Genomic DNA, 234,241 nt, shown 5'->3' on the forward strand with positions numbered 1-234,241 from the left:
GATGGAGTTCAAACTTTATAAGTGTGAAGTGGTTCATTTTGGTAGATCAATTACAATGGCAGAATATAGTATTAATGGTAAGACTCTTGGCAGTGTGGAGGATCAGAGAGATCTTGGGGTTCGAGTCCTTAGGACACTCAAAGCTGCTGTGCAACTTGACTGTGTGGTTAAGAAGGCATATGGTGTATTGGCCTTCATCAACAGTAGGATTGAGTTCAAGAGCTGAGAGGTAATGTTACAGCTATATAGGACTCTGGTCAGACCCCACTTGGGAGTACTGTGCTCAGTTCTGGTCACCTTACTACAGGAAGGATGTGGAAACTGTAGAAAGGGCGCAGAGGAGATCTACAAGGATATTGCCTGGATTGGGGAGCATACATTTGAGAATAGGCTGAGCGAATTCGGCCTTTTCTCGTTGGAGCAACAGAGGATGAGAGGTGACCTGATAGAGGTGTATAAGATGATGAGAGGGATTGCTTGTGTGGATAGTCAGAGGCTTTTTCCCAAGGCTAGCACGAGAGGGCACAGGTTTAAGGTGCTTGGAAGTAGGCACAGAGGAGATGTCAGAGGCAAGTTTTTTATGCAGCGTGGGGTGTGCGTGGAATAGGCTGCCAGCAATGGTGGTGGAGATCGATGCAATAGGGTCTTTTAAGAGTCTCTTGGATAGGTACATGGAGCTTAGAAAAATAGAGAGGGCTATGGGTAACTCTAGGTAATTTCTGAAGTAAGTCCATGTTTGGTACAGCTTTGTGGGGCAAAGGGTCTTTATTGTGCTGTAGGCTTTCTATGTTTCTCAATGTCCTAAGTGTGATTTAAGTGACTTTGATTGTGGAATAATTGTTGGTGCCAGAGGGGATTGTTTGAGCATCTCAGAAAATGCTGATCTCCTGGGATTTGTATGCACAGCGGTCTCTAAAGCTTGCAGAAGTTGGTGCAAGAAACAAAAACCATCCAGTGTGCAGCAGTTCTGTGGGCAAAAATGCCTGATTAATACAAGAGGTCAGAGAAGAATGGCCAGACTGGTTTATGCTGACAGGAAGACAACGATAACTCAAATAATCAACACAATGCATACAACAGTCAAACCTTGAAGTGATTGGACTACAGCAGCAGAAGTCCATGAACATACACTCAGTGGTCACTTTATTCAGTACAGGAGGTAGCTAATAAGGTAGCCATTGAGTGTACCAACGTCCACATGCTTCTTCTACAACACGCCGCATGAATGCACTGACTTACCAAAGCAAGGGCAGTAAATGAATGAAAAAAAACTATTTTCTAAGCCACATACCATCTTGATATGGACTCAATTAATGTTCCATCCAAACTAGGTCAAAACCCTGGAGGAAATAGCAAATAGAAGATCATCACATTGGGTAGCACAACGGCTCAGCTGGTAATTTGCTACCTCATGGTGTTAGAGAGCCAGGTTCAATCCTGACCTTGGATGTTGCCTGTTTGGAGTTTGCACGTCTTCCCTGTGACTGTATGGGTTTCCTCCAGGTCCTTCACTTTCTTCCCACAACTAAAAGACTTGTTTTTTGAAAGGTTGATTGGACACTAAATTGCCCCTGGTGTGTAGATTTGTGGTAAATCGGCTGAGAAAGTAGGGATAGCAAACGTGATTACAGTATATTGGTTGCTGATGGTTGGCATGGACACAACGGGCCAAAGGGCCTGTATCTGGCTATGTTTTTCTGATTTCAATGAAGCAGCTTACTCCCATTTCCTGAGGGCATTTTGAAACAAGTATTCAATGCTGACCTAAGAATAAATATGTAATTTAAATTTGTTAAAAGGGATAGGATCATGCAACAATGGTCTCATCTGGTTAAAAAAAAAGGAAGAAAATTCAAGTAAAGCAATGAGAGGGCAGAGTCCAGTTTTCATGGATCCTTAGCCACAATCCTTTCTAACTTCATCCAGTGGTACCGAACAAAGTTTGGCCTTAGATTTCCAAGTCACCATTCACAGGAATTGTTTCCGGATAAACAGATCACAAGCTGCCTCATGAGTTATTTTCCAGTTGACAAGACGAAAATGTGAACAAACAAAAAAGAAACTTCTCCAATATTCACTGGGACAAGCTGATAATTTAATTCTTTGTTGGTCTGAACTTACAAGTGGATCAAGCATTTAGAGAAAAAAAAGTTCAACCACTCACCAAAAATTTCAGTCAACCACTGGCCCAATCAGGATTATGCTTCACATCTCCACCCAATGATCTGGCTAGTTGTACATTTTTAATGTAGTTTTTCTACATTTGTCGCATATCAATTTAAACTCTCCCTCTCTCTTCCAAAATATTACACAATAGACCAAGATAAATTGGTAACTAGTAAAGTTCTGAAATATATATATATATAAAATATAATGAGTCTCGTTTTATGTACAAGTTAGGTAAGAGATTCTGGAATTAATAAAGACTCATACCATCAAACTAAGGAGCTGTATCTCTGATCTTATTATTATCTCATCCATTGTCTACTTGACATTCTCATACACACCCAGCCTTCTCTTTCCCCGTTATCTGCACTATATGTTCTCTAATAATTCTTTCCCTGCCCTGGGAAGTCTGATCATTTCCTCAGTATCCCAGTCATTTCTTCAGCTGCTTTCATACCCTTGCTAAAGCTATCTTGTACATCCCCTGGTCCGCTTTTATTACACACCCCCTCACTCCACCCCACCACCTACATTTGATGTCCAACACACTCAATGTAATGTACTTTCTCCATCAAGGGGAGAATTTTTGTGGTATTTTTCTTGTTATGGAGTCAATTGTGGGGAAGTTGGAAATATAGATTAAAAATGTAAATACAGAGAATGAAGATTAAATGCATAATCAAAAAGAAAGGCATCTGAATCCACATTACTATCCATTTATTCTTTATTAAATGTAAAAAAAAGAAACAAATCCCAAAATTGATTATTTCTATCAAGAATACAGAATGGATAAAACATTGCTTTGGAACAAAATTGATTCCAGTATTATTAATTCTTAAGTAAAATATTGGGGAACCCTGTAACAAAGAGATACAGTAAGAATTTATATTACAAAAATCTACAGAAATTTATTGAAGATTTCAAATTATATTCTTGCAGGAATGAATATTGCAACAATATTTAAAAATAATTCTTTACAATACAAAAACATATATTGTATCTGCATCTCAATTTATGACACCAAATTATTACTAAGTAGACTGACAAAAATTCTAAAAGGCTTCAAATCACAGCAATTTATAAAATATAGGTTGTTGGATGTAGACATAGTCTTCTGCACTTAAAAAGCACGTTAAAACAATAAATTACAAAAGAAACAAAGAATATGCATAAAAGACATGATGGTCTCAGTTCATTATAATGCACTTAACCCTTGTGCTTCAATTTATAGATTATATTTGCACTTAAATATGTTCCACACATGTCAGTGCCCAGAGAAATGTGGAACAGAGAAGCTCAATCAAACCTCCAGAGTGTAAGGAAGTCTTGACAATCTCTCCCAATATGATGAGTGAGTTGGCTGACCTGTTCTAAAATAAAGCACTCCAGAAAAATGTAATTAACCTTGAAGAGGTATTTTATGGAAAACCAGAATAGAAACAGTAGTTTCAATTTTTTTAAAGTACAGATTAAAGGTTATAAGGACTGTCTTTACATTGACACTCCTTTTTAGTATATGATGATTAGGTCAATTGAAGCATTGATAAGAGGTTAGAATCAAGTGGTGATTATGCACTTTTGCTTGCAACAGGAAAGAAGAATGAGCAGTGTTATGTTTTGTAACTGAAAACATGAGAACTAATTGAATGCAAAACAAGGAAGTCGGGAGAAAAGTTGTGTACATTTTTTACTTTAGGTGAGGTATCGCATGGTAGCATGTGATACACATATTTTTACATATAAATATATTGAATTATATAAATGAACAAGAATGCTTAATTGAACAATATATTTACAATATTACTGAAATATTAAATACCCAACAATCAGCTCAACAATTGCTGAATTTAAATTTAGATTACAAGATGAACCAGGGACTGTTTGCTTATCTCTTCATTCTAACATTAGAGTAGTTTAATATACTATGAAGTCACGAATTTGTGAAGTAACCTCATCTGGGGGCTAACGGTAATCAGAATTCAAAAACATAAAGACAGAATTTTTTTGGTAATAATACTAAATCATGCATTTGTCAGCACATTCAAGCTTAAAATCAAATGATCAAATGCATTGACGTCAACTTAAAATAGATCACCCTTTCATTTGCAGAAGGATTAAGGTGTTGAATGAACTGATCGGGAAATGTAAAGTTTTTGATAAAAAGAGACCTATTCAAATGTAATAGATGAAGAATTTTAGAAACATAATATAAGAATATGGCAACTTCAGTTCTCAAAAATATTTCCCAAACATGTATTGTATTGAATTAGAGAAAATCAGATCAAGGAACTGACAGATATGCTGGGGAAACTTTCATGTTATGTACAAGTTCAACAGAGAGCATTGAGAAATATGATTATCTACAGAGAATTATCTTTTTAGCCTTATTCAAATGTAAGAAGAGGTCTTGGATGTCAATTAATAGAGGAAATGCTCTGCCCCAGAAGGCAGTGGAGGCCAAGTCTCTGGATGCATTCAAGAGAGAGTTAGATAGAGCTCTTATAGATAGCAGGGTCAAGGGATATGGGGAGAGGGCAGGAACGGGGTACTGATTGTGTATGATCAGCCATGATCACAGTGAATGGTGGTGCTGGCTAGAAGGGCCGAATGGCCTACTCCTGCACCTACTGTCTATTGTCTATTGAAATAAAATGTTCAATAGGTAAATGTGTAGACAAACACATCAAAAGAGAAAACTTCCAAATTTCTAACCTTTCCCTGAGCAAAAGGAATGTGATAATAAACAGAAAACATCACAGTAAGGTTAGATGGTCAAATATACTAGTCATTTACCAATGCTGTTTGCACATTGATAAATATTCTTATTGCTACACAATGAAAGCACAAAAATAGCTCCAATGCTAGAAATACTTAAACCAAGTAGCATCCTCCTATTCTAGTTCAATTAACCTGAAGTTGTTTTCATTTAGAATTAACACTCATAAAAAAAACACAAAACTAAAGTTGTTTCATATTCCTGATGATCGATGACAATAATCCGAACCACAAGGCTGCCTAACCCTCTGAACAATTCCACCATTTCCCATGGCTAAGCATCCCTTATAATAAAAGGCCATTGTAACATTGTATCACAAGATAGACTTTTAAATAAGCAAATTGTTGCATCATTAAGTAATTAGCAACATCAACCATCTCATTTCCCAGATCTAGTAACATTATGTTTTTAACCAATATTAATTCTTTAATTTTTAAGAAAGCCATTCCTAAAATGTACTTTGTCAATTGAAATTTTACCACCAAACTGGAAATGTACTTAATTAAATCATACAATGAACGTGAAAAGTAAAACACACAAGGAAAAACAACCAATTTCACTAAAAATATAAATCCACAGTATAGATTATATGCTTTGGTAAAAAACATTCTTTAAAAGATTAAAATGAAATGTATTTTCAAAACACCTGGAATTAAAATGTATAATTTCTAATTAAGTCATTTAATTGCAATGTAACACTGCCAATTTATTTGCTCATAAAAGTGAAGCCAATTTCTTGACTTTATAAAGCTAGGAATGTAGTAAATCAGTTCACATATTACAGATCACATTCAATTCTAAGCAAAAAGTGCTAAATGTGCTTCTGAATAAAAAAGATTCACAATATACAATGTATTTTTAAAATCTAAACTTTTTTTATAAACTTGCATCTAAGTTATAAAATGCACTCATTTTGAAAAATCTGCATTAAATATATTCATAGACTAAAGACAGTAAAATCTGAATAATTAATCTGAATTATTTAAACTCTAAATTTAAATTTGGAATTCTCTAAAAAATGGATCAGCCATGATGAAATGGCAGAGCAGACTTGATGGGCCAAATGGCCTAATTCTGGTCCTATATTTACGGTTTTATGGTCTAAATAATTCAGATTACTTAATCTGGACAATAATCTCGTGTATAAAATCTGAATAAATTTAGACTTCTCTATAATTGCACTAAGAAAGCATGAGATAATGACTGACCAAAACTTTAAATGAACTATCACTTTCAGTTGTGGTACAGAAGTAAAAGGAAATATAATAAATCATATTGCAAAAACAGAACTGGAAGCAAAAAGCTGTTCTGTGAAATTTTTAACATTTCAGATAGTTTGAAAATTCTTGGGTCCTTTGGCTGGGTGTTAAACCATAATTATCTTCTCACATAAATTTGCTCTGCATCCACAAAACTATTCTTCCTCTTATAATGTGCCAACAAATCCTTCCAGAGATAACTACAGCTCAGCAAATGCTCATTTCCTAAAGGACAGCAGAAAAAGGTTCCGTTAAATGCTCATTGAAATCACTAAGTGGTGCAATAATGAAAGTATTCATCTATATTTGTCCTAATGTGGATTGATGCTACCAGACTCGAAAAGGACACAAAGGTGACAAGAGATTCTAGAATTAAAAGTTCGGTCTAGAATTGAACTAAATACCAAGATGTAAACAAACTTGATCATGGAACAATGGCTGATAAGTCAATGTTAAATAAAAAAAAGTTTGTAGTCTGTTCAAATGGGGGCACTGCAGCTTAGCACGGGATGGCATGCATGCGTTCTAAGAGGCAAACACGAGGAAATCTGCAGATGCTGGAAATTCAAGCAACACACACAAAGTGCTGGTGGAACACAGCAGGCCAGGCAGCATCTATAGGGAGAAGCACTGTTGATGTTTCGGGCCGAGATCCTTCATCAGTACTAGTCCCTAGACGAAGGGTCTTGGCCCGAAACGTTGACAGTACTTCTCCCTATAGATGCTGTTTGGCTTGCTGTGTTCCACCAGCATTTTGTGTGTGTTGCACGCATTCTAAGAGATCAGAGGTTGTAATAGAGGAGAAAGAAGATGGGAGTTTAACATGCAAGTTGACCCCCATGTCTGCAGTCATTGTCATAAAGGGCATTCATGTACAGGGAGGAGCAGAAAAGTGGGGCTGACATATGTCTGCAGGTATCTGGAGGTAACAAGCGAGCAAAGATGCCAATGTTGTTTATATGGAGAAAGTGCCACAGTAAAATTGTAGGACAGTTAACTTAGCATATTTAAGAACACATATTTTTGAATTCAAGACTATTTTCAAGTCAAAGTATAAAATTGCTGCATTCATGTATTTGCAATTTGTCAGTCTGTGAGATTCTTAGTTATCATTGATATTACATGTAATTCAATGTCCATTCCCCAATATCATCATAGAATTCCTAAATATATTATAACTTTCTAATCAGTTCTTCTGTAGTTTATCTCAATCATCCCCACTGACCAGAATTGTGAGAGTACCTGAAAAAGGGAATAAAGATTTAATAATAAGAGAAAAATGTCATGAAGAACAGGACACCCCAGTGTTTTGGAGGTAACTGAGAGAAGGCAAGAGGACATCAATTCAAAAGCAACTTCCATAACGTTGCTACGTTAGTATATATTGCTGTTGCCTCTGTCCCAAATAAGGGGACAGATAAAGGTGAAATTTGTGAACTATATTACTATGGAGGGTGGAAATAGTAAATGGAATGTCTTAAATAGTTCTCTGTGGAAATGGGACCCACTCTCAGGGCCTCACGACCGGCCGCTTTTTGATATCCCAAGAACCCGGCCTGGAAGACAAGCGTATCTTCAGGGTTCTGAGTTTTTGTGGCTCTGGGGGCATGCTGATTCTAGGTTGGTGCTGACTGAAGCATCGTGGGAGAACATGGAACATCGGGAGCAGTGGGTTAGCTGCCGGGGGCTGTGTGTCCGGAGAGCTGCACCTTTCTGGTGCAGACTCTCTGGCCGCAGAGCTGGGAAAAGCAACGCAACAGACTTCTAACCGCAAATCAGTGAGTTGTTTGTTATGTCTCCCCTCTCACTGTGAAATGGGACACCTCGTTTTCCCTTATTAGGGAGAAAGAGCACCTGTGGTATGTCGAATTACTGAGTGAACGAGTAGTTTTTGGGGTACTGATGCTTTGCTGTATGCTTGAGTGCTCAGCGGAGGGCACTGATGCTTTTTTGCTGGTGGGGGTGGGGTCATTGCTTTGCTGCTGCTTGTGTGTGGGAGGGGCAGTTTAGGGTTCTAACAATTTAACTGTCATTCATTCTTTGGGGCACTTCTCTGTTTTGGTGGATGTCTGCAAAGTAAAAGAACTTCAGGATGTACACTGGATACATTTCTCTGACATTCAACCCATCTATTGAAACCTATTGATAAATATTGTAAATACTGAGTCGGTAGGTAATCTGAAATATCAATTCTACCTCTTTTTCCATTGGAGCTGTTTGGTCAGCTGAGTATTTCCAGGAAATCAGCAAAATTTTGCCTACATGGAATATTACACACGTACATCGGTGATTTCCAATAGATTCTTCATGGTTATCATCATGATTAATCTGCCCTGGGGCCCTTGATATCTTGTCTGAAACATCAGCAAACAAGCTGCACAGCAGTACAGCTTGCTGGTCTCTCACTGGTTCAAGCACCTATGAGGTCTGAAACTCAGCTCCATGAAACTAGGATGTTTTTCTTCTTAAAGGGGGTGGAGGGTGGTGTCAATGTTGAAAAGCGGCTACTGGAGATGGAAAGCACTTAGAACTTATCATTTTTTATGACTAGCTCTTTTGCCAATAAAACTAAGCTGGATGGAGTTTCACTCCAAGTCTTTCAAAGGATTCTAATTTTCTCTTTTAAGATGATTTACAAGTTTACCACTGATTTTCAGGGGGTTGGTAAACCTATTCAGCATTGTAAAGCAATTAACATTCTGCTAATGCGATTTCACAGAAAGGGGCATCAAACCCAAGTTAATTATAATTTTGCACATTTTCAATAAGCCAGCAGCTGGTCTGAGCTCTTGTTTTTTGCTCTCTCTTCTCTCCTTCTAAAACATCCTTGTTCTATCTGAAGGTCACACTCTGAAGGTACAGATCTATTCAGACTTCAGATACTAAATCTTAATGACTGATTCTATAAATACTGCACATCCTGAGCCTCGGTGGCCTAAAGGGAAGGGAAAATGGATGTAGGTATTTGTCTTTGTTTAAATTTTTCCTGTCACTCTCTCACTCTGGCAACAGCCACACTGCAGCACAACAAGCTACATAACATCTTCACTTTAAATGACATTTCAATGTTGCAATTTTAAAATAATGTCAGTTCAGCTTCATAAGTCCTTCAATACTACAAGCTAAAATTTTACCCTTGACCACATAGCAGAGAACACACCAAATTGCATTAACCATGCAGAACCTGGTTCTTCCTTTAGATGGCACTAATCACCTTCTGAATGCGCCTGACAGGACCCTGACCAGATTCTAGAGAGAATTTTAACCAGTTTTGCTATAAATATATTGACCATTTTATCACTATAGTTTTATCACAACAGTGGGGATCAGTTGACTATTTTTCCTTTATAATTGGACTGCACATCTTTGTTGTGCATTGCAAAGAAAGTGTAGAGTCCAGCTCTTTTACCCAGCAAAGCTCCAAAGTCAGATGGGAACTTTCTGGTGAGGAAAATAGGCAAAGGCCAGGTACTCAAGAAGAGAGTTAACCAGGCTCAAGATAGTGTGATCTTATTGATGAAGTTCACTTATCCTACTGTGATATGAAATTAGAACAAAGTAACTACTTTGTTAGAAATTAGATCTACATTCTGCAACAGTGGTCCCCAACCACCGGGCCACAAAGCATGTGCTACCAGGCCGTGAGGAAGTGATATGATTTGGCGATATGAAACGATGTGAGTCAGCTGCACCTTTCTTCATTCCCTGTCACGCCCACTGTTGAACTTGACGCATGCGAGGTCATTACCCACGCAAGGTCATCAGTCAGTCATTAACCTACCAACTACTCGATGAGTAAAAAACAAACGTCGCTTGAGAGTTTCTTTGAAAGAGGTGGTTGGGACATAAAAGGCCTAACGATGATGATAATGTAGAGACAGCTGAGGCCGAAACTGCAAAGAAAAAGAAAGCTTAACCTTCAACAGAAAATACGACAAAGTGTACATAAAATATGGCTTTAATGCAACTGGTGACTCGCTCGCTCCAAGCTGTGTGTGATCACAAAGCTGTGTGTGATATGTGGAGTCAAGCTGTCCAATGAGGCAATGAAGCCCTCAAATCTGCTTTGGCACCTTGAGTCCAAGCACCCTGCACTTAAGGACAAACCCGTTGAGTTTTTTGAGCGGAAAAAACGTGAGCAAGCAGGACAGAAGCAAGTGCTGAGAGTCACCACCTCCACAAACACTGCTGCTCGGAGAGCGTCGTACTCAGTGGCTAGCTGTATTGCTAAGGCTAAGAAGCCTTTCATTGCTGGTGAAGAATTGATTCTGCCTGCTGCCAAGGACATGTGCTGTGAACTGTTGGGAGAAGCTGCAGCTAAGAAGATGGCACAGGTTTCTCTTTCAGCTACCACAGTTTCAAGGAGAATCGATGACATAGCGGAGGACATCAAAGCACAGCTGTTGGAACAGCTTAACGAGTCACCATGCTATCCAAGTTGACGAGTCTACCGATGCCGACAACAATGCAATACTGCTGGTTTATGTGTGATGTATATTTCAAGACAATGTGCACAAGGATATGTTATGTGCGCTGCCGCTGCCAACTAACACAAATGGGGCAGAACTATTTAAGTCTTTGAATGACTGCATGTCAGGCAAACTGGACTGGTCATTCTGTGTTGGAATATGTTGTTGGACGGGGCTGCAGCTATGACTGGACGGCTGTCTGGCTTCACTACCTGAGTCAAAGAGGTTGCTCCTGAATGCCAGTCTACACACTGTGTCATACACAGGGAAACAAATGCTGGCTAGTCAAAAAATGTTACCTGATCTTAACAGTGTATTGAGTGACGTTGTTGAAGTTATCAGTCACATCAAAGCAAAAGCCCTTAACTCACGTCTGTTTGAACAGCTTTGCGAGGAAATGGATTCAGTGCACAAACGCCTTCTCTTACACACTGAGGTCAGGTGGCTATCAAGGGGGAGAGCCCTGGCCTGAGTTTTTGAGTTAAGAGAGCCGCTACAGAGATTTCTTTCAGGAAAAAAGTCACCACTGGCAGCACACTTCAGTGACGAAGAGTGGATAGCAAAACTCGCTTATCTGTGTGACATCTTCAACCTGCTCAATGAATTCAATTTGTCACTTCAGGGGAGAATGACAACTGTCTTCGAGTTGGCAGATAAAGTGTCTGCTTTCAAAGCCAAACTGGAACTCTGGGGACGGCGAGCGGACAGGGGCATATCTGACATGTTCCCAACATTAGCTGGGATTTTGGGAGAGACTGAGGCTGCACCGTCCTTCTCACAGCTGGTGCGCGATCACCTATCTTCGCTGTCGACAGAGTTCGAGCGTTACTTCCCAACCGCAAATGACCTGTGGTGAACTACATATACCTGTCTGGACACGCCCCCTGCTGACTGCTCCTGTGGCTCCTCCCACAGACCCCGGTATAAAGGCGATTGAGGCCTGAGCCTGGCCTCATTCTCCAGGATGTAGTATGGTGGTCAACTACTGCTTGTTCTTTCTTCCAGTCAATAAAAGCCACTATCTCGACTTCACATCTCAGAGAGAGTTATTGATGGTGCATCATGACCCAAGACGTACAAAGGAATGGGTCCGTGACCCATTTGTGAATGTCCCCGGTGAATCATCCATGTCAGCGCGGGAAGGAGATCGACTCCTCGAGCTTGCAAATGACGGTGGGCTGAAAAGTATGTTTGACATAACATCTCTGCTGGCATTCTGGATCAAAGTCAAGGCTGAATATCCTGAGATAGCCATGAAAGCACTGAAAATGTTGCTTCCATTTCCAACATCATATCTCAGTGAAGCGGGGTTTTCTGCAATGAATGCAATGAAAACTAAATTGCGGAATAGACTGGACATAAGGAATCCCCTTTGAGTATCGCTGTCTCCCATCACCACTTGATGGGACCGTCTTGTAGCAGGGAAACAAGCCCAGGGCTCCCACTAATTCAGCGATAATTGGTGTGTTGCAATGATTTTATATGTTCATGCGAGGAAAATATGCATTGTGTGTTTAATATCCAAACATACTTAAAATGTTATGATGCTATTGACTTATTACTGAGTTGTAATTGACTTATCACTATATTCATGTGAGGAAAATGTGCGGTGTGTTTAATATTAAATTCGCTAGATAAACCCTTTTAGAAACGAAATTAAGTGCATTAGCCACTTATAAGTGACTTATAGTTGACTTATCACCTATATTCCGGTCGTGATTAACACCCCCCCCCCCCCACCCGCCCGTCGGCTGGTCCGCAAAAGTATTGTCAATATTAAACCAGTGAGCGGTGCAAAAAAGGTTGGGGACCCCTGTTCTACATGAACCAAGCAATAAGAATGGTCAAGGTAAGTAATTTTGGTTTTTGCACATCAGGTTATATTTTTTAACTGCTTAGTCAATCTATCATTAATAAAGTAATCCAATAGTTTTCTCCATAATTTACAGACCTATAACTATTTATCAACGGGCAAAGCACAGCTTTAAATCATCAGTCTCCGACACTTACCTATGATGGAGCTAACAACTGAAATCACAAACAAGAGAAAATCTGCAGATGCTGGAAATCCGAGCAACACACACAAAATGCTGAAGGATCTCAGCAGGCCAGGCAGCATCTAGGAAAAGAGTACAGTCTACTTTTCGGGCCAAAAACCTCCATGAGTTCTGCCGAAGGGTTTTGGCCTAAAATGTCAATTGTACTCTTTTCCTTGATATTGCCTGGCCTGCTGAGTTCATCCAGCATTTTCTGTGTGTTGCTAACAATTGTGATGTTTATTTCCTACTTGAAAGATGCAGGATAAGATAGAGTTCAGAGAAACAAATTGAGATTTTGCTCACCGAGGATACAAAGGCCTTCCTTTGCCCTAGTAAGTGCAACATTCACTTGATTTGGATCAGTGATAAAACCCAGATGTTGCTTCAGCCAGGATTTTGAAGGCTGTGTGTCAATATCTTTCTTTAAAAGAGATCGAACAACAGAGAAGATGACATAACGCCATTCACTTCCTATGAATACAAAAAAAACAGCCATGAGTTTCAGTATTTTGCAATGTCATTTGAGGTTTATTGCTCAAACAGTTGTAAACTTGGCAGCTGGATTGGGTTATTTTTGCTCTTTTAGTCAAAAATTCAATACTGCCATTACAAATAGGTGAAGCATTTTAAGCTGCAAAAAATTCTCTTTTAAAGCACTGCTAACTCAGTAGTGATAGAATTGATACAGAGTTCATATTTCTATCATTTCTCTCATCTATAGGACAATATGTCTGCTCTCTAAAGTTCATGGCCTTGAAATTGGAATAATCACGTACACTGTTGGACAAAAAGGACACATTATTACACAGCTAGTAAGAATCCACACATCCCTGTTGCAAGAGGATGATGCATAAACCTTGGTGTTCAGTGAAATCAGAGGGAAAGTTGAATATTACTCCCAGTGACAAGTAACAATAATGGCATTGTGCAGAGTTCTTACTCATTTAGTCACCCTTTTCCCTTCTATTTCTATCACAGCCTACACACTGCATCAAAAACCTCAACAGTATTCATCAGCTACACATCATCTTCTGACTCCTTTATCCTTTTTAAATGCAGTACAAATACTTCCAGGAACATGATGTCAGTTCTTGTGAACAAACAATGCCATTCAACTTCACCTTCAGATCCAGCATCTCAGAATTTGCACTTAATAGGGCAAAAGGGTAACTACATAGTGAATCACTGGGCTTGTATGTAGGAGATAGGGCAAAAAGTGGGACACCAGAACTTTAATTTCAGAATGCTCACTAGACCTGCTGTTGAAAGCCTGATGTTGACTCTAAAAGCCTGAACTTTAAAAGCAGTTGGACATGTAACAGGAACTACTAAGAAAACCAGCCAATTTGCTCTCAATTTGGCATATGTGCAATGGCTAAGATGGAGCCCTGCTCCAAACATGAGCTAGGCATTGGGTGCTGCATTGGAACAATTCAGGAGCATGATGTGAATGGTCTGTTCCTAATTTTGGCAGTGATACTTATAACCCTTGAACCAATGGGACCGTCTCACAGTGTCAGTGAAGATGTAACTACTGTTAAGGAGGTTTAGATGGTGAACATATGTGATGTAGAGATCAATGTTAGCAATGGCTTCCCAAGTGTCTCATCATCCCTCCATCTGTTTTCAGGCAGAAGTAAATGCAAGAGATTTGAAGTGAATGTTTTTATGGTGGTGCAATGTTCTTGGCTTCAATACAACTTTCCCCACCCACTCTCTGTCAGCCTTAGATAACTAGCTGGGCTAAGAACGCTGTAATACTGTAGTCTACAGCTGAATGTTTCACACATACAGCTCTTCCTGTTCCACCACTGCTATCTGCAGTGGAGGGGCAACAATCTTCTACCTCCCAAGTTGAATCCATGACTGATATATTACACAGGAGCACACAATGTAGGAACAAAGAGTTGCATTGATTGATTCCTGATTCCAGAGCATAGTATGCCATTTTCTGGAAACTCAGAAAGGAAACAGTGGAATAGTTCTAGGCTTAAGAGTCGAGCTGCAGACAGTATGATTTTGGAAGGAGCAGCTGATCACCAGTCACCAGTCAGTTTATTCTGCCAAATTAGAGTCACTAACTGCAGCTGCATTAACACTGCATCACATCCTTTGGTGAGCTGCAACTACAAGGTTCACTTCACAAAAATACAACTGCAGATGCTGTGGATCAAAGAATACGTACACGACGCTGGAAGAACTCAGCAGGTCAGGATGAAGGGTCTCGGCCCGAAACGTTGGCTACTCTTTACTCACAGATGCTGCCTGACCTGCTGAGTTCTTCCAGCATCGTGTACGTAAGGTTCACTTCCCCTGACTACAAACTCACCATTCATAAGGCAAAAGTCCCCTGTATACAACACTTCATACTCATTCTGATAATTCAGCAGCCACTTCTCAGCATGGGCAGATAATGATACACCAGGACTCAGTGATTCCCACTACAGCTTCATGAGTCGTATATAGTACAAAAGAGAAATAGTGAGGAAGAAACTGTTCCTGAAATGTTGAGTGGGGTCTTTGAGCTCCTGTGCCTTTTCTCTGATAGTAATAAAGACAGGAGGGCATGATCTGGATGGTGAGGGTCCTTAATGATGGATGCCTCCTTTTTGAGGTACTGACTTTGAAAGAAGTCCTCAATGGTGAGGGGGCTTGTGCCCGTAATGGAGCTAGTTGAATCTACAACACTCTGAAGCCACTTATGATCCTGGCCACTGGTGCCTCCATTCCAGTAGGTGTTGAAACCAGACAGAAAACACTCCATGAAACATCTGTAGAAATCTACTAGAGTCTTCGGTGACATACAAAATCTCCTCAAAGTCTTAATAAAGTATAGCCGCTGGCCAGCTTTCATCATGGTTGCATCTATGTGTTGGGCCCAGAATACATCCTCTGAGACGTGACTCCCAGAATTTGAAACTGCTCTTCTTTTCCATTGCTGACTCCTCAATGAGGATAGGTGTGTATTTCCCAACTTCCCTATCCTGAAGACTGCAATCTTCTTATACATTTAAGGATGAATGCCATAATCTTCAATGCTTTCAAGCCCTCTACTGACCACGTCCTCAGGAACACTCAACTAAAAAGGCCTACACAATCACATCCAAGGGGTTACAACATGCAACTGTCCCTGACCTGCCTCCATTTAGCCTCTGTTGATGTTACTTGTGCAGCACCTAATGCACTGACCAGGACAGAATTAAGCCACCAAATGCCAGGGAAAATGTTTGATGCAGCTACTATGGCTAAACAGCTGTCATTGTGTACAGGTTGTGAGGCTTGGAGTTATGCTAAGGCTGGAAGGATAAGATAAAATAAATACTATGCATGAGACTAATAGAGATCATTGATGAATGACTGTTGGTTTATGATGAACTTGTGCTTGACACAAATTGGTGAAATACTGCTTTTGAACATGCATTTCAGTGACCCTGCCCGCTCATGTGAAGTCATTTAACTTCTAATTGTAACGCAGCAGATCCTCTGGGCAAAACCTGAATGATATTCAGGCTCTCTTTGAATTGAAGTCATTTCTTCTACATAGCGCATTCTTACAAAGATCTGAAAATGTTGGAGACCCCTCTCTCCCATCTTGTGTATTCTGTTTGTTCTTTGGTCAGAATAGCTTCCCACATGACAACCAGCACCTGTCCCAACTGCAGTGTTCCACCCATTCAAGCATTAACCAACATGCACCATCTTTAGCAGATTCTGGCCTCTCATTTTATTATCTTCCTCCTAATGCATCCAGCTAATCAATGTCATGGTTAACTGTAGTAGAATGCATCAGGAGATGGACAATATCATGATGGACACAGATTTATTGAATAACACAATTGAAATAATTTGCAGAAAAAATGTTTTGTGAAGAAAGTAAACATTGCTATAAGTTTGTACAAAATGATTCAAAGTTGACATATATTAATACCTTGACTTTTGACGATGGTACAGACAGTAACACCTTTAATTCCTTTTGCTTTGAACAGTTTGCTTATCTCAATCACCTGTGCATTATAAGGTGTCAGAACTGCAATGTCGCTTGGTTTGATATCATTGAGTAATAACTGATGCACAATATGCACCTATTCACAGGTAGAAAAACAGAAAGAGTAAGGACATATCAGTGAAATACGGTAGACACTGTTTATATGAAATAGAAATAACTGCTGTATTTCAAATAGTATTGAAGTAGACACTAGATACTGATTAATATTTATAAACACTTCATCCATTTTGTATGTATAGTTTTATTATTGCTCATAATAAAATCCCTTCATTAGTTTTGTGCCATAGATATACAGTGCCTATAAAAAGTATTCACCCCTTGGAAGTTTTCATGTCTTATTGTTTTACAACATTGAATCACAGTGGATTTAATTTGGCTTTTTTTTTGACACTGATCAACTCTTTCATGTTAAAGTGAAGACAGATCTCTACAAGGTGATCTAAATCAATTACAAATATAAAACACAAAAGAATTAATTGCATAAGTATTCACCCCCTTTGATATGACACACCAAATCAATTGCAGCCACACACACAAAATGTTGGAGGAACTCAGCAGGCCAGGCATCAACTATGGAAAAAAAGTACAATCGAAGTTTCAGGCCAAGACCCTCCACACATCATCAAAACCACACCATCTCTACTATGAAGTATGTTGGTGGGGATGCTTCGCTGCAGCAAACCCGGGAAGACTTGTGAAGGTAGAGGGTAAAATGAGTACAGCAAAGTACAGGGAAATCCTGGAGGAAAACCTGATGCAGTCTGCAAGGGAACTGTGACTTGGAAGAAGATTTGTTTTCTAGCAAGACAATGACCCCAAGCATAAACCCAAAGCTATACAGGAATGGCTTATGCATTCAATTATTTTGTGTTTTATATATTGCAATTAATTTAAATCACTTTGTAGAGATCTGTTTTCACTTTGACTTGAAAGTCTTTTTTTGTTGATCAGTGTAAAAAAAAAGCCAAATTAAATCCACTGTGATTCAATGTTGTAAAACAATAGAACAAGAAAACTTCTAAGGAAGGTAAATACTTTTTATAGGCACTGTACCTCCTAAGGTTGTCACAGCACCAATAGTCTGTTTTTGATGCAGCCATTCAGTGGTCAGCCCATGGACAGAATTTACAGATGAATAGATTTCAGTTTTTTTCACATTTTTTCCTGCAAACATGCACACACTGAGAAGGTATTTTAATTAGATGCTACCCCGAGCATGCACGTGATGAAACAGGACACAGAACTTTACAGACCCTTTGGCCCACAATGTTTTGCCGACCTTTTCACCTATCCTTCCCTCCTGCATAGCCCTCCATCTTTCTATCATCCATGTCCCCATCTAAGAGCTTCTTAAATGTCCCCAATGTATCTGCCTCTACCACCATCCCTAAAAGCACGTTACACACACCACCACACTCTGTGTAGAAAAGCTTATCTCTGACATTCCCCCCCCCCCCCATACTTTCTCCAATCACCTTAAAATTATGCCCCCTCATGTTAGCTGTTTCCACCTTGGGAAAAAGACTCTGGCTATCCACTTACCTATGCCTCTTATCATTTTGTACACAGAATATGGTTGCAAGGAACAGCAAAATCTATTTGTGTTCATTTCTGTTACGGAGGAATGGAAAGATGCATGCATTTCACTGTCTTCCCCTTACTTGTATGGCATTAAACTACTTTGTTAGATGATTTTGACAGACACTAGCAAATATCTTTTGCATGTATAAAATGTGTAATGTAATTATTTATTCAATTCCCAAAACCCTTGTTTTTTAGCTTCAAATTTCATTAGACAATTAAACTGCTGAGGACTACAAAACTCAAAACTAAAAGGTCTTTGTTAGAGTGAACATAGCAGTTATGATAAGATAGATGAGTTAACATCACAGACCACCGCATATAGTCTATTAACTGTCACAGAGATATGATGGCAGAGTGACCAGCTCAATATTCTGGTTATACAATGTTCCTAAGAGACAAGCTAACAGGGAAAGGAGGTAGGGTAGTATTGAAAGTCAAGAAGGGCATCAATTGTGTTAAATCAGGATACAGAGGCAATAGATGGCAAGAGCAATTGTAATGGTATGAGGGTGGACTAGGTAAAAATAGCTAAGAGGTAGGTTAACATATTAACAGTGGCAGCTATATGAACAGCTGGTCCCTGGTGCTCATCATAAATTTATCCTAATTAAAAAGAGATATTCCATGAGAGTCCAGACGCACGATTTGTTGTCAACAAAGGAGGTCAGGAATAATGGTAAATTGATGAATAGGGCTTACAAGGCAAGGGCTGATGGTAGGACAGAGAACTGGGAATTTTTAGGACCCACAGCAAAAGACCAAAAAGCTCCTAAGAGCAGGGAAATTTGATTTAAGAAAAATGCATGGAACATCAAAATAAGCAGTAAAGTAAGAGTTTCCATACATATGTGAATTAGAAGAATGTGGCTAAGTTTAAGTGTGAGATCTCTGGAAAACTACTGGTGATTTAATAAAAGAAAACACTAAATCACATTTGCATCATTTTTCACAATGGAGGATACTGTAACTATCCCTAACAAAACAACTGGGCTCATTTCAAATAATGGCTGAATATGTAAAAGTCCCAATCACAGGGGATAAAATATTAGAGAAACTAAAGGCAGATCACGGGGATGTAGTGGCCCACAATCAAAGGTTTTAAAGGACTTATTAAGCTTATGGTGCGCAATGACAGATCATGATTTTGACTGAGTCCATTCAGGAATATTCTGTTGTGAACAGAGCCAAGGCGTCACTGACCATTGATTGACCCTGGTACCTCTAAGCATGCAGAAACATCTTTCTTCTTCTGGTTTTACAAGTGCAGAGTAGTAGGTTTGAGTTTCATTGAGGGGTTTGGTGGTCAGGGACACAATTGTAGATCCAAAGATCCCCCATAGGTTGGTGTGGTATAAGAAAGGAGTAAGTAGAATCTATACAAGCAACTTGTATCTAAAAATATTTATGTGATGGATTCCTTCAGGTTATTCTTTTTTTATTATATAGATGGCGGTTTCAATTGTTAGTAACCTGTGTAGGAGGTTTCTGTCAATTGAATGTTAAGTGAATGTTCTGTTGTTCAGACATTGACTAAACCATTCTTTTCTCCTACCTAATGTTTCACTAATTTGTACCTAAAGTTCACCCAGAAAATGCTTCTTTCAGAAGTTATTCACTGTTTTAACTTGCAAGATCCAGTTAATTAATTTACTGTAAGCTCCTTAGCCTGCAATGAATGAATAAACTGATCTATCCCTCAATATTTGATGCCTTTACTATGGAAAATTGTCACACAGCATTTCACATAGGTGAATTGGGAGAAAGAAAGACAAAGGCGGAGGGGTAACAAAAGCTTCAGCGAAGAAGCATGTTCTAAGCATCTGAAAGCTAAGCATCATAAAATCTGAAAGCTTGAAACTTTGATGAGAAAATGAAATATCATGAGGGATTGAAGAGGTGCCACCAGTCAGGAGCTCTTTGAAAGACTTGTTTTTGGAGATGACATAAATGGTAAAACAAGCAAAGTCAACAACAAAGTGATTATTTTTGAAATCTTCAACATCCAAAAGTAAAAACAAAACAACACAAGAAGATAGGAGTAGGTGTAGACCCCACTACCTTCTGGGGTAAAGAATTCCATAGAATCACTACCCTCAGAGAGAAGAAATTTCTACACACTTCAGTTTTAAATGGCTGGCCCTTTATTTTGTAACTTTGTCCCCTTGTTTATGACTTTGCCACTAGTGAAAACATCTCAATATCAATTTTGTTAAGACCCCTCAATATGTTATAGAGTCACCCAGCACATTTTTCCCAACTCCAAGGAATACAAATCCAACCTGTCTAATCTCTAATGATAGGACAAATCTTTCATTCTATGAATTAGACGAGTGAATCTCCTTTGGATTGCCTCCAATACTACCTTATCTCTGTTGGGTAAATAACCAAAACAATACACAGTATTTTAGATGTGAGCTCATCAATACACTATACAGCTGGAACAACATCTCCTTATTTTTGAACTCCAAAACCTTTGCAAGATGGTGTTTGCCTACTTAGTAACTTGTTGGTCTTGCCTGCTAACTTTTTGTGACTCATGTACTAGAACATCTAGATCCCTTTGATCTTCATATTTGGAGTCTCTCTGCTACCTCACCAATGGCTAATGAAGATATAAAATTCTCTGCCAAAGCCCCAGCATTTTCCTCTCTTTATTTCCACAACATTCTAAGAACACCTGGTGAGCCCTGAAGATTTGTCCCCCGTCATGGTCACCAAAACCTCCTCCTTCATGATGTCAATTTGTATCAGTATTTCACTTCACTTCCCTGAGCTCACTAGCTTATAAGTTGTCTCTAGGCTTTTATGCTCACAAGCCATGGGAAACACAGACTCTGCCAAGCTCCAGAAAAAGGATATACATTTCAATAAGATTAACATTCATTTCATTCTTACAGATACCAAACAATTTCTATGTAAAAATGTTAAAGGTATTTCTTAGCTTATAATTACCCAAAAACTAACCACAAATATATTTTAACTGTATCAAAATAGACTTCTTTACAGGGAGATTTAAATTTGAAATATATTCAATTAGTAGACAAAGCTAAAAGTCTTGTGATATTTTGCATGCAGCCTCCATATGTCCAGTTATTGGATATTTGCCATTTGAAGACCTTTGCTGTATAATTGAGATTCATTACTCACAGCTTTTTCAGCCTCTGGCTTGTTTGCTCTGGAATTCTCATTTCCCTCTTCTGTCGAAACCATCAAACTAATTTCATTCCCCACCATATGCCCAAAGATTATCGGGCAATGGCACTTGCCAGCGTGACAGAAGAAACTTCTTGGGCGAGATGCAATCCTTTTATCAGTTTTTAATTTCCCTCCATAAAATTTATCAGAAGGAAACTGGCAAATTTCTTGATGCTGAAATATTAAACATTAAATCATTTTTAGAATTGTGAATTCAACAGAATACTATAGAGAATTATACAAGTTCACACTCCTTAAAATAAACATAGTATCTTAATGAGATTCAGCCCATTTAGACTTAAGATGCAAAATGTACAAACAGTTCATTATAAATTTTCTTCTGTCGTGAATTATTTGGATGAAAGTGTGAGGTTAGAGAAACTAGAGGGTGACATAAATAAATTAAGTGAACAGCATAGACAAGGTGCATAGAATATAATGTAAAAACATGAGGTAATTCAAATTAATGCAAAAAATGGAAAAGTAGAGCATATTGTAATGGCAATAAACTAAATGGTGTTGCTGTTCCGAAAGCCCTGTACAATAAAATAGCGTTGAGGTAAAAGCTCACCCATATGAATGGCAGACCCGGTCAAGGGACTGCAAAGTCAACTCCTACTTCTAATTTTTATGTTCCTACACTGTTCTCACCTCAAAGTTTTGAATAACAATTTTTAGCTAGAAGAAATTTACCTCAGAAGGAAATAGTCAAGACATTTGTCAAGATGCCCAAGATTGAATGACGTAGCAGATTTGATGGGCCGAATGGCCTACTTCCGCTCCTATATCTTATGGTCTTATGCCCCTGTACCACCAGAAATAACTACTGGAAAGGTCATAAAGAAAATGCCTGTCAGCAGGTGGTGCTGTAGCAAGTATTTTTCTAAGTCAGCAATCGCATCTCAAACTCACTGTAATCTATCTGATTTGAGAGCACTGTTCCACAGTCTTTCAGACAACTGGTGCTCATAATGATTTTAATATTGTCATTTAACCTTCCTGGTTTACTTTTATTCAATTGTGATACAAGTTCTTGGCTCAAAATTTCAGGAGTTCTTTTCTCCCCGTAGATGGTGCTCATCCTACTGAGCTCCCCCAGCAAATTGTTTGGTGCTCCAGATTCCAGCATCTGCAGTCTCTTGCTTCTATATTCCTTTTTTTTTTACACCTTCCACCCCCATTTTAGCCCAATCGTGCATCACATATCACCTTCTCACTTAGATGCTCTAACCTTTCAGTTCAGAACGAAAGAAGAACACTAGCAAACAGGAACAAGAGTAGGCCACTCAGCCCCTCAAGCTTACCCTGCCATTCAAAATGACTGACTGTTTCTTCATTATCCTTTCCTTCCTCTTGTCCTAATTTTCTACTTGCTTAAAATTTATAATTTCATTGAGATGGTTGAATTCCAGTGAAAAGTCATTTACCTGAAATATTAATTGTGTTTCTCTCTCTACAGATATTCCCTCACCTACTGATTATTTCAGGCTTCGGGCATCCACATTCCCTTGGCTAAATTTGTGATTTTAATATGCCTGTTCCTCGACAGAGATAGCTGAGCAACAAACTATAACCACGATATTCACAACTGGCCGATATGCACCTCTGTGGGAAACTTGTCTGCCACTCTACTGTGGGTGCCATAGGGAGAGGAATATAAGCACTGACTTACATCCCAGCTGTAAATGTGAGAATAGCCCAACGACCATAAATGCTGCACAAATGTACCAAAATAACATACCCATGTCCCATTATAGCCCATATACTTCTATCCTAAATGGCCTTCTGCTATTTTACACATATTTTTGCCCAGTTTTGTACCATTTTTCTGGGAGATCAGAATGTATGTTACTTGAATTATGGTTAACCCAGAAAAGAAGAAGAATTTACATACTTCCTATGCCTCCAGCTACTCAGTGGGAAATTCTCTGCCTAATTTTCTTCCAAGAATTTGACTAACACAAGAAATATTGTTCCAAGATAGAACTCCCCCGGGAGATGCCAAAGTAAAATGTCCAAAGTTTGCCCTCAGTATGATTTCAATCTCTCTGGTCTGAACCTTTCAAAATTACTGCTTCTCATCAACCCATGCAAGTTAAAGAGCCAAATTCTGTAAGTCACTGTACCACAGAGATTCAGGAAAATAAGGTATGAAGAACGCTGATACAACTTGGGAAGTGTCCTATTATATTTGGACAATTATCCCTACCACATGTTTAAAACCTGATAATAAGGTGAATGAACAAGCAGTTTTTTTTTGCAAAAGGAAGTTGTTAGTTTTTTTAAATCATCTGTTCAATATTAAAAAACAAAAGTTTAAAAGACTGCCAATATATCAGTAATTTATCTACATTCAATTACTTATATTGAAATCAATAACTTGTCTGCAATCAGCACTTGAGCAATTAATGCATACCATCCGATATTGGACATCCAGGAGCAATCCATGTTGAACATAGCGCTCATAGCGCTCAAACAGTGATGTCTCCATGCCAAGGCGTCGACAGAACTCATTGGATATAATGGGACGCAGTTGCATATGGTCTCCCAGAAGAACAATCTAAAGGAAAATGTATCATTTTATAAACAAATCAGTTAAAGCAATCAAACTCAAATGAACTTTGATTTCCTCCATATAAGTTATGGGCACAGGGCTCAGAAGTGAAAAATACATTTTATTTGATTCTAAATACTGAAACCAGTCCCAGGCAATGTTAACATAAAGACTGGACTTTCTGCATGATCCTTCAAATGAATGCTAGGCTGGACATCTCGTTCCAGAACGAGGGGTCACAGTTTAAGGATAAAGGGGAAGCCTTTTAGGACCGAGATAAGGAAAAATTTCTTCACACAGAGTGGTGAATCTGTGGAATTCTCTGCCACAGGAAACAGTTGAGGCCGGTTCATTGTCTATATTTAATAGGAAGTTAGATATGGCCCTTGTGGCTAAAGGGATCAGGGGGTATGGAGAGAAAGCAGGTACAGGGTTCTGAGTTGGATGATCAGCCATGATCATACTGAATGGTGGTGCAGGCTCGAAGGGCCGAATGGCCTACTCCTGCACCTATTTTCTATGTTTCTATGTTTCAATAATGAAGTTCCATAATGAAGCTGACATTACCTCCTACTGAAAAAGAACTGCTCTCTGTGAGAGAGACACATGCATCTACAAGGTGCCTAGATGAATAGATATTTTAAAACAGAAATATTCCCATCTCCATCTACTTCATTAAAATATAACTACTGTAATTTGAACAAATGTTTCTTTAATAAACAAATTTACAGTGCTGTTTTAATGTAAAAAGTATCAAATTTGCTACCATGGCTTAACCTAAGCTAACCTGAACTTGTACATTTAATACCGAATAACTAACCGGGTCATTTCAGTGGGCGAAAAATTTTAAGTGATATACATTAGAGGCAAGAGAGTAGTCAGGGGTAGCAGAGATACTTGGAAAAACAAATAAGATTAATAATGTAAATAAGAATACTGAAATGTTGCATTTATTGAACAATTAATTTATGCCAATAGTCTTGGTGAGAAATAGTTTACTTGCTCCCTTTAAAACCTGGTAGACCCACATGTTCCTGAACCCTCTGTTTCAGCTAAGTGACAATCTCAGGACACCTGTACCATAGCGCTGAAATGCAGACTTCCCAAAGTTTCCCAACACTTGCGTCTGTCCGTACTGAGCTGGATGAGTTCAACCTACCTGTGTCCTTCACGCCATTGCTTTCAAAGGAAAGAAAAAAGTAGTGGAAGTGCAATCACGTATAACTTTATTTTTTATTTAATTTAAATTAATTGATTTAAGAATATTTAATCATTAGTTGTTTGTGCTCTTTTAAGATTGTTTTATAAATGTTTTTATATTGCATTTTTAAAATAGTATTTGTGTGTTTTCAGCTGTGCCTGAATGTTTGTGATTGCGAAAGACATTCACAAATGTTCAATTTTTAAAATGGCTTTTGGAGCCAGTGAGCTTGGGTGTTGACCTTCATTGCCTATTGTGGCAAGCAAGTTGCCCTGCTAACAATGAATCGAAGGAAGGCTGTACTAGAAGAAATATGCAAGGAAGGGGGTAGTCCAAGGTATCCCATGATATAATGCATCTAAGATTCCAGGTAAGTAAATCAAGGACTGAATTTTGTCAGAAGTAAGCAAGAGAACACTGTTATATGAAAATTAATGGCAATAAGGCATCAGAAATCCCATAGTCTGACAGTAAGTAAAATAGATGTGAGCATAAGAGGTATTGATAAAATGAATGCACAGACAAGACTATTGCTTGTCTTTTAATATCTTAATGTTTTTATTTTTATTTTATTTTTCCAGTGCATAATTCCGGAGTTTCTTTGAAAGCTTGAAAAGGGGAGAATGATGAATTCAGTGATGGATTTGAGAATGTTGAGCCTGGGGGCAGGCCTCACTGCTTGAAAAGGGGAGAATGATGAATTCAGTGATGGATTTGAGAATGTTGAGCCTGGGGGCAGGCCTCACTGCTTGAAAAGGGGAGAATGATGAATTCAGTGATGGATTTGAGAATGTTGAGCCTGGGGGCAGGCCTCACTGCTTGCCAAGCACTTCAGAGCCAGGCTGTGGGAGAGATTGGGTGAGGAGACTTCAGTTCAAACTTCAGGCGTGTCAGCCCATTAAATCCTCCAACATCTTGGAGGAGGATCCACCTGACAGGACCTCAGAACCACTGTCCAACCTATGGACGATAGGAGGCAGCAGTGGGCACAGGGAGATTCTTGCACTGAGGATTGTAGCCCAGTGGAAGGTTGGCCAAGATTACACTGAAGAAAACAGTAAGTCCAATTATGGGCAGACTGGGCCAAATTACTTGCTCCCACTTGTAAAGGAGAGCTGTCAAGTCCAGCCTTTCTTCAGACAGCCAACATAGAATAAGTATGATCATACAGCGTGCCATCTAATTCTCCTAATTTAAGAAGAAAGCAATGAAATAAATTGAAAATTATCTTCAAGCAATATTTTACAACAACATCCTGCCAACTACCTGCTCTGCTTTATTATGTGCGACGATAGGGATCAATAATTCTGGTTCTGTGCACATGGCGCTCTCATCCACCAAGATCTGGCGCATTCTTAATTTTTGTAGAGTTTTGCTGGAAGAAGTGGCACAGGTACAAAGGATGACATCATGACATTTAAGTTCATAATTGCGAGCAGTGTCAAGCAATTTCTTGTACCTAAAAAAAAAAGACACCAAGAGTTATACCCAAGTACAACTTTATGGATTCATATGACGGGATTCTCCAGATTGTCTGCCATAACTCCGATGAAACCTTAAACGTCAACAGGAGGGTGAAAGACCCCTAAGGAAGTCCACTGTAATGCATTTTGAATTCCTCCTTTGATAAATTAGGTTTTTAAACAGTAAATGTGTTATTCTTCCACAGGATTGAATGGACACATGAATTAAAAAATGTTGCTCTTTAAGACAGATCCTTATTTAGAAAGGTAAAATGCCAAACAAGAAGCCCCAGAATCTGAAAATCTAATGAGCTTCAGACCTGAAACATTTATTTAGTTTCTTCTTCTGCAGATTCTGTTTGATCCACTGACAGTTTCCAGCAGTTTCTGGTATTATTAACCTCAGAATATTTTTGGAAATGTGTTAAGTGTTTAGCCTTATCTGCATAATTTTTAATGAACAACAATCCAAACTTCGAATAAAAGCACAATACAATTTACAAACCAAGGTTTTAATATTACAAAGATTTCATTGCTGGTAACCCCGGATGAAGATATTTATTTTGCGATAGATACAAAAACAATACAGTCGGCCCTCCTTATCCTCCAGTTCCCCATCAGCGAATTCAACCAACCACGAATCGAGAAAACCCAGAAGTGCTCTTCCAGCTCTTGTTGTTCGAGCATGTACAGACTTTTTTTCTTGTCATTATTCCCTAAACAATGCAGTATAACAACTATTTTACGTAGCATTTACATTGTATTAGGTATTATAAGTAATCTAGAGATGATTTAAAGTATACGGGAGGATGTGCGTGGGTTATCATAGATCGGGATAAAAAAAAATCAGAAGTTCTGTTACTAGGTAGGTCGGAACAGGTACATCTGGTATTATTTAGCGTCAGTTAGTCAAATGTTTGTCTCAGAATATTATTTTACCTTTCTATGCATATAAAACACTTAAGAAAGTATGTTTCAGTGCTGGGCTCGGAAGCCAGTGACAGACCACTTTCGAGTGTGTTCTCCATCCGTGCCATCGGGTTGATGCGGAGGATCAAAAACTCAAAAACCCCAAAACCCAATAATTAAACCACTGCGTTGCTTAGTAATAATTGTAGCTTTCATCGGGGCAGGGCCATTCTCACTTAATCCTTTAAAATTGTTCCGATTGTTGACCGACGTAGCCTAACGCTTTTACAATGACCGATGGCGTTTCACCTTTTTCCGATCGCTTTATTATTTCCAGTTTATTTTCAATCATGATCGCGATTATTTTTGTGAACAGACACACTGTGGATTCAGAGCTCTGCCGCCGGGTCCTAATATCCATCGCACTGAGACAGGTTAAATAAGGTCTGGGTTCTGCTGGGTCCTAAGGTCCGCCGCATTGAGACAGGTTGAATAAGGGATTTAAGCATCCGCGTTTTTTTGGAATCCACGGGGGATCCCGGAACCAATCCCTCGCGGATACGGAGGGCTGACTGTACATGGAAAGTCAACATTTTGTTCTCTTTCCACAGATGCCAGCGGGCTGAAGTAAGTCCAGAATTTTCTATTATTTTTATTTCAAAATTCATACTGTGACCTTGAAGCTATTGAAATCTAATAATATATTTTACGTTTTCCTGAGAAAACAGATGGGTTGTAGCTCCCTCATTTGAAAGAATACATCTCATCAGCATTCTTTCCAAACTGCAATGGAGAGTCAGCCTGGATAGTTGGACAAGTGTTCCCAGTTTGGTATTCAGACCTGCACTGAGACACAACTGAGAAGGATGTCAATATCTATAGGTGAAAACTCCTATAGGTGCCTCATATCCTAGCTGCCTCTAATTCCAACTGTTATAATTCCATTCCTAAATGTTTTACTTTATTCGTCTTAATGTTGGTCTCCTTTTTCCTCTATTAACAATTTATCATAGCTTACCAAACAATTTAGTTGCCAGTAAAATCTATCATGTACTTGGAACTCTAATCCTACAGCAGGGTAACAGTCATTGAGCATTACAGGAAAGGAACACGTCTTCAGCCTATCTAGTCCATACCGACTATTAATCTGCCCAGTCCCATCGATCTGCACCCAGACAATAGCCCTCCCATCCATGTACCTATCCAAATTATCTTAACTGTTGAAATCAAACTCATAGCCATTACTTCCACTGGCAGCTCATTCCACGCTTTCATCACCCCCTGAGTTCCCTCCTCACATTCCCCTTAAACATTTCACCCTTAACCCACGACATCTAGCTCCAGTCTCACCCAAACTCAGTGGAAAAAGCCTGCTTACATTTACCCTATTGACACCGCTCATAAATTTGCATACCTCTAACCAAATCTCCCCTCATTCTGCTACTCTCCAGGGAATAAAGTCCTTATCCATTCAACCTTTCCCTATAACTCAGGTTCTCAAGTCTTGGCAAGATCTTTGTAAATTTTCTCTACACACTTTCAGTCATATTGATACCTTTTCTGTAGATAGGTGATGAAACTTCACACAATACTGCAAATTAGGCTTCACTGACATCTCATACAATTTCAACATCTCAACTCCTGCACTCAATACTGTGATTTATAAAGGCCAATGTGCCTAAAGTTTTCTTCATAACCCTATCTACATGTAACACCATTTTCAAGGGAAATACGGATCTGTATTCCCAGATCCCTCTGTTCTACCACAATCCTCAGCACCCTACCACTCAAAATTACAAGTTCGACCCTGACTTCTCCTCCAGAAGTGCAATACCTCATAATTGTCTGTATTAAATTCCATCTGCTATTTTTCAGCCCTTTTTTCAGCTGGGCCAGACTCAATGCAAGCATTGATAATCTTCCTCCCTGACCACTACACCTTCAATCTTCGTGTCATCTGCAAATTTGATGATCCAATTTACCACATTATCATCCAAGTCATTGATATACATGAAAAACAATAAGGGACCCAGCACCGATCCCTGTAGCACAACACTAGGCACAGGCCTCCAGTCAAAGAAGTATCCACCGATTACCACTCTCTGGCTCCTCCCATGAAGCCAATGTCAAATCCAATTTACTACATCATCTTAAATGCCAAGCAACTGCACCTTGTTGACCAACATTCCATGTGGGATCTTGACAAAGGACTTGCTAAAATTGATGTAGACACATCCACTGCCTACCCTTCATAAACTTTCCTGGTAACTTCCTCAAAAAACTTCATAAGATTGGTTCACCATGACCTATCACGCAAAAAGCAATGTTAACTATTCCTGATCAGTCCCTGTATCTAAATAACTATATATCCCGACCCTTTAAATACTTTCCAATAACTTTCCTACTGCTGATGTCAGGCTGACAGGCCTATAATTTCCTGGTTTAGGTTTAGACTCTTGCTTAGACAATGGAACAACATGAGCTATCCTCCAATCCACCAGCACCACACCCTTGCCTAAGGACATTTTAAATATCTCTGCTTGGACCCCTGAAATTCTGCACTAGCCTCCCACAGGGTCTGAGGGAACAATTTATCAGGCCCTGGGGATTTATCCACCCTGTTTTTTTGTCAAGACAGCAAACACCTGCTCCTCTGTAATCTGTATAGTCTCTGACATCACCGCTGCGTTTGCTTCACTTCTACAGATTCCATGTCTGACTCCCAAGTAAATACAGTTGCAAAAATTCCATTTAAGATCATCCCTATCTCTTTCAGCTCCATTCACAGATAACCACTTTGATATTCCAGCCAACCAATTTTGACACTTGCTCTTAATATATCTGCAGAAGCCCGTTGGGTTCTCCTCCATTTTGTCTGCTGGAGCAACTCATGCCTTCCTTTAACCCTCCTGATTTCCTTCTTAAGTGTTCTCTTGCATTTCTTATAGTCCTCAAGTACCTCATTTGCTCCTTCCTGCTTATACCTGCTAAGCACCACCTTCTTTTGTTTTAAACCAGGGTATCAATACCTTTTGAAAACCAAGGTTTGCTAAACCTGCTATCCTTGCCTATTATTCTGATACAACCATACAAATGCTGTACTATTAAACCTTCCTTTTTGAAGGACTCCTACTTATCAAGTACACCATGGCTGGAAAACAGTCTGTTCCAATCCACACTTACCAGATCCTTTCTGATACCATCAAAATTGACCTTTCTCCTATTTAATATCTCAGCCCGAGGACCAGACCTAACTTACTCCATAATTATCTTGAAAATAACAGCATTATGATCACTAGATGCAAAGTGTTCCCCTACACAAACTTCTGTCACATACCTTGTCTCATTCCCTAATAGGCAGTCTAGTATCACACTCTCTCCAGCTGGGGCCTCTATGTACGGATTAAGAAAATTTTCCTGAACACATTTGACAAAATCTATCTCATCCAGCCCTTTTACAATATGGAAGTCCCAGTCAATATGTGGAAAGTTAAAACCACCTACCATCACAACCTTATGTGTCTTGCAACAGTATGCAATCTCTACAAATCTGCTTCTCTAAATCCCGGGGGTTGTTGAGTGGTCAACAATATAATCCCATTGACATGGTCATATCTTTCTTTCTCTTCAATTTCACCCACATTGCCTCAGTAGACAAGCTCTCTAGCCTGATCAGTCCAAGCAATGCCATGATATTTTCCCTGATTAGTAATGCCACCTCTCCCCCTTTAATCCCTCCAGCTCTACCACATCTAAAACAATGGAACCCTGGAACACTGAGCTCCCAGTCCTACCCCTCCTGCAACCAAGTTTCACCAATGGCCACAACCTTGCATTGAAATATACACAACTCAAAACATTAGTCCCACCACGCTCATCCTTTTGATTCCTGACTTTGTATGCAGGCTTAACAATATCTTTCCCCACAACCACCCTGCTACCTGCTCTGGCACTTTGGTTCCCGTCCCCCAGCAATACTAGTATAACCTCCACCCCACCCTCCTGCACCAGGCGTGTTAAACTGTGTGATCTTCCTATTTCTGGCCTCACAAGCACCTGGCATGAGTAACAATCCTGGGATGACAACCATGAAAGTCCTGACCTTTAGCTTAGCACCCAACTCTCTGAACTCACTTTCAAGGATCTTGTCATCCCTTCTGCCCATGTCATTGGTACCGATGTGGACCATGACCTCTGGCTGTTCTCTCTCCCTCTTAAGAATGTGGTATACTCGATCTGAAATGCCCCTAACCCAGGCATCCGGGAGAAAACACACCACCCAGGAATTTCAGAATTTCAGTCTCATCCACATGCCACCTGTCTGTTCCCCTAACCAATGAATCCCCTATCACAACAGCTAGCCTCTTCTTCCCCCAAACTTCCCTTCTGAGCTACACAGCTAGATGCAAAGACATGACCGCTGTAGCTTTCTTTTACTAAGTCACACCCCCCAACCCCTGCCACCAAAAGCAACAGGGGTACTCTCCACTGGCTGTCTATCTCCTTTTCCTCTCTGTGTCCCATGTCTTGAGTGCACCCATTTCCTTGTATGTCTGGTTAATCAAATCTGTAGCCTCCCAAATGATGTGAAGTTCATCCAGTTCCAGCTCCAATTGCTCAACACAGTCTGCAAGAAGCTGCACTTGCAGGTGTAATCATCAGGGAGACTGGAGGTCTCCATGCCTTCCCACATCCTGCAAGAGGAGCATTCCACTATCCTGCTTTAACTGTGCAATGAGAAAAAAAGAAAGAAAAATTAAACAAAGAAGTCTACCTACGGCCTTGGACAAAGCCTCAATGAGCCAAAGTCTGAACTCCCCAATCTAACTCTGGCCCACTCACACAATGACTGCTCTGCTTAAATGTAACTTCTTTTTGTTGCCCCTTGTCTAAGTGCCTAATTATGCACAATCCAACATCTCTTCAGAAACTGTGGTGCACATTAATCATTTCTATTTTTAACTTCAAAGATTATTCTTGCAGATGAAGCAGCTTTAACTTACAAAGGTTTCTCTGTTGCACATTTGCAACCAGAGCTTAGAGAACCACAGTGTCTTTTGAAGTCTTAAAGCACGGACATAAGGTTTGGTTCAGGAAATCATGAACACTGAAAACATTAGGACTGAAGAGGCAATAAACTGGCAAAGGTAGTAATCTGGCAATAATTAGCTTACTCTAAATGCTATATTTAAGTTCAATATCCAAACCTGAAATAAATTTTAGACTGCTTGAGTTTAGCTCTCCAAATATGTGTAAACAGTTTAAAAAACAGAATAATGATTAGCTTTTCTCATTTTTTTGTGGCATGTGCCCTCCATAACATTCAAGTGAATCTGCATATTCACAGAACAGCAGTGTTGGCAGTGACTGTTATTGTCATCACCTCCTTGTGTGGGGCAATTTCCTCTGTTAGCATGTTTTTTTTTTATTTGCCTCTTTCCTAACAAAACATCTCCACATCTCAATATTGAGGCTTTTAGTTTAAAGAAATTCAGTTGAATTTACACTTTTCTGCATTGCTCTTATTTCCCGGTCCTACGTGTACAAAGTCCTATAGGGCTAACTGTCTTTGATTTGTCCCAAATCTGCATTAGCTCTTTAATGGGCCCCCAAAATTTCCTTGTAATCTATGTCTCAAAAATCCTTCTTTTTCATAACAATTTTCCAGCTCTATACTTCCCTATTATTTCCCTAATCTTCTCCCTATCCAGCAACCTTCCCCCCCCCCCCCCACCCCAACCACACCTGCTCCAGCGTGAGGCATCAGCAGCAGCAAGGGACTGCTCTTCCTGGTACTTCTGCCCCTAGATCCAGAAAACTTGAATCCTGCAAGGAACTTATTTAATTCACTTGCAGGAATGGGAGGATTTTGGATAAGGTATGCATTGTTTAGATATCTCTAATTGTCTCTGAATGTACAGATAAATCATCTTCCACGTTTCAGTTAGGAAGTTAACAGTGATGAAGGATATTGTGCAAGCACGATGGGAGCTTGTTAGTGGTTCTGTTCCCATGCTCCTGCTGCCCACACCCTTCTGGCTGGTCAAGATAATAGATTTGGGAGATGACAATTAAGATGTCTGTACAAATTGTAGCTGATGATTTTGAACATGACAAAATATTGCAGATACGGTGTGCAGGAAGGGAAGGGAAGGCAATGTTATGACAATTAATCAGGTTCTCTTGGCCTTTATTATGGGAGATTCTTGAGACTTAGTGGAAATGCACTTATCTCCGTCAGAGGATATTATTATATTACACTACTGATGTGTATTGTAGATTGTGACAAGGCTTTGGAGTAATAAAGAGTTAAATCATTCGGTACAGCGTGGCCACATTATATACAGCGTGGTGGATATAACGGAGTTTCTGCTAAACACTCACCACTAGGATAATAATAGCAAGCCACTTGGTGATGACAATGCCAAGGAAAGGTGAGTAGACTCTTTATTGAGGATGGTCTTTGCCAAGACCTATATCCTCAAAGCAAGTAGCAGCCATCAATGAAAACAATACTAAAATACTAAAGTTGAAAACAGATTTGACAGATAAAGCATTGCTTCTTCTGACTTACTCTCTTATTTCATCCTCTGTCACTTCTGCTTCAGTTTGAAACTTGGCATCAAACTCTTTTATTCTACTTGCATGAGGATTTGAAGGCTGTCGGATTCTGTAATGTAGGGTTATTGGCCTGCAACAAAGAAATACACTGGAGTCAGTTATATTTTTAACTTCAAACAGAGATTATTCTTTCACATGCAACTTCTTAATTCATAATGGTTTCTTCTATAATGCCCTTACAATCAGAGCATAGTACAACAAAGTGATTTTCACAGTCTTAAAGCCTGACCTAAGATTTGGTTTAGGAGATCAGGACTGAAGATGTAGTAAATTTTAAAGAAATAACTGACAACAGTGAACTCTAAATGTCATGTTTAAAAACAACATCCAAACCAGAAATACTGTAAGGAACTGCTGCTCATTTTGAAGGGTGTGCATTGTATTACTTTGATATTTTGCAGTTTCTAATACAGAACACAATGAAATAGAACAGAAGAGCAAGTCACATAACATAATAAAGTTCTGACCACAGATACCACACCTGAAGAACTAACTTTATTTCTTTTCCAGAAATGCAGTCTGGAGGGCTGAGTAGCTCCTGTCTTTTCTGTGTTTTTGTTAATTTAAATTTTTTAACATAAAGTAACATTTATAAATTAAATGAGGTAAAATATATTGTATACTTTCATTTTTAATCATTTAAGCATCCAGTTCTCATTATATCTATTCATGTAACATTCCTCAGTTAAATCCCAGCATCAATCTCCTAAACATATATTTTTGTACAATTACAACTAGTATTGTGTATCTGTGAATTGCACATTATACTCCACTCCCAAAGGAAGTGAAAATTGAGTGCAACATGCAGCTACTAGTATATTTAATTATGTAGTACAAGCAACCAAAGAAATTTCTGCCCATCACAGCCCTAGGTTTCTTTAGACCTGCCTGAGGTGCCCACCTAGTCACACCTGTAACCCTTCTCCATTTGACAAGGAATTTCCAGCTAGGTGTGTAATAGATAAAATGTGACCAGAACCTATTGAGTTTTTGCCAAGATAAAGCTTTTATGAAAACTAATTAGCAAAGGACTGATTTACAATGATCAGATCTGACAGCATGATCAATTCATTACCAGTACTCGATATCATTCAGTGTCACAAGTAAATGCCAGGAAATAACACCTTCTTCAATTAACTAACTGATTACCATGTTTTTTTCCCCGAATAGATCACAAATAACAATATTAGTCTGTTCATTCCATGGCCAACAATTAAATTCAGAATAATTTAAACTGTAATTAATGTGATTGCAGCAGCAGGAGGGGAACCCAGCTAGACCAGGTTCCAGTCGACTGCTGTTCGCTGAAGGCAAAATCACAAATATGGAATCATTTGACCATGATGTCAAGAGAACTTGGATCTCCAGTGCAACATACATGTGTTGGAAATTTTAACAAACTATTAACTTAAGAGCTATCGTACCATCTCAGAGACAGGAACACATCTAAAAACAACTGGCCTAATTTTTCAACATTTACTTGAATGAAAATAAGGTAGAAAACTTAACCATAGGAATAGAAACAGGAATGGGCCCATGAACTTGTTCCACCACTCTGTCACCTGCCTCCTTTCTCAACTGAAGAGCCTGATATATGAACTAATTTGCAGCATTTGTCAAAACTGGATCTTCAAACCAAAACATTAACTCTGTTTTCATAGGGAATTCATTTGTCCAAGGTGGATAAAAAAAGATACATACATTAACAAAATAAATTTAGCTTAACTACAGTGCTCAAACTCTGAGACTCCTGGAAGACAACCCACTTCAAAAGAATTTTAATTGAGTAGTGTGGCTGGTGTCCTCCTCCTTAGAGGAGAGAAGCTGAAAAGCAATTTGAAAAGAACGTTCAAAATGATGAAAAATCTAGGATAAAATTTGTGTTCAGAAAGGTCACGAACCAGAAAACATGGAAGTAAGATAAATGGCAAAAGAACCAGATGTTGACAAAATCCTTTAAATGCTGGATTCCATTTCCTGAGAAGGGAGTAAAAGCAACCTCAATAGCATCTTTAAAAAGTAATTGGAATTGGGGATCTTTTTTTCAGTTTCAAAGAGGTGGCAATGTAATGGCAGGCAGATAGCCTCTCATGTTGTATCATTCTATAATTCTATGTTGCTAGTCGAGAGATCACAATTTAGGGAATAACCTAAAAGTGCCTTCCAGCAAGAAACAATTGTAATTCAACAAGGATGGACAAAGTTTTTTTTGGCTCCATCATTGCCATGAGGCAGGCATTTCCACTGCAGTGGTAACTTAGTGTAACGGGGGTTTTTTTCTTTTTCTTTGTTACTGTGTATGTAATCAAAATGGCGTCTTTGTTTGTTACAAGTAGGAATCCTGGCGCCTGTCTTAATGGTAGGAATGCTATTGTCTTTGTTATGATAAGTGCTGGAAGCTTGTTTGGGACTGTAAACTGATTGTTGGTGGGGGACTTTTGGGGAGTCGGCGTGATGGAGTGAGAGAGAGAGGACGGGGTGCTGGAAGCTGGGCGACGGTACGGACCCCGAGCGGGGGTCCCCGGCCCAAGGTTTTCGGTGATGAGAGGAGACGGAGACAGAGGAGTGTGGAGCGACTGGTCGACCACCGTGGGGGTCCCAGGAGGCGGGTCGAGGAGATCGGAGGGGGATCGAATACCAGAAGACTTCAGTAATTGAGCTCCAACGGTTGTGCACGAAGTGGTTTGGACTTTGATAAGTTTGGCGCCTTTTCTTTTTTTTCTCTTATTCATATATACTGTATCGTTAGTAATCGCTTAGTTATAGTAATCTTTATAAATTGTACTCATTTAATCGCATAAGGTGTACTGTCTGTTTTTTGAGCGAGGCGGGGACATCACACAGCATCCACACCAGCTGATTACCCAGTTTGGCGGGGCCGAAGGCTGCTCCCCCTAGACTAGAACGAGTTTGAGCGATGCCTGAGGTGACCCAGGGGTTACATTGTGGGGGCTCGTCCGGGATTGATTTCTGTGGAAGCTGTGTGATCGCCCTCTTTAAATTGTGTCTGCGGCGAAGAGCTGGTGTGCTATTGCCGGTTATCTCTGCATGTGTGTTGGGTGGGGTGGCTGCTGTTGGTAGCCCGGAGGTCATTGTTCGAGTTCCGACTAGCGCTGACGAAATGGTGGTGGGGTCATGGGTTGTCCGTACTGTTTGGAGAGTGAGGAGTGACAGGTTGGGATGTTTCAGCTATGGTGGGCTCCGCCCGGTTGTTGGAATAACGTCCAGCCCTAAAGGGGCGGAGACATGGGCGGAGCAGACCTCTCAGTTGTTGTGTGAGTGGCAGTGCTTGGCTGAGGGAAAGCGACAGGGATTGGTTGAAAGTTTGAGTAGGCGGGCTGGTAGCGTTGTTAGAACTGTCGGGCGCAATTACCTCGAAGTGACAGCTGCCAGTTCTGGGAAAGTGTGGGAAAATGCGTGTGGTTCGACTGGAAGTCAAATGCCGCAGCTGGGGGGCTTATCATATCCGTGGCAGGAGATTGGTGGGAAGTTTTTAGGGTATCCCTTTTGGTTAGGAGGGCAGATAAATTGCTTGCGGAGACAGGGGGATCTGTCAAGGGGATCAGTTGTTCCGTTGATCCGAGAGGTGTCGGGAAACTTAGAGGAGGCCCAGTGGGGGAACGGCTTGGGGTCTCTGGGGGAGCACGTTCCCAGCAATGTACCAAGGAACTCCCGCAAGGAACAGACCCTATTCCTGAAGGCTTAGAGGGACCACGCACTCAGGTGTTGTTACGGATGGATGGAAGTCAAGTTAAAGCCATCCTCGGCACCGGGGCACCGGTTAAGTTGCTGTACAGTTTGTTTTATAACCGCTTTTGGAAGCCTTTACCCTTGATGACATTGACGGCACTGGAGATTTGGGGTACCAGTGCCGGTGATTATAAAGACGACGGTTGTTGGTCAGTGAAAATGGAGTTCTTAGAGGCAAATGTGGAGGTGACTGAGGTTCGTGAATCGTTGATGCTGATGTGTCCGGACCCTGTTGAGACGGGCAGCGTTTCGGTTATGGAGAGAACCAATATCCTGTTGGTGCGCTTGGGGGCCTGCCCGGAGGAGGCGGGTGAGAGCTGTTAGGAGGCATTATCGATGCACCCAGAGTTTCGAGCTGCTTGTGTGGACGTGTGTAGCAGCATTGGGCCGATACCGAATTCAAACAAGAGCCGTTGGTGGTATGGCCTGGAGGAGTATCTGAGGGTGAGACCCTCTTAGTGGACGCTGCGAAATACCACCAGGGAGGGGAGTTGACTGCTGAAGACACCTCGGTGAGGCAGAGGTTGTGGCGACTGGCCCCTACAGCGTGGCAGACGTAGGCAGCGTGTTGTGTGGATTATATTGGGCCATAGAGGCGATGGCCTATCTGAGTAGTGCGAAGAGGTTTAAGGTGCTGGATCTGAGGAGTGGATGTTGCCAGATCCCGATGAGTGAGGCCGCCAAGGAGAAGACGGCGGTTCAAAGTTTCCTAGGAGTCTTTCCGGTCCGAAAAGATACCACAGGGTATCTCCGGAGCCCTTGCAACCTCCCTGCAGGGCATGTGGAAGACCATGGGGTGTGGAGGCATTTGGAATTTTGACGTATGTGGATGATCTCCTGGTATTTGGATTTGCCTCAGGAGAATATGAAGTGAGGTCGTTGCAGGAGCGGCTGAGAACTACAGAGTTAAAGTGTTTTCTGGACACGTGCCAGAGTTGTCTCTACGGAATCAAGTTTGAAATGAAGACTGAGAGACCGGAGAGAGTGATCTGGAACCATTTGAAAGACTTACAAGTTGGAGAGAACGAAGAAAGTTGTTTGACTAAGGGCCACAGCAAACTGAGAGCCTGGAGAAGGGAGTTTGCGGAGGTGAAGAAATTGCGGACAAATCTCGGAAGGGGGAAGCGGTAGCTTGAAGGGAACCTGAAGATGACCATCGACAGTTCAAATGAAGTGCAAAACCTGAAGGTTGATCTGGAAGAAGTCATGAGGAGAAAAAAAGCTGGAGAGAAGTGCAGTGAATACTGAACTGGAGGGTGACCAATCTTTAACTGCTGCTTTTCAGGTCGGGGTGGAAGAAGCTGTTGGAGTAACTGCATTCCAGATTGAGATGGTCGGGATGCAGGAGTCAGAACTGCTGAGCCAGGGGCCAGAGAAGATGATAATCTCAATTGCAGGAGGCTGAAGAGACTGCAGGAGCAGTGCAGGCCACGTGTTTCCGTTTGGAGAAGATCAAACAGCAGCTACCGATCGAAGAAATGAGGATGAATACGGATTCAAAGGCTGATGGCTGGATGTGTGGTACATGCTGCCTTTTGCTGACTTTCCCTCGATTGAGGAAGAGACCTTTGGCCCTTCTTCCACTGAGTCAGGTGTAGTGGGGAGGGTTAGCTGTGTGCAGTGTGGGGTATGAGTGAGAGATTGAAAGAGGAGTTGGTAGTGGACCCAAGGTATCCCCAGCTGTGTCCTAGCCTAAGGGTTTAGGTGAGGGGGGTACGGAGGTCTCAGAAGGGTTTGGGAACGCCCAGATAGTTGGCCTATATAGCGCCTAAGGAACAGGGCGTGAGGTTTACTGTGTGGGGAGGAGATGTCACTGCTTGTACTTGGCTTATGGTGTGTTGGCAGGAAAGGTGACGAGTTATCTAATAGTCATGAGGACATGACTTTTATTTGGTGGGGGGAGAGTGTAACGGGGGTTTTTTTCTTTTTCTTTGTTACTGTGTATGTAATCAAAATGGCGTCTTTGTTTGTTACAAGTAGGAATCCTGGCGCCTGTCTTAATGGTAGGAATGCTATTGTCTTTGTTATGATAAGTGCTGGAAGCTTGTTTGGGACTGTAAACTGATTGTTGGTGGGGGACTTTTGGGGAGTCGGCGCGATGGAGTGAGAGAGAGAGGACGGGGTGCTGGAAGCTGGGCGACGGTACGGACCCCGAGCGGGGGTCCCCGGCCCAAGGTTTTCGGTGATGAGAGGAGACGGAGACAGAGGAGTGTGGAGCGACTGGTCGACCACCGTGGGGGTCCCAGGAGGCGGGTCGAGGAGATCGGAGGGGGATCGAATACCAGAAGACTTCAGTAATTGAGCTCCAACGGTTGTGCACGAAGTGGTTTGGACTTTGATAAGTTTGGCGCCTTTTCTTTTTTTTCTCTTATTCATATATACTGTATCGTTAGTAATCGCTTAGTTATAGTAATCTTTATAAATTGTACTCATTTAATCGCATAAGGTGTACTGTCTGTTTTTTGAGCGAGGCGGGGACATCACACAGCATCCACACCAGCTGATTACCCAGTTTGGCGGGGCCGAAGGCTGCTCCCCCTAGACTAGAACGAGTTTGAGCGATGCCTGAGGTGACCCAGGGGTTACACTTAGCTTGAAGAATAAATGCACAACATCATCGTTTGTGTACTTGTGTACCTTCTCAATGCCTTTCCGATTTTAAAGTGACCATGGAATTGTATACAATTTTCGCATGTAAAATTTGATGTTTCCTAACTTCTAAAACTGCACTGCAGGCCATTATACAATAACATGTAATTAAGAATTATTAAAATTGCAAGAGGAATATTCACTTCAGTTCAGGTTTTGGTTTTGCTTCTCTCATGGACCTCTTTGAGATCAACAGGTTGCTGCCTTGATATGGAAAATCCATTATCTCCACTTGCTCACTGTAAACACGGAGTGGTTTCAGCTCTGTTTTCAGCTCCAGGAGGTATTCTATATAAAGCACAGATAAAAGTATTTTGCAGGTTCATGTTGTTAACAATTAAATATTTGTATACATCTGAAAGTTACTGATCATCTTGACATTCTGATATCATTAATTTAAATATTTGACACCATGTTCCATTTCATGCTATTTGCAGAGGTGGCAATAAAGCCCTCCTCTATTTGATGACTGTATAGTCATTGTGAAATAAAATTGACCACCTTCAGTCCTATTCCTGTTGGCCAATATCAGTATGACATTCTTCACAATTTTCACAAATGTCAGCACAACATTTTTAATAATTTATTCAATCTTTCATCTTGTAAAGTGTTATGAACACATTCAAGATACTGCACACCTGCACTTATAATAATATAACCAAATTATCATTTAACACCATAAAACACATTCTATTTGATACCATTCACATTAATGGGACAAATAGCATCGCCCTTTGATGGTTGCATGAGATTATGCAATGAATTTCCTTTTTGAGAAATACAGCTCTAAAATTATTCATTGGGAAATACAGCTCTAAAATTATTTCAATTAACAGTGGAAAAGTGTGTATGGAACCAGAGGAGATAGCAGAGGTACTTAAAGAATACTTTGATTCAGTATTAACTACAGAAAAGGATCTTGGCGATTGTAGGGATGACTTACAGCGGACTGAAAAGCTTGAACATGTAGATATTAAGGAAGAGGATGTGCTGGAGCTTTTGGAAAGCATCAAGTTAGATTAGTTACCGGGACCGGACGGGATGTACCCCAGACTACTGTGGGAAGCGAGGGAGGAAATTGCTGAGCCTCTGGCAATGATCTTTGCATCATCAATGAAGACGGGAGAGAATCCCAAGGATTGGAGGGTTGCGGATGTTGTTCCTTTATTCAAAAAAGGGAGTTGGGATGGCCCAGGAAATTATAGACCAGTGAGTCTTACTTCAGTGGTTGATAAGTTGATGGAGAAGATCCGGAGAGGCAGGATTTATGAACAATCAGAGAGACATAATATGATTAGGAATAGTCAGCATGGCTTTGTCAAAGGCAGGTCATGTCTTATGAGCCTGATTGAATTGTTTGAGGATGTGACTAAACACATTGAATAAGGTAGAGCAGTAGATGTAATGTATATGGATTTTAGCAAGGCATTTGATAAGGTACCCCATGCAAGGCTTATTGAGAAAGTAAGGAGGCATAGGGTACCTTATCAAATATCCAAGGGGACCTTGCTTTGTGGATCCAGAACTGGCTTTCCCACAGAAGGCAAAGTGTGGTTGTAGATGGATCATATTCTGCATGGAGGCCGGTGACCAGTGGTGTGTCTCAGGGATCTGTTCCGGGACTCCCTACTCTTGGTGATTTTTATAAATGACCTGGATGAGGACATGTAGGGATGGGTTAGTAAGTATGTTGATGACACAAAGGTTGGGTGTGTTGTGGATAGTGTGAAGAGCTGTCAGAGGTTACAGCGGGACATTTAAAGGATGCAAAACTGGGCTGAGAAGTGGCAGATGGAATTCAACCAAGGTAAGTGTGAGGTGGTTCATTTTGATAGGTCAAATATGATGGCAGAATATAGCTTTAATGGCAAGTCTCTTGGCAGTGTGGAGGATCAGAGGGATCTTGGCGTCCGAGTCCATAGGACACTCAAAGCTGCTACGCAAGTTGATTCTGTGGTTAAGGCATTCATTGATCTTCATCAGTCGTAGGACTGAATTTTAAGAGCTGAGAGGTAATGTTGCAGCTATATAGGAACCTGGTCAGACCCAACTAGGAGTACTGTGCTCAATTCTGGTTGCCCCACTGCAGGAAGGATGTGGAAACCATAGAAAGGGTGCAGAGGAGATTTACAAGGATGTTGCCTGGATTGGGGAGCATGCTTTATCAGAATAGGTCAAATGAACTCGGCCTTTTCTTCTTGGAACGACGGAGGATGAGAGGTGACCTGATAGAGGTGTACAAGATAATGAGAGACTTTGATCGTGTGGATAGTCAGAGTCTTTTTGACAGGGCTGAAATGGCTAGCATGAGAAGGCATAGTTTTAAGGTGCTTGGAAGTAGGTACACAGGAGATGTCAGGGGTAAGTTTTTTATGCAGCAAGTGGTGAGTGCGTGGAATGGGCTGCCAGCGACGGTGGTGGAGGTGGAAACGATAGTGTCTTTTAAGAGACTCCTGGATAGATACACGGAACTTAGGAAAATAGAAGGCTATGGGTAAGCCTAGTAATTTCTAAGGTAAGGACATGTTCGGCACAGCTTTGTGGGCTGAAGAGCCTGTATCGTGCTGTAGGTTCCCTATGTTCTTTGTTTTCTGATATATAGTGAAAACTGTTATTTTGAAAAAGTGGTAATATTTTTTTCTTTGTAACTTGAAGTGATCGCTTCACAGCACAACACTTATTTAATGGAAGGCATAGGCTGTGCATTTAATCCAGTAGTTTTGGAGTACTGCAACTTGTGGATGCTGCCCTGAGATAACAAGTTCAATTGAGATTCCCTCTGCTTGTCTTGTTCGATGTAAATGATTATAAGAGACCAGGAGGGAAAGAAAGATGAGTTCTTATGTCTTAACTAATTTTTCTTGGTTTACGAATGGTACAGAGTATCAGATGGTTTGAGCTTTTATTCATCTTCTGTTCTTGGGATGAAATATTTTGTTTTTTGATTGCTTCATTTTCTTATGCAACAACCTATATGCATTTCTGAAATAAATAACGGTGTTAAGTACTTCTGCACAACTAAGGACATAATAGAACACAAAGAAGCAATTTATTCCTTATTTTATAGTTGGTCAGCTTGCTAAGGATAATGGAGTTTGGAAGTAAAATCCTTCCATTATTTCATCAGGATTATTTGGGGGGGGGAGAATTAAAGAGATGTTCTAAACAGAATTTAGAAGAGTCTTTTTTAAACTCAGTCATGGGAAACTGCAGATGCTGGAAATGTTGAGTAACACACTCAGAATGCTGGAGGAAATCAGCAGGTCAGGCACCATCGATGGAGGCAAATAAACAGTCAACATTTTGAAGTGAGACCCTTCATCAGGACCTTGCCTCATTTATGTGTTGCTCGAGATCTCCTAAGCTATAGTTTTTAAGAGCTTGATGATGAAAAACTATGTAAAATAGAAAATTAATATGTTTATCAACATTGCTTATCCATCCTTATGTGTAGTGGAAGGCATGAAAGATTAACTTAAATTATTACAAAATTGCATATCATCTGAGAAACTAAGGCTATCAAAAGGCAGCACTGAGAAATGTCTTCAATTCTAAGCTGAATCCTACAAAAAAACCGCAACTGTGCGCGCATGTGTCTGTCAGTCTGTGTATCTTTGTACTCCATGAGTGCACATGGAAGTAGTTGCACATTCATACACGCACATTTAAAAAAGTATTAATGGCAATTACTGTTACCTTTCAATCACAATGCTGCATTATTGCAAACTTCAATAGGTAGAGGTAGAGGAATGAAGGCTAATGTAATGGTGATGAAATGGTCGCTTGGGAAGGAGACAGGAAGGGTCCCAGCACTGAACTGGAATCTGCTTTAGCAGGTCCCTTTAAATTGTACCATAGGTGACCTCACGGACACCATGAAGACCTTCTTCTGCAGTAGTTATCCATCTTTAGATAACATGGTGCATACATGTATCATTGAAAGGCATTGAAGGAGTATTCAGTCCTGGATTCACTAGATGTGTCCAAGACCTGCTATGCATTTATGTGTAAAGTAGATGGAGGGTCCTGAAGAAAACTGGTGAACTCTGCAGTCCAAGGACACCAGAAATAGGAGCAGGAAATCAAAAAAAAAAATGCAGGTGTTGGAAATCAGAAAAAGGATCACAGACCCAAAATACTGTCTGTTTTTCGCTGCCTGACCTGGTGAGGTTTTCCAGCAACTTTTGTTTCAGTTGAAAGTATAAGCAGGAGAAGGTCGCACAATCCCTCAAGTCTGCCCTGTCACTCACTATGACCAGGGCTGACCTGTCCAAGCCCTCAAACACTCTCCTGTGCCAGTTCCCCAGAGACATTAATCCCCTGATCTTTCAAAAATTTACCTGCCTCCCCCTTTAAAAAACAAGGACCAAATTTCTAAGTTACTATAAATTTAGTGATATAATTTCACTTTACCAGCAACAACATTGACGGATTTGTTGGAAGGTCCACAGTACAGTATATAGTTTTTATTGTGCCCATCTGGTTCTGCTGGGCCAGGAGATGGATTAAGCTTCAAATTCATTTTATGGAACCAATATACGATATGAACTCCAACCATAGTTTTTCCTGTTCCTGTATAAAAAGGTTATCAGTATGAATTAAGAAACTTGCTTTAAGAAACAAAGGGGTGAATCTTCATACACAGATCAGAAATGAACACATCGCAATATCAATGAGCACATTTTCAGCTACCAGTACTAGCCAGGCAGAAAGACTCATTTAAAGCCAAAGATTTTTCCATTTTAGGAGTAAAACTTGCCTACAGATTGATCAATGCATGTACAGGCCCACGGCTACTGACTAACTGTCAGTCAATCAATGTTGAGTTTGGAAATGTAGAGGGTTTCTGCCATTTGGTAAAGGGGTGTAACTGGGGATGAGTGGGAGTGGAGTGGGGGCAAAGTTGTTCAGGATATGGTCAGTACTGGGAAATGTTGCAGATAGCACAAAGTAAGGGAATACAACCCCTTCTCTCATCAGATCTCTGAGTGGTCCATGAACTCGTAAACATTACCTCACTATTCCTCTTTGCATTATTATTTATTTGAGATTAGATTCAACTTTATTGTCATTGTGCCGAGTACAGATACAAAGCCGATGAAATGCGGTTAGCATCTAACCAGAAATGCAAAGAATACTGTTATTTACAAAATAGGTGTGAATGAAAAGTACTGAGACAGTACAATATTTCTTGTAACTTACAACATCCATTATGTTTTTCACTTTACTGCTGCTACAAAACAACAAATTTGTCGACACATGTCAATGATGAAAAACCTAATTCTGATTAGGAAAGGAGTTGACAAAGCTGGTAAGGAGAAGTTCTGATTAACACTCAGGAATTAAAATGAGTTATTTGACTAGGCTGGCAATCAGACTTAAGAGGGAATATTAGTAAGTAAAAGGGTACAGGGATGGCTTTGTCAGCAGGTCAGAGAATCAAGTGGGTGTCCCAGTTTGAGGGAAGGATATGGTTTACACCCAAGGGAAGGGGGCCTGAGGGAGTGCTGAATGATAAATTACTTAAAGGATGTCTCACACAATAATGAAATAGGCTTAAGAGGCATCATGATGTCCCACGTAAATGGTCCAGGAATGATACTAATCACACATCCATGAATGATAATTATGGGCAACCACACTTCTCTGCATGTAAGTGTGGCCAGTACATGTGATGCACCATCAATAACTCACTCTGAGACGTAAAAGCGAGGTATCGGCTTTTATTGACTGGAAGAAGGAACAAGCAGTGAGTGACCACCATACTACATCCTGGAGACTGAGAGGCCGGGCTCAGACCTCCATCACCTTTATACAGGGGTCTGTGGGAGGAGCCACAGGAGCAGTCATCAGGGGGCGTGTCCAGACAGGTATATGTAGTTCATCACAGCATGCAAGGACAAAATGTATCGACCTTGACTTTCAATTACATTTCATCTATCTATTCAAATGTAATGATACATGGCATATCATAATCTAATATTTTGATAATTTTTGTTAAAATGCAAAACAAAGTTACAAAACATTGTTAGCTGAGTAAAATTCTTTGTGATGAAGCAGGAATGCTAAAACATCACATGCATTACTGTTTTATCTCATGCAGTTTTTCAAGTATTTTTGTTCCCTAATACCCCTTCTGATTCTTTTCAGTTAATAAGTTTCTCTGCAGATAATTAAAAATCTTTGCTCTATTATCCAAGTTTTTTGTTGTCAAATTTTCAAATGTAAACCACCTTATCCAGGAAACTGGACCATACAGACTTACAGTGTTCATAGGGTCATACCCTTGTGTAAAAATGTGGCCTCAAAAGTTTTGATTAAATCTTTCTTACCTTAAAATATGCCTTCTAGTTCTTGATTCCTCAACCCTGTTAAATAAGTTAAGAAGCCTTCTTACCTGGCGGGCCTTGAATAAGTGTAAAGGGACTTTGAAGAGCACAACGAACTGCATTTTCTTGGCTCGGGTTGAGATTTGGTAGCCCAGGAATATTGTAGCATTTCTGCTTGTTTTTTTGTAGCCCTAGGACAATTGTTTCCAATAGGCACGTGTTAATCAATAATGATCAATACTCAATAATAAAGTGGAAATGTAGGTGCAAGATAAATATCTGAAAGTGTTATTGGAATTAGCATATTTTATTAATACTTTTTCAAGATTGTTTAATGCAATTTCCTGTACACAAGTATAAGAAAAATGAAATAAATTTTCCTCCAGATCTGATGCACCACATAAAAACACAATAAATATAAATACATAAAATAACTTATACAATATACATAGATAGATTATATGTCTATAGAGTGATGCCAGGCTGTTTAATAAGGTGACTGATAGGAAATAAATAAAGTAGTGGTGGTTTAGTATTATCGAGTACGGTAGTTTGTCCAGGTAAACAGGGTTAGCAAATTCATGATAGGAGATTAATCATGAAAATCTGATTAAAACCTTCAAAACAACAATCCAGTTTGGCACCTAAGATTGGTCAGAAAGTTACAAGAGAATGGGAGAAGCAAGAGTTCAGATTGAAAAAGAAATAAACATTGAAGATATTTAATGTTAAGCACAAGAGATTTGGCAGAGGCTGGGAATCCACAGTACCACATACAAAATGCTGGAGGAGCTCAGCAGGTCAGGCAGCATCTATGGAAAAGAATAAACAGTCGACGTATCGGGCCTCAGACTAAAAGTCATCTGATTATTCCCTTCTCCAGAATGCTGCCTGATTGAGTCCCTCCAGCCTTTTGTATATCTAATATTAGATGCCAAAAGCAAAGTGTAGCTGTAATAATGAAAGATTATCAGGATCACAAAATACAATGTCTGCTTAAACTTCAGAGATGGCAGAATCAGATTGAATCCTACAGTCTAATATATTTATTAATCCTATTCAGTAAATGGTGCATTAAATGACATTTTATTGCAATGTAAACTATATTTTGTCTTTCCAGTTAAAGTAAATTTAGGTCCATTTGTAGCAGGTTTAAGCAGTTTGTTGTTGTCAATTAATACAATATGGGATTTCTTACTTGAGGTTAACAATTCGTGTATAACATTGCATTGCCAAAGGAAAACACATACTAAGGACCTTTGATATCAAGTGTTTCACTTCTAAGATATAACATTAAATAGCAATTAATACACAGAAACTAATATTTGTTCACCATTAGGTGATTTCTTCAACACACACAGAACATGAAAGTCACATCATCTACACGGTGCACTGGAGTAGACAGATGGTTCATGGGTTTTTGAATTGTATTGTCTATGAAATGCTAGCAATTCATTGAGTTCTGATTGTCACAAACCAGTAAAATGATATATTTATTAAACTCTTTATCAATGTTCTAAAATAATGGTGTCTACATATCTTACATTTTATGTTCTTACTTCTAATAGGTATCTGCTGAGCCAGTGCTATACTCTGAGCAAGTGGTGATGCATCAGCAAGTTTCCGAACAGCCTCCTCCTTACGTCTGAAAATTTAAAGAGAAGATACAGAGATTGACTATGTCAAATGAAGAGTACCATCGTAATCTCTGCACTTCCTTTTACACAGTGTATCAAATTCATATTTTATCTTAGGTTTCCATTATTTGCAACTATTTTTGATAATTCTTTTCTAGATCAGTCACAACTGCCCAGTTCTTATACCTTTTTTAAAAAATAAACATACAGCTAAAAAATACCAAAAGGTTTCAGATATTTTTCTAGTCCCAAATCAAACTTTAGATGAGAAGAAGCAATTCTGGTAGGCACGTACAGTAACTGGGCAAGACAGCAGATAGAAGATGAAAATTCATTACATTGATAAGATGTTTCATTGCTTTAGACCTAACCAAGATGATTCTTAAACAGAGAATACTGTATAAACATCAATATATGGTCCAGTTTTTGGAATATATATCACATTCTGAACGTTGGCTGAACTTCCAAAACCAAGACTGTAAACAGTGATGGGGTTGCCATATTGGAAGAAAATAATTGTTTTATATTTTGTCCTTGGTACTTGATAACTACTAGAAACCTCAGTGGCAGCAATAGAAAACTAATTAAGAATATCTTCATGAATCAAAATTTCTCCTCTTTGATACATTTATAGTTGCTTTCAATGTACTGGAATATAAATGCAGTATGAGACAGCTTTGTTTGATAATTGATGATCTTGAAATCCTTCAATTTTGACATCTTGTGCATCTCTAGTTTTATTTGCTACACAATTGCCAGTCATGGTTGCAGTGGCCCAGGCCATAATTCTGTAAAAGCTTTCTTCAACAGTTTTGCTTTTCCTTTTCTCTCCTCTTTTGAAACACCTAAAATCTATGTCTGAACAAAAATGTGGTCATTTGTTCTAATTCCATACCAAGCTTGCTGTCAATTTATTTTGATAATGTTTTGTGAAACAATATTTACTTGCTTTTATTTCATTAAGGCAACCACATAAATGTGACTGTTGTCCAAATTAGTGACCTATCTAGTTCATCTTTAAGCAATAGCACAGAAAGAAGCAATAGGCAATGTACTGCTACCCTACAGGTTTTTCGATGGTGGCAGTCACTGAGATCTTTAAACTGTGTCTAGTTTAACACTTTCATGAAATGGACTTGGGGTAAGTTCAACCATCTAATCATACAGAATCCAATGTCCAAAATCCTACTTACAAAGCAGGATTTCTATGGCTTCATTTTAATGTACTTGGAATCCTCTGGCAGATTATTACTGAACAAGAACAATAAAGAAAATAGCAACCTTTAATTAGCAAATGTACTCTGGTAATTATTGTGAAGACATCATCTCTGAGAATACAACTCAGTAACTCACTTCCCGAACTGGAAGTACTCCTGTCCATCACAGAGTTTCCCTTACCTGCCCCACAAGCCATTACCCTCCAACCTAACTAATTTGTCACTAACACTTAAATAATTCCATAATAAGACCTCTGTCTTCACAGTAATTGTCAGCCTACAACACATCTCGCTCTGGGACAAATTCTAAAGTACAACTTATCTTTAGAAGGTCAGTCGTAATGTACGCAATAAACATCCACCAAGCTACTTTCCATGTGCCCTGTTCTGAGACTCTGAGTTGAAGCCAAGACTTAGAAAACACTATTAAAATGCATAATTAAGTTTTCAAAACTTATGTATCTTATCTCTTAAAACTTGGAGCATCCAACACTATAAACAGAAAGAGAGCATTCCCACGATTTCCTACAGTGAATATATACCTTTTGAAAAACTATTAAAATAAAAAGATATCAGGTAGCCTTTTGGTGATACAATATGCCACTCCATCAGATAAACAACAGCAACAGAGGATATATTTGATAACAGAATACAAATGATAAGACAGGCCACACTGCAAATTATAAACATAATTGAAGTTAACTGATCACCATGAAAAATAATTTAAAAGATTAACACCAAAACTACAGGGACATTTATGAAAGAAATTTGCCTTTCACTTTGTTTAGTTCATATGACAATCTTTTACGTAAGTGATGAGTTCATGAACCAGCTGAATGACAGTAAAGACATAGTTCAGCAAACATGTAAAAAATTTGCCAAATCTCTGATGAACAAATTGAATAATTAAAACTGATCATATATTTTACAAAGAAATATTATTTTCAGGATAAAGATCTATTTCACCTACTAACATAGAATATTGTTTGAGGTTGTACTTACTTTGTCAACCATAGGAGAAGGACTGATTTTGAGTCATTATTTTCTCATATTTAAGGAGAATCAGGAAATTAAAATCGATAAACTTGGTTTGAGATACTTGATGCTAAGTCTGGTAGATTCCGAATCTAGAGTTCAAATCCCTATAAACTACTACAAAATTACACATAGCTTTATATTATAATTTTGCAGTCACAATACTTACATTTCAGGAAGTTGCTTTGGGATTATTTCCACAATGAATCTTGTATCCTCCTGAAATATTTCCTTAGGGATGGTGTCCATGGGTATTTGGTGTACAGTAAAGTCTGTCCTCAAGTTGGGCTCTCTATCAGATTTCAGACCATCATTGGAAAATACATTAGTCACAGCATGTGCCACCCAAGTGTAACTGGTAGGGTCAATATTTAGTTCTGAAGAATTTTCTGGCGCATCAGGTTTCTTCATAATTTGGTAAAGAGGCTCTTCATTTTTGGTCAGATCATTTGCCACATTTTGCTTCAAGCACCTACACCGGAGACACAAATAGCACTTGGCCAGTGCACTTTCAATGGCCCAATTTTTACAATTTTCTTTGGGAATAGCAAAAGAGCCATATAGAATTTTACCATGCATATTTTTGTTTTTCCAAGCTATCTTAACACCATAAATGACTATAACTTCATTCTCAGCCACAGCACTGGATGCAGATTCCATTGCACACAGTGGTCCCCAGACAGCTTGATATGCCTTTATATCTTTGTAGTTTTTTTGGGTTGACTGTGAAGCATACTCTGAAAAGCAGGTAACAGGATTTTCTGCATGTTCCACACAAATCTCAAACATTGGAGTTACACTAAACAATTGCACAGCTGGTACCAAGAACCCATTGTTTATTCCTTTAGTCAGCTGTATTTGCAACACTTCACCATTTTTCACTTCCATAGAAATTGTTACATAATGTGATGGTTGACCCTTGCTTACTTCTATCTTGCCAAAATGCTCTTTCATCACATCAGATTGACGACGTTTGTTCTCCTCCAAGACAAGAGCAGCTACCTTGGAAAATTCATCTGATTTGACTGCTTTTAAAAGCTCCTGCCATGTGCTACTATTAATCCTACGGACATATGGATTTCTGAATTGGCCCGGTGGAAGGAAAGTTTTTCTTGAAGTTTCTAAACTGTAGATTCTTTTCCTCCACATCAATTTCATTGTTTTAGATTCCTCATTAAATGCAGGTTGATCCACCAGCTGCAGAGTTCTGTAGTTTATGCAGTGGGCCTCTGAAAGAGCATCAGAGTTCAAAGCGAACAGAACACCAAAGTGCCTTGACAATGGTTCAACATTGACAGCAAATGCCAGTTTTTTCAGAGCTTGATTTTGAAGCTGAGTTGCTAAGTAAAGACTGTCAGCTATTTTTTCATAGCTTGAAGCCTTCCTTTTTTTCCTATTGAAGTCAATGCAAAATTTGTCAATTTCCTGTCTGGTGTATTGAATATCTACCTTGCGTAAAACTTGAGTAAGGAGACGTTGAATAACTATATCTAGATATCGCCGAATTGGTGATGTGGCCCAAGTATAAGATTCAACGTGAAGAGAATAATGACCCTGTTTTGAAAGTAATGTTGAGTTAGATCGAATAGTGAAGGCTTTGAGCATAAGTTTTCTCAGCTCTAATGATATTGGTGCAAGATTTGGGTGGATGTCATCTGTGGCAATGAAATCTATCAGCTTGTGAATTTCAGTATCCTTTGCCGCTTTTATCAGACAATCCCATAAAGATGTCAAGATTTGGAATTCGTTAAAAGATGGAGATTGAGAACTTGGTCCAGCAGCCATTAGATGAGGGAGATGAATGGAAAGGCAAACCAAGTCTTTATATTTTTGCTTTAGATTGACCATTTGCTGATGAGCAGGAGCACCTTGGCATCTCACTGGAGTTACATTCATTGTTTTCATCTTATTGGTCAAGAATTCAGCAACAAAGCTATTCATCATGATCATGAGTTCTTCAATCATCTGATGGGACCTTCTCTTTCCTAGTTGTCTATGTTCATCAGGCTTTTCATAGTAATAACCATCTTGAAGTCTGTACTTTCGGTGAATTCTGGCAAAGTGAAAGGCTACTGCAACTGAGTCCTCCAAAGTACCAAATCTCAATTCACTTCCACTAAAATGTTCGATAATATCCTCTGCTTCTTCATAAGTAAGTTTCCTATTGGACTGAATGTCAGAAAGTGAAAAGTTTGCTTTTACAACTATATCTGTACTTTTTTGTACCTGAACAAACAAAGAGATAACCTTGCGGTCTTTTCCGGGGAGAAGGCTGCAGAGTTTTTGGCTCAGCTTTGGAGGAAGCATGTGAATTGGATCTCCTGTAGGAGGATAGTAAGTAAGTCCACGTCTCTGAGCCTCAGCATCTAAGAAACTACCTTTTGGCACAAAGCTTGTTACATCTGTGATGTGAACACCTATTTCATAGTATTCATCTAAATCTCTCACACTAATAGCATCATCAAGATCCTTGGAATCCACTGGATCCACTGTAAATGTAAAGTAGTTCCGGCAATCCTTTCGATTGTCATTAAGTTGTTTAGATTCCTGACTGAGTAGCTTCAGCTCTTTGATAATTTCATTTGGAAAGCTGTCATTAACTTGATATTCTAAGTTCAGTACTTCCATTCCACGATCCATGGTTACTGCTGCAGGGAGAACCTTAGTAACAATTCCCAGAGGAAGGTAAAAACTTTCTCGCCAACATATTATTTCAACAACAAAGAACTTATCTCTTCTTATTTCTTCAGTGAGGTTTATAGTTTTTACTGTCTCATAGCATCTATCTTTATTGGCTTTGCGAATAGGGATTTTGTTGCAAATCCTCTTATACCATGGTGTGTAGATTTTTGTAACACATTTGTTGATAGGAACCATGACTTGTGAATCATATTCATCAACTCTGCAGACAAAGGTTCGTGGCAGGTCACCTGTTTTCAAAACGCCAACAACCTTTCCACTTACATCAGGAATGTCACCTTCCTCAGACCTCAGTGAAAGAACTTCAACCAAAACCTGGTCACCGGGAAATGATTTTCCACAATTAGCTCGACCTTCTATTTTAATGTGTATAGCCTGAGGATCATCGAGAACGATGGCATAGCCTTTGTAAAACTTTTCCATGACTATTTCACATTGCTTATATTTATAAGGATCAGTTAACAGCAGTGTTTGCAGGACTTCCTTTGGATAATCTGTGTACTGTACATTGTTCCTCTTCTGAGAGGATTGAAAGGACACTTCACTACTCGTACGTTCCTGTTCGTTAACCTCACCTGTAACAAAATCTACAAATCCCTCCTCTGTTAGGGTTAATGTCACGTTCTTGCTCTCATCCAGAAGTTCTTGCAGTATTGGATCAAGGCCTTTTTCTGAGTCACTGTCACTTTCATCTTCATCTCTAGGAGCCCAGTATTCAGTGTCATCAATGGCCTGTTTAATCTGCTCCATTGACAGATCCTCGGGGTAAATGCTTTCGTTGTCAATGGACTCCTGTATATACTTCTTCCAAATTTTTCTGCAGTTTCCAAAAGAGCAAAGAGCCAAAGCATTACCAACAACTATTACAAGAGATTGAGCCCGTGTCATGGCTGTGTTCAAAACCCTGGGTTGACTGAAAAACTCTAAACCAGCTCCCTTTGAAGAGATACTGCTTTCACGAGTATGCACTGTAGAGATGATTATCACTCTGAACTGCTTTCCTGGTGAAAAAACAAAACAAAAAATTACCTCCAATAAAGCTGTCGCTTTTCACCTCTGTGAAAAATAGAGTCAAGTATTCATCAGAAAAGGCAATGCTTTACTGAATAGTGGAAGAGGTTTCAGAAACATGACAATACTTTCCTACAAATGTCAAACGACTGACCTTCAAGCCAAAGTTAAGTAAAATATTATCACCAAAATAATGTTAGAAAATATTTTGTAGGTTACTTATCACTGAGTATAAGCAAGTATAATCAATTAAGAGCATCCTGACTGGCTGTATCACTGCCTGGTATGGGAACCTTACTTCCCTCAATTGCAGGACTCTGCAGAGAGTGGTGCAGACAGCCCAGCCCATCTGTGGATGTGAATTTCCCACTATTCAGAACATTTACAGAGACAGGTGCATAAAAAGGGCCCGAAGGATCATTGGGGACCTAAGTCACCCCAACCACAAACTGTTCCAGCTGCTACCATCCAGGAAACGGTACCACAGCATTAAAGCCAGGACCAACAGGCTCTGGGACAGCTTCTTCCACCAGGCCAACAGACTGATTAATTCACACTGACACAACTGTATTTCTAAGCTATATTGACTGTTCTGTTGTATATCTTACTGTACATAATATTGATTACAAATTACTATAATTTGCACATTGCACATTCAGATGGAGACGTAATGTAAAGATTTTTTACTCATGTTTGTAAATAGTACAAAAAATATTGTTATGATCCCAGCCCCCTCCTTCCTGAGAATCGCAAGATCGCTATTAATTCGGGTCTTGGACCCAGGAAAAGAGAGAGAGACAACGCAACGGATTTGACCATTATTTCTTGGAGACACCTTTGTGGATTGCGATTCTATACTATGTGCCAGCTATCATGGCTACATGGACACCCTCAGGCAATGTGGGGTGGGGATTGTATCACCCCACCTTGATTGACATCTACAACTCTGCAAGTCAAGATAAAAAGGGGACTGCAGGAGGCAGTACCCTAGCGACGCACCAGAAGGAGACACCATCGCTCATCGTTCCCATGATGACGGGAAGCTATTTGGAAGCCACGTGTGGTTCGTTTCCCCTAGCCTAGGGAGTGAGTGGCTGATAACACCGAAAAGGACTTCGAACTGACAACAGGGAACCCACGTTCCCGATTCAACGATTTGAGTCCAAAAGGCTGGCAAGTTTATTTTCTCACCAAAAATTCTCTCTCTCTCCAACACGTGAAACCCAGCGGTCCCCAAAAGGCAAAAAGCCTGCATGAACTCGAGAGACTTTGATATTTCCATCGGACAATATTTTTACCCCTAGACAAACGATAGAGCTACTTCTTATTGTTGATTATTACTATACCCGCACTTTAGATTGAGTATTGACGACGTATATTATCTGAATGTTTGTATTAACCTTACTTTTGTGCCCCTTTATAAATAAATTTTTTTTAAAATAGTATCATCAGACTTCAACGGACCTCTCTATCTTTGCTGGTAAGTGACCCAGTTATGGGGTTCATAACAATATGTAATAAAAAAGTAGTGAGGTAGTGTTCATTAGTTCAATGCCCATTCAGAAATTGGAGAGTTGAGGGGAAAAGGCTGTTCCTGGATCATTGAGTGTGTGCTTTCGGGCTTCTGTACCTCCTTCCCAATGGTAGCAATGAAAAGAGGGCATTTCTAGGTGGTAGAGACTCTTAATGATGGACACCGCCTCTACGAGGCACTGCTCCATGAAGACAACCAGGATAATATGGAGGTTAGTGCCCATGATGGAGCTAGCTAATTATATAATTCTCTGCAGCTGACTTCGATCCTGTGCAGTAGCCCCCACCACACCAGACAGTGATGCAGCCAGTTAAAATGCTCTCCACAGTACATCTGTAGAAATTTGAGAGTGTTTTGGTGACATACCAAATCTCCTCAAACCCCTAATGAAATATAGCTGCTGTCTTGCCTTCTTTATAGTTCCATTGATATTTTGGGACCAGGTGAGGTCCTCCGAGATAATAGCACCCAGGAACTTGAAATTGCTCATCTCAACTTCTGATCCCTCTGTGATGATTGGTGTGTGTTACCTGGTCTTATCCTTTCTGAAGTCCACAATCAGTTCTTTGGTCTTATTGATGTTGAGTCCAAAGTTTTTGCTGAGGGATAATCTTACTGAGGTGCATAAAATTGTAAGGGGCATAGATAAGTGAAAAGCAACCATCTTTTACTCTCCAGGACAGAGAATCAAGAACTAAAGGACAGAGGTTTAGGTAACAGGGAAGAGATGTAATAGAAATGAAAAAGGACATCTTTTCACCCAGAGTGTGCTCTGTATATGGAATGAGCTCCCAGAGGTGGTTGAGGCAGGTGCATTAACAACTTTTAAAAGGCACATAAAGTAATAGGGTGGAATAACAGTGCATTGAAATAGATATAAGAAAATTAATTTTCTATATATTTCAATGTATAATGAGAATAACTTTAATAGCAAAACTTATTGTACAGGACCTAAGGTTCCTTTTGCAAATAGGGCACAGGGTATGGAATAGGCTTTGCATCATTAAACCTTCCTTCATTTTCAGCCACTGTGAAAAGTGGAAATTGTGGAGGAAGTACCTTGAGGACTAGATGATCAGAATTTCCCAAGAGAAGATTGCATAAATAGATTAGATGCTACTGTGAAGGATGGGAGAAGGAAGAAGATCCTGCTCAATAGATTTTTTTGGGGAGTGAGGTGTTTGGGAGAGGGTTTGCAGCGGTTGATCAGAGTATACTGGGGTTGCTTTTGAAAATGATCTGTCCTGTGCGTATTTGTTTTGAGGGTGGAGTGGTGGCCATTCAGTTATCGAGTATTTTTGTGCCTGAGATATATTTCTGCTTTCATGGGAATCAAGTCTTTGAGAACCTAGGCAGGACAATGGAGATGAAGCCAAAGATCAGATCAGTCTGGATTATACTGAATGGCATGGCATACTTGAGCAGCAATTTAACCCTCTTCTCTTTTATTTTAAATCTACTTACACTGGCAAAGAGCCATTTATTATTGCTTTGAATCCTGTTTGTTTTTAACTTTAAGGCTACTACACCATTCTTTGAAATTTGCTATTAATTGGTAAGCCAACCACTCTGTCTCAGTTCCTACATTTAGAACTTGAAAAATAATCTTACCAACATTTTATCCTCGATTGAACTGACTCATAAATATCAGTACAAATATTTGAATTTTATAAACAAAGATCTGATACAATAGAATTTGCAAGAGTCTATTCTTTTTATCGTCCTTCAGTTATTTTTCCTTTTGTGTAGCTTTCACGAATCTTTAATGAGGAATATTTCAAATACTTTAAGTATGAAGAGAACATTATCTATAATGGAATAAGGTTACTGAACACAGAGACACAGGTATCTCTATTTCCTAAATAATTTAAAGCTGTTTTTTTAAAACCACACTGCTTCCTATTCTTATTGATGAGAAAGCTTCATTGTATAAATGGAGTAGTTTCCCTTTGGGAGAGACAGATTCCAAATATAATACTAAAAGTAAATTAAACACTCCTTTGTTGTTCAACTGGATGTAAATGCACTTACCTTGAATATTGAAGACATTCTCTACATGTACATCTTTGCATCCATGTAATCTAAGTTCCTGTCTCAAGCAGCGAATCTGAAATAAAATTTTAAAGGTAAATATTAAATCAAATGCGCCATTGCAAAAGAATTGAGGCCTGGTCATATATAAAGAAAGAGTTTTGGATTTTACAGAGAGTAGAATAAGCAGAAAGTTACTGATACAAGTTATGTTTTCAGAGTGAACCAAAGTTTATGATATGGGTGTTTGACCTTATATTTCAGACAAAATCAGAAGAAAAATGACATTTCAGTGTGAATAAGGAACAACAAAATTAATCATTATACACCATAACGACTTCTTACTTCCCTTAAAGTTTAATCCGAAGACACTTCCCTCCTACGTTCATCTTGAGAGAGAACTGAGTTAATTTAAAAAAAAGTGACTACATATAAACTTACAAAAAGCTATTAAGTTGAAACTGATTCAGTTAAATACTTGGTATTCTTTTTCAGAGAGTTATGGATTGAAGACTAGCAAATCAGAGGTGGTGACTCTTATTGACACATTCCATATAATTGTGCATCAAAGAGGCCAAACAGCAGTACAGTTAAATGACAGAGTTGGGAGTAGGGATGGAATTAAAAGGAATTTCCACAGTACTCAGCAGATTCTAGTTGAGTGGCACCTCTAATACATGCATTATATTATTTTCTGTTAGTTCAATAAATTCGGAATCAGAGTTCAGCTGTCCATGTTAATTCAATCGGTATTATATTAAGCCATCATTGTACAGAAGGTTCTAAGAATACGATGCTGATTGTTTCAACCATTCTTTATTCTTCTCCATTGGCTCTTAACATCTCAGGTATGTTTGTCAGTTTGTTCTTGCACTATCAGCTTTTGGAATAGCCATGGCTCAGGTTCAATGTGTTGCCCTCTCTTTTTCTCCAGAGGAAATTTAATAGATGATTGCCAGCTTGATCATTCAGAAGCAGAAACTAAATGCACTTAATCAATGTAAATTCACTACGTGGCAATTTAAATTTATGTTGCCAATAGCAGTCTTGAATCACAGGAATCTACCCAAATAACATTTATGAACATAGAAGTGTATTTAAAATATTAGCAGCTTACGTTTTGGTTGCCAGTACTTTTACCCACATTTATGCTCACATGTTCCATCTTCAAACACCAAAATCCTACAACTGTACTTGTAAACCCATGTAAACAACTTTTAAAGACTGCTATTGTGCTGAATTCCTTCTTTTGGGTACATTTAGAACATAGCACAGAGAAAATCTACAGCACATTACAGGCCCTTTGGCCCACAAAGTTGTGCCGACCATGTAACCTACTCTAGATGCTGCCTAGAATTTCCCTACCGCATAGCCCTCTATTTTTCTAAGCTCCATGTACCTATCTAAGAGTCTCTTAAAAGAACCTATTGTATCCAACTCTACCACCTTCGCTAGCAGTCCATTCCACGCACTGACCACTCTGTGCGGAAAAACTTACCTCTGACATCCCCCTTGTACCTACTTCCAAGCACCTTAAAACTGTGCCCCTCATATTAGCCATTTCAGCCCTGGGAAAATGCCTCTGACTATCTACACGATCAATGCCTCTCATCATCTTATACACCTCTGACAGGCCACCTCTCATCCTCCATCGCTCCAAGGAGAAAAGGCCAACTTATAAGGCACGCTTCCCAATCCAGGCAACATCCTTGTAAATCTCCTCTGTACTTTCTCTATAGCATCCACACCCTTCCTGTAATGAGGTGACCAGAACTGAACACAGTACTCCAAATGGGATCCAAGTAAGGTCTTATATAGCTGTAACATTACCTCATGGCTCTTGAACTCAATCTATTGGTTGATGAAGGCCCCCATGCCATACGCTTTCTTAACAACGCTGTCAACCTGCACAGCAGCTTTGAGTGTCCTATAGACATTGACTCCACAACCTCGCTGATCCTCCACACTGCCAAAAGTCTTACCATTAATATTATATTTCGTACTCAATTTTCTGCTTACAATTTCAGCCAGGAAATAGCTTCCCTATGCAGATTGCAAGCTAAAGATCAGGGACGGTCTAATACCACATCACCTGATTAACACTGAAAAGATACTGATTTGGTGCTCCCTTTAAAACATTAGGATGCTAGTTCCCATGCTGCTTTTGAAAAGCGAGGCTCCAGTTCCTCTGCTCCCTTTAACATACCGGTTTCCTTGCTTCATTTGATAAACCATGACTTTTGTTTCTGCATTTTCTAGAAACTCAGTGGAGCTCCAATTCTTGTGCTCCAGTTGAAGTTGCCAAGGTCGCTCTTCCCATGCTTAATTGAAACCCAATGGCTTCTCAAGATTCTAGATTATATAATGTAATTTCCAGTACACGAGTGTAAAGGAGAATGTATGTTACTTCAGCTCCAATGCAGCACAGAGAATACACAAGGTAAAGCACAATAATAATAAAAAGCACAATAAATATAAATACACAAGATAACTTATATACATCAATTGATTATAGTGTATGTCCAGAAGGTGTCACTAGGCACAGGAGTGTCTGTACACAAGGTGAGTGACAGGAAATGATAAAAATAGTGGTAGTTGGGGGTGTGGAGGATGAGTTAATGGCTGAAGGTGTTGACTGGGGAAAATAACTGTTTTTGAGTCTGGTGGTCCTGGTTTGGATGCTACATGGCTCTTCCCCGATGGGAGCAAAACAAACAGTCCAAGACCAGGGTGGGTGGGATCCTTCATGATGTAACTGGCCCTTTTCTGGTACTTTTCTGTACATTAGTCCTTAATGGTTGGTAGACTGGTGCCGCTGATGTGTTGACAGTTTTAACTGCCTATTGTAGAGCTTTGCTATCCATCACAGTGCAGTTTCTGTACAATGCAGTGACACAGCTTGTTAGGATGCTCTCTACTGCATATCTGTAAATTTTCATGAGTGTAGATGTGCATCGTCCAGCTCACATCAGCCTCCTCAGAAATTAGAGTCATTGGTGAGCTTTCCTGATTATGTAGAATGTGTTCAGGGAACATGTGAGGTTGTGTGAGATGTGCACTCCCAGGAGTTTGTAACTGCTCACTGCTTCCACAGCTGAGACCCTGATCTAACGAGGGGTGTGAATGATGCAAGTTCTCCTGAAGCTGCTAACAATCTCCTTTGTCTTGCTGACATTGAAGAAGAGGCTATTTGCCAGGCACCAGGCCTCAAGCTATTCCACCTCCTCAGTTTCCCTCAGTCCTTTTGAACTCACTGGGGCCAGATTTCATTAACCTTACTAAGTGCAGCAGAAGCAAATGTCCTGAGGTAGCTGGACTAATAAAAATTTCCACACTGATCTTAATGGTTTAGCAAATTCTTCATTGTAGGATTATTCCACCATGTAACTTACAGAGCAATATAATAAAGATATTGATTTGAAATTCTAAATTAAAATTTAAAGAATGTAAATTATGTCTTTCAAACAGTGAAGAACTGATTCGTGACCCTCTAAGTCGACAAACTTAGAGCATTTTAACAGAACTTGACCCGGTTTCACATGGAGCCTGAAATCGTTGCATCAGACAACATTCTGGAAATATTTACTTAACGTGATCAAGGGAAGCCTGATAAGGAGACTGCTGTGATTTTTAATTTTGCCTTTTACAGAGGTCCCTCTTTGCAGGATGTTCCCCTACATTATAATAGATAGAGAAGTTAAATGTTTGTCAATTTAATCTATTGCTATTTCAATCCATAGAGTATAGATAGCAGTCAGAAGCCAGACTTCTAAGTGAGCATTGAATAATTTGGATTCTGATAATACAGTATAATACATGTTTAACTAAACCATACAAAATACAGCAATAGATATAGAATGGCCCATTATCTGACTTAAGAGTTTTGTACAATGTTGGGGATTTCAGGAGGTCATATTGATGCAGAACACAGAAGAATACAGAAAGTCCTCTTCTGAAGTTTAAACACAAAAAACAGCAATAGCTTCAGTCTTATCCATTTTATGCTACATTTCATTGAGAAACATATATTGTTTTTAAACAAAAACACAGAAAATAATTATTCCCTTTTTGGTTGTAAATTTCAGATTAAAAAATATATTTTGACTGAGAAGTCTTTTCACTGTAGTTGATTTTGTGCAACTACTTGGAATCTTTCTGCATGGCATCACACAAGTCCTTTCCTAGACAAAAAAGATGCTGGTCTGAAATCTGAAGTCAGAGACAAATGACAAGTCTTGACCCTCTCATCCAAGTAAGAGTTATCCACATGATTGTTATGAGCATTTGAACAGATCTAATCTAATCAGATCTAATTCAAGGAAACAACAATATGCATAAACAGAACACATGAATGCAAAGATAGAGACATGGGTCATCAACCATTCACACTGAGAAATCCTCATGGACCATACCAGGGCTTCCTATCCATGATCAATCCAGACAAGTGGTTTCAGTTCAGCCAGGATGTCATCTGATTGTGTTTTCTACATGCATCAGGTGCTCCCTCTGCTATGCAGGGAACATCAACATTAAAACATGATAGGTCTTCTTAAAGCTAGCTGGCACTGCTTAAAGCTATTCTGATCTTCTTAAAGGGCACCTGTTTTTCTTTATTATTGAGATACAATGCTGAATAGCCCTTCTGGCCCTTTGAGCTACGCAATCCCTGATTTTAATCCCAGCCTAATCACAGGACAATTTACAATGACCAATTAAGTTACCAACTGGCACGTCTTTGGACTGTGGGGGGAGGAATCCAGAGCACCCAGAGAAAGCCCATGTGGTCATGGGGAGAACGTACAAACTCCTTACAGGCAGCGGCAGGAATTGAACCTGGGTCACCTGTCCTGTAACACCACTGTGCTAACCACTATGCTACCATCATGCAGAAAGCGAATCAGTTCTGGAAAAAGTGAAAAATAGCATGGAAAAGGTGGGATTTTGGACAGAAGAGGTAATAGATGAAATTGAAGTGAGAAATATTTTATCTTTATTCATATATAGGATATGGGCTTTGATGAAAGCATAATATTTAATTTTCTTGAGAGGGTGCCAATGACTTCTGGAATCACTGGTGAAGACACTCAAGCAGTATTGTGGATAGGATGTTATAGAATATACAAAATGAATCACTGGGGTAATCTGAGACGTCATTGAGTAGAATCTGGAAGAGAACTTTCAGGTGATGATGCTGTCCTGTGCACATTGTCTGTTTAGCTCTCTGCTCTACTTGATTTAACCCTAAGCCTGTGTGGCTAAGCACAGCTCCAACACCGTATACAAGTTTGCTGACAACTGTATCAGAGGTGGTAATGATTCAGAATACAGTGGGAAGACTGAAAATTTGGCTGAGTAATAACAACATCTTCTCATTCAACATCAGCAAGACCAAGTAACTGATTGTAGACCAGGAGAGGGAAGCCAGAGGTCCAGAGGATCACAGGTGGAGTGGGGTCAGTAACATTAAATTCCTGGATGTTACTATCTCAAAGGACTTGTCCTGGACCCGTCATATAATTATAATTGTGAAGAAAGTGCAAGAGCACCTCTACTTCCTCAGGAGTCTGTGCAGATTTGGCATTTTATCAAAAACCTCAGCTAACTTCTGTAGATGTGTGGTGGAAAGTGTACTGACTGGCTGCATTACAGCCTGGTATGGGGACACCAATGCCTTTGAATGGAAAATCCTACAAAAGACAGTGGATTCCACCTAGTACTTTGCAGGTGAAACCCTTCTAATCGTTAAGCACATCCACATAAAACGCTGCCGTAGAAAAGCAGCAACTATCAAAGATCCTCACCACCCAGGCCATGTTCTTTCTTGCTGCTGCCTTCAGCTAGAAGGTACAAATGCCTCAGGACTCGCACCACCATGTTCAACGACAGCTACTACCCCTCAACCATCAGGCTCTTGAACAAAAGGGGATCATTCTATTTCTGGTATTCCAACAACGTTTGGTCGCATTTAAGGGCTCTTTATCTTGTTATTTCACACTCATTATTTTTGCTATTTATTTATATTTGCATTTACACAGTTTGTTGTTCATTGATCCTGTTTACAGTTACTGTTCTATAGACTTGCTAAGTATGTCAATAGGAGAAAAAAACTCAGGGTTGTATATGGTGACATGTATGTACTTTGATAATAAATGTTACTTTGAACTTTGAAAGATGCAAGATTTGAAGTGTTGCAGTGAATAGCTGTAGAGACTTTTATTAATGGCACACTCTGCATCCACAGAGTACCAATTATTTCCTCCATACCCTCCACTTCACCAAATCACCAACACTTCCCTTCCAATAAACTCTAAATCTGGGCCCCATTGACATGGTGTATCACATTTCCATACAGTGACCATCAGTAGAAGTTCCACACCTCCCTTCTCCCTCTCAGAACTCCTACAAACAAGTTCCACAATGCTCAAAGACGTAATTCAAATTCTCTTGCAAGGCAAGGTCACGTAGAACAAAGACAGTAGAAGCCAACTACAGGAAGAGAAGGGTGCCTGCATGCCTTGAACCACAAGAAGATGACAACACTGCATGATTTAAAGGATCAGTGCAAAAATCATGGACAATAGCAGGACTATAATTATTGAAGATAATGATGTCTACTCACCTAGATGATTTTCTCACATCCCAATACCCTGTCACCCACACTTCCATCTTATTTACAAACTGCAGATGGTGTAAACATGCACCTCTTCCCCTCCCCCTCCTCGCCACTTCCTTACCCCAACATTTATCACTTACAAAAAAATCTAAGAACTACAATCTGACCAGTCAAGGAACAGCTTAAAGACAATGATAATAAAATACTTCTTCTTCATTATCCTTGAACACCTTCATTATCCAAAATCACCTTACAACTTGCTTATTTATCAGCATTTCCTGTTCTTTGTGGTTTTTCTCATTCTCCCAGTCAAATCAATACCAAAATAATACACTGCTAGGCAAAAGCCTGCCTTTAATTACCTACTGCAGAAAACTATAAGTCAGCAAGTTTCAACCACAACATTTCCTTACAGACTTCTGCACTTAAAACAACAATGAAACAAAATGGTGACATTACACAATTGAACAGTTGTAAGATTGGACCAAACACCAAAGGAAATCAGTCAAATGTCTTTCTTTAAGTAAATGAAAATGCCTTTAAATGGGAGGAAATTCATACTGTTTGATGCATATCCAGTTGTGCAAAGTTGTATTAAAGTTGGAACCATTCTTTCACGCCTGTACTTCTTCCTTGGTGAAGACGTAACCATGCCTTTGAAACAATGGCACAAATTCTCAAAGATAAGCAGAAAGGCAGCACTCAAAAAATAAGACTAACTCTTAGCCCCATTAAAATTTCATTTTTGGCTGTAGCCAAATGTAGCTGTTGCCACCAACTATTTTAAATGTCCCAAGAATTTAAATCTACTTCAGAAGCACCTTTTGGGACAACCTTATTCTTTGACAGATGTTTAAGTTATATCAGTATATAATTTTGAGCCATGTTACCTGATGAAATTCAGAAGATACAACACAGATTTCCATTTGATTCGGTTTTCCCCATTCGCTGGGCCAGCTTTTCATAATAGATTCTACCATTTCAATAACTTGTAAAACTTCATGCTCATTGTACCAGGATAAAGTGGATGGGTGGAATCTGCTGGTCCCTGGAACATGGCGAAACATTAAAGGATAGAACTTTGGGTGGCGTTGGACATCTCCACTTGCTTGAATAACGTCGACTTTTCCAACATAAAATTGTACTGACACAAAGTCAATGATCTCTTTCACCGACCTATAGTTTTCCTTGAAGATTATGCGGCTTTTAGCCGCCTTTTCATGTTTTTCTCTCATGTAGTATTGGAACAGGCGGTTGAGTAAGGTGTAGTCTGCCATCTCATTATCTTCAACTGAAAAAAGCTTTGGCGTCACTTGCATGTGATCTCCTGCCAAGACAATCCGAGTCTCGTTTCCTGCAATGCCCAATGGAATTAGTGCGTCACATTCTAACATCTGAGCAGCTTCATCGATTAAAATGTGTGTGAAAAATCCAGGAGGAAGGCTGAGTTCTGAGAACAATTTTGCCTCCATGCACGTGGTGATGACTATACGATATGATTCCAAGGTACATTTGTCAGGTGCAGCAAATGAATTGTTTGAAAGTAAACAGTATTTCAGTGTAATTGGGTCAGTATGAATGGGGTCCTTCTTGACATATTTCAACCGTAGGGGTCTTCCTTCAGGAAATTCAGTAGCATATTGATGAAAATAATCTTTGACATACAAATCTGCAGCACTGAAATAAGAGGCAAATGAGCTCATTAGTTAGATCTAAGCATTTTATCTGTGATAAACAATATTGAAAGACATGCTTTGTCAACTTCAGTTTATGGATCAAATGCAATGCCTCCCAAATGGCCTATTTAAGTGTACCAGCTGTAATGGCATACTTAGTGTACCAGTTGCAACCTCAACAACCAACTGTTTAAAGGATCTATGTATACCAGCAACATTCTACAATGTACCAGTGATTAGAAATAGATGGGAGAATGCTACCATGGAGTCATAGAGGCAAGCTAATGAAGAACAATCCTCTCAGTCCTGACAGGAGCTTGCTAGGAACTTCTCTATTCAGAATTTATTACACAGATGCAGTCTATGAACATCTGCCCTTTGGCAAGCTTGCAATCATTGCAAATTCCAGTACCAAGTGTGTGTGATCTGTGGGCTGAAGGAACAGTAGATGCACTCTTTGCTTTTTGAGCAAAGACCTTGGCTGTTCATCCAAATATAGCAGCTAACGATGAGATCTGATAGAGATCGGCAGCTATAGTATGAAATAATCCTGAGGTTAAGAAGCTGAAAGCATTTCAAAACATTGATCAAAAGGAAGTAAAAGATCAATGTATTAAAAATAAAACATTTCCATCCTGTTATGACTCTTAGAATAGCTTGAGTATACACTGCATTGACAAAACTAAAGAATTACTTTTCAAATGGAAAACAATTAAAGGGATATTCTTATATAGCTGAATAAATATTAGGAGTTTGCATTTTCAAGATATATTTCAAACTTAAAGTTGTAAAATTTGCAGCTGTAAACCAGTAACAGGTCTGCAAAAGAAAATATGTTTTAGTTCGATTTAGTTACATTTAAGAACTCTTTTGTCTCATGGAATGAAAATTACAATGATTAACTCTCCTTTGCTACAACATGTACTAAAACAGTTTTGTTTTGTTTCTATGGTTTGGTCAAGCTAGAGTAATCAATCTGACCAAAGGTTAGTTTGTAATGAAACAAAATTAGGATAAACATAGAGGGTTGTAAGTGACCTGCCAAGGGTTTTAAGGTTGGTTGCCTGCTGTACCGTTACTGCCAAGTAATGATGTCAGTACACAAGAGCACAAACTCAACCTACTGTGAATGTCATATTAAGCAAAGTTGCTTAAATGAATGTATTAGTTAAAATAACATTTTTACATCCAGACATGAAATAATAAACAGATTGATGAGGTTTTTAAAGTTCAGGGAGATTCCTTCTCATAGGATACACGCCAGAATCCTTGCTTCAAAACTCTGACACTAATTCTGGTCAAAGCACAACCACTCATCACTTGTGGGTTGTAAAGAGAGACTCCTATATCAAGAATGAAGATGGCAAAGCTTGTTTTGGTCAGATTTCAATGCAAAAATGAGAGAGTGAAACAGGAAGACATAAAGCATTTATCCAGTGGGGCAGCATTTATTGAATTAGTAGAAGAGGTGGGTTGGGTTCAACAATTGTGTTTAGTTCCTGGATAAGAATCGTATCTCATCTACTGGCTGTCACTGAACCAGTCACTGGGTTCTGCTTGTTATATCTTGCAGTAACAGAGAAACAGCGGAAGGACCTAGCTGATGTGAGATTTTGCTTCAGCAACAGAAAAGTTGGCTTAAAAGGGATTGATACCATGGCATTTCAAGACATCTGTCACTTCAAGACTTCCGTCACCTGGGTGTGGACTCCTGCAGCCCAACGTGCAACAAGAATGCTTTTAAGGCAAGATAAACCAAGTTACTTTAGCAAGTAAAATAAGGAGCTACAAAACTGCTATTTTAAGCACATACAGGAACAGACCTCTGATTGATCTTAGGATGTGTAATATTTGAAATCACCTGGAGCAAGACAGCTGTACGTGAGTAATATTGAAAGGTGCATTGTTTACATGGGACTGAGCTCATTCAAGTGATCACTAGAGTGAGCTGGGAAAGGAGGTGCATGTTATAGTTGCAAGAATGGATCAAACCTGTTTAAGGTCACCAGAACAGAGACCTAGTGCTACTGTATGGATTTTGTAGAGGTTTTAGATGAATTATTTTAGATATAGCATTTGCACATTGTTTATTAACATTTAAAGATGTTGTCTGAGAGTACTGACTAATTTTACCTCACTTTGCAGAAACACAGAAAACCTACAGCCCTCAAAGGTTGTGCCAAACATTTCCTTACCTTAGAAATTACCTAGGGTTACCCATAGCCCTTTATTTTTCTCAGCTCCATGTACCTGTCCAGAAGTCTCTTAAAAGACCTTATCGTATCTGCCTCCACCACCGTCACCAGCAGCCCATTCCACACACTCACCACTCTCTGCATAAAAAAAAACTTACCCCTGACATCTCCTCTGGACCTACTTCCAAGCATCTTGAAACCATGCCCTCTCATGCTAGCCATTACAACCTGGGAAAAAGCCTCTGGCTATCCATATGATCAATGCCTCCCATCATCTTATACACCTCTATCAGGTCACCTCTCATCCTCCGTCGCTCCAAGGAGAAAAGACTGAGATCACTCAACCTATTCTCATAAGCCATGCTCCCCAATCTAGGTAACATCTTTGTAAATCTCTTCTGAACCCTTTCTATAGTTTCCACATCCTTCCTGTAGTGAGGTGACCAGAACTGAGCACAGTACTCCAACTGTCGTCTGACTGGGGTCCTATTTAGCTACAACATTACCTCTCAGCTCCGAAACTCAGTTCCATGATTGATGAAGGCTAATGCGCTGTATGCCTTCTTAAACACAGAGTCAACCTGCACAGCAGCTTTAAATGTCCTATGGACTTGGACCCCAAGATCCCTCTGATCCTCCACACTACCAAGAGTCTTACCAGTAATACTATATTCTGCCATCATATTTGACCTACAAAAATGAACCACCTCAAACTTATCTGGGTTGAACTCCATCTGCCACTCCTCAGCCCAGTTTTACATCCTATCAATGTCCCACTGTAACCTCTGACAGCCCTCCACAGTATCCGCAACACCCCCAACCTTTGAGTCATCAGCAAATTTACTAACCCATCCCTCCACTTACTCATCCAGGTCATTTATAAAATTCACCAAGAGTTGAACAGGGTCCCAGAACAGATCCCTGAAGCACTCCACTGGTGGCCGACCTCCATGCAGAATATGACCAGTCTACAACCACTTTTTGCCTTCTGTGGGCAAGCCAGTTCTGGATCTACAAAGCAATGTCCCCTTGGATTCCATGCCTCCTCTCTTTAGTAATAAGCTTTGCAATGGGGTACCTTATCAAATGCCTTGGTGAAATCCATATACACTACATCTACTGCTCTACCTTCATCAATGTGTTTAGTCACATCCTCAAAAATTTCAATCAGGCTTGTAAGGCACGACCTACCTTTGACAAAGACATGCTGACTATTCCTAATCATATTATGCCTCTCCAAATGTTCATAAATCCTGCTCTCAGGATCTCCTCCATCAACTTACCAACCACTGAAGTAAGACTCACTAGTCTATAATTTTCTGAGCTATCTCTACTCCCTTTCTTGAATAAGGGAACAACATCCACAACCCTCCAATCCTCCGAAACCTCTCCTGTTCCATTGATGATGCAAAGACCAGCAATCACCTCCCTCGCCTCCCAGAGTAGCCTGGGGTACATCTCATCTGGTCCCGGTGACTTATCCAACTTGATGCTTTCCAAAAGCTCCAGCACATCCTCTTTCTTAATATCTATATACTCAAGCTTTTCAGTCCGCTGTAAGTCATCCCTACAATCATCAAGATCCTTTTCCGTAGTGAATACTGAAGCAAAGTACTTATTAAGTATGTCTGCTATCTCCTCCAGTTCCATACACACTTTTCCACTGTCACACTTGATTGGTCCTGTTCTCTCATGTTTTATCCTCAGAAAACAGGTGCAAGAAACACAATAAGAATATTTTTGAGTCATATGCACTTTAAATACTCACTGGAAACTTGGTTTACGCATTGCATAATTGCAGACATAACTGCTCTGGAAAAAAGAAAAGGTTCTGGCACTAACAAAATTCCAATCAGAATATCAGGTGTAGAAAAGGAACAGAAATAGGGATAGTATTGTTCTTTCTCAAGTCAAGCTGGTTTCAAATGCACAGTATTGTTTTGGAGTTGCAAGAAGAAATTTCTAGTTAATCTGTAATTTAACTGATATTATGAGTATAATTATTTGCAAGGTAACTAAACCATGTGGCATGTTTCAGTATCATACTTGTATCATATTTACTCATTCACTCTCTGCACATTCAAAATATCAGTATATTTGAGAAAATGCAATTTTCTGATAGAAGGGATGTTGTTTAATGGCTTAGGCAACATATTCAACAAATACGTGTTTTCTTTCTGCATTATTTCCCATTATTTCATCAACTGTTAACAGTTTTAATTTGTAATATCTTAGTGAACTTCTTTTTTATATTTATACCCTCTACTCTGGTCCTGGACTGCTACAACTAGCATCTTAAGACACTGGAAAATTGTCACCAACATTGTCTCCCCCAAAATCCTCCAAATGCACTGAAAGGACAAGCAAACCATTGTCAGTGCCCTCGGCCCTTTCTCCCTCAGGCCCGATCTCATTCAGCTGTTTTACAGTATGGGAATCCCAATCAGTATGTGGAAAGTTAAAATCACCTACTATTACAACCTTATGTTTCTTGCAACAGTCTGCAATCTCTCAAAAGCTTTGCTTCTCTAAATCCCTCAGACAATTGGGTGCTCTACAAAATAATCCCATTAATCCAATCATAACTTTCTTACTCTTCAGTTCCACCCATACAGCCTCAGTAGACAAGCTCTCCAGCCTGATCACTCTGAGCACTGCTGTGACATTTTCCTTGACTAGTAATGCCAACACTCCACTTTAATCCCTCCAGTTCCTTCATGTCTAATACAATGGAACTCTGGAACATTGAGCTGCCAGTCCTGTCCACCTGCAACCAAGTCTCACTAATGGCTACAACGTCATGGTTGCATGTGCTGATCCATGTCCTAAGATCATCTGCCTTGCTCCTCTAAATCCCATGGACTGTTGGATGGTCTATAATATAATCCCATTAACATTGTCATCCTTTTCTTATTCCTCAGTTCCACCCATATGGACTCAGCAGACAAACTCTTCAGTCTGTTTAGCACCTAATTCCTTGAACTTACTTTGCAGGACGTCATCACCCATCATTCTCATGTGATTGGTATCTACATGGACCACAACCTCTGCCTGCTCACCCTCTCATTTAAGAATGTCGCGGATTTGATCTGAGATGTCTCTGACCCTGGCACCCAGGATGCAACATACCATCCGGGAATCGTGTTGTCCCAGAACCTCCTGTCTGTTCCCCTAACCAATGAATCCCCTACAATCACTATAGCTAGCCTCTTCTCCCCACCTTCGCTTCTGAGCTACAGAACCAGACACAGTGGCAAAGACCTGATCGCTATAGCTTTCCTCTGCTAGATCATCCCTCCCCCCAAAAAAACTATCCATAGCAGTATACCTGGTGTTAATAACAATAAGTACTTTATTGATCCGAAGTGGGAAATTCTTTTGTTACAGCAACAACATTTAAAAACACACTTAGCAGTGTGCAGATGTAACTAATAATAAAGTACAGAATAATAATACACACACTAATAAATTACTAATGTGCAATACTGTGCATTAACAATGTATGAAATAATAAAACAGAGACTATTGTACTATGATGTGTGTTCTCCTATCGCACAGAAATGAACTGTTGCATATGCTTATTGCATTTGATAGGAAAAATTTTCAGTAAATGATCCTTGTGACAGCGGAGCTAAATGAGTCTGTTCGAAAGTGTGCTCCACTGCATATTTGTAGGTCATGGAGAGGATATGCCAGATTGTCCATAATGGTTAACAGTTTGTTGAGGGGAACGACCACTGGGGTACTCTGCACCTATCCCCCTTCCTCCTCCCTGTGGTCACCCAGTTACCTGTGTCCTGCACCTTGGGTGTAACTACTTCCCTATGTGTCCTATCTATCAACATCTCAGCAGAGTTTATCCAGTTCCAGCTCCAACTCCTTAACACCATCTTTTTGAAGCTGCAGCTGGATGCACATCTTGCAGGTGTAATCATCAGGGTCACTGGAGGTCGCCCTGCCTCTGCTCACTGGATGTAATTTTTGTTCATCGCACCATTTTGTGTATACTCTGGAGATTGTAGTGTGTAAAACTCCCAGATCTTCGATTTTGAGATACTCAAACCACCCCGTCAAGCACCAACAATTGTTCCACAGTAAAAGTCAATTAGATCACATTTCTTCCCCATTCAGATATTTGGTCTGAACAACAACTGAACCTGTTGACGATGTCTGCATGTTTTTGAGCATTGAGTTGCTGCAACATGATTGGCTGATTGGATATTGACAAGCAGGTGTACCTAAGATTAGGTATACCTGTGAAAATGGCCACTGAGTATGTGTACAGCCACTACCCTCCCCCCATTAGTTATCTTACAACCCACCACCATTCAAAACTGAATGGGAAAAATTACTGTGCTTTGTTTATACCACGTGCTAACATGAGCCATGAAGTGTGAAAGAAGTGCTATGCATTACGTAGTCACTGGACAGTACTTTTAACAATAATAGACTGATATTTCTCATTGAAGTTTCATCTGCACATCACTATTTGCCCCATTCAAAATAACATCAACTAAGACTGATAATACCAATATTGTGAAGTTCTAAAATTATTTAAAATATTATGCATGTTTTTGAATATTTCATTAATTAATAAAACATTTCAGTATATATTCCTGCTAAAGCCTGATACAAAGCAAAACTATTCACTCACCTGTTGGTATCCGTACATAGAAGCAATCTAGTGTCTGGTCTCTTTACTATTTCCATTGCTGCTTTTGCCAAGGTAAAGGTCTTTCCAGTTCCAAAAGGGCCATAAATGAGAAGAGGGGGTACTATTTTGTTTCCATGGCATTGTCCAGTAATAAAGGTCATAGCATCACATTGCTTTTGGTTTCCAATTGGAATGGCTTGAGAACACTGAGGAATGCAACAGTTGGTAAAGTCTGGAAAGATAATCTGCTCAAGGGAAAGCCTGTCCACTGCTTGATGCCTGAAGCAAAATGCAAGCCGGTCCAACTGAAAATGAATCTCTACATTACAGTGGTGTCCCTTGTGGTAACCAAGGCTAGTGATGCATCGCTGTGAGAGCTTCAAAGCAATGCGACTTTCAGTGGTAGCCACTTGGATGATGGCAGCCTCATAAACATCATTGTTGGAGGAAGGGTTTGGTGCTAAAAGTGCAGTTTTAACTGCTCTCTTAAATAGATAGCCTTCATTTGAGTTAGTCAGAGCAGGAGGCATTGGAACAACAGCAAAGAGCTCTCCAGGTGGCGCAAACTTCATCCCTTCCGTGGTTTCTTCCAATGTATCAGTGATTGAAATGGTCACCTGTAGATTGAGTCTATTGAAAGGAAGTTTTACAATTATTTTTCAAAAGATTAACATGCCAAACTTCTGATTGGAACGTTTTTGCAACAATGTGCACTTCTGCCGATTTAGTTTTGCATAAGAACAATATTGTTTTAAATTGGTTTCCTTAAGCAAGTCAGTCAAGCAGGTTAACAATCAGCATTAATGATCAGCACAGAAAACAAAATCAAATCTAGTTTAATTATCATTCAATCAGACACAGATATAGCTGAATGAAACAGCGTTCCTCTGGGGCCAAGGTGCAAAACATATGCAGCACGTTCAAAATAGCGAGCAAAGAAAACATATTCACATGAAAAAAAAATTCATATAGTCCAAGATCCTGAGCAGCATATCCCACAATTTTATGGTACAGTCTTCTGGCAGTGCACAGACACATGAAAACCAGACTGTCATTAAACTAATCGAACACATGAGGGTAGCACCAATGGGAGGGGCGAGCCCCCAGCCGAACATGGCCACCATGCCACACTGTCTCTGGCATCTCCTCACCTGGTCATATGAGTCACAGAGTCATAGAGTTGTGCAGTACAGAAACACCTTCAGCCCATCTAGTCCATGCCAAAACCAATTAAACTGCCTACTCTCAACAACCCACACCAGGATCATAGCCCTCCATACCCCTACCATCCATGAACCTTTCCAAACTTCTCTTAAATGTTGAACTCGAGCTTGCATGGACCACTTCAGTTAGCAGCTCACTCGACACTCTCACGACCCTCAGTGAAGAAGTTACCCCTCATGTTCATGTTAAACTTCTGACCTTTCACCCTTAAGCCAAGACCTCTGGTTGTAGTTCCACTCAATCTCAATGGAAAAAGCCTGCTTGCATTTATCGTATCTATGCCCTTCATAATTTTGTATACCTCTATGAAATCTCCTCTCAATCTTCTACATTCTAAGAATACTGTCCTAACATATTCAATCGTTCCTTATAACTCAGGTCCTCCAGACCCAGTAAAATCCTTGTAAGTTTTCTCTCAACCTTATTGACATTTTTCCTCTAGGTAGACTGACCAAAACTTTACACAATACTTTAAATTAGGCCTCACCAACACCCTATACAACTTCAGCATAACATCCCATCTCCTTTACACAATGCATTAATTTATAAAGGTCAATGTGCCAAAAGCTTTCTTTATGACCCTTTCTACCTGTGACATCATTTTCAATGAATTATGTATCCATATTCCCAGATCCCTTTGTTCTACCATGCTGCTCAGTGCCCTACCACTCACTATATAAGATCGACCCATGTTTGGCCCTGTTGAAGTGCAAAACCTCACACTTGTCTGCATTAAATTCCATCTGCCATTTTTCAGCCCATTTTTCCAGCTGATGCAGATCCCTTTGCAAGCCATGATAGCCTTCCTTACTGTCCACTACACCCCTAATGTTAGTGTCACCTGCAAATCTGTTCCAGGTCAGCACATTATCTTCCAGATCACTGATATGAATGACAAACACCAAAGGACCCAGTACCGAACCCTGCAGCATATCACTAGTCACAGGTCTCCAGTCAGAGATACCACCCTTCTACTACCACTCTCTGTCTTCTCCCACAAAGCCAATACCTAATCCAATTTCTACCTCAACCTGAATGCTGAAACACTGAACCTTCTTGAACAGCTTCCCAAATAATACCTTGTCAAATGCCTTACTAAGGTCCATGTGGACAACATCCACTGCCTTGCCTTCATCCATTTTCCTGGTAACTTCCTCAAAAAACTCCGTAAGATTGGTTAGACATGACCTGCCACACACAAAGCCATGCTGACTATCCTTTATTAGTCTATGCCTATCAAAATATTTATATATCCGGTCCCTTAGAACATCTTTCAAAAACTTTCATGCAACCGATGTCAGACTCACTGGCCTATAATTTCCTGGTTTCTGTTTAGAGCCTTTTTTAAACAGCAGAATGACATTGGCTATCCTCCAATTTTCTGTTAACTCTCCTGTCGCTAAGGATGATTTAAATATCTCTGCTAAGGCCCTGGCAATTTCTGCACTTGCCTTCCATAGAGTTCAAAGGAACACCTTGACAGGCCCTGGGGATTAATCCATTCTGATTGGCCTGAGGGTAGCAAATATCTCCTCCTCCGGAATCTGTACATAGTCCATTCCTTAAGGCCTAATCCTTGCTACACCTGAGGCTCCCACAGCGCTTGTCTCACCACCGATCAAGGGAAGAAGACCTACAGCAACTTACTTTAACAATGTCCAACAGAGTCTTTCGATCACAAGTGATACATCTGAGACAATCACCCACAGTTATACTGCACGTCACCTTCGTGCGCCAACTCCAATATACCTTCGAGAAGTGGGCAGCAACCCAGCTTGCACCCAAGTCAGCTCCTCCGAACCCAAAACAAGCTCCTCTGGCATCTAGGGCGGCTCCTTCCCCGGCAACCCGACTGGCTCCATCCCCCGGCAACCCAGCCGGCTCCTTCCCCAACATCCCAGCCGACCCCTTTGACATCACCAGTCCAGCTACTCAGATCAACGTGCAGCTCACTGATGGGTTAGCCCTGCAGCACCCAAAGTTCTTGGAGTAGAACTGCCTTTTGATTGTAAAAAACACATTTAACAAAGAAAAAAACACCTTTGGTTGGCCCCCCAGAGGCCAGTGCATCCGAACACACCTTCTTACTGGAAAGGGCAGTGATGCCTTGAACACGGTATCACTGATGGTGTGGAGATCTGGGCAGCAAGCTGAATAGGAAAAAAAGCAGCAATTGATGTAGGAATGGGTTGTAATTAGTAAAGGAGGGCCAACAATTAGAGGGAGAATAATTTCTAGGAGTATGACCCCTGCAGTACAGAGGCAGAGCAGGAGGTGCAGGACACTGATTCACACATGGAGAGAGATGACACTGGCAAAGGAAAAGGTGCTATTGAATGGAGGAAGGTGGCCATTGATAATCATGTGGGGTTGCACAGCATGATACAGTCATTGCAGTAATTACTAATGTTGTAAAAGACTTTGGTAAGACCACAGATGGAGTACAACATGCGGTTTGGCTTTTATACCCAAGGAAGGAATGTATTTGCAATACAGGGAGTGCAACAAAGGATCACCAGACTGATTCTTAGTTTGGTAGGACAATTAAAAGTACTTGGAAGAGTAGAATCACAAACAAGAGAAAGTTTGCAGATGCTGGAAATCAAAGTAATATACACAAAATGTTGGAGGAACTCAGCAGGCCTGAAGCGTCTATGGAAAAGAGTTGACATTTTGGCCCAAGACCCTTCATCACATTGGAAAGTACAAGTTTCTAACAGTGCTTGATAGGTTATTGTACGGAGGAGATGTTCCCCGGCTGCATGGGTTTCTGTGCCTTAAGTCAAAGTCTCATGATGCTGGATAAGTCATTTAGGACTGAGACAATGGGAACCTTCTTCTTTCAGAAGGTGGTGAATTCTCTGCCATGGGAGGTTTAGACATGACTGATATACCTAAAATAGGAAATGGCTACATTTCTAGATATCAAAGGGTATGAGAAAGAGTCCAGGATTTTGTTATTGAGATTGAGGAACAGCCATAATCATAATGAATTGATCATTCTGTCAAAAATAAAAAATTTAAAATATTCCTGAGAGCTTCTCTGCAGACACAGACAGAAGCAATTCTTTAGGAAACCATGACGTCTATGAGAGTGGAGCTGGGAGTGGCAATCCTGAATCTCCACATTCTATTAGAATATCTTTTAAACTTTTCTTTTCCATGCTGTATCCAGATGTTTAATGACACTGAGTTATGCCACATGTAAGTTAGTGTCCACCCATTGACACTTGCATTTGCAAAAGGACCTTCGAGTCAATTAGGATAGATCCATCTCTGACTCAGCTATAATATCCTACTCCACCACCCTTCCCCCATACACAACCACATTCTGTTTTGTTTCCATAAACAATATGAATGTTCCAAAGGGAATCAGGGCATGAACCTTTGAGAGGTCAATGTGGAAATCTAGTCGAACTCCAAAGAAATTTCAATCCATATTTTCCTGTATCTACCAAGAATTGGATCAATTGGTGGATGTTGTGTAATTGGATTTTCAGAAGGCCTTTGTCATGATGCCGCACATGATGCTGCTTAACAAGATAAGAGCCTATGGTATGATAGGAAAGAAAATAGCATGGATAGAGAGTTGGCTGATTGGCAGGAGGGAATAAAGGGAGCCTTTTTCAGTTGGCTGCCGTTGGTTAGTGGTATTACGCAGGGTTAAGTTTAAAACTGTTTCTTTTTACATTATATGTTAATGATTTCAATAAAAGAATTTATGACTTTGTGGCCAAATTTGCAGGCAATATGAAGATCAGTGGAAGGACAGGTAGAGTTGAAGAAGCAGGAAGGCAGTAGAAGGACAGAAAGACTAGGAGAATGGAAAAAGAAGTGGCAGATGAAATACAACAGTGATAAGCGTATGGTCATGCACTTTGGTAGAAGGAATACAAGCACAGACTATTTTCTAAATGTGGAGAAAATTAAAAAATCCTAGGTGCAAAGGGACGTGAGGGTCCTCAAGCAGGATTCCATAAAAATTAATTTGCAGATTGGGTCAGAATCAGAATCAGAATTAGGTTTATTATCACCGGCATGTGACGTGAAGATCGGTGTTGAGGAAGGCAAATAGAATGTTAGCATTCATTTCAAGAGGACTGGAATTTAAAAGCAAGGATGTAATGCTGAGGCTTTATAAGGTACTGGCGAAGCATCACTTAAAGTATTGTGAACAATTCTGGACCCCTTATTTAAGACATTGGAAAGAGTTCGGATGAGGTTCACAACAATAATTCCAGGAATGAAAGGGTTAATGTATGAGGAGCGGTTGATAGTTCTGAGCCTAGACTCACTGGAATTTAAAAGAATGAGGACGGGTTCTCATTGAAACCTATCAAGTGTTGAAATGCCTTGATAGTTTGGATGTGGAGAAGATGTTTCCTATGGTGGGGGAGTCTTGGACCAGAGGGAACAGGCTCAGAATAGAAGGATGATGATTTAGAACAGAGATGAGGAGGAATTTCTTTAGCCAGAGGGTGGTGAATCTGCAGGGTTCATTGTCACAGGCACTGTGGAGATCAGATCTTTGGTGTATTTAAGGCAGAGGTTGCTATGTTCTTGATTAGTCAGGATGTGAAAGGTTATGGAGAGAAAACAGCAGAAAGGTGATGAGAGGGAAATAGATCAGCCGTGATGATGGAGCAGACTCGATAAGCCAAATGGCCTAATTCTGCTCCTATGTCTTAATGCCTAATGAGTTAAAAGTTCAGTTTGCCAGATCTTTTATAGTGAAAGGAAAATAGAGTTTTAATATGTCAAAAATCAAGAAGCCTTTTGAAATGGGTGAAGACTGTATAGATTACATGTGCTTCATTAAAACAAAAAAAGTGGGAGAAGCATTTCTCTAATGGATAAGTAGAAAGAAGGAAAGATGGTTAAATATCTAGGTCAGCTGTGGCAAGCTAAGAAGCGGCTTATATATACTGAAGCAAACTTTGAAAAAAAACTCAAACAAATTATTAAATCTAGAAATAGAGTAAATCAGTGGAAAGAGCAACAAAGTTCATGTTTCTGGTCAATGATCTTTCATGAGATGAATCATAAACTCTTTTCCTCTTTCCAGAGTTTGCCTGATCAGCTAAGTTTTCCAAGCATTCTATTTTTATTTTAAATTTCCAGCATTTGCAGTATTTTATTTTTGAAATATTGTCCAATTCCAATAGTAGTATAAGCAAAAATTTTAGTAAAATCCATTAATGTAAAAGGTACTTGCTATATGGTGTGACAAAATTTATGATTTGTGAAGAAATGCTAGATCAAATGATATTAGCATTACAGGCTTGATCATCCATTATTGAGAAAGAAATAAAGTACAATTGCTGGAAATCTCCAACATAAAATACTAGAAATACTTAGCAGATCAGGCAGCTGCTCTGCAAAGAGAACATTTCAAATCAATGATGGTTCACAATTGAAAATTACCCTCTTCTATAGCTAATACTGGCTCTATTTGAACTTGTCTGGCAAAATCTTTTGTGTTGAGAAGTTTCTTGTTAGATACTACACCTTGAAACTATGTCAGCTTCCGCTTGCTCCTCTTGGTACAGGAAACTGTGCATTTTTTCTTTGTAATTTGTGCGTGTTATTGGAGTTTTCGACATGTCTTTGGTGTTGTGTTCCAATGCTATGGATGGTGACTTGTATTTCTGCAACACATCGTGCTCTTGTTCATTTCTTTCCATGCAAGGTATTATCCTTCTATTTCCACTGTTCCATCTCTCCAGGCTGACAAACTGGAAATCACTGGTCCCATTATTGGATATTTGAGTAACATCTTCTGTACCAATATGAATCTTTCTGACAAGAAGAGGTCTGTTTCCAAAATCAAAAACAACCCATTGTTCATAAATTCCTATGTTCACTGCTTCAAATGAGACAACTATACTGTACAGAGTTCTGGATAACTGGAATTTTTTGCCTTCAGCACTAAGGCAATTTTTTGGTAAACTTCCTCCTTCCAGTGAAAATGTTGCACCAGGTTCTCTCTTCAGCAGAGCAACATTCAACAGTGCTTTCTGGAAAGATAACAAAACCACTTTAGTACTATTCACATTTGAGAAACTTATATTTGAATGGATCTCATTACTCTGAATAAATTCAGGATATCTGCTCAAGCTCCAATGTTGAGGTCAATAGTTCAATGTTGTTTTGCTAACTGAGCCTGTTTCGAAAATGCAGAATTGTAATAATAATTGCTTAGGGTGGGAAAATATGTACAAACATTTTAAGTCAGCTTGGACTTGACACAGGGAATGCTTTCCCATTCATGTAGATGGATCAGATAAGGAGAGCTAATTTTTATAATCAACAAACATTTACAACATGTTTTCAAAGGTTACTCTATTTTATCATTATCTTAAAAGGTTTTAATAGTGAATATTTCAGATTTTGGCCTTCAGAAACTACCATTTTAAGTATCTGTCAGCTTTGCCAAGCAGTTTTAACCAATTATCAATTTGCTTCAGCTTTTTTTTATATAAATGGCATTTCCTAATCCCCCCTCCCTTCATATATTCAGAACAAGAATGGATAAACTCCAGATAATTTAAAACATTTCAAGCTTAAGTTTTAAGCAAACTAAATTTTAAAATAGCAGCATCCTTACAAATGAAACAAAAGCACCAACTTTATGTCTGAAGGGGCAGCAAAAAAGCAACTTTTGATGTATCTTCCAATTAAAACAAGGACAGTGTGTCATCCTTAAAATCATACGAGATCCCATGGTGATTCACAGCAACATTACCATACAAGAACATCAATAAAAAGCTTGAGATGACAGAAACTTAAAATTAAGATAAAAACAGAAAATGCTGGAAATATGCAATAGGCCATACTGCACCGATTGGAAGAGAGACAGAGCTAATGTTTCAGATTGAAGATCCCTCATTAGACCAAGTTCAGTCCTGATGAATGGCCTTTCTCCTGAAACACGAGCTCTATTTCTCTTCTTGCAACTGCAATCTGACCTGCTGAGTACTTCTGGAATTTTTTGTTTTTATTAGAATAGAATAATAAAAACAGGATCTGAGCTCAAAAAGGAAATAGCCAGGTAAATGACCAAAAAAGGAATCTTAGAAAGTAAAAATAGAGGCCAAAATACAGAATTTTTAGAATGAGAATTCCCACAAAATTGTCCATTTGTGGCTCAGTTCACAATAATAAACACTGAAGGTTTTCTTTGGTAGATTGAAATCAATGCACATAGAAATATTGCGATAGAGGTTCTGCTAAGTTCAATAGTTTTTTTTATTCAATTTACCCAAAAAATGACATAAGGTACTGTATGTGGAGCTTAAAGAGCAAAATGCATTCAGAAAACACCTACAATCTGTTTAAACTATAGCAGAAAAGTTATTCCTATAAAACTACCACACACCAAAAGTGAATTATTTGATCTCATTTAGAGGCTAACGAGAAGGCTCAAAAACTATTTTGTTTGTTTGAGCTAGGAGAACAACATGCACATTTTAAGAAGTTTTGAAAATAATTTTTCATTAAATTTACAAAGAAACTGGCCAAAGTAACCTTACACAATGAACAAATAGTTCTATATATATGTTTGAAAGTCATATTTCAATCATTTCAAATTACTCACATGTGGCAGGATATTTTGTATTAAGTCCATTTTCAGTTGCTTTAATCAGTTTGTCAGACTTAACTGTACTAAGGATTTTTTTTTTTAAATAACATTTTTAAATACTGGCCATTCATGCACATTTGCAGCAAACCATTAGTCAAAATGTAAATGAGTTCATGCAGACTCCCAGGGAATAAGGCACTCCTTGAACTTGCCAAATGTTGGCTGAAGGCCAAGTATACTAAAAATTTGAATTAAGTCTTTAGAGTCATTAGGTCTTCAGCCCAACACATCCGTACTGACATGTTGCCCAGCATGCTTGTCCCATTTGCCCACATTTGGCCCACAGATTTCTGAACCTCTCCTATCCATGTCTTCACCTAAACGGCTTTTAAATGCTGTTAATATGCCTGCCTCAACATTATTCCTGGCAGCTCATTCCACATACACAATGTCCTTTGCATGAGGAAACCACCCCTGAAGTCTCTCTTAAATCTCTCACCTCTTAAACCTATGCCCTTTTTGCCTTTTTGTTTTTAGTATCCTCTGCCTGGTAAAAAGACTATGTACAGTACTTCCACCCTGTATATGTCCCTCATGATTTTATATACCTCTATCATGTCACCCCTCAATCTCCTGTTCCAAGAAATAAAGTCCTAATCTATGCAAAATGGAAACCCCACCACCCCCACCCCCTGCCCCAGCCCCCAACTAACAACTCCAACTCCAAAATTTGTTCTGCCCCAGTTCAGCATCTTAAGCTGTAAAATGTCTGTAGCCTTCTCCAAAACTATTTTAAAATGAATAGAATTATGGTCACTGGCTGCAAAGTGCTCAGTGACACTTGCCCTACCTCATACCCCAGGAGAAGACACAGTGTTGCACCCTTTCTGGTACTTTCCTCTACATATTGATCAAGGAACTCCTTTGGACACATTTTCATAAATTCCACTCTGTTCAAGCCTTTCGTACTATGATTATCCAGTAAATATTAGGCAAGTTAACACCTCCAACTAATACTGCTCTATTATGTTTATAACCGGGGCAAACTCTCTACACAATTGCCCTTCCAATTCTCACTAGTGGTTGGGAAGGCTGCTATAAAGGTTGGGAACCCCTGCTCTTGAGTCTGTTGTTATATCCTCTTTCATCAAGAAGGCAGGTCCTCGCCTCTTAACTCATCTCTGTCACACCTGTGGTGTCTGTATCCTGGAATACTGAGCTGTCAGTCCTGCCCTTCCATCAGCCATATTTCTGTTATGGCTATGATATCACTGTCCCCAGAACCAATCAACGTCCAGAGTTAATCCGCTGTATCTGCCAAACCAGTGCATTGAAACAAATACAATTTAAACCAATACACTTTCCTCTACTTCTACTCTGGTCCCATCAATCCTGATGACTAAACTTGTTCTTATTGACTACTGTATTTTCCCCTTCTCATCCACTACTCTATTGCTCAGAGCCCCAGCCCTTCCTCCTATGGAGCACTGGTAAATCTCCCAGTCAGGATATTGGTCTCTGCCCCCTAGTACAGGTCAAAACTACCATAAGAAGAGATCTTAATGGGCTAAGAAATTGAATCCTTGCCCCCTGCACCAGCAGCTCAGCCACACATTTATCTGAGTTACAGGCAGTCCCCGGGTTACATACGAGTTCCGTTCCTGAGTCCGTCTTTAAGTCGGATTTGTACGGAAGTCGGAACAAGTACATCCGGTATTATTTAGCGTCAGTTAGTCAAACGTTTGTCTTAGTATATAGTATATATTTTACATTTCTATGCATATAAAACACTTAAGAAATGTATGCATTCCAATAATTAAACCACTGTGTTGCTTAGTAATAATTGTAGCTTTCATCGGGGCAGCGCCTTTCAAATGCTCCATTATTCTCACTTTATCCGTTATCCTTTAAAATTGTTCCAATCATTGACTGACTGTAGCCTAACGCTTTTCCAATGACCGATGGCATTTCACCTCTTTCCAAACACTTTATTATTTCCACTTTATTTTCAATCGCGATTGCTTCCCGTCAATGGAACAGAAACACTGCGGGAGGCAGCTCCCGAGCTTTGCCAGCTCCTGAGGTCCACTGGGTCCTAAGGACTACTGCATTGAGACAGTCTAAATGGGACAAGTGGGGGCTGTGCTGGGTTTGGGTGTTTGATCATCCACAATATTCCACATGGGAATTTAAACTGGAGGTGGCAGTGTTTTTTTTAAATGAAGTTGAGTTGCGAGCTCAACATCAACCCAGCACGGATGGTACGGGAGTCTCTGGATCGACATCAACCCAGCACGGGAATGGTCTATCACTGGATCGAACTCGGGAAACTCCGTTCTCCAGCCTGGCGCTGATCTCACTGCACCACCAGCCGATCGGAACGGGTTGGAGTGGGCGGGGTCAGGGTGAATCTTACTAAGAAAAATTTAAGCCAAATACAAAGTTAAACACCCAACACAGTGTCAATGGCAACGACTTAAAATGGCGGACCCCATCACGATCCAACTTAAAATGGCGGACGGCGTTCTCCTTCCTCAGTTCGTAAGTACGAGCTGTCCATAAGTCGGACGTTCATAACTCGGGGACTACCTGGATTTTTCTATTTCTACCCTCAGTAGCACGTGGCATGGGGAGCCATCTAGTTTACTCCCTTGAGGTCCTGCCTTTTAGGCTCTCTCCTACCTGCCTATATTCATTATGCAAGATCTCATCCCTCTTTCTACAATATGAAATACAACCTTTGGCTGATCACCCTTCCCCCTGAGAATGTTCTGCAGCCACTCCGAAACATTCCTGACCCTGGGGTTATGGGGGCTACTACACAGGATCTAAGTAAGAGAGTTGTAGAATTATTCAGCTCCATCATATGCACTAGCCTCCGTAGTATCCTGAACATCTGCGAGGAGAGGTGCCTCAAAAAGGCAGTGTCCATCATTAAGCACCCCTTTCACCTAGGACTTGCCCTTTTCACATTACTACCATCAGGAAGGTACACACTCAATGACTCAGGACTGGCCTCTTCCCCTCTGCCATTCATTTTCCGAATGGACACTGAACCCATGAACACTACCTCACTTTTTTTGGCACTAATTATTTAATTTAACCATTATATATAAAACCATTATATTCATGGAATTACATCATTTAATTACACCCCAAACTGATAAGATTGGGTGCAAGATTCACCTGTCACTTTAGGGTATATTAAAATGACGTAATTCCACAAAGACTGGCTCTGAGCTCAGCGAGTAAGGGAGAAGTCAGTTCAGTTCTCCATTAACGTGTCTATCAAGTCATGCTATAAATATCATATTCTCCACATGTCAGGCGTTATCTCAAGGCCTCACCCTCATTAACAAAGCAAATGACACTGTTAGTGTTGGTAAAAGTCCAAAGAACATTATGACCAGGAAAGCCCTTTACCAAGAATTTGCAGATAAGACTCTGCTAGTTTTATCAAGACATACTGCAATCACAAAGCTCCAGTAACCTATCTTCCCATGCTACTTGAGACTGCACATTCTCTCTTTGACAGCTGAACTTCTCCCATATGCTCTGGCTTCTTCCCACATCTCAGAGACGTGCCATTAAGTAGGTTAACTGACCACTATAAATTACCTCCCATGTGAGTGGGTGGCAGCAGAATTAGTGTGAGTCAACAGGCATGAGAAAGACAATAGGATATAGAGAAATGAGTGAGGAGAAAGGGATCAATCAGATTGCTCCCAAAGCTACCACTGACTGGATGGACCAAATGGACTTCCTGTGTCAACATATGAAAGTTTCAGTTGCAGCAGACAAAAGACACCAATGCTTCAAGCCCTCAGAGTTAATTCAAAGAATAAAATTTATATGTGATGAATACTGAAGATGTTTGGTTCTGAAACATGTGTCTATATTAATGTCTATACTTACTGCTGTGAGTGGAGCACCATCATTACATATGGTACAATTCATAACCGGTCTTACAAAGAATCATTCATTTGCTGCACAATAAGTTCTTCCTTCAGAAGCAAAGCAAATACTTTACTTAAATACATGTTCTCCTAAATCACATGCACTGCCCAAGTGTCTCCATGTATCAGTTAACACAAGTCAGCTATTGATAATGTGCATCTTGAATATCTCTTCAGCTAACTTCCATCAACTCTTCAGCCACATTCAGTGATTATCTCATCAATACAATCACATCCTCCTCATCTTGCTTGCAGACATTTTGATTTTCTCATCCAACCTGCACTTCAAGCCTTTACCCCATCCCTTCTCACCATGATTCTCTCTGTATCATGCCCACAACTACCAATCCCCACCATTCATACTCCCACCTACAACTTTATCCATCAGCACAAACTTCTCCAATTGCTGGAAATTGCCTAGAAAAGGCATTTTTGAATGATTGTGTGTGGTCAGCTTATTGGACAGCACGATATACTGTATATGGGATGTTCTCTGACTCTGAAATCTCTGCCTTAAGCTATCACCAGCTCCTTGTACACAGCTTTTTCATTGCATGAAAATGTACAATGTAGCACTTCCAGCCCTATATTGTTTCTGAATAGAAATTTATAATGTGGTAACTGACACACTTTTTTCTCAGCAATATTTTTATAGGTTTTTTAAATCAAGAAAGCATAGTACAAAGGAGGTTTGTGCAGTACATAACAAATGTACAATTCACATCTATGAAAGAGATGCACCCACAGTACAATCGTGCTTTGGTTGCCTCCCTGCCCCAACCTACCCCAACCAATTCCCATCTCCAAGCCATCATTGCATTAGCAAAAAGGGTTAAACAGAACCTTTATCCCCACAGAGCTGCATTGATATTGAGAAGGTGTATTTTCCTAACACATAAACTGTTGCATGTTTACACGTCTGAGTTTGTAGAATTTTACTGGAGAAGGCTGAAAGTCAAAGAGATATCTGCAGAGGAAAGGAAGAAGGGATGAAGCTTTAGTTTGGCTGAGAATTCTGAAAGTATTCAAGAAAGGGTCCCCACACCTTTTGGAACTTTATGTCCCAACTGAGAGTTGAATAATGGATCTTCTGAAGGTATAGACTGGACATGATGTCCCTAAGCCACTGAGCATGGGCAAGTGGGGCAGCATCCCTCCACCTGAGCAAGACTGTGTGCCTGGCCAAAAGAGAGGCAAAAGACAGTGTGGTGAACTACATATACCTGTCTGGACACACACCCCCCTGCTGACTGCTCCTGTGGCTCCTCCCACTGACCGTGGCTCCTCCCACAGACCCCGGTATAAAGGCGATTGGGGCCTGAGACCTGTCCTCAGTCTCCAGGATGTAGCATGGTGGTCAATTGCTGCTTGTTTTTTCTTCCAGTCAATAAAAGCCTATATCTCGCCTCACGTCTCAGAGAATTCTTGATGGTGCATCAGACAGTGTGCGACATTTGGTCTAACTTAGGTCTGTGTCCGCCTCTCCGGAGGTGGTGAAAAGAGCAATCAAAGGATTACGCTCCAGATTGTAATTAAGTATTTGGGATAGAGTTTGCAAAACGTCTCTCCAGTATTTTTCCAAGCTAGGGCATGTCCAGTACATGTGAATAAGGGAAACCTCGCCCCTTTTGCATTTGTCGCAGCAGGATTAACATCTGAGTAAATGCAGGATAATTTAGTTTTAGACATATGGGCCCTGTGTACGACCTTGAACTGTAACAGGCAGTGGCAGGCACATAAAGAGGTTGAGTTAACTAACTTGAGAAATGAATCCCATACATCATCTGACAGTGAAAATTTTAAATCTTACTACCAAGCAGTTTTAATTTTGTCAAGGGGGGCTCACCTCAGAGCCGCTAGCTTGTCACAAATAGTAGGTATTAGACCTTTGCACAATGGATTCATGCAGAGAAACATATCAGCGACATTTGTGTCAGGTGCCTCAGGGAAGTTTGATAACAAAGAGCTGTTAAAATGTCTAATTTGCAAATATCTGAAGAAGTGAGTGTTGGGTAAGCTAAACTTTGCAGACAATTGTTCAAACGATGCAAACCAGTTATCTATAAAAAGATCTTTAAAGTGCCTGATGCCCTATCTATACCAGTCTTGAAATGTTGGATCATGTATAGAAGGCTGGAAGAGGTGATTATGTAGAATAGGACTTGAAAGAGATAAACTATAAAGACCACTATACTTTCTGAACTGAACCCATACTCTCAGGGTGTGTCTGATAACAGGATTAGCAATTGGTTTAGGCATGAGAAAAGGGAGTGCAGATCCAGGAAGTGCGGAAATAGAGAAATTCTAATAGAGTTCAGCTCCATTGCCAACCATATTGGACAGTCAGATTGGTTGTGGAAATGAGACCAAAAGATGAGATAGCGTATGTTAGCTGCCCAGTAATATAAGCAGTAATTGGGCAGGGCCATGTCCCCAACACTTTTATATTTTTGAAGATGGACTTTATTCAGTCAGGGACAGCACTTGCCCTTCCATAAGTAGGATGATATGACTGGGTCTAGCGAGTCAAAGAAGACTTTAGGAATGAAAATTGGTACGGTTTGAAAAAGGTATAAGAATTTAGGAAGGATATTCATTTTGACAACATGAATTCGACCCATCAGGGACATGGACAAGGTTGACCACTGTGCTCGGCTCTGTTTTGTATGATTTAACAAATTAGTGAAATTTTCTCCAAAAAGATGCTTCTGGTTCCTTGTTACTGTGATGCCAAGGTAAGTAAATTGGCTATTCACTACCTTAAAAGAGAGGTTGTGGAACTCTAATGCTCATGCTTGCTCCATTTATTGGAAAAAGTTCGCTCTTGTGTAAATTAAGTTCTTATCCTGAAAACAGGCTAAGTTTGTTAAGGAGTGAGAACTTGGGTGTTAAGGAGGTGGTCAAGTTTGATATAAAAAGTAAAAGGTCATCAGCCTAAGGGGAGACTTTGAGCTCAACTCCCTCCCTCCAAATCCCCGTCAGATCCGCACAACTGCGGAACACAATCGCCAGTGTCCCTATGGCCAGATCGAAAAGTAACGGGATTAAGATGTACCCTTGGTGGGTTCCACGTTTGAGTTTGAAAGGTTGGGATTGCTGAGAGTTGGTCAAAACAGAGGCAGTGGTACATGAATATAACAGTTTAATCCATGTGATGAAACTTGGTCCAAAATCAAATTTTTCCAAATCAGCAAAAAGATAATTCCATTCCACACGGTTGAACACTTTCTCTGTGTCTAAGGAGATAACACATTCAGGAATCCCAACCGAAGGTGAGTATAAGATATTTAAAAGACGTATGTTAAAAAAGGGGAGGCAGTTTTTGCCAAAACTGGTTTGGTCTTCAGAAATAATAGAGGGTAGGATGTTCTCCAATCTACGGGCCAAAACTTAAGCTAAGATTTTGACATCAACATTTAACAGAGAGATTGGCCTGTATGAAAAGCACTCTAAGAGGATCTTTGCCTCTCTTCGCTAGAAGAATGATGCATGCCTCATTAAATGATGCTGGCAGTTTACCTTGTTTAAACGAATCAGATAAAACCAAGGTTAGTTGAGGTGAGAGCAGTGACAAAAGTGATTTAAAGAATTCTACAGGGAACCCATCGGGTCCTGGAGATTTACCACTCTGCAGTGACGAGATGGCTGAGGATATTTTCTCTAATGATACTGGCTCATTCAGTCTCATCTTCAGATCAGGAGAGAACGGACACACTTTTAAGAAAAATGTCAATCTCAGGGCTGTTTTCTGAACTTTTCCTGGGTCTCCATACTATCTGTCAGTTACTTGTCAGCTTATAAGATGAAGCCCAAAAAAAGTCTTATAAAAATGTAGTTTGATGCTACTTTCTTTATATTAGACCATGCATTTATTAGGTTTGCTATTACCTAGCTAAACAAATAGAGAAATGTCACAATTTCATATGTTAGAGACATTAAATCTTTTAACATATAACCAGTATTTCAGGGCTCTTTATATACTATTAACTCTTGGCATTACCTCACCACACATCCCAAACATTCATCCATATTTACAATATATGTAGTGGTGAAAATCTGAGTATGATCATGATTGAGAAAAACTCTTACCAAGGAAACATAGAGGGGGAGGGCAAGAAGGGATATTATCGATGCATATACAATTACGAAGGATACAGATAGAACATACCACAGGAAATTTTCACCTATCAGAGACAAGTAAAAACGTAGCTCAGAGTTTTAGGGATTTAGGGTGGGGGATTGGGGGTGGAGAGATTTAGAGATATTCTTCACCCAGAGAGTAGTAACTGCAGTGCACTGCTTGAACGAGTGCTTGAAGCAGAGTCACTGGCAGCATTTAGTAAGTCTCTAAAGAGCACGTAAATTGCCCAGCCATAAACATGCTGGGTGACAGGATTAATACGAAAGAGTGCCTATTGATTGGCAAGGATAAATTGGGTCAAATGGTAAGTTTCCATGCTGTACGATTCTATGACTTATGTATATTCTACAAGTAAGATTATTCAGTCAGTTCTTCTAGCTGAACATAGCCTCATCTTTAACTTACAAACTGGGTCCAGCCTTCTTTTGGGGATGTAGACATTTTTGGAGCATCCTCCTCATCATGCTGTTTAATTGCCCACTACTGACAATTAGATTAGCGCTCAGACTTCAGAACTTTGAATTGACTTATGCTATTTTTTTGCTGTTTCTTGTTTTCACTTTCTGTATAATACAATCAAAAAAGGAAAGTTAATATCTACCTGAGATTGAATCTGGAAGTTCCACTTGAGTTTATTTTTTTTATTATAATGGTGTACTCTTAAATCACGATCACATGATATGTTTATTCCGTTAATTTCTGTCGACACCTGTAAATCAATATATAAAGCATTTACAGTAATAGTGACTGAATTCTAAATAAATATCAATAAAACTGGACAGTGCTGGTGAAAAATGAAAATAGCTATTGATGAATAAAAACCTTACAATCAGTATTTCATTCCTACAGTTCCTGTATTCTTCAAGAAAACTGTCCCGAAAGGAAATAAGCCCTTGATTTTTTGCTGTTTTCTTCCGATTCTGTCCAACCTCTGTCCGCATTAGCCATTCTTCAAGTTCTTCATGGGAGTGGGCATGAATGCAGTTCTCACCAAATTCACAAATGTCTACCCTTTAAAATAAATCATTTTAAAAAATGCTTTGTAAGTCCAGCAATGGCACAGTAAGCATGAAATTATCCTGGCATTAATGGTCTGGTATTTCAGGAACATCAGTCCTAGTTGTCATGCGAGTTACCTCTGCAAGGCTATCAGCTCATTGGTTCCTTAATTTATCTCCCCCCCCCCCCCCCCCATTAGTACAGACTGATCTACTGGCTCATCTCACAACTCTGCTATTAGTAGCACATAGCACTGACAAAGAAATACTATCACCTCCACAACTAACACATCTGACTTGGCCTCGCCCTTTAATAGTTCCTCCTTTTATCCTTTCCATCCCTGACACAATTCTATCCGAAGTAAAATTACCTTTATTATCTCACTTTCCCAGCTTTGTCAAAGGATCTTCAAATTGAAATGTCAACTCTACTTGTCTTCCCCACAGATGCTGCACAACCAACTTTGTGTTTCCAGAATTTTCTAATAATATAGATATTTCTGATTTCCACCTTCTGCTTTATTTTTTATTTTATTTTTAGCTCATTAGCTATTGCTTTTTCAGCTGCCTACTAGTTAAACATCTGGACGATGCAATACTTCAAAACAATTTAGGTGCAAAGCTTTTAAATCATCAGATTGATATGTTGAGAATAAGTGAGTTCCCATTCAATCACATGAGGAAAAAAATTAAAACTGTCACAGCTGGTATTGGAAATGCGCAGGAAAGAAAAGTTAGTGTGGAGGCTCATACGCTATCATACTGAAATATGAGCAAGGTATAAGGAGATAAAGAGCAAAATCCTGCAGTGCAGTATTAGCATTATATTTACTGTTTTCCTCTCTTTTATACTATTTATAGCTTTTTTAATTATTATGTATTGTAATGTATTATATTTCACAACATATGCTTATGATATTAAACCTGATTCTGATTCATGAAGCATCTTAGCACTATCTCAGTACATGAACATTTTAATTTATTGCTATACAATTTTTCTTGTACTGAGATGGTAATGCAAGGTGGCATGGTAGCGTAGTGGTTAGCACAACGCTTTGGAATACCAGCAACCCGAGTTCAATTCCTGCCAATACTTGTAAGGAGTTTGTACATTCTCCCCATGACAACATGGATCTCCGGGTGCTCTGGTTTCCTCCCACATTCAAAAAGACATAGCAGTTAGTAAGTTAACTGGTCATTGTAAATTGTCCCATGATTAGGCCAGGATTAAAGTGGGAGATTGTTGGGTGGCGCAACTCGAAGGGCCGGAAGGGCCTACTCTGTGCTGTCAGTCAATAAATAAACAAACAAATAAACAAATGGATAAATAAATAAAACCACATATTACTGCACAGTATGGCATTACATCTAAACATAACTAGATTTCACAAAGTTACTAGGAGCAGAAATAATGTTGGAAAATTGATTGCCTCACCACTTCAGAGAATTTGAATTGTATACCTTGGCTCATTCCCCTTGTACTCAGGTTCACTCGAGCAGAAGTTAGCAGTGCCCGAACTCATCTTCTGGTTCACCCTAACTAGAGGCTAGTAGGCCTTGTGACAATGGTCAGGAAATCATTGGAGAAAATGTTAAGGCCAAGATGTGTGTTCATTTGGAAAGACAGGGACTGATTATGGAGAAGGGAAATCCTATCTTATAAATTTGGTTTGCGTTTTTGAGGATATTATCACGGAGACTGAAAGACAGGGCAGTAAATGTTGTCTATGTGAACTCTGATAAGGCATTTAATAAGGCTCTACATGGTAGGGTGGTCAAAAAGTTTAAGGCACATGAGATCCATGGTGAGCAGACTAATTAGATTCTGGCTTAATGCTAGGAGACAGAGGCCAGTGTACCACAGGGACTGGTGTTGGGACCTTTGTTGGTTGTGATATATATTTAAGAATTGGATGTGCATGAAGGAGGAATAACTAGTAAGAATGTGCATGACACAAACCTTGGTGTTGTGTGTAGATAGCAAGGATGGGTGTCTAAGGATATAGCAAGATATAGATCAGTTGGAAAGTTGGCAGAGTGTTGGTAGGTGGAACTTAATTCCACCAAGTGTGCATTTTGGGAAGTCAGACAGAGGCAGCATATATACAGTAAGTGGTAGGGGATTAAGAAATGTTGATGAACAGAGAGACCTAGAGTTCCAAGCCCATGGTTCCCTGAAAGTAAAAATACATGCAGATAAGGTGGTAAAGAAGGCATATGGCATGCTTGTCTTCTTGGGCTGGGTGTAGAATATAAAAGTTGGGATACTGCGTTGCAGCAGTATGAAATACTAGTTAGGCTGTCCTTGGAGTATTATATGCAGTTCTGATCAATGTATTATAAGAAGGAAATATTTGTGCTGAAGAGAATGTAGAGGAGATTCACAAAGATGTTGCAAGAACTATGGTTAAGAAAGTTAAACAAACATTTAAAAGTACATAGCATGAAGGGATATGGTCTTAAATTGGACAAAAGGGAAGAGTGGAGATAGGCAAAAAGGTTGGCCCAGATGTGGTGCGTTAAAGGGTTTGTTTAAATGTTGTGCAGTTCTGTAACTCTGTCATATGATTCTTTCCACATAGAACAAAATGCGTTCTGTACATTCTTCATAGGTGGGTGCTCATAACGCAGGTGGCTCCTGGTATTTACCCCAGACCATTAAGATGCCTTCCTAATAAGAGACTAGCCAAACGTCCTGCAATTTGTCTAATTTCAAGCATGCTGCAGGATTTTATCAATATTATCTGATTTTCATTGGAGACTTCATGAAACACAATAGTTAACAGATACAATTTTACCACATCCTCTTCCAGGAACTTTCTGAATGTTATTTTTGATGAGGATGATCAATGACCAATGTAATGCAAAAACTAATGTAAGCTAATGCAAATTATGTAAAGTATATTATAAAATTATGATTTAATCTCTGTTGATTTATTTTTGCTTTGTCATTTACCTTGGACACATTTGGTAATTGTTTTTTCCTTTAAGAGGTGGTTTTCGGTGTTTCCACTCAACAGTCGTGTCTGTCTTGACCATCTGAACATGTTCTATGGATGAACAATGACTCTCAAATCCATCCTGAGAAGAAAAGGTTATCAGACATACTCTGCAGTAGAAATTAACCTTGTCTTCTATCATCTGTACTGCTCCGGGCTGTCCGTTCATGATCCGTTGCTGTGATACCTGAAGCAACGTGGGACGCTTCAAACCTTGTTGCACCTCGGAGATCCATACCATCAGTTCAACTTCACTATGAGCAAAATTGCAATCATCATGTAGACAAAATAGTCCTCGAGTTACTTTATCACAATACTGGATTTTGTCTCCGGACGGGAGAGATTTAATTTCATTGCATTGCTTCATATCATTGGCGCCTGCAAGGATATGGACCAATAATGGCTTCCAGTTATGCTGTGGTGAAAGTGAACAAAGGCCATTAGAGTTTTGAACAGCTATTTGCTGAGGTGCCTTATAGAAGCAAACTTTACATATTTCAACAAATAGTCCTTCAAATTCATTAACAATGGTTTCCTCAGCTCTCTGCTGTTTTGCACTAGGTGTGTTGGAACACAATTTTATGTTGTTTGCTCTTTTGGCCACTAAATTCTTCAGGGTGCTTCGCTTAGTTTTGTTATCTTTTTCATAATTCCATACCAAAGCTTCTTCCTTACTCCAAGCAAATGTGCAGTTATTCCTATGTTTCTTGCAGCCAGTGCCCTCCTTGTAGAACCAACATACTTCATAGCGCACAGGATTAATGAAAGTTGGTCGCCTCCGAATTATTTTCCATACACTTTGCGGCTTCCGTGCAACAAGTTGGAGGTGCTGGCATTCGTGATTCACATTTTTGAGAACAACGCTGCTCTCATTCGTTGGCTCAGAACATTGAAGGCAAATTAGCTGCAAATCAAGCTCTTTGAAGAGATCTTCCACTCCTTTCATTCTCACTCAGAGGAACTGCACACATCAAGGAATTCTCCACTGCCTAATATTTAACTGTCCAATGAGGAATTATCGTCCAGCCAGTGAGTTACCGAACAAACACTGCAAGAGGAAAATATGAGCATTATTGTCATAAATCCTACATTGAAAAATAGTAGGAACATCTTCTTAATATAATTTATATAATGCCACAATTGCATTGAAGGTATCAAGTTTTAGTTATAAAGCTAATTAAACGCTCAAAATAGAATTCACTACAGCTGAGATTAAGTCATCAATTGCATGAAGGAACACAATTATTCTCTAAGATCTTATCAATAATAATAAGTAGCCAAAGTTGGTAGAGAGTTGAACATTAGTGGATTTTCCCCCTTGTCACTAGCTGAGCAGAAACTGGTAAGGATCCCAGCAAGATATAGTAATGGAATTGTAGCTACCCAAACTGTGCTTCCTCCCACTCAGTCTGAATGCCTCTCCTCAGGAGATCAAACAGCCAGAAATGCAACATTATAACCACATTTCATGGCACATTATTTGCATAAATAAGCAGATCCAAGTAGATAAGGATTTAGTAGATCCCTTACGGTTTCCCATGAGATGAGATCTTCCGAAGAGGTAAGCCTGGAAAAAACTTGAGGGATGGGAGAATTAGAAATCCTGACAAAACTAATTCTCCTTCCCTCAAAAGAAAAGTTGAGTGATATGTGACAGAATAATAATGCTTAATTCTTTTTTCCAATTTTCTCCCATGTTTTGAAAGTATACATACATTCCCAACAGCTCCAAAGAATATTTGTCAATAATTATGACAACTCAATTGTTACTAACTCAACAGTGATTGGAACTGTAGTTACAGCTAGGGAACCAGCTATTTAGAGTGCTTATGTAGTTAATTATTAATCTGAAAACTCTGTTACACGCCAGTAGTCCAGTCAACATTACTTGGGCTTGTCAGTCATGGTTTCTAGTCCTCATGTTTTTATTTGTACGTATAAATCGTCTTCATGCAAGTGGTAAACAAAGACTAGCCTGCACCGGGCTATTTTTTTTAGCTTTGGGTCTAGCTAAAAACAAACTAACTTTGCCAGAAAATAGCATCGTGAGGGTGCATCCAATTAAACTCTTTCCATTTCTCTTCAGTTTATAAGAGATGTGCAAGCTGGTAATGGTGCACTGAGGCCATGTTGAACATCAGAATAAACCATCTTTCTTCACCTGTGAGACTTACATCGATTTTGAACAGTATAGAGGAATGATGTAGATGCAAATTAGGTGAATGAGAGTCAAATTCGGAACAATTAAAGATGAAGTGTGTGGAATGGGCTGCCGGTGACGGTGGTGGAGGCGGATAAAATAGGGTCTTTTAAGATACTCCTGGATAGGTACATAGAGCTTAGAAAAATAGAGGGCAAAATATTGGTAACCCAAGGTAATTTCTAAGGTAAGGACTTGTTTGGCACAGCTTTGTGGGCCGAAAGACCTGTATTGTGCTGTAGGTTTACTACATTTCTATGGAAGAAAACAAAATTTTCCACAAGATAAACAGTAGAAGATAAAGGAAGAAAAAATAAGAAACAATATTTTATATTTTAAATCTCAAAAAATTTAAAGCACAATCTATTCTGAAGAAACTATGCCCTCAAATTTAAACTACTCCCTTTCTGGGCTATGTTAATTATCACTGATAAAGACTGATCAGAACACGTGTATAAAAATCTCCAACACAATGCTGGAAATGTTCTGGAAGTTAGACATTCAGTTGACAGAGAAACAGATTAGTGAACATTCATAAAAAATTAGAATATTTCTAAAAGTTTCTTTTCTAATTCTGTTCCAGCTTCCAGATTTTCTAATTTCATTTGCAAATAAAAAAAACTTTTAACAAGAGACAGGTAGTCAAGATTGAGAAGAAACAATAAGATTAGCCAGAATACACAAAGCAATCTTACTTCCTAAAATGTATTATCTGCCTCTGCACTTGGTCTGAAATAAATGGAGAAAGTTCAATATCGTGATTCAAACAGAAAATGACGACTCAGCAGGTCAGGCACAGGGGAAAGATAAGCTGTTAAAAGTTCAGGTCAAGACCTTGTATTCAAAAAGTGTTTCCAGCATGTCCTGTTTTTTTTTTAAATTTCAGATTTCCTGCATCTGCAGTATTTTTGACCAGCATGTTTGGAGATTAAAGAAATCAGCTCTATTTATCAAAACATACAGTGAAGTACTTCGTTTGCATCAAATCAAATCAGCAAACATTGTGCTGGTAGCCCGCAAGTATTGCTGCACTTCTGGTGATAACATAGCAAGCCCACAAATCTCTAACCCTAACTGTGCATCTTTGGAATATGAGAGGAAAGCGTAACACCTAGAGAAAACCCACATAGTCGTGGGCAGGATGTGCAAACTGCTTACAGGTAGCAGCGGGAGTTGAACCCTGATCATGGTTTACTGGCTGGTGCTGTAAAGTGATACGCTAACCACTACACTATTATATACACTCCTTATTAAAAAGTAGCTGTGCTATATGCAAGAGCCATAAATTTCCCAATACGTCTGTTAATCCAGTTATGGGGTAACTAGTTCCTAGTCCTTTTCATAATAGGAAGTTTTAATGCTAGTGCATTTTTGCCATGAAAGATGGGTATTCAATAGATAAAAAATTGTATTCTTTGGTAAGTTGAGAATCTACTACTCTCTTAACTTGTTCAAAGGTGGATCATGGAATGAAATCACATCTGTGCATCATGAACTTAAAACCTACTACCTCATGAGCATTAGACTCATGGTAAAAATTGCTTAGCCAGCAAGTAGTGTGGAACAGAGTCCAATACAAAGTTTATAGGGTTTAGCAAGATGGGGGATGGTGGTAGGCCCGCCTCCCCACCTTGTGTTTGAAGTAGGAAGGGAATAGCTGGACAAAGACGCTAATTTTTTGCAGCTGTTTCTTATTTACGAGGAGAATGAAATCAAGTACAATAAATTTATGTTTCTTTTGTGTTTATATAGGTCCTAATTTCATTTTCAAATTGAACTGACTGACTGAGGCAGGCACAAGCATTTCTTGCATCCATCCAGCATTTCAGTTGACACTAATACGATATTCAGAGCTCAATTTACATATTAAGGGCCTACAGTCCTTCCTAATCTAATAAACAAGTTAATATCAGACTTTGCCCACACCTGGTCTGTAGTTTCTTACACACTGGTGATTGAAGTGTTTCTTGAGATATCAAAGGTTTTGAAAGTTCCTGCCTTTGTTGCCTCTTTATGTGGTGCATTTCAGTCTCTACTCTAGATGAATAAAATGTTATGCTTCATATTGTTTGGGTATGTTTTGTTCAAATCAAACAGGATCTAATTGAAGGAGAACTGAGCCAAACTAGTGAAATCTTTACTAATGGATAGTATAGCTCTGGGTTTGGAAAGTTAAAGAAATGCAGACACCTTTTTATTCTGACATCTCCCCCTTCCTTCTTCGTCCTGAAGAAAGAATCCAGCCCAAAAATTCCACTGTTTACTCTTTTCCATAGATGCTATCTCATCTGCTAAGTTCCTCCAGCATTTTGTGTGTGTTGCTTTGGATTTCCAGCATCTGCAGACTTCCCGTGTTTGTAAAGAAATGCAGAAGGTGGTGTCATCCAGCTTCATCCCCAGGGCAAAGCCTACACTTACAATTGAGTGCATGCCCTATTTGTGTATTTGTGGTAGGCAACCATAAAGGCAGTATCAGTTATGCATTGTTCCCTAACTGACTTCAAAGAAAAATGGTTAGTGATACCTGTACATTACATGTGGATTGAACAATGTCTGAATAACTGAATGCCACACTAGCTAATGAATTTGGAAATCAGGTAAAACTGAATTATTTTTAAAAATCTGTTGTACAAATGAATTTTAAATCCATGGAGTTTTGCATTAATTATTCTGACCAAAATTAGACTCCACAGATATAAAATTATTTTTCAGAGCTAGAAAAGCTTTTGATTATGCTTGAGGCATAATTACAAGCACAGTTTTATCTTGCTCAGAAAGACAATACAGCAGTGCTTAGTTAACAGTAATAATAGATCACAAAAGTCTTTTTATCGGTTCACTGATTCCACTTTAATTGCCATGGTGAATATTATAACACACCTCATGGTGAAACAGAAAATTACCGTTTATAGATTACCAAATTACTTTATCTTTGTGTACTCAACGACACTGTCAAATTTTATTTGTTATAAAGCAGAGTGCTGATAACCCCGGTTATTCTCATTGCAAGTTCCAGCCGAATAAAGAAAAACAGAAGGTGCCAATTCATTTTACGAACATTTACACAGGGCTGATCAATGGCTGCAAAGTAGATTCTATTAATTTCTGTTTCAATGTATACAGGCTTATGTAGTGACATCTAGACTCCTTGCCAATTGTGCAAGATCAAATGAATAGGTTCAGGTCTATGAACCTAATGAACAAGACAAAATAATGAACATTACAAAACCAAATAAAATTAATACTTGCATTAATCAAATGATAACAAACTTGAGAAATGTTGTACTTTTAAATGCACAACAATAAAAGAAATCTCTCAGCTCAACTACCCATAAGCTCCATCAGAGATTTTCAGCAGGGCACTTGTGTTTATGGATTATCTAAAGACATTAAATTAAAATACAGTTAAAAGTAAAGGATAGGCAGGCTTGAGTATTTCACTGTATCCTATATCATTGAGAAAAAAAAGTTATTTCAGCAATAATGTTTTAAAAATTTAATGTTTTAAATCCATAGACTTTGGAGCTGCAATTTTTGCCATTTCTGTGAATAAGGAACTACAAATTGTTATTGTTTTTATTGAATGCCATACATTTTGTAGAGCAATATATGAGCAAAAGGTACTTAATTTATGTGTTCCTTTGGTAATACTTGTTATTTTGTGATAGTGATACTATTTTATATTATATACATCCCACTGGTAGTTGATTTTTATGTTTGATATCCTGTAATTGTGTGGTAGCTGCACGCATTATATTTCTTGCCCACATGTCACAATATTCTGCAGGATATTAAAAGCAAAATATATATATTTAATCAAGACTGGATCACTGTGAGTGTTGTAAAACCAATCACCATACAAACACTTCAAATTACACCACTACAGTGGATTCCAGTTAATTTGGACACATCGGGACAGCACATTTTGACCCAATTAAGTGACTGTCCCAACTAACTGAAGTTTCATGGAAATAGTTAAAAAGGAATAGAAAAGACAAACTATCATTTAACTAAGTAATAAATTATGCATTTAAATGAAATACAGAACAAATTAGAATACTATCAATATGACTACAGTACTACAGTTCTTAACTGTTATCAATGGAGAAATTCACACAATGTACCTGTATGCTAATTCATCCAGTGCACCTTTTGATTGACTGTAAATGAACAAAATCAATGCAGACACCTACTGTAGATAATGGACTGCCTTCATAAAATGCTACTGATGATTGCATCCTCCAAATCTTCATTTTCACTGTAACATTCAAGGTGCTTGCTATTACCTTCAGATTCCTTGTAATTCCTAACACATTGAAGTAGAGAAATCATTTCATTTTCACTCCCAGCCATTTCTGGCAGCTCCAGGCCCGAATGCATGAAACTCCAGTGAGCAAAACACTTCTGAATTGATTTACTAGTTATTTCTTGCCAACGATCAGTGATAAAAATCACTGCTTTTTGAACACAAACACACACAACTGATGTTATTTTAAAACTGCTTCTCTAAGCGCAATGTAGTGTCTAACACTCAATCAAGTGCACACATATGATGCTAGTTAGAAAGTGTTCGACACTAGTATCCTGCCCCAATTAAGCGGCAAATATCCCAAATAAACAAAGGGAATCCTGGCTATTTTCTCAATTATTTTTTGTTCTTTAAGAGTTCTCCCAAACAAGTGGGTGCCCCAATTAACTGGAATCCACAGAATTCCCACTTTAATAGGATTGTTTTGTTAATGCACTTTGAAAGAAGTGCAAACTTGAGTAAGGGTTAAAGAAAAAAAAACAGGCAATCATATAAAGTATAGTAATAGGCATTCTTATCCCAGACTCTACCAGTGATGCCTCACATCCAGTCCTTAGCAAATTAGTAAAACCAGCATGGTTACTTTTACAACCTTTCCATGCTGAAAACCGATTTAACTAACAAAGGTCAGGAGTGGGGAAAAGTCAGTCCAAAGGTGAGCAGTGAGCCAACAGCACTCACCAATAACTACAAAATCCATCTTTATAGATCAGAAAAATCATAAGGAAAATAGAATATGCCATACCTAGATCCAACTTTATAATGCTCTGCCCTGTTAAATAGGGGACTGTTGGCAGATCTCCTGCCTGAGAGTTTACATCTTCACTCTTGACTGCATGTTCTTCCACTCCAACACAACAATCTCCCTTTGGAGTTTCACTGGTAGTGTGCTACTGCACAATACCTCACTGATGAGCTAGGCCAGTTGTCACTTCCGAATAGAAACAAGGATGAGACTGGCTGGGCCAATGTAGGCTCAATTCACCATTCATAGGATGACTTACTTCACCACACCTACATCCTTGCCCAAAGCATTTAATTCCCATCCCTAATTATAACACTCTTTAACTTGCAGTTTCATTGAGATGATTAGAAACAGGCATTATTCCACTGTCACAGGAACAGGCTCTTTTGCAGAGGTGGTGTTCATTTCTAATCCTATTTGCCTGCATTAGGCACATATCCCTCTAAACTTTTCATATCCAAGTACCTGTCCAAACATCTTTTAAACAATATAATTAAAGAAGTACAGTGAAGAAATAGTGGACTGGTTCCAGGGATGGTTGGTTTGTCATGTGAGGGAATATTGAGTAGACTAGTTCTGTCTGTTTTCAAATTTAGAAGAATAAGATATCTCAAGAACTTCAAGAATTTTCAGAGGCTGGATGAAGACAGGGTACTTTCCTCTGACTGAAGAGACTACAACCACAGGTCTGGCTCAAATTAAGAGGCAAGCATTTAGGACTTGGGTGTAGAGACCTTTCTTCACTCTGCGTATAGTTTATCTTTAGCATCAGAATCAGATTTATTACACTGGACAACAAAGATTTTGCTTCCTGAATACCTTTAGGTGTATCTTATGAATTTTGGGCTACCGATCATGAAAATCACCATGAAATTTCCCTATCATGCACAATTTTTCGAAATCACTTATGTTTATTAGTTCAATTCATAATTCAAGTCAATTAAAATGTTGGCTACAATGTAAGCTGGAAAGCTTCCTATCTTGTCCAGGCATGCTTGGGCATGCATAGGCAACGTGGCTGCTGAATGGCAGGACAGGTTTTAGTAATAATTATTGGGTTCAGGACTGTAAGGATGGAATTTGCTATCACCAGGCACAAAAATTTCTATGAAGGATTTTGATATTTGAGACAGGTGCTTCCCAGAATAACTGATGCCAAGATTAAGGAAAGCATTTTTGTTGGTCCACAAATCAAACAGGACATCAATGACAGGCAATTTGAAGAATTTCTAGTGGGACCGGAGAAAATCACAAGGAAGGCATTCAAGGAAGTTGTTGAAATTTTTCTCAGCATCTACAGAGCACCAAACTACATGCAGCTGGTTGAAAGCATTCTTCAAGCATATAAACCCATGAAATGCAACATGTCACTAAAGATTCATTTTCTGCATTCCCATTTAGACTTCTTCCCTGCAAATCTTGTGCTGTTAGTAACAAGCATGGTGAAAGGTTTCACCAGGACATTGTGGTCATGGAGAAAAGATACTAGGGCAACTGGAATCCATCAATGCAGGCGAATTATTGTTGGACACTTAAGCGAGAAGCCTCAGGCACCAAGTACAAATGAAAGTCATTAACAGAATATTTTTAACTTAGTTGAACTATTGCAAAGCATCAGCACCATTATGCAATTAAACACATTATATTCAATAAAAGTTATTTTGTTGTTTCTTCAAATTCCTACGTGATACAAGTAGTCTGAAATTATATTTGTGTTCATCTTCAAGCAGTCTATCATAAACAAAAAAAAATTCTGAGGAAGCAACACTTCTGAAAAAAATTGTTGTCCAGTGTTATCGCAGTCTTAAATGCAAAGACACAAAATTACCATAGATCACAAAATAATAGTGTGAAAAAAGGAACAATGATCTATTATTCATGAATTCATGGACAATTTAGCAATCTAATGACACGGGAAGAGGATGCTCCCGAACCATTGAGTATAGGTCTTCAGGCAAATGCTCTACCTTGGAAGATTGAGGAGGCTCAGCCACTGAATTCATTAAACACAAAGATTAACTGACTTCTGAATATTGAAGGAATAAAGGGATAATCAAGGATGCTGCAGGAAAATAGCACTAACATCAAAAATGAGCTAGAATCTTGTGGAAAGGCAAAGGATGCTCGAAGGACCAAATGGCTTACTCTTGCTCTTAGAAACATAGAAACATAGAAAATCTACAGCACAATACAGGCCCTCCAGCCCACAAAGCTTTGCTGAACATGTCCTTATCTGAGAAATTACCCAGGGTTACCCATAGCCCTCTATTTTTCTGAGCTCCATCTACCTGTCCAGGAGTCTCTTGAAAGACCCTATCATATCCGCCTCCACCACTGTCATCGGCAGCCCATTCCACACACTCACCACTCTCTGTGTAAAAAGCTTACCCCTGACATCTCTTCTGTACCGACTTCCAAACACCTTAAAACTATGCTCTCTCGTGCTAGCCATTTCAGCCTTGGGAAAAAGCCTCCGACTATCTACATGATCAATACCTCTCATCATCTTCTTCACCTCTATCAGGTCACTTCTCATCCTCCATCGCTCCAAGGAAAAAAGGCCAAATTCACTCAGCCTATTCTCATATGGCATGCTCCCCAATCCAGGAAACATCCTCGTAAATATCCTCTGCACCCTTTCTATGGCTTCCACATCCTTCCTATAGTGAGGCGACCAGAACTGAGCACAGTACTCCAAGTGGAGTCTGACCAGGGTCCTATATAGCTGCAACATTACCTCTTGGTTCCTAAACTCAATCTCACTACTGATGAATGCCAATGCACCGTATGCTTTCTTAACCACAGATCTTCCACACTGCCAAGAGTCTTACCATTAAGACTATATTCTGCCATCATATTTGACCTACCAAAATGAACCATTTCACACTTAACTGGGTTGAACTCTGTCTGCCACTTCTCAGCCCAGTTTTGCTTCCTATCAATGCCCACCGTAACTTCAGACAGCCCTCCACACTATCCACAACACCCCAACCTTTCTGTCATCAGCAAATTTACTAAGCCATCCCTCCACTTCCTCATCCAGGTCATTTATAAAAATTACGAGGAGTAGGGGACACAGAACAGATCCCTGAGTCACACCACTGGTCACCGACCTCCATGCAGAATATGACCCTTCTACAACCACTCTTTGCCTTCTGTGAGCAAGCCAGTTCTGGATCCACAAAGCAATGTCCCCTTGGATCCCATGCCTCCTTACTTTCTCAATAAGCCTTGCATGGGGTACCTCGACAAATGCCTTGCTGAAATCCATATACTCTACACCTACTGCTCTACCTTCATCAATGTGTTTAGTCACATCCTCAAAAAATTCTATTAGGCTCGTAAGGCACGATCTGCCTTTCACAAAGCCATGCTGACTATTCTTAATCATATTATGCCTCTCCAAATGTTCATAACTCCTGCCTCTCAGGATCTTCTCCATCAATTTACCAACCACTGAGGTAAGACTCACTGATCTATAATTTCCTGGGCTATCTCTACTCCCTTTCTTGAACAAGGGAACAACATCCGCAACCCTCCAATCCTCCGGAACGTCTCCCATTCTCATTGATGATGCAAAGATCATCACCAGAGGCTCAGCAATCTCCTCCCTCACCTCCCACAGTAGTCAGTAACACCTCATTCTTACAATTGCTAGGATCATTTTCTGTAGTGAATACTGAAGCAAAGTACTCATTAAGTAACCTCTGCTATCTCCTCCAGTTCCATACACACTTCTCCACTGTCACACTTGATTGATCCTATTCTCTCATATCTTATCCTCTGGCTCTTTACATACTTGTAGAATGCCCTGGGGTGATCCTTAATCCCATCCGCCAAGGCCTTATCATAGTCGCTTCTGGCTCTCCTAATTTCTTTCTTAAGGTCCTTTCTGCTAGCTTTATAATCTTCTAGATCTCTATCATTACCTAGTTTTTTGAACCTTTTGTAAGCTCTTCTTTTCTTCTTGACTAGATTTACAACAGCCTTTGTACACCACGGTTCCTGTACCCTGTCATCCTTTATGTTTCATTGGAACGTACCTATGCAGAACACGCAAATATCCCCTGATCATTTGCCACATTTCTTCATTACATTGCCTTGAGAACATCTTTTTCCAATTTATGCTTCCAAGTTCCTGCCTGATGCCGTCATATTTCCCCTTACCCCAATTAAATGCTTTCCTAACTTGTCTGTTCCTATCCCTCTCCAATGCTATGGTAAAGGAGATAGAATTGTGATCACTATCTCCAAAATGCTCTCCCACTGAGAGATCTGACACCTGACCAGGTTCATTTCCCAGTATGAGATCAAGTACAGCCTCTCCTCTTGTAGGCTTATCTACATATTGTGTCAAGACACCTTCCTGAACATACCCAACAAATTCCACCCCATCTAAACCTCTCGCTCTAGGGACATACCAATCAATATTTAGGAAATTAAAGTCTCCCACCACAACAACCCTGTTATTATTACACCTTTAAAAAATCTGTCTCCCTATCTTCTCCTCGATGTCCTTGTTACTATTGGGTGGTCTATAAAAAACACCCTTCCTGTTCCTAACTTCCACCCACAGAGACTCCTTAGACAATCCCTCCACATCTTCCTCCTTTTCTGCAGCCGTGACACTATCTCTGATCAACAGTGCCACGCCCCCACCTCCCTGTCCTTTCTGAAACATCTAAAGTCTGGCACTCAAAGTAACCATTCCTGCCCCTGAGCCATTCAAGTCTCTGCAATGGCCACAACATCATATCTCCAAGTACTGATCCATGTTCTAAGCTCATCCACTTTGTTCATAATACTCCTTACATTAAAACCATCAGTCTGAGCGTATCCCTTCTCTATCACCTGCCTATCCTCCCTCTCGCACTGTCTCCATGCTTTCTCTATTTGTAAGCTAAATGCCTCTTCCTCTGTCTCTTCAGTTTAGTTCCCATCCCACAGCAATCCTAGTTTAAATTCTCACCAATAGCCTTAGCTAACCTCCCTGCCGGAATATTATTTTGGATGTTCTTATGTTTTGAGGACAACAATACTTGGTGGTGCTGGCTGTGAAAGAGCGGTGTAAACTTGTAATTTGCAGCCAATGGCCATCATTGAGAAGCCTTTCTCAAGCTCTTCATGACATACGTCTGAATCACCTCTGAATATCCTCTTTATTATTCCACTTCTCTAGAACCTAACCCATCATATTTCTACTTTTCTTCTGGTTTAAAAGCAAGTTTTTTGGACTAAAAACATTGTTTATCACTTAAAAGATAGTCTTGACTTACTGAGCATATCTAACATTTTATGGTTTCACTCTTTCATTCCATTACTGTTAGGCTCCAGATATAAATTTCTTGGAAACTGATACTAAATTTCAATTGATTTCACTGGTAAAGCTGAAGAATCAGTCAATAATTAATTATTTCCCAGGAAGGTAAATTCTAATTATCATCACTGTACTTTTTTTAAAAAATGGTGTCTGGAGGGATTATAAAGAATGAATTAATTACCAAAGACATAAATTTTGCATAAAACACAATATTAATCTAAAGGAAGCTTCAGGTTAGGCTTTTGAGGCTGGTGGAATTATATTGGCAGAATCTGAATATGTACTCAGCAGATCATAAAGATGCACAGGCCATTTGGAACATAGAAATTTATCCTCACTGTATTCACAATACACTATCCTAAGATTTGGAATAAAATTTATTCTCATGGAATTTTGTAAAAAATGCCAATAAACACAGAATTATTTTTCCAACTCTTATTTCTTGATCCATATACAGATGATGTGGCTTTGCATTCTGTGACCTGTTTTGTAGGAACACAAACCCACATACATGGTTGGGGTGGGGTGGGGAATGGCACCTGGAATCCAAATCAGTGAAACAATTAATTTTGACTTTTGAATTCTTGTTATTCTTTAGTTCTACAGTGGAAATAATGCACAGCTCTATTATTAAATGTTAACTTGATATTAAATAGATTCAGCAACGCAAGAGATTCTGCAGATGCTGCACGCACAAAATGCTGAAGGATGTCAACAAGTCGCATCTATGGAGGGGAATAAACAGTTGACTTTTCGGGTTGAGAACCCTCATCAGGACTGGAAAAGAAGTGGGCAGAAGCCAGAATACAAAGGTGAGAAGAGGGGTAAACAGTACAGTCTGGCAGGAGATAGGTGAAACCAGATTGGTTGGATGGCATGAAGTATGAAGCTGAAATGTGATAGGTGAGAAAGGTGAAGGGCTGAAAAAGGAAAGAATCTCATACAACAGTGGACAATAGAAGAAAGGGAAGGAGGAGGGGCACCAGAAGGAGTTGATGAGCAGGCGAGAAAAAGTGGTGAGGGGAACCAGAATAGAAAATGCAGGAAGAGAGAAGGAGAGGAGGGAAACGCATCATCAGTAAGACCCAATGGACCTTTTGTTAAGTACTGTTGCGCAGTTTGCAAGAAAAGGTGAGATGTATTTATGGGAGGTGGTTTAATTATCATTCTACCATACATGAATATAAGTATAAGTTCTGTTTTTTTTCTACAATGTTTAGTCTGGGCTTTAGAAAATATTACCTTAAAACTTTATTGCATAGCAGTGTTTTTTCAGAGCAATTTACGATTTGATTTTTTTTCATATTGAAGCCCAATGATATCTGGTCCATGGAATGACGAAAGAAAATTACAGAAAGTACTCACGAGTGAATCCGCAGATGCTGGAAATAAATAAAAACATAAAATGCTGGCAGAACTCAGCAGGCCAAACAGCATCTATGGGAGGAGGTAGTGACGACGTTTCGGCCTGATGAACAGAAAGTACTTCTCCACCTCACCTTCCTCAGGAAACTAGGATGGTGACTTGCTTCCTCTAAGCACAACCAGGCTTTCTACCAAGTACCTCCTTATTTAAAAAAAACTCCAGTCTTTCACACAGAGCATAAAACAGAGAGACAGAAGTGATTGTACAAGAAAAAATAAGGGAGAGATTGAGTTTAAACAGGAGTGAGTACTTATTACTGTTACAAAGTAGAATTAAGAAAAGGGTTCTATCATAATTGTCTGACTGATTGATTTCAACATACATAATAAGCCACTCACCAGTGTGTGACAGGAAATTTCCTATTGTTCCATCTCCTAAATACTTTCATAATTAGTCATGGTACTGGTTCAGAACTAAACCTGTTATTGATCTTAATGAATAATAAATTTCATACTCCAACAAAAACATCTTGCCAAATTCACAACGCTATTTGCCACACAGATTCTCAACAATTCATGCCACGCAATGTTTAAATGTCACAAATCAATAGCAATTAAATGAGGGAGACTTTTAGATGTAATATTATTGTACCAGGTATTAAATTTCAGATCACATTACCGACATTGATGTTTTGAAATCCAGTGAAAAGTGAGTAAGCACAGAACTTATGCATTTTACTGATTTTGGTTTTCAATAGAGGATAAGGGAAGGAATTTGGTGCAATGAATGCAATAAATACAGGGAAAACTTGCATTTAGAATTTGGACTCGCTGTAACCTTATCTTTGATTTCTCTTTACAAAGTTGGCCTATGGTAAGTAGCTTGATTGCCAGTATCAATCAAACTTGATTGTCAATCAAGTGATCAATCAGAACTGGTCACCCAGTAATTCATAAATGCATAGTTTTCTTGCTTATGATTGCTATATAAACTTCAAACGAAGATGCTGGATTGCAAAAAAGTTGGGAAAACAAGTGTATTACTGATATTAAATAATGGAGTTGAGTTCATAAAAAGTGACAGCAATGACAGCCAAAATGAAGATTTGAAAACCAGAGGGGCTAAATATATATACCACAGAAAATGCAAGGGTCCAGAGTGATATATGCTACCAATTGATTTCCACTTTCTTAAAGGAGTTCCCTCTGGTTTACAAAGCAGAACAAAACTAGCACTATAAAGCATGGTTATGAACTAGATTGCATTAACAAATTTACAGATCAATTATCTCTTGATTAGTAAATTTGTGGATGATACAAAATTAGGAGGTATTGTTAACAGTGAGATTATTGTAGATTAAAGCAGGAACTTGATCAATTAGTGAAGTGGCTGAAGAGTGGCAAATGGATTTCAATGCAAGTAAATGTCAGGTGATGCTTTTGGAAAGTCAAACCAGCAAAGGATTTATGAAAGGGCACTAGGGACTGTAATGGAATAGACTGATTTTGGAGTACTAGTGCATGGTTCGTTGAAAGCCGTGTCACAGGTAAACAAGTTGGTGAAAAAAACATTTAGCACCATGACTTTCATCAGTCAGGGCAATATGTAAAGGCTTTGGGAAATTATGTTACAACAGTACAAGTCACTGGTGAGGCTACACTGTACTATGATCACCCTTTCATAAGAAAAACTTGATTAAACTGGTCATAGTGCAGAAAAGATTTATGAGAATGTTTTCAGAACTAGAGGCCTGAGTTATGAGGTCAACTATGCAGCTACAGCTTGGATCTGGGAACAGGGTGAAAACAATGGATTATTAAAAAATGGCATACAGGCTTGGATCATGATTTTTTTTGCCACAATATGTTTATTTGCATTTTAATACCATAAAATACAGCTTTAACCTTCCTATACTTTCTTATATTATTCAAAAGATACAGAAGTTGCTGTATTAACAAACAAGACAACACGCACAAAAAATAACAGAATAATCAGTGATACAAAGGAGCTATAAAAACTCAAATTGTTATTTATAATATCTACTATAAGTAACAAAATACTAATGGGAAAATAATAGAATACAGACTAATCACTGAGAACTCGTGCAAGGAGATATACAGAGACACTATAGGATAAATTCAATGAACAATTTGGCAGCTCCATAGTAACAATAATTGACCGTTTATTTCAGATTAAGTCACAGAATTTAAATATCCAATTGCCATACTGGAAGTTGAACTTCCACCTCTACAATATTAATATTTTCTTCTGGTTTCATACACATGAACTTCAGATGTAGTTAGAGTGGAAATTCACTGTAAATACAGGATAAATAGATCTTAGACTAAAGCGTTCAGAATTTAGTAAACACCTTCCAAAATGTAAAAGGAAACAACTTGGCTCAAACTTGATCTGCTAGTCAGCTGTCAGCATTATTTGAATTATGCAGCATTTATTATAAACAGGACTGAGTCATTATTTGTAAATTTGGACGTCTCAAAATGATGTGCAAGCAGTTTCAACAATGCACGTGGTGATTGCACAGTTCTTAAACAGAATGCAAAGCTAAGAATGTAGTGTGAGTTAAAAATTAGTGGAGAAGGAAGTGCTACCACCTGAGTCTACTATTTGTTAATGGTCAGTATAAACTGGAACTAAAAAGTATTTAACATTTTATCCAGTATCTTAGTACATAGTTCCAATTTTGAAAAAGTTGACACAGATTCAAAATTACAGTAATGTATAATAATTCATACAGTGTAAATTGTGTTGGAACTGGAAGATCATCCAAGTTTGTTTAAGAAAGATTCATAACCCCCCATGAGAAGATGTTGGATTTCTCAATCTTGAATCCTTCTGGCTCAGGTACAGAGATGAAGTAAAAGGAGGAAGTTTATTCAAGCCTCTGCATAACTCAAAGAAATGTACAACAGATTCAGAGCAATGCAGTTGCAATTGATAGAATATAGAATAAGACCCAAGTGAGATAGAAAATGAGGACTTGTAATATCTATCCAAAGGAGAAAAAAACTGCAGTTATTGGGAAATCAGAAAGAAAAACAGATTTTCCAGTATTTTTACATTTTTATTTCAAATGAAACCACTTGCTGCCTATAAGAATAATGACAATTGAAAGAACATGCTTTGAAAGAAGCATAGCATTTCAGAGCAAGGTGTTGTCCAAAGTGGGAGAAGGAAGGAAGAAATTAAATATTAGGGGGATTCATTACTACAAGAATCTTTCGTAAGCAAGATCTTGAGTCTCAATTGATAATTTACCTAACTGAATCAAGGGGAAATATACACTGGAGATGTTTAAAAGAAATTTTGAGAAGAAGCAAAATTAAAGAATGGGCCTGAAATGGTCATTGTCATAATGACCTGGGCCGCATGAAAACTAGCATAGGAATGTAATGAGTTGTGAGATAAGCTGACAGAGCTGTATAAGAAAAAGGGATTCCACCTCATGGAAATTATCACCACTTATCCATTGACTTCAACAATCAGATAGAGTCCTAATAAATAGGGTAGTCATTATGTGGTGATACAATCTGGATTCTCAGCATTCATAGTTCTAAAGAAATGACTGGAAAGACAGTAGGCCGAAAGTCCAACTTGGCGCTTCAGGCCCTTCAGGCAGAATGAAGACTAACAGAAATAAAGTGATTTAGCTAGAAGAGAGAAATGCAAAATGTGTGAATAAAACATTAGTGGAGGGTGTGCATGAGCTCGGAAAAACATTACTTCTTAAAGAAGAGTATAAGGAAGAAACAGTATAAGGAATAAGTGAAAATTCAACTTGGGAAGTATATCATAACTATTACTGAGACATGGCTGCAGTATGATAAGGAATGGGGTCTAGTTACACCAGGAAGTGTAAAGTAAATTTCAGAAAAGGAGCAGTAGCTATGGTAACAAAGGATAAAATCAATCATTGCAGACAGAAGATATGAGTGAACTAAAAAAGCAATTAAGAATTTTTGTGTAGAATTAAGAAACAGAAATGATTTAAGATTCTTATAGCAACTGCTTAGCTGTAGAAATAAATGTAGAAGTTTGACAAACATGTAACCAAGCCAGAGTGGTTTTAACGAGGAATTTTAACTTCCTTATATATAGGGATCAACAGATGTCTGTTAGATTGTACATTTTTGAAAAATCCAGTCTGCTTGCAGTTACTGGATGTCCTTGAAATAATAATGGTATAGACCATATTAGATATAATATTAAGTGTTCAACAAGATATAATTATCAGCCTAAAGATGAGTAGACATTCCTCAAATAACAATCATATTAGTGAATTCAATGCAATGTTAACAAGGAGCAATGAGATCTAGATAAGGCTGATACCCAAAAAATGGTATTAAAACAGTCCAATGTAATCAATTAAAATGGCAAAGGCATTTAAGCTTGTTTGAGATCCTAATCTGTGAGACCAGCTCCTTTTCACACATTTCCACGCAACCTGCTTATGTTGAGCAGCTACCCTAGCAATGACTGCATGGGCTTCAAGGGTACAATACTTTTTTTTGACAATTATCGTCAAACACTTACACAAATAAAAGAAAATCGGGACCTGGTGTAGCAATAAATCATTGGTAAAGGATTGAAGCTGATGCCATTCAGAGGTTAGTCCATAGATCTCTAACTTTGGATTTAAGAGACTGATCTGGAATACAAATTGTAGAGCCAGGACATTCAATAGTTTTCCTATCATTGGAAAGGTAAGTTTGGAGATACATCTAGATCAATAATTTAGCCCCAAAGGTAAACCATTAAAGCAGGTGAGAAGAATGAGAAAATAACTAGTGAAGAAGATGAGAAGAGGGTGAATTGTTTGACATAGATTAATGCAGTCTTTGATTTGAATCTTTAAACATGGATCATAAAAATAAACTGGGTGGATACAGAAAATAATCAAAATGACTGAGTCAATAGGAATGCACAAGAAGAAAGGTAATATGATAACTACACAATGACCCAGACAGACCACAGCTGGACTAATAGTGACAAATCTGCACACACCATCACCTACGACACGTTGGCCTGAAGGGAAGCAGAATGATATGTAGGATCTGAAGTCTACATTAAAAGAAAGATTATGTAAACTAGTGTTGTAGATCCCATCATTTAAAAGTCTGGGATGAATTGATGAGAAGTCTTTCAAAATACCACAGGAAACTGTTAAGATGTATGAAGAAAAAGCATTTGCACAGATGGTCAAGATAAAGACAGGAATCATCATCTAAATATACAGCCTGGAAACATTTAAACTTAGAAGCTCATAAAGATTTTGCTTTCTCATCTGCAACAAGTAATGGATGTTGATTCAAACATTACTCAATTCTCAGATTGATAGATTTTTCTTGGTAACAAACGATACGGAAGAACATGAGTAAAAGTCAGGTTCATATAACTGGGTTGCAGATCTTATTGAATGGTGAAAGACTAAAGGTCCTATTTTTGTTTCAGTTAAGAAACTGGGCAAATTCAGACTTGTTCATTTATTAGTTGTGCGAAAGTTATTAAAATCCATCTTCATGAAAGACACTTGGATGGACCACAGTTGCTAAAATAGATTGAGAGTAGTTGTATAATGGATAATCCATATCTTGATTACTCTAGTTGCACATATTTTTGAATAGGAGACCAACATGCTGGATAAAAGACGTATATGTAATGTCAGAATATCTTTTGAAAAAAATTTCATCATAATCAACACTTATCACAAAAATAACAAACATTTTATTCATTTAAGTGTACATGCTGCACAAGTACACCCTAATATTAATCTTGGTGGGATCCCACCAACCAGAAAGGGCCATTTTGAATACCAGTTTGAATGCCATTTTGAATAACTGCCTTTGAAGATATTAAGACAGCACGATCATGCTAAATTATTTCTGTTGCTTAATTGCTTTCCTCGCCAGGCCAATAAATTGCCCCCAGTTTCATGAGCTCATGGAATTGGAAGAATATTTAAGACATCATTGGGTAATCGCTGGAAGTTAGCAGCGACACAAAAAGAATGAGGAATTTATTTTTCCATTGGATGATATGACTAATGGTACCATCCAAAGAAATGTCTGAAGACTTCAGCTACAATGATAGATAGCAAAATAAAGAGTATGTATTTAAATTAGAAAATGGCATGAAGTTAAAAGTAAATTGGTTAGGTGAGAGCAAAGGGATACATTGTGACATAAACAGGCATTAAATGTATGGATGCATTGTTTGTACAGAGATTTCACCAAAAACTAGTTCAAATATAGCACTGAATTTTGAGAGCCAAATCTGAGCTAATACACATTGGTCTTGGAGAGTCTACTGGGCCAATGCATTAGAATTATAATTCCAGATTTAAAGTACCATATTTTGAGGACAGACCAGTACTTGATTCATTTGGATGGTTTTGGAGCAATCTGGAGATATTTAAAATGGAGCTAGGTTGTGTTGGGTTTGGAATGAACTTGTTATTAGCTCCAGTGCAGTCATACTAATCTACTGTGACTAGATGGTTCTCAATCATTTGAAGGCTGTGCTGCTGTAATTGTCCTGCAGAGTAGCTCACAAGCAGAGACCAGATCTCAAGCAATACAATTGCTCATAGCCAGAAGGACTTGTCCAAGTTTTCAAATGTCTTTGATGATCAGAAAATTTAGAACAGGTTGAAAAAAGTATTAAAATACCAAAAATGTCCTTAAAATCAAATAAGTATATTTATTTAAAAAGATAAAAACTTAGCTTTATTTTACTAATGAAGTTTGCTAGCATCAGACACGTGAGTGGAATTTGACTGATGTCCCAGTGCTGAGGGGCCTGGTAAGTACATTGAGCCCCATTACTCAGGTTGTCCCTCAGTAGTGTGTGCAGGGCACTGAGCAGCAGTTCAGATGTGCATGCATTTTATTTCCAGTATGTTGTATACTGTCATCATGCTGAGATACATCCTGGGATGCGCTGGGACACATCTATCAGTGATGTAACCTGAGGTCATCGGATGTTTTGGATATTTCAACATCAGACACCCTTTCCCGGGCGACTCAGCCAGGGCTGATCAGGCCCCAGCTTGTGTCCCAGCAAATTAGTCCACAGATCACATCTCTTCGATTCATAGCCATTTGAAAGCACTCTCAGCAGCCTCTGTGATGGTCCTAGTGGCTCTTCTTTTTGCAGCTCCCGTAATGCCAAGGAGAGAGTACATTCTGCAGAGCGAGCAGCCAGCAAAACCTCCGCACCCCACCTTTATAAGCTCACAACGTGCCCTCCATCTGTCTCTGACATTGCGCCACCAGATCCTGGTATTTGGCCTTCTCACGCTTGAACACCTCCTCAATCTGGTCTGCCTCAGGCACTGTCATTTCTACCATGACTCTCTACTTTGAGGTTTCTGACAGAATAACCATGTCAGGCTTCACTGATGATGATGCAAAGTCACGAAGGAACTTTAATTGCTTGCCAAGATCAACTTTCAATTGTCAGTCTGATGCCATGGCGAGCAAGCCTGCTGCTAACCTGGGCTGAGGATGTGGTTGTTCTCCAGCTTTGTCAAAGGCTATGGGCTTTCTGGGTTTGTGGACTTCTTTTTATAATTGCTAATGGCTGAGGAGATATTTTCTGCCATTGCTTTCAGTATCTGGCCATGGTATCAGTGGTAGTGGCCTCCTCCCACGGCTTTTGGGCAGCTGCTGAGGATGTGTTCCAGGGTCCCTCTGCAAGGGCAGAGAGAACATGGTAGTGCCTTACTTTTGCCCCAAGCAAAAAGGTTTACTGAACTAAGAAGAACTGTCATACACAGGCTGGATGATGAACTTCCCTCCTTGTCAACGGTCCCTGCTGCCCCATTCCTACCAGCCTGGTGGTACACACCTCTTACTGGACTAGCTTTGGCTTGTCACTGCCCGGGACCCTGTTAATGTGAGTTGAAAAGAATCTCCTCAGCCCTGCCTCACCAAACGCCACTGTCCCTACCAGATCTCTGTACCTCAGACGTAACTCGCTGTGTCCTGGGCCTCCATTTCCTGCCTGTCTGGACCTCAATGCCTGCTGTTGAGACTTTGGGGTCACTGGAATCTCCATACAGCAGCAATTCTCTTGCATGGGAAACCATAAACTCCTCATTCAGGCTACTTAAGGGAAGCTGCAGTTTATTTCTCTTGCCATACAGAACAATGCTGCTCAGGCTACGTGGAAGGGTGGGGGGTGTGGGAGAGCAGCCTTCTTCAACAGTAGTTATTGATCTTTTTTTCCAAGAACCTCAACTGTTGACATGTGTACCTCATATACCAGCATTGGCCGGAGGATGCCATGCTGGTAGATCCAGGCCATAAACTTGACAGGTAGGCCTGACTTGTCCACACTGATGAGCCAGACCTCTAACCCTTTGGTAATCTTCTGGATGGAAGCCACATATCTTAGGCTGCAGTCAAATACCTTCCCCAGGCTCTTGTCTGGTTTCTCAGAGAAAGATGGGATAAAATATCATTTAAGGAAAAACAGAACTTATCTGTGAGTATGCCTCTCTTTAACACCAGAGACCTGGATTTCTGTAGCTTAAAGCTAACCCTTGCCCATGTGATTATCCTTTTCAGCCTGTGGAGGATCCATCTACTGTCTGGGACTGATGTAATTTTCACCATGAGGTCATCCATCAAGGCTCTGATTGAGGCCTGCCACACACGTCTTCATTAGAGGGCTTCTACACTCCACATTAGATAGATAGATAGATAGATAGATAGATAGATAGATACTTTATTCATCCCCATGGGGAAATTCAACTTTTTTTCCAATGTCCCATACACTTGTTGTAGCAAAACTAATTACATACAATACTTAACTCAGTAAAAAATATGATATGCATCTAAATCACTATCTCAAAAAGCATTAATAATAGCTTTTCAAAAGTTCTTAAGTCCTGGCGGTTGAATTGTAAAGCCTAATGGCATTGGGGAGTATTGACCTCTTCATCCTGTCTGAGGAGCATTGCGTCGATAGTAACCTGTCGCTGAAACTGCTTCTCTGTCTCTGGATGGTGCTATGTAGAGGATGTTCAGAGTTTTCCATAATTGACCCTAGCCTACTCAGCGCCCTTCGCTCAGCTACCGATGTTAAACTCTCCCGCCTTCCTTACCAGCTTATTAAGACATGAGGCGTCCCTCTTCTTAATGCTTCCTCCCCAACACGCCACCACAAAGAAGAGGGCGCTCTCCACAACTGACCTATAGAACATCTTCAGCATCTCACTACAGACATTGAATGACGCCAACCTTCTAAGGAAGTACAGTCGACTCTGTGCCTTCCTGCACAAGGCATCTGTGTTGGCAGTCCAGTCTAGCTTCTCGTCTAACTGTACTCCCAGATACTTGTAGGTCTTAACCTGCTCCACACATTCTCCATTAATGATCACTGGCTCCATATGAGGCCTAGATCTCCTAAAGTCCACCACCATCTCCTTGGTCTTGGTGATATTGAGACGCAGGTAGTTTCAGTTGCACCATATCATTAGCTGCCTTAACCACCAGGTTCATGGTCAGGGAGAAGAGATCACTGAGATTGTACATCTGGTTATTATATCCTTCTCAAGCCTGATGTGGTCGTTCCTGAAGAGACTCTCTAAAGTTCACGTAATAGTCCACGATGAGGTCCTCAGAACATGATGCTGGTTCAGCACAATCTCAACCAGCTTATGTGGTATTGACCCATACACGCTGGCAAGGTCTAGCCATAGCTCGACTAGATCTCCCTTTCCTTCACGCGCTTCCCTGATCAGTTGGGAAATTACGACTGTTTGGTGTGTTCCAGGCACCCTGGCAATCTGTACAGATGTATCAATGTAGCCATTTTTGAGGAGAAACTCAGTCAGGTGATGGGAAATGATACTGAAAAATATCTTCCCTTCCACACTGAGCAGTGAGATGGATCTAAACTGCTCAATGTCCTTGGTGTTGTCCTCTTTGTGGATCTAGACTCCCTCTGCACACCATCACTGGTCCACGACCTTTTCCCTATACCAGATAACCCTAAGGAATTTCCAAAGTAGCTGCAGAAGCTTAGGGCAGTGCTTGTACACCTTGTAGGGTCCTCCACTGGGACCAGGAGCAGAACTAGCTCTGTCTGTTCAGACTACTTCCTAGATCTCCTTCCAGCTGGACTCCTTGCTATTGAAATCAACTGCAGGAGGAGGAGGATTTACTAGTGCACTATGGTATCCTAGCTCCCAATCCCTCTCCGAGTCACTGAGGGAGTTCTGAAAGTCTAGATTCATCTCTTGTTCAGAGTATGCGAGGTGTCAGTTATGCTTCTGTCCGAACAGCTGTTTGGTGGATCCATAGGGGTTCACAATAAATGGAGCTCATTTCCTGGCTCTCTTTCTTTCTCATCTTTTATCCCATTCTGCCCTGCACAGTGTCATAAGCTCACTTCTGAGGATATTACGGAGCTCAACAAGTGATGGTTTCTCTTCTTCACTTGCTTCCCTATACTGTTTAGTCAGGGATCCGAGCTCTTGATGCAGTTGGAGTATTTTACCTGCCCTATAGTTCATCATGCAGGGGACTTTCTTCTCCACTCAGTCTCTCAGTACCAAAGCTGACAATGATAATTGACACGGTGTGGAGTCATCTATTGACATCTCCCTTGGCTACTGCCTCAATGACATGGACCATGTCCTCCTCAAACTGCACCCACTTCCTCTAATGTCTTGCTGGAGGCCTCTTAACCCGGCAGTGATCTGCTACTCTGCCTGGAGTAGGGGTTTCCGGTGCGTGGAGGTTCTTGGCACTGTGGCCACACAGGTTCTTGCAGACCTTGCCACAAACGCATCTCTCACTTGTAATCAATAATCCATTCACAAAGGTTGACATTCTCAGATCCATCCTCTCGGGCTCCCCTAGGGTTATATCTCCATTGGTCTGTCTGTAGCTTGTAGGGTTTCTTCCTCTTGGAAGGTGCAGGGTGGGATGCTAGCCCTTTCTGCCCCAGTTGTCGTCCTTCTGAGCAGTCAACTGTCTCTCCAGTAGTCAACAACCTGTTCTCAGAAACATAGAAAACCTACAGTACAATACAGGCCCTTCAGCCCACAAAACTGTGCCGAACATGTCCCTACCTTAGAAATTACCTAGGGTTACCCATAGCCCTCTGTTTTTCTAAGCTCCATGTACCTATCCAGTTTCTTGGTAGTCACTCAGACTATCCTGAGCGTCACTGATTGAGCCAGTGTTCATGATACTGAGGTACACTCTGGGATGTGTAGGGGCACATGTGGTGTACACAGGTTCAGCTGCTCTGCGGCTCTATGCAGATCTGCTGGCTAGCAATTAGCATTATCTAATACATCATTTAAGGATGCAGTAAAAGTATTTCTGATGGAAGTCAGAACATAAGCATGAACCATCAAGAGTGTAATTAATTAAGCTTCTCTTTTAAAAGGTATATAACCATATAACAATTACAGCACGGAAACAGGCCATCTCAGCCCTTTTAGTCCATGCTGAATGCTTACTCTCACCTAGTCCCACTGACCCGCACTCAACCCATAACCCTCCATTCCTTTCCTGTCCATATACCTATCCAATTCTTGTTTAATATTGTTTGACAATATTGAACCTGCCTCTACCACTTCTACTGGAAGCTCGTTCCACACAACTACCACTCTCTGAGTAAAGAAGATCCCCCTCATGTTATCTCTAAACTTTTGCCCCGTAACTCTCAGCTTGTGTCCTCTTGTTTGAATCTCCCCTACTCTCAATGGAAAAAGCCTATCCACGTTAACTCTATCTATCCCCCTCATAATTTTAAATACCTCTATCAAGTCCCCTCTCAACCTTCAACGCTCCAAAGAATAAAGACCTAACATGTTCAACCTTCTTTGTAACTTAGGTGCTGAAACCCAGGTAACATTCTAGTAAATCTCCTCTGTACTCTCTATTTTGTTGACATCTTTCCTATAATTGGGTGACCAGAACTGTACACAATATTCCAAATTTGGCCTCACCAATGCCTTGTACAATTTTAACATTACATCCCAACTCCTATACTCAATGCTCTGATTTATGAAGGCCAGCATACCAAAAGCTTGCACCACCACCCTATCCACATGAGATTCCACCTTCAGGGAACTATGCACCATTATTCCTAGATCACTCTGTTCTACTGCAATCCTCAATGCCCTACCATTTACCATGTATGTCCTATTTTGATTAATCCTACCAAATTGTAGCACCCCACACTTATCAGCATTAAACTCCATCTGCCATCTTTCAGCCCACTCTTCTAACTGGCCTAAATCTCTCTGCAAGCTTTGAAAACCTACTTCATTATCCACAACGCCACCTATCTTAGTATCATCTGCATACTTACTAATCCAATTTACCACCCCATCATCCAGATCATTAATGTATATGACAAACAACATTGGACCCAGTACAGATCCCTGAGGCACACCACTAGTCACCGGCCTCCAACCTGACAAACAGTTATCCACCACTACTCTCTGGCATCTCCCATCCAGCCATTGTTGAATCCATTTTACTACTTCAATATTAATACCTAACAATTGAACCTTCCTAACTAACCTTCCATGTGGAACCTTGTCAAAGGCCTTACTCAAGTCCATATAGACAACATCCACTGCTTTACCCTCGTCAACTTTCCTCATAACCTCTTCAAAAAATTCAATAAGATTTGTCAAACATGACCTTCCATGCACAAATCCATGTTGACTGTTCCTAATCAGACCCCGTCTATCCAGATAATTATATATAGCATCTCTAAGAATACTTTCCATTAATTTACACCACTGACATCAAACTTACAGGCCTATAAATGCTAGGTTTACTCTTAGAACCCTTTTTAAACAATGGAACCATGTGAGCAGTACGCCAATCCTCCGGCACCATTCCCATTTCTAATGACATTTGAAATATTTCTGTCAGAGCCCCTGCTATTTCTACACTAACTTCCCTCAAGGTCCTAGAGAATATCCTGTCAGGACCCGGAGACTTATCCACTTTTATATTCTTTAAAAGCGCCAGTACTTCCTCCTCCTTAATCATCATAGTTTCCATAACTACCCTACTTGTTTCCCTTACCGTACACAGTTCAATATCCTTCTTCTTAGTGAATACTGTAGACATTCTTCAAAATCTCCCCCCCTCTCTTTTGGCTCCACACATAGATGTCCACTCTGATTCACTAAGGGACCAATTTTATCCCTCACTATCCTTTTGCTATTAATTCAACTGTAGAAGCCCTTTAGATTTATTTTCACCTTTCTTGCCAAAGCAACCTCATATCTTCTTTTAGCTTTTCTAATTTCTTTCTTAAGATTCTTTTTACATTCTTTATATTCCTTGAGCACGTCATTTACTCCATGCTGCCTATATTTATTGTAGATGTCTCTCTTTTTCTGAACTAAGTTTCCAATATCCCTTGAAAACCCTGGCTCTCTCAAACTTTTAACCTTTCCTTTCAACCTAACAGGAACATAAAGATTCTGTATCCTCAAAATTTCAAGTCAAGTCAAATCACTTTTATTGTCATTTCAACTATAACTGCTGTGTACAGTACATAGTAAAAATGAAACGACATTTTTCAGGACTATGGTGCTACATGACACAGTACAAAAACTAGACAGAACTACGTAAAAAACAGAGAAAAAAACAACTACACTAGACCAGAGATCTAGATCTACCCACGACTGCATAAAGTGCACAAAACAGTGCAGGCATTACAATAAATAATAAACAGGACAATAAGGCAATCAGGTGTCAGTCCAGGCTCTGGGTATTGAGGAGACTGATAGTTTGGGGGAAGAAACTGTTACATAGTCTGGTCGTGAGAGTCCGAATGCTTCGGTGCCTTTTCCCAGATGGCAGGATGGAGAAGAGTTTGTATGAGGGGTGTGTGGGGTCCTTCATAATGCTGTTTGCTTTGCGGATGCATGTTGTGTAAATATCCATGATAGTGGGAAGAGAGAACCCGATGATTTTCTCAGCTGACCTCACTATCCGCTGCCAGGTCTTGCAATCCGAGATGGTGCAATTTCCGAACCAGGCAGTGATGCAGCTGCTCAGGATGCTCTCAATACAACCCCTGTAGAATGTGATGAGGATAGGGGGGTGGAAGATGGACTTTCCTCAGCCTTTGCAGAAAGTAGAGACACTGCTGTGCCTTTAAATGACCTCCATTTCTATATTACATCCTTCCCGTAAAACAAATTGTCCCAAGCCACTCCTTCAAAATCCTTTCGCATCTCCTCAAAGTTAGCCTTTCTCCAATCAAAAATCTCAACCCTGGGTCCAGACCTATCCTTCGCCATAATCCTTCTCCATAGGTAGTGTAAATATGGAACACTTTCCTCCCTTTAATCTATGGATACCAGCATATTTACAACTTTTAAGATTGAGACATAGAGATCTTGGTTGGTAAAAGTATGTTGGAATGCGAATCAAAATTTGTTGTCAGATTACCCAAGATCCAATAATAAAGGGCTAAGTGCCCTACTCTTTTTCTCATGTTTTGCTTATTAGGCATTCTGAAAGGAGTTCCAAGGAAAAACAACACAGCTTGAGCGCCCATGGGCTTTTGCTACACTGAAACAGGGAGCAGCTTTAAGTTGACGTGTACAAAGGCAATCTGAATGCTATTTGCACCTGCGTAAAAACTACCTGATAATTAAGGTTCTATTTTTACTTACTAGCAATGTTATTCTGGGTAGCATTGATTTTGGTGTGGAGAATCTTTATCTGACGTCATCAGTTATTCATCCTAAAAATATAAAGAATGGTTTACGTAAGTTTTCCTACTTCGTGCCAACATCAACAAATTTAAATGACAGTGGTTTCAGTTATACAGCTTAAAACCTTAATGGCGTTTAGGATGCTGTACAGCTTTTGCGGCTCGCAAAAAAAATTTTTAACAGAAAGGAAACGTTTTTGTTCGAGTTTCCACTAGCTTAGGTTTCACAACAGAAGCATGAACAATTGGATTCATGCAATTTATAATCTTTTGGAATATAAATTTATATCACCCATCAGCTCCTTAACAGCGCATAAAAGAATAATCAGTTATGTATGTTGCCAACACGCCTGTATTATCATCAAGCATGTTAACATTTTGAATTAAATATGTAAAGTTTCCTTTAATGTGATGCATACAACCTAATATTGAAACCAACTTCCTGTTTGTCAATCTCAATCAAACGCAAGTGGTGCCGTTCTATCCCTTACCTCGGCTGTCTTTAAACTTCTGAAAGGATCAGAAGCTGAAGCCTCCTCCTCAGAATGAAATAATACATTTTCTGCTAACAGGTCCGCCACGTTAAACAGACAGTCCGTTCCGCCACAGACTTGCCTGGTAGTGAACTATTGACAGACTAAATGGTTTTGCCCGGCTTTTAAGTTTCGATTCCGAGTCCAGCTCTCGCTTCGTTGCTCGGAAGTTACCTCATTGTAAATAAGGAAAACAAGGGCGTGCGTGATCCTGAGTCACGACGATACCCCAATGAAATTTACAAATTCTATAGTAACTGTTGTTGCACTTTGGTTGTGATAGGGAGCAAAACTGAATAATAATTAAGATAACCGCAAAATCTATTGTCTGATTTTAGAACCGGCGATGAATAACGCCATTTTGTATCTAAAGAAATCGATAGACAGAATATTTTTACTTGCCAGGTCATGCTCAGTCCCTTCTCCTCACTTAAACAGTACCTCTGCAGGTGATATAATATTCAATCAAAGGTCACACATTTGTAGAGGGAGTTGCGCCAATCGACCTATTAATAAGGACGTCAGCCGTTGCGATGCTGATGACAGTAAATATGATGAAGAGTCTTCTCAGGCAGAGGTAAAGACTGGCTTTCATCAACAAAACCTGCTTAAAACAAGCAACTAAACCTGCGCGGCTGGTGACGAGAAGGGTCTTGTAAGTGTCGTGCATTTGCTAAGGTCTGGAAAAGGACACTGTGGTGCTTAACAAAGTTCATCCCAAGCAGCTATATCACAGAATGTTCTCAACACCTTGAGACAAGCATACACTGCTGCTGAAAGATAATTCATATGATTTATTTTGGTCTAGCTTTCATCTTGCTAGTTGTCAGCAACCAAATACTGTAGCGTGGCACAGTCCGAAGTGTAAGGATTACCTGGTGAGGCGTTTACTGAAGCTCCATAAAGCTGACACAAAGGGCCTGTGGGAAAAGGTCAATTAGGACTCTTCTGCCACTGGACACAGACAGTCTGGGCATCTGTAATAAAATCTCACACACATTACTGATAGAATGTTTGGGAATTGAAAATTGATACAATGTCAACATTGCAACTAGCTTAATTCCCTTAGTATAGGGAATAAACAACACAATGAGGATGTAGTGGTCATATTGTGCTATATATTTTATAAATTAAATACATTTCTAGAGAAGCTGGGTGGAAACATTGTGTTTCTTAATGTTGTTATAGCGGGGGGGGGGGTGGTAATGGGGACAAGCTCCCACTACCTATTAAATGCTCCCCACGTGCCTAAAATAGCCACTGACATCCAAGTCCAGTCTGGTCTTCATGTGTGGTTTAGCTACTAAGCCTGGCAGAACTGTTTCTACTTACAGAAGGGGCAAAGGCAGTTTACTGGTGTCTTAAAAACAGTCACTTCGGGCAGATAGGGCTCTTCAGCTGTAGTTGGCAGCTCATCTAGAAGGAAAACTCTGATGTCAAACCTCCCCTTATGGGGAAGGCTTTGGGAGTAAACCCCATGGTTAAAATCCAGAACTAGAGTCCCTAAGGCAGTCCTACATTGAGTTCAACACTGACTGGCAACACTTGTAATGCCACTGGTGCCAAACTGTATTGGTTTCTGCCAATCCTTCGGGTTCATCAGGTGCATGGAGAGGGGGAGCTTACTCTCCGTATCGTACTGCCCAGACTTGCGTATATGGATGCAAGTCTGTAAGGTCTATCATAATTGATCCTGACCAAGACTCATACACTTCTGGTGAATTAAAATGCTTGCTTCCATTCTAATTATATAGTTTCTGAGATGACTGATGAAATCACTGCAGAATCAACAGACACTGCTGTGGGTAGAGGAAGCAATAGCCTCAGGTGCGTCAGTGGAGAGTATGGGACCAGCAGGCTCCCCGAGTTAACTGGTCTTCTTCTTGCACCTGCAAGGAGACTCAAGGTATTCAATACAAACCTGAATGTTCCTTCATCTGATTGCTTCACAGGCCAGAGGTTAAGACATCAGGAAGGAAGTTACATTTCTCCCCTCAAGGTGACAGGATAGATAGATTGCCACCAGAACTGAGAAATTGGAATTCAACACTTACCCACCTCAATGCGCTCCTAATTTACCCGTTCCATAACCCAGGGAAACAGTATTGTAAAGACAGTGATGTAGTTCATCTATCCTAAAATTGATGAGACAGGAGAGACTGTAGTTTTGACTAGCGTCAAGATCTGAAATTTTCATATGACTGTAACAGCCTCCACTCAAAAGCCAACTCACGAGGTCATCCTAAAAGCCTTTGGAAATGTTAATAACCAAATCATTGCTGAGCATTAGTTAATTGTTCAAAACTATAGACAAATCCAGAACTAGTTCCATCAAAGCATTGTTACAAGGATCAATTTTGTAATCAGAATTATTTCTCCCTGACAATTGGTGAATAGAAATGACAACAAATTAAACAAAGATGACACAATCAAAGAGGGGGGTGGGATGAAGTATTGAAACCTCATTTTCCCACTTGAAAACAGATCAATGCAAATTAAGATCAACATGAGATACTCCACTGAATAATAAGGCGGGACAAAATGAGAGTAACTTGGGACTGTATTCATGCATCCTCAAGAACCAGGTTGGGTTGGAGATGATGAGGAATGGTGTGAACCTATTTGGAATTTCAAAACGGAAACTACAACTACAGCTGATAATGGCGAGTAGTGTTTTACTTTAAAAGCAAGACTTTGCAAGAGGTCACTGTAGACAGGCATACGTGACCTGATCAGTAAGCAAGAAACATTAGCAACTGAAATACTGAGGCAAGAGACTGCAGGTGGGAGAGGATGACTCCCAAAATTTCTGCTTGTTGGCAAGGTTAGACTCAGAACATAGAAAGATTGAGAAGGTATCACAGGCACAGACCTTGCATTTAGTTTAGTGTAATCACTTAAGCTAAAGGTAGATCACCACACAATAAAGAATTCTGGACTGTTGTCATTTATTCAATTTCTTGTTGCCTGTTGTATATAAAGTACGAGCGGTTATAAGTTCATGGCCTAAGGTAGGAGTCAATTTTAGAAAACCTAGCACATTTATTTTTCAACGTAGTCCCCTCCTACATTTACACACTTAGTCCAGCAGTTGTGGAGCATACAGATCTCTTCTTTGTAGAAGTTGGCATCTTGGACCTCCAGAAGTGGTCCACAGCAGGGGTGACTGATAAATTTGTGGGCTAAGGTAGGAGATGAGTTATTAACTTCAAACTTTCTGCATAATCACTCAGAGTTGAACTGCACGTGCATTTAATGACAGCTGTATAACTCATCTCCGTGTACCTTAGGCCACGAACTTATCAATCACCTCTGCTGGAGACCACTTCTGGAGGTCCAAGACGCCGACTTCTACAAAGAAGAGATCTGTATGCTCCACAACCGCTGGACTAAGTGTGTAAATGTAGGAGGGGACTATGTTGAAAAATAAACGTGCTAGGTTTTCTAAAATTGACTCTGTCTACCTTAGGCCATGAACTTATCAATCACCCCTCGTAAGTAGAGGAAGAGTCAGCTTACAAATACTAAGAGAGGTTGGTTGGTAACTGATTTAACCATAGAACATTACAGCACAGAAACAGACATTTGGCCCTTCTTGGCTGTGCCGAACCATTTTTCTGCCTATTCCCACTGACCCGCACCTGGGCCAAATCCCTCCAAACCCCTCATCCATATACCTGTCCAAGTTTTTCTTAAATGTCAAAAGTGAGCCGGCATTCACCACTTCATCTGGCAGCTCATTTCACACTTCCACCACTCTCTGTGTGAAGAAGCCCCCTAATGTTCCCTTTAAACTTTCTCCCCTTCACCCTTAACCCATGACCTCTGTTTTTTTTCTCCCCCGGCCTCAGTGGAAAAAGCCTGCTTACTTTCACTCTAGCTATACCCATCATAATTTTATACACCTCTATCAAATCACCCCCATTCTCCTACGCTCCAGGGAATAAAGTTCTAACCTATTCAACCTTTCTCTGTAACTCAGTTTCTCAAGGCCCGGCAACATCCTTGTAAACCTTCTCTGCACACTTTCAACCTTATTAATATCCTTCCTGTAAGTAGATGACCAAAACTGCACACGATTTCTGCTATCTGCTATCTCTGCTATGCTCTGATTTCTGCTATCCTATCAAAAATTAAACCAAACTCTTAGCAGAACACAAACTGCATACACCATGGACAGCCAGGGATACAATGCTCTTTCATGCTTTCATATTTATTAAATTAATTCTACCGGTTATTTTACCTATTAATTTGATGTAAATATGCAGTATTTGACACTAATTGAAAATCAATTGCAAGTCTGGCAACTTCAGCGGGCTTAGGCAGGCTTCTTTAGCCAAGAGCAGGAAGGAATTCCACAAAATTAGTAATATCTAAAATTTGTTGTTATATTTCCTAATCAAAATCTTCTCACTGTATATATAAAGTGGTATTTTTGAAAATGCTTACAAAGAAAACATTTTAAGTAAGCTTCTCAAAGTTCTTAAATGAAGAACCATTTCTTCATCACTGTTCTCTTCAGTAAGTTGAGATGCAAGAGTTAAGTAAGCAGAAAGATATCACTACCTGACAGTTTAGGGGGGGAAATCATTAAATCATGTAACTTTTATTCTTAACAACAAAGAATCTATGATCTAATCTTAAAAGAAATAGATGCCTTCTATACTCTATCAAAGCCAGTTGTGATTTTAGGATCTCAGTCAATATAGCTTCCTCTCTTCCTAGAAACTTCTCCAGTTTAATCTTCTAACCAGAATTCAACATTGAGATCTATTGACTTTTACAACTCCAAAGTGACTGAGGATCATAGAGGGAAACATGCAGGAATGTTGTCAAGTGCTCAATGATCAGCCATTATCTTACTGAGCAGCAAAATTGACTTGAGGAGCCACATGACTTAATCCTACTTCTCCCTGAATTGTTCATTACCATCACTTTCAGAGTGAAAATAGTGTGCCAGTGCCCAAAATAGGAATGGTCACCCTGTTATCTTGTGCATTAGGTCAATCAAGAAACTTCAAACTGGACCTTTAGGCAGTCCCAATGAAGAGAGATGGCACTCAGTAAAGAAATCAGAGGTGCAAAGGAAGTCCTCGTTCAAGATTCCCTTGAGTTAACCTGTAGGTTGAGATGGTAGTAAAGAAGGCAAGTGCAATGTTAACATTCAATTCAAGAGGACTAGAATGTAAAAGCAAGAATATACTGCTGAGTTTTTATAAGGTGTTGATCAGTCCACAGCTGAAATATTGTGAACAATTTTAGGCCCCACATCCAAGGAAAGATGTGTTGGTCCGAGAGAGTACAGAGCAGGTTCACAAGAATGATTCTAAGAATGAAAACCTTAATGTATGGCAAGCATTTGATAGTTCTGGGCCTGTACTCAATAGCCTTCAGAAGGATTGGGTGGGTATGGTATCTCATTGAAACCGAATAATGAAAGCCCTTTATAGAATGAACATGAAGAGATGTTTCCATTAGAGGGAGAGTCTAGCATCTGAGGGCAGAACCTGAGAATAAAGAAATATCACTTTTAAAAAATGAGATGAGCAGAAATTTCTTCAGGAAAATCTATTGAAATAGAGGACAGTGGAAGCTCAGTCACTGGATGTTTTAAGGCAGAAATTCATTGGTTAAGAGGTAAGGTTACAGAGATAAAGCAGGAGAATGTTAGAGATAATCAGGCACAAATGAATGATGTAGCAGACATGATGGCCCATATTCTGCTCCTGTATCTAATGATCTTATACACAATCGTACACCTGTGTTAAGTTTCTTTGCAGATACACAGCTGACCATCTCCTAACCTTAATTTCACGCAGGGAAATCTGTGGTTAGGATTCAGTAACTTATCAATATTTTCTGCTTTTACATAAAATTGTGGCAGCTTTTTCAAAAGATCTTGTTCTATGCCATGGTTTATTTATCTACTGTATACCAGATGTTCCAGTGTTAACTATTCTAGAAAAACAGAACAAAAAGGACATTTTTAACCTTGCAGTCAATATAATCAGCTGACTCAATCAAGCATCAATCTTTAAACAAGAGCATGGATTCTTTACTTACCTGCCTCTCCCCTGCACACTGTTGCAATTTTCAGGTAGAAGTGGTTTACAAAAGGCAGCATTCTAATTAATTTCCATGTATCCTAGCAAATTAATTGCATTTCACATCTAATGGAAATGCAGATAAGCTAACACAGCCTTTCTTGGGATAACTTCCACTGCACACTTTCGATGTAGAACTATTTGTGAAATGGTGCAGCCCACATGGCAATTATCACCAGACAACTATTTTTTTTACACACATCCATATGCGTATTGCCAGATTTCAAAACAGTTAAAGGATAATTAAATACATAGATAAAGGAACTCAGTCATTATTTTAATACTTGTTTAAAATATGGGCAAATGTTGAATTTAGTCTTCAAGACAACAGTAAAAAGAAATCTACTGCAATGAATTACAAATGCTAGTTCATAGTAAGCGAATAATATGGCAACATTAAAATTGATACTCTTTAGTCTGTGCAATACCTTGCACAAGCTAGTAAATATACTTATCTAATTATACACTTACTCTTCTCGCAAAATACTCTGAATTTCTTTCAAAGCAAGGCATAAAGTTTTTATTATTTCAATGCTTTGAGTTACCCAGTAAAAGTTTGTACAAAATGGAAAATGGCTTTTATGCCACAGACAAAATAGTACAGTACAGCAACCGCATTAAATTCAACTAACAGACACAAATATATAACATTAGGCAAAGGAGGTTTTACGAAAATGTTTCTATGTTACACAGCTTTTATTTACAGAACTTTTAAAGTTTCCCCTTCCGTACCCAAAAGAAAATTTAACTGAATCACTTTTAATCACATACTGATTTAACAGTTATATAATTCTGAAGCATTCACATTTTGTACATTAACATCTTAAACAATAATCAATTCCAGCTCACTTTCTAATCAGTTTCTCACATCCCAAACTCTTCAATCAGATGTATCCAATAACTCCCTTTGTACTTTTCAAATCAGAAAAGGACTGTTGATATTTGCCACCCTTTCCAAATGAAAGGAGTTACTAGATTCCATTTTGAGATAGTTTAATAGACAAAAATGCAACCTACTATCTCCTTTTCTGTGTATTTAAATGACTTTACATTTTTCTGTCAAATGAAATCCATTCAAGTTGCAGCTTTTGTATTAAACTATTCATTTATCACTTTTTTTATAAAGGGGGAAAACAAATAGATTAATTCTGAAAGTACATTCTGAATTTCCTCGTTTATGAACTACACATTGGAGTTAAATAACATTTTTCAAGGTTCTCTTGACATTCCAAAAATCTTGAATTCCTCTGGAACCAATAATGATGGTTCTCTCCGCAAATCAATTAAACCCTTAAAAATCACACAAAGCTTTTTGACCAAGACGTTTCATAAAGATTTTGTAAAATCCATTAGTCAATGAATTATAAACTTAAATTTCATTTCAGGGTTGGTTGATGTAATTTAATATCATTTAATACACTGAAGCTCAAACTCGGCCTATGTAAGCAATCTTCTACTCTCCTATATGGTGATCTCAACTAATGTAATGTGGAAGAATGGTAAGGGCAAGCAAACATACTCCCACAAAGGAAGTGTAAAATCCTCATCTGTAATCAGGTTAGTCATATAGCTCCTAGTAAGATCAGAAGCTGGTCAAATCACACAGTTTTAAATGCAGTAGGTGAACAAATTAACAGCAAGAGAAGGATTGAAAATCTTTGAATTTATGAAGAAATAGTCATAATGACATCTTTATTTACCATTCTGCTAAACTGAGCAGAAACCATTTTTCCTCGACTAAAGAATTTGGCTAAACAGTTTTACCTCAAAAACGAACTGACTTATTATTAAATGATTTACTCTTTCTAATTACAGAATAGAATAATAACTTTAAAACTTTTATGTTAAAGAAAATGTGGTGAACCTTAAAGGGTAAGACAAGGTACTGTTCAGAGATTCCAATCGCTCTCAAATTATGGTATAATGAAAATCCATCTATGTTATGAAGGAATGATTTCACAAAAAATTGTAAAATTTTTATATATCCTAAAAAAAATGTGAAGACTGGAAAAATACTGACACTATCCTTTCCACCTTGTCCCATTAGTTTAAGCTGCATTTTGATCCTATAATTTTATTCAGAATGCTGCTGAGTAAAACAAAAGTGAATAATATCAAATTCTTAATGTGACATTTAAACACTTCTGCAAAGGAAATGTAAATTAATTTTGTGCTGTAAAAGCAATTCATCCAAATAACCACATTTTAATCATGAATAAAAAGGGTACAATACATTAGGACTGCCACTAAAATAGGAATCAAATAATAATTTCACACACAATATGTAAACATGTTTTTAAATAAACCAATTTGCTCATAGTTTTAATATATTTTTTGCATTTTACTGTTTTTTATATGACAAAATCATAAATCTTTGCAGTCACATACTAGCCTTATTTTAAATATAATGAATGCACAACATTTGGCTGTAAACAAATTAAAACAGCCAGGTATTTACATATTCTCCTGATTAGCCATGTGATTATCCAAACAACACAACACAAAAAAAGTTGTTAGAAAACAGTGAGAGCACCTATTAAAAAGAAAAAAACCTCCAGAATAGTCATTTTTTAAGCAACAACATAACAATAGTTTGAGTGTTATTAGATATTAAAGCACACAAAATACAGTCCAAAGCTCTGTAAAATGCATTATAAACAACTCTACCAAGCATATCCCATAAATGTCTTTATTTCTGTAGTTAAGACAAAGTCTGAAAAAGAGTTGAGAAATCTGAATCTGATCCATGATTTTGCTGCTTTCATTTTTACCATTACACTTGGTGACGAAGATTTACCCACAGTATAACAGAAACCACTCGGTACTATTCTCAAAAGTTACATTCAGTAACAAGTCATTTTAACACAATATTCCAATAATACCATGAGGCAATTTTCCAGAACTATGGCTTTTGTTCATGTTCTTCACTTATTGATGTTACCTGTATAGTGGTATGTCCTTCTCCTGATGTGGTTTCAACAGTGCCCGAAGGTACAGCCATAAATGTGCTTCCAATAGGTGCCATTTGGTTGACATTATGAAGTGCAGCATTGAGACCAGGAACTGTAGTGAACAGCTGGATCGGACTGACTACTTTCAACACTGTGTTCCCATCTTGGATAGCAGCTGTGCTTAGCACAGCCAAATTAGAAGCATCTGGATGGATTTCAACTGCGTTGGGTATTCCGGGACTTGATGCTAGAACACTGTACCCTCCAATTAATGGTGAAGCTGCAGCAGTAAACGTTGCTGTGTGTGGTGGATTCTTACCAACTCCTGAGACTGGAATAGTGGATAATGTTGTCATTTTTCCTATATTTGTCAGCTGAGACATTGGCACTCCAGAAGCCAATGTAATCTGACCTGATTGAGATGCTGTAACCATATGAGCTGCCACAGTTGCTGGTCCTGATGTTGCCCTTGTAAGACGAGGTCGTTTTGAAGGAGGAGCTGCTGCAACTGGAGTCAAGGTCATGAGGACGTTATTTAGGTGCTGGGATTTGTGTTTTAATTCTTTGGCTCGTTTACGATGTTCATCACATTGTTGTTCCAAAGCTGAAACAAGTATAAAAAAAAGTGTTCAGAAATACTTAGCACATTTTTCATTTAACACAAAAAATAAGCTAATGTAGTAGAGTTCAATGATTAGAATTACATTGAATATACAGCCAAAAACAGGCTGTTTAGCCCAAATGGCTCATGGCATTGTTCACATTAAGACTCTTCCTCCTCCTCTTCTATTCCATTTAATCCTTTCAGCCTTTCCTTTATCATTTTTCCCCTTTACTCTCCATACAGGTGTTTATGCTGTTCAGTGCAACTTCTCCATGGGCAAGGGTAATCCATAATCAACTGCACACTGGGTATATTCTGTAACTTCTTACTGAATTTGTGGAGTTTGTTAGGCATGTTCAGAAAGGTTTCTTGACACAATATGTAGATAAGCCTACAAGAGGAGAGGCTGTACTTGATCTGGTATTGGGAAATGAACCTGGTCAGGTGTCAGGTCTCTCAGTGGGAGAGCATTTTGGAGATAGTGATCACAATTCTATCTCCTTTACCATAGCATTGGAGAGGGATAAGAACAAACAAGTTGGGAAAGTGTTTAATTGGAGTAAGGGGAACTATGAGGCTGTCAGGCAGGAACTTGGAAGCATAAATTGGAAACAGATGTTCTCAGGGAAACGTATGGAAGAAATGTGGCAAATGTTCAGGGGATATTTGAGTGGGGTTCTGCATAGGTATGTTCCAATAAGACAGAGAAAGGATGATAGGGTACAGGAACCGTGGTGTACAAAGGCTGTTGTAAATCTAGTCAAGAAGATTACAAAAGGTTCAAAAAACTAGGTAATGATAGAGATCTACAAGATTATAAGGCTAGCAGGAAGGAGCTTAAGAATGAAATTAGGAGAGCCAGAAGGGCCCATGAGAAGACCTTGGTGGGCAGAATTAAGGAAAACCCCAAGGCATTCTACAAGTATGTGAAGAGCAAGAGGATAAGACGTGAGAGAATAAGACCAATGTAGTGTGACAGTGGAAAAGTGTGTATGGAACCAGAGGAGATAGCAGAAGTACTTAGTGAATACTGAAGCAAAGTATACATTATGGAAAAGGATCTTGGCGATTATAGGGATGACTTGCAGTCGACTGAGAAGCTTGAGCATGTAGATATTAAGGAAGAGGATGTGCTGGAGCTTTTGGAAAAAATCAAATTAGATAAGTCACTGGGACGAGACGGGATGTACCCCAAGATACTATGGGAAACAAGGGTAGAGATTGCTCAGCCTCTCGCGATGATCTTTGCGTTATCAATGAGGACGGGAGATGTTCTGGAGGATTGGAGGGTTGCGGATGTTGTTCCCTTATTCAAGAAAAGGAGTAGAGACAGCCCAGGAAATTATAGGCCAGTGAGTCTTACCTCAGTGGTTGGTAAACTGATGGAGAAGATCCTGCGAAGCAGGATTTATGAACATCTGGAGAGGCATAACATGATTAGGAATAGTCAGCATGGCTTTGCCAAAGGCAGGTCGTGCCTTACGAGCCTGCTTATCAGTCGGTATTTGGAAGTTCCACAGGGTCTTAGCTCTGTCATTCTCCACAAACTTCTCAGGTGTTTCCCATTTGGACTTGGGAGTGTCCAATTCATACTCAGCCCAGATGTACCTGTACACAATTCTTGCAATGTGGTTATGCCGTTCAGTGTATGCTGTCCCTGCCTGCATCTGGCACCCTACTATTATGTGCTAGATGGTTTCAGCAGATTCCTTGCAGAATCTGCATCTTGGGTCTTGGCTGGTGTGATAGACCTTGCTTCTATTGCTCTTGTGCTCAGTGCCTGTTCTTGTGCAGCCGTGAGCAGTGCCCCTGTGCTGTCCCTCAGCCCTGCCATTGGTACGACTTTAATATGTCAGCCACCTTTGATATCTGGCGATAGTTCATCCCAGAGTAGCTTGTCCTGCATCTGGTCTTCTGGCTCTGCTTCACCCATTTCCATATCCCCCACCTGCTATCTGAGGTATTCTCCTAGCAGGTTGTCCTTAGGGGCCATCTTCCAGACATACTCATGGAAGTACCCCTTGTGCTAACGCTACATCTGCCCACAACAACCTCTGGATGAGACTGACAAGAGTCATTCCAGCTCAGACACTGCCCAAATTAACATGGGCCGTGCCAATAGTTGGGGTACCGGGACCATCAGCAAGAAATTGTACACACACACACACTATGTATGTATGTATGTATGTATATGTATTGGTCAAATATGCAAGGTGGGCTGTAAGTTTGCAGTCACACAAAAATCAGTGGAGCTGTAGACAATGAGGAAGGTTGTCAAAGGAATCAACAGGATATAGAGCAATTAGAAATCTGACAGAGAAATGGGAGATAGAGTTTAATCCAGATAAGTGTGAGGTTTGCACTTTGGAAGGTCAAATACAAAAGGAAACTATAAGCAGCAGAACTTTTAAGAGCATTGACATACAGAGGGATTTTGGAGTGATAGTCCTGAGCTCCCTGAAAGTAGCATTGTATAGTTAGAGTAATAAAAAAGGCATAGAGCATACATGTCTTATCAGTGAGGATGCTGAGTATAAAAGTCAAGAAGTCATCTGTATCTGCATAAAAATGTGTTGGTTAGGCTACATTTGGAGCACTGTGTGTAGTTCTGGTTACTACATTACAAGGAAGAATGTGGAGGCTTTGAGGAGGGTACAGGTAAAGCTCACCAAGATGTTACCTAAATTAGAGGGTATTAGTTATCTGAAGATGTTTGACAAACTTGGATCACTCTTTAGAGTGTTGGAGATTGAGGAAAAACCTAATAACATAAAATTATAAGAGGCAGATATCGAATAAATAAACTCTTTTTCTCAGGGTGGAAATGCCAAATGTGAGAGGGCATATCTTTAAGGTAAGACAAGGGAAATCTAAAAAAAGATTTACAAGGCAACTTTTTTTTAAACCCAGAGTTGCCGGTACTTGAAAAGTGCTACCAGGGAAGTAGATAAAGGAGAAGTGGTGGGGCAACCAAGAGGCATTTAGAAAGGCACACGAACAGGCAGGGAATGGTGGAATATATGTGCAGTTCAAATGTGCATCATGGTCAGTACATTCATCAGAGCCAAAATGCTGTTTCCCATGCAATAGTGTTCTGTGTTCTAAGGTCATTAACATAAGGCATTTGTGTATCAATTCAAAATTAGCCTGGAATTGTGTTCATTAGTGAATCGGTACTGTTTATGACTGGCCTCTGAACAAAACTAATTTATGTGCACCTCAGTTTGGGAACTTGCTAGGGCAAAGTGTCTGGCTCCTCAATGGAGGACAGCTTTCTATCACTGGATATGAGGAAGTAGCAGCAGAACAAAACAGCTATATAAAAAAAAGACAGAAAGCTAAGCCCTATTCAAGTCTTATTATTTATTTATTGAAACACGGCACAGAACAGACCCTTCCGGCCCTTGAAGTTGCACTACCCAGCAACCCCCGATTTAACCCTAGCCCAATCACGCGACAATTTACTAACCGGTGCATCTTTAGACTATGAAGGAAATTGGAGCACCCAAGAAAACCCATGCATTCCACGAGGAGAACATACAGATTCCTTACAAATGACATCGGAATTGAACTCCAAACTCCAATGCCCTGAGCTGTAATAGCATTGTGCTAACCGTTATGTTATCATGGCTCCTTGACATAATGTGGTTTTATTGATATGATTATGGAAGAAATCTAAAGCACTGCACACAGATAAGGAAACCAAACTATTATGAAGCAACTTCAGCAAGGAAAAAGGTGAAGGGGATGAGGTCAAGAATATTAATTACTACTAGATATAGCTCCACAGTAGAATTAAAGGAAAGATGAGAAATTTACTGGTTAGATGAAAAAAGTAAGTAATCTGCTGAACAACTACAATGAACAGGAGTTTCAGTGCCCCACTGAAGGCTATAGAGGACATGAAGATGCAATAAAATGTGAAGACTGCAAGAGAAACTAAGTATTTAAACAAAACCTAGGTTTCATCACTGAAACTTTCTTCCTCTGTATATAATAATGTTTTAATGCTATTTTAGGTATTTGCAGATACTGATCAAAAACATAAATATACTATGAGAGTAGCACTTAAAATTTATGAACAATTGGGATAGTCCTGCACCCCTATTCTACACACTGTAGCAGAAATAATGGAGCTTGACTTGCACCCATTGAGCTGAAGAAAAGACACACATATTATAAACCATATGTGCAGATATTAGGTAGCTGCTTTTTACTGAATGTCATACTGTCCAGTTAGAAAATCAGCTATTGGTAGGGCGACCTTTCACAATGACCTGTTACAAAACTGCAGTCTGTGGCAGGCAAGGTCATGATAATTATTGATAAATGAGAAAAGGAGCATAAATATTCTTCTATTAGTAGTAGTTTATTGTTCGTTTAAAAAAATGTGGAAGTCCATAAATTTTAAAGACAAGGCAAATCTAAAATTAAACTAGGTGTGATAAAATAGCTTATTCACTTTTAATATTTAATTTTACCTGTCTGAGTATCACAAATTTGTTAAAATTATTAAAATGCCTCAGAATTTTCAGAGCCATCAAAACTCTGTTCAAAGTATTGCAAACTGCTCCAATTTGTATTGGGACATGTGTGACCCAGTTGCCAGTTGGACTTTGTCATTGGATTCGAAAACACTGATGATTAAAAATAATCCTTCATTATCTTGCCGAGAAAAGCTTGGGTGTGCATAGACCATGAGCAGAAATTCTGCCAATGCAGCCCTATATGTATGTGGCTACTGCTGAAATAATAAACAAATGCTAGTTCTGAGGAACAAAGATCAATGAAGGGAAATGTTGGCAAGTTTTTACAGACTTTTACCGGACATTCTGCAGTAAACTGCCAGTATTTATCCATGCAACTGCCAGCAAGCATATTGACATGTGCAAATCTAAAACTTCAAATAGATGCCATAGGAACATATATCAGCTGGATTTTGCAGGGAAGAATTCCAAGGTAGACTACAATGTTTTAATAAGTAGTGTTTATAGTAATGTTCTTAATTATTTAATGACAATTTTCAGAATTGAATCGTTTCTGAATTCTTCTGAGTATCAGAGATATTCAAAGGAACTGTAAGAAAGATAGATAAGACAGACATTGATGCTCAAGGCACAGCCTTCCCTTCTGACAAAGGTTTGCTCAGCTGCAGCCCACCCATATGATCAGATATAACAAGGCAAGCCCTGGAGTAATTTCAACGGGGCCAGTAGGCCTTCTCTCAATAGGTTCTTCTTTACAGACACTGTAGGTACATTACAATTGTTTATTTCTGTGGCAAATATGGGCACCAAACCAGAATCAACAAAATCCAGATCAAAAAATAATTGCAATCCCAAAAAGTGTCAAGGTGAAATATGTTGGGGTAGGATTACTGCAAAGAAAGAAGTTGCTTTCTATAGACGTGTATCCTATACACATATCCTATATAGGATACACATAGCCGGACGATGCTGAGGATGTTCTACGAGGCTGTGGTGGCCAGTGCTATCATGTTTGCTGTTGAGTGCTGGGGCAGTAGGCTGAGGGTAGCAGACACTAACAGAATCAACAAACTCATTCGTAAGGCCAGTGATGTTGTGGGGGTGGAACTGGACTCTCTGACGGTCGTGTCTGAAAAGAGGATGCTGTCCAAGTTGCATGCCATCTTGAACAACCAACCACTCCATAATGTACTGGCTCGGCACAGGAGTACATTCAGCCAGAGACTCATTCCACCGAGATGTAACACTGAGCGTCATAGGAAGTCATTCCTACCTGTGGCCATCAAACTTTACAACTCCTCCCTCACAGTGTCAGACACCCTCAGCCAATAGGCTGGTCCTGGACTTATTTCCACCGGGCATGATTAACTTATTATCATTTAATTATTTATGGTTTTATATTGCTATATTTCTTCACTATTCTTGGTTGGTGCGGCTGTAACAAAACTCAATTTCCCTCGGGATCAATAAAGTATGTCTGTCTGTCTGCCTGTTATATACATATGCTTTTCTATTGAGAGAATAATATTCTAATACAGCATTAAGAGGATAATGACATGCATAGCAGAGTGGAAAGTAGACATTGCTGAAAGAGGAATAACAATAAAAGCGCCTCCAAATATGAAGTGATTAACACAAGACAAGATACTTTGCTTCAATGCAGTTTTGTCTTAAGAGTAATGTGTCACAGGGACAATACACAATTGGAATTAAACTGACCTGCTAAATCTCGCGTGTACTGTTCTCGGGAACGATCCATTTGACTTTTATGACTTGCCAAAACTTTTTTAACAAGGTCCAACAGACCAAAACTTTGTACAATATTATTAAGAATGATTGCATCTGAAATATAAATGGTTAATGTTAGCAAATATAGCCCATAAAATAAACACTCAAAACAATAAAAACATTTCCTAATAAAAAAGGAAACTTCTAAACATCTCAGTTAGCTTGGCATAAATTCAAGTTGGAAATAGATGAAATGATTAATTCTTTTAAGAAACCAGTTATTTTTTCCCTCTAAACTTAATGAACTGTTTGTAAAATAGAAAATAACAGTGAGAGTAGACAAACCAACAAGAATCCTACAAGTTTACACTCCACTTGTGATCTCAATCAATTTGTTTTTCTTAACTAAAACCTAAACTGCTCCTGTTGACAGATTTGTTATTTTGCCTGCCATCCTGATACAATTCCTCTCTGGAACCAATACCATCCTTAACTTTTGTAAACTATCTTTGTATACTTTTACACCAGACAGAAATATATTACAGTTGCAATTCCCATATCTGTTTCTTCTACACTATCCATTAGCTATTCCGCTCTCAAGCCTTCAAATGAAGTTCTTCAATCTATATGGGTAACTCACTCTGTAGATTGAGATTTATGATCCAGATTCAAGTACATGGTCCCCCAGGTTACAGAAGATGTGGCTGATGGAAATCCAACTTGAAGCAAATTTTCCCATAATCTTCTAAAATAATTTTCGATTGTACTAGTAGTAATAATAACAATGTTTTGTGGTATTCCTTAGCAACTGGATACACCAAATATTTCATTGATGAATTTAAAGAATTATAGGAAGAGTAAGCAGAGCAAAATTACATTAGAAAACAAGCAATTCTAACTTATGAAAAAAGTAGCTAATAGACAGCTCATAGGAATGTAATCCTTCTGTAACCCATCTCACTTTCCACCTGAATAAAAAATTCTAACATGATATTCTTCTTTAATTGACCCCACACAAGATGATAATTACCAAGCCTTCCTTGTTGTTTAATAAATGCTTATCCCAGTTTTACATTGTCAATTAAAATAGAATAATTTAGCTTTTTTTTTTAAATCAACTTCATATTACTATTACCTGTGACCTATCTGATTAGCTGATACAAAATATTCATTGGGTATGCACGAGTTCCTATGGAATTAAATTTGTTTGGGGGCTGGAGGAGAAACAAACAAATTTCAAAATTTCACACTGATGAATCTAGGAAAATCTTGCAGCTTAATGTCACAGAATGACCGTACTTGACTGACTTATGCAAGGAGATTTTTAAGTCACAGCTAACAACTATTACTTGGAAAACTTTATTACCGAAGGCAAAGTTCATTGCAAGACTCAACTACAGATTTCAGACATCCCACCCCTCCAGGAGTCTCCTGCATATTGATAGTGGCGCCCACAAATTATATACAATAACCCAGAAATCAATTTTTTTGAGAGGGAGATGGAGAAAGGGAGCGAGAGCAAGGGGGAGCATTCTGATTGGTCTCTCTTCGTGCTGAGTAGACCTATCAGTTTTCTCTGTGCGCAGGCTTTACAGTCGACCTCAAAAATAACGACATGTTGCTCGTTGCACTGTTTGCAACAGTGACTTTTCTATTGCCCATGGTGGGTTAAAATGTAAAAGACATGTTGAGGTGAGTTTAACAGGTGTCATTCGTTTATTAGCATAGCTAACGTTATTTAAACTAGCTGGCTGGCTGCAAAGGAGCTACTCTATTGATGTCCTATGTGATGAGGCCAAACTCCCTGTAGACTTGCTTAAAGTAGACTCCCTGTAGAGTCCATGATAATATAAGTACATATTTTAATGTCACATTTTCTGCATATACCCAACTTGGTTTACAGATTAGACAAAATCACTAAACAAAGTATTACATACACCCTTGGAGGTCGACCGGGGGCCGGGGGGCAGGGTCTACCTTCCTGAAATGGGTTTTTGCAGGGTGGGATGTCTGAGATTTGCCCCTGTGACTTTACAGACATGGCTATAACGCTATGCTTAAATCCCAGGCAGCCCTTTATCATAGATAAGTTAAAGCAAATTCTCCAAGACCACAAAAGGCATAAATCTACGGAAATGAAATTATTTGATGTCAACAAAACAGACAGAGTACAGAGAAGATTTACTAAAATGTTACCTGGGTTTCAGCACCTAAGTTACAAGGAAAGGTTGAACAAGTTAGGTCTTTATTCTTTGGAGCATAGAACGTTGAGGGGGGACTTGTGTTACGAATGTGAAGCAACTCTGAGGGGCCGAAGGGTACAAAGTCGCCCCCTCCTTTTTGAGAATTGCAAGATCGCTATTAATTCGGGTCTGGGACCCAGGAAATGAGAGAGAGACACGCAGAATACACAGGGTTTGGAATGTGTCCTGGCCTCAGCGAAACGGAACCACTGATAACGGCTATTGTCTCTTGGAGACGGAATTGTGTATTGAGTACTGTACTATTCATTGGAAACCCTCAGGAGACAACCAGAGTGGTCTGGCTGAGGGATTGCATCATCCCAACCTGATTGACATCTGAGACCCCGTGAGTAAGGATAAAAGAGGGTCTGGGGAACAACCCCTTTAGACGCACCAGGAGAAATGCTAGAGATCCCATGACAGCGTTTAATAGCGACAGCCGGTGAGGGCTCGTGTGCGTCCTCCCTTGCCAGGGTGGCGGGCTCATCATGGAAGAACGGTTTAGCTAAAGGAGAGGCCACAAGTGAAAGGCCACGACAACAAGACTCCTGACGGATCGAAATCATAAAAGGAAAGCCAGCAAGTTTTTCTCAAAATCTCTCTCTCTCTCCAACCATTGCAACACAGGCTGCAGCCTGCCTGAACTGAGTGAACTTTATATTTCCATCGGACAATACATTATCCCCAGACAACGATAGAGCTTATTTCTTATTGATTATTATTATACCCGCACTTTTCGATTTAGTATTGACGACATATATTATCTGTATATTTGCATTGATAATATTTTTGTGTATTTTTACTAATAAATACTGTTAAAAATAGTATCATCAGACTTCAACGGACCTCTCTATCTTTGCTGGTAAGTGACCCAGTTACGGGGTTTGTAACACTTGATAGGGGTATTTAAAATTATGAGGGGGATAGATAGAGTTGACGTGGATAGGCTTTTGCCATTGAGAGTAGGGGAGATTCAAACAAGAGGACATGAATTGAGAGTTAGGGGGCAAAAGTTTAAGGATAACACAAGGGGGAATTTCCTTACTCAGAGAGTGGTAGCTGTGTGGAACAAGCTTCCAGTAGAAGTGGTTCCAGTGGCAGGTTCGATATTGTCATTTAAAGTAAAATTGGATAGGTATATGGACAGGAAAGGAATGGAGGGTTATGGGCTGAGTGTGGGCCACTGGGACTAGGTGAGAGTAAGTGTTCAGCACAGACTAGAAGGGCCGAGATGGCCTGTTTCCAAGCTGTACTTGTTATATGGTTATAATTTGATATATTCACAATATTTTCATAACATTTTACTTTTAGTTATATTATAAATTTATCTACAAGCCACATAATTAGCATTAGTATATCTTTTTTATTGTTAATGATAATGAGCTCTTGAATACTTGGCTGCTATGCTGACCTGTTCTTAAAACTTCTCCGCAAATCTTCCCTCAAGAAATCCAGTTAATTGCAGCTAATTCAACTACAGATTAGTAATTGGTCATAAATAACAGGTTCTCAAGAGATTAGGAAGGTAAAATGTAGGTTGGCCTTCATAGCAAGAGGATTTTAGTGCAGATCTTATTGCAGTTATGCAGGTCATTGGGTGAAACCCTATCTGGCATAGTTTCCTTACCTGAAAAAAAGGGCAGACTGTACTTGCCTGGGGGCAGTTGGGGGGGGGGGGGGGGGGGGAAAGAGTTGGACAATCGTGAAGCAAGTATTTATTATACTGGTTCCAGCAGTGGCAGATCTGCCAAATAAGGATTGACTGGCTACACTAGCCCTAAACTCCCTAGTTTAGGAGAATGAAGGGAAATCTCATTGAAACTTTAAAACTTTGTATGCGCCTCAAAAAAAAAACAGATAGGGGAGGGATTATACTCCTAGTTAAGGAGTCCAGAATGAGAAAGTCAGTCAGGGCTTTTACATGAAATTAAACACAGGGTTTTTAGAACAGAAGAGAGGAGAAATTTTTCATTAAGACAGTGACGAATCTTTGGAATTCTCCATCACAGAGTGCTTAGGGGGCTCAATCATTGAATTTATTCAAAATAGAAAGAGTTCTGAATAGTACAGAGGAGGTGTGAAAGTGAGAAAATGGCGCTGAGGTAGAAATTCAGCTGTGATCTTGATAAATAACAGCCAGTTCAAAGCGCCAAATGGCCTGCTTCTGTTCCTCTTTATTACATTTTTAGTTTAGACTGAATTCCCAATATGTAAGACACTTTCTCAATGCAAAGGATGAAGATTAAACATTGAAAGTTTACTGCTTTTACTATTAAGTGCTGTAAGAATTTTAAAATAATGTTTTTCATCTTCAGCTCTGTCTCTGACCCTTTGATGCACATTTTTGCTTATTTCTTTGTATTGCAACCCATCCCAAAGAAAACCCCTCACCTCTCCTTGTAGAATTCCCAGAAGCTGTTTTCCCTTCTGATTCAGGCCTTATTACTTTGTCAATTCATTTAGGGTCCCTTCTGTTTAATGTTTGCTTGCTAGGTACAGATTGTCCATGAATGATCAGCATTATGCCTTTAAAGATGTTTTCTACTAAAATGTTGCAGAACAAAAGTCTTAAATTAATTTCAAGATGTACAAAAAAGCTGGATGAACTCAGCAGGTCGGGCAGCATCCGTTGAAAGAAGCAGTCAACGTTTCGGGTCAAGACCCCTCATCAGGACTCTCAACCCGAAACGTTGACTGCTTCTTTCAACAGATACTGCCCGACCTACTGAGTTCATCCAACTTTTTTGTACGTCTTGATTTGACCACAGCATCTGCAGTGTACTTTGTGTTTAGTATTCTTAAATTAATTTGTTTTATTAGTTACCTGACTTCTGTAAAGATAGCCCTTCTAAAATTACATAGTTATCCCTTACTCTTTAATATTTCTGAGATTCATATTAAATTAGCACTCATTGGTGGCATGACTTCAATATCCTGTTTGATGTTGAGTTAATTAACATTACAATGTCAAGATTTTATTGTTTGTGGCATCCACTGATGAGTCATGAAGTACCACGTTTATCAAACTGAATTCCAAGCAACTTGAGCATTCCCAATTTAAACTTGACAGAAAATGCATCATTATTTAATGTCTCTATTTTCATACACACTCCCTACATTTTCTTTTCATACAATACAATAATCCCTTCTAAAGTTGAATGCAGTGTGCTCCTTTTGCACTAAACAATGTCAGATCATAATAGTTCACTGGGTAAATTATGTACAGTCGGCCTTCCTTATCCACAGGGGATTGGTTCCGAGACACCCCGCGGATACCAAAAAACGCAGATGCTCAAATCCCTTATTTAACCTGTCTCAGTGCGGTGGTCTTTAGGACCCAGCAGAACCCCAGACTTTATTTAACATGGCTCAGTGAGGTGGACATTAGGACCCAACGCAGCTCTGAATCCGCAGTGTTTCCGTTCACGAAAATAATCACAATCATGATTGAAAATATGGTGGAAGTAATAAAGCGATCGGAAAGAGATGAAATGCCATCGGTCATTGGAAAAGCGTTAGGCTACAGTCGGTCAACGATCAGAACAATTTTAATGGAGCATGTGAAAGGCCCGGCCCTGATGAAAGCTACAATTATTACTAAGCAACGCAGTGGTTTAATTATTGAAATATGTATGTTTCTTGTGTTTTATATGCATAAAAAGGTAAAATATGTACTATATACTAAGAAAGACGTTTGACTAACTGACGCTAAATAATACCAGATGTATCTGTTCCGACTTCAAATCCGACTTAAAGACAGACTCAGGAACAGAACTCATTTATAACCCGGGGACTGCCTGTACTGTTAAATTATCTCTAGATTACTTATAATATCTAATACAATGTAAATGCTATGTAAATAGTTGTTATACTGTATTGTTAGGGGAATAATGACAAGAAAAAAATAGTCTGTACATGCTCAAACAATGACTGCTGGAGAGAGAACTTCCGGGTTTTCCCAATCCGCGGTTGGTTGAATCTGCGCATGCGGAATCTGCGGATAAGGAGGGCCGACTGTATTCTATGTTATAAATTGCTAAACCTCAGAAACATCCCTGTCTTCTCACATCACTTGGTATGAAGTAGACCCTTAAGCTGTGTCTATTTCAGATCTTTTTATGCCAGAACAGCTCACAGCATTCCTAACTTGAATTAGAAATAAGAAAGAAAATGCTAACAACACTCATAGGCCAGGTAAGAAATGTGGATGTTTAAGGTAGAAAACCATTCATCAGTCCTGTTGAGTGTGTCAGCCTTTTCTGTTTTTATTCAAGTTTAGAAATGCTGTGAGCTGTTCTGGCATAAAAAGATCTGAAATATAGAAAGTGTAGAGAAAGAAAATCAAGACAAAAATGTTTTCATATCCTTCGAATTGTGCTGGTAAGTTTGGATATAATTGATGTGTTTCTTGGTGGATATTCAGTTGAAGAAGATTCCCCCAGAACAACAGATAGACAAGAAAACCAAGAAACCTCTTTCATGCAACACCAAGTCTTCCTGTAGACACATCTCTCAGGCAGAAAAAAAGTTTGCCTTGAAAGGTCATGTTGTGCATCATCAATAATTTAAATTGTTCTTTAATAATTTAAATGAGCTGCCATTTAATTCAGTATTTTAAACATTTTATTTTATAAATTTTGAACTAAAACTTACCTCCAACTTGAAGAGGAGGCTGATGCATTCTTTGTTGAAGGCTTTTCAAAGAACCTTGCATTTCTTGCTGAAACTCCTGTATAACCTCTTCTAGCAAACCTGCTTCTTTTAAGCCACGCCAAAATGAGAATGTGTCATCTTTAATATGACAGAAAATGTTTTAAGAATTACATACACAAATAAATTTAGGAAACCTAAATTCAGAAGTAAATACAGAGTAAGCTAAATTTTTAAGTTAATCATCTGCATTGGTTCTGTCCTTTGCTTATCACTGCTCCTCCTCTTATACAATTTTCTACAATGCTTAAAACTACTTTTTTTTGCTCAACCTCAGATTTAAGTGGCTTGGCAATTTAAGCAGGTGTATTGTTCATAATGAGACAAAAAAGGTCATTGAAATGACATCAGGGATTATGGTAATAGCGATGGTGAAGATATAATTGGATGACTAGCAGCAAAGAGGGGTTGGAGAAGTAAGGTAATTTTAGTACAGGATGGTCCCAGATATGTACAAATTAGTTAATGTGCAGACCTACCTCCTCAGCTTCATGATCTGAAGACCAATGAACACTGCATGAACTCTAAATTTGTGATAAAATATTCTACCTCCTTAACATTCTAGTTAACTGTGTAATAGCTGCAGGACAAATACATGATAAAAGCCTAATCCAACATCCTTACAGTGCCCTGAAAAGTATTCAGCCCCTACAACAATTTTTACATTTTACTGTCTTATTTTCTAAATTTAAAATATATTGAAGTAGGATTTTGAGCTAATCTGCAAAACATTATGCATAATGTCAAATCAAAAGAAAAACATCAAAATTTTTGACAACCATATAACCATATAACAATTACAGCACGGAAATAGGCCATCTCGGCCCTTCTAGTCCATGCCGAATGCTTACTCTCACCTAGTCCCACCGACCTGCACTCAGCCCATAACCCTCCATTCCTTTCCTGTCCATATACCTATCCAATTTTACTTTAAATGACAATATCGAACCTGCCTCTACCATTTCTACTGGAAGCTCGTTCCACACAGCTACCACTCTCTGAGTAAAGAAATTCCCTCTCGTGTTACCCCTAAACTTTTGCCCCCTAACTCTCAACTCATGTCCTCTTGTTTAAATCTCCCCTACTCTGAATGGAAAAAGCCTATCAACATCAACTCTATCTATCCCCCTCATAATTTTAAACACCTCTATCAAGTCACCCCTCAACCTTCTATGCCCCAAAGAATAACGACCTAACTTGTTCAACCTTTCTCTGTAACTTAGGTGCTTAGGTCAACAACTTACTAAAAATTATAAACCAAAATTGTGAGGCTGAAAATGTATTCATCCCCTTCGTAATTACAATACTACCCTTTCTCAGGTGCAATACCCTACCAACTCACTCCATTTGTTGATGTATGAATTTCAGTGAATTCATAAAAATAAACACCCCCTTCTCTCTGTAAAGTCAAACAGTATGGTAAATTTTCAACAGACAAGACCATCTCAAAGGCATTCAATAAACCTCGGAGCTCAGTGCAGTCCATCGTAAAAAAGTGGAAAAAATATGAAACCACAGCCACACTGCCAAGGTCAGGCCACCCCTCTAAAGTTAGTCGCTGGAGAAGAATGGCACTTGTGAGAGAGGCTACTTGTGATGGTAACAGTCACTCTGAGGGAGCTGCAGAAATCAGTGGCTGCAACTGGAGATGCAGTTCATGGCTCCTCAGTCTCTAACACCTTGCACAAAAGGGGTATTTATGGAAGAGCAGCAAGGTAGAAGCCCTGGCTAGGAAAAAAAAAATGTCCTTTGCAAAGCATCACTTAGGAGATACTGTAAAGATGTGGAAAAAGGTCTTGTGGTTAAATGAGACTAAAGTGGAATTTTTTTTTGCCTTAATACTAAGTGGTACATGTGATGGAAATCTAATATTTTACCTGTGCATCAGCCAGGTAACACCATCCCAACTGTAAAGTGTGGTGGAGGTAGCATGATGCTATGGGGATGGTGTTCAGCAGCAGGGACTGAAAATCAGTTCAGAATTGACGGGAAGATGAATGCTGCTAAATACAGAGAGATCCTGAATAAAAACTTGCTAGCCTCTGCCAGAAAGCTTAAACCGGGGAGGAAGTTCATCTTTCAGTAGGACAATGACCCAAAGCACACAGCCAGAGCAACCACGGGGTGGCTTCAAATGAAGGAAAGTGATGTTGTTGAGTGGCCCAGTCAGAGTCCTAACCCTAACCCAATCGAAAATCTCTAGCAAATCCTCTAGATTGCTGTACACCGTCGCTCCTCAACTAACCTGGCATAGCTTGAGCAAATTTGCAAGGGGGAATGGGCAAATCACGCAAAGCTAATAGAGACTTATCCAAAAAGAGTACTGGCTGTAATAGCTTCAAGAGGTGGTTTAACTAAGTACTGAGCAAAGGAGGATGAATAGTTTTGAATTTTTATTTTTTCATGCTTTACAATTTTTCCTGGTTTTTTTGGGGTTCCCCTATGAAAAGCAGAGCATGTGATGCACAAATAAAAGTTTAGTTAAATTGATCAAAATCCCTGGTTGTAATACTCATTTATGTGAACAAAGGGTTGGGGGCCGAATACTTTTACAAGGCACTGTATAGCTAACTTGCTTCAACACCCATTTGTAAATATTTGAACCAGACTAACGGACTTGGCAGAGATTATTCTCTGGGTTAAGTTTTCCAGCCTGTGACCTAGTATAAATGCTCATAATTGAGACCAACAATTTTCATGCATATGTTATGATAAAGTTTTAAAGCTTAGTACCTCCAATAGCAGAAATCCATTCACAACTGTCTTCACAACTCTCAATTCCAGATGTTGCAAGTGAGCCATTAACTGAAAAAGTCAGCAATCGGATATGAATTAGGTAATGAAGGATTGTTCTGTAAAATAAATAATGTATTAGTTACCAAATCATTCAAGTGGATTTCTCTGTACCTCAGTGAAATATATTTCTGTTTCAGCTGGTGTTAACATCCTTACCTCAGGAGTTCCACTTTCTCAATGTGGAAGGTTTTAATATATTTGCAAATAAGGCAATGCCATCATCATTTGTTTATAAATTACTGTTTAGATAACATATGCTTGTTTTTGGTATCATATATTAAACTGTTTATACATTAATTATGAGTGGCAGCTTTGGCATTTATTGTTTCCCTTGAATCAGATATGAGAGGAGAAAAGAGATAAAGGAGCTATTCTCGAGCAATTACTTAGCCTTTTAACCACAACTTTACAATTACTTTTTTTAAAAGTATTTTGTAGTTTGTCCTTTCATATTGTTTGTATTCACATTGGAAATATTGTAGTCATACTATATATTGAGGGCATAAGTCAGGAATTGAGAAGTATTCCCTCCAGTTTATTCCAGTGAAGCATCAGAGAAAAAGTGAAAGTCAATTCATACCGTTACATCTTGAAGTCAATAAAAGGAATTCCACAGGTGAATGAGCTATGCAACTTCTAATTTTCCACAACAGGTGATCTGCCTAACATTTTAGCCATGTACAGAAAGTGGGCATGGGAAAGTCTTTTTAAACACCTCTTCCCCAGCATGGTCACAAATTTAAATCTCCACGAGCAGCTGGGAGGGGTATAGTATGTGCAATGCTTTACCTCAATCTGACTTCTTTCAAACTTCTTGAAGCAGGAAACCATAGCTCTGACATTCATGGCGAGGAGCCTAGCAGAAGGCAAACTGCAAAGTATGGGAAGAGAGATCATCGCTTTTTGAGTCTGTTTTTCATATCAGCCAGATAGACAGATTTGTTTTCTACTGGGGGGGAAGGCTAGCAGTAATTAGGGCTTATGGAAGCAAATATCTGTCAGTAAAGATCATGGGGAGAAGGTGGGCCATATTATCAATGTCAATGTTAGGAGAAATGGCAGGGCTTAAGTGGTGATAGGTCAACTGAACAGCAACTGAACAGACAGATCACGAAGAATGGGTTTGCAGATTGTCGAAGACGTGATCACTGCAAGTTTGTCTGAGAACCCAGGAAGATTGCAGTTGTGTTTTGTGATTTTTTTGTAACAATCCAATCCCCACACCCACTACATAATCCTTTTCTTTAGAGGAGAAGAAAGATTAATATCATTTTCTATCCATACTGATTAACAAGCATCATCCTTTTATTCAGACACTGCAAAACTTCAGCAGAAGCAATGCCTTACTTCCACTCTTGCTATCTCGTCCAATTAGATTCAGGATCCAGTCTGGAGAAGTTCCACCATGTATCAAGTGCAAATGTCGGACAACAAATGCAGCAATTCTGAACAGTGGGCCTCATCTGGTAAGGTCCCTCATTATTATCAGAATAATGTCAGAGCAAGTCATTGCACAAAGCTTTCCTAAACTGATTATGCCTGGGAATATTGACAATATAACTGTTTCAAACATTTTCTTTGTTACGTTGACTTTCTGTGGCGTGCTTACAGCGGGCAGGCAGCTCTACAGAAGAATTCCACTGGACTTGTATGTAGACTAAAATAAATAAAGGGTCAAATCATGCTGACAAATAACCAGTGATTCTTCAGCGAACCGTAGATAGTTGTAATTCAGTTTAGTGTGTTCTATCATCCAGTGTCTGTGCATTACAGAACACACAGACGATCCGAGTAGGCATGCTGAATTTTTACTCATTGCTGTATATGGTTCCTCAGCCTTATGCCTGTCATTAATGGTGCATTCTGCATGGCTCCATTCAATTAAACAGGTGAATTCCATTAAATGGGTGTCTTTTTTAATACTTCATTATAATCAATAGTAATGTTTTAATTAATTTCTATAACAGTTGCTTTAATTTTGTTTTAAGAAATAGTGAGAATTCATTTAATAATGAATCAAATCATCAGAGACATTTAACAGAATTAGTACAGGCTCTTCTCAGCATGAACTACCAGAAAGCCAAATAGGGCAGTTTGTGGTTGTGCCCTTGGTTTCCCCTTCTTATAGCATGTCACTGGTCATGGCCTATTCTATTTTGTAGAAGAGTTGAGGTGGTGATACCAAAAGCATGTTAGGAGCTGCAGAGCTACAAAAAATAAGTGCAACTATGAGGGGCAATGCAAGGGGTCCAGATACTTGTCAGGCCCAGCCAGATCCAGCCCATTACAACATGTGCCCTTCAAACTCTTAAGTGGAAAAATATTCAAAAAGTTTTGCTGGTAGTTTCATGTTATCTATTTGCATGTGCTTCAAATCAAGTTCCTTGTTCAAAGTCTGACATCAAACTGAAACATTTATAAGTTGTAACAACAACAAGCAGGAAGAAAGCATACTACACATTACTTCTATTAGTTAATTACATCGACTTTCTGCATTATCAGATAAGGACATGGTTCATGTGTTCTTTAACAATGTTTGCCTTTAGACATCTGTTTTTACTTGGTCTTCCAAGCACACTCTATGCAGTTAATTTTCTATCTTAATTTCTAGGAACAGTTAGAAAAATACTTATAAGTAATGATAGGTTACTTTCACACTTATCTCATGTAAAAATGTATTTTCTAGAAAACTAAGAGCCTGGATTAATTCATTACTTATTATGCCGTAATCATTTCTATTTATGCTTACTGTTTTTATAGGCAAATACATGAAATGCATATAGAAAGATTCCACATGCTGAGGAAGAAAGACCCATTAAACCTGTTGTCAATGTGTAATGAGTAAATAATGCTGACCAAAAATTCCTTCCACATCTATAAATATTTTGTCTTTTACAACCAACCCAACAAGTATATGAAGTATCAGTCCTGATGCAGAAACGAAAATTCTAACTGACCTAAAGGACACTACTTGTTTGAAGAAATCATCTCTTAATCGACAAAGCAGAAAAGATCTCGATGGTTATTAATAAACACATTACCATCAGCTATAGCAGGAGTCACTGGGATGTATTCTGTTGATTGCTGACTGCTCAGAGATGATCTGGCACTGGAAAGATCAATTTTTGTACTACGGCAAGTGTTGGAACACACTTTACTATGTTGGAAGAAATCCATTTCTCCTGAATCCATGATTTTTCTTTAATTGAAGTAAAATTAAAAGATATTCCATTAATAAGTTGTATCTGAAAATTACACATATATAACAAGAAAGAAAATTGCATCTCAGGTGACATCTTCTGCACTATGATGTACTGCACCTTTTTTAATTGGTTATCTAAGTTCTTGGACATACAAGACTTTAGGAAATTGTAACAGCATTCATTGTCAAGGGTAGAAGGCTTGATTGCTCCTTAAAGATTTGATACCTTTGTTATTTAACACCCCTCTGTGTTATCTGCTTCATTGACAAGGGAGATGTAAATGTAAACCAACTGTAGTTTGATGATAAAACAGCAATGTTTGCCTGGTGTACTCCTTCAGCCTTGTCCTGATGTCAAGATGGCTATCTTCTAACAACCACAACTATCATATTTTGTGAAAAGTACAGTTCCAGTCAATGTAAATTTCGCCATGACTACCAGTAATCAATTTTACCAGGGTTGCTTCTTACCAGACACATAGGAAAAACTATCAAGAGCTATAATTTACATCTCTTCTTTGGAATTTGTTTAGTCACATTTCACAGTTCAAAGTAAATTTTATTATCAAAGCACATATATGTCACCAGATACAACACTGAGATTCCTTCTCCTGCGAGCATACTCAGCAAATCTATAGAATATTAACTATAAAAGGATCAATGAAAGATTAAGAGCATAGAAGACAACGATTGTGCAAATGGAAGTATAAATAAACAGTGATAAATAACAAGAGCATGAAATAGGAAGATAAAAAGTCCTTAAAGTGAGATCATTGGCTGTGGGGGCATCTCAACATTTAAACAAATGCTAACATGTGGTCAGGATCCAATTGGTGGTAAAACCAAAAATAAGGGAACAAGTTATTAATAACTAATTGTTGGGTGATAACATTCTTAACAAGACCTCCTTTACTTTGGCAATTTTAAAACGCAAGCACGAGTTAATCTGCAGACGCTGGAAATTCAAGCAACACACTCAAAATGCTGGTGGAACGCAGCAGGCCAGGCAGCATCTATAGGAAGAAGTACAGTCGACATTTTGGGCCGAGACCCTTCGTCCTTTTGTATGTGTTGCTTACTTTGGTGATGGTTAGCAATAAGCTGGATTTGATTTGTCTAGCTTTTATGTAGACAGGACATAACCAGACAGGTTAGTAATGAGTTCAGTCCATCTTTCTTTTCTCCATTCAGCTCTTCACCAAGGCAGCTCCTTAATCAAATCTCAAATCCTTCATAAGCTTGAAGGGCACGTAACAGTGCCTTTCTCTTGCTCCTTAATCTTATTTCTATTTTTAAAATTAGAAAAATAATGCAATTCAAACATTCTTTGAGAATAATAAAAATATAGCTCAAACCTCAGCATCACACCGTTCAAACGAATAGCTCTCTTCCAGTCTTTTAATGTTGATTTTCCAGCTAAATTCACAAACTCTTTTGGGCTTATAAGCTGATTGTCGAACTAGAAAGAGAAACAAATTTTGCAACTTAATTACTATAGAGAACTAGATATTAGGTTGTTCTAAGTAAAAGGCAGCAAGAACATTCTGTACACAAACCAAACTGCCTCATTTTATGCTGTAACTTTCTAAAGTTCCACAAATGTAACAGGCCTACCCATCTAGCATCTGTTCTCTTTCCATTATACATTACCAGCTTCTGCATATTCACTAATTGTTGGCAATATTTAAAAGAAATTCAAAAGGACATTCAAAAAAAGGAACATAAATAATAGATCATCTTTACCAATGCAGAGTAAAAACAGGTCTATAAAGATAGTATACTGATCCATTCTGGGCCCCAAACAATTCTTCCAGGTGAGGCAACACTCCACCTGCAAACCTACTGGGGCAGCTGATTGTGTCAGTGCTCCCAATGCAGCAACCTCGACACTGGAGAGACCAAGTGTAAATTGGAGACCGTTTCATTAAGCGCCTCTGCTCCATGCATCAAAAGTGGAACTTCCCAGTGGCCAAACATTTTAATTGCGACTCCGACACGTCAGTCCATGGCCTCCTCTTGTGCCAAGAAGAGGCCACCCTATATTCCATCTAGGTAACCTGATGGCATGTATATCAATTTCTCCTTCTGGTTAAAAAAACGTTTCACCTCCCCCTCCCCTCTTCCTCTATTTCCCACTCTGGTCTTTTACCTCTTCTCACCTGTCTATCATTTCCTCTGGGTCCTCTTCTCTTTTCCTTTCTCTTATGGTCCAGTCTCCTCTCTCATCAGATTCCTTCTTCTCCAGCTTTTTACCTTTCCCACCCACCTGGCTTCACCTGTCACCTTCTAACCATCCTCCTTCCCCTCACCCCACCTTTTTATTCTGGCATCTTCCCCCTTCTCTTCCAGTCCTGAAAAAGGGTCTCTCAGCCTGAAACATCAACTATTTATTCATTTCCAGGTCCTAGCCAACCAGCTGAGCTCCTCCAGCATTTTGTGTGTTGCATAGTATTCTGATGCCTCCTCATTGAATTTTTATTCCACAACTTGGTGGGAAATACGAATGACATTGTAATCACTCTCTTCATTTCATGGGTTCATGTACTTGTACATCCAAGTATCAGCCAGTTTTCTTATAGTTTCAGCTTAAAAAGGTATCATTCTTTCTTTATCTGTATACCACTGCATAAGGTTTTATGCAAAGAGCTGCTCAGTATAGTTTACCCACCTGCACACATTTGATATTGATACCAGGACAAACAAACTTCTTCCAGATAAGGTTAGCTTTACTTTCTCCACACGTTATTGGATAAATGATTTCTGGCTCCATATTATCAGCCTCATCTCCAATTTTTACCTCTATAAATAGAAAGTAAATGCATATCTCATTAATCTTTTGAAAAAGTTACTGCAGAATGGAGAACACAAAGTCTCTCCAGGTGAGGAATTTGATTCAGGTTTCATTGGCCAATATACTGACTTTATTGGCCAGTATATTAAAATCATCCCTCATCTCCAGCACTATTACCCAACACCACTGTGGCTCTGTACTGTGTAAAAATCAGATGAATGAAAATACAAAGTAATACAGTTGTAACACCCTGGGAATGGTTTCATAGCTAATGTAATGGTTTTTCTGTAGCAGCAGTGTTTGGGTTATGGCTAGAGATAACGGGGGTTTTGGAATGTGCGCCGTCCAATGAAGGGAGTGTTTTTTTCTTTTTGTGTGCCTGAGAACGAGGTGATCTGTGTCTTTTGTTCGGCAGAAGATGAAGAGAGAAGATGCCAGAAAGGAGAAGTCATAGACACCAAAAAGCAGTACACTTGGAGTGGGGCCGGGAGTCAATGAAGCCCGGGGAAATCGATGGAGGACCAATGGAAGGGAAACCATGATCTCTAACTTGTGCACATTAGACTGTTTCATTAAAATGACCCTTCTCCTTTTTTTTTTCTTTACTAACCCTTTAGTCAAAATAAGAATTATAAAGCTAAATTGTTTAACTGCATATGGTGTACTGTCTGTTATTTCGTGTTACTGATTTGTAACGTGGGAACAGATCACACAGCATCCACAAAAAACAAGAGGGTTTGTACCTCAGATTTCACACATTTGGTGGGGCCAGAGACTGTCTTGCCTAGACTAACGCCGCCGGCCGAACCCGAGGGTTACACTGTATTTGATAAACATACGTTCCTGAGTTATAAATATTGCATCTTGGTTCTCCAACTTAGTAAAATGTTATTTTTATTTAGGACAGTAACTTTAAGTGTACAATATTGTTGTACATTTTAAACTGCACAAATGTGGAAAGAATTTAATATTACAGATCTAATATTCTATTATTTGAGGAATAAAGGTAGTTGAGAGAAATGTGTCTAAGTAGCTATACTGAACGTGATTCACAGAGATCACCTTCTATGGATGCTACCTTGAGATAAAAATTAGGGTCTTGGAAAGAAAATATGGCATTAAGTCCAAAAAAATAGGCGACATTTGGCTATTAATTCCCCACAAAATGTAGGAGGTTGAGATTGAAGGAGAGGGGCAGCTAAGAAAAAAAATACAACCAGCTAGATGCCATATTCAATAGGAAGAAAAAAATCAGAATTCAATTGTTCGGTACATTGAGAAAAAAAATCTGAACACTGAGATAAAATAACTTCATTTTTGGAACTCATCTCATAATGGAGAAATAGGCAAGACTTACTTTAATGGAAAACATTTTAAGAAAGGTTAATGTCACATTCTTAATAGGCAACGTTGAACAATTCCCTAAACAAAAGTATTGGTAGAAAGATTTTGGAAAAAGTGAGATACAGGAGCCACAACCTCACAAAAACAAAATCCACCAAAATACAAAGCCTACCATTTCCAGCAACTGCAATTATTAACTTAAAGATAATTTAATTCAAGGATAGTTTCATACCATATTTTAAAATAAACATTATGATTAGGAGGGTTTTAGAATAGTTGCAGATATAAGTAATATAGGTTCACAAACTTCTTTTGTCAGAGGAACATAATTAAGACCCAGCCACCACTTATGGGATGGTTGCAGGCAGATTGATCTTTAGTTTGCATAACTGATTCCCTATCCCCATTATCCCATATCCTAATTTCCATTACAGAGCAAAAAAAAAATGGAATCCTTGAATATAGTCAGCACCAAGTATTCACGGCCTTTGTGAGTACAAAATTCTAAATAATCACAAGCAAATATCCACAATGAAGAAATTTCATATCACTTAACTGACCTCTTATTCTAAAAACTGAGCCACCACTTTTACCCTAGTTTGTGAGTCTCCAATTAGAAGAGATGACCTTGCAGCATCTATCCTGTCAAACACTCTCATAATTGTATGCTTGTTATATTGCCTCATTAATCTAAAGTACAAAAAATATAGATTCATTTCACCTTCCTCAATCTCTCCTTGAAGAAACACCATTAGAATCAACCAGTAAATCCACCTTGTAATCACCAAGTATATCCTTTCTCAGGAACAAAGATACAACACACTGTGTAGCCTTAACAAACAAGTGCAGCAAAACTTCTTTATACTTGCATACCTGACAATAAAGGCTTACAAACCACTGATATTCCTAATAGTTTGCTTTTATTTAGCAAGGGTTACCCAAATCCTATTAAAACTAAAACGTATTAATTTCTCACTATTAAAAAAAATCTGTTTATGTAACCTTCCTACCAAAGTGCATAGCCTCCTTATTACCATGTTATACACCATCTTTTTTTTGTTTATCCTCCTCACTTTACCTTCTACATGGAGTCTCAGTATACACAATAGGCTCTTGCACAACAGCTTATCAAAATGTTCTTTAAAAACCCAAATATCTTATTTTCACTGATTCTTCCTTATCTACACATCCTGTCATATCCTTAAAAAATTTATTATTTCTATCAATTTCCTGACAGCTTAGCTTTTGTAATTTCCTCTACTAAAACATGATGAATCGTATTTTAAACTTTTTAAAGTGCCCTGCAACTTTAATCTTGCGCTAGATCATCCAATGATATTCTGCAGCCACACTTACCATTTGCAGCTCTGTGGCTTCACTCAAACAGCCCTGACAACTGCAGCCTTCCCACTAAGTGAGCTGGGTCTAAATGATAATTGGGCCTCAGGTACTGGATCTCAAGGTGCCTCCCTCAGAAATATTTCAAACCAATTCAAATAGATCAAATTAAAGTTTGAATTCAAAGTTTAAATTAAAGTTACTTTAAAATCCAACAAAAAAAATCAAAAACATTAAATAAAAGCAGAGAAATAAACAAGTCACTTAGATAATTTTAATTTCAAGGTCAGAAATCCCAGACAAAAAAAACTGGAGTTATTACATCAGCCATCCAACATAAGGGGGACTCTTTGGTTTTGTGCTTGTGCTCTCTGACCATACTTCTGTGTTGTAATGGACAGCCACTGAAATCAAAAACTAGCTGATCTGCGACAACTTTATGAAATAGCCAACAAGACCTACTGTAAGTATTTTAAAGCCCAAAGTGTTCCCATGTTTTATATTAGTTGGTCTCAGAGCGATTGGTCTGTAGTTCCTAACTTCCTGTAGGTGAAGGTAGGCCCTGGGGAGTGTAGTAGAACAAAGGGACCTAGGAGTACAGGTACATAGTTCCCTGAAAGTGGCATTACAGGTAGAAAGGGTGGTGAAGAAAGCATTTGGCATGCTGGCCTTCTTCAGTCAGGGCAGTGAGTGTTGGAGTTAGGATGTTAAGTTGCAGTTGGATATGATATTGGTACTACCACACCTAGAGAGCTGTGTACAGTTTTGATTACTTTGTAATAGAAAATATGTCATTAAAAGCTGGAAAGGGTGCAGAGAAGATTTATGAGAATCTTGACAGGACTGAAGGGTTTGAGTACGAGGGAGAAGCTCGGCAGGCCAAGACTTTAATCCTTACAGTGCAAGGATTGACCTTATTGAGAAGTATAAAATTGTGAGGGACATAGATGACTGCAGTCTTATTCTCCAGGGAAGGGAATCAAAAACTAGATGCCGGAGATTTAGGGTGAGAGAAGAAATATTGAATAGGGAACGTATTGGATACCTTCTGCTCAGAGGGTGGAGCATTTATGGAATGACCTGCCAAAAGGAAGTGGCTGAGGCAAGTACAATAACAAAATTTAATAAGGAATCTGGGCAGGTACATGAATAGGAAAAGTTAAGGGAGACATGGGCCAAATTGGAGATCTTGGTTGGTATGGATGATTTGGTCTAAATCACCTGTTTCCATGCTCTATAACTCCATGAGTCTAATGAATGTGTAGCACTTAATATATTTTAACTGTTCCAGAATCTTGAGAATTTTGAAAGATCACCATTAATCCATCCACAGCTTTATAGCTAATCACCTTTATGAAAATGGAATGCAAGCTATCAGGTCTTGGGAATATGTTTACCTTTAATACCACTAATTCCTCCAGTACCTTTCCTCAACAAATACTAATTATTTTAATTCCTTGCTCTCTTTAGAGATCTGTTTCCCCATTAAACTTCTAATATTGCTTTAATACCTCTCCTTTTCCCCATTCTGTTTCATTCCTCAATTAAATATGCTCCAGTGACAAAATATGCAATTGTTTGCTATTTTCTCCCATTATACCTTAACATAGGATCTTGTAAACTTATTTGGTTAATTTTCCCTTCAAACCTATGTAACGAGCCTTATTTAACTTTATAATTCAAGTTTTCACAATTCTGTTGCTCTTAACAACAATACTATGAGAGCGCTTCCCTAGAGGACCTATAAGGTCCTATAATTTAATCTGTACCATAGCACAAATGGTGTAAAATACACCTTTCCCAGTTGGGTTCCATGACATATTGTGTTCTCCAAATTACTTCTGGCAATTTGGTTTGTCCCCTTTTTTATGAAATTTTCAAGATACTTATGAATTGTGTAAAGGCAGACCAGACTTACTATGTGCCAATTCTCAAAGAATTACTTTCTCTCGTAGAGATTGGTAGCTAGTGATATCTCTGGGTACTGCTCTTAACCGATTACTGAAAAAAAGAGATATCACACCTTAGGGATTATACTAGGAGAAAAAGCTGCTTAAATACTTTTACAAACAAGATCTTATATATCTCTTAGTATGGTCTTGAAAGCTATAATACCATAGAAAGTGGCTGTTTGATTACATAAAACTATTCAAAAATGAATGGATTAACTCAAAGAATACTGTATATGCACAAATCTATACAAATAAGATTATTTGTTGGAATAATAGATACAATTCTTGGCCAATTGCTAAACAAATACCAAATAGATGCATTTCTAATATCAGAATACCTCTTTTCAACATTTGTTCACAATTAAATGTAATTTCAAAATAACATATCCAATTTAAATTTAGGGAAGAATTCTTGGATTGGTATGTATTTCTATTGGATAAAATATGATTCTCCCTACCACAGATAGTCCCATCTTTCAAATAAGTTAAATCACTACACTTGTGCTTATTTTGTTGTTACCCTATTATCTTTTTTTTATTGAAACTATGCTTTATGCTCTGTATACTATTTCTTGTCACTAAGTCCAATGTCCAATTTTGCCTGTTATAGCAGCTTTTAAAAGAAAAAAGACTATTAATTTCACAGTCAAGTAAACTTCAAAACAACCATAATTTCCATTTTTGCATCAGCAACAATACTTAGTGATCAAACAGGAAGGCACTATCAGTATATGAAAACTGTTCTTTTGAAGCTTACCTCATATAATTCAGCTAGTTGAAGAAATATTTTGATAATGTTCCATGATTCACATAATAGCTGGAAGCAGATTTAACTTTCTAGTTGCTTTAAGAATTTTTTAAAGAAACTACTATGGTACTTAATGTTCCCAAGTCTTATAAATATTTCTACTTGTGCATTATTGCTAATTCTGGTAGTTTTGTAGGTGAATCTATTTTCCAAGTTGCACCTCAGGAGTACAGGTTTCCCCTGCAATCCGAAGGTAGAGCGTTCCTATGAAACCGTTTGTAAACCGAAATGTCGTAAAGTGAAGAAGCAATTACCATTAACTTATATGGGAAAAATTTTTTAGCGTTCCCAGACCCAAAAAATAACCTACCAAATAATACCAAATAACACATAAAACCTAAGATAACACTAACATACAGTAAAAGCAGGAATGATATAATAAATATACACCCTATATAAAGTAGAAATATTGCATGTACGGTGTAGTTTCACTTATCAAAATCGGGAAGACAGCAAGCCAAAGTCGATTTGGAGGAAAAAAATCGGCACGTACTCGCATATGTACGCACATACATGCTTGCGCAAACAACTGCCCGCACAAGGTTTCACGGTCATTGTAGTTTTTCTCAGGGTAAACACACGTATAAAGCAGGCGTCTTTTTCTCGTAAAAGCGAACATCCTCTTTTTGGTTAGCGAAAACAGGTACTAATGTAGGTCTTTCGTAACAGCAAGTTGTTGTAAAGTGAACGTTCGAAAAACAGGGGACACCTGTACAGTTATTTTGAAAATCTGTTACAAAGATGCTGGCTCTATGACAAAGCATCTCACAGAATCAATTCATTCCCAGGTGGGAAGCTTAAATCTCATTGCAGTTGATTGTCTAGGAGGGCATTAATATCACCTAATAATTAAGGCTCTCAAACCACTCCAGTATTTTAGTACAAGCTAAATTTAATAATTAGAAAATGGTGTTAATTCCAAATATGTAGATAATTTTTGTGTGGATATCCATGCTCTTCAAATCTAATCTGCAATAGTACTACACTAGCCAAAAATATACAAATAAAGGATATCTAATTTTCTAGTTTTCAAATATAGCTTCTCTCCATTGTAGGTCATCAGTTCATCAACGAAATCTTGTCATTGTCAACATTCAGTTTGAAAGAAGATTGCAAAGAATTATTTTAACAGGGACATTAAAATGGTTGTCCTTTACACAATGCAAACATTTGGTTCAAAGCATAATCCATAGAATAAGAGTGAATTTACAGGTGACATACAAAAACTTTGTTTTAAAGAGTAGCCTTCCCATATTTTGAAGGTCCATCTTACTCTCATAGAAAAACTGAAACAGGTCAAATCCACTCAGTCACCACCATTTGATTCTATTTGCAGAAGACTACCTATAATGACAAGTACAACAATACAAACGATTTACATCACAACTAACATAGTTATGATAGTATGACGGTGCTTACCAATAATATCACCCTTCTGAATAAGTGTGGAGGAAGATGAATAGGTTCCAGGAGTGTTGACAGAGTCCATGCTATCTTCACTTAATCCTCCACTGATCCATCAGAAATAAAAAGGAATTTTGCACATGAGACGTAACCAGGTGAAACTTCGTACATAAAAGATATATATATATATATATAATCACAATAAACTGTACTTGGTCTGCGCAAACTTTTATTGTCAGATGTATCCTTCAAATTAATTAATCATATGCATTTTTCAAAGCATTTAATTAACAGCTAATTTAAACAAAAACAGTTCAACAGTTTGGCTTCTAAATATGTTACCCATAAAAATGTATCACAAAAGAAGTTGATGCTTCCACCACTGCCACCACTTCTATAGCTCATCTTCAGATCCAACCCCTTAATGGGGAAATCATCCCAGTTCTCTGATATAAGGAAAACTTTATTCTGAACAGACCTAAGCACTGCTTTTAGGCACAACCAAAAAAACTGGCATAATTTCCAGAAACAACATTCTTTTCCTTAATCAATATAGATATAGGAGCCATGTATCTATTTTCTATCCATCTGCATTCTATTTTGTGTTACAGTAATTTGTCACATGGGTTTGAGCGAGGTAGAATTAGTATAGTTATGAATTCATCCTTTGTGCCGTTAGTTTAGTTGGAGATAAATGGAGTAGGGGATGAATATTTTTTGTTGACCACTAACTTTGCTTATTATGCCTATTTTGCTAATTCCATTATCACTACACTAGCTTGTTAGTTTTTAATCACTATACAAGATCGATCACCTTTGCTGCTTTTGTAATAAAGGATCAAACATACTTTTTTTGACTTGGAACTCAGTTCTTTGGAAGGGCGTCATACAGAGTTAACTCCCTCACTCTGCCTCACAGCAGTTTTGGTTTATTTTTCAAGTAGACGCTACAATAGAACTGACACTCATTCTTCCAATGAAAATTACAAAACTGGTGTTCTGTTATTACAAAAATTATAAAACATCCTTTCCCACTTTTCATTTAGCCTAAGATTTGCATTTACTCCAAGTATGAAATATCTTAAAACATGAACATATGAAATTAAGACAAAATAGATTTTAGAAGTTGGCTGTTATTTACAATAATCACCAAATCATTTTTGTATATCCTGTAACATTCACATTTCTATTCTCAAAAAGTTATGCTTTCAAGTGCCATTTTGTTTAAGGCAATTTACCTTAACAATGTTTCCATAACATTCAGTGCCAAACTATATGGAGAAATACAAATCAAAGTATTAAAATTATCCCTTTTGAAATTGATGTTAAAATATTGTTTTATTCCACATTCACTTACTTAGATTACTATAGTTCTTTCCCAATGTTAAAATAATGCAAATAGCAAAGTTAGATTGTTTCATTAACAGATTATCAAAATCTTTGACTCTAAGATTCATACAGAGTGTTGTGTTGTTCTCCTGTGTAATTCAATGCTGATACTGATTTTGTTGATCTCAGTGTAGCAGTCTCTCCTGATATGCTGCCAGCACCTAACACAGCAGGTGCTACCTCTGATACCAGAAAAGGCACACTGCAAACAGTATTTTTGCAGATACTAGAGAACGTTGGTTCTGAATGAATAGATTCTACAATAATGGTAGCTGAGGATTAAGATGATACTGGTAGTGGTGATACTTCCAAGAATAAAAAGGAGCTATAAAGTTGGTGAAAAAAACATGTTGGAAGATCACATGACCCTTGTACAAGAAGTCCATGGAAAACCCATGATGGTTAGTTACCAAGGAAGGATAATGCAATCTATGAATGTGTGCACACTGAAGAAACCAGCACTACAAATATATGCTCATGCCTGAATTGTCAGATCCTGTGGAATAATTGAAATGAAGATAAATTCCTCAAATTTGGGTAACCTGCTGAGGAGTAACCTTGCATGCTTTGAGCAACAGCAACATTGGCTTGAAATGAAACTGGAACTGGAAAACCATCAAGAATCATGATCTTAAAGTGCAACACATGGCAGGCATATACATGAGGCTATATTTGAGGTCCCAGATCTCATCAAGAAGTACATTTTGGGTACTGGTTGATTTATACAGCAGTTTCAGTGGATTTACAGTCAGGGAAAGCTGATACACCTGTGAGTACGTAAAAACTGTCATTTATCAGACTCAGGAAGTTGAAAATCAAATCAAATGTGTATTGTTACCCTACTGTTGATACCATTTGGGTAAATTTGACATCAAAATAAAGGTGCCAGGACAAACAAAATTGTTGCCAAAAAGTAAGCAGTTTCCCTCTGAGAACCGTGATACAGTAGTTAACAATGTACTCAAAATTAGTTTACTCTAGTTTTTATCTTCACACCATTTTTTTGGTCATGCAAGCAATGTTCAAGGCTTACATTTTTCCCCCAGTACTTGCCTATTCAATTTCAAACACAGCCATAATTCAAAAAGTAGCCACAATCCATGACAGCTTCATTTTTATTAATTTCCCCCTACACCCACAGTTGCCAATCTCACTAAGAAACATCGCACTAATCTCCATCTCCTTAACAGTAGTGAAGTGGTTTTGTTTCTAAGCTCAAGTTTCCATGTCATGTTCTGCATTCAATTTTAGAAAAGTTTATAATCCAGCTCTTGCATAATGAAAGACCAAAGCAGCTAACACCACATTAATCATTCTTAACAATTTCAACATCCAGCATTTGCAAGCTATGGTTAAAATTCGTAACATTTACAAATGCATGTCTTCAATCACTTGGGCTTTAAACAGCATTGCTCAGACCTACAACTCACACATCTAAAAGGACAAAGGCAGCAGGTACATGAGATGTTACCATCTAAAGTTCTTCATGTCACACCATACTGTTTAAGAACTAGATCACATTCCTTGTCACTGGATCAAATCTACTGTCTACTTCTTAATCCTGTAAAAATACATTACTACATGTTTAAATTTGAGTTTATTGTCATGGACATTCACCTCCATAGGGTATAAATCCCATGAAAATTAGCTTTCTGCAGTGGCAGTTCAATAAGGTAAGTTACACAATAAAACAAACAAAAATAGACACGAATGCAAGTTGAGAGAGAGAAAAATGAAATGCATTTCAAGGTACTATTAGTGTTTTTCAGATGGGTTCAACAACCTGGTGGCAGTGGGAAAGAAGATGTTGTTGAAATTTGAGGTGCGGATCTTAAGGCTCCTGTACATTCTGCCAATGAGAAGAGGGCATGCCAAGGTAGTAGGAATCCTTAATAATGGATGTCATCTGCATGAGATATCACCACTTGTAGGTAGTTGGAACAGCTGTACCCATGTTGGAAATAGCTGGGTCTAGCAATCTTCATAACTTCTTATGTTCCTGTGCTTTCCCCTGTATGTAAGTTTGTCAGAGGTCTTCGATAACATGCTAAACCTCCTTAAACTTCTAAGACAGATACTGGCCTGTCTTCTTCATAGTTATATTTATGTTCTGGTTCCTGGATAGACACCAAGTTTTTAAACACACAGGAACTTAAAGCTTTTCATCCATTCCACTAGAGACCCTTCTACGAAGACCGGTGCTTGATCACCTGACTTGCCCTTTCTAAATACCACAATCAGTTACTTGATCTTACTGATGTTAAACACGAGGTTGTTGCTACAACACTGCTCAACCGGCTGACTAAACTCACTTCTGTACACCTGTGCAGATGGCATTGGCACTCTGCTTAGCCACAGTCATAGATATAGAAAGAGAAGAACAAGGGGCTAAGTATGCAGCCTGAGGTGTGCCTGTGATTTTAGTCAGTGACAAGATTTAAGATTGTGATTTTGGAAAAAAATGCTTCAAGAATCCAGCTCAGCTCTGTCTCAGGACAGTTTGCAACAGTTAAAAATATCAGTTCATTTAATGCTTGCCATCTTTAGAGGAATGGATTTAAAAACAAAGTAAAACTCTGATATGTGAAATGGTCCCTTCTAGAAGTTATAGGAGTACTTCACTTGAGTTTGTACACTGGTTAATGCACTCCCTCTAATAAAAGTATGCTTGGTATCCACTATTTTGTTCTTCATTTACAATCTGGACCTGCCTTAATGCTTTGAGTGAGATCAAACCCCTCCAATTCGGCTTATATCTAGGCTTCACAGATAACTTTTTCTTCCATTCATTTCCTTGATATTAATATTACAATATCATTTGCTTCAATGGAGTAACACGAACTCCCCACACCCCACCAACCCAACATTTTCTCTTTTTAAGAGCAAATCACAACTCTTTAAATAAAACTATTTATCTGGCCTAGCAAAGAATGTTTAACATCATAATGTTCCTGTGGGCTAGTTAAATTAATAGAAGCAGACTTCCATCGGAATACTCAAGCAAGCTTGCCTTCTGAGCTGCAGACACAGGCAAGTGTATCTATTGGCATCATTCCTTTTCCTCTGGTATACACATGACATATAAATAGCTGTTTTTATTAATATGCTACTCAGCATGATATGAAGTGTGATATTTTAGACAAGTTAAATGCTGCAGGTGCCTTTAATCAGTAATAATCTAAAACATAAACAACTTGTAAAGCAATCTATGTAAATTTCCTGTGATTGCAAAGAATATCCATAAAATTATGAAATGCATTATTAGACAGCAATGCTATAATTATTTGATTTAAGCAGATAATGCATTTATAAGCATAATAACATTGCTGGGAATAATTTGCTAAATCAATAATGTGCCTATGATGTAGTGAAAATGTACTTTATCATTGTTCAAAACAGCAGAATGCAAAATGAAGTCTGTGCATTTACCAGATCCTGCAATCAGTGTAATATGCGTCAGAATCATAATCAGTACCAGGTATAATATCAGTGGCATATGTCATGAAATTTCTTATTTTGTAGCAGCAATACATAAAATTAAAAAATTAAAGTATATATAAAAAATTTAATTAAATAAGTACTGCAAAAAGAGAGGATAAAGTATTGAGGTAATGTTAATGAGTCCATTGTCCATTCAGAAAGCTGATGGCTGAGGGGAATCAGCTGTTCCTAAAATTGAGAAGTGGGCATGTCCTGGGTGATTGTGGTTCCTATCCATGCCTTGTGGCATATCGGTGGCAACCTTGCCATTTCTTTCTTCAGCCTTCTTGTCTGTTTTTTACGAGGCCAAGTTGCCAGCATGACAGTCAACACAACATGAATGGAAAGTCTGCAAGAAGCTGGCCAGATTAGAATCTGCGACCACTTGCCTTGAAGTCCAGTGCGGATGCCACTACACCACTAGCTGGCTCATGTCCTGGATGTTGGGGGTCCTTAACAATGGATGCTGCCTTTTTGAGGCATTGCCTTTTGAAGGTATCCTGGATGCTAGGGAGACTGGTGCCCATGGTGGGGCTGGCTGAGTTTGCAACTTCCTGCAGCCTTTTCTGATCTTGTCCAGTAGCCCTCCATACCAGACTGTGATGCAACCAGTTAGAATGCCTTCCATGGTACATCTGTAGAGATACGCGAGTGTCTTTGATGACATACCAGTTCTCTCAAATAATGAGCAATGTAGCAACAGTTGTGCCTTCTTTGTTTTTGCATCAATATGTTGGGCCCAGGATAGATCCTTTCTTGCAGCTTTTCTTGCAATTACTCTGAATATCATGAAGGACAAATCAACAACAACAACACAGAAGACTGTGGTAATTTGTGACTGCTAACATGCACATCAAAGCAAGGAAGAAAATAAAGATGACTGCTAATATAAGCAGAGTTAGAATTAGGTGATACACTAACATAGAACCCAGAACAGTACAGCACAGAAACAGGCCCCTCAGTGTACGATGTTGAGCCAAACTAATTAAATTAGTAATTAAATCCCTGACTAAACTAATTCCTTCTGCCTACACAATGTCCAGTTATTCCAGGAAGCCACCATAGTCTGTAAAAAAAACTTGCCCCTCACATCTCTTTTGAATTTACCCCTTCTCAATTTAAATGCATGCCTTCCACTGTTAAATATTTCAACCCTGGGACAAAGATACTGACTGTCTTGCTATGCCTCTCATAATCTTATAAACCTCTATACAGGCAACATTCTGTAATCCTCTTCTGCACCCTCTCCAAAGCCTCCACATAAGTTTCTATAATGGAGTAACCAAAATTGAATGCAATATTCCAGATACAGTCCAAATAGAATTTTATGAAGCTGCAACATAACTTCCCAACTCTTGAACTCAATGCCTCAACTAATAATAGCAAACGTGTCATATACCTTCTTTACCAATCCATCAAACAGCAGCCAAATTCAGATAGCTATGGACTTTGATCCCAAGATGCCTCTGAAAAATCAACACTGACAAGGGTCTTATCACTAACAGTGTACTGTTCCTTTATATTTGATCTCCCAAAGTGCACCACCTCACAGGTAGCCAAACTAAACTGCATCTGCCATTTTTTGCCTGTACCTGCAACTGATGTTATATCCTGCTATATCCTTTGGCAATCCTCTATGCCATCTACAAGACCACCACTTTTTATATCACCTACGTACTACTAACCCACTCATCTACATTTTATCTAGATTATCTACACTCAGTGACCATTTTATAAAGTATCTCCTATGCCTAATAAAGTGGATGTTCATGGTTTTCTGCAACTGCAGCCCATTCATTTGAAGGTTCGATGTGTTCTGCAGTCAGAGATGCTCTTCTACACATTACTGTTGTAACATGTGGTTATTTGAGTTACTGTTACATTCCTGTCAGAGGGGACCAAAGGTGAGTGAGCTCCCCAGAATTGACACGATAAGCTCCGTCCCTGGACACCCCATTCAAGGCAGTGTACAATGGATGAATTCCTCTATCGGTAACTACCATGAACTAAAAGTTTTATTGAACTGTAGCAGCATTGGCAGTGTTCTAATTTGTTCTGTGTTTCATTTAAATACATAATTTGTTACTCAGTTAAACTTTTTTATACATTTTTCAATATTTCCATAAAACTGGCTAATTAGGGCAGCCACTTAATTGGGCCAAAATGCATTGGTCCCAATGTGTCCCGATTAACCAGAATCCACCATACTGCCAATCATCATTACATCAACTCTTTGGTTAAAGATGTTATCAATCTGAATCACAGTGGTTTATTGAATTTGCTGAATTATTACTCTTTATTAAAATAACCTACTGGAGGAAATCAGGATGTCAAGCAGCATCGGGGAGAGGGAGAGGAAAGGGGGGTACAGGGAAGGAGGGGAAGGGGGAGGGGAAAGGGAAGGGGGGAGGGAAGGAGGGGGTAGGGAGAGGGCAGGAAGTGGGGTGAGGCAGGGAGAAGGGCAAAACCTGTTGATGTTTTTGGACCACGTATAATGCAAGGTTTCAAACCAAAACAGTAACAATTCCTGACCACCCACCACCCCACCCTCACACAGAAGCTGCTTGACCTGCTTGTTGCTCCAGAATCTGTGGTTTCTTCTATTTCTAGATTTGCAAATCTAAACTTGATTGTTCACTTATGCTTATAACATGGACAGATAACCAAGGACATTTAGACAGTAGGCCTGGGCTCTGCATTTGGACAGTTATTTGGAAACGGGATGCAGAACATCCAGATTCTAGCCTTCGCTCTGTGCTTAAAGGCCAGAGACGTTGACTGGTGATGAAGGAGATCTATGGATCTTGGGCTGCCTCAGGTAGGTGGGTCCCAGGATGTCTGTGTAAACAGGAGGCATGAGATACGAGAGTTCAAGCCTTGAGCTCTGGGTCATATCATTGACTAATCCAGGATTCAATATTGAAGATCAAAGCCTGAACGTGGATATCAGAAGTCCAGAAGATAAAGCCCAATGGCCAGAGCCTAGAGACTTGGAGCCTGTCCTGGACTGGAAGGACTGTCCATGTGAGTGGGTAGGTGGGAGGGAGGAAAGGGGGCTTGTTTTGCTGTTGTTGTTTTGTTGCTTATTGTGTTCTGTGTTGTTCTGGTGAGCACTGTGGGCATGCTATGTTGGCACCTGGCAGCACTTGCAGGCTGTCCCCAGAACATCCTTAGACATGTTGGTCATTAACACAAACATTGCATTTTATTATACATTTCCATATACATGTGATAAATAAATCATAATCATATCTTGATTACCTTTCACTCAAACCATGACCACAACATGCTTTATGCTGTATTTCATTTTTTAATATTTTCCTGTTACAGGAAACCTCATTTTAAAAGCCGAGTAGTACTTCTGCCATGATTATCATTAAAGTTATTATTTACTATCTTTTAAATGAAAATAATCAGGTTTCAATATTCCACAATTGCTCAAAACCAACAGCTATATTATATCAACATTACTTATGTCAGTTTGCAACAGAAATTTGAACCATTTTAAGAACTAGTAAGCAAATAGTATACACATGAAGAATTTAGAGCTCATCTTCGTACCTCGGCTGTGTTGATTTGAAGTCAACTAAAACTGTCTTAACCTCTTCAACTGAATTTCCATCTGATGGGGTATCAGGTGTTGTTACGACAACTACTTCCTCCACATGAACGCTGACATCTGGAGTAGCCATGTGTACAAAGTTGTAGTGAGTGGATGCCTATAGTTTTCCAGCTAAAAAGAAGGCAAAATTTCCACAAATTACTAAGCTTACAAAATTATGCATTGGTGAGTTATTTGAATTAACTGGTTGAGATCTAATCTAATGCTTCAGAGTCTTTGAAACTAAGGTGTATAATTTAACTATTTTAGCCAATCAACTAGCATTGAGGTATGAATTATGTACTTCACATAATTGACCAACAGATTCAAAGTGCTTAGTTAAAGAACTTCAACACATACTGAAAACATACAGAAGCCAATTTTCAGTTGGATACTTCCAGTAGTGTTTGCAAGGAACTGTGATCCTGTGAACTGTTTACCAATCCATTGAATCTAATGAAAACTAGTACTGCAAGGTGAGAAATTTTCAAATAGAAGTAACAACCAGTGCCTCCCTTGTTGAAAACATTGGGTCAAGGAATCAGCATCCTTTTTAATTACAAGGTTAATTTCAAAGGTTGCACATGCCCATTCTAAACTCTGCAGACTGCATATTAAAGTTTAACTGCCTGTTAATTGTAATAATTTTAGAGGCTCCCAGCCCGCTCAATTCCAGCTGATAAACACATATCCATCGTTATTAATCTCATTTTCCAGCACGTGACTCATAGCTTTCTACCATACTGATTTAAGCATTCGCCTGTATACTTTTTAAAATGTTTGTTTCTGCCTCTGCCAAACCCTGATTCTAAGCATTCCAAAATTTAAGTATCCTCTGACGTTTACCATGACAGCCTGCTATACACCCCATGAGGTACTAAGTATTTGTTCATCTTTTAGCCTAAGACAGCTATAACGTCCTTTTTAATGGTAACTATTTCAAGAAATTCACCATCATCCTCCCTGAATTCTCTAAAAAGTCTTAGTCAATACAGTACAGTAAAATTACAATAATGCACCATCTGACAACTAGGAAATCCCAAAGATGCGGCAACTCACAAAGTAAGGTTGGCTCCACTCTGCTTCCATTCACCGAAGCCCTAGTACACATTTTCCTTCTAACAAACCGGGATCCTGGCTCCCATGCTCTAACACATCAGAGGTTTACTGTACTCTAAAATTTTAAACCTCACCCATGTCTTCTAGTGCTATACACAGCATGTTCACTTGGTCCCAAATGGGCCCAAAACTTTCAAAGTTATCCTTCGCTTAAAACACTAACAAAATGCTTTCAAATTCTCTTTAATATTATTTGCTGACAATAAACATATATACCTCCTGCCTACCTACTTCAGATTTTCCAATTTAATTTATGTCTCTAACAATTTCTGTATTTTTGTTATGCCTACCCCAATGTCAGTTTCACTTAGTTGGGGTTGTAATAAGAAAGTTGAAAGCCCTTACTAATATAAATACAAATGCTCCCTTATCAATAGCTGTTTGGAGCCCGTAGTACACTCACAGCAAAGCAATCACCCTCTTTCTGTTCCTAAGCAGTAACCATACATCTCTTTTGAGCAGCCTTCCAGCACATTCTCTTTTATTAAAAAGTGATGGTCTCCTTACCTAAAATTGCAATATAACCTCAACTTTTATGTTGCCTTCCACACACTTAACACTGGAATGCTGAACTGCCAGTCCTGTCCTGTCAACCAAGTCTCCAATGGTAGCCCCAGTATCATATTGTCATGTGCTAATCAATATTCTCAGTTTATCTGCCTTACTAATCAGACTCCTTGCAATAAAAATCAATGTGATTTTAGTTTTGCATTCTTCTCAAGTTTGTACATAAGCAAGATAGTTCAAGATACTGAACTTCTTCTATAATTCCTTCTATATTTGATTGTGCCTCCCCCACGAACTGTACATCTACTCTCTGCCCACTTCCCTGTCAAATTAGTTTAAACTCTCCCCAAATGCACCACTTAAGCATCCCACATGTAGCCAACGACCATTCTCAAGAGTTAACTAGCTTATGGCATCAGCAGGACTATTGTCACGTGGCTAATTCCATTCAAAGATGCCATCTATTACTTTAAATCAAAATAAAAACTGAAAATTCTGGAAATACTCGGCAGATCAGATTATATCTGTGGAAAGAGAAACAAGTCAAAGATTCTTCGTTGTAACTGAGGAAGTGTAAAAATTTTAAGTTGCAGAGAAAGCAAGAGAGAAATAGATAGGACAAATGTAAGTCATATGTAGGTTGTGGCCAGAATTCTCCAGGAGCCCTGTGATTTATAAATGAATGAGGGCAGTTTATCAGCAGCCAAACAAACTGGGGGACACAGTAAAACTGTGAAATACAGGTCGCAGTTTTTGCTGAGAACTAAAACCAAATGAAAATGGTTAGAACAAAAACTACATTAATACTATGTATGCTTAATGAGATTGCAAAAATTGAGTAGTTTTCACACAAAAGTAGTTATTTGAAATTGTGAAATTTGATATTTAGTCCCACAAGTTCCAAAATGCCTAAATAGAAGACAAGATGCTGTAACTCAACCTTATTTTTGTCATTAAAAACCATAAGACATTGGAGCAGAATTAAACTCTCCAGTCCATAAGATCATAAGACAAAGGAGCAGAATTAGGCCATCTGGCCCATCAAGTCTGCTCCGCCATTCAATCATGGCTGATCTTATTTTTCTATCTCCTCTTCAACCCCAGTTCCCGGCCTTCACCCCGTAACTTTTGATGCCATGTCCAATCAAGAACCTATCAATCTCTGCCTTAAGTACACCCAGCAACCTGGCCTCCACGGCTCCATGTGGCAACAAATTCCACAAATTCACCACCCTTTGGTTTAAGAAATTTCTTCGCATCTCTGTTTTGAAAGAATGCCCCTCTGTCCTGAGGCTGTGCACTCTCGTCCTAGACTCTCCCACCACAGGAAACATCCTTTCCAAATCTACTCTGGCTAAGCCCACCAACATTCGAAAGGTTTCAATGAGATCCCCCTTTACCCTTCTGCATTCCAGCAAGCACAGACCCAGAGCCATCAAATGTTCCTCGTATCATAACCCTTTCATTCCTGGAATCATCCTTGTGAACCTCCTCTGGACCCTCTCCAACGCCAGCACATCTTTTCTACTACCGAAGTGCATGACCATACATTTTCCAACATTGTATTTCATTTGCCACTTTTCTGCCCATTCTCCTAATCTGTCTAAGTCTCTCCGCATCCTACCTGTTTCCTCAACAATACCTGCCCCCTTCACCAATCTTTGTATCATCTGCAAACTCGGCAACAAAGCCATCTATTCCATCATCTAAATCATTTATATACAGCATAAAAAGAAGTGGTCCCAACACTGACCCCTACAAAACACCACTAGTCACTGGCAGCCAACCAGAAAAGGATCCTTTTATTCCCATTTGCTGCCTCCTCCCAATCAGCCAATGCTCTAACCATGTTAGTAACTTTCCTATAAATCCCATGGACTCTTAACTTGGTCAAAGGCCTTCTGAAAGTCCAAATATACAACATCCACTGCATCACCTTTATCTATCCTACTTGTAATCTCCTCAAAGGATTCCAAAAGGTTCGTCAGGCAGGATTTTCCCTGAAGGAAACCAAGCTGATTTTGTACTATCTTGTCCTGTGACACCAAGTACTCCATCACCTCATCCTTAACAATTGACTCTATCATCTTCCCAACCACTGAGGTCAGGTTAACTGGTCTATAATTTTCTTTCTGCTGCCTTCCTCCTTTCTTAAAGAGTGAAGTAACATTTGCAATTTTCCAGTCGTCTGGCACCATGCCTGAATCCAATGATTTTTGAAAGATCATTTCTAATGCCACCATAATCTCTAACACTACCTCTTTCAGAACCCTAGGTGCAGTTCCTCTGGTCCGGGTGACTTATGTACCTTTAAGTCTTTCAGCTTTTTGAGCACCTTCTCTCTTGTAACAGTAACTGCACCCACTTCTCCTCCTTCACACACTACAACAACAGACATACTACTAGTGTCTTCCACAGTGAAGACTGACACAAAATATTCATTTAGTTCATCCGCCATCTCCTTGTCCCTCGTTATTATTTCTCCTGCCTCATTTTCTAGTAGTCCTATATCCACTCTCATTTCTCTTTTATTTTTTAACATACTTGAGAAAACGTTTACTATCCACTTTGATACTATTTGCTAGCTTGCTTTCACATTTCATCTTTTCCTTTCTAATGATTTTTTTTAGTTGCTCTCTGCAGGTTTTTAAAAACTTCCCAATCCTCTATCTTCCCACTAATTTTTGCTTTGTTGTATGCCCTTTATGCTGCTTTTACAATAGTTTTGACTTCCCTTGTCAACCACGGTTGTACTATTTTACCATTTGAGTATTTCTTCATTTTTAGAATACACGTCATGTGTTGGAATACACATACACCTTCCTCATTTTCCCCAGAAACGCACACCATTGCTGCTCTGCTGACATCCCTACCAGCAGCTCCTTCCAATTTACTTGGGCCAACTCCTCTCTCAAACCACTGTAATTTCTCTTACTCCACTGAAATACTGCTACATGACTTTACTTTCTCCCTATCAAATTTCACTTTGAACATAATCATATTGTGATCACTAATTCCTAAGCGTTCTTTCACCTTAAGCTCCCAAATCGCCTCTGGTTCATTACATAACACCCAATCCAATATAGCTCACCCCCTAGTAGGCTCAACAACAAACTGCTCTAAAAAGCCATCTCTTAGACATTCAACGAACTCACTTTCTTGAGATCCATTACCAAGCTGATTTTCCCAATTGACCTGCATGTTAAAATCTCCCATTCCAACCATAACATTGCCCTTTTGACAGTACTTTTTTTATTTCTTGTTGTAATCTGTGGTCCACCCCCAGCCTCTTTTGGGAGGCCTGTGTGTAATTGTCATTAACATCCTTTTACCTTTGCAGTTTCTTAACTGAACCCACAAGAATTCAATGTCTTCCAATCCTATGTACCATCTTTCTCCTGATTTGATGCCATTCATAACCAATAGAGCCACACCACCCCCTCTGCCTACCCTCCTATCCCTCCAATATAAAGTGTAACCTTGGACATTCAGCTCCCAACTACAACCACCCTTCAGCCACGATTCAGTGATAGTCACATCATACCTGGCAATCTGTAATATTGCAACAAGATCATCCACCTTATTTCTTATACTACATGCATTTTGATACAACACCTTGAGTACCGTATTTGCTATCCTTTCTGATTCTGCATCCCTAATGATTTGATACTCAGCCTGTTGGCTGCAACTAAGTCCCATCACCTGCCCGTCCTTCCTGACAATCTGAGTGCATGCTACCTTTACTTTTTACAATCCATCCTTTCCAGAGTCCCTTCACTCCGGTTCCCACCCACCTGCCAAGTTAGTTTAAACCCTCCCCAACAGCTTTAACAAATCTGCCCACAAGAATATTGTACCCCTCGGGTTCAGGTGCAACCCATCACTTTTGAACAGGTCATACCTCCCCTAGAAGAGATCCCAATTATTTAAGAACCTGAAGCCCTGCCCCTGCACCTGCTTCTCAGCCACAATTTTATCTGCCAAACCATCTTGTTTCTATCCTCAATGACACGTGGCATAGCAGCAATCCAAAACTACTACCCAGAAGGTCCTGCTTCTCAGCTTTCTACCTAGCTCTCCAAATTCTCTTTTCACGATCTCATTGTTTTTCCTTCCTAGGTCATTGGTACCATTATGTACCAAGACATCTGCTGCTTCCCCTCCCTGTCCATTGAGTCTGCTCCACCATTCCATCATGGCTGATTTATTAGCCCTCTCAACCAAACTCTCCTGCCTGCTCCCCATAATCTTCACCATCCCTACTATTCAAGAAACTATCAACCTCTGCTTTAAATATACCCAAGGACATGATCTCCATTGCCATCTGTGGCAACGAATTCCACAAATTCACTACCCTCTAGCTAAAGAAATTCTTCATCTCTGTTCAACAGGGATGTTCTTCTATTCTGAGGCTGTGTTCTCTGGTCCTGGACTCCCCCACCATAGGAAACATCATCTCTATATTCACTTTATCAAGGTCTTTCAAAATTCAATAGGTTTCAGTGAGATCCCTCCTCATTCTTCTAAACTACAGCAAGTACCGGCCCAGAGCCATCAAATGTTCCTCATCTTTTAACCCTTTCGTTCCTAGGATCATTCTCATGAACCTCCTCTGGACGCATCCTTAGATAATGGGCTCAAAACTGCTCACAGTACTCCCAAATGCAGTCTGACAATACCTTGTAAAGCCTCAGTATTACATCCTGAACTTATATTCTAGTCCTCTCTAAATGAATGCCAACATTGTATTTGCTTTCCTTAACAATGACTCAACCTGCAAGTTACACACTTTTCCATCTGCTACTTCCTTGCCCTTTCTCCTAATCCTGCAGATTCCATGCTTCCTCAACATGAAATGCACCTCCATTTAGTTTTGTATCATCCTCAAATTTGACCACAAAGCCATCAATTCTGCCATCTAAATCACTGACATAGAAGAAGAAAAGAAGCGGACTCAAAACCAACTCCAGTGGAATACAACGAGTCACCAGCAGCCAACCAGAAAATGACTCCTCTCCCCATCCTGCCTCCTACCAATCAGCCAATCTTCTGCCATGCTGGTATCTTTCCTGCAATACCATGGATTCTTACCTTGTTTAGCAGCCTCATATGCAGCACCTTGTCAAAGGCCTTCTGAAAATCCAAGTAAACTTCCACTGACTGTTCTGAAGACTACAGAGAAGATGGGCCAGAGAGGAAGTGAAAGTAAATTAAAGTGACAGGTACTTAAAATGGAACCCACGCGTCTTCAAGGAGAGATGCAATAAGGAATTGGCAAGGTGTCACAGAACTGAAGTTGAGCTGAAGAATGGCACTGCAAGGGAGTTGGACCTCGAGAGATTTTTTTGGCACTGGACTACTGTGCAGAAGTTGAAGTAGAGCTGAAATAATTCCATCCACTGGAGGTCAGGACATCGCCGAGTAAAAATTTTCAAAGGCAATTGTGTCAGAGTAACTCCTGCAATGACTGTCACAATTGAGAATATAGGTACAATGGCACAAGATATTCAGAAACCTAATACGAGTGGTCAGGTGAATGTAACTTTAAATGCTGTATCTATAACCTCAAATGGAACAACAGGCACCAGTCAATTCAAACCCACCCTATCGCTAATTATTATGAATTATATTTTGGTTTTAGTTGAGTTAAATAAGTTTTCCAAATGTAAATACAAAATTTCTTGAATATTTTCTTCTATATTTGTAGTAATTTTAATGTATGGCAGAAACATCATTTGTGTTATGGATTCTAACAAATTTGCTGACTATTCACTTTCAAGGGCTCTTTATCTCTTGTTCTCGATGTTTTTTGCATATTTATTCATTACTATTATTTCTTAGTTTTTGTATTTGCACAGTTTGCTGTCTTTTGCACACTGGCTGAACACCCAAGATGGTGAGAACGTGGAGCGGGTAAGAGGTATGTGTAGAAAGGGGGGACAAGGGGTAAGTGTAGCAAAGTATACATACAGGACTGAGGGCAGAGTATGTAATTGAGGAAGTGTAGGAGGACAGAGAACAGGTAATTAAAATAGAGTACCAGATGGACATGGCAACCACAAAGAAAGGGAACCTTGCGACCGCAAGGCAATGTGTTTGGCAAAGTATCTGAGCTATATACCTATTTCGAGTGTTTTGCTTGTGTCTATTCTTATTCCAAGTACTTAGCTTGCGTCTATGCTCATTCCGAGTATTTCGCGTGCGATAGCCAATCAATCGATGAATTTGAATCGGTAACCATATCTGCGAATGTAATGCCCCGCTTTTGGGTATAAGTATGACCTCTGTGAGCTGACAAATTGGGAGTTGGCTGAGAACTCCTCTCTGAATAAAAACCGCTTCAGAGGTAATTTCCTGTCTCTGGCGTTTTTCCTCAACTGAGCAGGTTAATAATTTCAGTTGAACAATGGTGCGGTCTTCTATTGATTCTGTTATAGTTATTATTTTATGGATTTATTGAGTATGCCTACAAGAATATGAATCTCAATGTTGTATACGGTGACATCTATGTACTTTGATAATAAATTTACTTTAAACTTAAAAAACAATCTGGTCACTTAAAGATTGCAAAGAAATCCTAACCAAAGATAAATTTTATCACCATTTTAAGCAGGAACACAGTTGGAATGACTTGGTTAATGAAAAAAAGTTCAGGTTTAAGTAACTTCCACCACTTCTGTCAACAATCTGCAAATTTTTGACACAATCTGTAAACTATACCCTGTTGTGTTCATTTTCAATTGTAAAATTATGTCCCAAAGACACAAACTTAGTAGACAGGATTTCGCCCAATGAGACTTCATAAATACAAATGTAGATCATAAATCACATTAGTATTAACACTATGCAATCATAATGCCTACCATATTTATTTCCCTAGCATTAGCATCATGACCAGGTAGAAAACAAGAACTATTGGGTTACTGACGTCTCCATTCATAAACTATAATGCCACTCTTTTTTTTAGATGAAGCTGAAGAAACCTCAAAGCAGAATTTGTCACATTATTGGAGTATCCTTAGATCAATTCCAAGTTTTTAAAACCAGATAGCTACCTCTCCCTCATGTAGAATTCCAAGATTTCTATAAGAAAAACAAGTATCCATGCATGTAACCCGCATTCCAGGCTGACAATCCCCATTCTGCGTCCTCTATACACACATACACAAATGAGCAATACAAGGAGACTCACTGTGCCACCAAAATCAAGTTTGGGATGACCATAGGAGAGTTGACAATATGCTTCTTTTGCCTACCTAGCTGGCCACAATTCAGGAGTGCACAGAAGTCAAGAGACAAGTTTGCCCTCAATGATTCTAAGGATTCTCAGCTTCAGGGATTACAAAATCAAAATATCATTAATTCAGCAACACAACAAAATGTTGGAAGAATTCAGCCGGTGAAGCAGCATCTATGATCATGTGAAGCAGAGATGGGTGGATGGGGGAGGGAGAGATGATGTAAAGGGCTTTATAGATGAAGGGCTGAAGATGGGGGTGGGTGGTGAGGCCATTGTGGTGAACTACATATACCTGTCTGGACACGGCCCCCCCCCCCCCCCCCCGCTGACTGCTCCTGTGGCTCCTCCCACGGATCCCGGTATAGAGGCAATTGGAGACACAGCCCCGGCCTCAGTCTCCAGGATGTAGTGTGGTGGTCATTTGCTGCTTGTTCTTTCTTCCAGCCAATAAAAGCCTATATCTCGCTTCACGTCTCCAAGAGTTATTGATGGTGCATCAGCCATGAACAGACATACTGGTATAGGAAAGGGAAATCAAATTAAAATTGGTGGCTACCAGGAGATCCTGGCTTTTGCAACAGACAGTGCAAAGTTCTCAATGAAACAGTCCACAACGTGGCAGGACTCTCCAATGTAAAGGATACCACACCAGAAGCACAGATACATGAGTGTGACAGACTTCCAGATGTAGTGTCACCTCACCTGTAAGATTGTTTGGGGTGGGGCCCTGAATGGTGGTGAGGGAGGAGTGGGGCAGGTGTAACACTTGTCACATTTGCAGGGATCAGAAGGGAGGGACAAGTGGACAAAGGAGTCACATAGCAATTCCTATGGTAAGGGGATGGGGGAGGAGAGAGCAAGATGTGTCTAGAGGTAGGATACCGCTGGAGATGGCAGAAGTTTTCAAAAAAGGAGGGAGAGAAAAACTGGGGAATTACAGACTGGTTAGTCTGACATCGGTGGTGGGGAAAATGCTGGAGTCGGTTATCAAAGATGTGATAACAGCACATTTGGAAAGAGGTGAAATCATCGGACAAAGTCAGCATGGATTTGTGAAAGGAAAATCATGTCTGACGAATCTTATAGAATTGTTTGAAGATGTAACTAGTAGAGTGGATAGGGGAGAGCCTGTGGATGTGGTATATTTAGATTTTCAAAAGGCTTTCGACAAGGTCCCACACAGGAGATTAGTGTGCAAACTTAAAGCACACAGTATTGGGGGTATGTTATTGAATTGGATAGAGAATTGGTTGGCAGATAGGAAGCAAAGAGTGGGAGTAAACGGGTCCTTTTCAGAATGGCAGGCAGTGACTAGTGGGGTACCGCAAGGCTCAGTGCTGGGACCCCAGTTGTTTACAATATATATTAATGATTTAGACAAGGGAATTAAATGCAGCATCTCCAAGTTTGCGGATGACACGAAGCTGGGCGGCGGTGTTAGCTGTGAGGAGGATGCTAAGAGGATGCAGGGTGACTTGGATAGGTTAGGTGAGTGGGCAAATTCATGGCAGATGCAACTTAATGTGGATAAATGTGAGGTTATCCACTTTGGTTTCAAGAACAGGAAAACAGACTATTATCTGAATGGTGGCCGATTAGGAAAAGGGGAGTTGCAACGAGACCTGGGTATCATTGTACACCAGTCATTGAAGGTGGGCATGCAGGTACAGCAGGCGGTGAAAAAGGCAAATGGTATGTTGGCATTCATAGCAAAAGGATTTGAGTACAGGAGCAGGGAGGTTTTACTGCAGTTGTACAAGGCCTTGGTGAGACTGCACCTAGAGTATTGTGTGCAGTTTTGGTCCCCTAATCTGAGGAAAGACATTCTTGCCATAGAGGGAGTACAGAGAAGGTTCACCAGATTGATTCCTGGGATGGCAGGACTTTCATATGAAGAAAGACTGGATCGACTAGGCTTATACTCACTGGAATTTAGAAGATTGCGGGGGGGATCTTATTGAAACATATAAAATTCTAAAAGGATTGGACAGGCTAAATGCAGGAAGATTGTTTCCGATGTTGGGGAAGTCCAGAACGAGGGGTCACAGTTTAAGGATAAAGGGGAAGCCTTTTAGAACCGAGATGAGGAAAAACTTCTTCACACAGAGGGTGGTGAATCTGTGGAATTCTCTGCCACAGGAAACAGTTGAGGCCAGTTCATTGGCTATATTTAAGAGGAAGTTAGATATGGCCCTTGTGGCTAAAGGGATCAGGGGGTATGGAGAGAAAGCAGGTACAGGGTTCTGAGTTAGATGATCAGCCATGATCATACTGAATGGCGGTGCAGGCTCGAAGGGCCGAATGGCCTACTCCTGCACCTATTTTCTATGTTTCTATGTTTCTAAGTTACACAGAATGATGTGCTGAATACAGAGGCTTATGGGTGACAGATAAGGACAATAGAAGGATGAGGTGAGGGCAGATGTGCAGAAATGGAGAAGATTGTGGTGAGGGCAGCATTGACAGTGGTGAAAGGGAACCCCTATTTTTCAAAAAAAACACCTCAGATGCTTTAGAATGGAGAACCTCATCCTGAGAACACATGCAGTAGAGACAGAGGAACTGAGGGAACAGCATTATTTTTACAAGAGACAGGATGGGAAGAGGTGTAGTCAAGGTAACTGTGAGAGTCGATAGGTTTGTAAAAGATCTCAGTAGATATTCTCGTCTCTGGAGTTGGAGACAGAGAGGTCGAGAAAAGTAACAGAGGTGTCAGAGATGAAGCAAGTAAATTTGAGAGCAGGAAATCGACAAGCTCAGCATGGGTGCAAGAAGTAGCACCAGTGAAGTCATCAATATAGCAGAGAAAGAGTTGGGGAGTATTACCAGTGTATGCTTGGAACATGGACTGTTCCACATAGCCAACAAAAAGGCAGGTACATCTGGAGCCGATGCAATAACCCATGCTACATCTATGGTTTGGAGAAGGTGGGAGAAGTGGAAAGAGAAACTGTTGAGGTGATAACCAGTTCTGCTCAACAGAGGAGGATGGTGGTAGAGGGGAACTAACTGGGTCACCACTTGTTCACATTTACAAAAAGCATTAGGCAAAAACAACATCATAAATGTAGAAAGACATCCCACTTTAACATCACAATAATGCAACAGTAAAATTGCTGTGGCTTTACTGACTTCTTCTCACAATTAAGACCATAGAGCCTCTCACTACATTAATAAAAAGAAGTATCACGCGAAGAATGTGCCAGTGCCTTTCTCACTTTTTGATGCTGCTTACATTCAATATCCAGTCTCTAGTAAGGCAGCATGACAGCTTGCCCCCTCCCACAGTTAGTTCTCACTGATATCAAAGGATGGCAGATGTCAAATCATGTAGTTCATGTCCATATCTTGAATTTCTCCAATACAACTTAATCCAGCTGCATGTGTAGTTTAAGAAAAAAATATTCCCTTTGATCATTATTTAAACTTACCATAGGTTAACCTCTGTGTCCTCTTTACTCTTCTTTTCTTAACATTGCATTTCCTCTGAGTATACTTTTGATTTTTTCCTCCTGCTGAATACTACCTTTTGTCTAATGACACAAGACTCTACTATAGTTAAAAATCAAGGAACTTGAGTGCATTGGTACCAGCTGCTTGATCCGGAAATGCATCAATCTTTTATCTATAAATTGTATTCCTAGAAAGCCTGATCTTAGCTTGTATGCTCCTCTAAAATGGTGTAATGGTGAAAACTGAACCCCTGATGTGCAAAAGTTTCTGTGTGGTTTGATCTATCTCATTAACTACTTTGTCCCCATGCCATGTGATACTTTGATGGGCAAATTAGCTGGAAGGAAGCCTGAAGAATGGGTGAGATTCAGCTTTCAGATTGTGGAAGCAGATGGGTGAAGATTTTTTTCATTTTATGATGCTGCAAAGATGCAAAGCTCTAGTTGGTAGGACAGGTATTTAATAGAATTTCTAATAAATGGGCACATGATAAGGATGCCCCTATGTCAGCTACCCCGCAGAGTGTTGTACAGCCAGCTACACCATGGTCGACGTTCAGCTCGAGGGCCGAAGAAGCGCTGTAAGGATCAGATGAAGAATGCTTTAAGGAAGTGCAAGAAGAGACCCGAGGACCTGGAGGATGCTGCAGCTGACTGTATCATTTGGCGACAGCTGTGTAGGGATGGGGTTTGAATTCTGGAGATGGAAAGAACAACCACAAGACAGCAGAAGAGAGCCAGGAGAAACGCAGCCATGGTTGCCATCACTACTTCCACTACCACATATACATGTCCCACCTGCAATAGAGCTTATGGGTCCAGAATAGGACTGTATAGTCATCAAAGATCTCACCGTTAAAGGAGTGGATGGCATCATCGGATTTCGATGGATAACCGAAGACACCAACAAAGTGACAGAGCACTATATGGGCTTTAATAAGGAATCTGACAAAAGTCCCACATGGTATGCTGGGCCAAAAAGTTAAGGTACACGAGAATCAAAACTGACTTACAAATAGGAACCCCAGGAGGGTGGAAAGATGCTTTTCTGATTGAAAGTCTATGACCTGAGGTGGACCGCAGCAATCAGTGCAGGAACTCTTGGTTGTGATAGTTATTAACAACTTGGAAATGAACATAGAGAGTAAGATTATTAACAGTGCAGAATATGAAAATGTTGGAAATATTGTGAATAGTAAGCAAACTTGTCTAAGGCTAGAGCATTTTATGGATCAGATGGAAAAAAACGGATGGAGCACTGGTCAATGGAATTTGATATGGACAGGTATAAAGTGATACACTTTGACAAAACGAGTTAGAACATACACAGTACTTGGTAGAATAGTAAGGAAAGTTAAGGATCAGAGGCTCAAGTTTATAGTTCTCTGAAAATTGCAACACAGGTAGATAGGGTGATGAAGAAGTCAATGGCATGTTTGCCATTGGTTGAGGTCTGGAATATAAAAGAAGAGATGCGATGTTGCAAATTTACAAAACAGTGATTGGACTGTACTTGCAGCATCAACACCTGTTCCAGTTGCCACAAAATGGAAAAGTTGTAGATATGCTGGAAGGTGCACAGAAGATTCACCAGGATGTTGCCTGGATTGAAAGAGTTTAATTTTGAGGAGAGATTGGAAAGGCTGAATTTGTTATCACTGAGGCAATAAAAGCTACAGATTGACCTGGTGCTGGTATATAAGATGCATATATAAAGTATAAGATCAGAAACAAAAACATGAGAATGAAAACTTCAAACTTAGAATGGAATTGAAGACTTAAGTGGTTTCTGAAAATAACTTTGCACTCGGTTATAGAAAAAAGAATCTGGGTATATGTTTGGCTGAAGACATCCGACCAGTGTTGCCAAAGCCTTTGTTTGCTGATGAATTTCAGTTTAAACCAACTGCATAGCACTATACACATGAAATAACCTATGCTTGTTAAGTAGCATAAGACTTGCGGAGAGCTTTAAGGCCTTCTTGATGTATAGAGTGTTCCAGTGTATAGAGATTGGACATCCATAATGAAAATAAGGGAATCTGGCCCAGGGAACTAAATCCTAATGAAGTGTCTCAGCCATAACGTAGACAGTTTATTCCCATCCACAGATGCTACTGAGTTCCTCTAGAATTTTGTGTGTATACACCAGCTTGTTAGTGTTGCTTTAGAATGAATTCAAAACACAGATCTTAATAGGTTTCCACAGCTAAGTTCAAAGTAGGACAGAAAATACTCAAAACACTACTCAGGATTATATGAAATGCTGAGAGCATAGTGAGATGCGAAAAAGACAGACAGTGCAGCATCACTCTGTTGCTTTTTGTCTCTGCAACAAGTATGCTCCTTGGAATACTGTGGGGGAGAGAGGGGTGAAACTTTCTGGGCACAGCAGCAGTAGCCAGATTAGTGGCATTGAGACTGGCTAGGAGACTCAGCAGGAAAGGGAGAAGCTGGGCAGGGCTGTAGTGCTTGCAGACTCAATAGTTACAAGGCGAGACAGGAGAGTCTGTGGCCACGAAAGATGCCAAGATGGTGCTTTGTGTCCTGGGTCCCATGCAGAGATATGTCTGAGCAGCTGCTGAACATTCTTAAGAGAAAAAGTGAGCACCCAAAGGTCATGGTGCACATTGGTATAAAAGACTTGGGTAGAAAACATAGAAACACAGAAAACCTACAGCACAATACAGGCCCTTCAGCCCACAGCGCTGTGCCAAACATGCCCTTACCCTAGAGCTACCTAGGCTTACCCATAGCCCTCTATTTTTCTAAGCTCCATGTACCTATCCAGGAGTCTCTTAAAACACCCTATCGTTTCCGCCTCTATCGCCGTTGCTGGCAGCCCATTCCACGCACTCACTACTCTCTGCGTAAAAAAGTTACCCCTGACATCTCCTCTGGACCTACTTCCAGGCACCTTAAAACTATACCCTAGCCATTTCAGCCCTGGGAAAAAGCCTCTGACTATCCACATAATCAATGCCTCCCATGATCTTGTATACCTCTACCAGATCACCTCTCATCCTCGATCGCTCCAAGGAAAAAAGGCCGAGTTCACTCAACTTATTCTCATAAGGCATGCTCCGCAATCCAGGCAACATCCTTATAAACCTCCTCTGCACCCTTCTGTGGTTTCCACATCCTTCCTGCAGTCAGGCAACCAGAAATGAGTACGGTCCTCCAAGTGGGGTCTGACTAGGGTCCTATATAGCTGCAACATTACCTCTCAGCTCTTAAACTCAATTCCACGGTTGATGAAGGCCAATGCGCCGTATGCCATCTTAACCAGAGTCAACCTGCGTAACAGCTTTGAGTGTCCTATGGACTCGGACCCCAAGATCCCTCTGATCCTCCATGCTGCCAAGAGTCTTACAATTAATGCTATATTCTGCCATCATATTTGACCTACCAAAATGAGTCACCTCACACTTATCTGGGTTGAACTCCATCTGCCACTTCTCAGCTCAGTTTTGCCTCCTAACAATGTCGCACTGTAAACTCTGACAGCCCGCCACACGATCCACAACACCACCAACCTTTGTGTAATCAGCAAATTCACTAACCCATCCCTCCACTTCCTCATGCAGGTCATTTATAAAAATCACAACGTGTAGGTGTCCCAGAACAGATCCCTGAGGCACCCTACTGGTCACCGACTTCCATACAGGATATGACCCATCTATGACTCTTCGCCTTCTGTAGGCAAGCCAGTTCTGGATCCACAAAGCAATGACCCCTTGGATCCCATGCCTCCTTACTTTCTCAATAAGCCTTGCATGGGGTACCTTATCAAATGCCTTGCTGAAATCCATATACACTACATCTACTGCTCTTCCTTCTTCAATGTGTTTAGTCACATCCTCAAAAAATTCAATCAGGCTCGTAAGGCATGACCTGCCTTTGACAAAGCCATGCTGACTATTCCTAATCATATTATGCCTCTCCCAATGTTCATAAATCCTGCCTCTCAGGATCTTCTACATCAACTTACCAACCACTGAAGTAAGACTCACTGGCCTATAATTTCCTGGGCTATCTCTACTCCCTTTCTTGAATAAGGGAACATCATCTGCAACCCTCCAATCCTCCAGAACATCTCCCATCCTCATTAATGATGCAAAGATCATCGCTAGTGGCTCAGCGATCTCCTCCCTCGCTTCCCACAGTAGCCTGGGGTACATCCTGTCTGGTCCTGGTGACTTACCCAACTTGATCTTTTCAAAAGCTCCAGCACATCCTCTTTCTTAATATCTATATGCTCAACCATTTCAGTCTGCTGCAAGTCATCCCAACAATCGCCAAGATCCTTTTCTGTAGTGAATACCAAAGCAAAGTATTCATTAAGTACCTCTGCTATCTCCTCCGGTTCCAAACTCACTTTTCCACTGTCACACTTGATTGGTCCTATTCTCTCATGTCTCATCCTCTTGCTCTTCACATACTTGTAGAATGCCTTGAGGTTTTCCTTAATCCTGCTCGCCAAGGCCTTCTCGTAGCCCCTTCTGGCTCTCCTAATTTCATTCTTGAACTCCTTCCTGCTAGCCTTACAATTTTCTAGATCCCTATCATTACCTAGCTATTTGAACCTTTCGTAAGTTCTTCTTTTCCTCTTGACTAGATTTACAACAGCCTTTGTACACCATAGTTCCTGTATCTTACCATCCTTTCCGTCTCATTGGAACGTACCTTTGCAGAACTCCCTGCAAATATCCCCTGAGCATTTGCCACATTTCTTCCATACATTTCCCTGAGAACATGTTTCCAATTTTTGCTTCCAATTTCCTGCCTGATAGCCTCATATTCCCCTTACTCCATTTACGCATTTCCCTAATTTGTCTGCTCCTATCCCTCTCCAATGCTATGGTAAAGGAGTTAGAACTGTGATCACTATCTCCAAAATGCTCTCCCACTGAGAAACCTGACACCTGTCCAGGTTCACTTCCCAATACCAGATCAAGTACAGTCTTTCCTCTTGTAGCCTTATCTACATATCATGTCAAGAAACCATCTTGAACACACCGAACAAACTTCATCCCATCTAAACCCCTCACTCCAGGGAGATGCCAATCAATATTTGGGAATTTAAAATCTCCCACCACAACAACCTTGTTATTATTACACCTTTCTAGAATCTGTCTCCCTATCTGCTCATCGATGTACCACACACAAAATGCTGGTGGAATGCAGTAGGCCAGGCAGCATCTATAGGAAGAAACACCATCAATATTTCAGGCCAAGACCCTTCATCAGGACTAACTGAAAGATAGTAAGAGATTTGAAAGTGGGGGGGGGGGGGGGATGCAAAATGATAGGAGAAGACCGGAGGGGTGGGGTGATGCTGAGAGCCGGAAAGGTGATTGGCAAAAGGGATACAGAGCTGGAGAAGGGAAAGGATCATGGGATGGGAGGCCTAGGGAGAAAGAAAGGGGGAGGGGAGCACCAGAGGGAGATGGAGAACAGGCAGAGTGATGGGCAAAGAGAGAAAAAAAAGGAGGGGGAAAAAAACTGCATAAGGGAGAACTGCCTTCTTGATCAACAAGGGCATAACAGATGATATTCTTGAGGGATCATCCAGTGAGCCCATATGGACAGAAATTAGAAATTGAAAGGGGATGGTCCCTCCAATGAGATTTTATTATGGCCCGACACCCCCCAAAAATAAACTGTCAGCAGGAATTGGAACAGCAGATATGTAGAGAGATTGAAGGTAGATGTGTGCATATTAAGGTAATATTAGTGAGAGATTTTTGCTGAATTGATAGTGATTGGGCCAAATACCCCCAGTGTGAAAAGCATGGATAGACTGGGATCTGTGAAATGTGTCCAAGAAAGCTCCCTTGATCAATATATAGAAAGACCTACTAGGAGGGTCGTAACACTGGACCTTCTGCAGGGGAATGAGGTAGGGCAAGTAAGGAAGCGCCTGTCAATGAGCACTTTGCATCCAGCGAATATAATTCTTTCAGTTTTAAAACTAGATCTGAAGAAGGATAAAGTCAGTTCACAGGTTAAGGTTCTGAGCTGAGGCAGAGCAAATTTTGGAGCCATGAGACAGACTCTTCAGTTGACTGAGCATAACTGTTTGAAAAGAACGATGAATGGATAAAGGGTTTTAGTCCAAAATATTAATTGTTCATTTTCCTCCACAGATGATGCCTGACCTGCTGAGTTCCTCCAATATTTTGTGTGTGATGACGTAATACAGATGATCTGGAAATCTATGCTTGGCTTCTTCAATGTAGAAATGACTACATCATGAGCTCAAACTGCATTGTGCTAAATTGAACAAAAAAAAAAGAATTGCTTCTTGATTGAAAACATCTATACAAGTCCCCGGATGATGGAAATGCTCATGATAAATTAAGTGAATTTGCATGGGAAAGTGCTATGAAAACAGGAGAGACTGGTGGAATTTAACAGAGACTCCATGGGAAGAACAGTCTTTCTAGAATACAGAGAGGAGAAGTTGTTTCTAATAATGGAATTCCATTCAAAATAAGAGTAAATTGGTGAGAATGACCTATTGAATGCAGGGGCAACTGGGGTGGAAGGCAAGAACAAAGAGAACCATATCGTCTGGATGGGAGTAGCAGGGTGAGTACAAAATTCAAAATGAGAGGAGACTCTTTTGACAGTCCTGTCAATCATAGTTGAACAGAAACCACAGTTAAGGCAAATGGAACACAGTTCAGAAGAACTTTCAAAATTGCTGAATTCAATAAAGTCCCAAAGATCTAAAATTGTGACATTAACTCAAGATTTCTCTCCAAACAGATTCTAACCAATCCAACCCTATTTTATGTCAGATTTCCAGCAAATACATTTCATAATTCTAGCATTTTTCCCTCTACTAACTCCAAACGTTCTCTCCCCACACTATCCTATACACACACAAATCAATTGAAGCTATTCTATCACCTGACCAACCCTGGTATCTATCTACTCTATCACAGGCACTCCCTTTTCACTCTCCACCCTCCTCCCTGCAACAAAAAAACAATTGTTTTATCACATGTTCAATTCCAATGAAGGATCAACCAACTGAAACACGACTGTATCTGACTTCAGAGATATCTGACCTGCTGAGTCTTTATAGTACTTTCTATTCTTATTTCCGATTCCCAGAATCTGCTGCTTTTCACATATTATATACAAAACAGATTCATTCCACTACCTGATTCAATCCCATATATTTGCATCAAGAAGCAACTGAGTAAATTAAGTTAGCAACGTAAAAATACTGTACCAATTTAAAAAATCTTTCCAGAAATGTACTCTACTATTATCTTATTACAAATTGGACAAAGGCACAGATGCAGCTGAAGCATTCCCACGCAGATCCATAGCGGATCTTGAAAAACCCAGTCTCCATAAAAGACAGTTATCATCCAGCGGAGCAGTCATCGTGGGAGTGGTATGAGTTAGAATGGCAAGGCTTTGGCTCAACACGTTTTGGCGAGAACAGGCGGAGGTAAGGTGCAGAGGTAAGGTATGTAGGTAAGTTTAATTCATATTTCTTTTTCTTATTTAACTCTTGGAAGAATAGAGGGTATGTCTGCAGGGCCAGTGTTCTGTTCTGGGTTTCAGATGTCGGATTTCCAGGAGACTTCCAGCCTCCCCAAAGACCACTTCTGCACCAAGTGCATCCAGGTGCAGCTCCTTAGAGACTATGTTAGGGAACTGGAGCTTCAGCTCAATGACCTTCGGCTTGTTCAGGAAAGTGAGGAGATGATCGCAGGAGCTACAGGGAAGTAGTCATCCCAGGACTACAGGAGACAGACAGGTAAATGTGTGACTGTCAAGAAAGGGAGGGAAAACGTCAGTTAGTGGAGAGCACCCCTGTGGCCGACCTCTCAACAATAAGTACTCCATTTTGAGTACTATTGGGGTGGACGACCTACCTGGGGGCAGCCTCTGGCACTGAGTCAGGCCCTGTAGCTGAGGAGGGTAGGGAACTGAACAGGATGGCAGCAATAATAAGGGACTGTATAGTCAGGGGACTGAAAGGCAAAGACAGTAGTTTGCCTCCCAGGTGCCAGGGTCCAAGATGTTTCTGAATCCTGAAAGGGGAGGGTGAGTAGCCAGAAGTCATGGTACATATTGGTATCAAGGACATAGGTAGAAAAAGGGAGGAGGTCCTGAAAACAGAATACAGGGAGTTAGGAAGAAAGCTGAGAAGCAGGACCTCAAGGGTAGTAATCTCGGGACTGCTGCCTGTGCCAGGAAAGGAAAAAAATGAGGTGGCAGTTAAATGCATAGCTGAAGAATTTCAGCTGGGGCAGGGATTTAGATTTCTAGATCATTGGGGCCTCTACTGGGGCAGGTGTGACTTGTACAAAAGGGACGAGTTGCACTTGAATCCGAAGGGGACCAATATCCTTATGGGCAGATTTGCTAGAGCTCTTGGGAGTGGTTTAAACTAAAATGACAGGGCGATGGGAAAAAATACAATTGAGCTAAGGGTGAGCCAGCAAGTTTACAAGTAGATGATGTGTGTAATAACCCTTTCGAATGTTCAAAGACCTAGACAGAGTAGATGTGAAGGACAAGAGGGTATAGGCTCAGGATAGAGGAGCGTCCATTTAAAAAAGAGATGTGGAGACATTTCTTTAGCCAGAGGGTTGTGAATGTGTGGAATTTGTTACCATAAGAAGGAATGGCAGGAAGAATTGCATTGCCCTATATCTACTGAGCAATGGGAAAAAATTTTATCATTGGTAAACTCATCCTCTATCTGTGCTAAACATGCTCTAATACAATTTAAGGTTGTACATAGATAAAGATAAACTTGCTCGATTTTATTCTTATGTTAATCCAACCTGTGATAGATGTCATTCTGATATTGCTTCGTTGACCCATATGTTTTGGTCTTGTCCTTGTTTACAAAACTATTGGAAAGATATTTTTAATATTATTTCAAGAGTCTTAAATATTAATCTCCAACCACATCCTTTTACCGCAATTTTTGGTCTACCAATGATAGATAAGAAGCGTTTATCCGCTTCATTCCAACGAATGATTGCATTTGTTACACTAATGGCTAGAAGATCTATTTTACTGAATTGGAAAGAAATTAACCCTCCAACTGTATTTCAGTGGTTTTCTCAAACTATTTCCTGTTTGAGTTTAGAAAAAATTAGAAGTGTGGTTTTTGATTCTTCAGTTAAATTTGAGGAAACTTGGAGACCATTTATTCAACACTTTCATATGAATTAAATGGTCTGATCCTGAACCTTATTGTTACTATCCTGAATTGTGTGGATGGAGGTTGGGAGTCATCGGCACTACTGTACGTATTTAACATTATGCAATTGCCCATGTTGGTTAGTTTTTAGGTTTTTTTTAGTTGTTTTTTTTTGGGGGGGGGTTCTTTTTTTTTCTTAATTCCTTTACATTATACTATGAGTTTGGGAGACTTTATGTATTGATTAATACATATTTGATTGTTAATTAATCTATTATGTACTCTCAAATGTTTTGTACTTATATTTTACTTATGTTTCTCTTAAAAATTAATAAAAAGATTTGAAAAGGAATTTGTTACCACAGGCAGCTGTGGACGCTAGGTTGTTGGGTGTATTTATGGCGGAGATTGATTGGCCACAGCATCAAAAGTTACGGGGACAAGGCCAGGGAATGGGGCTGAAGAGGGGAAGAAAGGATCAGCCATGATTGAATGGTGCAGCAGACTCAATGGGCCAAATGGCCTAATTCTGCTCCTATGTCTTATGGTAAAATAGTCTAATATGATGTAAGGAAGAACAAGACAATGATTGGGTACAAATGCAGACAGAGCAAAGAGTTAAATTGTACCACAAGGAAAAATTCAAAAGGGCAAAGAATTCAGGATTGAAGGTGCTGTATTTAAATGCACACAGTATTCGGAATAAGGTGGGCGAACTAGTGGTGCAATTAGAGATTGGTCGGTATGACATAGTGGGCATCACTGAGTTGTGGTTGAAAGAAGGTCGTAGTTGGCAGCTTAACGTCAAAGTTTATACTTTGTATCAAAAGGACATGCAGGACAGCATAAGCTGTGGTGTGGCTCTGTCAGTACGAGATGGAATTAAATCTTTAGAATGAGGTGACATAGGTCAGAGAATATTGAATCTTTGTGGGTCGAGTTAAGAAACTGCAAGGGTATATAGGCCTCCAAACAGTAGCCAAGATGTAGGGTTGAGATTGCAAAGGGAGCCAGAAAAGGCATGTCATAAGAGTAATGACCCAATTGTAATGGGGGACTTCAATATGCAAGGTGATGGGAAAATCAGGGTGGTGTGACATCACAGGAGAGGGAATTCATTGATTGCCTATGAAAGGGCATTTTAGAGCAGCCTGTGCTTGAGCCGACTCGGGTAAAGGCTATCTTAGATGTATAATAATCCAGATTTTATTACAGAACTTAAGGTAAAAGAACCCTGACGAGACTGTGATCATAATATGATTGAAGTCATACTGCAATGTGAGAGGGAGAAGCACAAGTCACATGTATCAGTATCGCAATGAAATAAAGGGAATTATAGAGGAATGAGAGAGGAGCTTGCTCAGGTGGATTGGAGGGGGATACTGGCGGGGAGCACAGGTGGCTGAAGTTTCTAGAAATTGTTTACTATGTGCAGGATAGATATGATCCATAGAAGAAGTTCTCAAATGGCAGGGTGAGCAACCGTGGCTGTCAAGGGAAGTTAAGGACTACATAAAGCCAAGGAAAGGGCATATAATGTAGCATAAGTGTGTGGGAAGTTGGATGATTTGGAAGATTTTAAAATCCAACAAAAGGGAACTAAAAAAGCTACGAGAAGGAAAAAGATGAAATATGAGTGCAAATTAGCCATAATACAAAGCAGGATACGAAGAGATTTTTCAGTTGTATAGAGTAAAAGGGAGAGTTGATATTGGACCACTGGAAAATGATGCTGGTGAGTTAGAAATGGGGGGAAAAGAAATGGTGGATGAACTTATTAAGTACTTTGCATCAGTCTTCACTGTAGAAAGCAGAGGTCAGAGGTCCGTTGAGTGTCGGGAAGCAAGAGTGAGTGCCATTGCTATTACAAAGCAAAATGTGCGAGGTAAACTCAAAGGTCTGAAGGTGGATCCGTTGGACCACATTCCAGAGTTCTGAAAGAGGTTACTAACAAGATAGCAGATACATAGTCATTGAAATTGCAAATATCTCTCCGCCCTTTAAGAAGGGAGGAAGGCAAAATAAAGGAAATTATAGGCTAGTTAGGCTAACCTCAGTGGTTGGGAAAGTGTTGGAGTCTACTATTAAGGATGATGTTTTGGGGTCCTTGGAGATTAATGATAAAATAAGTCAAAGTCAGCATGGTTTCTTTGAACATAAATCTTGCTTGACAAATCTGTTGGGAGTTTTTCAAGGAAGTAACGAGCAGGGTGGACAAAGGAGAGGCAGTGGATGTCATTTACTTGGATTTTCAGAAGTGATTTGATAAGGTGCCACACAAGGCTGCTTAACAAGATAAAATCCAATGGCATTACAGGAAAGATACTGGCATGGATAGAGGAACTGGCATGGATAAAGGCAGGAGGCAGCGAGTGGGAATAAAGGGGGGCTTTTCTGGTTGGCTGCCAGTGACTAGTGTTGTTGTTCAATGGTCAACATTGGGACTGCTACTTTACATTGTGTATCAATGATTTAGGTAATGGACTTGATGGCTTTGTGGCAAAGATTGTGGATGATACAAAGATAGGTAGAGGGGTAGGAAGTACTGAAGAAGCAATGTGATTGCATGACTTAAGACAAATTGGAAGAATGGGCAAAAAAGTGGCAGATGGAATACAATGTTGGGAAATGTACGATAATTCTTTTTGGTAAAGGAAACAAAAGTACAGACTATAGTCTAAATGGAGAGAAAATTCAAACATCAGAGCTACAGGAGACCTGGGGAGTCCTCGTGCAGGACTCCCAGAAGGTTAATTTACAGGTTGAGGCTGTGATAAACAAGGCAAATACAATGTTAGCATTAATTTTAAGGTGAATAGAATATAAAAACAAGGAGAAATTGCTGAGGCATCATAAGACACTAGTTATGTTGCAGTGAAGAGTATTGTCAACAGTTTTGGGCCCAATATCTCAGAAAGGATTTGTTGCCATTGAAGAGAGTCCAGTGGAGGTTCACGAGGATGATTCCGAGAAAGGAGGAGTTAGGATATGAGGAGTGTTTGGCAACTTTGAGCCTATACTCAGTGGAATTTTGGAGAACGTGGTGAGGTGGGGGGGGGGGGGGGGGGATCTCATTGAAACCTACCGAATATATTTGGAGAGGATGTTTCCTATAGTGGGGGAGTACACAACTAAAGGGCACAGCCTCAAAATTGAGGGGCAACCCTTTGGAACAGAGGTAAGGAGTAATTTTTTTAGCCAAAGAGTAGTGAATTTGTGGAAGACAGCTGTGGAGGCAAAGATTGTGGATATATTTAAAATGAAAATTGATAGTTTGCTGATTGGTCAGGGCATCAAAGGATATGGTGAGAAGACAGGTGTATGGGCTTGAGTGAGATCTGGGATCAGCCATGATGGAATGGCGGAGCAGACTCAATGGGCTGAATGGCCTAATTCTGCTCATGTCTCATAGTCTTTCTAAAATAAACAATCCCACATGACAGGACAATACCAAATAGCCTAAAACAACAATACGTTTTTAAAGTACTAGTAACCACTAGTAACTAGTACTAGTAAAACATCTTTTTTATAACCTAATTGTCTAAAATCTTATTTATTAATTTAGGTTGAGGCAGTAACTGTGAATTTTTCATGATCTTCAGGTAAAACAAAAGATTTGTAATGAATACCACTATGTAAAGTGGTTTCATAAAGGGATGATTTTACCTAAAGAAGTTTTTTTTGAAGTGACTAATAACAACTACAGAAGCTCCAAACTCAATACAGGTACAAATATTCAAAATCAGAATCAATTTTGCAAACTGGGCATAGCTGATTCCAGTATTAAACAAGCAATATGTAAAACCAACCATTTAAGCTTGCTCCCTGCGTCTAACATTTTATTGCTGATTCTTTTCACTTTGAACTTGAGCAAAGAACTGTTTGCACATCAAAAGAACTCCTAAGATTCCACCGTACAGGAAAGGTCCATAGTTGAAACTCTGTAATCAATTTTACTATTCAAACAATTTAACTTAATGCTATAATGCCATGATATAAAAAGTATTTACATTTCTTAAGTCAGGAAAAACTTCAAAATAAATGTTACTTTTTGGTAGCATACTTAAAAGGCTAGTTTACTAATAAGCTGCAGATTTGCTGATTCCAAACATTTTCTAGGTACCCTTTCCCCCTAAATTAGTAGCCCTAAATATTTAGCAAGTTCGCCGTAGAGTGTGTGTTTATCACTCTTACATTTTTAGTGAAATAAAGCGAAAGGTCATTGCACTATTTATGTTTTCTATTGATCGCAGAAGATGCAAAGACAAATCATCTTGATCTAAGGAACGTAATGAAATAAAATATAAAATGCTATGTAAATATATATAGGTCATGTGCTGTCCTTGGCGGAGTTCACTCAGTTTCTCTCAGCTACATCAGATTCGTCTGTTATGTCTAGGAAACCTATTAACAAACTGCAGGTGAAAGTGTGTTCAACGAAACACCTTGACAACACGATTTTATTTCAATCCATTCGGTTGTTTCCCTTCAGCGCCGCAATATCCCAGCGCCATCTTAGTGTCATTAATACGTGTTCAAATGTCATGTTTCAAAAAGTGTAAGGACACCCATTTTACACTTTAATCTCTCCAGTACACCTGCACCGCTCGGTATGTATGCCTGCACTGAAAAGCCGCTCGCTGAGTTTTATACGAACCATGTAGAAATCTGATAATCATCCGCCCAACTAAACTGAACAACATAAACTTGATATGTGAAAAAAGGTGGCGCGTGGATTGACCTTGATAAGAGCCAATGAGAGATGAGGAAACACACATCATTCCAAAGCTTGGCCTATCAGTCGGCGTTGGGCGGGGCTTTTCTCCTAGCAGGTTGGGTTGAGTCACAAAGGCGTTGGGTGGTCAACCTGCGATCTGCAGCGACGCAGGTGACGCCGCCGTCCGTACAGTGTACGCCGTCCAGCCCGTCAGCGTCCTGACGTCCCGCAGGCACCCGCGGACGGCACCCGCCGTGGGGACTCGGCCGAAAACCGGTGAAAACGCTCCGGAGTACTCAGTTCTTACCTGTGCGTCGAGTCGCCGGAGAGCGTCTTATTAAATCCGAAACCAAACATAGACCGGGTCACAAGCGGCAACGTAACTGTTTCAGGAGAGCGCGGCTAAGCGCAGGGGACGTCGATCTGCTGACGCACGTATAAGGAACGTACGTAACCCAGGACGTCATTTGCGTCACGGGAAGTCTGTGGGGGAATGCTGATGAAGCTGCTCCCAGCAAAGTCTGTGGGAGTGCAAATATTGTTACTGTCATTGGTAAATACAACTGTACTAAAGTAAAGCGCAAAGACACAATGCCGATAATTAAATAGAATTATTGGGTTTACTGTTTTTCTTTGGCCATTTTTTATTCCAAAGAGTTGCTTGACTAAGTAGATTGTGGAGCAGAACAACTTGAATGGAGCCTTATCTGAATTGTCACCCCATTATCACTCTATGAGGTGTAGACCATGATCCATAGAGTCAGAGAGCAATACAACACACATGCAGGCCCCCTGATCCAACCAGTCCATGTTGGCCAGATGATATTTGGCATTTAGTGACATTTCATTCATTCAAGTAAAATTTCCATGCTTGAGTAGAACGGAAATATAGGAAGGTTTAACTGGGAGACAATAACTTCCAGGGCTTGCAACTTCACTTTTGTCTACTCTCAGCAAGTGCAGGAAACAGACATTTCCATTCACTTCAGCTGTAACATTTCTAACTGAACTTGCTAAGACATTAACCAAGGTGAGAATAAAAAGCAGATTTTATGTACTTCATGGCTGGCATCACTCAGTTGTAATCTGACCATATAATCAAAAGAGAATGCTTATTTTGTTTTTAAGAGGCAGACAGTATATTAAAAACTTATCATCAAAATGTGTAGTATATTGCACACTTGAACCCTGGATGAGTTTCACTATACCATCTTGACTTTCTCACCAGCAGAGGAAAGTAACTCAAAAATAAGCAGTCTAATTGCTTGGAGCAGATCAGAGATGAGCAGCAATGCAAAAATTGTCATTTCATAATGCAGCAGTGCAATAGGATATGGAGTGTAAAGTGAGTTCAAGTCATAAGGAAAGATGCTAGGTATGGAGTCTGATGTGTATTTTTTCATTATAGATTAATATGTTCATACTTAAAATAGAAACATAAATTGATCATGTTGTCATTAAAATTACCGATTGTAGGTGATTAACATGTATTGCCAGTTGGAAATGTACCTACTGAATTCTCCAGCTATTTTACAGAAACTAAAAATAGAAATATAAAAGAAAAATTGTCTCGATGCTGGTGGTCTGAAATAACATCAAAGAGTGCTGAGAAGCTTCAGCAGGTCAGGCAATATCAATGGAGAACAGGTTTCAAAACCATGCCTTTAATATGTACATATTGGGTACATAGCAATCTTCCCTTACTTGGTCTTGTCTGTTTTTGTGCAGTTCCAAGTGACTCGACCATTTAGTGTTGACTTCCAAGATTCTGGCAAATAGTACATAAAAACATGAGGATTTTCTTTGGGCAGTTAAGATTCATAACTTTTATAGATCAGTACAATATTATATTTTTGTGACAATAGGCAAATGGCTTACTCCTAGCACATCAAATACAGCAATCGGATTGGAAGACTTCTTGACTCACAGAATGGAACAAACTGCTGATTCAGAAAAGGCAAAAGGTGGTGGTGTATGTGTTTCATGTTAAATTCGGTGGTGCTCCAATGTGGCGCTTTTATCAAACTTGTGTTCCCCCAATCTTGAACAGATCAAATGCACTCCGTTCTATTTAGTGAGGGACTTCTCATCCATGATCCTCACCAGAGTTTACATACTAGCAGTGGCCGACTATGACTAGATACAGCATGATGCCGTCTCCAAACAAGAAACAGTCCAGCCTGACACATTTAAAATTATAGTCGGGGACTTCAACCAGGCTTGTTTCAAGAAACCCCCGCCCAAGTACCATCAGAATATATCCTGTAGACCAGAGGTCCCAACACACTAGATCACTGTTATACTAAGATAAAGAATGCCTATCATTCCATGCCCAGACCATATTTCAGGAAATCCGAAACTTCTGCTACCTGCATAAAGGCAGAGGCTAAAGAACAAGGTTACAGAGATTAAGGCAACAAAGAGGTGGTCACGGACTGCGGAGGAGAGGCTACTGGATTTTCTTGAGTTGATGAACTGGTCCCGTGTTCAAGGACTTACCTGTGGATCTGAAGGAATACCATTATATAAACAGTTGTAGATGATTGTCCCACCACAAATTCAATCAGTCTTCCACATTCAGAATCCCTGGATGAACCATGAGATCCATGATCTGCTGAGGGCCAGATCAGAGGTCCAGGTACAATCTCATGAACGAAGTGGCAATTGCAGACTAAAGTCGAATCAATGAAGGATGCTCATAGTTGTGGCAATGCTTGAATATTACCAGCTCTTATAAAGTAAAATCAAGCAACATAAATAACAAACAGGGCTTCACTTCCAGATGAGCTCAAAGTTCGAAGTAAATTTTATTATCGGACTACATGTACAGTGGCATGCAAAACCTTGGGCACCCCTGGTCAAAATTTCTGTTACTGGGAATAATTAAGTGAGTAGAAGATGAACTGATCTCCAAAAGTCATAAAGTTAAAGATGAGACATTCTTTTCAACATCTTAAGTAAGATTAGTGTATTATTTTTGTTTTGTACAATTTTAGAGTGGAAAAAAAGGAAAGGAGCGCCATGCAGAAGTTTGGGCACCCCAAGAGATTTGAGCTCTCAGATAACTTTTACCAAGGTCTCAGACCTTAATTAGCTTGTTAGGGCTATGGCTTGTTCACAATCATCGTTAGGAAAGGCCAGGTGATGCAAATTTCAAAGCTTTATAAATACCCCGACTCCTCAAACCTTGTCCCAACAATCAGCAGCAATAGGCTCCTCTAAGCAGCTGCCTAGCACTCTGAAAATTAAAATAAATGATACCCACAAAGCAGGAGAAGGCTAGAAGAAGATAGCATAGCATTTTCAGGTAGCCATTTCCTCAGTTCGTAATGTAATTAAGAAATAGCGGTTAACAAGAACGGTGGAGGTCAAGTTGAGGTCTGGAAGACCAAGAAAACTTTCTGAGAGAACTGCTCATAGGATTGGTAGAAAGGCAAATCAAAACCCCTGTTTGACTGCAAAAGACCTTCAGGAAGATTTAGCAGACTCTGGAGCCTGCACTGTTCTACTGTGCAGCGACACGTGCACAGATAAAACCTTCATGGACGAGTCATCAAAGGGAAACCTTTTCTGCAGCCTCACCACAAAATTCAGCGTCAGAAGTTTGCAAAGGAACATCTAAACAAGCCTGACGCATTTTGGAAACAAGTCCTATGGACTGATGAAGTTAAAGTAGAACTGTTTGGCCACAATGAGCAAAGGTATGTTTGGAGAAAAAAGGGTGCAGAATTTCATGAAAAGAACACCTCTCCAACTGTTAAGCATGGGGTGGATCGATCATGCTTTGGGCTTGTGTTGCAGCCAGTGGCACAGGGAACATTTCACTGGTAGAGGGAAGAATGAATTCAATTAAATACCAGCAAATTCTGGAAGCAAACATCACACTGTCTGTAAAAAAGCTGAAGATGAGAAGAGGATGGCTTCTACAACAGGATAATGATCCTAAACACCCCTGAAAATCCACAATGGACTACCTCAAGAGGCGCAAGCTGAAGGTTTTGCCATGGCCCTCACAGTGCCCAGACCTAAACATCATCAAAAATCTGTGGATAGACCTCAAAAGAGCAGTGCATGCAAGACGGCCCAATAATCTCACAGAACTAGAAGCCCCCAGACAAGGACTGAAATACTCTTAGCTGGCTACAGAAAGTATTTGCAAGTGTGATACTTGCCAAAGGTGGTGTTACTAAGTACTGACCGTGCAAGGTGCCCAAACGTTTGCTTTGGGCCCTTTTTCCTTTTTTTGTTATTTTGAAACTGTAAAAGATGAAAATAAAAAAAGTAATCTTGCTTAAAATATTAAAGAAATGTGTCATCTTTAACTTTGTCTTTTGGAAATCAGGTCATCTTTTACTTGCTTAGCTATTCAGAGTAACAGAAATTTTGACCAGGGGTGCCCAAACCTTTGCATGCCACTATATATCACCACATACAACCCTGAGGTTCTTATTCCTGCAGGCATTCTCTGCAAATCGATAGAACAGTAACCACAACAGAATCAATGAAAGATCAAGTAGAGCATAGAAGACAACAAAATAAATAAATAGCAATAAATAATGACAGCATGAAATAACAAGACGTAAAGTCTTTAAAGTGAGATCATTTGTCGTGGGAACATCTCAATAGATGAGTGTAGTTATCCTCTTTTGTTCAGGAGCCTGATGGTTGAGGGGTAGTAACTGTTCTTGGACCTGGTAGTTTGAGTCTTGAGGCACTTATACCTTCTATCTGATGCAACAACAAGAAAAGAACATGGTCTGTGTGGTGAGGATCTTTGATGATGGATGCTGCTTTACTATGATAGTGATTCATATAGATGTGCTTAGTGGTTGGGAAGGCTTTATGTGTGATGTACTGGGCCGAATCTGCTACCTTTTGTAGGAATTTCCATTCAAAGGCATTGGTGTTCCAATATCAGGCTGTGATGTAGCCAGTCAGTACACTTTCCACTACACATCTATAGAAGTTGGTGAAAATTTTTGGTGTCATGCCTCTGTGCAGACCACTGAGGAAGTAGAGGCATTATCATGCTGTCTTTGCAATTACATTTATATGATGGGTCCAGGACAGGTTCTTCTGAGGTAGTAACATCCAGGAATCTGAAGTTACTGACCCTCTGATCCTCCTATGAGGACTGGCTCATGGACCTCTGGTTTCCCTCTCCTGAAGTCTACAATCAGTTCCTTGGTCTTTCCAACATTGAGTGCAAGGTTATGACACCATTCAGCCAAGTTTTCACTCTCTCTCTAGTATACTGATGCATCACAACCATTCACACGACCCACCACAGTGGTGTCATCAGCTTTAGAAACATAGAAAACCTACAGCACAATACAGGCCCTTTGGCCCACAAAGTTCTGCTGAACATGTCCCTACCTTAGAAAAAACTAGGCTTACCTATAGCCCTCTATTTTACTAAGCTCCATATACCTATCTAAAAGCCTCTTAAAAGACCCTATCGTATCCACCTCCACCACCGTTGCTGGCAGCCCATTCCATGCACTCACCACTCTCTGTGTAAAAAACATACACCTGACATCTCCTCTGTACCTACTCCCCAGCACCTTAAACATGTGTCCTCTTGAGACAACCATTTCAGCCCTGGGAAAAAGCCTCTGGCCATCGACACAATCAATACCTCTCATCATCTTGTACACTTTGACCATCAAAACATTGAAGAACCTTCACAAACTCCCACAACCCCTGATGATCCAGTGATTTCAGTCTCTGGGGCCAATGTGCGAGTATCTGTCAGGAGGGTGAACCCATAGAAAGCATCTTGCCCAGACAGATGACCTGACCAAATACTAAAGACCTACGCTGATCAACTGGCTGGAGGTTCACTGAGATCTTTAACCTCTTGCTTCGGCTGTCTGAGGTATCCACCCGCTTCAAGCAGGCTTTAATTAGACCAGTGTCTAAGAAGAATGTGATAACCTGCTTCAATGAATATTGTCCAGTACCACTTACATCCACAGTGATGAAGTGCTTTGAGAGGTTGGTGCTGAAACGTATCAACTCCTGCCTGAGAAATGAATTGGATCTACTCCAATTTGCCTACCAGAGCAACACATCCACAGCCGATGCCATCTCATGGGCTCTTCGCTCAACCCTAAAACACCTGGACATCAAAGGTGCATACATCAGGATGTTCTCTATTGACTACAGCTTCACATCCAATACTATCACCCCCCTCAAAAGTAATCAATAAGCTTTAATACCTTAGCATCAATACCTCCTTGTGCAATTAGATCCTCAATTTCCTCGTTTGTGAACACCAGTCCATTTGGATTGGCAAAAACATCTCCTCCATGATCTCCATCAGCACAGGTGCACCTCAAGGCTGTGTGCTTAGCCTCCGGCTCTACTCACTTTACTCTTATGAACGTCTGGCTAAGCACAGCTCCAGTATCATACTCATGTTCGCTGACAACCTCTTACCTTTGTCAACAAGACTAAGGAGTTGATTATTGACTTCAGGAGGGGGAAGCCAAAAGTCCATGAGCCAGTCCGAGGACCCGTCCTGGGCCAAGCACGTGAGTGGAATTATGGAAAATGCATGACAGCACCTCGACTTACTTAAGTGTTTGTGAAGATTCGGCATGAAATCTAAAATTTTGAAAACTTCTGTGATGGAAAGTATACTGACCGGTTGCAACTCAGCCTGGTATGAAAAAATCCGACAAAAAAATATAGTGGATTCAGCCAAGTGCATCGTGGTAAAGCCCTCTCCAATGTTTGAGCACATCTACATAGAGTAATGTTGCAGGAAAGCAGCATCCATCATCAGGAACCCCACCACCCAGCTCATGCTCTCTTCTCACTGTTGCTATCAGATAGAAGGTACAGAAACCTCAGGACCCACACTATCATGTTCCGGAACAGTTATTACCCCTCAACCATCAAGCTCATGAAGCAAAGAGGATAACTTCGCTCAAATTCACTTGGCCATCACTGAATTGTTCAAACAACTTATGGACTTACTTTCAAGGACACATATATATATACACACATACACACACACATATATATATATATATATATATATATATATATATATATATACACACACACGCACACTTTGATAATAAATTTACTTTAAACTTTGAACATCATAGCAGGGCAGGGAGGGACAATGGGGAGAGTTTGATCTTGCAATATTGCATAACTGGCTGAGAACAATCTTCATTATTTTAGGTCATAAAACCTAGAATAGTACAGCACAGGAACAGGCCATTCAGCCTACTGTTGTGCAGAACCAATTCAATTAATAATCAAATGTCTAACTCAACTAATCTCTTCTGCATACACAATGTCCATATTCCTCCATTTTCCTCACATTCATGCAGCTATCTAAATGTCTCTTAAAAGTCCCTAATTCATCTGCCTCTAACACCGACTAGGCAGAACAATCTAGGCATCCACCACTCTGTGGAAATAAACTTGTTCCTCACATCTCTTCTAAAACTACCACTCTTACCTAAAGTGCATGCTCTCTGATATTAGATATTTCAACCCTGGGAAAAAAGATGCTGTCTACCTATGCTTCTCATAATGTTAAAAACCTCTATCATATCTCCCCTCAGCCTCCGCCACTTTGGCACAGAGAACAATCCCAATTTGTCCAACCTTTTGATATAGCACATGGCCTCTAATCCAGGCAACATCCTGGTAAACTTTTTCTACACCCTCTCGACATTCTTCCCATAAAGGGGTAACCAGAACTGTATGCAACATTCCAGATGCAGCCTAAGGCTGCAACATAACTTCTTAACTTTTGAGCTCAGTGCCTCAACTAATAAAGGCAAGCATGCCATATGCCTTTTCAACCACCCCATCAATCTGTGTAGCCACTTTCAGGGAACTATGAACTTGGACCCCAAGATCCCTCTGCTCATCAACACCATTAAGGATCTTGCTCTTATCAGTGTACTGTCTCCTTATATTTCACCTGCCAAAGTGCAACACTTCACATTTGGCCGGGTTAAACTCTAAGTGCTATTTCTCCTCCCATATCTGCAACTGATTTATATCCTGCTGCATTCTTTGCCAGTCATCTACGCTATCCACAAAACCACCGATCTTCATATCATCTGCAAACTTACTAACACACTCATTTCCATTTACACCCAGGTTATTTATATAAGTCACAACAGCAAAGGCAGAACATTAGTAGTCACAGTCCTCCAAGTAGGATAAGTCCCTTCAACCGTCACCATCTGTCTTCGATGGTAAGCCTGTTCTGAATCCAAACAGTCAATTCACATTTGATCCTATGTGTCTTAATCTTCTGGTTGAGCCTTCCATGAGGGACCTTGTCAAATGCTTTACTAATATCCATGTAGACAACATCCACAGCTCTATCTTCATTAATCACCCTTATCACTTCATCAAAAAACTCAATCAAGTAATTAAGACATGACTTGCCCTGTACAAAGCCATGTCGGCTCTCCCTCATTAGGCCATGGTTTTCCAAATGTTTATAAATCCTATCCCCAAGAATTGTCTCCAGTTGCTTCCCTATCACTCACCAATCTATGGTTTCCAGGATTATCCCTGGTTTCCCTTTCATTAACAGCATTAGATACTCGCCAGTCCTCTGGCACCTCACCTGTGACTAGAGAGGATACAATAATATTTGTCAAGGTCCCAGCAATCTCTTCAGTTGCCTCTCACAATATCCTGGGGTATTTCCCATCAGGCCCTGGGGACCGAACCACCATAATGCTCTTTAGGAGATCCATCACCACTGTTCCCTTTAAGTTGCACAGGTGCAAGGCCACACAGAAACCAAAATGCTCCCACAAACAGTCTTAGCTGACGTTCAGCTGGAATTTTCTTTCATATAATAATAATTTAATTTTGAAATCTATGCTAATTGCAAAATATCCTGTAATTAATTGCATTCATAAATATAATTCATACATTTTCTAAATAATAAATAGACCGCAATCTTTACTTTGGAACATTTTAGACCTTCAATGCATTTACATTGTCAATGTTTCAAGTTACAACACAGGTACAAATTGTAACATTTAACACAGAATGGAAGTCAGCCGCTCATTCTAATAAAATGCTGCCCCACTGAATGCTCACACCATCTAGTCAAAATATTTTATTTTTGCCATTGTGCCTGTCAGTTGTTTTGACTGCCTGGCATCATTTACTTGTATTTTGAGTTATGCTTTGTGTTTGTTTTATGTCAAAGATTCTATATTCTGACTTACTTGAGAAGTAATATTTTGAAAAGATCATTATCTAATGGACTTTTAAATTTAAAAATTGATAGAACAAGGTAAAATTTCATTTATATAAAATTGTATGATTGTGATTATTTCACTAAAATTATAAATCTTTCAAATTACCTTGTTAAATTTTTCAAATAATAATGATTTTATTTTAGTATCCCAAGTATGTCAAGAAGAAAAGCAGAAGAGTTAAATGCTTTGAAGAACAAAGGTTTTACAAAATTTAAGGTAGAATGTGCTTTTGCAACTCGTAGATATTGAAGTACCATTTCTGCATCAAAAACAAAAAATAAAGTTTGGAGATATTTTTCCATATCAAGATGCTGGTGATGTATGCACCATTTCTTCAGAAGTGAAAGTTGGGAGTGAGTTCAATAGTCAAAAAAATGGGAAGAATGGAAGTTAGATTACTTAGAACAACATCTTAACCAGAGAATTCATATACAGTAGATGCATTTATGAAATTACACAACCAAAAGATATGTGGAATTTTCCACATGTTAACTGAAACTCCAGAAGAGCATGAAGAAGAGTGAAACAAGATGCACAGATGAAGTCTAACTATGGTATGGTCACAGTGGTAATTGATAACTCTATTTTAACAATTAAATGTAATGCTTCTAGGCACTCCGTGCTAGAAGTTAATGCACATATGCCAAATATCTAAGTATACCAGAGAAATGCAAGAACACTGTATTTGAATTTGTTGAGTGCATCAGCTTTGTTCTTTAGAAACAGGTAATGGAAGAATTGTGGGATTCTGCTTTCCATACACTAATTGCTGGCAAAAGTTCAGACATTTCTGCACAGAAAGTATTCATGTTGTATTTTAAGTTTTGACCTGAAAATGAAACTTATTAAAAGACTGTGTTTGTGAGTACTTGGAAACTAGCTGCATGTGGCAATATCGCTATTGATGAAGCAATAAAAAAATTATATCAGCAACAACCTTGATGTTCAAAAGAGGTGATGTTGACGTCAAATGAGGCAAATGTTATGCTTGGAAAGAATAATAGTATTGCAGCAATTCTTCAACGAGAAATAAAACATCTCTCTGAACAACATTGCATTTCACACAGAGAAGACGACACTTTGAAAAAAAAAGAATCAATTACGCAGGATATAGAAAGACTGCGACTAACGGTCCAATGTTCAGCTGGTCGTCAGTTAAAAAAAGAAAGCTAGAAGAATTAGAGAATGACACAGAGCGTGATGTTTTGTCATTTAGACCACTAAACTGTCAGGACATTTTGCTGTTGTTTTAATGCGGAATTACGAAGGTTTGATCCAGTATTACAAAGAGAACGCTAATGAATGTAACAATCCAATCAGCACGTACTGCCTAAAGATTTTGACCAATCCACAATATTGAGTAGCATTTACTGTCCTTAATGATGTTTTAGAAGATTTGACAACTCTTTGTAAATTCCTTCAGAAAAGTGGTATGAATACAACTGAAGCACCACAGTATGCAAAAGCAAACGTTAACAATTTACTGTCGCAGTATCTTCGTGATACCATTTATTGGAGTGACCAAGTGAAAGATCTGCTTGTATCTATAAATTCTGACGTTGATTCTCCACCTATTATTCATTCAAAATGTGTGTAATCATTTGAGTAGTAGGTTTCCTGATGATGCATTAAGAGACTGGCAAGCTTTTGACCCTGTTGCTGTTGCAAACACAACCAATTTACAAAAAAAACTCAGCTACGATTATTTACTATGATGAAAGTGTTGCCTCAAAACGATTGTAGCAATACTATGATTTCAAATGTGTCGTTTCTGAGAAAGTTCAGACTGGTTCAACAAAGACATTCACTGATATATTGAACTAAGTGCTTAGAAACGAAGAATTTGAAGAACTGTCAATTCTTGTTGACATCTTCGAAACATTTCAAGCTGACCATGAATATGGATTCAGTCTTATGAACTTAATCAAATGTAAATCTAGCAACAGAATAGAAGTGGAACTTCTGGATGATCTAATGAGGATTAAGACGCATCTTTCATCTGGATGCAAAATTAATCTGGACAGTGTTTAAAGACAATGGATTTGTAATAAAGATAGACGAGAAGAAGTTTACAAAACGTGAAAGATTTTGTGCTGTATTTCATACTTTTCAATTACTAAATAAAATGAAAGGTATGTCATTTTTTCAATTTTCGTTCTAAATATTCTCAGTATGCATATAACAAAGAAAACATTTGAAGTGCTGCACAGATTTCAGGCTATGTAAAAAATCTCTTGCTCAGAGCAATGCTTGTTCTGCGCAGCTGTGGAATAAAAATTAGCTAGAAGGTTGCTGCCAACACGACCTCCTCCTTTACTTCAAAGTGCCCTAGCATATTAATACTCTTGGCCCTGATCCCCTATCCTCCACGTCCTTCCCCCTGGTAAATAACGTTGTAAAGCACTCATTAAGGACCTCATCCACATCCTCGGCATCCAAGCAAACATTCTCCTCTTTATCCTTGAGTGGTCCCATCCTCTCCCTATTTATCTTCTTGCACCTGATGTATGTATAGAATGCTTTGAGATTCTCTTTAATCCTTCATGCCTCTGCCTTAGTAAGACTATTTTCAATAATTCAGGTTCTCATATGAAAGGTAGAAGATAAATATGTTAAACACGTGGAATTATCAAACAAATTTGAAAGTATTTGTTATTTTGCATATGTTGGGCACATAGAGCCAAGGAAATATTCTGAGTTCACTAATGCACAGATCTATTACCTTTTCCTTCAAGCTGTAACGTTAGGTTTGCAGTCTGCCCTTGATTTCTGAGAATTGCTGAGCATCTGCTTTCGCTGCAGATTTTTTTTGCTCATATTGCTAAAAGTTATGTGTTTCTCAAGGTGATCAGGCCACGGGCATTGAACATAATTTGCTGATCTGTGTACCAGCAAATATTGAAATTTAATGGCAATGTTATATTTTTGTTTACTAAATCCTATTCATATCAAACATAGTAGACCACTTCAGCTAAATAAGGGTCCTTTGGCCCAAAATATTGTGCTGGCCCATATAGGCCTATTCAAGAATCAACCTAACCTCCCCCCTCACATCCCATAATCCTATCTTCATTTTTTAAGTGTCCCTATTCTATTCCCTCTACCAGTACCCATGGTGTTGTATTCCAGACATCCACCACTCTCTGTGTAAAAAAATACACCTCTGATGTCTCCCCTGAACGTCCCTTCACTCACCTTTAATGGATATCCTCTGGTATTGGCCATGACCACTCTGGGATAAAGGAGCTAGTTATCCACTTTGCCTATGTTTATACGCTCTATTAGCACATTATTTACACATATTTCTTCTGGTCACAATACAATAACTGTCTTCTGCTTCTTAAAGGATCATTCATAGTGCCAAGCATTCTCTTCTCTTTACTCTTTGTTACTTCATCTATAATTTGAACTATTTCAACCATTCTCACACACTCAATTTTCAGAATGTGAATTTTAAGGCAACATTATTTTTATCTGTCTAAATAAGGAGGCTTTATGTGGTATTTATGACACCTCTAATGTGTGACTAGTACTTTTAAGGCAAAGAGAAGGGCATTCAGATAATGTTTTTCATAACCCCAGAAAGGCCCCAAGCACTTCATAATCAACAAAAATATTCTGAAGTTTTGTCATTGTTGTTTCAGAAAGAGTATTTGCATTTGTATAAACAACAATCATAGGCACAGGATGGCTTTTCAGAGCAGCTTGTGGTTGAGCCTGTGAGGAGAATGACAATTCAGGATTCGGTGTTATGTAATAAGACTACAAGACGTAGGAGCAGAATTAGGCCATTCAGCCCATCAAGTCTACTCCATTTGATCACAGTTGATCTATTTCCCTCACAATCCCATTCTCCTGTCTTTTCCCCATAATCTTTCACGACTTATCAAGAATCTATCAACTTCCGCCATAACTACACCCAATGACATGACGTCCACAGCCGCACCCTCTGGCTAAAGAAATTCCTCCTTACCTCCATTCTAAATAGGAGTTCCTCTAATCTGAGGTCATGCCCTCTGGTCCTATACTCATCCACTATAGGAAACATCCTCTCCACAACCATTCTATCTAGGCCTATCATCATTCAATAGGATTCAATGAAATCCCCCCTCATTCTTCTAAATTCAAGCAAGTACAGGCCCAGAGCCATAAAATGCTCCTCATCTGATGAACCTTTCAGTCCTGGAATTATTTTTGTAAACCCCCTTTTGATAGTCTCCAATGTCAATATACTGTTTATTAGGTGTGGGCCCAAAACTACTCACAATATACCAAGTAAGGCCTAGGCAGTGTCTTATAAAGCCTCAACATTACATCCTTGCCTTTATATTCTAATCCTCTCAAAATGAATGATAACATTGTATTTGTCTTCCTCATCACTGACTCAACCTACAAGTTAACCTTTAGGGAATTCTGCATGAGAACTCCAGATTACTTTGCACCTTACATTTTTGAATTTTCTCCTCATTTAGAAAACAGGTTACATTCTTAGTCATTCCACTAAAATGCATAGCCATACACTTCCCAGCACTATATTCCATTTGCCATATACTTGCCCATTCTCCTAATCTGTCCAAATCCTTCTGCAGCCTCCCTGCTTCCTCAACATTACCTACCCCTCAAAAAACTCAGCCACCAAGCCATCAATTCCATCATCCAAATCATTGGCATACAACATAACAAGAAGTGGTCCCACCATGACCCTTGCAGAATACTACCAGTCACTGGCAGCCAATCAGAAAAGACTCCCTTTATTCCTATTCTCTGCCTTCTACCAATCAGCTAATCCTTTATCCATGCTGGAATCTTTCCTGTAATTCCATGGGCTCTTATCTTGCTAACCAGACTCATGTTCTCCACCTTGTCAAAGGCCTTCAGGAAATCCAAGTACACAACATCCACTGATTCTACCTTTGCCTATCCTACTTGTTATTTTCTCAAAGAATTCCAACAGATTTGTCAGGCAAGATTTTCCCTGAAGGAAACTATACTGACTTTGGCCTATTTTGCCACATGCCTCCGAGTACCTGAAACCTCATCCTTAACAATTGACTCCAACATCTTCCTCACCACGGAGGCCAGGCTAACTGGCCTATAATGTACTCTCTTCTACCTCTCTCGCTTCTTGAAGAGTGTAGCGACATTTGCAATTTTCCAGTCCTCAGGGACCACTTCAGAATCTAGTGATTCTTGAACGATCATTAATAATGCATCCACAATCTCCTCAACTACCTCTTTCAGAACCCTGGGGTGTAGTCTATCAGAACCAGGTGACTTATTTACCTCCAGACCTTTCTACTTCCCAAGCACCTTCTCCAAAGTAATAGCAACTACTTTCATTTCTGACCACTGACACTCCTGAACTTCCAGGATACTGTTAGTGTCTTCCACAGTGAAGATTGATACTAAATACTGTTATGATCCCAGCCCCCTCCTTCTTGAGAATCGCAAGATCGCTATTAATTCGGGTCTTGGACCCAGGAAATGAGAGAGAATCCTCAAGGTTTTGGAATGTGTCCTGGCCCCTCAGCAAGACAAAGCCACGGATAACGGCCATTGTCTCCTGGAGACGGAATTGTGTATTGAGTACTGTACTATTCATTGAAGTCCTCAGGGGATGACCAGAGTGGGCTGGTTGAGGGATTGCATCATCCCAACCTGATTGACATCTGAGACCCCGTGACTAAGGATAAAAGAGGGTCTGGGGAACAACCCCTTCAGACGCACCAGAAGACACGCTAGAAATCCTGTGACAGCGTTTAATAGCGACAGCCGGTGGGGGGCTCGTGTGCGTCCTTTCCTTGCCTGGGATTGGCGACCTCACCACTGAAGAACGGCTTTAGCTACGGGAGAGGCCACAAGTGAACGGCCACCCCCCAACGAGACTCTGACGGATCGAACTCATAAAGGTTGGAAAACCCGCCAGGTAACTGTTCCATTCTATACCTATCTCTCTCTCTCTCCAACAAAGTGCACCACCGCGACACCCAAAAGACGGCAGCTGGTGGAACTGCAGTGACCTCGAGAGACTTTTATATTTACATCGGACAAAATATTACCCCTAGACAACGATAGAGCTTATTTCTTATTGATTATTACTATACCTGCGCTTTAGATTGAGTATTGACGACATATGTTATCTGAATGTTTGTATTAACCTTACTTTTGTGCCCCTTTATAAGTAAAAACTTCTAAAAGATAGTGCCATCGGACTTCAACGGACCTCTCAATCTTTGCTGGTAAGTGATCCAGTTACGGGATACGTAACAACATGGGATTCTCGTCTCGGGATTTGACACCAAATTGGGAGGCCAGTGAATCGGGCTTGTAAGTCCAAACTTGGATCTGGTTGCGCAGGTAGCCAGACGGGAAACCAGCAAAGATGGACGTGGGTGAATTTATGAAAAACCCGACTGTGGAGGCGCTAGAGGCGGCCACCAAATCAGACTTGTTAAATTTGGCGAAGAGATTAGAAAAAGTCTTCCATGAAAAAGCGGGAGGTGCGAGGGGCCATAACTCAGTACTACATTGGAAAGAATGTGTTCGAAGCTGAGGTATTGGAAAATATCCCTGAAAAAGTACCAGCTAGTGGGATGGATCAGCTAGAGTTGGAGAAATTAAGGTTGGAACATGAATTTAAAATAAAGCAGCTGGAAGCAGCTGAGAAGGAGAAAGAACGGGCTGAGAAAGAGAAAGAAAGGGCCGACAAACAAAGGGAGCAGGCGTTCCATCTAAAGGAGTTAGAGGTGAAACGGGACCAGGAGCTCCAACTAAAGGGGTTAGAGGTGAAAAAAGAGCAGGACCAAGCTGAGAGGCAAAGACAGCATGAAATTCAGCTAAAAGAGCTAGAAGCAGCCAAGAAAGAGAAGGAACGAGCCGAGAAAGAGAAGGAACGGGCCGAAAAGCAAAGAGAGTATGAGGAGAAAGAGAAACAGAAGGAACATGACTTGGAGATGGAGAAGTTAAAGAAAGAGCGAAGAGATCTAGGGTTAGATCGAGAGGAGAGGTTTAATGTTAGTCGGGAGTTGAGGGTAGTACCTCCACTCGAAGAGTCAGATGTTGATAGTTATTTCTTGCTTTTTGAAAAGGTGGCAGTAAATCAGAAGTGGCCCAAAGAGCAGTGGGTGGTGTTGTTACAAAGTGTGTTAAAAGGGAAGGCACAACGAGCATATGCGGCATTGGCCGTCGAGGGAGGGGAAGTGGAGAATTATGCCAAAGTAAAGGAGGCCATTCTCCGGAGTTACGAGCTAGTACCTGAAGCTTATAGACAAAGGTTCAGAAATTTACGGAAAGGGTGGAATCAAACGTATACCGAGCTAGCCCATGAAAAGGGTGTGCTCTTGGACCGTTGGTGCACCGCGGAACAGGTGGACGGGGATTATGGGCGTATCAGGGAGTTATTTTTGATTGAGGAATTAAAAGGGTGTGTTCTGGAGGAGATCCGGATGTATTTGAATGAGAAGCCGAATAAGTCCATCTCGGAAATTGCTAGGTTCGCAGATGAATATGCCCTAACCCACAGGACAAAGTTTTCCTCGCCAAAAGGTTACCCGAGAGACCGTGGGAACGACTGAGAAAGTCTGCCGGCTGAGGCAGAGGTCCCGCCGGGAGCTAGTGGTAAGGTTGAGAGGGAAAGGCCAGGCAGCCCGAGATTTCCGGGCTTGACCTGTTTTAATTGTGGGAAGGGAGGACATATTGCCTCTAGGTGCTTTGCTCCGAGAAAGGAGCCAGAAAAAGGGAAAGCAGCGGTCCCTATCGGGTGTGCCATGGTAATCAGTAAATTGACGAGAGAGCCCCGGGTAGACAGAGTACGAGAGGGATCAGAGACTTGGCTGTCACCCGGAACCGTGTCCGTGAAGGGGGGAGACCCACCCATTCCCGTCCGAATCTGGCGAGACACCGGGGCGGAGCTGTCGTTGATCCGCCGTGAGATACTAGATTTCGGTCGGAGAAGGGGAATGGTCGCCGTGAAGGGGATAGGTACAAGAATAGAAATGGTGCCCCTACATCAGGTAATTATGGATTGTGAGCTGGTATCTGGACCAGTCGAAATAGGGGTGCCATCAGAATTCCCGAGAACTGACGCAGACGTCCTCCTCGGAAATGATTTAGCCGGGGGGCAGGTTTGGACAAGGATGACACGGCCCAAACAGCCTGTGAGGATTGCAGCCCCGCCCCTCGCATCTCCAGTCTGTACCACAGGCGCGAGCATTCGCAGCCTGTCGAGAAAGGCAGCTGAGAAAGCGAGCAGTTTAAATCTGGCCAGTATTGATTTGGCCGAGACGGTCCTACCGACCTTGTACCACAAGGGTTCTGAGGGTGGTAAATCGAAGAGTAGTAAAGTGAAAGGGGTTAAGGGAGAGGAGCTAGATCTGCCCTTAGCGAAGAGAAAGGTCCTAGAGGTAGGAAATAAAGATGAGAAACGGAAAAAGCTGTTAAAAGGTCCAGAGTTGGACATGGATGATCTGTCGGGGGTGGCAGCCCTGTTTGAAGAAGTTGAGAGTTATCAAGGTGTTCCCGAGAATGAGATGAAGACAGTCCTAGATGAAAAGGATGCCATTACCTTGGAGAGGTCTGCTGGGTTGGTAGATGAGGTTGTTTCAGCCCGCGGGGTTGAGTTTACTCCGGAAGGGAGTTGCCCAGAGAGGAACTGGGAGGATCAGGGGAATTTAGAATTTGAAAAGGGTACGGGTATTGAAAGCCTGGAAAAGGCAGATGTCTCGTTTGAGTGTGTCCAAGATGTGGATGCACGTGGTACTGAACCTAGTAATGGAGCTCAGAAAAAGTCTGAGGTATTTGATTCAGTTGAAAAGGAATGCAGTCCCTGTGGGTCAGATGGACTGGGTTTAGTGAAGACAGGGTTAACCCTGGTAATTGGGGGAAGGGAGGGTTCCCAGGTGTTTGTACACGAAGGGGTGGTGAACCTTAAAGTGGAACTCGACCATGGGGGGATAAACATTATTATTGAAGGGAACAAAAAGTTTGTAGTTCCCAAATCGAATGAAGAAAATTTAAAGTTTAGGTTGGTGTCAGAAGAAGCAACCAGGCTACAGAAACGATGGCTTGGTAACGCGGTGCCTGAGCATCGATTACAGGTTGATTTGGAATGTAAAGGTGCCCCACACGCTGTTGTTATTCAAGAGAGCGCTGTGAAAAAGCCGAATTTTAAATGCGGCCTGAGGGAAAGGTTCGAACTGAAACCCATCAGCCTGCATGGTCTTGACAAAAGGGTTAGCTACCTGTGTAACATTAAAGAATTGGGTGGAAATTCACACGATGATTTAAGTTTGGGACACGGTGTTGAGAGAATAACCCTTATGGAACGGAAGGGCGGGAGAGTACCTCGCCAAATTACCCAGGTCCCCCACGTAGGAACTCACCGGAAAAGAGGTGACGGTTAATGGGGGCGCCATTTTTAAATAGAAAAACCAGCTGTACAGGATTTTGACAAAGCATGTGAATAACAAAGACAACCCCCTTGGAACCCTGCCTGTTGAAATCTGATGCTACCAGCCTTTAGTCAGGGACAAGATGTTACCACATTAAAGGAAGTGCCACTGTAATCGTTAACTGTTCAGACGCTGAAAAATGTATGATGGTACAGCTCTGTAGTTAAAAGAAAAGCTTTTGTACTATGTTAGATCCTAAAACCCTGTAAGACTCTGTACCACTCCGTTTTAACAGCTGGTAAAAACGTTTTTAAGAGGGGAGGTGTTATGATCCCAGCCCCCTCCTTCTTGAGAATCGCAAGATCGCTATTAATTCGGGTCTTGGACCCAGGAAATGAGAGAGAATCCTCAAGGTTTTGGAATGTGTCCTGGCCCCTCAGCAAGACAAAGCCACGGATAACGGCCATTGTCTCTTGGAGACGGAATTGTGTATTGAGTACTGTACTATTCATTGAAGCCCTCAGGGGATGACCAGAGTGGGCTGGTTGAGGGATTGCATCATCCCAACCTGATTGACAACTGAGACCCCGTGACTAAGGATAAAAGAGGGTCTGGGGAACAACCCCTTCAGACGCACCAGAAGACACGCTAGAAATCCTGTGACAGCGTTTAATAGCGACAGCCGGTGGGGGGCTCGTGTGCGTCCTTTCCTTGCCTGGGATTGGCGACCTCACCACGGAAGAACGGCTTTAGCTATGGGAGAGGCCACAAGTGAACGGCCACCACCCAACGAGACTCTGACGGATCGAACTCATAAAGGTTGGAAAACCCGCTGGGTAACTGTTCCATTCTATACCTATCTCTCTCTCTCTCTCCAACAAAGTGCACCACCGCGACACCCAAAAGACGGCAGCTGGTGGAACTGCAGTGACCTCGAGAGACTTTTATATTTTCATCGGACAAAATATTACCCCTAGACAACGATAGAGCTTATTTCTTATTGATTATTACTATACCTGCGCTTTAGATTGAGTATTGACGACATATGTTATCTGAATGTTTGTATTAACCTTACTTTTGTGCCCCTTTATAAATAAAAACTTCTAAAAGATAGTGCCATCAGACTTCAATGGACCTCTCTATCTTTGCTGGTAAGTGATCCAGTTACGGGATACATAACAATACTTATTCAGTTCATCTGCTGTTTCCTTGTCTCCTGTTACACCTCTCCAGCATTCTCTTCCAGGAGTCCAATATTTACTCTTGCCTCTCTTTTACTCTAAATATCTAAAAAAAACTTTTGGTATCCTCTTTAATACCATTGGCTAACTAATCTTTGTATTTCAGCTTTTTGGTGCTTATGGCATTTTTTAGTTGCTGTCTGTTGGTTTTTAAAATCTTCCCAATCCTCTAACTTCCCACTAATTTTTGCTCTATTATGTGTCCTCTCGCTTTTATGTTGAATTTGTCTTCCTTTACAACCATGGTTGTGTCATCCTGCCTTTAGAATACTTCTGTACTATAATACTGATACATTTGGCTTTAGCATCTCCCTCTCAAATTGCAGGATGAATTCTCTTATATGATCACAATCTCCTGAGGGTCCTTTGACCTTAGACTTCCTAATCATATCCAGTTCAATACACAACACCCAATCCGGAATATCTGATCCCTTAGTGGGCTCAACCGCAAGCTGTTCTAAAAAGTAAGGGTCTCAAAGTTTACAGGGCAAAATTAGGAGTATGAGGTTGAGAGGGAAAATAAAGAACTATGGGTGAATAGTGGAGTCGACTCAATGGACTGAATAGCCTAATACTGCTTTCTTGTCTTATGGCCTTATTGTCTTACTGTCTTAATATATTGGTATTCTGATACAATGTTTTAGATAAAGGAACCCTTAGGAAGCATTGATCAGAATATGATAGAATTCACATTGCAGTTTCAGAGGGAGAAGCTAAAATCAGATGTATCTATATTACACACAAAATGCTGGAGGAAATCAGCAGGCCAGGCAGCATTTAACAGAAAAGAGTACAGTCGTCATTTTTGGGCCAAGACCCTTCAGCAGGACTGGAGAAAAAAAAGATGAGGAGTGGATGTAAAGGGTGGGGGCATGGGAGGGAGAAACACAGGTGATTGGTGAAACCAGGAGGGAGAGCAGTGAAGTCAAGAGCTGGGAAGTTTATTGGAGAAAGAGATACAGGGCTGGAGAAGGGGGAATCTAATAGGAGAGGACAGAAGGCCATTGAAGAAAGGAAAGGGGGGAGGAGCATCAGAGGGAGGCAATTGACAGGCAAGGAGATAAGGTGAGAGAGGGAAAAGGGGATGGGGAATGGTGAAGGGGGGCATTATCAGAAGTTCAAGAAATCAATGTTCATGCCATCAGGTTGGAAGCTACCCAGACGGAATATAAGGTGTTGATCCTCCAATCTGAGTGTAGCATTCCCCATCCCCTTTTCCCTCTCTCACCTTATCTCCTTGCCTGCCCATCGCCTTCCTCTGGTGCTCCTCCCCACTTTTTATTCCATGATCTCCTTTCCTCTCCTACTAGACACTCCCTTCTCTAGCCCTCTATCTATTTCACCAATTAACTACCCAGTTCTTCACTTCGCCCCTTCCCCTTCCTGGTATCATTTATCATCTTGTGTTTCTCCCACCACTCCCTCCACCTTTTAAATCTACTCCTCAACTTTTTCTCTCCAACCCTGCTGAAGGGTCTCAGTCCGAAACATCGACTATACTCTTTTCCATAGATGCTACCTGGCCTGCTGAGTTCCTCCAGCATTTTGTGTGTGTTGCTTGGATTTCCAGCATCTGCAGAGTTTCTCTTGTTTGTATCTGTATTACCATGGAGTAAAGGTCATTATAGAAGCATGAGAGAGAAGCTGGCCAAAGTTGATTGAAATGGGGCACTAGCAGGGATGACAGCAAAACAGCATTTGCTGTAATTTTTAAGAGCATTGGAAGGTACAGGATCAGTTCCACCCAAAGGACAAATTTTATAAAAGGAAGATGAGACAAATATGGTTGATGAGGGATGTTAGTGACAGCATAAAGGCAAATGAAAGGCCATACAATATAGAAAAAATTAGTCGGTAGCTGGAGGATTGGAAAGATGTTAAATAAACCAACAAAAAGCCACTCAAAAAAGCAATGAGGAAAGAAAAGCTGAAATATGAAGGTAAACTAGCCAAGAAACTAAAAGAGGATACTCCACATATGCTGCCTGACCAGCTCAGTATTTCCACAGCTTATATTTTTATTACAGACTTTCAGCCTCTGTTGTATTCTTGCATCAGCATTCTGTATGATATAAGTTTTTTTCCCCCAGATATGTGAACAGTAAAAGAGAGGCAAGTGTGGAAATAGGTCTGTTGGGAGATGATACTGAAGAGGTAGTACTGGGGAACAAAAAATGGCAGATGAACTGAATAAGTATCTAGTGTCAGCCTTCACTCCAGAAGACACCAGGAGCATGTTAGAAATTCAAGAGTGTCAGGAGTCAGAAGTGAGTGTAGCCACTGTTACTATGGAAAATGTGCTTGGGAAGCTGAAAGGTCTGAAGGTAGATAGGTCACCTGGACCGGATGGACAACACTCCTGGGTTCTGACAGAGGAAGCTGAAGAGATTGTGGTTGAATTAGTAGTGATCTTTCAAGAATCACTAGATTCTGTAATCATTCATGAGGCTCAAAAATCACAAATGTCAAACTCCACTCTTGAAGAAAGAAGGGAGGCAAAAGTGGAATTCAAAGGCCAGTTAGCCTGACTTCAGTGGTTGGTAAGATATTGGAGTCCATCATTAAGTTTTGGGGTACATGGAGGCTCATGAAAAAATGGGCCAATCTTGATAATGGTGTCCTTAAGGGGAAATCTTGCCTGACAATTTTTAGGGGAATTTTTTGAAGAATTAACAGGCAGGCTAGATAAAGAAGAGTCAGTGGATATTACTTATTTGAATTTTTGGAAGGTCTTTGCCAAAGTGCCACACATGAGGCTTCTAAACAAGGTAAGAGTCCATGTTATTAAAGGAAGTATACTCACATGGACAGTAGATTGGCTGACTGGCAGAAGGCATAGAGTGGGGAATACAGGGGGCTTTTTCTGGTTGGCTGTCAGTGACTAGTGGTGTTCTGTATATGTTGGTGTTGGGTCCACTGCTTTTCACATGATAGATGATGGAACTGATAGATCTGAGGCCAAGTATGAGGATGATACAAAGAAAGATGGAGGGGCAGGTAGTGTTAAAGAAATAGGGAATCTGCAGAAGGACATAGACAGATTAGGAGGATGATTAAAGAAATTGCAGATGGAATACAGTGTAAGGAAGTGTATGGTAAATGGAATGAAGACTATCCCTACCACTTTGGTAGAAGGAATAAGAATATTTTCTAAATGGGGAGTGAATTCAAAAATTGAAGGTATAAATCCTAGTGTATGATTCCCTAAAGATGAACTTCCAGGCTGAGTCAGAAATAAGGGAAGTATTTACCTACTAACAAAACAAGGATTTATTTCATGAGGACTAGAATATAAAAAGCAAGGAGTGGTGAGTCTTTATAAGACAATGGCCAGACCACATTTGGAGTATTGTGAGAAATTTTGTGCCCAATATCTATGAAGGGATGTGCTGGCATTGGAGAGGGTCCAGAGGAGGTTCAGAGAAATGAAAACATTAACATATGGTATAGAAGGAAACTATTTAGAACAGCAATGAGGAGGAATTTCTTGATGAGAAGATGGGGAATCTGTGGAATTCATTGCCACGTATGGCCATGGAGGCTCAGTCATTTGGTATATTTAAAGTGGAGATTGATAGGTTCTTGATCAGTAAGGGCATCAAAAATTACTGGAAGAAGTCAGGAGACTGAAGATAAGAAGAAAAACTAATCAACCACTGTCATATGGTGGAGCAGACTCAATGGGCTGAATAGCCTAATTCTGCTCCCGTGTCTTAAAGTTTTATTGTCTTAATCTCTTAATATATTGGCATTCTGATACAATGTATAATGTTCATCCCTAATATTTATGTGGTACAATACACTCAACAAACTTCATTTTCATTACTATGAGGAAATCTGTAGATGCTGGAAATTCATTTTCATTAGTCACAACTTTATTATGCAAGTTTAGATAGATTTTCCAAGGTCGTCTTGAGCATTCTTTTTCCAGTTTGTTTTTGCTTCATTTTGATTGTCTGTTCTAAAACTATGATAACGTGAACTAAGAGCATATGAAAGTCCTGACATGAATTTCAACTTAAAGAAAATATCTCGTTCTTATTATCACACATTCTAATAATGACATAATGACTGCATGTGTCCTCAGGAGGCACGGAATAACAGATGGTACATCTGTATCCTGGGATATAATTAACTTGGAAAAATAAAACAATGTTAAAGTCCTTATTATCCTCACAGTCATTATTTCTGTCTCCATGTAATTCTCTTCCTACACTTTTTCTAAAAATTTCATTTGCTTCCTTCTTCCCTCCAATTCATAAGTTTAACTTTTCACCTCATATCTTTCTTTTTGCATCTCATTCTTCTCAACAATATTTTGAGATTACAAAAAATGCTGAATAAGTGGAAGCACCTTTTTTTTTTCTGAACTCTTCCCATTGGCTGTTGTCCTTGTTGCCTTCCGTACCTTTGAAGTTTAGTGTCTTCAATATATCCATTGTATACTGCTGCTCCTTTTTCCTAGGTTGTTTGTGAATATGGTTACACAAGTACAAAATTTGCAGTAAATTATCAAACTAGCAAATACACTTCTGAAATTCTGATTCAATTTGTTAATCCTTTTCACATCTGCAAATTTTTAGTAGATGTTAACTTTATGACAAAGATTGTGATTGAATCGATCCTATAATTAAATTCATCTTATAAAAATAGCAAAATCTTAAACATATGAATTAATTAGTTAAAATTTAATTGTTGATAAAATTACATTGTAATTAGAAAAATACTTTATATCTTACTGTTGGAACTAATTCATAAAGCAAATGAACTTGGATTGTTTATCAGATACGGAGAAATGTATATTTTGTTTTACAGAATTTAAAATATCTCAAGGGAATGTGCAATGATGAGAAATTGATGTTCAATAACAGACAAAAGTGAATTAATTATCTCTTCATTGGTATTGGTGTGCACACCACAGGTGATCATCTGAATCTTAAATTATTAGTGGAAAGAGCATTTACAAACAGTGCCAGAGCATCAGACTGTTCATAACACGTTCACAATGTAATGGCACTCAAGAGCTTTGTGTGTTTTTATATCTGTATGATGTCATTCTCCACTTAACAATCCTTAGTTACCATTAAGTTCCTTTGTGACTTATCAGGGGATTGTATTACTTTGCATAGGGTGTTTCGAAGCTGCTCAGACTGATAAATCTCGATTGTGCTGAGATGGTGGTGCCAGTCAGGGCACCTCAGTTGCTTCACCGCAATGTAAACAGTCTCTTTGTTCTGTAGGGATTTACTCATCTCTGTTTTTCACATGAGAATAGGTTCAACATCCATGGATGGAAAATCCTTGATTTGCAAATTAGCATCTTAAGAGAGAATGACTGAGAGGTGCAGAAGTTAGCAACATTGTTAACCTTCTTGCAGTTAGCGGATACTAAATTTTGCAATTAGACAATTCTAATTGTTGTAATGATGCCTTACAGAATAGCTTTTGCATGAATGGAGGACAGGACTCTAACTTCCAGAGTGGAGATATTTTATCAGCAGGGTGTAATTTAAAATTTATTGTCCTCCTCGCTCCTAGACCAGGCACAGGCAGAGTACAGGGTGCCCACCTGTGAGAATGTTCAAGTTGGGCTGACCATCAATAGCCATTTAACTGATTCGTAGGGATGTTTTAAAAAAAACTGCTGGGGCAGGGGATTTTCTGTGCAGGATCTGAAGGAGTAATCCTACAATTTCTTTGAGATATATATTATTTTTTCCATTACTCACCAGCTCCTTTCCATTAGCATTGCACATTGATCATAAGAAATGATGCAAGTTAGAATGAAAAACAAAAGCCCAACACAGATGGGGATCGAAACTGCCAAGTAACTGGCCCCTTCATGCAGATTTTCCTGGTAACATTAAAACCACAGTACGGTTTTCCAGATATGCAGTGCTGACTTCAATCAACTGACTATATGACAAGATCTTTACCGAAAGATGTCAAATTTGTGAGTTATGTGATCTGTAGGTTAGGATCTTGGCATACAAGGCATTCTGACTTCCAATCTCACATGTTAAATAAGGAAGTAAGTGAATTTATATTGGATGTATAAGCAACCCTAAATGTCAGAAAATGCTTTAAGTCCATTGTAGCCCACACAGCATCTGGAGACAGAGAGAGAAAGAAAGGGGGGGGGGGAGAGAGAGAGAGAGAGAGAGAGAGAGAGAGAGAAAGAAAGGGGGGGAGCGAGAGAGAGAGAGTGAGAGAGAGAGAGAAAACAGATTACCTGTTTACTTCAGGTCAACAGCCTTTTTTTTACTAGCACCTGCTTCATGCTCTTGAGTGTCATTTACTTTGTAGTCTTGGGGATGAAGCCAACAGAACACTAGGGTCTCAGATAGAGGGCAGACATGACTCATAGTCACTGGTAAATCATGACTGCTAAAGGTACAAATATTTAACGTGATGCCCCACACACTTCCTGAAATATTGATGTTCAATCACTTTGAAACATGTTATCAGTCTCCATACCCTGTGTGGGTGTGTGTGGGGGGCAGGGGAATTCTGTAGAGTAAACTGTTTTTCTCCACTGAAGTCCTACCTCCATATTATAGGTAGACAAATGGAACCCATGCCATTTTCCTAGTGCATCTGCTCTCGGGCCACCTTCCTTCACCATCAACAATTCAATGCTTAATTATAACTTCCCTTCAGTGTAATTGTAGTTTCCAGTGCTCCAGTTGACAGGACTCTCAAATGCACCTGCCCCACTTCTCTCATTTCTGCTTTCACAGTGGTATTCTATCACTACTAATGCAGGCCTCTTCTATATTTTTTCTGCACCAACAGCTTCACTCAGTCTGTAACGCATACCAAATGCTGGAGGAGCTCAGCAGGCCAGGCAGCATCTATGGAAAGAGTAAACAGTCAATGTTTCAGACCGAGACCCTGCTTCAGAACTGAGAAGGAAGGGTAGGAAAATATAACAATAATTGTCACTTCATAGCCACTCTCAATTGATTCTGTCATGTACTCAAAAAAACCAAATGGTAGTTTAGAAGAGTCCATCTCAGAATTACTCAAAATTGGACTGTTATTTGTGAATATTGTAAGCTTTGGTGGCTCCTATACATGGACTGAATTTTGGTCTTCTCATCAGTGACGCTGTACACTGCGATTCAGAAAGTAACTGAGAAACAACATCAAGACACTCAGGAGCAGCAGCTGGCTGCCCCTCATGCCGTTCCTGTTTTCATGGAGGTAGGACTTCAGTGGAGAAAAACAGTTTACTCTACAGAATTCCCCTCCCCCCACACACACCCACACAGGGTATGGAGACTGATAACATGCTTCAAAGTGATTAAACATCAATAGCTCAGGAAGAGTGTGGGGCATCACGTTAAATATTTGTACCTTTAGCAGTCATGATTTACCAGTGACTATGAGTCATGTCTGCCCTCTATCTGAGACCCTAGTGTTCTGTTGGCTTCATCCCCAAGACTACAAAGTAAATGACATTCAAGAGCATGAAGCAGATGCTAGTAATAAAAAGGCTGTTGACCGGAAATCAACGGGTAATCTGTTTTCTCTCTACACAGATCTTACCTGAACTGTCTATCATTCTCTCATTTATACTGGATTTCCTGCACCTGGAAACTTCAGCACCTCACACTTCCAGCACTTTTCTGTCCTATCCATCTCCATGTATTTGTATCTTCTCCATACAGACCAGTTGCCATTATCAAGAGTTCTTCACCAGATACAGTAAATGACCCCAAATGATACACAGGTGAAGTGCCACCTCACCTGGAAGGACTGTTTGGGGCCCTGAATGGTAGTGAGGGAAGAGGTGTAGCAGCAGGTGTGGCACTTGTTCCTCTTGCAAGAATAAGTACCAGGAGGGAGATCAGTAGGGAGGGACGAGTGGACAAGGGAGTCATGTAGGGAGTGATCCCTGTGGAAAACAGAAAATTGGGGGGAAGGGAAAGGTGTACTTGGTGGTGTGATCCTGTTGGAGATGATGGAAGTTACACAGAATTACGTGCTGGACGCAAAGGCTCAAGGGGTGGTAGATGAGGACAAGAGAAACCCTATCCCTGGTTTGGCGGTGGGAGGATGGAGTGAGGGCGGACGTGCACGAAATGGAAGAGATGTGGGTGATAGAGCGTTGATAGAGAAGGAATGGAAGCCCCTTTCTTTGAAGAAGGAGGACAATTCAATAGTTCTGCAATAAAATGCCTTATCCTGAGAGCAGATATGGTGGAGACAGATGATCTGAGAGAAGGGGATGGCATTTATTACAAGTCACAGCGTGGGAAGAGGTATAGTCCAAGAGGCTGTGAGAATCAGTGGGTTTATAAAAGATATCAGTAGATAGACTTTCTCCAGAGAAGGAGACAGAGAGATCGGGAAAGGGGAGGGAGGTGTCGGAAATGAACCAAGTAAATTTGAAGGCAGGGTGGAAGCCGGAAGCAAAGCTGATGAAGCAGCACCAATGCAGTCATTGACATAGCACTGGAAAAGTTGGGGAGCGATATTGTGGGTGAGGACTAGTTCTGCCAGACAGAGGAGAGTGGTGGTGGAGGGGAACTGTTTGGATCTCTTGTCCAGAAAGAAGAAGGGAGCTTTAAGGCCCTCGTTCTGTATCTTTTCCCAATTGCAGGCCTGGGCCAGAAAACTCAATCCTTCCTGGGATCTTATGCAGGTACAGATCACCAGCCATTCAACAGTCCTGGTACAGCAAAATATTCTGGCTCATGATTAGTTTGCAGAATTGGGGCTTTGTGGGAAGAGACCAGTTCAAATGGTGCACAAGCAAACAAAGTGCCGATGGATCAGTAATCAACACCGCCTCCAGTAAGTAATCCAAATTCCAGATGGAAAAGCAGGGAATTCCTGGATAATCCAACTACGTGTTTTGTTTGCATATTATAATTGTTGTTGATGTCATCAGGTTGGAGGCTACCCAGACAGAATATAAAGTGCTGCTCCTCCAACCTGAGTGTGGACTCATCACGGCAGTAGAGGAGGCCGTGGACTGACATGTCGGAATGGGAATGGGAAGTAGAATTGAAATGTGTGGCCACTGGGAGATCCTGCTTTTTCTGGAGGAGGGAGCATAGGTGTTTGGGTAAGCAAACTCTCAATCTACATCAGACCTCACCAATATACAGGAGGCCACACTGGTGACACTTTAACTTATGTCAATCAATCCCTCTGGACCCACCCCATCACAGACATTCCATTTGCTCTCTCTGCTACCAATCCCTATTCCTCACCCTTCTCTACAACTGAAACCATATTTAATTTCTCAATATACCTCACGCTAATAAAAGCATGAACTTTGTCTTTCTCTATTGATATCAGTGTCAGGTTTATTATTACCGGCATATGTCATGAAATTTGTTAACTTAGACGCTGCTTGACTCACTGGCTATTTCAGAATTTTCTGTTTTTATATGTCTCTCCTCCTCCAATGCGCCATTCACAATAGCATTAGGAAACTATGAAGCTCTTTCTGTCTCATTAGCACCATTCGATGCCCTTCTGATCAGAATGACCTCCTGGAGATTTATCAGAAAATACATCTCCAAGAGATGAGGGTTAGAATTAATGATTGTCTTCTAGCATAAATTAGTGTAAGTAACTCCTAGAGTTTGTTTTTCAGAAGCCAATAAACAATGCTGATTGCATGTTGAAATCTTGATACTGAGCAGGTAACATTGTTGAACAGATAGTTTACATGACTTGGTCTTCTACCTGCAACAAGCCAAAGAGTGCTTTGTGAAGCTATTTCCATAGTCCATCCAATATAGTCCTTCCAATATTTGAATACATCACTGGACATGAAAAGTTGAATAAACTATTGACTTAATTTGCCCCACAGAAACCATAGATAATCTTTTCAACTCCTACCATTTTCTGCTTTTTATGCTCATGCCCACTTTGACATTCTCTAGGGTGACTGTTGCCATAGCAAGATCTGGGTTGTCTCTTTTCCTAAGATCTCAAGGAGCCTTTTACTGAAATAATTGCAGGTGATAATTATCCTGTGTAGCATGAGATAACAATGCCATACAGAATTACTGCTTCATCGTCTCACTTTAACAGATAGTGAAATGATTCACACAGCTACCTATGCGGCAAAACAAAGCTTTGCCTTTTATAAATAGAAAATTTCTGATTACATAACTTCAAACCCTAATCCTAACTACAAAATAATCATTATTGGAGAAAAATCAGAATAATCTACAAACGTTTGTATAAAGAATTATTGCCTTTGGAGCTAGCCTGATTGGAATATGTTTTTTTCAGTCTTCTAATGTAGGTAACATGAATGAAATTAAAATCAAATGGCTGGTATATCTTGCACCCTTAGCTGACCAAACAATTACTTAATGTCTCATAAATACAGAGTCAGATCTAAATAACCTAATCAGCTCTACTATTCTTCTCTATTCTACTGTTCGTTTGAGGAGTTCTGAGTCAGGCATTACGTGTTAAATTGTCTAAGTGATGAGATTGCTCAAAGGTTTCTAATGCAAGATTTTCTCTTTTGAAAATAATGGAATTTTTGTTGCACCAGCACATTCCAAATGGTTTGCAGGCAACATGGAAGTGGTAGCAGAGACACTGTTGCAGCTATCTCACATCTACAAGTTCAATCTGGCTTCTGGTGCTGACATGTAGAGTTCTCAGATTCCCCTTATGCCTGTGGAGGATTCCTTTCATATCCCAAATACACACTGGTTGTTGAGTTAATTGTCTGCTGTAAATTACCCCCTTGTAGCCTGGGTTGGAGAATTGGGAAGCAATTCCATGTGACCTTAGAGACTGTCATATTCATGACAGCTCTGGTAGACTTTGTGTGCCATTGCTTCCTATAAGACAAAACCTACCAGCATAATCAGCAGTGATGCCTCATTCCCTGATAAGATCAATGAGTTTGATGCATGATGTGAAAAGAATAGCATTACACATGTGTGAATCCCCACAGCATCTGGCAACCTGGTGATCTCTGTCTCGGAGGTCGATGTCAGAAGAAGATAAACCCTCACAATGCAACATGCCCCAATGGTGCACCTGGCAGGTTACTGAAAATCTGTGGCAACCAACTGGTTGGAGTTTTCAAGGACATCTTCAACCTTGCTGCCATTGAAGGTTCCCACCTGTTTCAAAAGGGCCGAAATCGTATAGGTGCCCAAGGAAGGCTGTGTAGGTTATCACCTGGTAGCACTAACATTTGGTGTAATGAAGGTAAGAGATTCTGCAGTTGCTGAAATTCTTGAGAACACAAACAAAATGCTGAAGGAACTCAGCAACTCAGCATCTGTGGAGGGGAATAAACAAACAACATTTTGGGTTGAGATCATTGATCAGGACAGGAAAGAAAGGGTGGAGAATTTGACTACCACAACGAGGCTACACACAGGTTGGAGGGACATTTCATGTTCTGGCTGGGTAGCCTCCAACCTGATGGCATGAACATTGATTTCTCTTACTTTCAGTAATTTGTCCCCCCTCCTCCTTCACTTTTAACCATTCCCCATTCTGGATTCCCTCTCACCCTTCTCTTCTCCTCACCTGCTCATCACCTACTCTGGTGCCCCTCCTCCTTCTCTTTCTCTCATGATCTATTATCCTCTCCTGTCAGATTCCCTCTTCTTCAGCCCTTTATCATTTCTACTTATCACCTCCCAACTTCTTTCTTCATTCCCCCTCCTCCCCTACCCATTCACCTCCATTCTCAGCTGATTTCACCTATGACCTGTGAGCTTGTGCTCCTTCCACTCACCTCACCTTCTTTTTCTGGCTTCTGATCCCTTCCTTTCCTGTTCTGATAAAGGGTCTTGGTGGCAGTTGATTCCCTCTATTGATGCTGCCTGACATGCTGAGTTCCTCCAGCAATTTTTGTCTGGTGTGATGAGGTGCTTTGAGAGGTTGGTCACAGCCAAAATCAGCTTCTACCAAGAGGCAGAATCTAGAACCATGGCAATTCGCCCATCACCTCAACAGGTCTACAGTGGTTGCAATCATACTCACTTTTCACTCTGTTTTGGAATACCTAAATAACAGCAAAATATACATCAAGCTGCTGTTCATTCATTACAGTTCAGTATTCAACACCATCATCCTCTCAGTAATAATAAACAAGTTTCAAAATCTGGACCTCTGTACCTCCCTCTGCAACTGAATAATTGACTTACTTATCTGAAGATCAGAGTCAATGCAAATTGGTAATAAAAATACCCCATTGCTGACAGTCTATACAGGCACACTTCAGGGATTTGTGCTCAGCCAATTGTTCAATTCTCTCTACACTCATAACAGCTTAAACACCATCTATAGATTTGCTAATGACACCACTGTCGTTCTCAGAATCTTGAATGGCAACAAGGAGATATACAGGAGTGAAATAGATTGTTTGGTTGAATGATGTTGCAATAACAACCTTGCACTCAAGATCAGCAAGAGCAAGGAATTGATTGTAGATATTAAGAAGGGGAAGTCTGCAGAACTCACACTAGTCCTCATTGAAAGGTCAGCGGTGGAAAGAGTGGATAGGTTTAATTTCAACATATTGGAGTTACTAATTTGGACCCAACACATTGATGTAATCTTGAAGATGACATGCCATCAGGAGACTTGGAATGTCACCAAAGAGTCTTGAAAATTTCTACAGATGTACAGTGAGTGGAAATCATTTTCATTGGTCGCATCATACCTGACCCGGAGCCTCCAGTACACAGATCAAAAGAGGTGTGGTGGGTTGTGGACTCAACCAGCTCCATCATGGACATAACCCACCCTCCCTGCTACCAAGGACATCTCCAAGAAGTGTTTCCTCAAGAAGGTGGCATTCATCATTAAGTACCTCACCATTTGGAACATGTCCTCTTCTCATTTCTACAATTGGAGAGGAGATACAGGAGCCTGAAAATCCACTCTCAACATTTTAGGAACAACATCTTCCCTTCCACCATCAGATTTTTGAATGGTCCATGAACCCGTGAACTCTATCACATTGTTCATCTTTTGAGATATTTTTCTGTTTTTTTAACTTATAGGTAATTTTACGTCTTGCACTGCACTGTACTGCTGCCACAAACAAACAAATTTCACAACACATGTCAGTGGTAGTGGACCTGATTCTGATTGTGAATCAGCACATATGAAAGAATATGTTCCAGGGAAATAAATGAGGAAATGAGACTGATGCGTTTGCCATGATAGCTGGAGTAGATCCAATAGGCTAAATTGGCCTCTTTCTATATTATAAGGAATTGTGAAAATGTCCTCTCACTAATAGAGTGTATTTCTGCACAGTAAGGTTTCTCAACAACAATATGATTTTGTTTTTAATAATGTTGGTTGAGGGGTAAAATGTAACCAGGAAACAGGTGCTGGAGGGGAACTGCCCTGTTCCTCCTTGGGCTAGGTGCATGTGGCATTTTACATTTACCTAGGAGTGAAGATGTGGCTTTAATTAAACTTTTCATCCAAAAAATGGCATATCTTTTAAAGCAGCACTTGTTATCACACTGGAGTATCAGGCTAGATTTTGTGTTGAACTCTTTCTGAAATAAGAATTAATATACAACGTTCTGACTCAGTAATGTGCTATCTCTGAGCTGCACTTAATAGCTTCAGCTAGACACTTGCTAGAGTATAGATGTGCACGATGAGCAACGAACACAAGAAAATCTGTAGATTCTGGGAATCCTAAGCAACACACACAAAATGCCGGAGGAACTCAGCAGGCCAGGCAGCATCTTTGGTAAAGAATAAACAGTTGATGTTGCGGGCAGAAACCCTTCATCAGAGCTGGGGGGGGGGGGGGGGAAATGAGGTCAAAGTAAGACAGTGGAGGTGGAGGGAAGAAGAGGAAGAAGTACAAGGTGATAGGCGAAACCAGGACAGGGAGGGGTAAAGTAAAGAGCTGGTGAAAGAGATGCAGGGCTGGAGGAGGGGGTATGTGATAGGAGAGGACAGAGGGCCATGGAATAAAGGGAAGGAGGAGGAGCACCAAAGGGAAGTAGTGGACAGGTAAGGAAATAGGTTGAGAGAGGGAAACTGGAATGGGGAGTGGTGAAGTGGGGGGGGGGGGGGGAACAATTACCAGAAGTTTGAGAAATCGATGTTCATGCCATCAGGTTGGAGGCTACCTAGACAGAATACAAGGTGTTGCTCCTCCACCCTGAGTGTGGCCTCATTGCAGCAGCAGAGGAGGCCATGGATTGACATGTCAGAATGGGAATGGGAAGTGGAATTGAAATGGGTGGCTACAGGGAGATCCCACTTTTTCTAGTGGACAGAGTGTAGATGCTCAGTGAATTGTTCTCCAAACCTACATTGCATCTCTCCGATATACAGGAGGCTAACACTAGGAGCACAAGATACGGTAGATGACTCTAACGGATTCACAGGTGAGGTGTTGCCTCACCTGGAAGGACTGTTTGGGGCCCTGTATGGAAGTGAGGGAGGTGGTGTAGGGGCAGGTGTGGCACTTGTTCCGCTTGCAAAGGTTAAGTTCTAGGAGGGAGATCAGTGGGAAGGGACGAGTGGACAAGGAAGTCATGTAGGGAGTGATCCCCATGAAAAGCATTGGTGGGGAGGAAAAGATGTGCTTGATGGTTGGATCCCATTGGAAATGGCAGGGGTTATGGAGAATTATGTACTGAACACAGAGGCTATGGGGGGGGGGGGGTAGGTGACAACCCTGGTGCAGCAGTGGAAGGTTGGGGTGAGGGTAGACATGTGCGAAATGAAAGCGATGCGGGTGACGGTAGCATTGCTGGAGGAGGAAGGAAAGCCCCTTTCTTTGAGGAATTAGAAAGCCTCATCCTGAGAGCAGATGTGGTGGAGACAGAGGAACTGAGAGAAGGGAGACGGCATGATGAGTGACAAGTTGTAAAGTTGTGAGAAAGGTTGCCATGGCTAAGCAGTATGATAAAAACATATTGAAAGGCCTTCATATATTGTTAGAACTTGCACCTGATCATTACCCTTCATAGGCATCTAACTTTATCTTCACATATATCCTACTCTGATCTGCTTTAGGAACCTTTGTCACTTTTTATTTATTAACAGCCTTTGGAACAGCCAAAGCATACATTTTAAATAACCATGTTATTACAATGAAGTGACAAAAATACTTGAGTAACTCATTTAGTATAGCCAAATAAGTGCCAAGTATTAAATGCCCCAGCATAAAATCAGCATATACTAAGGAGAAGGAGTGCAAAATAAAGAGACATTGATAGAAGAGAGTCATTAAGGAATCCAATAAGGAATCCAGGAGAGAGCTCCTTCCTCAGAATGTGGTGAAAAATTATATTTTATGGAGCTCTTGAGACCAATAGAGTAGATGTTACTAGCAATCTGGAAAAGATGGGAGGAAGAAACAGATAGAAGGATATGTTTACAGCATGAGATAAATAGTGTGGGAAGATGCCAGCTTTTCTAAATGACACAAATCTGTGCTTTAATGTTTAAGAAATCTTGTTGAAACAATAATTTTGGCCTCTTAAATGGTCATAATATAAAATATTGCTTCATGCTCACGTCTTAATGAAAAGGCAATTTACCTGTTTGCTGATCAATTCTTTAGGTTATATATCAAAATATCCAATTAACAGGAAAGTTGCAAGGGGAACACTGAACATTAGTGGATGAAGACATTTGATTAATATAATTGGTACCTTAGGTGGTAAAATAGAAAAGGTGAAGAGGGATGTTGGGTTCGCAATCTGAGGATGGACAGTAAAGCAAATAAAAGGAAAAGGTATAAACATTGAAAGAATCGTTCAAAAAAAACAAGTGCAGGGGTTATCAAAAAGATTGATGGGTGGTATAATAGGAAACAAAGAGTGGAAAAGTGAAGGGTTGAACACTCAGCTTTTGCTGGAGTGGAAAATTTGTAGGTGATTAGAACAAAATGCATCCCACAACCCAATCATAATTGTAGCCTGGAGTATTAGCATCTTTCTTTTGCTGCTCATTGCACAGTGCTGGTGGTGGGGGGGGGGGGGGAGAGGGAGAGAGGGAGAGGGAGGGAGGGAGGGGGAGAGGGAGGGAGGGAGAGGGAGAGGGAGGGAGGGAGGGGGAGAGGGAGGGGGAGAGGGAGAGGGAGAGGGAGAGGGAGGGAGAGGGAGGGAGGGAGGGGGAGAGGGAGAGGGAGAGGGAGAGAGGGAGAGGGAGGGGGAGAGGGAGGGGGAGAGGGAGAGGGAGAGGGAGAGGGAGAGGGAGAGAGGGAGAGGGAGAGGGAGGGGAAGAGGGAGGGGGAGAGGGAGAGGGAGAGGGAGAGGGAGGGGGAGAGGGAGAGGGAGAGGGAGAGGGAGAGGGAGAGGGAGAGGGAGAGAGAGGGAGGGGGAGAGGGAGGGGGAGAGGGAGAGGGAGAGGGAGAGAGAGGGAGGGAGGGGGAGAGGGAGAGGGAGGGGGAGGGGGAGGGGGAGGGGGAGGGAGAGAGAGAGAGAATATTTAGTGGAGATCCATGGGGCAAATTTTTCACACAAAGAATTGGATCTGGAATGACCTGCCAGAGGAAGTGTGAACAATTAGCATGTTTAAGAGGCATCTTGACAGATAACGGAACAAACAGGACATTGAGGGGTATAGAACTGAACCAAGTGGAATTAGTATAGGTGGTCGGCATAGGTACAATGGGTCACAAGGCCTGTTTCTATGTTGCTTGTCTCTAAGAAATATCATCTGAAAACAGAATGTAGCAAACAAAAGAAGCAACAAGAGAATTTGAAAAAAGTAGATTCTGGATAGATTTAGAAAGGCAGACATTCCAATCTAATACCCTGGTTTATGACCATTAATACAGTTATACTGTTGGCTATTTTATTTCCCCCAGATTTTCTCAAGATGCAATGTGTTCCTTTAATTACATTATATAATCAATCAGGTATTTCATTTTGTTTTGTTATTTAAAATAATAATTTAGTTGGTTAAGTTAGGCTTGTTGTATTAGCCAATAGGATTTGTCTTATTAACATTTTGGCCAATAAGATGTCCCAGAACATTATAGAGGGATCAGCGATAGCTATTTCCTGGAGTGGGTCTTGGAGGAAGAAGGACAAAATAATGAAGATGGATGACAAACATGAATGAAGAGTATGGGGAAATGCTCAGAAATAAATTTGGAAGGACAGATACTGATGTGAAAAACTCCTCCTGCAGACTTAGGTCTCACAGAGAATGTGCAGATACTTTTAGTCAGCTAGTTATCTCACAGCCTTGGAGAAAGTTTGACTCCTTGTCCTTCGATGTTACGTGGATATTTATTTATGTTTTGCTTGGACTGTGTTTTCAGGCAGAATTGTTTCAGTACTGTGAGTAAATGAAGTGACACAACCCGGATTGACATAGACAACAATGAGCTCCAAATATTATGTGCACACTTTAGGCTAATGTATATGCGCAATGGGCCTTTTTTTGTATTTTGTTTGTTATAGTTTAAAATACTCTGTCAATACAATTTCAATTTAAGTTTATACTGATGAGTTAAATTATTGCTTCCTGGTGAACAGTAAATCTGCATGGGTGTGTGTCAGTGTTCATACAAGTAACAATTCTACTTTCCCCTTAGAGCATATATGTCAAACTCAAGGCCCGCGGTGGAATTATCTTTGGCCCGCGAGATAATATCTAATTACTATTAAAGCTGGCCCCAGTAATCGAAGCGCCTATGGCGTATGATATGGCTAATGCTGAGTTTATTCAGGTACCAGGTTTTCAGGGTTTTTAGTGTTTATTCGGCAGTCTTGCTCGGCAGTCTTCTTCATAAGAAACGGAATTTGTAAAGTGAAACACTTTGTAGTTACAGCAGAGACTGAGACACGAGAGCAGGCTGAAAAAACGGAGG

The 234,241-nt window shown here is 39.7% G+C and overlaps 2 protein-coding genes across 7 annotated transcripts; both read right to left on the minus strand.

Moving 5' to 3' along the window:
* Positions 1–2,924: 2,924 nt before the first annotated feature.
* On the minus strand, positions 2,925–123,509 carry helz2a (helicase with zinc finger 2a). Of its 3 annotated transcripts, none has more exons than XM_073061701.1 (21): positions 123,341–123,507; positions 122,809–122,879; positions 94,131–95,221; positions 91,004–91,187; positions 90,778–90,885; positions 80,006–80,514; positions 73,274–73,903; positions 65,639–66,425; positions 58,136–58,211; positions 51,029–54,560; positions 48,530–48,615; positions 47,039–47,161; positions 45,055–45,213; positions 40,785–40,929; positions 34,196–34,312; positions 26,516–26,708; positions 23,911–24,054; positions 21,447–21,668; positions 16,638–16,791; positions 13,013–13,180; positions 2,925–6,426 (listed from the first exon to the last, which is right to left on the minus strand). In XM_073061701.1, the coding sequence occupies exons 3-21, from the start codon at positions 95,117–95,119 to the stop codon at positions 6,320–6,322; spliced, it is 8,433 nt and encodes a 2,810-aa protein (XP_072917802.1). In that variant the 5' UTR covers positions 95,120–95,221; positions 122,809–122,879; positions 123,341–123,507; the 3' UTR covers positions 2,925–6,319. The 3 variants fall into 3 exon arrangements, with proteins under 3 accessions (XP_072917802.1, XP_072917801.1, XP_072917804.1); XM_073061700.1 differs by having other exon boundaries at positions 48,515–48,615; positions 123,341–123,506; XM_073061703.1 differs by lacking the exons at positions 2,925–6,426; positions 13,013–13,180; positions 16,638–16,791; positions 26,516–26,708 and having other exon boundaries at positions 21,505–21,668; positions 48,515–48,615; positions 123,341–123,509.
* An 8,162-nt stretch (positions 123,510–131,671) lies between these two features.
* On the minus strand, positions 131,672–196,973 carry gmeb2 (glucocorticoid modulatory element binding protein 2). 4 transcript variants are annotated; one of them, XM_073061704.1, is made up of 11 exons: positions 196,841–196,973; positions 170,275–170,446; positions 163,083–163,115; positions 161,860–161,951; positions 154,876–155,006; positions 153,563–153,666; positions 152,047–152,204; positions 148,943–149,014; positions 146,153–146,290; positions 139,248–139,370; positions 131,672–133,041 (listed from the first exon to the last, which is right to left on the minus strand). In XM_073061704.1, exons 2-11 carry the CDS (start codon positions 170,403–170,405, stop codon positions 132,389–132,391), a joined length of 1,635 nt encoding a protein of 544 aa, XP_072917805.1. In that variant the 5' UTR covers positions 170,406–170,446; positions 196,841–196,973; the 3' UTR covers positions 131,672–132,388. The 4 variants fall into 4 exon arrangements, with proteins under 4 accessions (XP_072917805.1, XP_072917806.1, XP_072917807.1 ...); XM_073061705.1 differs by lacking the exon at positions 163,083–163,115; XM_073061706.1 differs by lacking the exons at positions 163,083–163,115; positions 170,275–170,446; positions 196,841–196,973 and adding an exon at positions 159,599–159,681 and having other exon boundaries at positions 161,860–161,888.
* Positions 196,974–234,241: the final 37,268 nt, after the last annotated feature.

Source organism: Hemitrygon akajei, chromosome 11, assembly GCF_048418815.1.
Source record: "Hemitrygon akajei chromosome 11, sHemAka1.3, whole genome shotgun sequence".
In the NCBI taxonomy this organism is placed as follows: domain Eukaryota; kingdom Metazoa; phylum Chordata; class Chondrichthyes; order Myliobatiformes; family Dasyatidae; genus Hemitrygon; species Hemitrygon akajei.

Bases quoted from the DNA above. Each gene is read 5' to 3' on its own strand.
- helz2a (XM_073061700.1), bottom strand. From the start codon at position 95,119: ATGAAAGGAGTGGAAGATCTCTTCAAAGAGCTTGATTTGCAGCTAATT. The intron at 80,515-90,777 runs GTAGATATTAAC...TTATCTTTCCAG, and splicing joins ACTTCCAGATTCAATCTCAG to AAAGCACTGTTGAATGTTGC. The intron at 48,616-51,028 runs GTAAGTATTGTG...TTAAATTTTCAG, and splicing joins CCAAAGCAACTTCCTGAAAT to ACGTAAGGAGGAGGCTGTTC.
- gmeb2 (XM_073061704.1), bottom strand. From the start codon at position 170,405: ATGGCTACTCCAGATGTCAGCGTTCATGTGGAGGAAGTAGTTGTCGTA. The intron at 155,007-161,859 runs GTAAGCACCGTC...TTCTATTTATAG, and splicing joins TCAGAAGGGTGATATTATTG to AGGTAAAAATTGGAGATGAG. The intron at 152,205-153,562 runs GTTTGAGCTATA...CTTCAATTAAAG, and splicing joins TTGAACGGTGTGATGCTGAG to AAAAATCATGGATTCAGGAG.